Source organism: Nycticebus coucang, chromosome 2 (assembly GCF_027406575.1).
Source record: "Nycticebus coucang isolate mNycCou1 chromosome 2, mNycCou1.pri, whole genome shotgun sequence".
In the NCBI taxonomy this organism is placed as follows: domain Eukaryota; kingdom Metazoa; phylum Chordata; class Mammalia; order Primates; family Lorisidae; genus Nycticebus; species Nycticebus coucang.
In genome coordinates, this window is record NC_069781.1 from 88,946,015 (window position 1) to 89,150,989 (window position 204,975).

General features: G+C 41.5%; 1 protein-coding gene and 1 non-coding gene across 3 annotated transcripts; one reads left to right on the forward strand and one right to left on the reverse strand.

The window, feature by feature from the left end:
• Window positions 1-214: 214 nt before the first annotated feature.
• Window positions 215-202,535, reverse strand: GNA14 (G protein subunit alpha 14). 2 transcript variants are annotated; one of them, XM_053578772.1, is made up of 7 exons: window positions 202,398-202,535; window positions 100,135-100,319; window positions 18,350-18,504; window positions 15,759-15,887; window positions 5,164-5,293; window positions 1,757-1,910; window positions 215-744 (listed from the first exon to the last, which is right to left on the reverse strand). In XM_053578772.1, the coding sequence occupies exons 1-7, from the start codon at window positions 202,519-202,521 to the stop codon at window positions 554-556; spliced, it is 1,068 nt and encodes a 355-aa protein (XP_053434747.1). In that variant the 5' UTR covers window positions 202,522-202,535; the 3' UTR covers window positions 215-553. The 2 variants fall into 2 exon arrangements, with proteins under 2 accessions (XP_053434747.1, XP_053434755.1); XM_053578780.1 differs by lacking the exon at window positions 202,398-202,535 and adding an exon at window positions 138,474-138,510.
• On the forward strand, window positions 166,226-166,332 carry LOC128579947 (U6 spliceosomal RNA). The gene has a single exon (XR_008378315.1). It is a non-coding gene; the product is annotated as a U6 spliceosomal RNA (small nuclear RNA).
• Window positions 202,536-204,975: the final 2,440 nt, after the last annotated feature.

Sequence of the window (204,975 nt, forward strand, 5' to 3'; positions counted from 1 at the left end):
TTAACACACAACTGTTTTAAAAAAATCTTTGGTGGCATGTTAAGTCATACTTCAGTGTGGAGAGAGAAAAACTCTCAATTAGAAATGTCTCTAACTTACGTGAGTTAATGAAAAGCTTCAAACCCATCAATATTCTTTAAAAAAAAAAAAAAAAGGCACCCACATTAATTCTAGAGGTCTCAAGGCATGATCTATAAATCAACCAGCCCCTCTGTTACATAATTTTTAATGGCTATTTTTAAACACACTTAAAGTTTAAAAATAAACAGCAAATCACAGTGGCCTTTAAAAATTCCATAAAATACCAAATTCAAAAATTACACAAACTCTTACAGCCAAAAGCCAAGGAGAGAATTATAAAAACAATTTGAGAATTAAAGACCTTTAAATATTTCGGTAAACTGAAAGATCGTCCAAGTCCCATCATATCTCTGTCCCTGTGATGGGTGCCTGGCACAGGGGCTGGCTCAGGTGATGTCAGAAGCACTTGCCAATAAAACAAGAGGAGCTTGTGCACATGTCTTTGTGCCAGGGAAGGAATGTGCAGCAGCTTTTAAACCAGGTTGAATTCCCTCAGGTTTAGTTGCAGAATTGTGTCTTTGACAGCAGCAAACACAAAGCGGATATTCTCTGTATCTGTAGCACACGTGAAGTGGGAGTAGATGACTTTCTCCTTGTCAGGATTCTGATCTTGGTAAAGCTTCAGGATAAAGTCTCTGGCTGCCTTCACATCCTGCTTTGGTCCTAGTCACACATGTAATCAGAGGAATAAGAAAGAGTCCCCATCATGTCCTCCCCAAAACCCTTTTTAAGGCACTCTTGTTCTTACTGGGGATCCTTTGATCTGTCTTTATTTCTGGGGAATGGTTTACCTGAAACATTACTGTGTCTCATTATGAACCCAAGAAATAGTAGCATTTTTAAGTGTTCTTGGGTACCTAAAAATTGTACTTGAAGGTGATTTGATTAAAAACAGTGACCCAATTAAATTTTCTGATTTGGATCAATTTTGAAGAGAAATAATCTTTATTAACTTACACAGACAGATGTGGGCTAGGAGAAAGAAAGGGAAGAATGTGGGAACTGACATTATTAAAGATTGATTTAAAGCTAGAGGGCTCTAATCCTCTATCAGTGATATTTGAGGCCTCTTGTATCTGAAGTAAATTAGCAGTAGGGCACTAAACTTCCCTGCCCTGGACAGGTTATGAATAAAGAACTTGAGAATCCCCCCACCCCATGTCTGGGAATGAGGATTGCCACACTTCAACCTACATGTAAGCAGCAGCAGGTGCTCTGACTGGCTCGAGGAATGTAGAGATAACCTGGGCACAGCTCTGCACTTGACTTAGCAGACAGCTGTATACAAGGATAATACACTATACACCGTCATGCCACCAGAGCCAGAGCAGCCAGGCTGCCAGGAGAGCAGAGAAGGAGGCAGCACCCCCACTGTGAGGCTCACTGGCAGCGCAGGGTCAGAAAGGCCTTCAGAGGAGGAGCGGCCTCAGCCGGGTCTTAGACTACTGGAGTCCCTAAGAGGAGTTAGCAAGTGTCCTCAGGGCTCTGAGAGGCGTGTGGGGAGGTCCTGAGGTGGTGACACTGTGGCGCAGCTAGGGTTTCCCTTCAGAGGTGGGGCTGGGGAGATGGGCTGCTCTGGGTGGCTCAGGAAGCCCCTGGGAGCTGGGCCGTGCTGCCTCTGGACTGATGCCTGGGAGACCAACACAGAAACTCCGTCCACAAAATCAACACTTACCTGTGTATTCTGGGAAATAGCTAATTAGATGAGAGTACATGATTTTCTCTTCCAAAAGGTCTTTCTTATTTAAGAACAAAATCACAGACGAGTTCAGAAACCAGGGGTAGGTGATGATGGTTTTAAATAAGGCTTTGCTCTCTTCCATGCGGTTCTAAGGGAGAAACAAGGAACTCAGGATAAACTAGAAAGCAATAACATTTTGGAAACAACATGCCAAATTGCTAGTCTATCTGTCCTCCTCTCGCTCTGCTGCAGTCTGAGTCCCTGCTCTGCTGAAGCTGGTGAGTATGTGGGACCCACCAGCACCTGGTCTCCCACTTCTGATTACTCCCCTCTCCTCTACCATCACCTATTGCACCCCATCTCTTCTCTAGCCCAAAACAAACATGTAAGGAAATAAGAAAGGCTTTAGTGCAACTTGGAAAACAAAGGTTCATGCCCACATTTGACAAGTTTTCTGTGTCATGTAATCATTGGGATTACCAAGTGGGGAGTGCCAGCTTTAGACCAGAGATGGCCACTTCAGTTGGCTGTGACTTCCAGAAGGAGCCTTTGGAGGAAGGCAGGTAGAAGGCTCTTCGCTGAGCCGCTGGCAGAGGGGCACCGACGCATCTGAGCCTACTCTGTGTTGCATTTCACAAGCATGACACTGTCCCCAGGGGACGGATGAGCACACTGTTGTTTGGAACATTTAAATAACTCTCCCTTGCCCGTATACTAGTGGGATCTGGTAAAGATTATGTAGAAGGATAGTCATAATTTCTAAACATTAGACATATACAAGAAAATATTAAGTGCTCATAATTTATAGAGAGTAGACAGGGCACATACAGATCTCATCTGGTGACAATACTTGTTCTGGATGCCACTCTGCCACATTGCTCTCTCCAAAATTTTTGTTTGTTTGTTGGTCAGAGGCTCTATTTCTCCAGCTAGAGTGCAGTGGCATCATTATAGCTCACTGCAACCTCAAACTCCAAGGCTCAAACAATCCTCTTGGTTCAGCCTCCAAGTAGCTGGGACTACAGGCTGCACCACAAGAGCCAGCTAATTTTTACTATTTTTTTGGTAGAGATGAGATCTTGTTCTTGCTCAGGCTGGTCTCAAACTCTTGACCTCAAGCAGTCCTCCTACCTCGGCCTCTCAGCATGCTAGGATTACAGGCATGAGCCACCTCATTAGGCCTACTTGCAAATATTTCTAGGAGGATAAAAAACAACTTCCCTTTACAAAGGGAAAGGACCAGACTGGAAAATGTTAAAGCTCAGCATACATGTTCTAGAGAGACATTCCATAAATCTCTACTTCCCTACAACTGCCAGGTGCCCAGGCTCATTCTCCCATGCAAATTGTTTTGGGGATTAAGATCTGGAATGCATTACCACAGTAGCAACCCTTCACCTGTTTTTAAAACTGCTTTAAAATGTATTATGATCTTATCAGTAATGATCTTCATAAAATATATGAAACAAATTCCTGTACAACATACTGAATGGATATAATACATACCCACAACCAGGACGGGAAATTCACAAGTGACGACCACTTAATTTTTAACAAAATACTTTGTGATCTTTAGGAGAAGAGAAAATGTTTAATTTCCAAGCATATTGGGCTGAGATACTAGTCCCTTGTGCACATTTCCTGGGAAATGTCACAAGTAATTTTGAGACAGATTTGGAGCTAATTTATATTGATAACCAGATGTCCTTAAAAAAAATTCTCCCGCTTGGGTGAGCGAGGCAGATCTCTGTCCTTTGCACAATGATAGAAGAAATTGGGTTAATCCTCCACTAATTAGGTAATGTAGCTGTGCTCCTCTGAGAAAAGTCTGCTCTCAAGAAATACAAGGTATGGTTTGCTCATAGTTATTGCCTAATGCTGGACAGAGTTCTTTATTGATTTACTTTAATGCCCTGGAAACAAGACATCTTTCTAAAAGGTCAAAAGGTCTTGTGCAAGTTCAAGGGAAAAGACCATGGGGAAGACATTAGTATTCCATAGAAAACACCCCCAAGATTACACCGTGACTGTGATGATCCCCTTCACTTTCCAGGCAGGTCCAGCTTATGGATTTGGACTCAGCCAGTGCTATGGAAGCTCTGAGGGGACACTGGGTCAGTCCCGGATGCCCTGAACAAGTCCTTCCCAGGGGAAGTAAAGGCAGATGCAATTCCAGGCAGCTCAGGACTCCACTAGGGACTGAACGTGGGAGCACCATGGGCAGATGAAGGCTGGGAAGCCTGTGCTCAGTAAAATAGGTCAGCCACCTGTTGCCCAACTGTGGCTGTTCATTAGAATCCCTGAGGGGCTTGGAAAAGAAACCCCCAACTTAACCCCAATAAACATGAATCTCTAGTGTAAAGTCCAAGAGATTCCACTTGCTGCCAAAGAGAGAACCTCTTCTTTTGAATGATTTCTAATCTTAGCAGCACATTAGATTGACTCAAGGAGGTGTTTTTAAAAATTAGTATGCTCGGGCGGCGCCTGTGGCTCAGTGAGTAGGGTGCCGGCCCCGTATGCCGAGGGCAGCGGGTTCAAACCCAGCCCCAGCCAAACTGTAACAAAAAAATAGCCGGGCGTTGTGGCAGGCGCCTGTAGTCCCAGCTGCTCGGGAGGCTGAAGCAAGAGAATCGCGTGAGCCCGAGAGTTAGAGGTTGCTGTGAGCCGTGTGACGCCACGGCACTCTACTGGAGCTCAGTACAGTGAGACTCTGTCTCTACAAAAAAAAAAAAAAAAAAAATTACTATGCTCAGGCCACACCCACCACCAATTAAATCCGAACCGCTGGGATTGGACTCATCAGACGCAGGGTTTGTTTTGTTTTGTTTTAGAGACAGAGTCTCACTCACCCTTTGTAGAGTGCCATGGTGTCACAGCTCACAGCAATCTCCAACTCCTGGTCTTAAGCAATTCTCTTGCCTCAGCCTCCCAAGTAGATGGGACTACAGGCACCCACCATAATGCCTGGCTATTTTTTTGTTGCACTTGTCATTGCTGCTTAGCTGGCCTGGCCTGGGCTGGGCTCGAACTACCCTGGGTGTATGTGGCTGGTGCTGTAACCACTGTGCTCCAGGTGCCGAGCCAGGGTTTTTAAGTTATTCAGGGAATCCCAGTATGTATCCAGGTCTGAGATTGGAGTTCCAGGCTAGTTGATGTTCAATCCTTCTTACGAATTTGAATTTCCTCTGATCATGTTAAAATGTAGGTTCTGATTTCACTGGATTGATACAGTAGATTTGCGATTGCCACAGCACCCAGGTGATCCTAGGCTGCTAGTCCACGGACCACAGTTTGAGTAATGAGACTATTTAACCTAAGGAAAACGGTCTATCAGCTGACATGGAAACCACAGAAATAAGTCACTGGCTTCCACAGCTACCTAAACTCCCCACCCAGCCTACCTCATTGTTACACTCAGCCAGGACCTGGTCGTATTCGCTCAGAGCAACCAAGAAAATAATGGAAGTGACGCTCTCAAAGCAGTGAATCCATTTCCGTCTCTCAGACCGCTGGCCACCAACATCCACCATCCTGTTCAATAGAAACACAGTATCCAATGTACTCAGTACTTCTATGAAACCAACTCCGGCACAGACAAGATGACTGACGAAAGCCAGCTTTCCACAGAGGCTCCCGTCCAGAAAAGGACAGAAATTTAGCAAGTAACCTGGTGGATTAGAGCTGCACCAAGAGAGAAGGTTGAAGAACGCACATCAACCCCGCTGAGGCGAGCTGCAACCCCAAGGATACAAAGAAAAGGTACAAAATCAATCACCAAGTGGACGGGATCCCCTCCCCCATGAGAACGGCTCGGAGTGCCCCACAAACAAATGAGCAGAGTTCAAAGGTCCTCCCACTACACTCCAAGGGAGAGACCCTCAAAAAACTGGACCTACCTCCCCTACTACGGTGCCACGGCGTTCTCCTGCCAGGCATAAAATTGTATAAAACTGTATATATTCTCTACCTCTAACTCTGAGCTCCCAGCACATCCCCCAACACTCTCACTCTCAGGTCTGGAGGCCTATCCCCCAGGAGTCCAGATTCTTGGGTGATTTCTCAAGGGGTGTGTACAGGGCCTAAACTGCAGCTGGTCAGTGCTGGCTCTAGGGCACAGGAGTGAGGAGAGGACAGTTGGCTGAGAGGGAACCACACAAGAGCGGCGGTGCCCTGAGGCACAGAGCAGCAGCCGTCTTTTAGCAACAATAGGGCTCACTCCTGGATATTCTGAAGCCACACCCCCTGTCTCCCTGGGCAACCAGAGGAGGCCGGGCATCTACTCAGGTGGCAACCACCATGGAACAGATCTGAGATGGAAACGCTGGCCCCGTGAGTAAAGGGTTTGCCTGAGGCAGTACCGGCCTAGGTGGAACGGGGGACTAGAAACGCATGTGCAGAACCGGCAAGGTTCAGCCCTAGGGAGGGCTGACCCAGAGGACTGCTTTACTGAGCCTAAGACACACCCAGCCCTCAGGGGATTGTCAGCCTATAGACAAAGGAAGACAGGAGGCTAGAACTGACAGGTAACTGAATACAAACCGGCAGGAGCAAGGACAGGGCCTGAGGCGCAGGCTCTGGGAATTCAAAACAGTTTCTCTTCTGCAGGGGAATTTATCAGGGACAGAAACAAATTCCCACAAAGTTGTTCTGTTCTGTTCTGTCAGTAACGCCAATCAGGAGCGGGGCTGGAACTGAGTGAACACCCCAGCCTCCATCAAGCACCCAAGGTTGTCAGGCCTCACATCCCCCTGCTATATAGAGGCAGAGCGCAGCAGCCTGGCTGAGCAGAAATAGATTTCCTTGTGATTCAGGCAGGTGCAAACCCCTGGAGTATCTATTCACTACAGGCGACTGGGTGAAAGCCCTGCAGGACTATCAGTGACTGGGTATGACAGAGGTACAAGGTTGGGAAGGAGGCATCAACCATCCCAGACTGATCTATTTGCTGGGTGGGTCCTCCTCACTCCACGGAGCACTGGAGCAAGCCATATCAGAGTAGTCACCAGACCCCTACAATCCAGTTGACAGAAACCTTTTAAACTCTCCCACCTGAGACAGGTGCTGACTGAGAAAATTGATTTGGACCTTTTGAACTGAGCCAATCGCCCAAGGACTATTCAGGTGGTGCCCTGGGTGTGTGGTTGTAGGAAGGTTTGATTGTTTGATTTTCCTTTTCCAATTGTTGCCTGTGGGGGGGCGGGGTGACTTAATTGCTGGTATTTCTCCACAGCTGAGACTTCAACCCAGAGTAACTGTTTCACTAGGGTCGAACAGAGACCAGCTGAAAACAAGACAGAACCACTTAGCCCCACCACACCAAACAGGTCCCCAGTTTCTCAGGCCATAGCACTGTATAGGTCCTCAACAAAGCTCCAGGGGAAAAATCAAACAGTGTAAAACAATCATGGAGCGGAATCAGCAGAAAAACTCTGGTAACATGAATAACCAGAATAGATCAACCCCCCCACCCCCAAAGGAAAGATATGGCAGATGTAACTGAAGATCCCATTCATAAACAGCTGGCCGAGATGTCAGAAATCGAATTCAGAATTTGGATTGCAAACAAGATTAACAGAATGGAGGAAAATTTGGGATTAGAAATTTGAGGAGCAATTCAAAAGTCGGAATCAGAAATTCAAAGGAGAAATTCAAAAGTTGTCTCAAGAATTTAACAAATTTAAAGACAAAACCACCAAAGATTTTGACACACTGAAGCAAGAATTTGCAGCCCTCAAAGATTTGAAAAATACAGTAGAATCCCTCAGCAACAGAGTGGAGCAAGCAGAAGAAAGGGTTTCTGACACTGAAGACAAAGCTTTTGAATGCTCCCAAACTCTCAAACAGGAAGAGAAATGGAGAGCAAAAACAGATCATTCTCTCTGAGAGCTCTGGGATAATTCAAAGAAGGCTAATATCCGCCTCATTGGAATCCCTGAAAGTAATGAAGTGGCCTCGCAAGGCACAGAGGCCCTGACCATGAAATTATGAAAGAGAATTTTCCAAACATGCCAAGAGATTTTGAAATTCAGGTAGATAGTTTCAGAACCCCAGCACGGCTCAATCCAAATAAGACATCCCCCAGGCATATCATAGTTAACTTCACTAAAGTTAATATGAAGGAGAAAATTCTGAAAGCAGCCAGACGTAAGAAATCCATTACCTACAAAGGGAAGAATATTAGAATGACTGCAGTTCTCTCTGCTGAAACTTTTCAAGCCATAAGAGGGTGGTCATTGACTTTTAATCTCCTAAAGCAAAATAACTTTCTACCCCAGATCCTGTATCCAGCTAAACTGAGTTTCATTTATGATGGAGAAATTTAATACTTTAATGACATTCACATGTTGAAGAAATTTGCCATAACCAAACCAGCTCTTCAGGATATTCTCAGACCTATCCTCCATAATGACCAGCCCAATTCTCTACCACAAAAGTAAACTCACTCAGAAACTTTTTATCAAACTCCAACTTCCACAGTGGCAAAAGGATTAAAAATGTCCACTGGACTTTTGAAAAACTCGATACCCAAAATTTTACCAGACTTATCAATATTCTCCCTTAATATGAACGGCTTAAACTGTCCTCTAAAGAGGCTGACTGGATACAAAAACTCAGGCCAGATATTTTCTGCATACAAGAGTCACATCTTACCTAAAAAGAGAAATAGAGACTCAGGGTGAAAGGATGATCATCCATATTTCAGGGAAATGGTAATCAGAAAAAAGCAGGTGTTGCAATTTTATTTGCAGATACATAGGTTTTAAACCAACAAAAATAAGGAAGGATAAGAATGGTCACGTCATATTTGTTAAGGGTAATACTCAATATGATGAGATTTCAATTATTAATATCTGTGCACTTAATCAGAATGCACCTCAATTTATAAGAGAAACTCTAACAGACATGAGCAACTTGATTTCCTCCAGATCCATAATAGTTGGAGATTTCAACACTCCTTTGGCAGTGTTGGATAGATCCTCCAATAAGAAACTGAGCAAAGAAATTTTAGATTTAAACTTAACCATCCAACATTTGGATTTAGCAGACACCTACAGAACATTTCAACCCAACAAAAATGAATACACACATACTTCTCATCAGCCCATGGAACATACTCCAAAATCAATCACATCATAGGTCACAAGTCTAACCTCAGTAAATTTAAAGGAATAGAAATTATTCCTTGCATCTTCTCGAACCACCATGGAATAAAAGTTGAACTCAGTAACAACAGGAATTTGCATACTCATACAAAAACATGAAAGTTAAATAACCTTATGCGAAATGATATCTGGGTCAGAGATGAGATTAAGAAGGAAATTGCAAATTTTTGGAACAAAACGACAATGAAGACACGAACTATCAGAACCTCAGGGATACCGCAAAGGCATTCCTAAGAGGGAAATTTATAGCACTGCAAACCTTCCTCAAGAGAATGGAAAGAGAAGAAGTTAACAACTTAATGGGACATCTCAAGCAACTGGAAAAGGAAGAACATTCCAACCCCAAACCCAGTAGAAGAAAAGAAATAACAAAATTAGAGCAGAATTAAATGAAATTGAAAACAAAAGAATTATACAACAGATCAATAAATCAAAAAGTTCGTTTTTTGAAAAGGTCAATAAAATAGATCAATCTTTGGCTAACCTAACCAGGAAAAAAAGAGTAAAATCTCTAATTTCATCAATCAGAAACAACAAAGACAAACTAACCACAGACTCCTCAGAAATTCAAAAAATCCTTAATGAATATTACAAGAAACTCTCAGAAATATGAAAATCTGAAACAAATTGACCAATACTTGGAAGCCCGTCACCTTCCAAGACTTAGCCAGAATCAAGTGGAAATGTTGAATAGGCCCATATCAAGTTCTGAAATAGCATCAACCATACAAAACCTCTCTAAAAAGAAAAGCCCAGGACCAGATGGCTTCATGTCAGAATTCTACCAAACCTTTAAAGAGGAACTAGTACCTATATTACCCAACCCATTCCAAAATGTAAAAAAAGAAGGAAGACTACCCAACACGTTCTATGAAGCAAACATCACCCTGATCCCCAAACCAGGAAAAGACCCAACAAGAAAAGAAAATTATAGACCAATATCAGTAATGAATATAGATGCAAAAATATTCAACAAGAACCTAACAAAGAGAATCCAGCAACACATCAAACAAATTGTACATCATGACCAAGTCGGTTTTATCCCAGGGTCTCAAGGCTGGTTCAATATCCGTAAATCTATAAGTATAATTCAGCATATAAACAAATTAAAAAACAAAGGCTATATGATTCTCTCATTTGACGCAGAAAAAGCTTTTGATAATATACAGCATCCCTTCGTGATCAGAACACTTAAGAAAATTGGTATAGAAGGGACATTTCTTAAACTGATAGAGGCCATTACAGCAAACCCACAACCAATATCACATTGAATGGAGTTAAATTGAAATCATTTCCACTCAGATCAGGAACCAGAGAAGGCTGCCCATTGTCTCCACTGCTCTTTAACATTGTAATAAAAGTTTTAGCCACTGCGATTAGGGAAGAAAAGGCGATCAAGGGTATCCATATAGGGTCAGAAGAGCTCAAACTTTCGCTCTTCACAGATGATATGATTGTATATCTGCAAAACACCAGGGAGTCTACTACAAAACTCTTAGACATGATCAAGGAATACATTTCAGGTTACAAAATCAACATTCATAAATCGGTAGCCTTTATATATACCAACAATAGTCAAGCTGAAAAAACAGTTAAGGACTATATTCCATTCACAATGGTGCTAAAGAAGAAGAAATATTTGGGAGTTGATCTAACAAAGGATGTGAAAGATCTCTATAAAGAGAACTATGAAACTCTAAGAAATAGCTGAAAATGTTAACAAATGGAAAAACATACCATGCTCATGGCTGGGAAGAATCAACATTGTTAAAATGTCCACACTACCCAAAGCAATATACAATTTTAATGCAATCCCTATTAAAGCTCCACTGTCATACTTTAAAGATCTTGAAAAAACAATACTTCATTTTATATGGAAACGAACCTCAGAAAAAACCTTGAATAGCCAAGACATTACTCAGAAATAAAAACAAAACAGGAGGAATCACACTACCAGACCTCAGACTACACTACAAATCAATAGTGATCAAAACAGCACGGTACTTGCACAAAAACAGAGAAGTAGATGTCTGGAACAGAATAGAGAACCAAGAGATGAATCCAGCTACTTACCATTATTTGATCTTTCACAAGCCAATTAAAAACATTCAGTGGGGAAAAGAGTCCATATTTAACAAATGGTGCTGGGTGAACTGGTTGGCAATCTGTAGAAGACTGAAACTGGACCCACACCTTTCACCATTAACTAAGATAGACTCTCACTGGATTAAAGATTTAAACTTAAGACATGAAACTATAAAAATACTAGAAGAGAGTGCAGGGAAAACCCTTGAAGAAATTGGTCTAGGCGAGTATTTTATGAGGATGACCCCCTGGGCAATTGAAGCAGCTTCAAAAATACACTACTGGGACCTAATCAAACTAAAAAGCTTCTGCACAGCCAAGAACACAGTAAGTAAAGCAAGCAAACAGCCCTCAGAATGGGAGAAGATATTTGCAGGTTGTGTCTCCGGCAAAGGTTTAATAACCAGAATCCACAGAAAACTCAAATGTATAAGAAAGAAAAGAACAAGTGATCCAATAGCAGGCTGGGCAAGGGACTTGAAAAGGAACTTCTCTGAAGAAGACAGGCGCACGGCCTACAGACATATGAAAAAATGCTCATCATCTTTAATCATCAGAGAAATGCAAATCAAAACTACTTTGAGATATCATCTAACTCCAGTGAGACTAGCCTATATCACAAAATCCCAAGACCAGAGATGTTGGTGCGGATGTGGAGAAAAGGGAACACTTTTGCACTGCTGGTGGGAATGCAAATTAATACATTCCTTTTGGAAAGAGATATGGAGAACACTTAGAGATCTAAAAATAGATCTGCCATTCAATCCTGTAATCCCTCTACTGGGCATATACCCAGAAGACCAAAAATCACATCATAACAAAGACATCTGTACCAGAATGTTTATTGCAGCCCAATTCATAATTGCTAAGTCATGGAAAAAGCCCAAGTGCCCATCTATCCCCGAATGGATTAATAAATTGTGGTATATGTACACCATGGAATGTTATGCAGCCTCAAAGAAAGATGGAGATTTTACCTCTTTAATGTTTACATGGATGGAGCTGGAACATATTCTTCTTAGTAAAGTATCTCAAGAATGGAAGAAAAAGTATCCAATGTACTCAGCCCTACTATGAAACTAATTTATGGCTTTCATATGAAAGCTATAACCCAGTTATAACCTAAGAATAGGGGGAAGTGAGGGACGTGGGAAAAGGAGGGGAGTGAGGAGGGAGGGGGCCTAGGGAGGGTGATTGGTGGGATTACACCTGCGGTGCATCTTACAAGGGTAAATGTGAAAGTTAGTAAATGTAGAATGTAAATGTCTTAACACAATAACTAAGAAAATGCCAGGAAGGCTATGTTAACCAGTGTGATGAAAATGTGTCAAACGGTCTATGAAACCAGGGTATGGTGCCCCATGATCACATTAATGTACACAGCTATGATTTAATAAAAAAAAAAAGAAAGAAAGAAACCAACTTATATTTACTTACACTTTCTTATGAAAGATAGAAGACAACTATAGCCCAGGATGAAGGAGAGAAAGGGAGTGGGAAGGGAGGGTAGAGGGGAGGTTTGATAGGAGGAGGGTAAAAGGCGGGACCACACCTATGGAGCATATTGCAAGGGTACAAGCCAAATCTGTCAAGTTTAGAACATAAGTGTCTTAACACAATAATCAAGTGAATGAGGCGAAAGCTATGTTGATTGGTTTGATGTAACCACGTCAGATTGTATAAAAAAACAACACATTGGGGTGGCGCCTGTGGCTCAGTCGGTAGGGCGCTGGCCCCATATATATACCCCATATACCGGTTCAAACCCGGCCCCAGCCAAACTGCAACCAAAAAATAGCCGGGCATTGTGGTGGGCGCTTGTAGTCCCAGCTACTCGGGAGGCTGAGGCAAGAGAATCGCTTAAGCCCAGGAGTTGGAGGGTGCTGTGAGCTGTGTGAGGCCATGACACTCTACCGAGGGCCATAAAGTGAGACTCTGTCTCTACAAAAAAAAAAAAAACACATTGTACCCCACATATGCATAAATGTATTCATGATCTATGTGTATATGACTTAATAAATAAATAAATAAATATTGAGTGCAGTGCCTGTGGCTCAGTGAGTAGGGCGCCAGCCCCATTTACCAAGGGTGGCAGTTTTAAACCCAGCCCCGGCCAAACTGCAACAAAAAATAGCTGGGCGTTGTGGCGGGCCCCTGTAGTCTCAGGTACTCAGGAGGCTGAGGCAAGAAAATCACCTAAGCCCAAGAGCTGGAGGTTGCTGTGAGCTGTGATGCCACAGCACTCTACCGAGGGTGACTCGAGGTCACTTGAAGGTGAGACTGTCTCTAAAAAAATAATAAATAAATATTGATGGGTTTTCGGCCCTAAATGTTAATATACTGTATATTACTATTATATCATCAACCCAAGTCATCACTATTTCAAATTATATAAAAGGGTATAATACACATTTTTAAAAAAAGAAAAGATTCCTCAAGGACATGAATCATCATGGAAATCAGTGCTCATTGGGGTCTTTAGTAATTTTTAAGAGGGAAAGGGTCCTATGTCTCCAAAGTTTGAACACCTGTGCTTTAGCAGTGAGGGACCACTGGATGTTCCCTTGCAAAGGAGGCACAGAGTATAAATGGAGTTCCTGGGCCAGATGCAAAGGTGACTCCAGGGGAGCCTGCTTGGGGACACTGGTCAGAAAGCTGCTTCCATTGTCCAGGCAGAAAACACAAACATCCCAAGGGTTTTCTGCCAAGCCCCACAGATTGCCAGAGCACCAGATACAAAAGGAGCGGCAAAGCCAGCCATCTCCTAGGCCCCTCAGCTTTCTGTAGGTGCTGAGCCCATTTCTGTTTTCATGGCTGCTCTCATTTATCCACTAATCTTTTCTGCTTTAGTAGATGCCATCCCTTCCCCATAAAGATAGGCAAGTGTCCTCTGCCCAATATGGAAATCCAAGGACTTTACCTGTGTCTTTGGGAAAGATTTCCAGGCCTCCCACCCCAGAAATCCCAAACCTTGAATGCTCCAGAAGTCAGGCAGTTTATGGAAATGAGCCAAGTGGGCCTCTCTGAAGCGCAAAAGCACACACTGCCCGAGGCCAGGGAGTGGACAGGGAAGGGCTGGGGCAGAACTGCAGCCTCCCCCCCAGTGACAAGATCCTCTGGCTCTTCAGGAGAAACAAGATATCAAGTGCTTTAAGTGAAACATCCCCGTGTTTAAATGTTAGCTCTAAGTTTCATAATACCAAGAAAGAAAGAAAATGTATAGCAGGCAGATGCAGCCCACAACCTGCCAAGTCCCACCTGGCCACCTCCTCACCCCTCATATCCCAATCCTTGAAGACACTGGACCAGTGTGGTCGGTGCTATCCTGGCCAACTGCCTAAGACTGTTGTCCAGGAAGGTGCTGGAAAGACAACCAAAAATCCACTCCGGGCCCTTGACCCACATCCTGGAGGCACAGCCACTCCGACAATAATGAGTCCAAGGCTGGCTGTACCACCTCACGGCAGGAAAGGGACATTGCAATTTTCAAGAGGTAGGGCTTAAAAGAAGGCATTCTATACAGGCCTCCATCTCAAAGGTCAGAATTCTTCATTCAGAAAGATCCCACGGGGGAGGTGCTCTGAGCTGTGAAAGAATTTGTCACTGGTTGGTAACGTTAAACCTGTTGCCAGATTCCAGAAAGTAGTGCAACACCCATTCACCAAAGCCCAGGAAAGATAAACTTAGAAGAAATGAAAGTCTTTCTTAAAACAGAAACCCTGGGAGCCCCTCTTAGAGGTTTTGGAAATTGCAATCAGCAGTTGACTGAAAAGGTTTAGATAAATTCGTGGGTAGACAGGCACAGGGAGCTACCATTAAAATCAGAGGTCTGCTAATAAAAATACAGGACATCAGGCAGCACCTATGGCTCAGAGGAGTAGGGCATGGCCCCATTTGCCGGAGGTGGCATGTTCAAACCCAGACCCCGCCAAAAACTACAAAAAAAAAAAAAAAGATACAGGATATCTACTGTGGGGCTGGACCAGAAGACCCCCCAATACAACAATTCTGAAGAAGTACAAGATATAACTGGGGATAAGACAGGACCTGGATGTGGGAAGAATGGCCTTATGCTGTCTCAGCAAGAAAAGCAAGTGTAATCATTGTTAGGAACAAGGGAAATAGGGATACAGAAGTGTTTGGAAACTTGCAGTGCGATGGGTATGCCCCACATTATTATTATTATTCGTTTTTTACCATGATTAAATATAGTCAAGATCGACGTAAGTCATCCAAAAAGCATTTCCTGTGTTTGTAAGTGGGAATGCATACATTTTTGCACAGCTGTAAGTAGTTTATATATATTCTTTTATGCAATTTTAATACACATGTTTCTTTAGAAGAATAGATCTATCTCCAAGATAGATCTTGGAGAAGGAAACAGAAAGGAAGAGAAATATTATTCAGCTTTAAGGAAAAATCGTCAGTAATAAGTATATTCAATTTGTGGATTACAGAAGTAAATGTGTGTGTGTGTGTGTGTGTGTGTGTGTGTGTGTGTGTCTCAAGTAAGATTGATTCCAGTTTCCAGCAAGGAAACTCTTCTCAAAGGGTAGTGGGAAGGTGAGTTCCTCTCATTCCAGAACTTGTGACCTAACACAATTTTAAATGCCCTGTGGCACAGGAGATCATTCTGCCCTAAGACACATAACCCCTGCTCAGGAATAGCAAGTTTAAGAATCCATCTGGGGACTTCCAAGCCTGGGAAGACCCGTTGATAACGGATCGCATTAGGGAGACGGTCTTACCGAAAGATGATGTCTTCCAAGTCAAATGGGTACTCGATGATGCCAGTGGTGGGGACGCGGACGCGGAGCACATCCTGCTGCGTGGGCACAAACGATGGCGTGGCAATGCGGTCGATGTCTGTCAGGTAGCTGCAGAATTAGAGGATGTGGAGCTGAGCCTCCTTCTGGAGAAGGGAGAAGTGTCTACCCTCCTCAAAGGCAGTCAGCCCCAACTCACAGAGACACAGGAATTCCATCAGTGATGTTCTGGAGAGCCAGCCCTGGGCCAGGCTTCTCTCCCCTTCCTAGAACTGTTGTTTAGATGATATGGATGACAAGCACTTTCCTGAGCCTTCTGGCAATGTGCAGATCACTCCTCCTAGTCCAGGGTTCCAAACCCCATCACACCCATTTGGCCTCTGAGGGCCTGGAGGGACTAGGATGTTGGAAGTGGCTCTTTCCCACTCTCCATCTGTCCTCCTCCCTCCACAGGCCTTTTTCCCTCCCACTCACCCTCACCCAAGAAAGTTATATAATGCCTGCTCTTGCTCAATGAATTAACTAGGGTTTCTAAGAAAATATACAAATGTAAAACAGGCCAAGGGGAAATTCAAAATAATAGCAATCGAGAAAAAGTTTTCCTATTATAGAGAGTAACTAAAATCTCCTAAAATAACCCAAAACTTGCCTTAGATTATTTTTTGCCATCTATTAAAGCCCTGAGTTTAAATATATTATTTTTTCTACAGTAAAATAGGAGAATACTTTTTTGGAAAAGAAATAAACTTTAAGGCCCATATCAAATGCAATTTTTAGTAAAATAACTATAACTTGTTCCCTGGCCACCAGGGGAGTTGGGAGATTGAGAGGCCCCCGCAAGCCCAGGTCGGCCCTATCTTCCCGCACAGCAATGTCAGGGGCTAACCAGGTCAACCTAGATACAAACCAAGTGGCCACAGGCGAACCCTGCTCCCCACACAGCCTTCCCAGCCTTGCCTGACCCACCCCACCCCAAATCTACCCCTTGCCCAGTTACCACCCCATGGCTCCTGGCTGTTTCCCCTGTACTTCAATGTGTGATTCTTTGATTGATGCCTGTCTTGCTCCACCAGACTGACAGCAAGGAGCAGTGGTTGTACCTGCAGCCCTTACCACAGTAGCTGGTATGTCACAAGCACGGGTCAAACTTTTGTGAAATAGGCACATATCCTAATGAGCAAAGTGACTGAGACCCACTGACACACGGAGGAAAAGCACGGGTGCCTCGAGTCCTGCCAGTTCTGAAGGCAGGTGATTGGGTTTCAGGGAGCCACTTTCTCTGTGGCAGCCCTGTCCACCCTTCTCAGCCACTCCCACGTCCCCCTCAGTGGCCCTGCCCAGCTCTCAGGGTTATGCTGCATTCCGCAGCTGTGCTGGTGGGCCTTTCCATGTGGGTCTGCAGCACAGCCCTAGCCAATCCCCTGGGCCTTGGGAAACAAGGAACACCAGGCTGTCTCAGAAAGGGCGGTGCTGGCTCTGACTTTGCGCTGTCACTGCTCCTCAGGCTGTCAGGTAGTTCTCCCTCCTCTCAGGGACTTTTTCTTCCTTCCATCTCTTTTCTATGTAGATCTAACTCCTTACCAGGTTCTTTTATTTTCCTGACTTGATGCTTTTTTGCATCTTAATGTCCCAACCTGGATTAATGACTTTGAATTCTCAGCCTGGGATAAATGCCAGAGGGGGTTCCATCAACACCACAGGAGACGTTCCCCGGCTTCCTTGCCCCCATGGCCTCATCTGGACATGGAGACAAAGCCCCCACCACCCCCCAACCAGCTCAGAGGGCAGTGGCAGCACCTGAAGGGAGGGCGGTCGGGGGAAAGGACTTCAGGGCCCCCAGAAGATGAAAAATGATAAGGGGCAGGCAAGAAAGAGCCAAGCTTCAGCAGCAAGAGAAGGACCAGGATCAAACTATGTGCCCAGTGACCAGGCTAAAGGAGGCATTTGGGAAATTCTTTAGAAAATGAAAATCTATGATTTTCATGGCACAGGTTACATGAAGGCTATCTAAATAGAAAAATAGAAATCTTTCTGTCTTCAGGAATCAATGATTTAGAACTTGATCTTTATGGATCCAAACCTTGGTCAACAAAGGAATCGGATTGAGCTTCCCATGAGCGCAAACTCCTATCTTCCCCACTAGAGGGCAGCACTAGACCAGCCGCTGATGGGTGCCGGACCTGCTGGTCTGAGCTCTTGAATTTAAGATTTTAGGGCAATTGGACCTGCGGTTTTCTGAAGGGGAAACCAAGGTAGACACCAGGAACAGGAAACTGGAAGCCAAAGTAGGTGTACTCCTTGTTTAAATCTGATCATTTCAGCACCCAGATGAGATCAGTCCCCCTAAACTTTAGGGCCTAAGGAACTCTGAATTTCACTGAGTCTCTCATTGAAAATGGGAATCTTAGAACAAGAAGAGACACCTGGAGTGACAGTGACTGGAGGGTTTTAGGAGGTGGTAAGAGACAGACCCAAGAAGTCCGGGGATAAGCAGAAAAGCAGAGAGAGGTGGTGTAGCGGCGCACACCCACGTTTAGCAGTGCCCCAGCCCCCACCCCCGGCTCTGTACTCACTACTTGGTGGAGTCGGACAGCTGGTACTCCCGCCGCCGGTCGTAGCACTCCTGGATTCCTGGGTCCTGCCAGAGCTGCTTGATGGCCTGTGCCTGGTCCCTTGAGAGCACAGAGACCTTGTCTACTTCCACCTCCCTGATCATCTGGGCATTTTCCTGTAAAAGAAAAGAGTACCTTTCAATAAGCAAAGGCAGCCCGACCTGCTGGTGACTGGGGGATGAGGCTTGACCTGGTTTGCTGGTTCCCCCCGAGAGCTCAGTACCTGCTGGGGGGGGGTGTGGAGGATGCCCACCCAGGGCCGCTCACAGGTGGAGACGATGTGGCTCCTTAGCCCCACACACTGCTCCCAGCAGTGCCCTGGGGGTCCCTAGGGCCAGCTTCACCCGCACTCAGCACCCAGTGGTGAAAAAAGAAACGCTGGAACTAGCATCCTACCAGCAAAGTTTACTTCCTCCTTAATATTCTGCTCATTTAAACATCTGCACTGCCAAGGGGGCCATTTGGAAATAACCATGCTGGGTGGCGAACCCGGGGTGGGCAGGAGAAGCGTTCACCCTGGGTATTGGCAATAAGGAGGGCGTAGTCTTTAGAGAACTGAAAAACAAAAGTACCAACGAATCGCTAGCCTTTTCTCCTTCCTTCATTAAAAAATTCGTTGAATAGGCTTTACATTTTAGAGCACTTTCAGGTTCACAGCAAAAGTGAGGGGAGTACAGAGAGTTCCACTCAGTACCCTTCTCACCATTTATCATGAGTCCCTGTTAAGACTCTTTCCCACTGGGCCAACCCCTCCCATTGCCCCTCCAGGCCACTGATTGTTATAAATGTATTGTTGCCATACTTATAAAATAATTATGGCTCCATTGCAGTCATTGTTAAGGTCATTACCGTGTAATTGTTATGCTGTTACTACAGCAGTTCCGGTTTACTGCCCACTCACTATGCACCAACTATTTTCATCTACCCAAGGGAAGGCTAGCATGAGGCCAGAACTCCTTCCAAACCTTAGAAAGCAAAAATGAGGCCAGCCTGCATGCGCAGCATTGCCACACCTTGTCTCCAGAGTCTCAGTAGCCTCCCTTGGCTGCTGGTTCTGAAGGACAGACAAACCTAGCCAGACAGGCAGGACCCCAGCCTCTTCTCCTCTCCCGCTTCCTGCATCTCACGGGGAGTATGACACATGTGCACCCTCGCAGAGCTGGCGTCCACCGGCAGCTGTGAGTCAGCAAAGCAACTGTTTGGTAGCCGTGATCTCAAGTTCATAGGGCACCTCCTGAACAGCTGCTTTGATCTTGCATTGCTCATCCTTAGTATCACCCCACAGGAAGCCAGAGAAAACAAGGATCTTAAAGACTCACTTGGCTGAAGGAAAAACCAAAGGGCTCTAAGTCAACATGATTTTACTCCACATCTGTCTCACACCCACAGACACACACACACAAAAAAAAAAATCACAAAAATTCTTCCCCAAGACTATGGGATCTTTCAGTGGGGTCTGAAGCAAGGTATAGGCAGGAGGGTGGTGGGAAGCCCTGCAGGACCAGGAATCAGGACTGGTAATTCTAAGTAAGGCAACTTAGACCCTAACAAGTTACGTACTACAGCATCCCTATTTGTAAAATGAGCAGTGATTTTCAGGGAAACCTGAATTATAAAGTATTACTCAAATGTATACAGAACTAGCCTTTATTATTGTAGCAGATGCCAGAAAACTATTTCTTATTTGCAAAAATAGGACATATTTGCACCCCAGTAAACCCTGCCTCCTGATGCTGCCTGTTGGGTGCCCTGTGGGCCAGAGAGGAGGATGAACCCAGAGCCTGGACAGTGTTTGTTCATCTGCCTCTTTCCTCCCAAGTAGGTCCCCAGTGGAGAAAATGAGAAATTGTAGCTAAATGTAACTTTATTTACAAAATGTTTATTATATTTAGATGTATTTAGCTACAACTTCCCTATGTATGGCAACTTTACGGGAGACTTTTGGGACACCCTGTATTTCTGACCCTCGTCCTCAGACTCAGTCTAGGGTCGTACTTCAAAATGTGAATAGAAGTCATTTCTGTTTATTCAAGAGTCAGTGAGTAATTCACCACATTGCCTTTCATCTGACATGGGGATTCTGGGAGCAGGAGACAAGATGGGGCCTCCATCACTCAGGCTTCCTGAGTGACTTCCATAAGCAGCATGATCACACAGTAATGATCAAAATCTAGAGATTAACACTGGCACAATATTATTATCTATCTAATCTTCAGACCTCACCCAACGTTTGCCATTTATTCCATGAACGTCCTTTACCTGGTCTAGAGCCCAATCTAGGATCACATATTGTCTTTCGTAGTTGTGTTTCTTTAGTCACCATTATCTGAGAAAGTTCTTCAGGAAATGAAATCATTTTTGTCACTCTGAACAAGACGAGGGTTTATTTTTTGGTCGTACTTTGTTGTGAGAATAGATAGACAACAGAGTGACAGCCAAGGGCCTAGCGAGCATTTCAGGGGCAAGTATTAGGTAATCTATTATCTTCATTTAAATAAAATTATCGACCAGGTACTGTGGCTCATGCCTGTGATCTTAGCACTCCGGGAGGATGAGGCAGAGGATTCCTTGAGTTCAAAACCAGACTGAGCAAAAGTGGGATTCCATCTCTACTAAAATTAGAAAAATTAGCCAGGCCTTGTGGCAGGCTCCTTGTAGTCCCAGCTACTCGGGAGGCTAAGGCAAGAGTTTGCGGTCAAAAAAAAGCAAATAAAATAAATTTTCTATTGAACTACAGAATATGAATGACTTTGTATACTTTAATAATGTCTGTGTGTTATTAAGAGGGAGCTTTGTGCCCCACTCCCTGGCTTGGCTAACCAGGCTCCATGGGCGTTTAATGGGCGCCTTCAATAGACTCCACAGTGCATGTGCTGTAAGAGCAAAGGGACCCTCACGCAAGGTGGGAAACATTTTGTGTCATTTCCAACTAGCTTCTTTATCTCATAGAAAGAGGAGATGGAAAGTCAGAAGTGGAGCAGGGTTAGGGAGACGTCATAACCCGGGTAGGGGCCATGCTGGTTTGAGGTGGCCAGCGTCTCGGTGGAGATGTCCAAGAAGCAATGAATAAAATGAGTCTGTCTGTAGCTCCTGGGGGGCCCCTGGCTTGGGGAGCATATTGAGTTGAAATTGCCTAACGCATTCATTTAATTGAAACAGAAAAAGAAAATCAGTCTCAAAGGAGTAAATATTCCAGGAGCAAACTCAGCAGATCCAGAAACACGAGCAGGCTCTCAAAACACTGAGCTCATATCTGGCTTTCCCGCTTTTCCTTTCTCAAACAAAACCATCATTTTCACTGCTCTGAAGGGAGAACACGGAAAACAGATGTCCTCCATGTGTGTTTCGCTCAGAAATTCCCAGGCTAACAGTAAATGCTGCTGCTGATGAAGGGATGCCTTGCCAGGTCCACGCGGGGATCCACGGCTGCTGGTGACAGTCCCTGCCAAGCCCAGCGGGCTCCTCTGGCTGGGACCCAGAGCCCAGCAGGCAGCCCTATCTCCTCCACATCCTCACCACGAGGGGCCTCCACATCATTAAGGCCCCAGACAGTGTGCTCAGAGCTTTCTCTTCAAGGCTGACTTTCCCAATTAAGCTAGAGGTCTGGTCCTTTTATTAGATAATTAAACACTTTGTTAATTTTTTTTCATTTTTACTTATTGATGTATTTTTGAATCGACACAATTGTAAATATTTATTATATAAAATACGATTTTTTTTTGCAGTTTTTGGCCGGGGCTGCGTTTGAACCCACCACCTCCGGCATATGGGGCCAGCGCTCTACTCCTTTGAGCCACAGGTGCTGCCCTAAAATATGATGTTTTGATATAGGTATACATTGTGGAATGGCTAAGTCAAGCTGTTTAGTATTTGTATTACAATACATATTGCTTTGTGGTGAGAGCACTTAAAATCTACCCTGTTAGCAATTTTTAAATATACAATACATTGTTACTAACTTAGCATAATGTACAATAGATCTCTTGAGCTATTTCCTCCTGTCTAGCTGACATTTTGCTTAAAATTAAGATTCATTAATATATTATCCATAATAAAAAATTTAATGTTTCAAGTATCTACTGTGATATCTAAAATCTATAAACTACACAAGGTTTTTATAAACGAGAGATTAAGATAAAATACATGATTAAGTGTTCTTTGTAGCACAGTATTTCCAACTTTTGCACAATCACCTCTCTCTGTTTTAAAAACTACCCCGAGGTCCAGGATTACCATACATGGGCTACTAAAAATTATGACATAGGCTCGGCACCTGTAGTTCAGCAGCTAGGGTGCTGGCCACACACACTGGGGCTGGTGGGTTTGAACTTGGCCCAGGCCGGCTAAACAATAATGACAACTACAACAACAACAAAAAATAGCTGGGCATTGTGGTAGGCACCTGTAGTCATAGCTACTTGGGAGGCTGAGGCAAGAGAATCGCTTAAGCCCAAGAGTTTGGGGTTGCTGTGAGCTGTGACGCCATAGCACTCTACCAAGGGCAACATAGTGAGACTCTGTCTCAAAAAAAAAAAAAAAAAAATTAGGAAGTAAAATTTCAGTGTCTCATAACATTACCTTTGAAGCATCTCAACCATTACATTATAGCCGGGCTCAGGGACTCACAGCTGTAATCCTAATACTCCAGGAGGCCAAGGAAAGAGGATTGTTTGAGCTCAGGAGTTCAAGACCAGGCTGAGCAAGAGCGAGACCCCCATCTCTACTAAAATTAAAAAAATAGTGTCCTGGTCGGCACCTGGAGTCCCAACTATTCAGGAGGCTAAGATCTCTTGAGCCCAAGAGTTTGAGGCTACTGTGAGCTATGACAACACCAGGGCACTCAACCCAGGGCAACAGAGTGAGACTCTGTCTCAAAATCAAACAAACTAAAATCATTGCATTATAAAGAAAATGCCCATCAATTATGGCAGAGAAAGGAATCTTTCCACAGAAAATAAACAAGGCACTTCTGCCTCTGGTAAAGGATAACTAAGAAATTTGGATAAACTCGCCCACTAAGAGCAGCAAGAAATGATAGACAATTTTTTTAAAATATGCTTGAAAGTATTAAAAGGCTGATGAAATAGTAAATAATTGCTGAGCCAGAATATAGGGGAAGATAGTGCATAAGGAGTTGAGCCCAACATTTGGGGTTCTTTCTTCTGGGGTTTCTGCCTATTCTGGAAGGAAAAGCTGATGATTAAGCAGCTCCTTTTAACATCACAGAGCTAGGGTACCAGGGATTGAGATTTAAGGGCTGGCAAGAGTGAAAATCTCCTAAGCCCTCTGGATCTGCCTTGGGATCCACAGGGTAGGCCTTGGAGGGCTGCAGCTCTGCTTGGAATCATCATAATCTCAGAAATTGACGACTCCCCAGGCACCTGGCAGAGAGAAGGTAACTCCCTTTTACAGTTTGGAAGATAACACCTTCACCCTCAAATTATTTTTTCAAATATGTGTCCTGGCGAGTATAGCTCAGAGGTGGAGCATTTGACTGCAAGTGTATGTCCAGCATAGCCCCCAAATAAGCGTAAGCAGATAAGACATAGAGAGATGACAAGTAAAAAGATGCATAAGATGGGCCATGCCAACACTAATCCAAAGGGAGCTAAAGTCTGTCTATTAATATAAAAGTAAAAGTTCAGGGGAAAACATAATTAGAGATAGAAGAAAATATCAAGAGACAAAAAGATTCAGAAAGACATTAGAGTTTTAAAGTTTTATACAGACAACAACACAGGCACACAATACAGGTGTCTATGAAGTTTGTGTGCAACTTAAAATGGACTAAATAGAGCACCATTTCACAGACTGAAATGGAGAAATAGACAAATGTTCATCATATGGGAGATTTTAACATACCTCTCCCCGTAACTGAAAGAACAGATATTCGGGGAAGATTTAGACAATTCAAGCATTATCAGCAAATTTGACTTATGGAGATATTTTGGTGCATTCAAAATAAAACTTTTTCACATACATCTGGAATATTTGTAAAAACGACCATTTACTTATTAAGATCATGTAAAAAAATTGGTTTTCCAGCTTCTTTTGATCAATTTCCAGCTTCTCTGAAGACTCTGGGCACCAGACAGGACTCACCCAGTGCCTTGGCACTGCCCGCCTCCCAAGTATTGCAAACTCTTGACTATTTAACTGCTGGGCTAAAGCCACCTAGATTTCTACAGTCTTCCACGACACTCAGAATAGAAAGTAAGCTTTAAAACCCAATTCATGATTCAACAGAAATCATCATTTCTACTACAATCTTTGTCCTCTTTCTCCTTCTTTCTTCAACAAAAGAAAAAACAGAATTCACTAGCCACAAAGTATTGACATGAAAAGTCAAGTTACTTTATCTTCTTCTATAAACCCAGACTTCTGGGTTTCACTAAAAAGGATCTTTCCGAAGGCTGCTGGGATGCATTACTTTGGCACAAACACCTGCAGTTACAGCGAGTGTTAGTAATGCAATTGAGGAACGGCATGTGCGACCCAGCACTGCGCTCGCTTGGCTAAGCTTGAGCAACATTTCCCAGAACTACTCTCCATGTTTCAGTTTGGGTTAGGGCTGGCCACAGAAGAAATGTGAATGCGATTTGGGAGGCAGAAGGGAAACAGCAGCTGCCAGGCTCTGCAAGGCAAAAGGCTGCCTCTGCTCACAAACAGTGTGGCTGATCTTCCGGTCAACCTCACCGGCGCCCTCAGCTCGCCCAGGCCCTGCTGGGATCCTCTCCTTCAGCTCCTCCAAATCCTGGCTCAGCTTATCTATCATGTCTTGGGGTAGAGACACGGCAGGTGCAGATTTGTGGCACAGTGTGCCAGCATCTTCTCCGAGTCACCTGCACTGTCAAGATGGTGGCAGAGGCCACTTACTCCTGGATGCACTTTGCTTTCAGGGGTTCTTTGGAACCTGTGGAGGTTCCCCCATGTCTTTGCTCCACCCTGCTTCACACGCAGCTTTTCTCCCTGACTGCCAGTTCTGCTGACCCCTAGTGACCTGCACCAGATAGGTAGTGTGCAGAGGCAACAGCCTTCCCATGCCTCCTTCGCGGCTCCAGCAATCACTTACAGGGCAGTCCCCATGGTTAGTCCATTATCCCAGGGTACTCTGAGCAACCCTGATCCCCTGATCAATCCCAAACTGATGCACAGAAACTCGCATTATGGTCCATTCAATTCTACATATGGGCAAAACCCCCTATAACCTTAGGTCCAGGGAAGGTAACAGCTTAGGCCTTAGTTGGGGTGACCTAAAAGTCCCAGACCCAGCTGAGCTCTGGCTGCGGTCCTGCACAGTATCATTCGCATACCCCTGCAGGATCCAGGGCTGCTACTGGGAATGTAAATGGGCCCCACCCTTGGGAATTCCAGGATAACAGCTCTGCCTTTGGGTGGGCACTACAACACATCCACACACACAAATGTTAAGAGGTTGAAGAAAAGGAGACATTTCAATTGGGGGTGAGTGCAAGGATAAGCTAATGAAGGTGGCCTGATGGATGGATGGAGAAGCTGGCTGTGCCCCACCCCCACTTCTTGCTACCAGAAACACAGATTCTCGCCTGTGCTGGCCGAAGATGGCACTGTGCATGGTGGTGGTGGTAGGGAACAGCTACAGAGTCTCTCCGGCTCTTTACTACAACTTTTCCATAACACTCCCACCCCTAAGATGCTTTGGAAAGCCCCTGTGCCACCAGTGGAACAGAGATAAGGTATAACTTACCAGCCCAGCCCCCTCAACATTCTCCATAAAAGGAACAAGAATATTTGGCCTCTCTTCTCAGAAAATTATTTTCTTAGGACTTGTCTATTTGTATGTTCCCAGAGGCCATATGATATTGTCGTATTATGTAGGAAGACGGGGATTTTTGTCCCTGTCACCATCTCATTCCTCTCTCTTCTCTAGGTAACAAGAATTTCATTTTTTAGCACATCAAAATTGTTGTGTGTTACAAGAGATGGTTCAGTTTAGCAGGATTCTGTTCCTGTGCAGAATCAGCAGCTTGCTGCTGGGAGGTTGGCAGGGTCTAGGCCAGTACCCACCCAAATTCTTCCCAGTGGGCAGGGCCCTGCTGTGGAGGAGGAGGACTAGGCAGGGAAAGGCAGAGGGGCAGAAAGGGTAAGAGACCACGGAGCCCTCCGTAGGGAAAGTAATAAATGCTTTGGGCTTTGGTCCCCCGCCTGTTGGCTTCCTGTGGAGTCACATTCAGCTGTCAGAAATCTCATTCTCTCACTTGTGTTTGATTCTGTCTGTGGCTCTTCCAGACCAGGAGGCATAATAACTATAGGTTTACAGTTATTAAAAAAAAAAAATACATACCAGAAAAAAAAAAAAAGGATAAGGCCTCAGTTCAAGGACAAGTAGGTTTCAAAAAGTTATTTGTAAAGTCAGTTGTTGGGATCTCATAGTATTTCCCCCTAAGACACAGATGGCTAGGGTTGCAGCAATCTGTTTTATTTTCCTGTTGAGCTCACAGATCATACTATCCCCAGCGTCCCTTGCAGTCAGGTGGGCCTGAGTTCTGAGTGAGGAATCCAGGCTGAAGTGATGCATGGCAAAACCAATCCCGGCCTTCAGATCCCTCCTGTGCAATCACATTCCACTCTTTCTTAGCCCATTTCTCAGCTGACAAAAGGGGACAGTAAGGACCAAGAGAAGGGGGAGGCTTGAGATGACAGGAACCTAGGTCTTGAGAGGCTGTGTGCAGCAAAGCCCACTCTCCCATGCCCCTTTACAAACGCACATTGAATTGAGATGGACACAGCTAAGAAATCAACTTCATTTTGCTAAGGTTTTGGTAATGGTTTATTAGGGATACTATTAATTTTTACTTTATACACCCAAAGAGAGGGAGAAATGAGGGGAGGGAGGGTCTAGGGTGGCTCAAAGAAACCCACAGTAACCAGTAACAGAGATGAACCATTATACCAAAGGCGCCAGGGAAAATCCTGGACCTGAGGATGGGGGTGGTTCAAGTGTAACTTCTTTAAAATGTTGCTTTATTCCTGTCTCCACATTTCTGTTGTTCCCACCCTATCCTGAGACTCCCTCTTCAAGGCCCCCCATTTCTCAGACCCAAACTACAGTACCACTTTCTATACACACTTTCCAAAAGAGTATAAGCACCAAAATCTCTTCATTCCCTTTCTCCCCAGTCAAAAACTGCAGGAGGTGGTTGGGCCTGAAGAGAACTACTCTGAGCTCTTCTTAACTTTTCAATTTCTTTCCTTTATCCAGATTTGAGCCCAGACATAGTATCAGCAGGAAGACAAGGTAACAACTTCCGAACTCCAGTGCCTTAACAACACAGGTTTGTCTTACGTTTTCCTTCACAGTCCAGTAGGAGATCATGGGGTGGCGAAGACTCCTCCACCCCCCGCATGGTTATCAGGCTCGCTCTAGCAAGTGGCACCACTAATGTCAAGAGGCCTGGAATCCCCCACTAGATTATTTGCACCCAGTCTGCAAGGGAGGGAAGAGAGCAGTGCTCATGGGTGGGCCAGATCTAGACAAGGTGGGCTTTGCTCTTGACAGTTCATTGGCCGAACTAGTCACAAGGTTCCAGCTGAGCGCAAGGGAGGGTAGGCAATGCGGCCTTCCCGTGTGAAAGTGAAATAGAACCTGGTGAATACAGAGCACTATCTCTGCTACTGACAGGTTCTTGAAATCTCTGCCTTTTATCACAGTGATACCTGACATTTGTATAAAGCCGGCGTGTGTCCTTGTGTAGATCAGGGTAAACTGCAACCGATGGGCCAGATCCAGTTCGCTGCCTGTTTTCATAAACAAAGCTGTATCCCAACTCAGCCACAGCCTTTCATGTTGTCCACTTTTGCACCTAAAATGGTAGCGCCGAGCTGATGCACTGGAGCCTGCATAGTCCACCAAGCCTAAAACACTTACTATCCAGCCCTCTGAAGAAAACGTTTGCTGGTACAGTTGGTCCCTGTCTTACAATGGTTCAACTTGCAATTTCCTGACAATCCACCTCCGGTGGAAACCATCCAGCCACTCAGTGTTTCATTGTTGGGTTAGTATTTAATAAATTATATGTGAAATATTCAATACTTTATTATAAAATAGGCTTCCTGTTAGATCATTTTGCCCAACTGTAGACCCAGGCAAGTGTTCTGAGCATGTTCAAGGCTAGGCTAAGCTATGATGTGTGTGGTAGGTTGGATGGATTAATTGCATTGCATTTACAACTTACAATATTCAACTTATGGTGGATTTATCAGGATGTGATCCCATTGTGAGTCAAGAAACGTCTGTGTAGATGGATAATTTCTATTAGGTGCTTTTAAGAAACACACTGCTGTAACCTTAGTTCCCTCATTCATTCATTAAGCAGGCATGTATTTGTGAAGCTCCCTGCCAGGTCCTATTTGAGGTGTCAGTATGTGATTTCTGAAAAGAATACTGTTTTTACACTCAAGTTTCCAGTCTTTATGGCAACAATAGGGACAGATGTGCAGACCATGGAAAAGCAAATTTACAAAAAATTTGTAAGTATAACATGCAAGTCCACCTAAGCATGTCTCCAACTTTTCAGAATTTCCAAAGCGCAAGGCCTCGAACTAACTTAGATTGTGGACCTCCCCTTCAACAGGAAGCAATTATAGTCACATGCCTCAAAATGGCATTCCAGTCAACTATGGACGCTGCACACCAGTGATCCCATAAGATTCTGACCCCGTAACAGTACAAGCATGTGCTGCACTGGTGTGTGACCTGGGAGCAATCGTCTGTGCCATACAGCCTGGGCATGCAGTCGGCTATTTCATCTAGGTTCATGCATGTTCACTCTGTGATGTTCATGCAGTGACAGAATCCCCTGACACAGTTATCAGCATGCAGTCCTGTCATTAAGTGACACCTGACTCTGCAGCAAAATTAAATAAAAACACTACTCAGTGGAAAATGTTGGAATTGTTTTGATTCAGACTCGTTTTCACAAAATTCACAGAATTTTCCCATTCCTTCCCCCCCCCTTAATAACTTCCTTAAGCAAGCCACGTTATTGTGTGCTAATCTCCCTGAGGCTTAATATTGCATTGTTTGTTTTTACAAAGTCTATGCTATGTCAGCCAGCCTAGAGCCAATGGCCAGATGTTTGCAGAGTGCCTGGAATCCAAGATAAGCACCCTGGACCTGGCTAAGCAGGATGGTCCCCGTGCTCTCACTGGCGTACCGAAGACTTTCCAGAAAAGCCAGTGCCACCCCCCACCCCCATCACCACCCAAAAACCTTTCCAAGGTATCTTTAAAAAAATCTGTCCCCAACTCCCTGTAAAATAGGTTTTATATTCAAACAAATACAGAGGGAAGGAAATGCTAGATGCAGTTAGTTCAGTAATACCAGCTAGGCAGGTGCATCCAAGGCTAAGCTGAAAAACAAACATTAAGAAAGAAATTTCTTCAATGGCACAGAGCCAGAGCATTATCCCTCGCTACAGCCAGCCCATCTTAGGCTCTTAGAAACTTCCTGTGTGTGCTTCACAGTGATTCAGACCTCCCACCCCCAGCTCCCTGCCCAGACACGACGTTAGAAACAGCAGAGAACACAAACCATCAGTAGAATTCAGTGGTTGCAGACAGACCAGAAACTGGAGCTGGGCTGAAGCACATTTGGAATTCCCATTTGTATCCTAAGGGTGTTTACCCCTGGGACCACAGGTCGGGGGTGGGGGGGGCTTCAGACTTCTGACAAATAGATAGTTGAACTAAATAAATTGCCCTTTTCTGTCTCACCCTAAACTCTTCTCTCTCATGGTCTTGAATCCTAATTTGCAAAATGGGATACACTGAGGCAAAATAACAGGCTCTTCTTGTGTCTAAATATTTCCCTTCCCTGGTGCTTATGGATAAGCCCTAGTGAAATACCAAGTTCCCAGCATGACTCTCAGTAAAGGATGGTGAATGTAATCCTTGTCTCCATCCACTTCTCTCCTACCTGCCCACATGCCTGGAGCTTATGTTACGCCTCAAAGTGACCAAGAAAGCTAGGCAATTCTCATTATTCACAAATTTTATATTAGCAACTTTACCTACTCCAAAACCAAAACCAACAGCACTTTCCTGGTATTCTTGGGTATGTATGAAAGTCAGACTGGCCTCCTGCTAGTCTGCCGTATGATGCCCCACATCAGAAATACATCTTTTTCAAAGTTAAGACCAAAAACAATTATGCTTTACTGAAAGATTGGTAGGTTTTGCCTTGTGGTCTAGAGCACAGGAACTGTATTAAAGGGCCACAGCATAAGGAAGGTTGAGAACCACTGGTCTAGAGGTATCATATAAGTGAACCTGATTCTCTTTTCACTTTAGCTAGAGGGAAGCTTGAAAACAATTATGTGTCTAAGTCTAAGTAACTCAGCAGAAGTTTATGAGTGTCTGTGTCCTAGAAATCTTGTGTTTGATCCCTGGCCCCCAGCCTCATTCTTTTATCTTAATTCAATTTTTTTTAATTTGATTTTTTTTTTTTGAGACAGAGTCTTACCATGTTGCTCTCGGTAGAGTGCCGTGGCATCACAGCTCACAGCAACCTCAAACTCCCGGGCTCAAATGATTTTCTTACCTCAGCCTCCCAAGCAGCTGGGACTACAGGCACCCGCCCCAATGCCTGGCTACTTTTTGTTACAGTTGTCATTGTTATTTAGCTGGCCCAGGCCAGGTTTGAATCCATCAGCCCCCACCAGCCTCAGTGTATGTGGCTGGCATGGTAACCACTGTGCTATGGGCGCCAAGCCTTTCTCTGATTATTTTAAAGGTAGATATTCTTATAAGTAGGCTGCAATGTATTGCATAAGGAAATAGGGTATAAATAAAATGAACAAAATAATAGTAGCCAAATAAACTGAGTCATTATGTGACCACCTAGTGTAAGCATTCTCATTTGATCTTTACAACAACTCTATGAAATTAGATACTTTAATTTCCCTTTTTAATAGATGAGGAAACATAAGTGAGGCTTAGAAAAGATAAGAGTACTTAGTATTGGAACAATCATTCAAGTTCAAGTGCATCTGACTGCAGAGTCAGGCTGTTAACCATCACACCCTATTGATTTAAACACATTGACATTTTAAAAGGAGGAAAAAGGAAGGACTAAAAAGAAACCATATTATATACAGTGAGGACCGGAGACATTGTTTTCTGCACACCTTGACTACAAATGCTCTTGCATGACCTAAAAAGAAGTTCTCTAGAATACAGAATTCAATGACCAAGTCCCTGTCAGAAAGAGAGAAAAGGGGCTTGCAGAGATAAAGAAGAGCTTGGGATTAAGCATTTTCCAAGGTGAGTTGCAAACAGGTGTAAGAGCATCCGACCAAGCCCCAAGCGAGAATGTGACTGTTTACAGTGGGCTTTCAAGTATTCACCATGCAATTGAGGAGTAAAATATATTCGTCTTAAAACAGAATATGGAAAAGCAGAGTTCGTATTACACGTTTTGAAGGTATTGAGCCAATGTACAAAAATTCTTTAACCCTTACTTCTACAGATATTATTCAGTAAACAGTACATAAAATCAGGTAACAATTATTGTCCGTGGCTTATATAAATATCAGTACCAACGTGGTGTTTTTGGAAAAATAAGCATTGCTGATGAATTCACATACTTACCTAGGACCATAAATAGTCCTGACTGGATAGAGATGGGCCTGTTTCCTACCAACAAACCACTACAGCTCACAGGGCCGCCTAGTGGCAGCTTTCACAATTGCAAGTCCATTGACAGAAGTAAGACTCTCCGTGGGGCTTTCTGGATACCTGTAATGCTTCAGCCAAAAAGACATAGCTGGGTTTTATCTTAAAGTGTATCTCATAGTTAATATGAAGGAAACAACCCACGCAATCTTGTTTTTTAAGACCAAGAGAAAGAGTGAGAGAAAGAGAATTCCTGAATAAGAGTTTAGTGGAGGACACATCTTTGCTGCTACTTTTTAGGTTAGTAAAATATTAACCACCAACACAAAGTGTTCCCTGGAAAAGTGTGTTCTATGAGTTCAGATTTTATTAGTAGCCCTTTGAAGTCTATAAAAATTGACAAGCAGGTTAAGTTACTTCTACCAGTCAAAGACAACAAGTGGTAAAAGGATAGCACAATGGCACATGCCCTAGCAGGGGTCCTCAGACTTTTTAAACAGGGGGCCAATTCACTGTCCCTCAGACCGTTGGAGGGCTGGACTATAGTTAAAAAAAAAAAAAAAAACTATGAACAAATCCCTATGCACACTGCACATCTTATTTTGAAGTATAAAAAACAAAACAGGAACAAATACAATCACACCACCTCATGTGGCCCACGGGCCATAGTTTGAGGACCCCTGCAAGTATCCCCTATCCTCTCATCAATGTTCCCATGGCCAGCTCTGTGCAGCTGACAGGCCCTTCAGAGTATGAAGAACCACCCAAGAGGGGAGGAGGTTTCCCTTGCACATGAGGATCCATATGTGAGGGTACCTCCTTCTTTGCACTGAATTTAATTTCATCTTTCAGCATCCATGTTTCCCATTAGCTGCCTTTTATTTCAAAAGCACATTCATTTGAGCTATAGACACCTTCGTCCACTGGACACCCTTTAACTGTCAATATCCTGCTCTAATGATCATTAGAGTCCAGTTCTGCAGTTCTCTCCCACACAAAAGCTTCTATTTTAAAAAATAAAAATTGCCACGTAGCTCCTGTAGAAAAATCATCCAACAACATTCCTTGCTCTGGACTTTTTTCTTTTTGTTTGTTGGTTGTTTGGTGTTTCACTTTTTCCGTTCTTTTCAATAGCTTGAAAAACTCTTAAGAACACCACAACAAATATTTAGGTCACAGCTTACTTTAATGATGTGTTTATGAAATGGTGGTTTTAATTCTGGCTGCATTTTTGGTTGTTGTTTCCCTTGTGCAGTGAGAAGCCACAGGCATTTCTGCCTGTGAGCTGTACCAGAAGAGCAGGGCACCCCAGATTTCCCAAGGGCCTCCTTATCCTTGGCTCTCAGGGAGGATGCTCTGTAGCACCCTCGCCCTACAATCCTCAGAGCGTTTGTCCCGGCCTCTCCCTAGATGGCGCTGTACAGCAGAGGCGATGGTCTCTAGTGGGTACCAGGTTCAACCGGATCTTCCTCTATGAACAATTACTCACTTCTTTTTAGGCAAAACCGGGTACGAGTGCATAGCTTTGAAGGGGAAAAGAGGCCTTCCCTGAACTCCATGCAGCCTAGGAGAGACATGGGAGCAGGGGTGCTCTGCCACGGAAGCAGCTGTGGCAGAGCAGAGCCGGGAACTAGAGATGGGCTGACCACGTGCGGATTGAATGAGCCAGAGTGTGTTTCCCACGGATTAGTGACTGGTGGAAAGAGACTGGATTTTAAAAATACAGGACCCACTCCATTAAATGTGAATTTCCGATACATAACAAATTATGTTTAGTTTAAGTATGCTCCATTAATTTGAAAGAAACTTGTACCAAAGTATTTTCTCAGTTTACTGTAGTATTTTAGTATAGTAAAAACATCAAAGAAATCTGGGTATTTCTGTATCAGAGACTGGTTATCAACATCAAGGGCTTTCTTCTGGCTTTCTTTCTTTTTTCTTTTCTTTTTTTTTTTTTTTTAATAGAGACAAGGTCTTGTTATGTTTCCCAGGCTGGTCTTGAACTCCTGAGCTTAAGCAATCCTCCCATTTCAGCCTCCCAAGTAACCAGGACTGTGGGTGTGCACCAGCGTGCCCAGCTCCTCCAGCATTCCTAGCAACTTAGGCATTAGCAGGACTATATCCTGAGGGAAGAAAGCAGAAGTTAGGGCTCCTTTGCCCCTGAGCAATATCTCCACTCTGCTTTCCAGTGTTCCAGGGAGTCCACACCTCTGGAGAACCTCAGCACCTTTCATCACAAGCTGGAAAGTGGGGTCAACTTTTTCTCCCCCTTACCCAAGACTCCAGGCCACCTCCTCATGGATCTCGACTCTTTCTGTAACTGAGGCCTCCCCACCACCATTGCCCTCCATCCCTCCATGTGATAAGAGTATGACACACACCCACAGCAATGTTAATATACATATTACCACCAAACTACACACTTAAAAATGAATAACATGGTAAATTTTATATTACATGTACTCTAATGCAATTTTTTTAAAAGTATGAAGCAGTGGGACTGTCTTAATCTGAGATGGCTGTAACTCAGTACAAAGGCGGCCTTGCCATAATTCACAATCTTCTCCAGACTCCCTCCTGCCTGTGGAATCCAGTCAAGAAGACATGTGGCCTCACCCCCTCGTTTGCCCCCATGTGTTCTGTCCTTCAGCTGTCTGCAAACCCACGGCTGTTCCTGCTTCTGGGGTGTCTCTCCTCACTGCACCCTCCCCCACACCAGCCCCAGTGCCACCTCCTGCCTCAGGGGCCCTCAGTTCTCAGCCCTTCATTACCAAGACCTCACTTGTGAACTTTCCCCGGGCAATCAGACTTGCAGGGGAGGCTGGGCCCATGATTTCTACTGCTATTTACAAAATATTACCAATGCCTGATCCCTCAACAATTTTATTTTTTGTTTTCCAAATGTCAACTCAGCTTCTCAGTAGCCAAGTATGACAATGTGTCCTTAGTCAACCCCCAGTTCCCCTGACTTCCAGGTACAAGGATCTCTCATAACACACAGGGCCCACAAAGTACCTTTTGATCCTCCTGGCACGTCCTGGTTGCTCTCTGCCAGGTGCTGCCCTGCTCCACCCACCTCCTCCCTCACGGCAGCCCGAGGGACTGCCAGTGCCCTGCTGCAGCCACCAGCAAGTCACGTGAATCCCCCTGTGGCTCCTGGGTTTCTGTGTCAGGACCACTCCTTTCACTGCTCATGGACAACTTCATTTTCTTCTCTGCTTTGGTTTTTCCTGTCTGGGTTCCCTCACCCCCCCAAATCTCCTGCCAGAAAGTTCTTCCAGCCTCAAGTGAGCTGAATAATGTCCCCATTTAACTTATGTCCACCTGGAACCTCAGAATGTGACCTTCCTGGGAAATGGTGTCTTTGCAGATGTAATTAAGGTCAAGATGGAGCTAAGATGGGGCCCTAAATCCAATGCAAATGTCCTTATAAGAGACAGAAGAGGACACAGAGGGAGACAGAAGAGGGCCAGGTGGAGACAGAAGCAGAGACTGGGGTGATGTTTCTGCAACCCACAGAACGCCGAGAACTGCGGAGACCAGCAGCATCTAGGACAGAGGCAGGGAGTGGACTGTCTCGCAGAGCCCGCAGCAGGAAGCAGCCCTGCCAATGCCTTGACTTCTGTCTGCAGGCCTCCTGCAAACGTTTCTGTTGTTCTAAGCCACCCAGTTTGTGGTAGTTTGCTAAGACATCCCTAGCAAACCAATACACAAACAAAGTGGCAAAACTCTAGGTCTCAAACATCCTGCACAGGCTGGGGCCAATCTGCCAGGTAAGGCGTCTGCACAAAATTGTGACCACAGGCCCTGCAGTTCCTTATAGAAGCTCCTGGGGCAGGACGAGGACAGCAGGAAGGAAAGGGCAAGAAATGGGGCCAAAAGCTTTCCAGACAGACCCGCCAACAGACCTCTGCTATGGGGATGGAGGTGGCTGGCTGGTCAGCTGTGGCGGGATGTCAGGAAGGAGTTCAGGGACAAAAAGAATGAAGTGAGTTGTCACCAGGATAGGTGTAGGGGATGGACAGGAAAGCAGGGATCAGAGTCAGGACTGTTGACTTTGGCTTTCTGTAAATAAGATTAATAGCACCTCTAGTTCATTTGCCTGTTGAAATTTGAGAAGCTCTGGAATAAAGATGACCTTGCCCTCAGAAGTGATTCTTACAGCATCCCTCTGGAACAAAATTATCATGTTCTAAAAAATAAAAAACTGGGCTCAGGCCAGGTGTGGTGGCACACACCTGTAATCCTAGCACTCTGGGAGGCCTAGGTGAGTGGAGTGGTTCAGCTCAGGAGATTGAGACCAGACTGACCAAGAGTGAGACCCCTTCTCTACTAAAAATAGAAAACTAGCCAGGCATGATGGTGTATGCCTGTAGTCCCAGCTATTCAGGAGGATTGCTTGAGCCCAAGAATTGAGGTTGCTGTGAGCTATGACACCATGGCACCTCTACCCAGGGTGACAGAGGGAGACTCCACCTCAAAACAAACAAAACAAAACTGGGCTCAGAAAGATTGGGTAACTCACCTGACATCACACAGCTTGTAAGTAATTGGGTAGGGTTCAAATTGTAGCTCCAAATTCATCTTCCTAGCCTCACTCTCTGTCTTTAGCAAAAGAGGTAAATGACAACAAGGCGGGGTAGGGAGTGGGCGGCACTTACAATGTAAGGATTAGTTAAGTGGGAAATGACCTCAGATATGGTCTTATAGCTTTATTCACTTTTTATTTGAGACTATTGACAACATATACCCTCAAAAGTGTTTCTCCTAAATCAGCATGCACTTACATGTTAACATTTATAATAGTATTATAAGTCTTATAATAATATTATCCCGGCAAACTACCTTTCTCTAAAAAAGATCCAGAAGACTTTCCAATATTCTCTTTGAGCAAGTGATACACTGTATGTGTGCTTTCTAATTCTTCTTTTACATTTTAGTTTTTATTTTTATTTTTTTTTTAAGCAATTGCCATTTGGGGGTCGAGGAAGAAGTGTTCAATCACTTAGCTGCTGCAAAGGAATTTTATGCTGAGACCACTGGCCCAGCCTGTAAAGCCAGGATTTTCTGAGTATGAATGTATTCTTAGCAGCATATTTATGGCTCCTCTTAAATAACTACTGAGAAGTAGATTTCATCTGAAAACACAACATTTTAATCAGATGTTCACCAGTCTCTGCCCCCCTGGCTCTCTTTCCCGGTCAGGTGTCCAGCCAGACCTGGCAGCTGTGACTCTCAGGCAATTCCTTTCTACTGTGAGCTCTCCTGGGCTGGGGGTCCTTGCAGGAGGACAGTGATGGAGGGTCCTGCTGCAGTCACAGGCTGACTGTCAGCTCTCTCTTCCCGGGTTTTCCCTCCATTCTCCCAACTTTGATTAGAAAAGGCTCAGCTCACTCTTCCTGCAGACTCCACCTCTCACTCCAGCCTTTATGGTTCAGGAAGAATTGACAGCTTTAAACATCCAGCAGGGACTTCAGATGCCCAAACACCAATTTACACCCCAGCCCCACCCCATCTGCCAGCAGAGCTGCTGCGCTGAGTTCTCCCTGCTAGACTGTCTCCCCTCCCATCTAGCTCTGTATTCTGAAATGACCAGTTTTGCATTGCAGATGGATCCCCTTCCCATGGAGGAACCCATCTGACCTCTCTCCTAATGTGTCTCATCAATACCCCATGGCCGTCTGGTGACAACAATTCAAGGTTATGAAACAACTTGGATTGGGAGCAACAGAGTAAGAGGGTAGTGTTTGGATCACCAAGTTCTCATCTAGATCCTCTGCTGCTGACACAAAACACACCATTTCAGAATATAGAGTCGTATTGGATCCCCGCTGGATTCCAGAACACAAACTGACAGCTGAATGTGGGTCTCTTAAAACCCTTACTGCAATAAACAGACCTCATTTGCTCTCTGGATGAGGAAAGATACTCTGGGTCCCCATAGTAATCAAACACAGCAACAGTGCATCTCGAAACAGCTGATACCATTTAGGCAAAGCCAATAGTAATTCTCCACCCCGAACACCCAGAGCTGCTAATGAAAACAGTTTGGAATCAGTAGATGCCATTTACAAAAGAAAAATTTAAAAAAAAAAAAAAAAGGTTGCATTACATGTGGACCAGTCAGTTCTAAGACAGATGCTAACCTTTGCTTTGAAAAAAATTTCCCAGTGCAAGGCAGGACCAAGGCCAAAGGGATTAAATCTCAGAAAATGGACCTTTATCCTTAACCTTTAGTTTTTAGCTCCAGCCAAACATTTCTGTCATTTAGAAACTGCGATTAGCTTTTAGATAAGTTTTTTTTTTCCTTCATCAAAGAACATATGCAGTTTCTCAACTGATATCAATACCAACTAGAAATGCCTCAAAAATTATTATTTGGTCTCCATTTCAGGAGTGAGTGTTGGTAGAATAATGCCAGATTCAAAAGGCCAGTACCCTAAGAGACCTAACCAAGAGCAGGAGATCTCAGGATCAGGAAGCAGCTTGGAAGCTGGACAGAACCAGCGTGAGGGCAGAAATTCAGGAGGAGCCCTGGGGCCCTTCTGGCTTCAGGTGGGAGTCAACGCATGTCTGGTTTCCTCTTTTTTCCATAATTGCTTTTTATAACAGCAAAGAAAAAGAGAAATACATAATTATGGTGTCTTTTTTTTTTTTTTTTTTTTTTTTGAGACAGTCTCACTCTGTTACACAGGCTACAGTGCCATGGCCTTGACCTAACTCACAGCCATCTGAAACTCCTTGGTTCAAGCAATCCTTCGCCCTCAGCCTCCCAAGGAGTTAGGACTACAGGTGCCCACTGCCACACCCAGCTAATACTTCTATTTTCAGTAAAGACAGGGTTTTACTTTACTCAGGCTGATTTTGAACTCCTGAATTCAAGCAATCCCCTCACCTTGGCCTCCCAGTGCTAGCATTATACCCATGAGCCACCATGCCAGGCCAAGTTATAGCGTCTTTTATCATTGCCCACATAATTACCTTTATTGGAATTCTTTTCATGTGGATTCAAATTACCGTTTGTCATTCCCTTTTAGCCTGAAAATCTTCCTTTGACATTTCTTTTAAAGAAGGGGTCCTAGCCACATATTCTCTAGATTTTTCTTTCATTTTTAAAAACAATCTCGAGGTCACTCACATGCCATACAATTTACTCAGGTGAAAATGTACAATTTAGTGTTTTTTTAGGCTATCCAAAGGGATGTGCAACAACCACTACAATCCATTTCAGAACATTTTCATCACCCCCTAGAAAATTCCTGTACTCATTAGGAGTCTATGAGTTGAAATGTATCTTCCAAAGAGATATGTTAAAATCTTAGTCCCCAGTACCTGTGAGTATGACCTTATTTGAAATTATAGTTTTTTTCCCATTTAATGAAGATTAGGTCATTAGCGTAGGCCCTAGTCCAATATAGCTAGTGTCTCCTATAAGAAGAGGGAAAGTTGGACACAGACACAGAGAGGAGAATGCCAGGTGAAACCGCACACAGACACAGAGGGAATAGAGTGGCAGAGACTGGAGTGAGGCTGCCACAAGCCAAGGAACTCCTGGGGCTACCAGAAGCTAAAAAGGCAAGGAAAGATATCTCCAGAGGCTTTGGAGGGAGCATGGCCCTGCCAACACTTTGAATTTGGACTTGTAGATTCCTGAACCGTGAGAGAATAAATTTCTGTTTTAAGCTACCCAGTATATGGTACTTAGATAACAACAGCCCTGGGAAACTAATACACCATCATTCCCCATTCCTTTCAGCCTCTCCCAGCCCAAGTAACCAGCAATATACTCTCTGTCTCTACAGATTTGCCTATGCTGGATATTTTATATAAAGGGAACCATACAATAGAGTCCTCTGTCACTGGCTTCTTTTACTTAGCATAATATTCTCAAGAGTCATTCATGTTGCAGCATGTTTTAGTACTTATTTCTTTTTATTGCCAAAAAATATTCCATCATGAGACTAAGCCATATTCATATATCCACTCAAAAGTTGATGGCCATTTTTTTTTTGTTTTTACACATTTTGGCTACATGCATTCATGTACAAGTTTTTGTGTGGATGTGTGTTTTTGTGTTGGCTATAAACAAACCTAGAAGTTTCTGGAATGCTGGAATGGGAGAGTAACTGACACAACAGTTTTGGAAAACACAGTTTTCCAAAGCTGCTCTATTTTTTTTTTTTTTTTTGCAGTTTCTGGCTGGGGCTAGGTTTGAACCCACCACCTCTGCCATATGGGACCTGTGCCCTACTCCTTTGAGCCACAAGTGGCACCCAAAGCTGCTCTATTTTTTATTCCCACCAGTAATGTATGAAAGTTGCCTTCATTTTCAAAAGATAGCTTTGCTGGAGATAACATTTTTGGTTGACATTTTTTTACCTTTCAGCACTTTGAATTTGCTGTTTCAGTGCCTCTGGTCTCCATGTTTTTTATGGGAAATCTGCTATTAATTTTGTTAGGGTTTCCTTGTACATAATGAGTAGTTTATCCCTTGCTTCTTTCAAAGTTTCTCTTTCATTTTTGGCTATATATATATATATATATATTTTTTTTTTTTTTTTTTCCAGTTTGAACCCGCCACCTCCAGTATATGAGGCCGGCGCCTACTCCTTGAGCCACAGGTGCTGCCCTAAACATTTTGACTATATCTGGGTACAACATGTCTGGATTCCTTTGTGTTTATCCTACTTGGAGTTCACTGCATTCCTTGAATGCATAGTGTTTTTCATCAAATCTGGGAGGTTTTCAGCCATTATAATTTGATATTTTTTTCTATACCTCTTATTCTTTTTTGTCCTGGCAATACTTACCCCCATATGTACAAATATTGGTGTATTTAATGGTGCCCACATTTCTTCAGGCTCTGTTGACTTTTTTCCTTTTTATTTTTTATTTATTTATTTTGAGAGAGTCTCCCTTTGTAGCTCTCACTCGAGTGCCATGCCATTACAGCTTACAGGAAGCTCAAACTCTTGGTCTTAAGCAATTCTCTTGCCTCAACCTCCCAAGTAGCTGGGACTACAGGTGCCCGCGACAATGCCTGTTTTTAGAGATGAGGTCTCACTCTGACTCAGGCTGGTCTTGAACCTGTGAGCTCAGGCAATCCACCCATCTCGCTCTCCCAGAGTGCTAGGATTACAGGCATAAGCCACTGTGCCCGGCCCCCTTTTCTTCCTTTTTTAATGTCTGTTTAGATTGCATTCTCTCTAGTGATCAATTTTTAAGTTCACACTGATTATTTCTTTTGTTGGCTCAAATCTACTACATACAGTCCCTGGATTTCAAATGAGATAGGTTTTGCAGATTTGTTAAGTTGGATTTGTATATAAGTTGGAATAAGCACATTTACCTTTTACCTGTAATAGCTTCTGTTTGTAAGTCTGAGTTACAAATGTTACATGTCCGCTGGATGTTTATAACTCAGAGACTTACTATAATAGCCTCCATTCATAAGTGCAAGTTGTACATAAATCAGATGTTTGTAACTTTGGGACTGCTTGTATTGAGCAGTTCCTGTGGGTTGCGACCCACAGGTTGAGAACGGCTGGTTTAGGGACTTTGCTTGATTAATTCTGTGATGTCTATTTTCCCTATAGCATTCAGCCTCTGAAATCACTCCTCAGGTTTTTCCCCCCTCATTTTTATCCTTTAGTCTAGCTTTCTAGATGTTGGCCCTGAGTCAATATAAATCACTATTAATCAAAGGTTGTGCTTAAGCTCTGAGCCAGTTAGATTTTTACCTTTTACCACTGGATTAGTGTGTGTCAGGGGAGATTTGGAAACTGCTTTCCCATTTCAGGGAGTTTAAAATTTACTCTATATTTAGTCGGGGACTTGTAGCTCAGAAGGTCTCTTTCTGGATATCCCAAAAGGGTACAGAGTTGGGCTAATGCACTGTTATTTAGATCACCAGGGATGAGAGTAATTTTATAATATTTTACTTATTCACATATTTCAATTTTTTCAGCTATTTGCTTTGAAATGGCAATGATTACATTTTTAAGCCTGACTTCTAAGAAGTCACCTAGGTCAGAGTAGCTTGTTATTGAGCCAGTGTTTGGTTGGAGGTTGTGCCTCTTGAGTCATGCAGTAAATCTTCTGCATTTTACTTGTGATTCTCTGTGGCTTAGAGAATACTCTCAAGTTCAACCTGCAACCCTGTCTGGTTGTCATAACCTTGTGCATACCACTCTTCCAAACCTCACAAAGTGAGTGTTATCTCAGGAAGAGGATTCTTGACTATCTCTTTCCAATCTGCCACTCACTTGTTGCTTATATCATGAAGCTACCAGGCTCCATTGCTCACCACTAAAATGTTCACTGTTTTTGACAATGACCTTCAGCATGAACTGCTTCATGCTATATTCCAATAAACTCTTCTCTGGCAGAACTACAGAGCTCTCTATTTCCTTTAAAAGAAATAGGATCTTGCTATGTTGTCCCAAATGGTCTTTAATGCCTGCCTCCAGTGATCCTTCTGCCTTAGCTTCCTGAGCAGCTGGGGTTACAGGTGTGAAGCACTGAGCCTGACCCTGAGCTCTTCATCCTATAACAACTTCCGTCTCTCTCTGAATAGAACCTCCATGCTGCTGAGGACAGAGGCAATTCCCTGTTCTGCAGTTAAACCTCTGTTCTATGAGTGGGCACTGTGCGTTAGGGTGGTGGAGGGAGAGAGTTGACAGTCCTTGGTCTTCCCCTCTTGTCATAAAATCTCCATTCTATAAGCACACTTATGTGGGGGCACTTGGAGCCCCAGAATTCTTAGCCTATACAGCCACACTTACCTAAAATACCACTTCAACAACACAGGGGGTAGAAAGCATGAGATATATTGGCAGCCTACCCTGTCCGGAGTGAAACCATAGCCCTAGACCAGGAGTTGGGGGGCAGGAAGGGCAGTTGAAAAGAAAGCATCCCCCTTCCCCTGCCTATCTGCTTGGCCACGTGCTCCTGGACAAAGTTTCTATCACGGGTGGCTGGGAGGCAAGGGAATGAGAATAGTCATGGCTTAAATGGTACCAGCTCTTAATGCTGGTACTGACATGCAGCAGATTTTCTTGAAGAAGTGTTTCTTCATCTGCTATAGGGCTCTTAGGACAGTTTCCAGAGACTTTCAATGTTGGTTGTTTGTTGATAATTTTCACCAGTAAAATGGCTGTTTCACAGGAGAGAAAGGGTGAACCAAACTCCTCACACTGCCATTCTGAAGATCAGAAATCCTTTGTTTTAATTAGACATGTGGAAGTCAATCTAGTTCTCTTTTCTATCACCACCTATTAAAACATCCTCCAAGATCTGAAGTGACTACCCTGACCTTGTTTGATAGGTAGGGTAGACATTTCTAGTATTCATCAAAATTTCAAGCTTTGCTCTCTTTCCAAGACTAAGGAAAGATGGGCTGTGGGAGGCAAAGACCTCATCCCTCTGGCTGGACTTGTTGTGTCAGCAAGAAATGAATCTTGGGTGCTGTAAGTCACTGAGACTCGGAAACTATTTGTTTCTGCAGCATTTCCTAGCCTATCCTGATAGGAATGCCCTTCTTTTTAAAATGTGTCTCACACGTGCAGTACACTTTCCTGATCTTTGGACGATCCTGGCTAGGGCCAGTTTCATCTTTTGGTGCAGATGTAAGTTCAGGTTTTTTAGAAAGACCACACGGTAGTGCCTGCTGCACGACCTGCTCAGTCTCAGCACCTTTAGGAGCTTCACCTCCTCGTTTCCTCTTTGGTATGTGAACGGCACGAGGCTCCCATCCCGCACATGCTGTCTGTTCCCTCTCTTCCTTCACATGAGACCCAGCATTTATCTTTCCAGGTCCAGCATGTGCTTCCTCTTAGTGGCAGGAAGGGCCGTGAGGAAAAGGTGGGACGAAGAGATAGAATGAATGCAAGAGGGCAGGCTCAGAAATAGTTTTAAGATAAATGGTGCTTTTTTTTTTTTAAAGCACTTTTCAGACAAGTTGTTTACAAACCTGTAATCAAAGTTTTTTTCAGATAAGTTGTTTATAAACCTGTGTCAAAGTTTTATTTTATATTCTCTGCAAAAAAAAGAATGACCACCAGGAAAAATAAAAATCTGGTTAAAAATTCCTAGGTCAGTCAGTCAGTTGGGTGGACAATCCTAACTCCCTAGAAGTTCTTTATCACTTAGAAGTATCAGAAAATTGCTCAAGCATTTCATCAGGAATGTGAGCTACTTCCCAGAGGACACTGTGCATTATGTCATGCAGAAATACTGCATGTGGACCAGGGTTAGACCAATTTTTCATTTGCAGAAAGTTGTAAAGAGACAATTTTGGCATGAGTGGTTGTGGTTGACTCATCAGTTCCCAGCATTACTGGATTTTGTTTCTATTCATTCAAATATTTATTGAAAACCTACCAAATGACTAGATGCTGATGTTATAAAGATGAAAGGAAAGCCTCTGCTCTTCAGGGAGTTCACAGCCTCTGGGAATGAAAGGTACGTACATACGTCATTTTGTAAACAAGCAGAACTGTGCCTCGGTACCTGCCTGTCTGCTGTGTGTGGACTCTATGTGCGTGACATAGAGGAAGGGGGCTTGCTTGGATATACAGTGATGCTGGGGAAAATTTTAAAGTGGAAATATTTTATTATATTTTGGAAAAGAGCAAGGAGTTACCAGGGCATCAAGACACTCTGGGGGTGGAGAATGGCCACAGCATGCTGGAGATGGTCAGTGAGCTTGAGTGTGGAGAGAGGCAGCAGAGCTCAGGCGCTGGATGGAGTCCTCCAGGCATAGGCGGACCTCAAACCATGCCAGAAAAGGGAGTCCCTAATCAGGTGACTGTAAATAGTATCTGCAAAGAGAAGAATGGGAGGCTGGGAGTGTAATAGCACAGGTGAGAAATGATGAGGGCCTGATCCAATCTTGGGGCATTGTGAAGCTGCTGGCTGCAGAATACACTGCCAAGTCAACACCTATTTCCTTACAAAGAGTTTCTAGGAGGTTTGGGGTATTTATACATCTACAAACACCTAATTTATAAATGCCTAAGAAAGCTCTAGCTAAAGTGCGACAGGAGTTCTGAAAGTACAAGAGTATATTGTAATGTAATTGGAGAGATCAGGAAAGGTTTCAAAGAGAAGATTGTCTTTGAGATGAGTTATGAGAGCAATAGGATAAACGCTGAGATGGGTGGGGTGTTCGAAATTGAATCAATAGGTTAGCAAAGATCTAAGGTAAGAAAGCAAAGGGACAATAATGGAAGGTATTGCGGTTTGGCCCCCAGCAAGAAATTTCATGGAAAAGAAATACTGAGTGCAATTCATAGAAAACTTTGCTTGCTGTGGAGTTTAGGCTGAATGTAACAAGTAACAGGTAACGGTAGAGCCACCGAGGTTATATGAGCAGAGAAATGATGGGATCAGGACAATGCTTAAAAGTTAGTCTTCCATAGCTGGGCGTTGTGGCAGGCGCCTGTAGTCCCAGCTGCTGGGGAGGCTGAGGCAAGAGAATCACGTAAGCCCAAGAGTAGAGGTTGCTGTGAGCCGTGTGACGCCACGGCACTCTACCCGAGGGCGGTACAGTGAGACTCTGTCTCTACAAAAAAAAAAGTTAGTCTTCCAACAAGTTGACAATGAAGAAATAGATAAATGGGATCATCCCCAACATCTGGGCACTTGGTGTGGTAGAGAGGCCTGAGAACGCAGTAGGGGGTGTGTGAACATATCTGTCAGGAGCAGAACAGGTGGATCAACATGGCTTATTAAGGATTAAAAGGAAGCAAGGGAGAGGAAGGTGTTAATGTTAAATAAACCCGGGAGACTGGGAAAGACAATGGTGTCATTATGAGAACGTGGGAAACGGGGGGAGGGGGGACTGAGCAGTTGGAACAGGGACAGTGGGGGATGAGTTTCCTATATATTCTGTTTGAGGTGCCAGGGATGCAGTTGAGGAAAGATATTCAGAAAGGAATATGAGAGTGCAGGACCAGGCCCGACACTGGAAATCAATCACCAGCATCATTGGCTGCAGTCAGACATGAGTTATGGTGAACTAGCCACACAGTCTGTGCACAGCTCCACACCCAGTGTTTAAGGACAAAGGTAGTAAGAAGCTCTCAGCCCTCAAGTACAAGAGGAAGAGAAAGGACACCCCCAGAAAATTATTACACACAGCATAAACAAATATACAAAAGATAAGGCATTTGCCAATGGCATCTGTAACTAAGCAGCAGTCTATTACAGTTGCTTGGAAGTCTATTTCCCCATGGGATCATCCCATTAATATTATTATTACTACTGAGAGTTGGATTTGTCCTCTTCTTGATTGTGATAAAGTGCTAAACTTGGCAGTAGTTACCCTAATGAACTCAACTCTGCACAGCTTTACACGAGCACAGCCACCCAGCCCCCCAAATTATTTACAGATAGAATACAGTTCGAAATCTGTGCACTGGAACTGCCACTGATAAAGTGTCATACTGTGCAAAATGGATGCTAACACATCAGCACTATCTTTTCTAATATATTTTAAAATGCCTTCAAGGGAAACTGAAAGTGGAACCACGGTACAATCAGTTTCACAAATCCCTTCTCTGATCATTGAATCTTTCATGGTGTGGCCTCAATCATAGTGATGGAGAAATGCATTTCTGACCCTTCCATCTTCCAAAAAGAAATATTTTCCTGGAGGTTCCAGCTAGAACATCTGGGCAATAAGAACAAATAAAAGATATTCAGAGGAAAAGAGAAGAATTAAAACTATCTCTGTTTGTAGAATATATAATCTTACATGTAGAAAATCCTAAAAAAAATACTTTTAAAATATTGGAATAAACAATTTCAGAAAGAATGCATGATACAACATAAATAATCAATTATAGCTTCATCTACTAGTGTTATGGACTAAATATTTATGTCTGTTCAAAGTAAATATGTTGAATCCAGCCCTCCCTAACCCCTAATGTGATATTTTTGGAGGTAATTCAGTTTAGATGAGGTCATGAGGGTGATGCTCTCATGATGAAATTAGTTCTCTCATAAGAAAAGGAAAAGACCAGAGAGTGTTTGCACTCTTTCTCTCCTTGGCCCTCCCTCACCTTCTACCTCTCACAATCAAAGCACACAAACACAAAGAGGAGGTCATGTGAGCCATCTGCAAGCCAGGAACAGGGCCTTCACCAAGAACAGAATCTGCTAGCATCTTGTTCTTGGACTTCCCAGCCTCTAAGACTCTGAGAAATAAATGTCTATTGTTTAAACCACCCACTTGATAGTATTTTCTTATAGGAGCCCGAGCTAAGACAACTAGTAGTCAACATTCCAAAAATGAAATTAAGAAAACAATTCCATGTAGAACATCGAAGGTAAAATACTTAGGAATAAATTTAACCAAAGAAATGCAAGATTTGTGCACCAAAGACTACAAAAAAAAATTAATAGAAGAAACTAATGAAGATCCAAATGAATAAATATCTCACATTCATGGATCTGAAGAGTTTTTGGTTTTTTTATTTTTTTGAGACAGAGTCTCAAACTGTCACCCTGGGTAAAGTGCCATGGCATCACAACTCACAGCAATCTCTGACTCAGGGGCTCAAGTGATCCTCCTGCCTCAGTTTTTCTATTTTTAGTAGAGATGGGGTCTCACTTTTGCTTGGGCTGGTCTTGAACTAGTGACCTCAAGCAATCCATCCTCATTGGCCTCCCAGAGCACTAGGATTACAGGCGTGAGCCACTGTGCCCATCACTCTAAGTGGAGCACCATGGCATCATCACAGCTCACAGCAACCTCAAACTCTTGTTCTCAAGACATCCTCTTGCTTCAGCCTCCTGAGTAGTTGGGACTACAGGTATGCACGATAATGCCCGGTTAGTGTTTTCTATTTTTAATAGAGACAGGGTTGTCACTCTTGCTCAGGCTGAACTCTTGAAGTCTTGAACTCCTGAGCTCAAGCTATGCACTTGCCTCTGCCTCCCAGAGAGCTAAGATTACAGGCATGAGCCACTGCATCCAGTGGGATCTGAAGACTTAATATTGTTAAAATGGGAATACTCTCCAAACTGATTGACATATTCAATATAGTCTCTATCTCTGCTGCCTCTCCACCCCCCTTTTTTTACACAAATTGACACGCTAATATTAAAATTTATATGGAAATTCAAGAGACAACTTGAATAGCCATACAACTTTAAAAGAGAAGGACAAAGTTAGGGACTCACACTTCCTGATTTCAAAATTTACTACAAAGCTATAGTAATCAAGACAGTGTGGTACTGGCATAAGGATAGAATATTCATGCATGGAACTGCGAGTCCAGAAATAAACCCTTCTGTTTGTGGGTCAACTGATTTTTTATAAAGGTGCCAAAGCAATTCAATGACAAAAGACAGTTCCATCGAATTTTGTTGGGACAACTGAACATTCACATGCAAAAGAATAAAACTGATCCCTACCTCACACAATACACAAAATATTAATTCAAAATAGATCATCTACTTAAATATAAGAGCTAAAATTATAAAACTGTCAGAAGAAACATGGGAGTAAATTTTTGTGACTTTGATAGGCAATGGATTCTGAGATACGATGCCAAGTAAAGCAACAAAAGAAAAAATAGATAAGATGGATTACATAAAATTAAAAACTTCTGTGCTTCAAAGAACACTATCAAAAATGTGAAAAAGACAACCCACAGAATCAGAGACAATATTTGTAAATCATATATCCAATAAGGGACTCTATTCAGAATAAAGAACCCTTTCAACTCAATAATAAAAAGAAAACTTTAAAAATGAACAAAAGCTTTGAATAGACATTTCTGCAAAGAAGATATACAAATGACTGATAAGTATTTGAAAAGATGCTCAACCTCATTAGCTATCAGAGAAATAAAAATCAAAACCTTCCACCCACTGGGATTGCCGCAACCAAAAAGATAGACAATTTTAACAACCGTTGGCCAGTACATGAAGAAACTATACCTATAAGGTGAGTAGGGTTATAAAATTATGTTGCCACTTTGAAAAACAGTTTGACATTTCCTTTTTTTTTTTTTTTGTAGAGACAGAGTCTCACTGTACCGCCCTCAGGTAGAGTGCTGTGGCGTCACACGGCTCACAGCAACCTCTTAACTCTTGGGCTTACGCGATTCTCTTGCCTCAGCCTCCCGAGCAGCTGGGACTACAGGCGCCCGCCACAACGCCCGGCTATTTTTTTTTTTTGGTTGCAGTTTGGCCGGGGCTGGGTTTGAACCCGCCACCCTCGGCATATGGGGCTGGCGCCCTACTCACTGAGCCACAGACATTTCCTTGCCTAGTTAAACATAGTTACTATCTAACCCAAGAATTCTACTCCTAGGCCTATACACAAGACAACTGAAAACAAACCACTAGGCAAAAACCTGTTCATGAATTTTCATTGTATCGTTATTCAATAACAGCCTAAAAGTGGAAATAACCCAAATAATTATCAACTGATAAACAGATAAATAAAGTATGTTCATCAATTATATAATATCTACATGTGGAACATGATTTAGTAATATAAAAGGAATATAGGTTACAGTGTGAATAAATCTTGAAAATATCATACTAAGTTTAGAAAGCCAGTCACAAATGGCAACATCTTACATGATTCCATTTAGATTATATGTCCAGAAATGCAAATCCATAGAGACAGACAGCAGATTAGTTGGAGGTGGTGGAGGTAAACAGGGAAGTGACTGCTTAATGGGTACAAGGTTTCCTTTTGGGGGGACATGTATACCCAGGTTTGCTAGCAGCTGCTAGTGTTGAATAGAGCCCAAAGGGAATGGTTGGACAATCCTCCTGCCCTGCTCCCATCACTCAGTGATGGAGAGTTACATTATAATTATGGAAAAGCAAATGAGAATGGGTCTGACCTGGACAAGGAAGCCCTCTCCAGTGTGGCTATGCAAGGGAATTTGCCCAACCGAGCACCCCTTATACCCACAGTCAGGCTCAGTTTTTTATTAAAAATAAGCAGGAATATACCACTGTCATTAAGCAAACTTGGTCACTGGGACTAGAACTTGAAAGGCAAATGGGATTTAAACAATAGTAATAACTTAGCTTAGATGGGCTTAAATAGAGGAGGGATTTCATTTAGAAATGAAAAGAATCTGTTCCCTAATGTAGTTTCTAACTTCCTGGGGAAATAATTCAGATTTTAGATTTTGGAAAATATTGAAATGACAAAATTACACCAACAAGATTGCCTGTTTTGGTACTTTAAAAACAGGAATATCAGAATATCATGGAATATCAGAATGCTGAAAACCAGCATTGCCATCTCTAGGTAATGAAGGGGAGGCACCCCACGAGCAGGAAATGACATCTCATTCATCTCCGGGTAACCACAGAACACAGCAGAGCAGCTGGCTCATTGTTGTCTTTTGAATGAACAAAATCAGAATAATATTTCACACACAGAATCATGAAGTTCCCACACAGATGCCTAGAGGAGTCCACATCTGGAAAGGAAACATTAGCTGCGTAAATGAATGAAAACTATTTGTATCAAAGAGAGTGTAGAAAGAATAGGGGCTAAACTTCCTCTTAAACCTGGTGACCTCGACACATATACTTTCTCCCGAAATCTTACTAAAGTAGTATGGTAGTTTAAAAAAAAAAACAAAAGCCAAGCCAAGCCCAGTAAACCCCAAAGGATAAAATTCATTGAAGTGTTGTGGAAAGGTAACAAGAAAATTTTGAGGAAATGGACAACAGATGCAGGTAAGTGAGTGGGCAGTCCTTAATAGCTAAGAGAGCTGAAAGACGGTATCTCGAGGGAGACACCCAAAAGAAGTCAGTGGGTTCATATTACAGACCACCACAGAGGCTCATCCTGGGCTGAGAGGCCTACCATTTAGAAAGGAGGTATCCCCAAGGGCAGTAGAGTTGGCCGAGGGAAAGTCTATATGAGAAATAGCTGGAGTCCTACCCTCCACATAATCATGCCACCTTGTCAGAATTGTATAATTTGCTCCCTCAGCCAGAGAATACGGGGATACCAAAGTATAGCTTGAGGAGGAAGTTACATTTATAAAACAGGTATGTTAAGCGAAAGTTTTTGTACTGAATCATGAGCCTTCTACCCTTATTCTCCTGCTCAGAAGATGGCAGCCAGACTTGAGACCAGAACATTCCTTTCTAGGAAAACAGACCTGCTCTGGAGAAAAAGCCCATAATTATAGACATTTGAAACCCCATACTAAAATCATCATCACCCACCCATAGCACAGCACATCACCCACACCCACCCACAGAACTTCTTAATCTCTCTTATAGTGCCTAGCTCTTAAGTAAGAAGGAATAATCAAGGCTAACAGGTAGTTAAAGACAACCTCTAATGTAAGACAGAAAGATATAAATAAAGAAAATAAAGCCAATTTTTGGGAACAGAGATGGTGCAGAGAAGAATAGTGTTATAAAATTTTATAATAATTACTATCTTTAGGAATCAGGAAAAAATAAAACAAGAACAAGGTGCTATAAAATGGAATATTTGGAGAATAAGAATGTTAAAAACTTCAAGGGTTAGGTGGGGAAAACTGAAGAAATTCCCATAGATATAGAATACAAAGAGAGGTAGAAATCAGACATAAAATAATAAGAAAACTATACAATCATCCAGGCAATCTAATATTTAGCTAATGGGATTAGAAAGCAAGAACAGAGCAAATGGAAAGACTTTTTTAAAGGTGTCTTAAATGGAAATTAAGGACTAGATCACAAAAATCTTCAGATCCAGGACAATGAATGAAAAATACATCAATAGCAGCAGGGATAAAAAGACATTCATTAAATTCTTCAAGAAAGAAGATCATGTGGAAAGAATAAAGAATCAGAATGGCATTAGAGTTTTCAAAAAAAAAAAAAAAATGCAAGCTAAGACACAATAGAGCAATGTCTTCAAAATCAGAGAATGACTTTCAACCTAAAATTCAATACCCATACAAACACTGATCAAGTGTAAGGGTAGAATAAGACACTAAGATATTCAAGAATGCAAAAAATAAACAAAAACAGAAAACAAAAAATTCCTCTCCCCCATGCTCCTTTTCTTAGGAGACTATGAAAGGATGTGCTCCAGGCAAACACTTAATGAATCAGAAAGAAGAAATAACACCTGAAACACTGTAAAGAGAAGTTTCATAATCAGAGCTTATAATTAACCAAGAAAATAATCAATCTAGCTCAAAGCAAGGGGATAAAGGGCTTGAAGTAAAATGTATCCAAGGAAAGAAAATGGAATTTATAGATGATATAGTTTGTCTTATCACATTAAAATGAATTTTATAATTCTATGTGAAAGTTTAGAAATTAGTTAATTTATATGCTAGGCATACAAAACAATCTTCTTGAGAAAAACTGGATGTGTACAAAATGTGAATATAATCATGGTAAATAATGGCTCAACTATGAACAATATTTATATAATCACAACAGCGATTAACAATTTTATTATAAATTGTTATATAACAATATAAGGGGTGAAAGCATGTGTATGTATGTGTGTGCGTGTGGTCACAGGTGTTGTGGGAAAGGATATATAATTCCTTCTGTGATAAAAAGTAAGTAAGAATGTAAGGTTAAAAAACAAAAGAATGTAAGGTTAAAGCTTCAATATATGGAGATTATTAACAAAAGAAATTGCTAAAACCTTTCAAGTGATCATTGCTAGGTAGTGTGACTGAGGAATGAGGCAACAGTAGTTCCCTCTTATCCGCAGAGGATATGTTTCAAGACCCCCAGTGAATGCCTGAAACCATGGACAATACCTAAAAATATACACATGTATATGTATTCTATATACTATACCTCTGTAAGTTGACCACCCAAGGGACTGTAAGTAACTAGTCAACGTAAGGAACTAGGTCTACTATAATGGTATGTACATGTGGTACATGTCCAGTCTATGAAAATTAGGTCAATTTAAAGAGGTGGTCAATGTAAGGAAGTCACCTAGAGAGTTTTTACTATATTTACAGGTATTAACACAGAGATACTGTGGGTTCAGCTTTAGACCACTAAAATGCTAGCAATCATCTGAGCCTTTGGCAAGTCATATCTTTTTGCAGGTGGAGGGTCCTATGTTGATAGCTGCTGACTGATCAGGGTGGTGGTTGCTGAAGATGGGAGTGGCTGTGGAAGTTTCTTAAAATAAGACAAAGTTTGCCTCATCAATTGACTCTTCCTTTCATGAAAGAGTTCTCTGTAGCATGTTATGCCATTTGATAACATTTTAACAACACTAGAACTTCTTTCAAAATTAGTCAGTCCTCTCCTACCCTGCTGCTACTTTATCTGATAAGTTTATGTAAAATTCTAAATTCTTCATTGTCATTTCAACAATGTTCACAGTATCTTTGCCAGGAGTAGATTCTATCTCAAGAAACTTTCTTTGCTTATCTCTCTTTTATCAAGGGATTGCAAATTCAGTCACATCTTTAGCTTCCTACTTCTAATTTTAGTTTTCTTGCTATTTCCACCACGTCCGCAATTATTTCTTCCACTGAAGACTTGAACTTTTTAAAGTTATGCATGTCGGTTGGAATCGGCTTTTTCTAAACTCTAGTTAATGTTGATATTTTGATCTTCTCCCATAAATGGCTCTAGAATGGTAAATCTTTTCCAGAAGGTTTTCAGTTTACTTTTCTCAGATCCATCAGAGGAATCACTATCAATGACAGGGATAGCCTTACAAAATGTATTTCTTAAATCATAAGACTTGAAAGTCAAAATTACTCCTTGATGCATGGCCTTAAGACTAGATTTAGTGTTAGTAGTATTAAAACAACATTAATCTTGTACATCTCCTCTTGGGTGACTGGGTGCATTGTCAATGACTAATATGTGAAAAGGACCTTTTTTTTTCTGACAATAAGTCTCCACAGTGGGCTTAAAATATTCAATTAACCATACTGTAAGCAGATGTACTGTCATCCAGACTTTGTTGCTCCATTTATAAAGCACAGGTAGAGTAGATTCACTGTCATTCTTAAGGACCCTAGAATTTTTGGAATGGAGTATTGGCTTGACCTTTAAGCCATCTGCTGCATTAACACCTAACAAAAGAGCCTATTCTTTGAACCTTTGCAGCCAGGCATTGACTTCACTTTAGCTGTGAAATCCTAGATGGCATCTTCTTCCAGCAGAAGGCTGTTTTGTCTACATTGAAAATCTGTTGTTTAATATAGCGACTTTCATCAATGATTTTAGTGAGATCTTCTGGAGAACCTGCTGCAGCTTCTTCATAAGCACCTGTTGCTTCCCCCTTCACTTTTATGTTACAGAGATAGCTTCCTTCCTTGAACCAAACTCTCCTAGATTCCAACTTCTGAAGCTTCCTCACCTCTCTCGGCCTTCATAGAATTGAAGAGAATTAGGGCCTTTCTCTGGATTAGGTTTTAGCTTTAGAGTATTTTGTGGCTAGTGTGATATTTCCAGACCACTAAAATTTTCTCCATCTCAGCAATAAGGCTGTTTTGCTTTCTTACCCTCTGTGTATTCACAGGACTTTTAATGTCCGTAAGTTCTTTGCACTCACAGTTTGGCTAACTTTGACACAGAGGCCTAGTTTCTCAGCTTTTGAGATGGCTTCTTCACTAAGTTTTATCAGTTCTAGCTTTTGATGTAAAGTGAGAGATACATGATTTTTCCTTTCACTTGAACACTTAGAGGTCATTGTACAGTTATTAACTGGCCTAATTTCAATATTTCTGTGTCTTAGTGAGTAGGGAGGCCAGAGAAGAGGAAGGGAGATGGGGCAGATCAGTCAGAATACATACTACATTTATTGACTGACTGTCATCTTAAACTATGTATAGGTGTGTTAGTGGTGCCCCCAAACAATTACAATAGTGAGACAAAGATCACTGATCACTGATCACAGATCATCATAAGAGATATAATAGTGAAAAGGTTTGAAATATTGTGAGAACTACCAAAATGAGACACAAAGTGAGCACATACTGTTGGGAAAATTGTGCCAATGGACAGACTTGCTTGATGCTGGCTTACCACAAACCTTCGACTTGTAAGCAAACACAATATCTGAAAAATGCAATAAAGCACAACACAACACAATGAGTTATCTTGTTCTATCCTTTTTTATCTGATAACCAAGAGGGCTACTAAGTGCCTATTGGGCAGACAGCATAGACAGCATGGCTATGCTGAACAAAGAGATGATTCACTTCCCAGGTAGGACAGAGCTGGATGGCATGAGATTTCATCATGCTATTCAGAACGGTATGCAATTTAAAACTTATGAATTGTGTACATTTGGAATTTTCCATTTAATATTTTTGGACTATGACTGTGAGTAACTGAAACCACAGGAAGTGAAATTGCAATAAGAGAGTACCTTACAGGATTTTTAAAAGTAATGGTACCTGTGTTACTTTGATTAAAAAAAAAAACAAAACAAAACTAAGTAGTTGAAGGAGCTTGAATTAGTTAACATTTCCATGTCTCCTCTTTCTTATCTATAAAACAAGAATATGTTATAGTATGTCTGTGTAAAACAGGAATAATGTCTTACAGTATTTTTGTGAGTTCCAAATAAACCAGTACATAATGGCACTTTGTAAGTCATAATGCTATAATATGTTCAAGAGATATAAAAACGTGAGGAGAACCATGTTGCTGTTTTAGTCATACCTAAAAACACAAATGGGAGATACTAGGTCCTAACTGAACACAGGTCATACATAACATATATACACACCACACTCACAGCTAAAAACTAGAATATTTTTGTTAATTAAAAATTGTGGGGCAGGGTATAGTGGCTCACACCTTTAATACCAGCTCTTTGGGAAGCCAGCAAGGGAGGATTATTTGAGGCTAAGAGTTCAAGACCAGTCTAGGCAAACATAGTAAGACCCCATCTCTCCAAAAAGTAAAAAGATTAACCAGGTATGATAGCACGTGCTATATTCCTAGGTTCTTGGGAGGCTAAAGTAAGAGGACTGCTTGAGCCCAGAAGTTCAAAGTTTCAGTCAACTATGATTAGGCCACTGCACTCCAGCCTGGGTGATAGAATGAGACCCTATCTCTAAAAAACAAACAAAATGAATAAGCAGCTATTTATGAATTATAGATTTTGAAGGAATTACAAGAACCTATCATTTAAGCTATCCTAAACAAGATCTAATTTCTTTATAGCATTTCAAAGACACTTGCAGGTCTTACCATCTTGCAGAGTTGTTATAATGAACATCAATCAAAAAATTAAACAACAAAGCTGTGTACTGGAGTCAGTAAAAACTCAGTTGGCCTTACGTTTGACACCTGGACCACCATCCAAAAGTGGATGGATAACTTTGAGGATTCAGAAAAAATGATAAACATTTAAAGCAATGTACATTCCCAGATGGTGATGTAGAAGCAAACTGGCTTCACTCCATTCCACAGAAAGCCAAAACAAATATACAGAGCTAAGATTATCACCAGAAATATCCCGGAACTCAAAGATGAGGAATAGACAGTTTCTGGGGCCACAAAGAAATGAAAAATTTCCAAGCAGATGTTAAGAGGATAAAACTTCAGTATCCATAACATATCCCCCTCCCAATCTGCCTGGCACAAAATAGATGAATAATTTCCCTTGAAGTATGGTTTCTACACTGGAAAAATGAGATCAAGGTATACAACTAGCTTCCCCCCCGTCCCCCATCTTGGGTTCCCTGGCAGGGGAACTGTCCCTGCCTTAACTGAAGGGAAGCATTATGAGTGCCTACAGGGACAAATATCCCTGAGAACAGAGACAAAGAGGGAGAGGCAGGACTACCATCTAAGCCCTGAAAACACTGCTCTGTAACTCAGCCTAAGGAGATGCTAGATTGGCACGGCTGTTCAGCAGCACCACACTGAAGGAGGTACATTCCACAGGTCCCCTTCCCACACTACTGTGATATCCTTTGGAATCTCCCCTATTTGGGATGGCAATACTCTGTTTACTAAAATCAAGAAAAGCCTGGGCTTATGGCATCATATAGTGCTAAAAGAGCAGCAGTAACCTATCAGGAAAAAAAAAAAAAGCCTAGAAAATCAACAGGTAAATTACAAAGAATTTAAGCAAACGCATAAAAACCAAAACAAGCCAGATAGTAAAGAATGGGATTAATAATCTTTCAATGCAAAAACACAGAAGTACATCTACAAAAAACAACAGTACACAGGGAACCACAACCTTCCCAAAGAAGCCCATGACTAACCCTAACAACAATGCAATATGTGAACTCTCTGACCAAGAATTCAAAATAGTAGTTTAAAGCAAATTCAATGATCTTCAAGAGAACACAGAAAAGCAATTCAGAAGTTTACCAGATAAATTTAACAAAAATATTGAAATAATAAAAAACAGGGTGGTGTCTGTGGCTCAAAGGAGTAGGGCACCGGCCCCATATGCCAGAGGTGGTGGGTTCAAACCCAGCCCTTGCCAAAAACTGAAAAAAAAAAAGAAAGAAAGAAAGAAAAAGAAATAATAATAATAAAAAAAAACAGATCTTAGAACTAGGAAATACATTTACTGAACTGAAAAATTCATTAGAGGATCTCAACAGCAGAATCCATCAAGCAGAGGAAGACTCAGTCAGCATGAAGAAAGGCTACTTGAAAATATATAGTTAGAGATGAAAAAAGAAAAAAGAATGAAAAGAAATGCAGATTTCCTACAAGATACAGAAAATTACTTCAAAAGACCAAAATTAAGAATTACTGATAGCCAGGCACGGTGGCTCACTCCTGTAATCCTAACACTCTGGGAGGCCAAGGCAGGTGGATTGCCTGAGCTCACAGGTTCAAGACCAACCTGAGCTAGAGTGAGACTTTGTCTCTAAAAATAGCTGGGTGTTATGGTGGACATCTGTAGTCCCAGCTACTTGAGAGGTTGAGGCAAGAGAATGGCTTGAGCCGAAGTGTGCTATGATGCCACAGCACTCTGCCAAGGGCAACAAAGTAAGACTCTGTCTCAAAAAAAAAAAAAAAAAAGAAAGAAAGAAAAGAAAAAGAAGGAAAAAAAGGATTTTTGGTGTTCAAGAGGGAGATGAAAAAGAGCAAAGGGTAGAAAGTTTATTCAAAGAAATAACAGAAAATTTTCTGTTACTTGAGAAAGAGATTAATATGTAAGTACATTAAGGTCAGAAAACACCAAGCAGGTGTGACCCAAATAAGACTACCATCAAGGAATATATTAATCAAATTCTCAAAGGTCAAGGACAAGAGAGCAATCTAAAAGCAGCAAGAGAAAAACAGCAAATAACATACAGAGGAGCTGCAATTCATCTGGCAAGAGACTTCTTAACAGAAACTCTACACCAAGGAGAGAGTAGGATGATGTTTTCAAAGTGCTGTAAAAAAAAGAAAAATGCCTGTCAAGAATACTTATCAAGCAAAGTTATATCCTTCAAATATGAAGGAAAAATAAAGTCTCCCAGACAAAAGCTGAGAGATTTTACCACTACCAGACCTGTCTTATAAGAAATACTAAAGGGAATTCTTCAATTGGAAAGATTAAAAAAAGAAAAAAAAAAAAAAAAACACTAACAAGTAAAAATAACACTTTTGAAAGTATAAACTCGGGAGGTGGAGCAAGATGGCAGCCGAGTAACAGCCTCCTTGCATCTGGGCACCGTGAGTCTGGGGATATAGGACTCCAGGCATCTCTGGCTGGTGGGATCTGCCTATCATCACCCCTGAGAGGATACAGGGAGTCAGCGAGAGACTTCTGGACCCCAAGAGGAGGACTAAAACAGTGGAAAACCGGCAAGTGGTCGCGTGTGTTCAATCCGCCTAAACCCGCCCGCAACTGTAAGTTCAGTAGCAGCGAGACTGCAAACCAGAAAGGCCTTACCTGTGAACTGTTTTGGTGTCTTTGGACTTGGCACTCAGCTGAACTGCCTTGGGGAGAGCCTGAGCGGGAGTGCGGAGAACTTTGGCCTTTGTCTAGGGCCCCAGTCTGAGCCGCTGAGCCAGACGGAGCTAATAGAGTTTGGCTCTGGGTCACAGGCAGACATTGTGAGCGATCGGCCCTGGCAAGCTCCGCCCTCAGGGTCGCAGAGCTGGAATTGGGTGGGAGCTGGTAACCCAGCGACCAAGTAGCCTAAGGGAGGGGTCTGAGCCGCCTTGCAGCCCTAACCCTCGGGGGCAGAGGGAGACCAGTTTTGACACACAGGGTAAGTGGATAGCCACTTCAGCAGTGATTCCAGCAACAAGCACTTCCCTGAGAAAGCTTCTGCTCAGTAAGTGAACAAGTTCAAAGTGCCTTTTAAGTGGGCTGAAGAGAGATTTAGGGTGTCTACCTGCTGGGGTTCGAGAAACTAGCAGCCTCCAGTCATATCAGAACTGTGATTAATATCTCATACCCCAGAAGACCACGTGTTGCCCAGACAATATTCAATTCCATATACATACTGCTTTGTTTTTGGTTGCGTGTGTGTTTTTTTTTGTTTGTTTGTTTGGTTGTTTTTTTTTGTTTATTTTGACGTTCTAGATTGTTGTTTTGTTTTTTAAGTTCAACCTTTTCCATACAGATCCTTTTTCTTTCTCAATTTTTCTAGTTTAATTATAATTTCCCATTGCTGCCTATTTCAATAATCAGAACTTCATTTTTGTTAGTGTTTCTACCACTATTATTTGGTTCTTCCAGCCAATTTTATCCCGTAAGGTTTTCTGCTTGCTTGTTTTGGTTTGATCTATAGCATTTTTGTCTTTCCTCTCTACTTGGTGGAGGTGGGGTACTGTGTCTGATCAGGTTAGCAAAGAGCTGCTGACCTCAAGGGAACCACCCCACTTGGCACCCCCAGAAGGTGGGTTTTTTTTAAGGTTGTATCAAAGTACCCTACTGTACACCTATATTGCTCTGTCTCCCTCTTTCTGTGCCTCTCTTCTTTTTGTCAATATTCCTTTCACCCAACCACTCTCCTTTCTCTATTTTTCTTTTTTTTTCATTTTTTTTTTTTTTTCTTATCACTCGGTCCTCATTTCCTTCATCGCTTTTTTGCTCTTAAACCTTCTCACCCTTCTGGTCCTGTAACCCTTAGTCCACACGCACAAGAACTTAAAGAGCAAGAGGAATTGAAAGGAAAATTAGGGCAAGTAAACAGATAAAAGAAATCACCCATGAGGAAGAATCAGCAGAAAACTCCAGGCAACATGAAGAACCAGTCCAGAACAACCCCGCCAAGGGACCATGAGGTAGCTACTGCAGAGGATTCCACCTATACAGAAATGTTAGGAATGACAGAAAGGGAATTTAGAATACACATGTTGAAAACAATGAAGGAAATGATGGAAACAATGAAGGAAACTGTTAATAAAGTGGAAAATAACCAAAAGGAAATTCAAAAACAGAATCAAATAAGAGATGAACGATATGAAGAATATAGAAAGGATATAGCAGAGCTGAAGGAAATGAAACAGTCAATCAGGGAACTTAAAGATGCAATGGAAAGTATCAGCAACAGGTTAGACCATGCAGAAGAAAGAATTTCAGAGGTAGAAGACAAAGTTTTTGAGATAACTCAGATAGTAAAAGAGGCAGAAAAGAAGAGAGAGGAAGCAGAACGTTCACTGTCAGAATTATGGGACTTTATGAAGCGTTCCAACATACGAGTTATAGGAATTCCAGAAGGGGAAGAAGAATGCCCCAGAGGAATGGAAGCCATACTAGAGAATATTATAAAAGAAAATTTCCCAAATATCACCAAAGATTCTGACACACTGCTTTCAGAGGGATATCGGACCCCAGGTCGCCTCAACTCTAACCGAGCCTCTCCAAGACACATTGTGATGAACCTGTCCAAAGTCAAGACCAAAGAAAAGATTCTGCAAGCTGCCAGGAGTAAGCGCCAGTTGACCTACAGGGGCAAATCCATCAGATTGACCGCAGACTTCTCTAATGAAACTTTCCAAGCAAGAAGACAATGGTCATCTACCTTTAATCTACTTAAACAGAACAATTTTCAGCCCAGAATTCTGTACCCTGCTAAGCTAAGCTTCAAAATTGATGGAGAAATCAAATCATTTACGGATATACAAACATTGAGGAAATTCACCACAACAAGACCAGCTCTACAGGAAATACTTCAACCTGTTCTGCACACTGACCACCACAATGGATCAGCAGCAAAGTAAGAACTCAGAAATTAAAGGACAGAACCTAACCTCCACACTGATGCAAAAGATAAAACTAAGCAATGGACTCTCACAAAATAAGACGAATAGAATACTACCACACTTGTCAATTATCTCAATAAATGTTAATGGCTTGAATTCCCCACTGAAGAGACATAGATTGGCTGACTGGATTAAAAAACACAAGCCATCCATTTGCTATCTGCAAGAAACACACCTGGCTTCAAAAGACAAATTAAAGCTCCGAGTCAAGGGTTGGAAGACAATTTTTCAGGCAAATGGAATTCAGAAGAAAAGAGGAGTTGCAATCTTATTTTCAGACACATGTGGATTTAAAGCAACTAAAGTCAAAAAAGACAAAGATGGTCACTTTATATTGGTCAAGGGAAAAATACAACAAGAAGACATTTCAATTCTAAATATTTATGCACCCAATTTAAATGCTCCCAGATTCTTGAAGCAGACCTTACTCAGTCTGAGCAATATGATATCTGATAATACCATCATAACAGGGGACTTTAACACTCCTCTTACAGAGCTGGACAGATCCTCTAAACAGAAATTAAACAAGGATATAAGAGACTTAAATGAGACTCTAGAACAACTGTGCTTGATAGACACATATAGAACACTCCACCCCAAAGATAAAGAATATACATTCGTCTCATCACCCCATGGAACATTCTCCAAAATTGATCATATCCTGGGACACAAAACAAATATCAACAGAATCAAAAGAATTGAAATTTTACCTTGTATCTTCTCAGACCATAAGGCACTAAAGGTGGAACTCAACTCTAACAAAAATGCTCAACCCCACCCAAAGGCATGGAAACTAAACAATCTTCTGTTGAATAACAGATGGGTGCAGGAAGAAATAAAACAGGAAATCATTAACTTCCTTGAGCATAACAACAAAGAAGACACAAGCTACCAAAACCTGTGGGATACTGCAAAAGCAGTTTTGAGAGGAAAATTCATCGCTTTAGATGCCTACATTCGAAAAACTGAAAGAGAGCACATCAACAATCTCACAAGAGATCTTATGGAATTGGAAAAAGAAGAACAATCTAAGCCTAAACTCAGTAGAAGAAAAGAAATATCCAAAATCAAATCAGAGATCAATGAAATTGAAAACAAAAGAATCATTCAGAAAATTAATGAAACAAGGAGTTGGTTTTTTGAAAAAATAAATAAAATAGATAAACCATTGGCCAGACTAACGAGGAATAGAAAAGTAAAATCTCTAGTAACCTCAATCAGAAATGATAAAGGGGAAATAACAACTGATCCCACAGAGATACAAGAGATCATCTCTGAATACTACCAGAAACTCTATGCCCAGAAATTTGACAATGTGAAAGAAATGGATCAATATTTGGAATCACACCCTCTCCCTAGACTCAGCCAGGAAGAAATAGAGCTCCTGAACAGACCAATTTCAAGCACTGAGATCAAAGAAACAATAAAAAAGCTTCCAACCAAAAAATGCCCTGGTCCAGATGGCTTCACTCCAGAATTCTATCAAACCTTCAAGGAAGAGCTTATTCCTGTACTGCAGAAATTATTCCAGAAAATTGAGGAAGAAGGAATCTTCCCCAACACATTCTATGAAGCAAACATCACCCTGATGCCAAAACCAGGAAAAGACCCAAACAAAAAGGAGAATTTCAGACCAATCTCACTCATGAATATAGATGTAAAAATTCTCAACAAAATCCTAACCAATAGATTATAGCTTATCATCAAAAAAGTCATTCATCATGATCAAGTAGGCTTCATCCCAGGGATGCAAGGCTGGTTTAACATACGCAAGTCCATAAACGTTATCCACCATATTAACAGAGGCAAAAATAAAGATCACATGATCCTCTCAATAGATGCAGAAAAAGCATTTGATAAAATGCAGCATCCTTTTCTAATTAGAACTCTGAAGAGTATAGGCATAGGTGGCACATTTCTAAAACTGATTGAAGCTATCTATGACAAACCCACAGCCAATATTTTACTGAATGGAGTAAAACTCAAAGCTTTTCCTCTTAGAACTGGAACCAGACAAGGTTGTCCTCTGTCACCTTTACTATTCAACATAGTGCTGGAAGTTCTAGCCAATACAATTAGGCAAGACAAGGAAATAAAGGGAATCCAAATGGGAGCAGAGGAGGTCAAACTCTCCCTCTTTGCTGACGACATGATCTTATACTTAGAGAACCCCAAAGACTCAACCACAAGACTCCTAGAAGTCATCAAAAAATACAGTAATGTTTTAGGACATAAAATCAATGTCCACAAGTCAGTAGCCTTTGTGTACACCAATAACAGTCAAGATGAGAAGCTAATTAAGGACACAACTCCCTTCACCATAGTCTCAAAGAAAATCAAATACCTAGGAATATACCTAACGAAGGAGGTGAAGGACCTGTATAAAGAAAACTATGAAATCCTCAGAAAGGAAATAGCAGAGGATATTAACAAATGGAAGAACATACCATGCTCATGGATGGGAAGAATCAACATTGTTAAAATGTCCATACTTCCCAAAGCAATCTACCTATTCAATGCCATTCCTATCAAAATACCAACATCATACTTTCAAGATTTGGAAAAAATGATTCTGCGTTTTGTATGGAACTGGAAAAAACCCCGTATAGCTAAGGCAGTGCTCTGTAATAAAAATAAAGCTGGGGGCATCAGCATACCAGATTTTAGTCTGTACTACAAAGCCATAGTGCTCAAGACAGCATGGTACTGGCACAAAAACAGAGACATAGACACTTGGAATCGAATGGAAAACCAAGAAATGAAACTAACATCTTACAACCACCTAATCTTTGATAAACCAAACAAGAACATACCTTGGGGGAAAGACTCCCTATTCAATAAATGGTGTTGAGAGAACTGGATGTCTACATGTAAAAGACTGAAACTGGACCCACACCTTTCCCCACTCACAAAAATTGATTCAAGATGGATAAAGGACTTAAACTTAAGGCATGAAACAATAAAAACCCTCCAAGAAAGCATAGGAAAAACACTGGAAGATATTGGCCTGGGGAAAGACTTCATGAAGAAGACTGCCATGGCAATTGCAACAACAACAAAAATAAACAAATGGGACTTCATTAAACTGAAAAGCTTCTGTACAGCTAAGGAGACAATAACCAAAGCAAAGAGACAACCTACACAATGGGAAAGGATATTTGCATATTTTCAATCAGACAAAAGCTTGATAACTAGGATCTATAGAGAACTCAAATTAATCCACATGAAAAAAGCCAACAATCCCTTATATCAATGGGCAAGAGACATGAATAGAACTTTCTCTAAAGACGACAGACGAATGGCTAACAAACACATGAAAAAATGTTCATCATCTCTATATATTAGAGAAATGCAAATCAAAACAACCCTGAGATATCATCTAACCCCAGTGAGAATGGCCCACATCACAAAATCTCAAAACTGCAGATGCTGGCATGGATGTGGAGAGAAGGGAACACTTTTACACTGCTGGTGGGACTGCAAACTAGTACAACCTTTCTGGAAGGAAGTATGGAGAAACCTCAAAGCACTCAAGCTAGACCTCCCATTTGATCCTGCAATCCCATTACTGGGCATCTACCCAGAAGGAAATAAATCCTTTTATCATAAGGACACTTGTACTAGACTGTTTATTGCAGCTCAATTTACAGTCGCCAAAATGTGGAAACAGCCTAAATGCCCACCAACCCAGGAATGGATTAACAAGCTGTGGTATATGTATACCATGGAATACTATTCAGCCATTAAAAAAAATGGAGACTTTACATCCTTCGTATTAACCTGGATGGACGTGGAAGATATTATTCTTAGTAAAGCATCACAAGAATGGAGAAGCATGAATCCTATGTACTCAATTTTGATATGAGGACAATTAATGACAATTATGGTTATGGGGGGGGAAACAGAAAGAGGGAAGGAGGGAGGTGGGTGGGGCCTTGGTGTGTGTCACACTTTATGGGGGCAAGACATGATTGAAAGAGGGACTTTACCTAACAATTGCAATCAGTGTAACCTGGCTTATTGTACCCTCAATGAATCTCCAACAATAAAAAAAAAAAAAAAGAAAAAAAAAAAAAAAGAAAGTATAAACTCACTGGCAAAATTAAGTACACAAACAAATCCAGAATATTCTAATACTGCACTGTGGTGTATGATCCACTCATGACTGTAATGTGAAACCCAAAATACAAAGCTATAAAAAAAACAATAATTACAGTAACCTGTTAAGAGATTGGCAGTATAAAAATACCAGCAGTACCCTAAAACCGTATACACATCTTAAAAGATGTTACCTATGTATTACTTTTTTTTTTCTTTCTTTCTTTTTTTTTTTTTTGTAGAGTCAGAGTCTCACTGTACCGCCCTCGGGTAGAGTGCCATGGCATCACATGGCTCACAGCAACCTCTAACTCTTGGGCTTACGCGTTTCTCTTGCCTCAGCCTCCCGAGCAGCTGGGACTACAGGTGCCCGCCACAACGCCCAGCTATTTTTTTTGTTGTAGTTTGGCTGGGGATGGGTTTGAACCCGCCACCCTCGGCATATGGGGCCGGCACTCTACTCACTGAGCCACAGTAGCAATGTAATATGTAGTATAACGTTTTGAAGTTGAATTGAATTACCATAGCAATGTAATGTGCGGTATGGCGTTTGTTCAAAAGATGGAGTTAATCAGATGAATGGTAGCATCACCATGCAACAGGCAGGACAGTCAAAAAAATAGTAGGAACATGGTTGTTGGTTGAGAAGTGCAACATGATTTTGAAGTGGTATTTGAAATTCAAGAACACTGTGGAAGTACGACAACAGTGGAGGTGTGAGTATACAACAGAACATCTAACACACCTAACAACTGCATGCATTCATGCCAAGTTTGACATGTGTGGTGCTGTGTGTGCACATCACACAAGGATCATAGGATCCACATCCTGCTTTAGCTGTGGTGTTGGAACAGTTTACATGCTCAACACAGTCTATCAAACAGTGGTTATATGATACAGGAGCTAGAATACAACACATTCTTGAAATAGCAAAATGGAAAGTTATCATGCTGAGATTATTACACGCATTGAGACACGGGAGCTTACCTTGATGAGAATTTGTCAGGACATGGATAGGACAAAGAGGTACAATTGAGATTCCCCTCATGTTCTCCTGACTTAACTTGCCTTGACTTCTACCTATGGGGTACCGTAAAGAATGTGGTGTACTGTAGAAAACTACACTAGTGTTAGAAACTGAAATAGCACATGCAGGGATACTTTGGACACTTTGGTCAATGTTGCTCAAGCAGTAGTTTGCCATAATCAGAAGTGTCTGGATGCTGATGATAACCACTTTGTAATTGCAAAAGTCAAATGTGACTTGTATTTATCTTTTACTATCAGTTTATATTGAGGATTATAATGTTAATGGTTATTTCTTTCTTAGCGTGTTTACATTTTGGGAGGTACCCTCTATAAACTGACAAAATGTAAAGTCAAAATGTTGGGGAAATGGTGTTCAAATGTAATGTTTTTTAATTTGTTTCTATTTTTTTCTTTGTGATTTAAGATAAATTACCATCTCTTTAAAATGACTTGTTATATCTATGTTTTTTGCAAGCTCCATGATAACCAAAATGCAAAAACTTATAACAGATTCACTAAAAATAAAAAAGCAACAAATTACAACTTACTACCAGAGAAAATCTCGTAACCACGAAAGGACAAAAGAATAGAAAGAAAAAAGAGAATATTTTAAAATATCCGGGAACAAGCAGCAAAATAGCAGTGGTAAAATGGTGAAAGAAAAAGGAACTAACTATATGCTGCATACAATAAACCCACTTCACTTATAAACACAACCATAGGGTGCAACAATAATCCCAATACTTGAGAAGATAGAAGAGGGAGGATTGCTTGAGGGCAGGACTTTGAGCCCAGCATAGGCAACATAGCAAGACTCTGTCTACAAAAAGTTTAAAAATTAGCCAGGTTTGGTGGCATACACTTGTAATCCTAGTGAGTTAAGAGGTTAAGGCAGGAACATTGCTTTCTCCCACGAGTTTGAGGCTGCAGTGAGCTATGATGCTACCTACCACTGTACTCCACCCTGTGTAACAGAGCAAGATCTTGTCAAAAAAAAAAAAAAAAAAAACAGACTGAAAGTAAAGGTATAAAAAAAATATTCCATGCAAGTGGAAACCAAAAAAGAGCAGGAGTTAGCAATATTTTTATCAGATAAAATAGACCACAAATCAAAGACTGTAAAAGAGGCAAAGAAGGTCACTATATAATGATAAAGTGGTCAAAACAGCAAGAGAACATAATAATTATAAGTAGCTATGTAGCCAACAACAGAGCTCTCAAGTTTATAGTGCAACATTAATAGATCAAAAGGGGGAGAGAGAGACTTCAATAGAGTAGACTTCAATACCCCACTCTCAGTAATGGACAGATCCTCTAGATCAAAAATCACCAAAAAGCCGGCTGACTCCCAGGGCAGGGCTGACCCAGAAGACCGCTTTACTGAGCCTAAGATGTACCCAGCCCTCAGGGGATCATCAGCCTAGACAAAGGAGGGCAGGAGGCTAGAACTGACAACTAACCGTGCTGCAAATACAAACCTGCAGGAACGAAGACAGGGCCTGAGGCGCAGGTTCTGTGAATGCAAAACAGCTTCTCTTCTGCAGGGGAATTTAGCTAAGACAGAAACAAATTCTGCAAAGTTTTTCTGTTCTGTCGGTAACATCAATGAGGGGTGGGGCTGGAACTAAGTGAACACCCCCAGCCTCCATTAAGCCCCACCTCCTTCTGTTGGATAGCGGCAGAGAGCAGCGGTCTGGCTGAGGAGACATAGATTTCCTTGTGAAAATCTCAGGCAGTGCAAACACCTGGAGTATCTGCTCACTGGAGGCAACTGGATCACAGCCCTGTGGGGTTATCAGTGACTGGGTGTGACAGAGGTGCAAGATGGGAAAGGAGGCATCAACCTTCCCAGACTAATCTATTTGCTGGGTGGGTCCGCCTGACAACACAGAGCACTGGAGCAAGTCATATTTGAATGGTCAGCAGATTCCTGTGATCTAGTTGCCAGAGACCTCTTAAATTCTTCCACCTGAGACAGGTGCTGACTGAGACAATTGATTTGTACCTTTTGAACTGAGCCAATTGCCAAAGGACTATCCAAGTGGTGCCCTGGATGTGTGGATGTAGGAAGGTTTGATTTTCCTTTTCCAATTGTTGCCTGTGGGGGGCAGGGTGACTTAATTGCTGGTATTTCTCCATAGCTGAGACTTCAACCCAGAGTAACTGTTTCACTAGGGTCGGACAGAGACCAGCTGAAAACTAGACAGAGCCACTTAGACACACCACACCAAACAGGCCCGCAGTTTCTCAGGCCGTAGCACTGAATTGGTCCTTGGCAAAGCTCCAGGGGAAAAGTCAAACAGTGTAAAATAATCATGGGGCAGAATCAGTAAAAAAAACTCTGGTAACATGAATAACCAAAATAGAACAACCCCCCCAAGGAAAGATATGGCAGATGTAACTGAAGATCCCATTCATAAACAGATGGCAGAGATGTCAGAAATCGAATTCAGAATTTGGATTGCAAACAAGATTAATAGAATGGGGGAAAATTTGAAATTAGAAATTCCAGGAGCAACTCAAAAGTTGGAATTAGAAATTCGAGGAGAAATTCAAAAGTTGTCTCAAGAATTCAACGAATTTAAAGACAAAACTACCAAAGATTCTGACAGATTGAAGTGAGAATTTGCAGTCCTCAAAGATACGAAAAATACAGTAGAATCCATCAGTAACAGAGTGGAGCAAGCAGAAGAAAGGATTTCTGATATTTAAGACAAAGCTTTTGAACGCTCCCAAACTGTCAAACAGGAGGAGAAATGGAGACCAAAAAAGGATCATTCTCTCAGAGAGCTCTGGGATAATTTGAAGAAGGCTAATATCTGCCTCACTGGATTCCCTGAAAACAATGAAGTGGCTTCGCAAGGCACAGAAAATTCTGAAAACAGCCAGACGTAAAAAAACCATAACCCACAAAGGGAATAATATTAGAATGACTGCAGATCTCTCTGCTGAAACTTTTCAAGCCATAAGAGGGTGGTCATTGACTTTTAATCTCCTAAAACAAAATAACTTTCAACCCCGGATCCACTATCCAGCTAAACTGAGTTTCATTTATGATGGAGAAATTAAATACTTTAATGACATTCACATGTTGAAGAAATTTGCCATAACCAAACCAGCTCTTCAGGATATTCTCAGACCTATCCTCCATAATGACCAGCCCAATCCTCTACCACAAAAGTAAACTTACTCAGAAACTTTTGATCAAACTCCAACTTCAACAGGGACAAAAGGATTAAAAATGTCCACTGGACTTTCAAAAAACTCGATACTCAAAATTTTACCAGACTTATAAATATTATCCATTAATGTGAATGGCTTAAACTGTCCTCTAAAGAGACACAGGTTGGCTGATTGGATACAAAAACTCAGGCCAGATATTTCCTGCATACAAGAATCTCATCTTACCTTAAAAGATAAATATAGACTCTGGGTGAAAGGATGGTCACCCATTAATTCAGGCAAATGGTAAGAGTAAAAAGCAGGTGTTGCAATTCTATTTGTAGATACAATAGGTTTTAAACCAACAAAACTAAGGAAGGATAAGAATGGTCACTTCATATTTGTTAAGGGTATACTCAATATGAGATTTCAATTATTAATATTTATGCACCCAATCAGAATGCACCTCAATTTATGAGAGAAACTCTAACAGACATGAGCAACTTGATTTCCTCCAGTTCCATAATAGTTAGAGATTTCAACACTCCTTTGGCAGTGTTGGATCGATCCTCCAATGAAAAGCTGAGCAAACAAATTTTAGATTTAAACCTAACCATACAACATTTGGATTTAGCAGATATCTACAGAACATTTCATCCCAAAAAAAATGAATACACATACTTCTCATCAGCCCATGGAACATACTCCAAATTCCATCACATCTTAGGTCACAAGTCTAACCTCAGTAAATTTAAAGGAATACAAATTATTCCTTGCATCTTATCGGACCACCATAGAGTCAAATTTGAACTCAGTAACAATAGGAATCTCCATACTCATACAAAAACATGGAAGTTAAATAACCTTATGCTGAATGATAGCTGGGTCATACATGAGATTAAGAAGGAAATCACCAAATTTTTGGAACAAAACAATCAAGACATGAATTATCAGAACCTCTGGGATACTGCAAAGGCAGTCCTACGAGGGAAATTTATAGCAATGCAAGCCTTCTTCAAGAAAATGGAAAGAAAGTTAATAACTTAAGGAGACATCTCAAGCAAGTGGAGAAGGAAGAACATTCCAACCCCAATCCCAGCAGAAGAAAAGAAATAACCAAAATCAGAGCAGAATTAAATGAAATTGAAAACAAAAGAATTATACAACAGATCGATAAATCCAAAAGTTGGTTTTTCGAAAAGGTTAATAAAATAGATAAACGTTTGGCCAACCTAACCAGGAAAAAAAAAGAATAAAATCTCTAATTTCATCAATCAGAAATGATAAAGATGGAATTCAAAACATCCTTAATGAATATTGCAAGAAACTTTACTCTCAGAAATATGAAAATCTGAAAGAAATCGACCAATACTTGGAAGTACGCCACCTACCAAGACTTAGCCAGAACAAAGTGGAAATGTTGAACAGACCTATATCAAGTTCTGAAATAGCATCAACTATACAAAATCTCCCAAAATAGAAAAGCCCAGGACCAAATGGCTTTACGTCAGAATTCTACCAAACCTTTAAAGAAGAACTAGTACCTATATTACTAAACCTCTTCCAAAATATACAAAAAGAAGCAATAGTACCCAACACATTCTACGAAAAAAACATCACCTTGATCCCTAAATCAGGGAAAGACCCAACAAGAAAAGAAAATTATAGACCAATATCACTGATGAATACTGATGCAAAAATACTCAATAAGATCCTAACAAACAGAATCCAACAACACATCAAAAAAATTATACACCATGATCAAGTGGGATTTATCCCAGGGTCTCAAGGCTGGTTCAATATACATAAATCTATAAATGTAATTCAGCACATAAACAAACTAAAAAATAAAGACCATATGATTCTCTCAATTGATGCAGAAGAAGCTTTTGACAATATCCAGCATCCCTTCATGATCAGAACACTCAAGAAAATTGGTATAGAAGGGACATTTCTTAAACTAATGGAGGCCATCTACAGGAAACCCACAGCCAATTGTATTGCATGAAGATAAACTGAAATCATTTCCACTCAGATCAGGAACCAGGCAAGGTTGCCCATCGTCTCCATTGCTCTTTAACATTGTAATGGAAGTTTTAGCCATTGCAATTAGGGAAGAAAAGGCAATCAAGGGTATCCACATAGGGTCAGAAGAGATCAAACTTTCACTCTTCACAGATGACATGATCGTGTATCTGGAAAACACTAGGGATTCTACTACAAAACTTTTAGAACTGATCAAGGAATACAGCAATGTCTCAGGCTACAAAATCAACACCCATAAATCTGTAAGCTTTATATATACCAACAATAGCCAAGCCAAAAAAACAGTCAAGGACTCTATTCCTTTCACAGTAGTGCCAAAGAAGATGAACTATATGGGAGTTTATCTAACAAAGGACGTGAAAGATCTCTATAAAGAGAACTATGAAACTTTAAGAAAAGAAACAGATGAAGATGTTAACAAATGGAAAAACATACCATGCTCATGGCTGGGAAGAATAAACACTGTTAAAATGTCTCTACTACCCAAAGCAATATATAATTTTAATGCAATCCTTATTAAAGCTCCACTGTCATACTTTAAAGATCTTGAAAAAATAATACTTTGTTTTATACGGAATGAGAAAAAAACCTCGAATAGCCAAAACATTACTCAGAAATAAAAACAAAGCAGGAGGAATCACGCTACCAGACCTGAGAGTGTACTATAAACCGAAAGTGATCAAAACAGCATGGCACTGGCACAAAAACAGAGAAGTAGATATCTGGAACAGAATAGAGAACCAAGAGATGAATCTAGCTACTTACCATTATTTGATCTTTAACAAAGCAATTAAAAACATTCCGTGGGGAAAAGATTCCCTATTTAACAAATGGTGCTGAGTGAACTGGCTGGCAATCTGTAAAAGATTGAAACTGGACTCACATCTGGACTCATTCGACTCATTCACCGTTAACTAAGATAGACTCTCACTGGATAAAAAAACTTAAACTTAAGACATGAAACTAAAAATACTTGAAGAAAGTGCAGGGAAAACTCTTGAAGCAATTGGCCTGGGTGAATATTTTATTAGGAGGACTCCCCAGGCAATTAAAGCAGTATCAAAAATACATTACTGGGACCTGATCAAACTAAAAACCTTCTGCACAGCCAAGAACATAGTAAGTAAAGGAAGCAGACAGCCCTCAGAATGGGAGATAATATTTGCAGGTTATACTTCTGATAAAGGTTTAATAACCAGAATCCACAGAGAACTCAAACGTATTAGCAAGAAAAGAACAAGTGATCCCATCTCAGGGTGGGCAAGGGACTTGAAGAGAAACTTCTCTAAAGAAGACAGACGCACGATCTACAGACACATGAAAAAAAAGCTCATCATTCTTAATCATCAGAGAAATGCAAATCAAAACTACTTTGAGATATCACCTAACCCCAGTAAGAGTAACCCACATAACAAAATCCCAAAACCAGAGATGTTGGCGTGGATGTGGAGAAAAGGGCACACTTCTACACTGCTGGTGGGAATGCACACTAATACGTTCCTTCTGGAAGGATGTTTGGAGAATACTTAGAGATCTAAAAATAGACCTGCCATTAGATCCTGTAATTCCTTTACTAGGTATATACCCAGAAGACCAAAATTTACAATATAACAAAGACATCTGTACCAGAATGTTTATTGCAGCCCAATTCATAATTGCTAAGTTATGGAAGAAGCCCAAGTGCCCTTCGACCCACGAATGGACTAGCAAATTGTGGTACATGTATACCATGGAATATTATGCAGCCTTAAAGAAAGATGGAGACTTTACCTCTTTCATGTTTACATGGATGGAGCTGGAACATATTCTTCTTAGCAAGTATCTCAAAAATGGAAGAAAAAGTATCCAATGTACTCAGCCCTACTATGAAGCTATTTTATATCTTTCATATGAAGGCTATAACCCAACTAGAGCACAAGAATATAGGGAAAGGGCCAAGGGAGGGGAAGAGAGGGCAGAGTTGGGTAGAGGGACGTGCTTTCACTAATTTTTAATGCTCTGTTTCTTTAAAAACAAACTGTTCTGGGATGACTTAACCAGGCCCTAAAGAAAGGCTACTTGCTCTATTAAACAAACAAGTCTCATTCCTTATTGGTCAGCTTTCTTCCTGGAGTGGATAATATTTCATGAAAGGGATAGGAATGTGCATGATCCCAGGGAGACCTGGGACTTGTTCTGCAAGGAATGGATCCCAAGGCAAGCAGGACTGATGTCCAGGATACGTTCCGCATTGGGAAATGCTCTGCAGGAGGTAAACATCTACATTGTCCTTGGAATCTTTTACTGTATCCTCTGAGAATGAATAAACATGGAAGGAATTTACTTTTTTCCTTCCTTTGGCAAATAATGACATTTTAAATTGTGGTAGTGGAAAAGTACCGTTTCTGAAACAATTGTCTTTTAGGAAACTTTTGTATAATCCATCCCCATGAGCAAAGAATGAACACCGCGTGGCTTGCTTTCACCTTGATTGATTCATGGAAAGCTGCAGGTACTGGAGGCAAGTTTTCACAGAACATAAAATAGGGAATCTTTAAACCCTTGTCATTAAGTCCCTTCCAGATGAGCTTTGTCCTACATTGCCCTGTTTATTCAGAGCCCAGATCCACACAATTTTAAAGACAGTATAAACTTGAATGTCATTAGGTGCCTTTTGTGGCCCACAAATAGGGATGGCTCTAAGGGAGGGGTCAAGGCTCTCTCACCTAAAGGGAATCAACACCATGGACTACCCCAGCTCCTCGGAGCTTGCTGCAGGTGCGGGCCCATGTTCTCTGTACATTTTCCTTCCAAGGTTTCATATTTTATATAGACACAACACTCAGCCACAGTAACCCACTCTCAGAGCTTAAAGTACCAACTGGCTCCAACCTCTGGAATCGGAAGCTGTTCCTCCATCTAGAAGACACTGACCGAGAACTCTCACTGCAAGGCCTAGGGCTGTGGGTTGCCACAAGCACAGAGTTGAACAGACGGTGCAGCAAGAAAAGAGGGACCTGGATCCGCCAAGAAAGAGACAGGAATTCCCCACACATGCTCTCAGCCAGGAGGGGGAATCAGAGAGGTCTGCATGAGGGGGATGTGACACTTCAACTAGAACTTAGGCTAACAATGTGCCTCTTTAGGAAAGGTCAAGGTTATTGAAATCAATAAAGTACCTACTGTGGGTTGAAATTAATCAAATTTTATGCCTTACTCATGATAAGCTTTGTGCTATTAATGCAATATTTCAAGCAAACCAAAAGGTATAGAGAAAAATATAGCATGAAAAATACAAAAATTTTTGTACCCACTATTCTACTTTCTCAAATGGTAACTTTATACAGTATTTACTGCTTTGGGTCTTAATATCACATAGCAGCTTACTACATAGTCCTCCATTTCAAATTCCTTTTTCTCTTTTCCCCCCAAAGACACTTTGTGAAAATGGCACTCTTTTTTCCAATTTGGAATCTGTATCCTCTACACTTGTTTCCCCCTCCATGGCAGATGTGCTCAAAGACCATTTGTTCTTTCCCATGACCTTAGAGTTCCCCACCCGGCACAGGACTCTACTTGAGTGAAAGCAGCATGCATGATGAGGGCTACCAGCCTTGTCTCCAATTCCAGCTTTCCCCAGAGAACTTGGAACCCAAAAGGTGAAGAACGGGGGTGACCCATCTGGTGGTGCCCCCATTTGTGAGGAAGCTGATCTGGGCCTGACATGGACACTCCAGACATTGTACCTCCAGGGAGACAAAGACCACATTAGACCAGTACTCAGAAGTCCTGCTTTCAAACCATAGCCCTCCAGCTCCCAGCAACGTGACCATGGCTGGACACTAAGCCTCTGTGAGCCCCTTTCTTTGCCTGTAAAACAAAGACACCACCCTCCTGGGCTTCAGACTACCAGGGCTGAATCTATGTGTCTTCTGTATGCCCCTGGGCACCTTGAACTCAACTCAGAGCACTCACCACTGAGTAGTAAGCGCTGACAGACCTGCCTTCCCCGCTGAACTGTGAACATCTTGAAAGTAAGACCATGTACCTGACACGTAATAGGTGTTCAGTAAGTACTGGGTGAATTAAACTGATCAAACATAAATATAGTTATGATCTAACATATTTACACCTATGTACTTTAGGATCTATAAAACATACAAACAACTACCGAGTGTAATTCTCATTTGGCAACACAAATTAGCATAAATGACATGGGTAGCTCGTCCTGTCCCATCTTAGCATCACTGCTTGCATTGCTGCGTCTGGAAATACTTCTGTGATGATGACTGAGTCCTCAGCTTCTGACGATGGATTGCCTGCAGTCAAAACTCTAGCACTATTACTTACTTGTCATGGCAAACTAATTACAATAAGCTATTTTTTAGCTTCTCATCTACAAATTAATCCAAATAAAAACAAAATGCACCAGGGTCCTTTTCGTTCATGAATCTAACAACACACCTCGACTAGGGCTGGCCTGTACTGTGTACAGTTGGTGAGTGGATGGCTGGATCCTGGGACTGCCTCTTCGGGGTATTGCAGGGATTATGTGATTCTATGTGTGTGAACTTGCTTAGGATAATGCCTGGCATGGAGTGGGCACAGGACACATTTCTATATCTTTAAAATAATAGTTTTTATTAGTATTTCACAGCTCTAGGGAAATGCTATCCTAACAATCAGGCTTAATTTTGGTCTTATAGCCCACAGTTTCTCCATGCAGAGGGGTGCCAGGAGCTTAGCTTTTCCTACAATGTAATGACCAATCTGGGACATGGTGACGGCTTCTCTGGTCCTCCTGGCTTTGTAGGGGGCAGGGTTTGGAGTAACATGATAAAAAGATTTAGAAAACAGCTGTCTGCCCTTGCACTCCCTCACCTTCCCATTCTGTAAAGCTTCCTGGGCACACGAGTCTCTGGCAAAATCCACAAACTGGATGAGAAATGCTGACAGTTGTGAGGCATTGCATGAGTGGAATTTTTTGACACTTTGGCCTAATGTGGGGGGAGCAAATGTCAAGCACGCTCTGGATTGAGGAGAGCAACGGGCAAAATGCTTCTGTGTGGGGGAATTCCATACACCGGGTGGAAACATGCGATGGTATTAAGGAAAGGGGTAAGTCATTCAGCAATGTGGCCGCCAAACTCTTTGAAAAAACCACCACTCTCTTAAATGGTATTTGTAATTTTTCCGGATTTCACAAGCTTATTTTTCAATTATTGTAAAAGTTTATTATAAAACTGGAAAATGCCAGAAGAATGATTAAGAAATATGAAACATTTAGTACTGTTGGTAAACCTCTTTCAATACTTTATAATTTATAAAATAATTAAAAATATAAACTTGTGACCAATTGCAAAGAATTGAGGATAGTGCCTTTTCTACCTACATTGTATACATCCTAGGGTATCATTACATAGACTTTCAACTTTGGAATTTTTTTGTCTGTTGTAAAATAAGGCACAGATACAAAAAAACCCCTCTCTATAGCATACATGTATATTTAAAAATAAGAATAAAGAAAATAAAATGAAAACCCTGGAAGGTGATTCTTACTGACTATAGAATATTTAAACACAGCAATGTGCCATAATTTAACCTTTCTCCTATGAAAATACACATATTTGGGATTTAGGATGTTTGGGTAGATCTGATTATTTCTTAGGGTAAATTTTTGAGAGTGAACTTACTAAGGCAAGAGATATGTAATTACTTTTTATATTCTTTTGACATATTTATAGATTAGCAGGTGGTTGTAAAAACTAATACAGAGAAATCCTGTATAATCTCAATTTCCTCCAATAGTAACATAAAGCTATCTTACATCACAGCCAGGATACTGACACTAATACCAGCAAGATGCAGAACATTCCCAACATCAAAGGATCCCTCACATCGCAGTTTATAGATATAACCACTTCCCTCCTGTCCCCACCCCATCCCATCCTTAACTCCTGGCAACCACTTATCTGTTCTCTAGTTCTATAATTTTATTTCAAGATTATCATATAATGGAATCACATAGCATCCCCCCTTTTGGGATTGTTGTTATTCACTCAGCTGAATTCCCTAAAGATTCATCCAGGTTATTGAATGTATGAATAGTTGGTTCCTTGGTTTGTCCAATGTATGAACAAACTATTCATACATTCAATAACCTGGATGAATGGCATGGGTGGTGGCATGGATACACCACCGTACTATATCCCGGGTGGCGGCACGGATACACCACCGTACTATATCCCAGGTGGCGGCACGGATACACCACCGTAAACTATATCCTGGGTGGCGGCATGGATACACCACCGTACTATATCCCGGGTGGCGGCACGGATACACCACCGTACTATATCCCAGGTGGCGGCACGGATACACCACCGTAAACTATATCCTGGGTGGCGGCATGGATACACCACTGTACTATATCCCGGGTGGCGGCACGGATACACCACCGTACTATATCCCGCGTGGTGGCATGGATACACCACTGTACTATACTCACTTCTTTGCAATATGGTCACAAAGAAGTTACGGTGCAGTGGTATGGAATGGCATGGATATACCACTGTTTCACCATTCATCTTTGAGAAATATTTGAGTTGTTTCCAGCTTCTGGCTTTTACACATAAAGTGGCTATAAACATTTGTGTACAGATTTTTGCATGGATATAGTTTTCATGTCTCCAAGATAAAGGTCCAAGAGTGCAATTGTGGGGTTGTATGGTGTGGCTGCATGTTTAAGAAACTGCCAAACTGTCTTCCAGAGTGGCTGCACCATTTTATGTTCCCATCAGCAATGTACGAGTAAGCTAGTTCCTCCACATTTTCCCCAGAATTTCATGTTGTCACTTTTTTTTTTCCAACCACCTATTTCTGATAGGTATAGTGGTTTCTTGTTGTGATTTTAATTTGGATTTCCCTGGTAGATAATGATATTGAACATCATTTCATGGACTTATTTGCTGTCTATGTATCTTCAGTGAAATATTTCTTATCTTTTGCCTGTTTTCTAATTGGATTTTTTTTGTTTGTTTTTTTGGTTGGGTTTTGAGAGAGATTTTAACATTCTAGATCCAGTCCTTTTGGGATATATGGTTTGAAAATATTTCTCCCAGGCTGTGCCTGTAGTGCTATGGTTAGGGTACTGGCCACATACACTGAGGCTGGTGGGCTCCAACCTAGGCTGGGCCAGCTAAAACAATAATGACTACTGCAACAAAAAAACAGCCAGACATCGTGGCGGGCGCCTGTAGTCCCAGCTACATGGGAGGCTGAGGCAAGAGAATAGCTTAAGCCCAAGAGTTTGAGGTTGCTGTGAGCTGTGACCCACAGCATTCTACCCAGAGCAACAGCTTGAGACTTTGTCTCAAAAAAAAAAAAAAAAAAAAAAAAGGAAACTATCTCCCAGTTTGTGTTTGCCTTTGCAACCTTTTGACATGCTCTTTAAGTCTATTTTTTGTTGTTCATATTGTGTAATTTCTGTTATCTCCAAGTCACTAATTCTTCTGTCTTCTTTCATTCGGTGGCTCAGCCCATCCATTGAATATTTTATTTTGATTATTGTATTTTTTAGTTCTAAGACATCTGTTTGGTTCCTCTTTACATCTTACCTCTCTTTACTGATACTTTCTGCTTTTTTCCTGTTTCTAGCCTGCTCATAATTACTCACTGAAACATATTTATCATGGATGCTTTAAAATATTTTTCACACCATACTAACTCCTCTGTCATCCTGTTATAGGCATATCTTGATTGTCTATTTCATTCGATTTGAGATTGTCCCTATACTTAATATAAGGAATGACTTTTGATTCACTCAGACATTTTAGATATCATAAGAATGAATCTTATTCTGTTGTAGCCAGTTTACTCTGACCCTGCTCTGGCAGGGGAAATGATGGGAAAGCCACCTCTCTATTGCAAGGGCTCCCTGACCCCGCTGGGTAAGGGTTGAGAGGTCCAGCTCCCCTTGGCCTCTGATACCTCTGTGCTTGGAGAGGTAGGAGACCCTGGTTACTGCTCCCCACATGATCACTACCTACACCAAGGTTGGAGGTGGCCTTGTTAATGTGGGGCAGGGGTGAAAAGTCCTGCCTGTCCACTAGGCCTCCTCTGACATCAAACCAAAGGTGAGGGAGGGGTCCCCTATTACCTCTTTGTGAGGATCTAAGTCCCAGCTTTCTCTGACACCACCTGAGCAGAGGTGTTTCATGACCGTGAAAGTCTAGACTCCCATCTGGGTCTTTGCTGGCATGGGTGTGGATGGAGCATTTTTTTTTTTCCTATAGTATTTGGCTAAAGAGGGTGGCTATTGCTTAAAAGTTGTCAGTCTCACTAGGCTATCCTTTCGTTGTCCTTTCTTGGACCCTTCCTGGTACTTTGGTTAGAAAGAGCAGGCCTTAGTTGGAGACATTTTGTCTGTGCCTCCTGCTATTTCTAAATTACTGGCATCTTCAACTCCAAGTCTGGGATATATGAGGCAATACAGAAACGAGGGAGCTCACCACTGCCTTTTCTTCCTTGGATCCTGAGGTGTCTGTTGCTCTTTATTCTTTCCACCTTTCAGAGTCTTCTTATGTTTGTTTTATATATAATATCTAAGATTTTTAGTCAGATTTAGCAGAGGAATTGGGGAAAGTATGTCGACTCCATTCTTCTGGGAGTTCCCATTTCTTTTTAATGCTCAACTACAACACAACCCATTCTGAAGGCCAGTCCTCGTGGGTTGATAAACTGTGCTGATTGGGGTTTATCATAAATATTGGCTCTTGGGGATGTTGTTCACTTCATTTTAGGGGGAGATGAAGATGTAAAGGTAAGGAGCCTAGATGGGAGATACTCAAAAATGCTTTCATGCTGCATGAACCAGTGATGCCCCATTGTCAATGACTCTGAAAGCTTCAGTTTAGCTTCTTTCTAAGTGAAAAAAGACTTAAGAAAACACATGATGTTAATTTCCCACCCTGTCTCCCCCTATCCCTCTGGATATGAGCTATGGGCTTGCACTGATTTCTAAAAATGTTCTATGGAAGTACAATACCTGTCTTAACTAAGTACATAAAGACATTTACATTCCATATAGGCCAAAATGCCAAAATTCCAACGCAGAAGGCAACAGATGGGATGTATATAAAAACAGGTACATAAAGTAGCCTTTAATGGGACCCTATCACCTCTCTAATTATTCTGGCCCCAAATTACCCATTCCAACAGGCTTTCTCTCCCACTTTTGTTAAGTTTCCATCTGAAAAGTGAGAATTTAAATAACTCCCAGCATAGCCAACTTAAGCCATGAGTAATGGAAACAAATCTTTTTCACCACTTTCTATCAGAAATTCTTTTCTGGGGCCCTTATAAACACTGTCATTTTTTAAAGCCTTAAATATTTGATCACTTGCTCAAGGCTATAGAAAACAGATCTTCATTTCGCAGGACCTGCTCCTACAGAGAACCTGCTTTCGGGAGGGCTTCAGCCCACTGGGCAACCTCATAAGAACACACAGAGCTCTCTCCAAAGGCCAAAAGTCAGAAATGTTTAAACAGGAAAAAGCTCCTTGGAAAACTCATTACCATAACCTGGTTTTCAGCCTGTTTCTAACCAAAAGAAACAGCCTACAAAAATATGATCTCCCCTTAAGGAGATAAAACAAAAGAGAGAAAGAAGCCTACATTCACTCCAGCTGACTACATCTTCTGTTGGGGAAGGCCATGGGCTCTGTTGGGCTACAGAGTTCTTCTGGAAGTCTGGTCTACTTAACATTCACAGGTTCTTCGGGAGTTAAAAGTCCTTGATCATCCCCCTTGTCTAGGAGGATGTAGAATTATAGATATCGATTCAAAGTGGGAAACCACAGGGAGAAGCTCTCCTTGATGATAAGCAGGTTTCTAACACATTGCTCAGCAATAAATATCCCAGTCTGCTTTTATAGCAAGTAAGTCTGGCCAAGTATATAGTTTGGTGGTCAGACTAAATCTGAGAACATAAGTAGACACAGACTAGTGAAAAATGTATTTATAATAATGCTCTTTTGAAAGCCTAAGATAAAGAAGAAACTATTTTAATGTTTACATTTACTCTCTTTCCTTTCAAACTCTTTACGTACACTTGGCAAAGCCCTTTTGAATAACAGCATAAATAATCAAATTATGAGTTACACCAAAGCCAAGTCAAACATTCGCTGCCTTTCTCCCTTCCCAGTTACATTTTGCACGTTGCTCCAGACTAGTGTTCATGGTGCTGTTATAAATCACTAGTCAATGTGGCTGACTCCTTCTCCCCATTCATTCCTCAGCAGAATGGGGATTCTTAGAGGCAGGATGAGTCATAATTCATCTTTGTACACAGAGGATACAGCAGCGTGTCTGAATAAGTCATGTAATGAATAGATGAATGAATGGATGGATGAACCAAGGAGGAAGAAATGAGATTTTGAGTCACATGCTGTTTGCTAATTAGAAATTTCCAGATATGACAAAGAGGGGCAAACCAAGATAGGATTTTCCCACAGAGATGAAGGACTGTGGTTATGGCAAGGAGCCACCATTTTCCCTTTATTTTTATATAAAGCTCTCAAGTACAACACTCTATAGCAGCGGTTCTCAACCTGTGGGTTGCGACCAACAGGAACTGTATTAAAGGGTCGTGGCATTAGGAAGGTTGAGAACCACCGCTCTATATGAACACTCACAAAATAAGGTAATCAGGTAATAGAGACATAGCAACAAATATGTTTTCTTTCTCTCTCTCTCTTTTTTTTTTTTTGGCCTTTTGAGACCTAACTTCCTCCTGAAAGTAGGTTAGACCAGCCCTATCTGCTAGAAATACAGTAAGAGCTGCTTAGGAAATTTAAATATTTTCAGTAGACATTAAAACCGTAAAAAGAAACAAGAGAAATTAATTTTAACAAAATAAGTTGATGTATCCAAAACATAATTTCAACACGTAATCAATGTAAAAAATAATTCATGAGATATTTTAATTTCTTTATACTTTAATTTATACAATGTCTTTGAAATCCAGTGTATGTTTTATACCTTGATTCAAACTGGTTGTGTTTTAAGAATTTGAGAGCTACATGGGGCTGGTGGCCACCAAATTGGACAGCAAAGGGTTGCAAAATAAATTAGCGCTTACCTGCCACAACTAATTTTAGTTTGGGTTTCTGGTGTCATTAATTTCCTCCGCTCATCCCATGATTCTTAATGATTTCTCCTGACATTGTCAGAGTTTTTAGAGATGTCTCATTTCCTATAAGTCATCTGAAATCTTGAAATATAGTATATAAGGCATAAAATCTAAATGAAATGAGAAACAAGGCAAAATTCATCCCCATTTTCCAACTGCTGAAGTTCAGAGCCACCAAGGTACCCATAGTCACAGGCTAGTAAGTCCTCAGGCCATAACACCATCTCCACTGTAGCAGGCTTCTATCTCCCCATCTCTCTTAGAAACCAGAATGCCTCACAGCAGGGACAAAAAAGCTTGTTTCTGAGTTAAGTAACAAAGAGAAAGGATCTCTTATTTCAATATGCTACTCATACACAACTCCTACACAAAAGTCCAAATGGTTCCCTGGGGTGAGGAAGAGGTTAGGGCGCAAAAGGAAGTTATTTCCTCAACTTGAAAGAGATATTTGGTTCTCTCCCAACGGCAGGAGAACCTTTTAAAAATAAATCAATTCCTCATTTTTAAGAACAACCAACAGAACAACAACATCTGAGAAAATGTCACTATCAAAGCCAAGTACAGCAATTGAACCCCCTAAAACAAGATAAAATCTTACCACAGTTTACAAAAAACAGCTGTCTTTCCCTCTATTTTCATTGAGTCTGACCTTATGTACTATTTGTTGTTTAAGTAATATACAAAGCATTACTCCAACAATCAGAAAAACAGATTTTTTTAATGGCCTCTCTTTTCCCAATTCTTACCTCCTATATTCCTCACTCTTATTTGGCAGGTTTAGTCTTGTGAAAGTTTTAACTGTTGACAAAACCCTGATTCCTCTGAGCCGCTCTGCTCTCTTGTTCTCTCTGTCCCCTCTCTAATTCCTGTTTTGATTCTCCACTGCCATCCCTGCCTTCCCCATTGCCTCAGTCCCACCCCCCCACACTATAAGGTGGCAAATACATCCAGAAAACACAGCACTCTCTAAACATCAGTCCCAGCAGCTGTTCTTTAAGTTTTAAAAAAATGACTTGTGGTGTTAGTGTGATAAATCTAAAATTACTTCTTTTACTGAAAGACAGAAATGAGTAAACACATTGGTTTTTTGTTTGTTTGTTTGTTTTTATTTTTGGGGATTCATTGAGGGTACAAAGAACCAGGTTACAGCGATTGCAGTTGTTAGATAAAGTCCCTCTCATAATTGTGTCCAACACATTGGTATTCTTTCTTTCTTTTTTTTGTCGTTTAGAGACAGAGTCTCACTTTGTCACCCTCAGTAGAGTGCTGTAGCGTCACAGCTCATGGCAACTTCCAGCTCTTGGGCTTAGGTGATTCTCTTGCCTCAGGCTCCTGAGTAGCTGGGACAAGAGGTGCCTGCCGCAACATCCGGCTATTTTTTTGCTGCAGTTTGGCCGGGGCCGGGTTTGAACCTGCCACCCTATGTGAGAGACCTTACTGGCAAGGATCATAAATGGTCACTAAGGGGTAGAGAACGGGATATCCACGAAGTAGCAAATGTCACCCTCTCTATTACTTCTTATTCACAAGGCAAAGGTACTTTTACAACAGCAAGATCTGGAGGAAATCACCGTATCCAAGTGATCAAAACTTAGCACCTGTAATAGTGAGACAAACTGGCATTGTGTACCTCTTAAGGTCCCTGGGGGAAAGCCACATTACCATGTAGTAGTGATTATTTTTTATTTTTATTTATTTATTTATTTGAGACAGTCTCACTATGTCGCCCTCAGTAGAGTGCTGTGGTGTCACTGTTCACAGCAACCTCTAACTCTTGGGCTTAAGCGATTCTCTTGCTTCAGCCTCCCAAGTAGCTGGAACTATGGATACCTGCCACAGTACCTGGTTATTTTTCTTTTTCTTTTTCTTTTTTTTTTTCCTACAGACGGGGTCTTGCTCTTGCTTAGGTTGGTCTCGAACTCCTGAGCTTAAACAATCCACCTTGGCCTCCCAGAGTGTTAGTATTATAGTTGAGGGCCACTGCGCCTGGCCCTACGCAATTTAGTTTTTGTGCAAACATCACAGACTGTACTTACACAGCCTGGATGGCATAGCCTACTACACACTGAGACTGTATGATGAGTATGGGAGCCTATTGCTCCCATACTACAAACCTCTACACGTAACCACTGTGCTGAATAATGTAAGCAATTATAACAGTATTTGTGGATCTAAACTTACCAAAATATAGAAAAAGTACAGTTAAAATATAGTATAAGAGAATAAAAATGTTACACCTGTATAGGACACTTCCCATGAATGGAGCATATAGGATTGAAAGTTGCTATGGGGGGTCAGTGAGTGGTGAGTGAGTGTGAAGGGCTAGGACACTACTGTGCCCATCCCTCGGGGCAGAGGGAGGAGAGATACTCTCAGAGCTACCTGGGTGAGGACGGGGCCAAATTCTCTCCATATTAGAGTTATACAATAGTTTGATCTCAGGTTCTAGAAACACAAGGTACCACAAACTTTCTCATAAGAAAAAAAGAGAGCGAGAGAGAGATCGTGATTTTTTAGAATGTAGACGGGAACAGCAGTTAAAAGAACCTTCCCAAGCTGACCATAATCATAGGAAATTACAGAATGTCCTCATTTTATTATTCTCCCATTCTAAGGACTGAAGTCTTCCAGTCCCTCAATAGTTTGGAAATTAAAGATGATTTAGTTTAGTTCTTTCATTTTACAAACAAAGAAGCAGGTTCAGAGAAAACCAAAAATTTGTCCAGGCTATCCAGTTAATTAGCCAAAAGCACAATTCCAATTCTTGCTTTGCTCCCTGGAATATACCTTACTCTCAGACTCCAAGAATATCAAATGGTTCCAAAGTTACACAAAAAAACAGAGGACACCCATGCTCCCCGTGGGTCTTAATCTCTAGCTCTCCAAACTGAGACAAGAGAAATAGCAGTGCAATGTGCGTGCGCCTTTTGGAGAGACAGCAGAGATTACACACGTAACAATTTTCCTCCTCTGCTGTGTTTTCCATCTGAGTTAAACCAAACTGAGATCTAGGATGTGAACAGACTGGGGAGGAGCGGAGTTAAAAAGTATAATCCAGGCAGAATTCCATGTGAGCATGGCCATTTAGCTTGTATTTTTAATACATTAAAGTAAAAATAAAACCAAGATGATATATCAAACTCTGTTGAGATAACTTCTATTCATATTTTTTAAAGAAGTTGGGTTAACAGAAAAAGTAACTGTGAAATTACCCTGCCCTCTCCCCTCCTCAGGCCTTGTCCCCAAAAGTAGCCAGTTTTACCATTTCTTATTATTTTTTTTTTTTTGTAGAGACAGAGTCTCACTTTATGGCCCTCGGTAGAGTGCTGTGGCCTCACACAGCTCACAGCAACCTCCAACTCCCGGGCTGAAGCGATTCTCTTGCCTCAGCCTCCTGAGTATCTGGGACCATTTCTTATTATTTATTAAAAAATGTCAGTATGTAAGGATTTCTGTATTCTTTTGTTTTCAAAGGATCTCACTATATTTTCCCTCATCCACACACTTCTTTTTGCACTTCACTTTCCCCATGTCAGCTTTACTTTGATAATCTTTTATTATGGACAGTTTTACCTTTCTTTTTAAAAATTTAAGCATTTGAACATATTCCAGCTAAAAGGAGATCCATTTAGACCACTATCAGAATATATTCTTTAGGTTTTATTTGGATTTTTAACTTCACTAGTTCCAAGGTCATTGGCATGCTTTGATTGTTTCAATTAGTAAAATAAATGTAAATAGTCTCTGGCTTGTTTACTTCTCTCTTCCAAGAGAAAAAAATAATAATTTTAAGGCTGGGCAGGGTGGCTTATGTCTGTAATCCTAGCACTTGGGAAGCTGAGGCAGGTGAATTACTTGGGCTCAGGAGTTTGAGACCAGCCTGAGTAAGAGTGAGATCCTGCCTCCACTAGATGGGCATCATGGCAGGCATCTGTAGTCCCAGCTATTTGGGAGGCAGAGGCAAGATGAGTGTGTAAGATTAAGAGTTTGAGGTTTCTGTGAGCTATGGCAATATACCACTCTACCCATGGCGACCGAGTGAGACTATCTCAAAAAGAAATTTTTAAGTCAACTCAACAGAGAGCTCCTCCTTCAAACTTCATCAAATGGACTCACTAATCTTGATGTTTCTCTGATTTACTTGATGGCATGACCCCTTTGTGTAAATACTGATGAAGGCAATACTGTAACTGTGTAAGCCAGCTGGCTCCTAGCTAGGGAGAAAGGAATTCATGAAAGTGTCCAGGAACAGGGATTTTGAGACAGAAAATGCTCCATCTACCTCACTTACAGCTTTCATCATCAGACCTGGCACTGCATGTGGCCTCAAATCACCCACCAAGAGGCATGAAGCACCGTGGTTAGTGGCTCTGCCTAGGATGGCTGGCCACCTGGGCTCGTTTCCAGCTGACATGGGATACCTGTGTGATCATGGGGAAGTAATTTAGCCTCCACAGACCTCAGCATCCACATCTCTAATGTGGGGGACCACACTACTTAGGATCAAATCCACTACTTAGGATTTTCAATAAAGAGACTGGCATGGGGGTACCTGGCATACATTTATACTCGTTTTAGGGCCCGGAAGTGGATATAGTCCCCCCTCCCTCCATTCAAGGAACTAAGTGCTAGAAGAAACAGCCCGTGACTGATCTGTGACATAGGACACACTCAGTACTGTCCATGGGGCACATCAATGGAGTAACATTCCTAGTTTCGACCCCTGCCCCTCTTTTGTTCCTCTCTTTTATGCTGCCTACTGGGAGAGGCTTAGGTCTTCCAGAACAAATGATGACCTTAAGGGTAAGTCTGTCACATTCTGGGTTCAGGACTGGAAAGTGCTAACTCCAGTTACGGGCCACACGCTTGAGTGTCAACACTAACCACTATAATATATTTTGGTCACTTACACCTTACTTCTTGGTCTCATTTTTGCCTTAACATGTGGTTGGTGAAGAGTGTATTATTTACTGAATCTCTTGTTTATCTCATAAATATTCCGTTTTTCACTTCGGCACTGTTTTTTGGCCCTGTGGGATTTCAAACAGCTGCCTGGTGACTCAGCTTGAGTCACTGCCCCAGTCTTAACTTTCACAGAAGACATTTATAGTGCACAAAACATGACCCAAGAGCCAAGCATTGCCAATTCCAAGCTTCCCACACTGGATTTAGAAGCCCAAGACCATGCAAGGGTTCATGGTTATCCTGTAATTGGAGAGCAATATTTCCAATTGCCAATATTTTTTGGAAAAGTGGCCATGAGGACCCCCTGTTGCTTTTTGTCCAATTCATCGTTCCAAACTCAAGGAGGCAAAATTGTATCACATGGAAGAACAGCTGGGCCATCCTCTGAGATTGTAGATATCACTGTCCGGGCAAAAGCCCTGAGATAGCTTTGGGTTTATATTATCATCTTCACACAAGGTTTTAATGTCATTTCACAAACATTTATTGGGCCCAAAAGGATACAGAAGTGCAAGACTTTCTCAAAGAATGCTTAGTCTAAAATGGGAGAGATGCCTAAGTAAAGAATTATAATGGAAGATGGTAAATGCCAGGGATTACAAGAAAAGAGAACTTAACTCACAGGAGGCCAGAGAAGAAGGGGGCTGTCAAATAAAATCTTCTATGACATCGGAATTCTTATTGGAGAGAAATAAATGAAGTTAACTATTTATGAATGTGAAGGGAATAGGTTTCTGGATGTTCCAGAGGACACAAGCGAACAGGGAGGCACCAGATAAATAGGAAACTACAATCCAACAAGGGAAGAGATGAGGGGGACACTCAGGAAGAGGTAAGTTCAGACAAGGCCAGAAAGCAGCCTGCAGTCACCTGCATGGGCTCATAGAAATTAGATTCTTTTGCCCTAGAAACTGGATCTTCAGTGGACAGGCTCTTGGCAAACTGGCCTGCAATCATGCTGGGCACTGGAGCTATGAAAGTGGGTAAAAGCAGGCGCTGTCTTTGGCCTTCATGGATCTTCCATTCTAGTGGAGGATGAGAAAGACTCAGCTAGGCAAAGACAGAAGGGAAGCAGAGAAAAGAGGATATTCCTCAAACAAGGTATTATCCACAGGAAGAGGGTGAGGGCTCACCTGTAAGCTGTACACACTGTAGAACATGGATTCTTTACTATAAATGTGATATATGTGTCTTGCTGGTTGTTATCCCAGTTTTTTTTTTTTTTTAATGTGTCTGAAAAGAACTCCTGGATTACATAAAGTAAAACAGCCAATTTTGATAAAGTACAGATACTGGGTGGCCCCCGTAGCTCAGTGGGTAGGGCACCGGCCACATACACCAAAGCTGGGGGTTTCGAACCAGGCCTGGGCCTGCTAAACAACAATGACAACTGCAACAACAAAAAGTAGCCGGCATTGTGGCGGGCACCTGTAGTCCCAGCTACTTGGGAGGCTGAGGCAAGAGAATCGCTTAAGCCCAAGAGTTTGATGTTGCTGTGAGCCGTGATACCAGGGCACTGTACTGAGAGTGCCATAGTGAGACTCTGTCTTTAAAAAAAAAAAAGAAAAGTACAGATACTGTATATAACATTACACTTGGTGAAGTCTTTTATTAACTAGGAAGTCCCATAAAAGCTTTGGTGAATAGGGCATCTGGTTTAGGACACAGCAGAATGTGATTTTTTGATTCTGAAAGTAGGTTATCCATATGTTTAAATATTATAATTTCACCAAAACCCAACATATCCGTCAGTGAAGGAAGGAAATAAAAACACTGAGAGCTTTGGTGACCTGTCCAAGACTGTTGAGGAAATAAATAACTGTGTAGGAATGCAATTTAATGCCAAAGTTTGTCCCATTTTAATATACCAAAGCTAACTTGGCTTTGAGAAGAAAGACTTTCTTGTTTGGGGTAATTATTGACATCATGGAGGGCTGCACTTATCCGCAAATCCAAATCATGATAATCTGGTGATAAACCTCCAAAGCACAGGGAGCCTCCATAAAGCTCAACAGGAAGACATCCAGGTCAACATACGGCAGAGGGACAATAGGAGGGGCAGGAGATCAGAGCCTCGGGGAGAACTGGTGGCCACAGGTCAACCACATGGGCTCCCTCACATGCCAGCCTTAGACTCCTCCACTGCCTTCAAAATAAATGGAAGGCAGGTAAAGCCTAAAGGCACCTAAAATATAGTTATTCTTATCCTCAGCCTTTTTGCAATTAACCCAATTTTAACTATTCAGGTGATTGGATAGTTTGGTTTTTTTTTTTTTTAAAGAAAATTAAGGAAAATCAGTCATCGTTCTGTCCTTAATGATATGTACATTCACACAGAGAGACAACTTCTAACCAGATCCTATAAATGGCCAAGTGAAAAAATGAGCCTATATCTTTATGTCCAATTATAGACTGAAAGAGCCAACATGTTTTCAAATTTGATTTAGGGAAAATATAAAGTAATAGTTAAATGTGCAAGCTATTATACATTACTCTAAAAATCATTCTTAATTAAACCTGACAGAGTTTAGATGACAGAAATTAAGGTAAAGTACACAAGATACAATGTCCCAAAGCTCCCTGAAAACATTTTAGCTTCCAAAAAGGAAGTATCAGGCAGGGAGTACACCATGCACTGCAGGCGCCCCTGGTGGGGACATCCGAGGCTGCCGCTGGAGAGTTGTGTGTCCAGGAGACTGAGGGAACCCATCAGGAAGCGAAGCTGCTAAAACTCACCCATGTCCAGGTTACCATGGATGCAGAGCTGGGGTCTGCAATCAGCCAAATACAACTGGAAAAGAAGTTTTTGATTGGATGGTTAAGACTATTGGCCTCCAGGAAGTGTGGTACTTTGGCCTCCAGTATGTGGATAATAAGGATTTCCTACCTGGCTGAAACTCATTAAAAAGGATTATCTGCCCAGGAGGTCAGGAAGGAGAATCCACTCCAGTTGAAGATCCAGGCCAAGTTCTATACTGAAGACATGGCTAAGGAGCTCATCCAGGGCATCACTCAGAAACTCTTCTTGCTCCAAGTGAAGGATCAGGAATCCTTAGCCGTGAGATTGACTGCCCTCTGAGACCCCAATGCTCCTACGCTGTGCAGGCCGAGTTTGGGGACTATAACAAAGAAGTGCAGGAGGCAGAGTTCCTCAACTTGGAGCAGCTGATCCCTCAAAGAGTTACAGACAGCGCAAACTTACCAGGAACCAGTGGAAGACCCAGATCCAGGTATGGCCCTCAGAGCACCATGGGACACTCAAAGACAGTGCTATGCTGGACTCTCTCAAGATTGCTCAGGACCTGGACAGGTATGGAATCAACTATTTCAAGATCAAAAACAAGAAAGGAACAGACATCTGGCTTGGAGCAGATGCCCTTGTACTAAGCATTTATGAGGAAGAGGATACGTTGACCCCAAAGATTGGCTTCCCTTCGAGTGCAATCAGGAGCATGTCTTTCGATGACAAAAAGTTTGTCATTAAGCCCCTCTGAGAATTTACAAGTGGATCCTGAATGGGGAACCACCAGCCATAGCTGCCCTGCAGGTAGCCCAACACCAGCTAGGTGAGGAAGGCCCAGGCCGACGAGCCCCAGAAGCAGCTGGAACGGCAACAACTAGAAACTGAGAAGGAGAGAAACTGTTGAGAGAGAAAGAATAGATAATGTGGGAGGAGGAACTGATGCTGGGGCTGCAGGATGTCCAGGAGAAAACCAGGAAGGCAGAGAAAGAACTCTCCCAGCAGAATCAGAGAGCCTTGCGGCTGGAGGAGAGGAAGCCAACCTCACTGCTGCACTGCAGCCCAGGGAGGAGCTGGAGACACGGGCAGAGGATCAGGAAGACCCGGGAGCAGCTGGCGGCGGCACGTGCAGAGAACACGGCCAAGATCGCCCTCCTGGAGGCAGCCAGGCGGGCAAGGAGGATGAGGTCCCTGAGCGCCAGCACAAGGCCGGAGAAGCCCAGCAGGACCCAGCAAAGACCAAGGAGGAGCTGCGCCTGGCAATGACCACGTCCCCAACCCGCTGCCCCTCCTGTAGGAGCGGATCAGGTCACCTGCCACCTGCCAGAGGGCCCGCAGGAAGAGGGGGAGCCCCTGGTTTGCAGCAGGGAGCTGTCCGGCCAGGCACCCTGGACCATGCCAGGACAGCAAGAAGAACCAGCGTGTGTAGCGGCAGCTGCCGACACTGAGCGACAAGCTGTCCCACGCCAGAGGCGTGAAGAAAGGTCATGGTCCATGTCCCCGTAGGGCCGGGGCAAGTGCAAGACGCAGCGGCAGATGCCGTGGGCAATGCCCTCAGTGGACGCACGAATCTTGAGGACAAGGACCGGCCAGGACGCGGGCAGAGGGGCGCTTCGTGGGCCCTGCCAGCCTTGTCATGCCTGTATCTCCAGCGCTCCAGAGCATTTAACCTGGCAGAGATATTTAGGGTTGGGAAGCCTCTCCAGCCTGTTTTTTCCAATTGTATCATACCGCCAAACAGGCCTGAGATTTATGATTCCTGTTGAATCACCTCCCAGGTTGTGCTGGGGTAGGGCAGACTAAATTAAGGCAAGGCGCCTGTTAGGGTGAGTAATACGCTCTGTGCTGGCCTGTATGATACCAGATCCAGTATCATTAAAGAAAATCACATCATGGCTTAAAAACGAACAAAACAAACAGAAAAGCAAAAAAAGGAGTGTCAATGAAAAAAGTAAACTGGTCTGGCTTCTAATGAATATACTTTTTACTCTAAAGGTAGGTTTCCTGGTTAAAAAAAAAAAATCTAATTCCATTAGATGAGTTACTGTATTCCATTCAAAACATCTCCCCCTCCTCCCACTGCCACCTTAAAAAACAGCTTTGTGATATACAGGAGATGCCTTCTAGAATATGTACCTGGGTTAATACTGCAGAGCTTATTAACTAGTTAATGAGGAAATCTGTCTCTAAATTCAATAACCCCAGATGAACACCTGAATCCTCTGGCAAGATTGTCCAAACAATCCCAACAGGGAATTTACCTCTTGGTACGTGTTTATGGCCGTCACATCAGTGAGGTAAGTGAATGTGCAGAGAAGGCAGTTGTGCGGAGAGGAGCAGAGCGCTGGGATTCCTCGGCTAACAAGAATCCAACTAGCATCGCGGGTGATGAGTCTGATGTTCTTTAAAGAGTTTTGAATCATGAGGGTGTTTCTCATGTTCCCCTTTTTAAGACAGCAATAAAGTCAGATGGAATTTAAAAGGCTCAGGACAAATAGTTAACATATGGTGGATGAACAGATCAGTAAAGAGACTGACGTCATACTAGTTTCTGGATTGTTTGCAACTTTGTGGGGGTTTCACTTTTTCAACAGGTTTTCTTAAGCATTTCTTGGAATGTGGGTGGTTTATTCACCCCATTTATCAAGCTTTGAGGTAATGGAGGAAATTAATATTTCGGTGGTCAAGTCAATGTTATTATTCATCATCAGTCCCAGAATGCCCTTATTCCCCAGTTCAGGAACAAAGGGTTCCAGGTGATCCGATTTACTTGTGATGGCTATTTTGGAGGAAACCAGTTTTTTTCCCACCCTATTCTTTCCCATTTTCCAGACTCTTACATTTCAAGCTCTGATCATAGTAATTTTCACACAAAAGGAAACACTGATTAATCAGAGAACTATTGGGATAAACAGAAAAGCTCCTGCCTAGGATTTTGGTGGAGGATCTGTTGTTGTTGTCATGACACTAAGTAGAATGAACTCCTTTGTAAGGAGAAAAATGTACTATCTAGCTAGCTGGCTAGCTTTTTATTTATAGAAACAGGGTCTTAATCTGTCACCTAGGCTGGAGTGTACTGGCATAATCCTAGCTCACTGTAGCCTCAAATTCCAGGGCTCAAGCAATTGTCCCACTTCAACCTCCCAAGTAGCTAGGACTACAGATATGTATCACCATGCCTAAATATTTTGTAGATATGGGGTTTTGCTATGTTGCCCAGGCTGGTCTTAAACTTCTGGTCTTGAACTTCTTGTCTCAAGGGATCTTTCCCCTTTGGCCTCCCAAAGTATTGGGATTACAGGAATGAGCCACTGTGTCTAGCCCATGCAATTTTTAATATCCAACAAGACATAGGAAGCAAAGGCCTGAGTTTAACATTTGCCAGAGAACAAGCAACCTTGGGCCATAGCCAAAGTTGGAACATTGGTCTCACTGTTCCCAAAGGTTCATGCAGAATATGACTTTTAAAATTGGATGAGGAAGTGGGACTGAAAAATATATTTAAACAGATGTTTTAAAAACTAGAAAATAAGAGGGTTTTAAAACACTCCAAGCCCTGAGAAACTCTTCTATTAAAAAGTGACATAAATTGACCTTTTTTACTTAAGTGTGCCTGATTTCCTCATATGCGTCTTTAACAAACTCTCCTGGAAATTCACCCCTCTACCTTCTGAAAAGGAAAAGTTAAGCCAGAGGATTTATATATGCATAGATGTGAAATATTATCAAAGGGCTTTTTGGTATTAAAAATGTACTCTCCTGTGATTCTGTCTCATAAATACCAGATATTATTGCTTAAATGTGAATTTAGATGTATGATGCTTACATTTTGTGCTTGATAAATTATCATATCAATAAATAAAACTATTTAATAATTATGAGTAAAAATATGCAACTACCTAATTTCCTAATTTAATGTCTCTGTTTTCTCACAACCAAAATTGCATGGTATTTTTTATAATAGGAAGACCTATACCTTGGGCCTGCACTCAACAAAGCCTGCGTCTCTGGTTGTTTTAATGATCAAAAAGAAGTTATAATTTCCATATAGCAACAACAGGAAAAGAAGGGCGAAAAGGTGCTAATGATGGGACCTGGAGAGAATGAGATGCCGTTTCTTCCTCAGTCCCCACCCCATTGCTGGAAGCTCTGGACATGAAGCTGTGCTGGGCCCCTGGGAGACTCAAAAGAAATAAACCCAGAATCTGTGATTCAAAGATGCCACTTAGAGATACTGTCAAGGCTACCAGCACTTAGTCTAACCAAGGCAGCCTAAATTGGCTGAACAAAACAAATGTTCTCAATGCTTAATTAGGTCATTCTAGGGAGAAGATGGTAAGTTCCCCTGCCTGCTAGGGAAAAGTTGGTAGGAAAGCAGAAGCATAGAATCCAAAATGAATATCTCTAAATAATGTAAAAACACATATATCTCAGTGGTTCTCAACCTTGGCTGCCCGATTAGATCACCTGGGAAGCAACTAAAAAAAAATCAATGCAAATCCTCAAGCTGCAGTCTAGAATATTCTCCCTGAATCTCTGGGTGTGGTAACCTGGGCATTAGCATAGAAACCCCACTGGTGATTCTCACGTGCAGCTAAGATGGAGAACCATTGCTTTGGATGTTTGACCGCCTGATAAACCCAGCACCAAGGAGAGGAGGAGGAGCTTTGCGGGACTTGCAAAACTTCAAACAGAACCAGCAGAGGCTTTGTGAGTCAGTTCAATTAAAAAAAATTAGCATTTCAAGAGTTGTGGTTGGCTGGAAGGCCCAAGGCAACAGTGCCAACTGGGAATTTGAATTCAGCAAAAGCTTCTAATGGAAGAGTCAGATGCTTTCTGAAGGGAAGTTCAGACCTCACACTTCTAGAAACATTGTCTTCTTAGTTACTCAGAGTAGAATGGCAGGCAAAATAATCTTCTTACCATTCAATTTTTTTTTCTCAATTATTTTTGTTTTTGCCATAAGCTCTTACAGTTAAATTTGTTTAAGTTATATGGAAATATGACATGGCCACACTATAGTAAAGCACTCATATAAGGAGGGCCGGGGGAGGTGCGAGGATCCCTAGACCTTTTTTTTCCTAGAGAGCACTGAACATAGAACTGAAATGCACTGGGGAAGTCAGGTGGGGCTGCCCTTTGCCCTTGGGAAATTCTGCATCTACATCAGCCAATCACATCCTTCACTGCAGGACAGGTATATAGAATGAGAGTTTCTCAAGTTCAAGATGCTACAGACAGCAAAAAATATGAAGCTCTTCAGGCTTCTGTGAAATCATCACAAGTAAACATGAGTTACAAGCTAACTCAGGAACTTAGGAACTCTGCCGCTGAACAAATGCTGTTGTAATATTTATTTAAGAAGTCATAAATTCTAATATGTGCTTATAAAATACTCTTGAGAGACATTCATAAAAACTAAGGCTTATCAACAGAGTGAGCAAAAACATATGAATCATTTCTTGAAAAAAAATTAAGCAGGAAAGGTATAAGAAGATAATCTTCAAGGCTATATCTTAATTGAAAAAATATGTTGGTTAAAAAACAAATGCTCAACTAAGTTTCTGATAAATTCCCTTTAATAAGCAGTCTGTCAAATAATACGCAAATATTTTTACCAACCTGAGCAATGATCTCACTAACATTTGAAATACAACCCTCGAAAGCAACTTTTAATTCTCTTCCATATACTTTAAAGAAAGCATTCCCAGTTCTTTAAAAAAACAAAACAAAACAAAAAAAACAACAAAAGATTCCACATAATTACAATAAATACTCAGCAATAAGTAGTGAGGGAAGGCCGCACCCGTAGCTCAGTGGGTAGGGCACCAGCCACATACACTTGAGGCTGGTGGGTTTGAACCCGGCCCAGGCCTGCTAAACAACGATAATTGCAACGACAACAACAACAAAAAAAAATAGCTGGGCATTGTGGTGGGCACCTATAGTCCCAGTTACTTGGGAGGCTGAGGCAAGAGAATTGCTTAAGCCCAAGAGTTTGAGCTTGCTGTGAACTGTGATGCCACAGCACTCTACCGAGCGCAACATAGTAAGACTCTGTCTCAAAAAAAAGGTGAGTGGTGAAGGAAAAAAATATACCATTGTGGAAGTAAAAACTAATTAAGGTTTTGTTTATCCCTGTCTTAACTAGTCAATGTAAGTTATGCAATACTTTGTAAAGAATATATGCTTTCCAAACTAATTACTGAATATTACTGGAAAATGTCTACTAATCATTTCACCATCTTATGACCTAAGCATGGTACCTTGTTGCAATTTAATGTTTGGAATTAGAAATAGCACATAGAGAAAATGATTAGAATAGCATACAGGAAAACAAAAAGGAATGGATAAAATGACATAAACAAATAATAGGAAAAACAATAAGTCCATTTCTGATTTTTGAACTTGCCCCAATAATAACATTATATAATTTGAGTGCCACTTAATTTGTAAAGCAATTCTTCTTGCTCGTGTTACCTTTTGAAGTAGACAGATCTTGTGTTGTCTGCATTTAACAGATGAGGAAACAGAAAACTAGAGCAGGGACAGCTTCTCCTATGACCAGGGTCATCAAACAACACCCACAGACTAAATTTGCCCATGGCTTGAGCGGATTTTTGTATGGCCTGTGAGTTGAGAATAGTTTTTACATTTTGTGAATAAAGTTTACAATTGAGCCACACTCATTAGCTATCGCTCGTGGCTATTTTCTGTGCTCCAACAGCAGAGCTGAGTCACTGCAACTGCTTCCTTATAGCCCACAAAGCCAAAAATATTTGCTCTTTGGTCCCTTCTAGAAAAGTTTGCCGACCCCTGCCGTAGATACACAGGGAAACCATAAGCAGAACCCAGATTTGGGAGAGCCAATCCAGTGTTCTTTCCACTCAATCTCCTGCCTCTCATTAAGCCATTTCAGCAGCCAGTCCATTCCAGGCATCTGTCTGAGGGATAAGAGAAAACTTATGGAATATAAATCTAGATAACTTGAAGTAGAAAGAAGGTAGGCATTGCGAATGGAACCAGACACAGCAAATGAGGAGACAGGAAGTACAACAGGTCATGGATAGAGAGGAATTTTGCCCCAGGATGCTCCACACCCAGAGTTTCATCCACATCTCATTTAGTTAATAAGATTTTGAACTTCTTGAATTGATATTTAGATTGGATTTGGGTCTTAGAGTTGGTGCTACAATGGGTTAAGATTTTTAGAGATATAAGGATAGAGTGATTACATTTTGCAGGTGGGATGGACATGAATCTTGGGAAGCCAGAAAGAAGACTACACTAGTTCAATAGTGGATAAGGGAGGCCTTCACCTAGTGCCTGGAGTCCTAATGAGAGGGAAATTTGAAAACAAACACAGAGGTGCCAACTATTTCCAACAGCCAAAAGCTAAGGGAGAAGCTGGAATGAGATGTTCTCTCAGAGCCTCCAGTTAGAACCTATAAATCTTGATTTGGGACTTTTAGCATCCGGAACAGCCCTATGAAACTAGTGCAGATTAATGGGCAAAGGAATATGGCCTATGAAAAGAAGATTAAGAGAAAAGAAGAAAGTGATAAGTGTCAAATCCCATGAAACCATTTTGTTTAAAATATTATATAGGGCAGCACCCATGGCTCAGTGAGTAGGGTACTGGCCCCATATACCAAGGGTGGTGGGTTCAAACCCAGCCCCGGCCAAACTGCAACAAAAAATAGCCAGGCGTTGTGGCGGGCGCCTGTAGTCCCACCTACTTGGGAGGCTGAGGCGAGAGAATCACCTAAGCCCAAGAGCTGGAGATTGCTGTGAGCTGTGACACCATAGCACTCTACAGAGGGCGACAAATTGAGACTCTGTCTGTAAAAAAAATAATAAATAAACAAAATAAAATAAAATACTATATAAACTGAGGGCCAGGCATGGTGGCTCATGCCTATAATCCTGGCACTCAGGGAGGCAGAGGTGGGTGGATCACTTGAGCTCAGGACTTCAAGACCAGCCTTAGCAAGAGTGACACTCCATCTCTACTAAAAATGAAAAATGGAGACAAGAGGATTGCTTGAGCCCAAGAGTTTGAGGTTGCTGTGAGCTATGACACAATAGCACTCTACCAAGGCCACAAAGGGAGACTCTATCTCAAAATAAATAAAAAATAAACTGAATACTTCTAGAAGGCCATGAAGGGAAAATAAAAACCCAAAGGCCTTCAGCACCAAGCTTGATTAGGTTTTACAAACACTCGCTGCCAAAGTAAGCAGAAGTGGCTTATACTTGAGCCTTTTCTTCCAAATAGCTCTGTTTCCAAATCCACCTCCGAATTCCAAGCTTTGCCCTGTCAGCTCACTATGATTGGTAAAGAAAAAAGATTTTACAACAGGAGAAAAGAAACTGAAATCAGCACAAGGAAGTTTCCTGCCATGCCTCTTCTCTAAAATAATCTTAAATCTCCACAGAAAGCCTACTTTACATTACATAAAGTAAAAAATAACCGCAGGCTCTCAAAAAGATATTGCATGCACTCAAAAGCAGTGCATCAAGGAATCATCACACGCATACCTAGACTCTCCCAATGGGTCAATATGCACCTCTCATGTTACTTGGTACCAGATACACCATAGGCTAATTCACCCTCCATGTTGTTGAAGGTTGAAAGTGTAGGCAAGACACGTTTCTTCATTTCCTCAAGAGAGCAAGCAGGGGATGGATGGCAAAGATGGAGGTTGCAGGGATCATGTAAAGATAAGCCTAAAATTTGGCACATACTGTGTTTCCCTATGTAATTCAGTCACTGAGAAGTAGAAAATTTAGATTGTTTGATTGCTCTGAAACTCCGCATGTCATATACAATATATAAACTATATGTAAGTACAGGTACCACAAATTCATGGTAAAGCTGTCCTTGGGGGGCTATACTGAAGCCCGGGTAATTCTGGCATTTCAGTAGCTAAATTCTTTCTAAATAGAGCAACAAGAGACCCATCTGACACAGAATTTTTCTCTGTGTCATGTGTAACTTGGTATTAATTATTTTAAATAGATTCTTATTTCTAACCTAGATTTTTGATGAACTCAGAGGCAGCATCACTTTCCTATGGATTTGCATTCCAGTATACCTTACTGCAATCCCCCCTTCCCAACCTCCTGTGCCATTGTTTCGATCTTAAATAACCAGGAGTGATAAAAAAGCCAGTGCCAGCCTGACACCATCACTTCATGAGACAGCACATTGCTGGGACAAAGCATTGCTCTCAAGAGTGTCACTTAGTTTCCAACAAGGGCTAGCTCCCAACATAAACAAACAAAACCCACTGACTTCTCTGCGCTGTCTGCAGCACATTAGTGAAACTATTTCCTGAGACTGGGAATTCTTGAAAAGCCAGCCATTGTAAACCCAGTGTCTCCACTGCTCCAGTGAGACATTAACTGGGTTTCTTAGTGGGAAAAGAAAATGTATGTGCTTTTCTTCTCTCGTGCCTGAAGTAAGCAACCTAAATAATGGCCCAACCTTCTGAATCCCTGCACCCTGGGTAGCCTCCCACGTGCCTGTGGTAGAACTCCTGCAGAAGGAAGACCACAAAGCCAACAAAATTCTCCAAATCCTCTCCATTATCTCCACCCCAGTGTGAGCTCAGGAGCTTCTTCTGGCACCCCAAAGCATGTTTTGCTCAAAGACATATGCTAAGAAGAGCAGGCAGACACACGTTCACAAACAGGGTAATGCTTTACCTTATTCTGCTCACACACATACTGTATCCTCAGGGCGTCCATTGCTCTGATCATGGCTTGCATGGCAGTGAATATGTTTTGGTAAACCAGCTTCGTGAACCCCTTTCTGTCCTCATCACTGTAACCAGACCCATGGATAATTCTCATTTGTTTGATGAAGGTGCTTTTCCCACTTTCACCAGTTCCTAGGAGACAAAACAAGAAAAACACAGTCAGCAGTCTTTTAAAGGAACACACGGAGAAAGAAGGGACCTTTGGGGAGTATCAGGCCATGTCCCAATGAGTCGGTTGACGGAACGGACTTGGAAAGGGTCTGCCAAATATTTATGTAGTTTTATGCTACAGGGTAGAGCCATCCTAAGTCCGGGGAAATGCTTCCCCATATCTCTTGCCCTAAATCCTTAAAACAACTGTCTGAAAGCCCTGGGCATTTGAGGGTTTGTCAGTGTGAACACGGCCATGGCAGCAATGGGAGCTGCTTCAGAGTACAGAGAGGATTTGAGCAGAGGGACACTGGGACAAGAGAAAAAGGCTAATGAACTGATCAATTCCTTCCTTTCAAATACATGAAAGCTCTTGATCCTCACACAATGAAGGGCCAAGTGTTTACATTTTTGCTTCTCTTCATGTTCCAATTTGTAGTTCAGGAAGTTCTCAAAACTCACAGCATTTGCACAAGGCAGCCAGGGGACACTTTACAATATTTTACCACTCTTGTTCTTAAATGTGGCTTAATGTCCAGACATAACATATGTGAAATACAATGCCAAGACTTGACATTCATGTTAGATGGAGACATTGCTTGAAAAGATAGTAAAGGTTTCTGTATGCAAGACAGATTTATACCAGGGAATAAAAATATTTTTTAATATTTTCTGTGATACAGATAATCTATCATAAGAGATCCCATTACCATGTTTTGAACATGATACATTCCATTCACGGTTCATTTCCAAATCTAAGTATTGCTTTAAGAATTTTATTAACAGTTCAGGTTGGAATGCCCTCAGCAGGACAATGTTTCTTCAAATTGAAATGAATAAAAATCTATTTCAGAACAAAAATGCCTCCAGAAAAAAGTTACACATTTTAAACGGATGGCTGTATGATATGTGAATTGTTACCTCAATAAAACTGTTACCCCAAAAGTTGTCTAACTCAGTATTTCTGTCAAGTGAAAAAAATCATGTGAAAATATTAATTAGAGCAACATACTTAGTAATTTTACTATCAAAAAGGCAAAAAATAGGGGATAAGAATTAATTATCAATGTCTCTATTACTCATCCACGTCTTACTGGCACAGCAGGACGCCCAGACTGTGCAATTATAAATAAATCCAATCATCTTTGATGCTTTGCTGACTTAGTCATATAAAAACCTTAGTCTTACACATCTTTTCCTACATTTTAGTTATAGAGACATGTTTTTCAGGGTAGGAGGATGGAACATATTGATGATCGTTTATTAGTGTGATTATAATGTGTAATCATGGAAACTCAGGGGGACGTGGGTCTCTGTGTGTACAATGGCCAGGTCCCTGCATATATCAGGGTGAGGCCTGTCGCAAAGTCCCAGCTGAGATAAAATTCTTAAAATTTGATAAGTCTCTTCCTTAAAAGAAAACATGTTCCTTCAGAATAATCTTTGCAAAACACAAACTTGTTCTTCTATCTTTCTCCCCATCTTTAGCTCAAAACCCTCAATGGTTTCCCACTCCGCTGAGGAAGAAAGGAAAAACTCCTTAGCAGGAGCAGGAAGGCTGTGCAGGCAGGCCTGCATCTTCACCAGCATCTTTCTTCTACCTGCCATGCTCCAACCACGCTGGCTGCTTTCAGAACCTCTGCCTTGCAGCCTTCATGCACACCGTTCCCTGTTCCTAGACAAACCTTAAATTCACGGCCATGCCCTGAACCCTAAACCCTGATGACCCTCCATCTTGCAGGTTCTGGCTGCTGAGGCACAGAGGAGAACCTACAGACAGATGAATGCCCCCATAAACAGTGTCACTGTTATCTCCCCACAGTAAGAAAGGTGGGTGCCGTCTTCCCATGGCAGAGATGAGGAAACTGGGTGGGAGTCAGGAGACAAGCCAAGGCTGAGTGCAGACACAGGGCTGAGACAGCAGTCAGGCTGCCAATGCCTCAGCCTTCACAGCCAGCCTCAAACATTATCTCCCCTGGAAAGGATTTCTCCCCCTCCATCCTATCAACACATAGGCCTGTGCCCTCTGAGCTTTCAAAGTAGACACCCCAGGGGAAGCACATCACCGACTTGCTGTTTGAAGGTGTATTTCTCACTACACTTAGCCCAGTAAGCATAGGGCCAGGGATTCGCTCACTTGAGTGCCACAAACAATGTGCCTACTACGTAGTCCAAAATCAAAGAATTATTCAATGAAAGAATGAATGGAATAAATGTGAAAAGTCAGTTTTCTTCATATAAGATGAAGATATGAGGTATATCATGGACAGCCTCAAAAACTTCATCATAGGTATGAATCATACAAGGATAACTGAGATGAGACCAGGTGCCCCTGGCATTCACCATTTCATGACAACTCGTGGCTTCCCAGACCCTATATGCCAAGGTGAAGATGTGGGGGGAAGACCTACCAGCAGAATTTGGTCCAAAGTCCCAGATCAAATTACATCTCCATTCCTGCAGCATCTTGGGGTCCCTGCACCTGCTCCTGACGATGACACTGCTACACTCTCTATTTCACCCCGGCAGAGATGAGCTCTGATCAAGTGCTGAATGACTCCCAAGCAAACATCGATATGTCTCTGTTTTATACACAATGAAGCAGATGTGAATGCAGAGGTTGTCTAACTACCTCAAGACAAACTGTGATTTTGGTCCTAAAGACTCCACACACACACACACGCCGCCCCCACCACCACCACCACCAATCACTCGTGACACAACCTGAAATTCTATGCCAAAACAGACTTTTTTAAATTTTGTTTTGTTTTTATGAGATGGGATCGCCCTCTGTTGCCTGAGTTAAAGTGCCTGGGCTCGAGCGTTGCTTCCACCTCCATCTCCAGAGTGGCTGGAACTACAGGGTGAGTCATCACAGCCAGCTTGAGATACAGAATCTGTTTGGTAATAAGGGTCATTCACTCACAAGAAGTTAATACAAGTTCCACTAGCAGTCTCAGACACACATTTGTCAATATTCTACAGTTTTAAATTGTGGTTGTTTAAAGAATTAAAAAACTAAATGTGGGGCAAAAGGGGGGCAGTCGAGAAGCAAAGAAGAGATCAGAAGATACCCACCACCGAGGGCTGAGGTCAAGAGAGCAAAGAGCCAGTGTGGGCAGGTTCTCTGCTTTCATTCAAGCCTCAACAACCCAGCTAATGTCTCCTTTTTCCAGCAGGGAAATTGAAAATCAGAAAATTAAATAGGTTGTCCAAGGTCACTCAGCTGGGAAGTGTTGGGGCCTGAGTCCAAATCTGGGTCTGTGTGGGTCTGTGGTAACGCCCTTAGCTATGGGCTGGTTTTACACAGGGTAATGGAGATCACAGTAACACCCTAGTTATGGGCTGGTTTTACACAGGGTATTGGAGATCACAGTAACACCCTAGTTATGGGCTGGTTTTACACAGGGTATTGGAGATCACAGTTAACACCCTAGTTATGGGCTGGTTTTACACAGGGTATTGGAGATCAACGGTCACATCATTCCCTCCTTTCAGCTTATGTGCTTTCTTTAGCTGAGACTAACACTATTAACACTTGGAACTTTCATTCAGCCTGCAGAGCTCTGCTCTAAATGAGATGGTTCCAGCAGCAGGTGGGGGCAGGTGAAAGTGGATGACAGCATCGTTCTGTCCAGAATAACAGCTGTGACCAGGACCATAGAGATCAAGTAAATTCAGCTAAGGATCTAAGTTGAGTCTCCTGGCTTGTTCCAAACAGAAACTCAACACTCAGACATTAAGTATACAACTGTGCATTTATTCAGAGAAAGTAAGGGAAAAATGAAAAGGAGATTATTTTTAGAATGAAAATGATTGGTGATTAGAGGGTTAGGTGACTAGTAGAATGTGTGTTTGGGTCAGTTGCTTCTCTCTTTGTGAGGACTTTCTCTCCTGCTCCCCCACAAAATAAATGTGCTAGTGGATGGTCCTCTGCAGCCTTAGTGACTAGAGATGGCAAAAAGAACAGTAGCCCTCACCCCAGGGTAGCTTTTTGGCTCACAGGAGGGAAACACCTTTTTTTTTTTTTTTTTTTTTTTTTTTTTTTTTGTAGAGACAGAGTCTCACTGTACCGCCCTCGGGTAGAGTGCCGTGGCGTCACACGGCTCACAGCAACCTCCAACTCTTGGGCTTACGCGATTCTCTTGCCTCAGCCTCCCGAGCAGCTGGGACTACAGGCGCCCGCCACAACGCCCGGCTATTTTTTTTTTGTTGCAGTTTGGCCGGGGCTGGGCCTGAACCCGCCACCCTCGGCATATGGGGCTGGCGCCCTACTCACTGAGCCACAGGCGCCGCCCAGGAGGGAAACACCTTTTGATTGGAAGCTGTGCTGTTAACTAAGGGATTCACTTAAATAGGATGGGGGGTGGGGGAGGAGGGAAGGGGAACCACAGGCCAGAAGGCTTTCCATACTGGACCCAATCTGTAAAATCACAGAGCAAAAGGAGGAACAAAATTACATCTCTAGATTCTGTCTCAAATATAATGAAGGGAAATGGCTCTTCTCCCTTTAGTTTTTGTTTGACTGTTTTCGTATTTAAAACCAATCTAACAATGGTTTTAAGTACTGTTAAACTCTCATTATCATCAAGAGCTTGCTATGTCTGAGGTATTTGTCATCATACCACTGCAGCTGGCATCTGTAATAAAATCAGCAGGTAACTTCTGGGACGGTACTCTACAGAGACAGTAACAGATTCACTCCAGGACTGAATGTCCCTTTCTCTGCCTTTAGGCTCTCCCACCTCTCAGCAGGGGACAAAACCATTTCTGGTCCAAGACTCCCATGATCTCCCCAATCTCTTGCTATGAATCTTACCCTGGATCCCTCGCCTCCCTTACCCTCATAAAATGTGAGTTATTTCCTTTTCCAAAGTAAATACTCAATTTCTTTTTGTTTGTTTGGATTTTTTTGTTTGTTTTTGGCATAGAGTCTCCTATGCCCAGGGTGGAGTGCCCTGGAGTCACAGCTCCCAGTAACCTCAAACTCCTGGGCTCAAGCAATCCCTTCGCATCAGCCTCCCAAGTTGGTGGGACTACAGGTGTCCACTACAACACCCAATAACTCAATTAATTTTAAATTAAACACACATCCATGGCTACTCTTCTCTGGTTGGCATGTACAGATAATTTGTGTTCTAATTTAAAGCTGACCTCCACCGGCTTCCGGCCACCGTGGGTGAGAGGTGTGTGACTTTGATGCTGCAAAGTTGGGCACCTTCCTATAAAACACTTCCTTTCGGCCTCCGCTCAAATAGCCTTTCACTCATTTGTGTAGCAACCTTGTAAATTTTGTCATACACATATGTTGCCTGTATGATTATGTAATATTTAGCTTTATTTTTTATTTAAGTAAGCTTGTTGTGAAAGGAAACCTGAATATCATAAGTAAAAAACCAGTATCATTTGCCATGTTTAATCAAATTAAACACAATAAAATAAATAGGACTACTTCAGCAAATTCCAAATAAAAACACCTTGGCTATCAGTGATCCAGGGACCACAGTTCAGAAAAGAATACACGTGAATCATCGTCCTCTCAATATGAAATTTATTCTTTTACTTCTTATCCTTAGAGAAGATTTCCCTTCAACTTCTCTCTGGAGGCTTCTGAAATTCTATGCAAGAATCTCAGCCAAATATAAAATAACCAAGGCCTGAAAACTCACGTAACTGAGAAGGGGTCACCGAAATGTCTTAGCACTAAAATGTTAAGCTCTCTGAGATTTGAGAAAGCAATATAAGGTTAAAATTTCAACTTAATTTCAGATACACAGAAAGGCTTCCGAAAGGAACAAAAAGTTGCTTTTAGGATCCAAGAAAGAACAGAGGCCAAAGCAAAATAAATCCCTTCCAAGCGATAAACCAAGGACATCAAAACAGAAAGCCAATTGTTCTAAAGTTTACCTACAATTCAGAAAACTCTTTCTGAATTTGGCTCCCAGAGAGCCAAAGAGAGCGGATACATCTTCCTGGACAGGAGAACTGTCTCCAGTTGTCTAATGTTTCCTGAAACCATCCTGAGAAGCCACTGTTTTTAGCTCAGTTTTACCAGAGATGATGTAAACAGGACTAAAATGTATGTCAGAACAAGGACAAGGACACAGTTCTGGATGTCAGTCATATGGTCTAAGTCAGTGGTTCTCAACCTTCCTAATGCTGCGACCCTTTAATGCAGTTCCTCATGTTGCGGTGACCCCAACCATAAAATTATTTTCATTGCTACTTCATAACTGTAATTTTGCTACTGCTATGAATCATAATGTAAATATCTGATATTCAGGATGGTCTTAGGCCCCTGGGAAAGGGTCGTTTGACCCCCCAAAGGGGTCGTGACCCACAAGTTGAGAACCTCTGGTCTAAGTGATCTATGCCAATGGGCAGGATTTTTCCACCATAAACGGAGAAGTAAGTACTAGGGGGTCTCAGAATGAGGACCTTATTTTTCTTGTGTTCCGGTACCTACAGAGTAGAACAAAGCAAAAGACTAATGAACATCCACGAATGGGTGTTGATTGACTACAGATAACCCAGGACGGTTTCAGCTTTGAAAAGCAATAAGGAAGTGGGTTGGCCAGCTCACAGCAGAGTCTGTTGAGTATCCAGAGCAACCTCAGCCAGGAGCAGGCACACTGCCACCTGCCCTTTCTCAAGGAGACACTCAAACCCCACATGCCGGCAACACTGGGAGGCTCAGGTTCCATATCAGGACTTTCTCATAGTGCAAATAGGTGAGTTCCGAAATTCCTTTTGGAATCTCCAAACAGGAGGCCTGAGGAGAGTGCCTAGACATTGGGTCACTCTGCAGGACCCCTTCGAACTCACAGCTGACCTTGGGCAGTAGCCGCTTACACAGTGGGAATTTCTGCACGCACTGCCATTCTGCTGCTCGTTATTCTAGAGAAGCTGATTCGTGAGAGAATCAACTAACACTGGAAAACTTCTGGATGATTCCCTACCCAAGTGCCCAGCAGAATCTGATGTGGGATGGGGAAGGTCACTCATAAAAAATGCAGAATCTTGGGCCTCTCCAATCTATTAATTTTAGCTGGCCCGGGAATAGCATTTTTTGTCCAATACTCCAGGCACAGATTGGTTGAAAAACACTTTTCCAGGGCCCTTCAAAGGGGAACTTCTACTGTAATGCTGAAGTTATTACATCCCATTCAGTTTAGCTGATGGGCTTTTTCCTACCAAGTTCTAATTTTATTTCAGCATGAGTAAAATATCCCTTTGGGAATTCTGTTTTTCAATTTCCTGAGGGAATACATTGTCTAAAGTGCCAGTAAGATTTGCTTATTCAAGTCAGTGCTGCCTGCTTCTACCCAGCGCCACTTCAGCATCACAACCAGGTCACCTTCCCCAGCTTTTGTTCTTGCAAATAGAACAGATGTGCTATTTTTCCACCATAAACGGAGAAGGAGCAATGACCCAGACAGCAAAGAATTGGCAACAACTGGAGACAGGGGTCATGGTTGCTGTCGCCACCAAAGAGGTTAATACTAGACTTTTGAAACAAAAAAAGGAAAGTTATAAGAAATTACAGTGATGAGAATGAATAAAGAGTTAAAATTTAAAAAAAACTGAATTCAAAAGATGCTGTATTATTTTTGATAGTCTTTTTGATTCATTAATCTGTAAAAAGCATCCTTATTAACAAGAAAATCAGCAATTCCAAAGATTTCCTGCTACTTTCTGTCATCTTTGGGTCTCATTTTGATCAAGAAACTATTTTCAAGTCCAAACTTGCAAAGTCAAATAGTCATACTAATAATCTTTAATCACAGAGAATTTTTAAATAATTATTTTTCTAATTTGAGGGTTCAAAAAGAATTTACTTTTCATATTTACCATGAGTACATTTAAAAGTTCAAATAAAATGAGACTAACAAGGCTAATTTCTACTCTATTAATCTGAGCTATTTATCCATACAATCAAATTGTAATTTATTATAAATGTGGTATCCTTTTACAATTTAATACAAATGTTAACTTAGTACTAGTTTTTTTGTTTGTTTGTTTGTTTTGGAGTTTTTGGCCAGGTCTGGGTTTGAACCTGCTACCTCCGGCATATGGGGCTGGTGCCCTACTCCTTTGAGCCACCAGCTCCACCCTAGTACTAGATGTTTTATATCAGGAAATGGTTGGCATTGATTTGTATAAATCTCTTGTATGTAGCTACATGAGCAGAGATCTTTGACCCTTCATAGAGTTACACAATTATACTCATTCTATGTCCATAGCTCACATGTATAAGCTACCAAAAAAGTAGCAAAATATTCAGACTCTTAGGAATCAGATGCTTATTAGGGACAAAACTAATCACTTTTCCTTAAAAATGAATGAACCACACAAAAGATAGGGGAAAACCTATTCGAATGAGCTCTGTGATTTACAGCTAAAATATTAGTGATTAGAAGCACAATCACTGACATCACCTTCTGCTCAGACTGACTCATCATTGTTTTACTTTTTTAAAAAGGTAAATTTAAGCACAGTCATTAATGGTTTTAGAATCTCCCATAATTCACTGCTGCTTCTAAAAACTAACATTTCCCTCCTTCTTACAGAAACATTCCCCAAGAAATCATCATACTGGGGCACTGGTAAGACTTTGGTGTCCCAGCTTTTGAAAGAATCTGAGTAGTAATCTAACACTGGCATGTTTAACACAAGAATGAGCCGAAAGTCAGAACGTGTCTTTGCACAATTGGGATTGTCCAAGAGTTTGGCATTGCTCACGTTGAAAAAGAAAACAAAATTACTTATGGGAAAATTACTTGAAAGAAAAGAAAGCGGCTCTAAAAACTGATGGACTTCAAATCCTTAAGCCTCAGTAAGGACAGGTAAGGGGATGATGCACCCCTGTGGACACGCTAAACATTTTGCTGAGAGCATCATTGCTCAGGCCTATAACCCCAACACTTTAGCAGGCTGAGGCGGGAGGACCTTTGCATAAGCTCAGGAGTTCCTGAACACATTCCTGAAACACTAGCACCTACAGAGTACATGTCCCACTTTCCTATCCTCCTCCCCCATCCCCAAAGTGACATCAAAATGAAAACAAAATAAATGTTAGTTAAACAAAAGAATCTACCAGTGCAATTAAATACAAGATGAAGTTCAGAATGAAAGCATGGGAATTTCAACATTGTCTGTCTTTGAAAGTGTAATGCATTATCAGCTCCCTCGCAAAGCTAAGAAATTGTTCTCTTGAAGTACAACTCAGAATTCTGGCAGACCATGAAACGTGTTTTATTCAGATTTAAATATATGTACAAATAGATATATTGTTCAGTCCACTATTGTGATCAAAATATGCAGATTCACCCTTGAAGGGTCCACTTTAAGAATGCAAGGGCAAAGTAACTGCAAGATATTAGCAAGATTACATCAACCACTTAAAACTCCAGCCTGGTCACTTTCACCTCCCTTTACCTATCCTGGTATTTCTGCTAACTCCCTGGCCAAAGCCTCCAACCCATCCTCATGTGGCTGAAGCATCACTTTTCCCAGGAGTCCTCCTGCATTCCCAAGAAGACTCTTTCTCTTCTCCCTGTCACTACAGAATCTTTACATACATCACCTCTGCCTCTGCCTGTTTCTATGTCCTCTCGTCATATGCTTCTGTGCCTTCCCATTCCTCTGTGAGTTCCCTGAGGTCAGCAACTGTCTTCTCCCCTCTGAGCCCCTGGACAGGCTGCCTAAGAGTAGGTGCTACATACATGTCTGCATATTTGAAAAATTACTTCTGTAGCACTTCTCATCTAATGACCAAATAGCCTTGGAATCCTTGTTACCATTTCACCCAGGGGGCCCTTTCCCAGCATAAATGAAACATCTTCTGCCCCTTTAGTTGTCCCTTCATCCCCTAGGTCAACAAACAAGTCTCTCATAACTCTCGAGTTTTCAACAAAAGGTTTCCATTATGGCTCCATCCTCTGAAAGAAAGAGATTTCTTTTCTGGGCTACACTGTGAATCAACCCACTTCAGGATGTGCTTAGAGTCATTCCAGTCATTACTTATTTGTAGTCTATACTGGATACAAATTCTAGGGCATGAGCCTCCATCCAAGTGGAGAAGCCAACTTCCTAGTTTCTTCTCCTCCAGTTCAAAATCCCTGTGAGCCTCGGACTCCCCAGAACCATAAGCTCCAGAATGACTAAGACCAAGACATTTGGGTAAGAATTTTCAATGTATCTCTTATTGTAGCCAAAAAATTCCTTAAGAGCTGGGTGTGGTGCCTGTAATCCCAACAATTCAAGAGTTTAAAGCGGAAGAATCACTTGAGGCCAGGAGTTTAAGAGCAGCCTGAGCCAGAGCTAGACTCTGCCTATAAAAAAAAAAAAAAGAAAAGAAAAGAAAAAAATAGGCAGGTGCAGTGGCTCATACCTATGGTCCCAACTATTCAGGAAGCTGGGAGGATCCCTTGATTCCCAGAGTTCAAGGCTGCAGTGCGCCATGATTGCACCACTGCGTTCCAGCCTGGGCAACAGAGACTCTATCTCTAAAATTTTTTTCAACTATTTTTTAAATTTCTTTAAAATATGTTATTTAGTTTCCAAGGAGCAATCTAGTGATTCATGACTAGTAATCATCTCCAGCCCCATCTATCAAGATCTCTGTCTGTGGAAAGGTATTTTCAAAAACAGGCTGAATTCCTCCAGAGTGGGTTAAAATAACCAGGATGACAATACCCTCTGGTTACCCAAGACAGCCATAATTTATACTGCTTGTCCTGAGATTATTATTTATAGCATCCTTTTGCATTCTCAATAGTATCCTGGTTTGGACGACTAAGTGTATGGTTATCCTGACTATCACTCTGCCTTCACAGCCTCCATTAGCATTGCTACTCTGAGTCACCGCTTAAACAGTTTAAGATAAGAAAATCCATAACCACCCAGCCAGCTTTTCCTTTTATACAACCTCCTCCTTAAAAAATAATACAGATTTTTTTTTTTTTTTTTGAGACAGAGTCTCAAGCTTTCACGCTGAGTAGAGTGCTGTGGCATCATAGCTCACAGCAACCTCTAACTCTTGGGCTCAAGCGATCCTCTTGCCTCAGTTTTTCTATTTTTAGTAGAGATAGGGTCTCACTTTTTCTCAGGCTGGTCTCCAACTCGTGAGCTCAAGCACTCCACTTGCCTAAGCCTCCCAGAGTGCTGGGATTACAGACATGAGCCACTGTGCCCGGCTTAATCCAGATCTTCAGTAAGAAAATTGTAGCAATCGCTGACATCTTTCTTATATTGGGAGAATGCACTTTTTGCCCTTGCTACAAAACCAGCTGAACAACATAACCCAACTAGCTGCTTTGTTACAGACAGTGGGAAAACATATGCAAAAGAGGTCATTTCAACTCAAAGGACTTTGTAGATGAGATAGCTATTATCTGTATTAATTATATTTCTAGTGACCTACTTTTAGTAGAAAAAAAATCTTTGCACCAAAAGTCAATCTGGTATCTCTTCAAAGGCTGTAATTAAACATATAAAAGAAATTCTGTTGCTATGTGGGGAAGAAAAAGAGGTAAAGTAAGTCCTCTCTTTTTTTATTCTACCAATTAGTGGAATGCCTTTGCTATCACAATAAGAGCAATTCCTCCAAGATACAAGGAAGCAAAGTGTATAAACTAAAGCTTACTCTCATTGTATCCCAGTGATACGGATATGTTTTAATGCCTTTTTTTTGAATGGTGGATAAGATGGTATGGCACAAAAATTATAGCAAGACAGTCCATTTGGGGGTTTTATTTCTTGGAGTTAAAGGGCCTATCCCTGCTTGAATCCTAGACTTTTAATATACTAGTTATCTATATAACAAGTTACTTAACCTCTCAGTTTCTTCATCAGTAAAGCTGGTAGAATAAGACCACCCCCTTCATTGTTTATGAGAATTAAAATTACTTTTCATTTTCAGCAGTATTCAAATATTATCATGATAAGTGATACGGGTAATAACTGTAGAAATGAAGAGAAAGAAGCAAAGGTAAGGGTTTGGGAGGCTCAGTGAATTTGGGAGACAAGGTTAGAAACAGGAATTACAATGTCAGAGACCAGGAACTTGGTGGCATTGCTATTAATAATGGGTAGTTGAAAAATGGCACCTGTATTGGTTTCCTAGGTTCCTGTAATAGTACCACAAACTGGGTCACCCAAAATAAAAGAAATGTATTCTCTCCCAGAGGCTCTGCAGGAAGTGGGTTCCACCCTCCCCTCTACCTTCGGGGGGTAGCTAACAATCCCTGACCATCTTTGTTTTGTGGCAAGATAACTCCAACCTGTGCCTTTGCTGTCACGCAGTCACCCTTCTGTGTCTGTATCAAGATTTTACTCTTCCTATAAGGATGCCCCACATGATGGTTTGGGGGCCCACTCAACTCCACCATGACCACACCTTGAGTAGCTTGCATCTACAAAGACTCTGTTTCCAAATAAGGTCATATTCACAGGTTCCAAATCCACCAGGGGTTGGCAGGGGCTCCCTGTTCAACCCCATGCGGTGCTACTTGGGAATGCTGATCATATTCTCAATGCTCAGAGAAAACTGGTATGATACCTATTGGTAGGCTCGTCATAGAAAAGAAAAGAGTAGGGGATTCCTGTACATTTTCTAAATTTAGCAAAAAATTTTTTAACCTCCAACAGGAAAGGGAAAGGATCTCTTTAGTATTCCAGTTTTTCTACCCACCATCCAGACTTTATCCAGCAGGTTAAAGAACTTCCTCTTTACAACTTTTCTCATTTATTTTCTATGTGAAGCGATTTCACTAACGAAAGTTACTTTATTAGGAGTAAATGTGGGTAAACAATCAGATTATCAACCTTCTACATCGATGCAGCAGCATCAGTTAAATGTCTCCAATAACAACCCCAAAAGTTTGAACCTAGAGAACCCATTTGTTTAATAACTTGGCCAGTACATCATTCAACTCTTTAATATCTAATTTGAAAGTCTTTTGAGGGGCATATATTCTCTAGTTCAACACAAACCCTCCCACACTCTACCCATCGTCCTGATGGTCCTATGCCAAGTCCATTCACACTCATGTGGTAGCTGCTAGAGCCCTGAGCATTTATGTTTCCCAGCCATAAACTCTACCACCCTATGGCCCTAAAACCAGCCCTCCCTCTCCAGCTAGAACTACAATCTTATCTCATTTCACTCTAATTTTCTTACATGTCATTTATTGGGCTAGCCATTTTCCTGGATTAATCAGTTTTTTTGAAATTCTTCTCAGTTCAGACTTTGTCTCCCCCACAACTAGATTAAAAATAGCTTCATATTTTGTAACCTCCCACAACATCTAGCCCAGTGATTTTCAACCAGCATGCTGCAGCACACTGGTGTATTGTGAGAAGATCTTAGGTGTGCTGCAAAAACTTTTTAAAGATCCTTTATTTTCAAAAGAAGTTCAAAGCAAAGTATATTCTTTTTTAACTCCTTTCTTTTTTTGATTAACATAATATAAGTAAGCCACAGAAGTTTAACTATAGGTTCAGGGGTACTGTGAGATAAAAAAAAAAAAAAAAAAGGTGAGAAACACTGCTCTAGCCTAACAAAATAATCTGCACAGAACAGACCTTCAAATGCTTGGTGGCTAAAAAAGAAAGGGCCAGACAACATCTTGCAATTGTTCTCACATTCCAGGGCTCAGCACACCACCACCTTCAGAGGTGGGCAAAGGAGCCCCAACTGTAGAGGGCCTCATTCTGACCTTCTTTCACTTGCTCCCCACCCAAGGGATCCATATGGACCATGGCTATTTGACATCCATGTCCTGTCCCCAGTTCCATGACCTTGTTCCGGTCCTGGAAACTCTGGCAGCCTTGTTCTGGGTGCTGGAGACTCTGGAACCCACTTCTAGGACTTAATGGGCCATTCCCCAATCCATCATCTTGGGTACAAACAATAAGTTCATGTGCCTCAAGAATAGCCACAGGACAGGTGTTTGTGGGGGTGTGAAGACAGAACTTGGATGTGCTAGCCAGGGCTCATGTAAAGTCCTGTGCACTGGAAGTGGGAGGGGCTAGGGAGAAGGGAACCCAACCATGGGCTTCTATATCTGTATTCCTGCCGGGCCCTGCAAATATTCAGCACGTCCCTTTGCTCTCCATCCACTCAGGGTAGAAGAAGTAATGATCAATGGCAAAATTCTCTTGTTTACACCTCTTACCCAGAACATGGTTCCCCACATTCCAGATATTTTGGTATAGATCTATTCTGTAAAGAATTATCTGGCTTTCGTTATCTGATAAAAAGAATGGCTGACTAAACAGAATAAACTTTCATTTTCAAATTCAGTTTTTAAGAAGTGAAGGAGGCTTTGCAAGTTTCTAAGAATGGCACATATTATTAGCTAAGTGAAAAGTCTTCGAGTTATACAGTGTTCGTGGGCAAATAAGATACTCACGACATTCAGGGTGGTGTCATGTGCTCACATACATATCCATGTCCGCCCTGAAATAACCATCGTTACTGTGCATACGCAGGTTCCAAACACATGCATTACCAGAAAATGCACTCAGGTTACGTCCTACAGTGTGACATCAGTTTGACAATACTAATTAAAAGTGCATTTAAACTATCTTCAAAGTAGTCATTAAATCTCATTTCATATGTCCTATAATCCCACCACTGCCTACACGGTGACGACCAAAGAGAATCAAATAGGGGATGGAAATCAGATGGCCTTGGCAGAACGTGGCCAGGTCAGGTTGTACACAAAAAAGCAAAATTAACTGCAGGGTCCATGTGCACATTGAAATGGTCAGCTCCATGGTCATTCACTGGAAATTTAGCTATCCTGGTCTCAAGATCTGAGCAGATTTTTCCTTACTGGTTATCTACAGTGGGTCCCACTCTTGCTTTAAATTCTATATGGAAATTAAAATGCAGTTCTGTGTTTCCTGATGAGAAATATTTTCAAGCAGTCTGTTTCGTCTTCCCTTACCATCACCACCAAAACATACAGAAGAATTTTTTCCCAGCAAAGGTTTGTGTCTCTTTGTTTTAAGAAAGGGTCTCGCTCTGTTGCCCAGGCATCATCACAGCTCACTGTAACCTCAAGCTCCTGGGCCCAAGAGGGTCTCCTGCCTTGGCCTCTCAAAGTGCTGGGATTATAGGCATGAGCAATCTCATTTGGCTTAATTATATTTTTAAAGGAAAAAATTCTAACATTTTGGGAAGATTAGCTAAAATTTTTATTATACTTTATACAGAACTTATGTGCCTACAATTCAACAGCCAACCAAAATCAAGAATCTCTGGCTAATGTTCTTTGACACGGTTGTACATTCTCCAAATGTTCTTTTCCTCCTCTCCCGCATTCTTTTTCAAACTCAAAATCGTCAGTTTCTAGTCATCTACTACTTTTTGACAATGAAACTCTGTCCTACAGATAAGCAGGGTCTTTAACTGTCTTTCTTTTTTTTCTTTTTTGCAGTTGTTATGGCCAGGGCTGGGTTTGAACCCACCACCTCCAGTATATGGGGCCGGCGCCCTACTCCTTTGAGCCACAAGTGCTACCCTGGGTCTTTAACTTTCTTTACCTGGATTGTGACGTCTAGTCAACCACTGGCTGGCATAAACTCACCCTCTGCCTACCCAGCCTCCCCTTTCCTCTATGAAGTACATGTGTAGCAGATGTAAAACAAGTCAAGAGATTAGAACAAGTGGGGTCCGGAGGATCTCTTAAGGCCAGGAGTTCAAGACCATGAGACCAGCCTGGGTCGCATGTCAAGATCCCATCTCTGAAAAAAAATGTTCAAATACAATAGTAAATACAAAACGTTTCCCACAATGTATAAGGAGCTCCTTGCTCTTAGAGTGTGTGCACAAACAGTAGAAACCGTTTGACATGCCCACTAGATGCCCATGTGCCTATGTAAGGGCCTCTTCAGCCAAGCCAGAGAGAAATATACACAAAACTCCATCCTGATAGTAAGTAGTACATGGATGTTATTAACAGTATACAAAAAGTCATTCACCTCATATTCCATACTCCAATGAAAAAAAATTCAGGCAGGGACCACTGGCTCACACATGTAATCTCAGCACCTTGACAGGCTGAAGCTGGACTATCATTTGAGACCAGGAGTTCAAAACCGGCCCAGGTAACAGTGAGACACCATCTCTACAAAAAAAAAGGCAGGCATGCTAGTGTGCGCCTATAGTCCCAGCTACTCAAGAGGCTAAGGCAGAAGGATCACTTAAGTCCAGGAGTTAGAGGTTTCAGAAAACTATGATTATGTCAGTGTACTCTAGCCTGGGCAACAGAGCAAGACCCTGTCTCTAAAATAAATAAATAAATAAATATAAAAGCATAAAAAAAGTTCAACACAAGCGATCAATTATTCCCCAAAGTTCTAAGAACTATAAAACTATTCCCCAAAGTTCTAAGAATCTATAAAATCCAGATTCTAGAGGATTGTGTATTTGTTTGCTTATTTTGTTTTAGTGGGGAGTTGGTGGTAAAAAAATGAAAGAAATATAGAGGTTTTAAGGGTTTGAGAAAGGAGCAGGTCTGAGAAAAAGATTTAGAAATGAAAATAATGGGAGATAAGATGCTCTGAGCATTTTAAGGTTTTCATACTTTGGTTTCTGGCAACAAAGGATTTGTTGATGAACTTTATTAACTAGAAAAAACTGGTGAATTTAATTATCTTTTTTGTTATGGCATGTAACTTATAACAATTACATTCCGCCCTTTTAAGAATTTCAAGATCATTCTTTCCATTCGGTCTTAAAAAGAATGTCAAGATCACTTCATAAAAAATAGTTTGCTTGCATGTACACACACATACACATTCTTAAGCTTGAATTAGAGTCACCAAAAGTTAATGGTGTCACTCATGGGTTGGAGGGATACAGTGTTTTTATGCATTTATGCACAAGTAAACAAAATTTTATTCCCATTTTGTTATGAACATGTCTATTAGTTGTCAAAGTTAAAACCTAAGAGTTTTACTAAAATTTTTTTAAAGTTGTAGAATCAGTTTTACTGTTATGAAGGGAAGGGATACAGTCTATTCTGTTTCCTCTTTATTCTCAATGTGAGGACTTCATACCCTGTTGGCTATTTTGATACTAAAGTCATCCCATATATATATATATATATATATATATATTAAAATACTAACTACTAGTATGTCACTGAAAAAAATAATTTAGGTCCCTAAAATAATTCTGTCAAAACATGCTCTGGACAAGACTTTTAGCTAAAAGGTCTATGTTTACAAAACGGAGAACTGTGCTACATTATATTTCTTTCCTAAATCTTCAGAAAAATATGAGCCTCCTGTCCAAATTGTTCACAAACATGAAGTTTATTACCCCTGTGCTGGAAGCCAAATTGGGATCTTATTTCTACTTTGATAATTAAAGATAAAATCTTGTACTTGAATTATATGTTCTTGTGGTTGATTTTTCTTTTTTAAAATGCAAATGTAAAACTGATCCTTTTAATCCCCCTGACTAGCAAAAATTAAAGTCAGATAGTAACAAAATGTTGGTGGATGGGTGGGGAAATTGAAATGTTCATGCACTGCTGATGGGAACAATAAATTAGTACAGATGCTGTGGAGATAACTTGGCAGTATTTTTTAAAATAAAAATATATACATTATGGATTGGCTATTATATGATGCTAAGAAATTAATTTTAGTATGTATGATAATCATATTGTGGTTATATAAGAGAATGATTGTTACTAGATCAGTGATGGTATATTTAGAAGTCTAAAATTTTAAAAGGTTTAGTAAAAAATAAACACCTTCATACTTCACATCTGTGTGTCCACCTCTAGACAGAAAATATATATCCAAAAATTAAATATTTGTATAATTTAAATAAAAGGAAAGCAGATGATTATTGTAGGAGAAAATATTGTACAGCAATCCAAGGGAAAAGGGAGTGCACTCAATCCATGGGGCAGCAGCATAGATAGATGTTAGAAAGCAGTACAGGTGAAAAATTGACCCTTAAAGCAGGTTATCAAGCAAATCTTACCATAACATCCATTCTGAAGCACACGTATAATATGTTGTTTCATAGTTGCGATAGCTACAAAAGATTTGGAGACCAGGCATGTGGCAGATCAATGAAGGTAGATGCTGATAGAGTGGGGTGGGGACTCAGGGAGGAAGTAAGAGCCCATGGCAGGGCTTGCAGAAGTCAATCCAATCCTCAGCACTACACCCAGTCAGGGTTTTATATTTATTTATTTTTTTTCACTGAGTGGATCAAATGTTTTAGAAAGGAATAAAATGCACTCATCATAAAATGGAATCACTCCAAGCCACCACCAAGACACCTCAATGTGCCTCCACTCACGTGTCAGCAAGTCCATTAGAACTGAGCCTTTTCCTTCACAGCCCAGACAGTCACAGTCGAGCACCCTCAGCTCTCCCCTCTTCTTTCGCTTAACCAACCCTAGGTTTCCCAAACCAAAAGCTTGCTTGGAAATTGCTTTCTGCCATTCACTGATGTGCTTCCTATTCCAAACCCCAGTTCCCTTTTCTTTTTAATCACAATAACCAAGCAGGCTCTTCCAAGCACTGATCCTTTGTAGCCCTTCATTTTGAAGCAAACTGTGGCCTGTAGAGAAATAAACCCATGGGGTCTAGAGGTGCCTCCACAGCGGCCCTGCCCTGGGCTGATGCCAAGGAGCATGAAATCCATGCCTAAACTGAACAAATGAATGAATGAATAAGTGAATGAGAAAGAAAGGAGAAGGGACAAGGAGGAAGGGACAAGAAAGATAAAGTTTAGGACAGAGAAAAAACAGACTCCACAGGAGTATGATGAGTTGGCAGAGCCAGACATATCTCCCAAATTTATTATCCCCATAAGCAATTCTGGCCCAGTGGGAAAATAACAAGAAGTCTGAATCCAGCAACCAATCATCTTGAAATTGAAGTTGAAATATTTGGGAATTTATCTAACAAAGGACGTAAAAGATCTCTATAAAGAGAACTATGAAACTCTAAGAAAAGAAACAGCTGAAAATGTTAACAAATGGAAAAACATACCATGCTCATGGCTGGGAAGAATCAACATTGTTAAAATGTCCATACTACCCAAAGCAATATACAATTTTAATGCAATCTCTATTAAAGCTCCACTGTCATACTTTAAAGATCTTGAAAAAAATAATACTTTGTTTTATATGGAATCATAAAAAAACTCAAATAGCCAAGACATTACTCAGAAATAAAAACAAAACAGGAGGAATCATGCTACCAGACCTCAGACTATACTATAAATCGATAGTGATCAAAACAGCATGGTACTGGCACAAGAACAGAGAGGTAGATGTCTGGAACAGAATAGAGAACCAAGAGATGAATCCAGCTACTTACCATTATTTGATCTTTGACAAGCCAATTAAAGACATTCAGTGGGGAAAAGATTCCCTATTTAACAAATGGTACTGGGTGAACTGGCTGGCAACTTGTACAAGACTGAAACTGAACCCACACCTTTCACCCTTAACTAAGATAGAATCTCACTGGGTTAAAGATTTAAACTTAAGACATGAAACTACAAAAATACTAGAAGATTGTGCAGGGGAAACTCTTGAAGAAATCGGTCTGGGCGAATATTTTATGAGTAGGACCCCCCTGGGCAATTGAAGCAGCTTCAAAAATATACTACCTGATCAAACTAAAAAGCTTCTGCACAGCCAAGAACACCGTAAGTAAGGCAAGCAGACAGCCCTCGAATGGGAGAAGATATTTGCAGGTTATGTCTCCGACAAAGGTTTAATAACCAGAATCCACAGAGAACTGAAATGTATAAGCAAGAAAAGAACAAGTGATCCCATCTCAGGCTGGGCAAGAGACTTGAAGAGAAACTTTTCTGAAGAAGACAGGCACATGGCCTACAGACATATGATAAAATGCTCATCATCCTTAATCAGAGAAATGCAAATCAAAACTACTTTGAGATGTCATCTAACTCCAGTAAGATTAGCCCATATCACAAAATCCCAAGACCAGAGATGTTGGCGTGGATGTGGAGAAAAGGGAACACTTCTACACTGCTGGTGGGAATGCAAATTAATACATCCCTTTTGGAAAGATGTTTGGAGAACACTTAGAGATCTAAAAATAGATCTGCCATTCAATCCTATAATTCCTCTACTAGGCATATACCCAGAAGACCAAAAATCACATTATAACAAAGATATTTATACCAGAATGTTTATTGCAGCCCAATTCATAATTGCTAAGTCATGGAAAAAGCCCAAGTGCCCACTGATCCACGAATGGATTAATAAATTGTGGTATATGTACACCATGGAATATTATGCAGCCTTAAAGAAAGATGGAGAATTTACCTCTTTCATGTTTACATGGATGGAGCTGGAACATATTCTTCTTAGTAAAGTATCTCAAGAATGGAGGAAAAAGTATTCAATGTACTCAGCCCTACTGTGAAATTCATTTATGGCTTTCATATGAAAGCTATAACCCAGTTATAATCCAAGAATAGGGGGAAGGGGGAAAGGGAGGGGAAGGAGTGGGGAGAATGGGCAAAGAGAGGGTGACTGATGGGATTACACCTGGGGTGCATCTTACAAGGGTACATGTGAAACTTAGTAAATGTAGAATATAAATGTCTTAACACAATAACTAAGAAAATGCCAGAAGGCTATGTTAACCAGTGTGATGAAAATGTGTCAAACGGTCTATAAAACCAGTGTATAGTGCCCCATGATCGCATTAATGTACACAGCTACGATTTAATAAAAAAAAAAGTTAATTAAAAAAAATAAAGGTACAGAAGTAGTTAGGGAGACAGACACCTAGATCGAAAGATAAATAGATAAGCAAATATGGCAAAATGTTTACATTTATTGAATTATAAAGGAAGAAAACTGGCAAAGCAGGAGAGTTCATTATACTATTGCTTCAAATCTTTAATTTTAAAATGTTTCATAATAAAAATGAAAATATAGATATGTTTTTAAAAATTATTTTAAAGCATGTCATTTTAAGTAATAGATATCTATCTATACCCAGCTGCTCAGACATCTTACCTGACACAGCTAAGAAGCCCTTCCAGAGAAAGAAGGATTTATGGGATTCTAGATAGTATGTCTAAACCTAATGACAGCAAAAGCGTATCTGGAAAATGTGTCCAGGGAGCTGAAGAAACTAGATGAGGTTGGTCCAATAGAGTACGTGAGGAGACGTTGGCCCCAGGTTTCACTGCGCACCTCTCTGCCCATAGAAGGCTAGGGTGCGGGGAGAGACTGGGATTTGTCTTCTATGTAAAGTCAGAAGAAGCCTATAAAAAAAAAAAAAAAACAGATGATGGCAGGCTCTCACGTACTGTGCACCATGTAAGGGTGGTCAGCACGTGCCCAGGAGGAAGGGCTCAACTACAAGTTGAACTTTATGTTAGAAATGAAAATAATGTACCGTAAACACTAATACCCTCATATTAATCTGGGGGGAGAAAAAGATTACCTGCAAAGACGTGGAATCAGCCTAAGTGCTCAAATGACAAGTGGATAAGGAAAATGTGGTATATATGAAACATGAAGTTCTACTCAGCCATAGAAAGGACTGAAATAATGTCTTTTGCTGCAAATTGAATGGAACTGGGAATGTTATCCCAAAAGAAGTACCCAGGAATGGAACAAACACATGTTCTCAGTAGTAAGTGGAAGCTAAGTGATGGGTAGCATGGTCATAAAATGATGGAAAGGGCAATGGAAACTAAGAAGGGGGGTAGAAGGGGGTGAGGGACAAAACACACCTGTCAGGTACCAGGTACCTTACTCGGGTAACAGGCACACTAAAAGCCCTGACTTACGCATTATTCACCCATGTAACAAAAACACTTATACCCCCTTAAATTTTGAAATTGGAAAAAAAAAATACCCAGATTGCAAACAAGAATGATTTTTCAAGAAGGACTGTCAATAACTTTGTTTACATCTGTATTCTAAAGAAGCAACTTCAAAGTCTCTAACCCAGCATTGCTTCTCCCCTAGGAAACACCATTACAGTGAAAATAGAAAAAAAAAAAAAAAAATCTCCCGAGCCCCTGGGCAGGATGAGGCTTAGCGTCTGAGTCTTCTGCGTTGCCTGGAGCTGTTCTTTCTCTTCCCTTGAGCCTGACGTAAAGCCTGCTGCTCTCACCACTTGGACATAAACCACAGGACATATCTCATTCTTTCTGGATTCTTAGCATAAATTCCTTCAAGCCTCATTCCTTACTGGTAATAAGAAATGCGTCGTTTCTTCATGGCCATTAACTAACTATTTAGAGTCCAACTGCTCAGAATGGAGCCCAGCCTCCCAGAGGCAGTCGTCATGGGGCTTGGTCTGGGGCTGGATTCTGAGCCCGACCTGCAGCGACCAGCGTAGCTCCCGGGAGGGCTTTGGCTTAGAAGTGGTTGATTAGCCCACTTCCCTGATAGCAAAATGCTCCTGCTCTCAAGCAGCTTACTGAGTCTAAAAGAAATGAAATGGCACCAGAAATACAACACAAGGTTCAATGCAGTGACTTCTACAAGTGTTAAACAAAGGACTGGGCATCCCTTCTGGACCAGAGGGCAAGTGCAGGAGGGCCAGGTGAACTATGTTCTGATACTCTGACGGGTGGAGATGAACAAGGAGCGTGTTCCCAAGTAGAGGAACAGCTTACAAAAAGGGATGTAGGAAAGTGTACGTCACAGAGTAAAGTAGGCCTGGGTGTGTGGGAGTAAGAGCAAGCTGGCGTTCAGGGAAGACGCTCTTTAGTGCTGAGCCTGGTGAAGTGAAAGAAGTGGCTAATCCAACGTTAACAATTTCCTTGGCCATTTCTCTCCATCAGATTCACATAAAAGAAAATGCTAGTCAAGAAACAACCTTATAAATGTACATCCCCCCATCCAAATGACTTAATAACTAGAGCCACATAAATGGTCCTTCCATCCCCTTTCTTTGGGGATACAGTCATGGCTTAACAGGTTTACATTTTCAGGTTAGTTTTTTAAACTATTCAACCAAACCCTGCAAATGGAAAATGCTTCAACCAGTGAAGCTGAAAAGCTTCAACCGGTAAGTATATCCTCATTATATGATATATATTTTGGGGTTTTTTAGCCCAGAAGATGATTCTCAAAACATTAGATTAGTAATCCTCACTCCTGGCTGCCAATGTGAATCAGCTTGTGTGCTTTAAAAAATTATGTGATGTCACAGCTCACCCCCAGAAACTCCCATGACGATTCTATTATGTTTTCCAGGTTGAGAAACTGGGCTAAACCTGTACATTTTTTATGCATTTGTTTTTTTAAAAACCTTCTGAAGGTATAGCTGGGTGCCTGTAAGTCCCAGCTACTTGGGAGGCTGAGGCAAGAGAATAGCTTGAGCCCAAGAGTTTGAGGTTGCTATGAGCTGTGATGCCAAGGCACTCTACCGAGGGTTACACAGTGAGACTCTGTCTCAAAAAAAAAAAAAAAACAACCCTCTGAATTTAAGTAACAAACCATATACCACTTAAGAAAAGTGTACATAAGTCAAAACAGAAATAAAGTATTTAGATAAAAGCAATTACCTGATGGTTCTTAATTGATATTTTTCCTCCCCAGTCTTAAAGAGAGGAAAATTTTTTTTTAATTGTTGGGGATTCATTGAGGATACAAGAAACCAGGTTACACTGATTGCATTTGTTAGGTAAAGTCCCTCTTTTAATTGTGTTTTGCCCCCAAAAGGTGTATCATACACCGAGACACCCCCCCCTCCTTCCCTGTCTCTGCTCTCCCCTTCCCCCATCCCCCACTATGTACTAGTTCACTAATTGTCCTCATATGAGAATTGAGTACAGTACATAGGATTCATGCTTCTCCATTCTTGTGATGCTTTACTAAGAATTATGTGTTCCACTTCCATTCAGGAAGGATGTAAAGTCTCCATCTTTTTTAATGGCTGAATAGTATTCCATGGCATACATATACCACAGCTTGGTAATCCATTAATGACTCAGCAGTTTTATTACTCTTCCCTGTTCTGAGAGCTGCTTCGACGGTGAATTCGACTAGGTCTTTCACTATGAGCAGCCAAAGCACAAACGTCTACAGGAAGATGCCTCAATGCCTCTTGTGGTACCTTAAATGAGGAGTTGCTACCTTCCTATTCTCCCCAAGGTAAGGAAGTGGTAACAAAAATAAAAGAGTCCTTTACGCCTTCACCCAAACAAACGCTCCCTTAACATTTTTAAAAAGAACAGACGCATTCTGCCTGACTGCCTAAGCCTAATTTTTCTAGCTGATACCTAGCTAAATGACAACATAAGCCACATAATTCCCTCTTCAGAGAGCTTTTTTAGCCATAATCACAATTCTCAAGTGTTTAAACTGTCCTCCCTTCCAGAACTTTCACTACAAACATTAACTTACAATTAACTTTTTTTTTTTTTAAGACAGAGTCTCATTCTGTGCCCTGGGTAGAAAGTTGTGGGGTCATAGCTCACAGCAACCTCAAACTCCTAGACTCAGGCCTCAGCCTCTGGAGTAGCTGGGACCACAAGCACCTGCCACCACACCTGGCTAGTTTTTTTGTTTTGTTTTGTTTTGTTTTTCAGTAGAGACAGGGTCTCGCTGTTGCTCAGGCAGGTTTGGAACTCCTGAGCTCAGGCAGTTCACCCACCTCAGCCTCCCAGAGTGCTAGGATTAAGGGCACGAGCCATAGAGCCCGGCCAACCCAGAAATTTTTAAGGGTTTTATATAGAGATTGAAACAAGGCTTCACAAGTCTCATCGGGTACCTATTAAAATGCTTGGCATTGTCCCCTCTAGGCCTCTACAGACCAGGGCACAGAAGAGCTAGGCAGGGAGAACGGGGTATGCCAAGTTCATCTATCATATCTGGTCTCATCCATTTCACTCTGTTGGGTCAAAACACATTACTGAGCCAGTCCAATTAATTTGCACCGGAGGAGGAACAAATCCCTCCAGAGGCCAAGCAAAGAATAAGAAATCTTTTAGAGAGGAGGAAAAGTGAGAATGAATCAGAAAACCAACTATAAAATGCCATACAAATGGTGTCAATATTTCACAGTTTAAAACTTCTGTGTATCCATGAACAAGTGAATAGATGAGCAAAATGCATTACATACATACAATGGAATATTAGTCAACCTTAAAAAGGAAGGCAATTCTGACATATGCTACAACATGCTGGATGAATGAGATTACTAAATGAAACAGGCAGACACAAAGGGGCAAGGGTCACAGGATTTCAGTTATACAAGCTAGCTAAACTAGGCAAATTCACAGAAACAGGTAAAATAAAGTTTACCATGAGCTGGTGGGGGTGGGATGGGAGGCAGGAGGAAGGGAGAGTTATTGTACAGTGGGTTTAGTAAGCTTCTTTTTTCAAATGATGAAAAGAATGGAAATGGGTAGTGCTGGTTGTACAACATTGTAAATGCATTTGACGCCACTGAATTACGCACTTAAAAATGGTTAAGATGGTAAATTGTGTTATGTTAGCACAAAACCTAGGAGGCTAGAAATGGACTGCATTTTCCTTCAGTAGGCTAACTACTACTACATAAACGAACATCACCACCACTTCTTCTTCTCCTAGCTACCAGGATTCTGCCAATCAAACAGGGCCTTCCACAGGGCCTTTGTCAGGAAATCTCTCCTCTTTTGCATTGCTTTACCTTCTCCCTTTTTTCAGATAAAGCCCAAACAACTTCACCTCTGACTTTTTTTAGAGGGTTTCAAAGCCTGATGAACTAGAAGCTTTTCAATACACAGCCAAGGTGTTAGCCCTGTGAATTACACATACATATTTAGAACTGTTTTCCTCTAATATTCTGTGAGTCTGAAGATGTTTCTGGAATAACTGTTCACAAGATTTTGTTAGGAAATTTCATCAGTTGTAAAAAAAAAAAAAAAAAGAAAATTATAGGTTAACTCCATGGATTCAGAAAACTCTGGAAGCACTTTAACACAGCTCAATAATGGGAGCTTGAAAGGGATACCCTTGAGTGGCTTTGTGCTACTCAGGTCTGAAGATGCATCGTCCCTTCTGTCGTGGAAATTACATGAATAGGCAAGGCATATAACTACCCACCATTTAAATGAAGTGGGAAGTAGTGTGTGATGGATCCTGTGTGAGCGGAACAGATCAGGGCTATATGTAAGGTCCAGGGAGAAAAGAGTAGAGTCTGCACAGTCTTAACCAGGACAGAGTGGAGGGGTGAGGCCTGAGAGCAAGGAGGGGCATGTGAAGAACACAGAGGGACAGAATCCAAAAAGATGACCAGATAGGGGTAGGGAAGGGCATCGAAGAAAGCAACCAAGCTGGGGGAGGGGATTTATTCCAGAAAGCAGAAGGTCGCATGAAAAAGGGAGGCTGAAGCCTAATCAAGATGGGCAAGAGGGAGTGATTTCAATGATCAAAAAGAGTCTTCTACGTGGCAAAAGTCTCACGTTCTAGAAAGCACCTATTAGCTATGAAACTCTACTGGAAAACTTACCCCCCCAAAATGTAATACTTATTTCACACTTCATTTAACCTATATTTTTAAGCTTTTTAAAAATATCATAACCTAAAATTTTGAAAAATTAAGATCAAATAACTTTACATTGATAATTTTTGTTTTATTTTTCAGAATGAATGCCAATCCTCCCCCGGTTCCCTGGTATTTACTATGAAATGTTGGGTCCCTCCCAACTCACTTTAAGGGGCCTTTTACCCTGAAGAGGTCATCTCCAGATCCTGGGGCCTGCTGTAGGTCTTAACTAGTTTATTCCAACCTCGTCAGAGTAAGATCCTAAGATCAGATTTCTTGACTTGTGGAGCAAAAATGGGTACATGTTATTACAGAGCCAGCAACTTTAGAGTCTGTATAAAGCGAATCAGCATTTCGGTTGTTCACACAAATGTAATAATTAGTGGCAGGAGATTAAGGTATCAAAGTCCTCACCTTGTACAACTCCACAACAAGTGTAAACCTAGGCACTAAAACCAAATGAGAGGAGATTCATTCAAGCTAGGAACACCATCGGCTCAATAACGGAACCTAACATAGCTGCATTTTTCTTTCCAGAGCTCTTACACTATATATCATTAGGTAGGAAACACCAAATCCTTTGCCTTGGGATGTGAGTCTGTTTCCATGGTGACAAAAGAGTGGATCTTTAAACTCCAGGACAAATGAAGGGAGTATTCACTATATCAAGCAATTTCTGGGTGTTTTCAAAGCTTAAGAAAAGAGTTAATGGCTGTAAGCCTTGCCAAACACAGATTTGTTTCATTTTTTTTTTAATTTATTTATTTATTTTTTTAATTTTTTTATTGTTGGGGATTCACTGAGGGTACAATAAGCCAGTTACACTGATTGCAATTGTTAGGTAAAGTCCCTCTTACAATCATGTCTTGCCCCCATAGATTTGTTTCATTTTTAAGTACAGAGGAAGTCAATGATGGAGAAATCTGAGAGAAGTGCATACTGAACCAATATTGACCCAGGATCAAGTATAAAATATGCCTGATTCTCAAAGGGGCTTATCTTGTCAGATGAAATTATATTGGCTTCAGCTTGGAAGGCACAAACACTGTAATGGCCATGCATTCAACCAGAACATAGCAATAGGAAAAATTGGTTTTTTAAACAAGTTTTTTTTTTCCTTATCAGCCCGAATAAAGTGTTGCTTTCTAAACACCAAGGATGGTTAATCTCATGTTTTCATATGGTTACAATAAACTCTTGAATCTAAGCGAATAACTTTTAAGTCTATAATCCTTTCTTTTGTGGACTACCTATTAGACAACTTTCTATGGACTGCAACTTGGGGTGTTACAGTATTACCGGTTCATTCATTAGAGCTTATCTAGAAAGACCAGCATTCTGGGCTTTGTTGATGAAACTTGGCATGAAGTTGGATGGCTAAGGATTAGTAAGAGTCCTGTCAGGTACCAGTATTTTCACAAAAAGATGTCAATCCCATCCCTCAGCTCATTTGGCCTACTTGATCTTTAAGATGGGGATCTGCCCTTATTCAACAATAGAAAACTCTCACCACACAACATGTCCCAAAGTACCTTCCATCAGATCCTTATCAAATTCTCTTTATGAGTCTACAGAGAATTGAGTGAAGGACACACAATTTACACCTCCCTCCACATTCGTGGTTCTCAATCCTGGCCACACTTTAGAATCATCTGAAGAACTTAAAATAGAAAAGTCCCCAGAAATTCTGACTCAACTGGGACAAGGTGGAGTCTAGGCAGGATACTTCACAAAAGCTTCCCTGGCATTTCTGACGTGTGGCTCGCGGTAATAACTAACAGCACCCAGAGGCTATCACGATGGTTAGGCCTAATAAACTCACTTTTTAAAAGCATTTATTATACAAATTCTACATGAATACATTTTTCCTTATTTAAAAAGTGAAAACAGTAAGTTAAATCCTGCTTTAGTCACCTGCCTCACATCCAGTCCAGTGGTGTTCGTTCCTCCAGAACTCAGCCTGTTCCTTTACATCCATATGTATTCACAGACGCATTAGTGAATATACATGTGAAAATACAAACACATTTCATTTTTCAAAATAACTTTCAATGTGTGTCATGCCATGCATATTATTCTGTTTTCACTAAACAATATACCTTTGAGCTCTTTCGAGGCAGTATTTCTCTGCCACATTATTTTTAACTGCCACACAGTATGAACATGCCACGGTCACGTTTAAAAGCCATTTCTTTAAATTTCTGCTGTCCAATAGGGTAGCTGCTAGCTAACTATGGCTTACTGACTACTTGAATGGGACTGGTCTGAGGTGAGATGTGCTGGAAGTATAAAATACACACCAGATTTTGAATACTTCATGCTAAAAAGAAAATGTAAAGTATCTCATTAATAATTTTATGTTGATTGCATGTGGAAGCAATGTCAAATCAAATAAAATATAATATTAAAATCAGTTTCATCTGTTTCTTTTACTTTTTGATGCAATGATTAGAAAATATAAAATTACTCATGTGGCTCACAGTCTATTCCTATTGAATGGCTCTGCTCTAAATCATGGTCATTTAGTTTACTTATAGTTCATCTGAAATTACAGAAAGGTGCCACAGTGGACATTATTTTACATCGATGCTTCTCAACGGGGGGCCATTTTGCCCCCCAGAGTACATTTGGAAAAGTCTGGAAACATTTTTGGCACAGTGTGGGGGCGTCACTGGCACTGAGTGGGTACAGACCAGGGACGCTGCTAAAGATCCTACAATGCACAGGTCAGCGTCCCAAAACAAAGGATCATATGGCCCCAAATATCAATAGTGCTGAGGCTGAGAAACCCAGTTAAGCACTGATGCGGCTCGGAAGACAGTAACTCAGAACAAGGCCTCAGAAACCAATGTTTTTCTCTGACTTTCTCCTATGCTCCTGCCTCCCAGCCTCATTCTTCCCCGAGGCTAACCATAGAAACCAGAATCCTTCTTCCCCAACATGGGTCAGAAAAGGCAGAACCTCTTTTTCTGAAAGCCAGTCCTAAAACTTAAAATTATTCTGTGTAAAAATTGGTCATAAAGAAAACCTCTGATCCACCTTGTTAAATCATAGCTCATATGACTCCCAGTCCAGAGGGGGCTCTGCCCCACATGTAGAAAGAAGGGATGCTGCTGAGAGAGGCCAGGGAGAGCTGGACAGGCCCAACTGGGTTTCCCCAGTCAGGCTGTTAGCATTAGATCATACCCTTTTTGTCCAATCATATTTCTATGTGGCTTTCCACTCCTTGTTGAATCAAAGTGTAAAAATAAACAATATCTCCATCTTTTCTTATGGCTGAATAGTACTCCATAGTATACATATACCACAGTTCGTTAATCCATTTATGAGTTGATGGGCATTTGGGCTGCTTCCACAAGTTGGCAGTTATGAATTGAGCTGCAATAAACATTCTAGCACAAATATCCTTGTGGTAAAATGATTTTTGTTCTTCTGGGTAGATGCCTACTAATGGGATTGATGGCAGGATCAAATGGAAGGTCTACTTTTAGTTCTCAAAGATGAGATGGACTTGAAACACATTCTTCTCAGTAAAATATCACAAGAATAGAGAAAAAAGTACCCAATGTACTCAATACTAATATGAAACCAATATATAAACAACTGCACGCCCACAAGAAAGAAAACACAAGTGTGGTCTAAGCAGGGGGAGGGAGGGCAATTGGCAGGGTAATGTGCACCAGGTGAGGGTGTTCAGCACACCCCTTAGGGGAAGGGCTCAACTACAACTTGAACTTTACTTTAGAAATGAAAACAATGTAACCTAAATATTTGTGCCCTCATATCAATCTGAAATAAAAAATGTAGGTAAAATAAAAAAAATAAATATCCCCTGCATCTTTGAGTCTTCATTCTGAAAGCAACTGTACCTACATGTTAAATACATTTGTGTATCTTCTCCTATTAATGGATCTGTCTCATGTCAATGATTCTTCAGCAAACCTTTAGGGGCCAGGAGCCTTGCTCCCTCCAGCATGAATCCTTGTCCACATGGGGAAGTACTTCTCAAAGGTAGATATTAAGCTGTGGAATTGCCTATGCTTTTGAAATCTTCATAGATACCAAACTGCCCTCCAGAGTGGATATGCCGACCTCCTTTCCCATGAACAAGACATGAGAATATTTAAATTAAACTTTAAAGAACAAATAAACAAATCCAGCCTGGAAAAGTTTGAAAGGCTCCAAAATCTTCACTAAATATTCTAAGCTCTTACTATTACCAACAGAAATGACAATACAGCTCAAAGTCCTAGAGTTTTAAGTACTATTTGGAGACTTAATTAAGCCCCATCCCTTAAAAAATTGTCATCTATAATTCCAGAACATAATTCACTTTAGGTCTTGGCATTGTTAATTTGTACCTAACTGACCTGTATATCTCTCTGCTTTTTAATTGTGTTCCAGATTTGAATCTTGGGGACAAGGAGTTTCAACAGTCTCAAACATTGTGCTAATTTTTAAAAATGTATTTGCATTTGCCTTGTACCTAAGGCCCTAAAGCTCTTCCTGTTTCCCCAGAAAATACTAAGGGCCTTCATGTGTATTAACTGACAACACAAATCAGGTGCCCAGGCCAGGTGTCTATTCTCAAACATATTATATATTTATTAGAGATGATCCTGCCAAATGAATTAGCAAGTAGAAATATATTAAAGATCTAAATCTGTTAGCAAATCCAGAGGTCAAACTTATATGAAATACATTGCTCAGCTGTATTTGCATTTTACCCAGTTTTTTGTAGGAAGCACGATTATTGACTTCTCTAATTTTTAATTTCCATATTTACAAAAATGCAAATTTTAGCTAACCTGGTTTCGTGTTCCAAGTTTTTTGCATGACTTGTCAATGTAAGGTACTCTATAGCCAAAAGCTCTTTAGGTAAATCCCCTTATCAGGCTCCTGTGCTGTGAATTCCCAATAAAGAACTCATTTTACCTTTCATTCTGGAGTGAATTTGAATCCTGAATTCATTCTCAGCATGAATGAGAGAATGCACGAAATGAGACAAGTGCTAGAAACAACTAGTCACTAGTCAAAAGTCTACTAGTCATTATTTCCTCATACAAGTTTTTAAAAAATATGTTTCATGCACCAGTTTCCAGAGTAACAGTATTCCATATGGCCAGCAAAAGTTTGTGATAACTTCACCACCATTTCTTGGTCTACACTGATATTTATTGAGTTTCCTATTTTTAGCCTAAAAGATTCTGCATAATAAAAGAAAGGGGGCAGGGAGGAGGAATAAGAGAAAGGGGAACAGGAAGAAAGAGGAGAGGCTGAATTGTAAATTCCCTAAGGACAGAGAATTGTTTCCAGTTACCAGAACAGGTCCTAGCACATCTAGCATGCATCAAATACTGCTTAAAGAATGTAGGATGAAGAAAAATAGTTACCCAGGGTAAAAAAAATATTCAGGTTAGACCAAAATTTTGATTTAGAAGTAAAAGTGAAGACCTAACATCCATGGATTGGCTGGTAGGGGTGGGAAAGCCCCTCTCAACAGTCACCCTGAGGAGGGAAAGCTGACTGAGCCTCCTGGGGTGCACACAGTGGGGTAGGAATGGTGAAGTCTCTCAGGATCTCCAGGCCCTCCCTGAGTCTGTTCTGCTCATCATTCACAGAGCAGCCCTTTTGTATCAGGGCTGCTTTCAGCAAACTCCCTTCAGCTGGCCTTGTGGAGGTTTGATGTCTGATTTAGACATCCAAGTTATATTTCAGAAACTCCTAACAGGATTCAATTTGGAAAGAGAATATCATAGCACTTCTGAGATCAATAAGGGTCTCTGGTACTTGATATTTTCAGGTGAAACTCCAAATCAGACATGTTTGCCAATGTCCAGACAGGAAGAGCTTTCTATGTAGCCCACTTTTGATGAAAAACCCAAGTCCCCAATGCACCTTCTCTTGTTCTGTTAAAACACACAAATCTTACATTTTTCCAAGTTTTGGAGTTGGCCCTACCTCTTGGCATTTCTCTTTCCTTCTCTCTTTTTGTCACACAATGGAAGGAAATATATACATAGTAGTTTTACATAACAAGACACTGATTCAAAAGTATTTTAGAAGGGACAGCTTTGTTTGAATGTTAATAAACTGATCTGTGATCTGTGATGAAATTTTCAAAAAATATTTATCAGAATCACAACCCATCATTAGAAACTGACATTAACTGGTAACAAATTAAAAAAAATAGTTTGAATTAGCCAAGGTAATCAAGTCTATCAAAGACATTAAATATTTTAAAGCAATAATTAGCCTAAAGTTATCCCATGCCTTGAAAGTCTTGCAAAATCTTGCTGCCTGTGTGTCTCCAGGGTACTCTGTACGTTTTAAAATGAGGTCAGGCCAGATCCAATTAGTATATTCCTGAATGCTTTAGGGTCAAAACCTAATGAGCTGTAGCAATAATTTACTAAATGTTCCATTGTGGCTTCACGGAGATAATACTGCAGGTGGACAAGCATGGGTCTATAGGACCAGGTAATGGAATTACAGAAATAAGGCATCAGTAACAAGGCAACAACACACTGCTGTGACAAATAACAATAAATAAATACTCAGTGATATTATCTTAGCTAAAATAGGATTACAGGTCACTTTCATACTTAGCTTGAAAAGTGTTTTATCGATCTTTGAATTCTTCCAGGGAATAATCTATTGATTCTTCTGCATAAAAGACATTGAATCACAGAAGAGGTGAGTATTGAGAGTGAAGATCTAGGTTTCAGCTTTTGCTGGGATACAAATGATCTGTGCTCATGGGATTAAATAGAAATAAGATGTTCTATTTCTGTAGAGCATCTGCAGGCTCCATGATGGAGCAGGAAGAAGGGAAGGCAAGGGATGAACAATAGAGTGACAGAGATCTTGCACCAAAACCCATGAGCTGGGTCTAGGGTGCTGAATAGCAGGTCAAAAACCATCACAAAGTACAAAGACAGTAGCCAAAAACAGACTTTTGTACCACTTGGGCATGACTTTTTTTTTTTTTAACCTCTGTCTGCTTCTTTGTGGTTATTAGACCAGAGATTTGAGGATATGTTGGAGTTAAGGCAGCATACGGGAGCTTAGTAAAAGAGTAACCATTATATTATGTTTTTTTTTTTTTTTTTGGTTTGTTTGTTTTATTTATTTACTTATTTTTTGGAGACAGAGCCTTAAGCTATTGCCCTGGGTAGAGTGCTGTGGCATCACAGCTCACAGCAACCTCCAACTCCTGGGCCCAAGCGAGTCTCCTGCCTCCGCCTCCCACGTAGCTCGGACTACAGGCACCCGCCACAACGCCTGGCTATTTTTTTTTTTTTTTTTTTGGGTTACAGCCGTCATTATTGTTTGGCGGGCCCGGGCTGGATTTGAACCTGCCAGCTCAGGTGTATGTGGCTGGCGTCTTAGCCGCTTGAGCCATAGGCGCCGAGCCTATCTATATGTTTTTATTGGTATCCGTGTTACATATCCCATAACATCACCTTGTAAACCTCAATTATGAACACTAATATCATATTTATTTTTTTAAAAAAGGACTGCAGGAGTAAGTTGCCACCAAATATAAACAAGGCCATGGCATTGACGCTAATCCCCATACCAGGAGACAAGCTAGTCTCAGCAATAGTACAATTAAGGTGCACCTTAAAGATATTTAAAGCGTGAGGAGAAAGGCCAAGCCAAGTCTAGAGAAATCCTTACTTTCAGTAGTTTGCTTCTGAATTAAAGAAGTTGTTTGGTAACTTCAAGTGAAATGAAGGGCTTCCCTCCCCAACCCCCCGCCAACCCCTAGGTTGCCATGGGTCTAGAGAGGAAGTTAAACACATGCAGTAATATACATCTAAAGATGATTAGTGGAAGAAAAAATATTTGTACAACTTGGAATTCACATATAGTATGTACTGTTTCTTCTCATATTTTAAATGTATAGGAATATCCTAGCACTCAGGGAGGCCAATGTAGGTGGATTTCCTGAGCTCAGAAGTTCTAGACCAGCCTGAGGAAGCAAGACCCTGTCTCTAAAAATAGATAAACTAGCCAGGTATCATAGTGGACATCTACAGCCCTGGCTACTCAGGAGGCTAAGGCAAGAAGATCTCTTGAGCCCAAGAGTTTGAGGTTGCTGTGAGCTATGATGCCATGGCACTCTACCAAGGACAACAGAGTCAGACTCCATCTCAAAAAAAAAAAAAAAAATGTATAAGAATATAAGGATTAAGGTACACATATTTTCTTCTCACTTGAAAATGGGTGAAAACATAAGGATTCTCACAGACTAGCCCTGCCAGGAATAGTCGTCAATTTTTGAGTTTTTTTTTTTGGCCAAGGCCAGGTTTGAACCCACCACCTCTGGTATATGGGGCCAGCACCCTATTCCTTTGAGCCACAGGCACCACCCAATTTTTGAGAGTCTTATAACACATGATTAACAATAGCCATCCCATCAGACAAGCTTTGAAATCTCAATAGCTTATCTACACTCAGTCTCAGGCAGGCAGGTGGCCCTTCTCCAGGCTAAAACTGTGCTACCGGTAACACATGGCCTCCAATATTGTTACAGCAAAGGAAGAGAAAAAACTCTCACCTGCCTTGTCCCAGAAAGGACTCTTTCCTCAGGGTCAAAGGTTCTAAAATAACTGCAAGGGAGATGGGAAAACACAGGGGCACACAGACGATTTGGTGAGCACTAAATGCTGTGTATCACACGCTCCCAACTTTGTAAAGATCAGTAAATCACTCAGAAATACACCCCATTGGGGTGAAGAAATTAGCTTGCTAAGAGAACTTTTCTAGAGCATAGTTCAAAATCCCTAAGCCTAGCTAGGGGCACAAAATAATGATCTCACACCTCATCTGCTTACTCAGTCAGTGTTCAGAGTTAGGGCTTTGGCCAAGATGCAGAGCAGAAGGGAGCTGCTGAGGTCCTGTTTGATTTCAAAGCTGGCTAGAATCCAAGTTTCTCGACATCAAGTCCAATGTCATGAAAACTAGATATTGTTTTCTTCTAAAATGCAGGGCTCCTGTTGAGGTATCAAAGTTGCCTAAACCTTCCACATGAAAAAAATTTTACTTCCTGGTTTAACTTTAAAGTAGCATTTATTGCCCCTCGTAAATTAAAATCACCTGGAGAGATTTTAAAAACAATTGCTGTCTGTGCCCCATTTGGGGTGAATTGTCTAGGAATAGGCTCAAAGATTTTGTTTTTAAGCAATTCTCTGGATAATCCTCAGAGGCAGCTAAGGTTGAGAAGCTCTATTTCAGAAGTAAATCCACCTCATCTCCTAAAGATTATCACTTCCTATTAGTTTTAAGTCCGAGAGGCTTTAAGAAGAATTAGTGCCTGGGATCCACCCTAGGTATTCTGTTTTGATTGATTGGGTTGATGTACACTGGACATTAGTATAAAATTCTTCTTGTGATTTTAATGTGAATCCAAGTATATGAACTGTCATTTTATGTTAACACAACCATGCCTAGGCCTCCTTATCAGGCCAGAGGTGGCATCACCAAAATTGGGGAAGGGGATATCAGCACCGAGGGTACTGTCCGTGGTGCTGAAAATGTGTGGCAATAAATTTTGTATTCGTAACCGTGTTGAGCATTTGTTATTGTTTAAAGCAATAAAATATAAAATCTACTGTTGCACATTTTAATTTGGAGGGGAGGTATGAGTCTACTGCTAAACACAGAACTATTTTCCCATAGATTTTCAGCTCATTAAGGCTTGATAAGGAACAGAGATTGAAAGGTATGGTGAGGGTGCACAGGATAAAAGAAAGATGCTGAAAGAGAATGCTTTGCTGTTTATCCAGAGATCATACAGGGCACAACCATAGTTATAAATGGTGCTCTTGGAAAATCCAGTTTTTTAATTTTCAGCTGACAATCGTGTACTGCATATTTTTTTGAAGTTTAAATTACCAGAATTTTAAAAAAATCACCTACTTTGTATCTTATCTAAAATTTAAAAGCATAGATGTTCATATTTTTATTTTTGTTTAAGATAAAAGTGCCATTGAGAAAGAACCTATTTTCACAGAATAACATCTTCAACTTTTACTATTTTATAATACCACCATTGAAGATTTCTAGATGTGTATGGGTAGCTTTATAACATCTGAACATGGCGTTATATCCCAATGGTAAGCTATGGCCTAAGTGGTTCTCAACCTGTGGGTCGAGACCCACAGGAACTGTTAAAGGGCTGCGGCATTAGGAAGGCTGAGAACCTCTGACCTAGAGTTTAATGATTCTCACCTTTCTCTTCGCGTTACTTACATCATTATCACAATGAAGTTATCCTCTCAGTAATTTCTTATTTCTCCATTGTTTAAAAACCTTTCATCATTCCCTCAAACTTTCATGGAGATACTGTAAACATGTGTTCCGGGACTCCCTCCTGCAAAAACTTGTTAACAAAATGGTTGAATGAATGCTATAAACCTTTCTAAATTTATGACTCTCCTAAGAAACAACAAACGTTTTCAAGAGTACATGGCACTATAAAAATATGAGCCTGATCTCATAACCCAAAAATGTCAAACATCTAAACTCCACCTTATCAGCAAATAGCTCAGAAACTTCTGCATCTTTCTTGCTAAACTCTAGCATTTCCCATGAGGTATGTGCATGCACGAAATCTAATAAATCACACAGAAACATCCTTTGTAACAGGCATATCCCTATTCCTCTGCAAGCAATGGGAAATTAAGGGCTTCAGCCTAGACAATGAAGTCACTTGCTAACATGTACTTTCACAGGCTGTTTGAAAAATTAGTGGTGGGAGGGAAATCCCTCATATTAAGATAAAATTACTCAAGAACTCATTTTATTTATAACCAAGCTGTATGAGCGTGGACACCTGAATTTCCTCCTTTGGAAGGAAAGAAAAGTATCTGCCCCACAATTTCTTAAACACATCATATTTCAAAGAAAATTCCAGATATATCCCATTTCTGCCTAAATGAAAGTTCAGAGCTTTGCCAGTTTAGTTAGTGTAAAATAGAGTTCAGCTCTCCAACCTTGGTTTATCCTTCATCTATACGGACTTTTAATGAGGGTGTGTCATAGCCTCAAACCTTTAATGGACTCAGGTCAAGGGCTAACAAAACCAAGTACATCTGACCATCCTACAATCATGGGGCACCTCCTTTCTAGGACTGTCACCAGTGAAGCAAGGCTTCTTCGTGCCAAAGGGGCCTGCTTTCAGGAAATAGTCTACAATCAACACAATTAGAATCTTTTTGGCCTATTAAACCTCTATTCCTTATCTACAGATTAAACCCCCTGAGAACTTTCCTATTTATGGACCACTTTCACAGAAAGCTCTGTATAATCTACAGCTAGGAAAACAGAAAGATTTGAAGGAGGTCCTTTGGAATGCTCTTCCTACTATCAAAGCTCCAGGGGGCTGTTTTGATAGTAAACTGATAACTTCCTTAAGCTCTGGCAGATCCCAGCACCCCAAATGGTTGGCTCTGCAGTAAACTTGTTTACCCATCAAATGGTCTCAAAGCTTGTTCTCCAAGGAGACATGTTTTTTATGGATGTAAACAAAGAAATCATAAATACTCCTCCCGCCTCCCCATGCAAGAGTCTATAGTACTGTAGTGTAAAGACACTCACCATCAGAACCTGCAGACAATAGGCCAAGGGTTGTAGAGAGAAGCAATGGTCACGGCCACAAGATCATGTCTTGCTTGGGTCTTATCTAGGATCACTGGCCTGCCCTGCACCAGCGGCTCTGTGGTTTCAGTCTCCCATATAATTCTAGAAAACTCCATTATGTCTAGGGCCAATGACACTTTCGTGTTGCTTGAAAAACTTGTTTAGAACTTATTCTATGTTGTGCCTCAAATATGACTCAGCTGTTGGAACAGGTACGCTGGAGGGGAAATATCAGTCTACTACTTGAAAAGAACATGTGTAGCCACATGTTGCCATGATCTTGAGAAGACAGATAAGCAAGGGCTGTCTTAAAACTCATAAAATTTTAATATTTGAATAAGAAAATATTTTTATGCAAATCTAACCAGAGATTCTGTTTAAAAAGAAATGACTGCCCTTTCAACACTTATCTTACTTAAAACCTTATCCTCATATAACATTTCCCATATTATAGTTTAGTTGAAACTCTCAAGCACCTCATTTCTGCATAATTTTGTCTTTTTCAAAAAATAAGCTTTAAACCCAAAGCTTTAAACCCACTACTGGAAAAGGGAATGGATCAGTTGGGTGAGAGGGACAGAGACTTTCAGTCCAGGAAAACCAGAGCTCTGTAGTCTTCAATAATGATAAAGACTTTGGACTGATTTGTATCCAAAATACTGCCTGGTGGACCTAGAGAACGCTGGGCTATGATGTCTGCAGCAGCTACTGAGCCACTGCTACACTCTCTGAGCCATCAGCCCTGGGGCGGGGTGGGTGAGAAGCAAGAGGTGGATAAGGATGTCCTACCCAGAATCTCCGAGAACCAAATCATCAGTTCCTCCCTTCTCCACTCCTACACGGGTGAAATACCAAACCATGTGGCTGACCCTCATGAAGTGTGAACAAATTAGGGGTCTGCCTTCTAAGGCTGGTCTCAACTGAATGCAAAGGAGTAGTGGTGATGACAGCTGTCTTCAGATAAGATGCCAACACAAGCTACTCACTCACTCTCACTAGCCCAATTCCCTCCCACACCCAAATACTCCTGGGCCTGGAAGCTCTTGGGGGTAGGGGTGGGGGTGAGAAGGTGTTGTCTCTAGTCCTGCCCTTCTCCAATAGCAACAAGGACAAAGATTTGAAACCAGAGACCAGCTGCTTATCAAAGTTCATACTGTTTCTGGTTTTATGATCACTCACTGGAGACCTTGGGGACACATTCTTTCAGTTTCCCAAGAGTCAAGTTTCTCTAGTTTTGCAAAGAAACTTTAGCTTTGCAAATTCAAAGGAAATCTTGATACTTAGTATCTGCAAGTCCTTGGTCTTGGGCTTTTCAAAGACCTATTGTTCCTCCCTCCCTGTTCAGGTTGCTTTCCACAGCAGGAAATGCCAACTAGATCCTGGCACCCAGTTCTCTCCCAGATACCAACATTTCAAATGACTGATCTCACTAAGAAATGCAAAAACCAGCCTGGATTTTAGGGCCCGCTGGGTCTGCTGGCTCATTTCTTTAAGTCAGTGGCAAATACTAATTTGTTCAACTGTGAACACACTTGAACAGAAATGACTGCTCAGAGTGGCCTTTTTGCACTTTCCAGCTGTGCTACCAATCCCCTCGCTAGGTGTTTTCCTTTCTGTCCTTCTCCACGTTCCCTGAGGGGCACACTTCAGTCATTTATTTATTCATTCTGAATATATTAAGCATCTATTACAAAGCAGGCCTTCTGGAAGTATTGCCGCCTTCTGGCAATTTTAGGCATGCTGGAAATACTAGGGGTTGATTTGTGGCTTCCTTCCCCTCTCGGTTAACATGAAACATAGGAGGGAGAGCACACGTCCTGGTTTATGCCTGTTGTATGAGCACAGCTCTTAACAGTGCCCCCTTTACGCTATCCCAGTTTGAACAACACACTATACGGTCACCCTGAGGATAACTAAATCTATCAACAATGCTCGTAGAATTTATGTAGTAGAGTGTCTGTATGGGGTGGGGAGACCTCTGTTTAAAGGGACCACCTGAAACCTCAGTTACGTGCTAAGCCTGAGACGAGCTATGGGAAGCAATCATGAACTTGCAGCCACCTTTTTAGGAAACATGCCTGGAATCAGTTTTTTCAGAGGCAGCCTGCCAGAGAGGTTGAGCGCATAGACCGTATAGCCAGACCTCCCCACACTGCCATGTTCCCAGCTGTGTACCTGTGGGCAAGTCATCTACCCACTCTGCATCTCGGTACCACACACGTATTTAATCAAATGAAGATAATACTAGCACCCATACCATATGGTTATCGTGAAGACAGCTGAGTCAATGTACCTGATACAGCTCAAGTGCTAGGAAGTGTTTTCTGCCACAAATAATTGCCCTGGATTCAGATCCTAGTCCCAGACAATGACCTATTGACATAAAGGAGGTCCATTTTAAATAAAATTTGGTACAGAAGACTTTGGTTTGGGCATTGCCCCAAATCAACACCATCCGATCCTCTTTTTTAGCAAATAAATGTTTGATAAACAAGACAGGTCATTAAAGTTGAACCTCAATTGACGGGAAGCTCTTATTCCCACAGTTTGGCTCGACTACAGAATCCTTACCACCCATGTCACTCAAGCGCCCAGGAGAAACAGCCCTGCATCTCACATTCTTGTGGGCCCTTGTTATAACCTTCCATTACCCAACTTTATCTATGGGTGACTCTCCTCTGCCACCATAAATAAATACAAGAATGACTGAGAAAAAGGCACATGAGAAATCTGGAAACTCAGACCTTGACATCACCTGTGACCGTCCACTTGTGAAATCTGCAATTGTAACATCTTCCTCTCTGACCACAACTTCAGATCAACCCAGCTCCCTGAAGCTCACAAATGCCTTGGGTTCCTTGAAGTCCCCATTATTCCTAAAATTATTTTCCCTGCTGGCTTCATTTTCTACATGGCCTGGGTCACTTGTTCTTTCATTTTAATGCCCTTGCAGCAAACACTTTACTTTTATCTCTTAGTGTTTGTCCACCCAAGTCACCAAAGCTTCCAACCCTAGATTGATCCCACTTAGCATGAGAAAGCCCCAGTGAAGCCGCAAAATACATTAGATTTGTGCTGCTACTCAATTCCAGCTACAGAGGTGTCCAACCTGAGGTCCACGGGCTGCACGCAGATTATTTAAGGACTATTTTGCTTATCTGTGGTGCTGGATATTGTGAAAAGCATGCTCTCGGCCCTTTTCTTTTTGCTCATCAGCTCTCATTAGCGTTTGTGTAGTGGCTCCAGACAACTCTTACTCTTAATAATGTGCAGCAGAAGAAAGGTTTGACACCCCAGCACAATTTTAGTAAGCCCTCAGTGCTGTGTTTTCCCTCAACTCCTGTCAATTTCTAATCTAGTAACCTCCCACCTTCAACATTACCTTCAACAACTTTACCAACCTTTCCCACTCCCCTACCACTTGCTACCCCAGGCATGTACACCCAGGTTGAGAGAAGATGTCCATCAGCACAGAGTCCAATCTCCATAACCACTGTCCACTTGCCTCTCCTGAGATCTTGTTCACTATCTGAACTTGCAGTTTGCCATCACTCAATCCCAATTTGCACATCCATTTTGCATAAGCTATTGTAGCTATCTAGATTTCTTTTCCTCCTTTCGGTGCACCAGACAAAACCCTGCTTGCTTCCTCATCACAGCCGCGACAAGATTTAACCATTTATATCACTTGACACCACCTCTCCATTTGTTCCGGTGTTACACCGTGTTATCTGTGGTTGCCTACTATCTGTTTATATATCTGTATTTGCCAGAAGATACGAGGCTCAGTCAAGTCAGGTGCCTGGTCTTGTTCATCTTTGATTCTCAGAGTACTGGGCAGCCTCCATTGGGTGTGTTGATGAAAACCCTACTCTCTGACTGGCAGGGCTGGGTTTCAAACCTCTATCCAGACATGTTAAATCAGGATCCCCACTGATAACTGCAGTGCAAGCATCTGAAATATCTGGTCAAATTGCATATAAAAGGGGCTGCTCAGTGCCTGCCCATGCAGTATCCACTGGTGCAAAACTCAGGGGTCCTGAGTTACACACAAGAACATCTCTTAACATCCCCAAACACATGAAGAGACAACATAGTCTTTGGTGAATCTGCTCAGGAAAGCATTACATTTCCATCCTAGGTCATTAGAGCTCCAGCTAAGAAGGCAGATTAATAGGGCAGCACCTGTAGCTTAAGGAGTAGGGCACTGGCCCCACATGCCAAAGGTGTTCAAACCCTGCCCGGGCCAAAAACTGTAAAAAAAAAAAAAAAAAAAAGGCAGATTAATAGCAGGCAGCTGGGAAATGTGGGATAGTTAGAGCAACATAAAACTCCAATTCAAGGTTTCTCTGACTCCAGATTCCAAAACAAATGACTTTTCGGTAAGTTCATAAGATTCCAGTAAACCTTTGTTTGGGATTTTAATTGTTTTCTATCTTCTCATTAGTTGAGAGGTTGGGAATTCATTTTTTTAATCTTTTCAAATGAGCTCTATTTGATCTACTTCTGAGTGTGGGTGTGAGAGAAGCTGAACGGCCTCACTACCATATCTGGGGTCTCCAAGGTTGTGATAACATCCCCATTACCTCCTCTCCACGCCTCCTATCCTCCAACTCACACTCCCTGCAGAAATATTCCTTGATCAGCCCTTACACTAGTGTTTCTGCACATACTAGCCACTTGTTAAAAATGCAGTTTCTGACTCAGTGGGTCTGAGGTGAGATCTGAGCATCAGCATTGCTCATGAGCTCCCAGGTGATCCCAGCGCTGCGGGTCTGAGGCTCACTACCTGAGTGGCAAGGTTCTACCTCTCCACTAGTGGACTCCAAATGTGCCATGTCGGGGCTTCACTGACCAGTAGGAAATAGTAGAATTTCATATGTTAATTTTATCTAAAAATATAAAATCCCAACAAACACAGCTATCCCTACTTGGTCCACCTGTCAGATGACCTGCCCTCAGGTTGCGTGAAAGGAATCCTGAGGAAAGGTCAGAAATAAAACTGTCCAACTCAGGTGAGTAGACAGCGACCCAGTCACTTGCGCATTGCCTTCAGCTTGCTGCAATGTGCTGAAATGCATGTCACAGAATTTACAGAATGCGTTAGTTTCAACCAAACTAACCCTCACAAAGTGTACAAGAGGCTTAAACAACGCCAACTGCCAAAGATAACATGAAAAATCTACATCTGCCGACCAAAGTTGGTCTAGAAATTCAAAATCATAACGAAGATTTGGAATATGGACATAAAATCAGTAATGATGAACTTGACAGTACATCACATCAGGAAATAGTAGGATATAGCTATAACTTTAATGTCATAATTCCTACTTTGGGGAGCACATGTGCAAACATTATTTCACTGATGGGGAACACTATCACAGTTTGGAGACCATGGCTCTATACTACTAGCTTGGCTTTTTTTGCACCAGAGAATAAACATTCTGGCATCCTTGGATCAACTCCCCAACTCCCTTTGTCTCCAGTCCCATGATCCTTCCACCACCACTCCAACCAATGTTTCCGATGAAGTGGGAGTAGAAAGAACCCAAATTCCAATGCCTGCAAGGGGCTGGGAGAGGTCACAAAATCCTAAAGAGAAAAGAGTGTGTTTAAGATTAGAAAATGCCACCCCCAAATATGACTGAAGGAGACCAGACTATTCCATTCCAAACTATGCCCGTTTGCCAGAGGATTATTTTGAGCTGATTATTTTGAGAAACTACAGACATAGGGGACATTCTGAAAACACAGCGTAAGTTTTCCTTTTGTAAGGGAAATTCGCATCTATAGAGGAAATCTCCTTTTGTAAGGGTGTCACCTTCTTTGCACCAGGAAGAGAGAAGGATGACTCACTGGAGTTTTTTCTCAAGGAACAAGGCACTGAATGAAAGCTGTGTAACAAACCCTGCCCTTATTTAACATGCCTTTTCTCATTAACTCCTCATAACTGAACTTTCCCCAACACCCTCTGACCACTTCTCTGACCATTACTCCAATGGCAGGATTCCAGCTTCATGGCCTCTCATTCTGAACATCGTCTGTCTTCCCTGTGTACCTCTCAAGATGTGGAGCACAAAGTGGAATTTCTCATCTGAAGTGTGGTCTGAGTAGTATAGAACAGGATCATCACCTCCTTTTTCTCAAATAATATGCCTCTATTGATATAGCCTGTGATGTCTATCCACTGACCCCCATAAGTCTTTTTACTGGTGCTTATCTTCTCCTATGTCTTCCTCATTTATAATTCCAGATTTCTTTCTTGAGCTAGGAGAGAATTTTAACCTTTATATTACTAGAGTTAATGTATCACTCTTTTTTTTTTTTTTTTTGAGACAGTCTCACTACATCACCCTCTATAGAGTGCCATGGTGTCATGGCTCACAGCAACCTCAAACTCTTGGGCTCAAGCGATTCTCTTATCTCAGCCTCCCAAGTAGCTGGGACTACAGGTGCCCGCCACTACACCCAGCTATTTTTAGAGATGGGGTCTCGCTTTTGCTTAGGCTGGTCTCAACTTCCTAAGCTCAAGGAATCCACTCATCTCAGCCTCCCAAAGTACTAGGATTACAGGCATGTGCCACCATGCCTGGCCTTAACATATTATTCTTATTACCTTCTTCCTATGCCTATAGTGTATCCTTATTGTTTTTGCCTTCTCAAAATCTATTTGCTCTTTTTTTGTAATAGTATCTCTATTTCTTTCATGCGCAGTCTTAGTGGTACTAATAATCAAAACGATTTGCCTCCTTTTGACTTAGAGATTAACTATTACCCAAGGATAATAGTCAGTCTCTCCTCTCAAATCAGGGACACAAGAATTGGAACCAATTAGAATAGATACAATATTAATTCCTGCTATCCAGAATCCTAGAGCATCTTTTCTCACAAATGGGTTGTTCGAATTTTCTTCCAATTCCATGAGATCTCCAGTATTAATTTCCTATTGCTGCTGTAACAAGTTGTGACAAATTTAGTGACTTAAACAACACCAATTAAGGGTCTGGCAACCAAAATAGTCTCAGAGATGTCTTGAAAAATATATATGTGAATGGCCAAAGCAGCACATGAAAAAGGGCTTGTTACCATTAATCGTTAGGGAAATGCAAATAAAACTCACAGTGAGATATCACTTCATACACACTAGAATGGCTAAACTTCACAAAACAAAACAAAACATAAAATAACAAACATTGGGGAGGATATGGAGAAATTGGGAGTCTTATCCATTGCTGGTGGTAATGTCAATGCAGAAAACAGGTCGTTGGTTCCTCAAAAAGTTGAATTACCACATGACACAGCAATTCTACTCCTTAGTATATACCCAAAATAACTGGAAACAGGTACTAAAATTAGTAGGTACACACGTGTCTGCAGCATTATTCACAATAGCCAAAAGATGGAAACAGCTCAAATGTCTATCAGTGGGTGAATGACGGAAGTTATTGTGGTATTTACATACAATGGAATAGGAATCATGTATTGATAGGGGCTACAACATGGATGAACTTTAAAACATATATTAAGTGAAAGGAGCCAGCCACAAAGGGTCACATACTGGATGATTCCATTATAATAAATATCCAGAATAGATGTACCCATAGAGGCAGAACATAGATTAGTAGTTAGCTGGGGGAGGTGGGAGAAAGGGATGGGGAGCAACTGCTTAATATGTATAAAGCTTCAAGTCCTAAAAGGAAAGGGTTGGCAGGGCTCTGTTCCTGCTGGAGGCCCTAAGGGGGGCTTCATTCCTTGCCTTTCCCAGCTTCCAGAGGCCACCTTCTTTCCTTGGGTCGGGACCCCTTCTTTCACCTTCAAAGCTAGTCGTACCTTGAAATCCTGGTCTCAGAGATGTGTGCTTCAGTCATCAGTCTCCTCTGACTCTGACCCTCCTGTGTCCCTCTTATAGTGACCTCTGTGATGACTGGCACCACTTGGATAACTGAGGACACTCTCCCCACTTCAAGATTCCAATCCCATCTGCAAAGTTCCTTTTGCCATGTAAGGTTCAGAGATTCAGCTGTGGGGATCTTAGGAAGGTGCCCTCCTCCTACCGTACCCCCATATCCCTTCAATGAACTCTTCTGCTTCACTCAGCCAGAGTCTGTTGCTTATCACCACAGAATCTGAGCTGATACAAGGCTTTCTATTTTTCATCACTGTATTTTGAATGAATGGGGAATGTGAAAGGAACAAGCCAGACTTGGTGATGTCTTGACTATAACTGAGAGTGACCAAGGAAATCTGTAGGAATTTCATGTTTAGCATAATGCTTTCCCCAGGAACAAGGAAGTTATGCAAGCAGATGCTTAGTAAATTTCCGGGGCTGAATGAAAAAAAGGGTGCGAAGAAATGGAAAGTTTATTATATTTTATTTTTTTATTAAATCATAGCTGTGTACATTAGTGCAATCATGGGGCACCATGCACTGGTTTTATAGACCATTTGAGAGATGGAAAGTTTAAAGCTTTTAATCAGAGGAAATAGAACAGATATAAGACTGACAGACAGTAGTGAGAAAACAGAATTAACCACCCATAAAAATCCAAGTTACGAGGCTGTTAGCACACGTAGCACAAAAGTTGCTAACCACCCTTCTGTGTCGGGCAACACCCTCCTACTGTTAAGCCTGAATCTGAGCTTGACAGAGGTCTTCTCAGCCCCAGGAAGTCCTTCTGATGTTCCCAGATAGAATTAGCAGCTTTCTCTGCTCCAGAAATACATATAGAGTGCTTACTGTGTTGCTTTGAACTACTACAATCACAGAAAATTAGTCAAAAGAGGGAACATGTTTCTCCATGGTCTAAAAGTGCCTGCGACCCAACAGGGGTTCACGCACTGCATTAAGAAGAGCCAAGAGCTAGCACAGCTAAAAAGGAGACTTATTTGTTTTAAACATTAGAATTCAAAGACTGTCTTCATTTTTATTCTATTTCATATAGACTTTCCGATATATTTTTAAAAATCAAGCTTGAAACCACAGGGCCTGCTGGTGCCCTACTAAAATCTATTTAGTTCAGCAACTCTTAGGACCAGTTTATTAAAACCAGGCGTTGGTTTTCACAGGTGCATTTTTTGTGATCCCTGCTGAACCTCATGATCAAATAAATAATCACTTGCTAGTACCGATTAACTAGCTGAGAGGCCAGCCTATTTCTTCCCTGAGTCTCTGAAGGGTCAGGCTGTTTGCTTTAAACAAACTGCTAGTATTGCCAATTCACTTGACTTTGACATAGAAATTTTATTCAAGCAAAACAGAGTTGAGCTAGCTTATTAGGAAGACAGGGTTCCTGGAAGAGCAAAGAACACTCTGTTCAATCTATCAGCTTGGAGTTCAGGCATCACTTAGGTTTCATGCTCAAAAGCCATAGCATGAGTCAGCCTGCCTTGATAGGTGTATGTTTGTTGAAAGGAGAAGAGGTTGTTTGTTCATCCAGGGTGGAGGAAACACTGCATATGGCCTTTTTCCTCTCCCCTCAGGTTATAACCTTTAGTCAGTACACAGCGGGTAAACTGTAGGTTCTCTATAGCAATGCTGGTGGCCGGAACTGTGGCAGCACAGATCGATGGCCTAGGCTGGATTTTAATTATGACTATCCAGAGTTATTACCTTCAGCACCAAGATCTTAACTTCCTGAAATGATGCTCTATACACTGTATCTTTTACACTAAATAAGAGTAAAATCGATGCCTCATCTCTCCCCCACCCCTGCCAAATAATGAGACCGATATGTTTGTCTTAAACTCAGCAAAAATCCCCATCATTTTCCTAACCTTTATAGTTAATTCCTAAGCAATATCTTTCTGTAAAATAACATTTCTAGGCTTAGACTTTATACTGAAAGAAACTGGTGTGTCCACAATGTTGAGGGAGCACAGGTGAGACTCACAGCAAACCCAATAGGCCTGACCTAAGGATAGATGTGCTGAGCCCTTCACATGTTCTACGTGCTGTAAAACTCTCTATCCTCCCTGCTCCTCGGCTGGAAAAATGGCTTGGGATGGCCACGACAGCCCCAATTTCATATTTTTTTGTCCTGTTGCAAAAGTCAGCTCCCAGCTATGTGACCCAGTGTCTGCTTCAGAAGGAGAGACAGATGTAACACTGCACAAGGTGAAGGAAATAACCTTTTTAAAGGCCCATTTCCCCAGGGAACAAGCAAAGGTAATGTCTAGGTCACCCACATTAAAAACAGTACGATCATGCACAGAGTTATTAGGAAGACACCATTCCTTACTGATACAAACATCCCACATCCACATAGTTTCAGAGAACTAAGGCATTCTAGAACCGAAGCCGATCTTAACATCCAAATAAGAATGAAAAGTCTCACCCAGTAAACATATTTTTAAACATTTAAAATTGCTGTTACCACAGGCTAGGAACAGAGAGGAGGTGCCGGGCCTGGCTTTGAGACAATAGATTCCACGGTCTTCTCTAAGAATAAAGAAACGTAGGTCATAACCTTGATAGTACCAATAAAGCTAAAGTCATCTGATAGGGACAGGCAGCGAATGGCTGCATCACCTTGCTCTAAAGGTCTAATGGCTGCATCACCTTGCTCATCCTCCAGGAAAGCAGACACTGCACTGAAACGCTACATTTTCAGGACACTCGCCCACTGTTTCAGAGGAAAACTGTGCTGATCACACACTCTCTATGGCTGGTGCTTCATCTCCTACATCAATCCCTTCTTAACAGCAAGCTCCCTCCCTGCTCTCAGGTCTTTATCTGGTGTGCAATTACAGGAAGAATAACTAGATTAAAAGAAAGAATAGATTTCTTTCCCATTCTCTTTCTTTCAAAGCTACACGTGGCAGAGGGGCTAACTATCCAGGCCTTAGAAACAAATGTCCCTGCATTCAAGTTCTGACTCCTTTATTCCTAGCTACATGATCTTGGAGGACTCGTTGTAGCCCCTATTTGCTCATGAAGATAATTAGCAATACCTGCTTCTGCTTTAGTTTGCCGGAGGGAGAAGGTATAATTTATATCAAACATAGAACAGAGAGTGGTATGAACATGGCAGTACAGTGGCTCACTCTCTTTGATCAAATGCATCTCTCAGAGTAGTCTAGATTATTCTTCTGTCTGCTAAACCCATTCCCTTCCTCAAAAACCTTGGCTGGCTCCCCATTCTGACAGGATAATTTCAGACTTCCTGGTCTAGAACTCAAGGTCTTCTGACCTGACTTCCATTTGGGTTTCCCACCACTCCCCTCATGCTCTCAGCAGTCTGGCTTTCTGTGAACCACTGGAGCTTCTTGTTCATGTGCAGGACTTTCCTCTCTCAGCCTGAGGTGCTTGGATTCATTCCCCAGCATGTATGTCAGAGGTTGTAAACTGCTAACAGTGTGCTTGTGTGGGTGTGAGTGTGTGTGTTAACCCTTATGAGATCTTATTTTGGTTTTATCTGTTGTCAAAAATGGGAGCTTTCACTGAAAAAAAAGTAGATTTCTAGGTTCTCATGAAATATAAGATCCAGCCACTTTGGACCTGCCTTTCCAGGTGGCAACACTGGGAGAGAAGCCTTCCCTCCCCATTTGCCCCAGTCACCACCACTCCCTATAGCACTGTACAAGCCTGATTTACTCACGAGGTTACCACCTGCTTATCCCTCTGAAGGTATTTGAGTTTGTAGTCCCTAGTCTAAATCTTACCCATTGTCAACCCTTCATAAATTCTTCTTTGATTCTTTTGTGTTAGAAATAATTTTTCTTCTTTTTTAGCTCCATTTGTTACTACATGTCTCACTGGTAAAGTAAAGTAAAAAGTATTATCCTTTTCCTAGTTTATCGCCCTGTCTGAAGTATAAGCCTTTGGACACAGAACCTGTAACCGGCCTGTGCCTGGCTTAGCACCAGATACCAGCGGGCATTTGATTAACACTGTTAATTGAACAAAACCCAGGGATCTAACCATGAAAAAGTCAGAGCTGACAAGGCACACAGACTCCTCTGCCCCGGCTGAGCTAAGTTTCCGTGATTAATCATTCCTAGAAAAAGGCATCACAGGAGTTGGGTGGGGAGGAGAGGTAGGGACATTCGAGAGGGAGAGGGAATGGCATTCACAATTCCAATGCCCAATTTCAAATTTTGTCCTAGATTCATTCACAGAACAAAAAAATTCTTACTCTCTTTAATGAGACACATGCTCTAATTCTATATTTGGTTAGCACTTTATTTTGCCACAGACATTTTAGAATCACACAAAAACCATAAGTAGCAAAGCAGTATTATTACCCCCAATTACAGAGGAGAAAGCTGAAGCTGTAATTTGCATAGCAAAATACCCTCCTTAATGGTCCTGACTTTTGAAGGCTGAAAGGGATGCAAAGGCCTCCCTCAGGGCAACTTGCTGTCGGTGTCTGAGCTGGACAGCAGAGTGTCAATCTGCACCATCCACACTCTGATCAGGGCTGTCACAGCGCAGCCTGCCAAGAATCACAATCACCTGCTTTCCTACAAATTCTCCTTTTCAACTGTGCTGTCGAACTACACATTGGCAATGCAGAAAAAGGCTGAAAAAAAGACAAAGCCAGGTCAAATATCCACATGGTTTTAACAGCTTGTTTTAAAGTACTCTTTTCATTCTTCCCACCTACTGAGTCTACGAGAAGGTCTGATAATGCTAAAGCCACCTTCATGTATTGCACAGCTGTTCACCACTTAGAAAGTGGCTTGTAGAACTGCCTCCTTTCCACGTAATGCATCAGAATCTAAAAAGCCAGTTCTCCAGCAAAGGCCTCATTTATTGGATTCTCTACGGCATGGGGAGGGGATGTGATTGGGCAGGGAGGGGCAGGATTACCTCATCACGTAGACTAAATAAACGGAAAAGAAGTTGCAAAGATAAAGATGTAATTCAGCAGCAACATATTGGAGCCAAAAAACAGTCTTGAGTCTAGAGCTGGGAATTTAAAGGCTGAGGTAGGCCCATTCCTTGAGTTTAGGTTCACGTTTTTCCAGATAGTCAACATATCTAGTCTGCGCTAGAGACTGTAGCTGTCCTGCCAAAAAAGACAGAGGCAGAGGGTCAGATGTACCTGAGCACCCCTCAGCCTGCCCACAATGGCTCAGCATGTGAAGGAAAGGTAGGTCTCTATGGACCATCCCACTGTTCTGCTGGTGGCTCCACATAGAGTAAGAACTAAAAACAAATCAAAGCATGTTTTCCACCCAAAGTTCCAAGTCTTTGTGGGTAATGTGCCCACTCCCCCCCCCCCACCTTTTTAAGCTGCTTAGATCAGATCTGCTGGATGATTGAGGTCTTCAGAACTTGAGCTGCACTCTGGGAGGCTGAGGCAGGAGATTCACTTGAGCCCAGAAGTTTGAGGTTGCTATGAGCAGCCACTCCAGCCTGGGCAAGAGAGTGAGACTGTCTCAAAAATAAACAAATAAACAAATAGAACTTGAGCTGAGGTGACACTTAAAGCTATAGAGCTAGTCAGTCCCGATGAAGTATCCTTTTTCCTAGTCCCTCTCAATTTAAAAATGGGTCCCCTGCACAATCTGAAAACATAATAGGTTGGCTGATATCTATAAAAAGTGAAAGATATCAAAGGGCCCACCAAGAGTAATGAGAAACCCTCTTCCGAGCTACTGCTGAGTTTGTAACTAACAACTCTCTCAGAGTGGAGGACATTAGGCGTGGCCTCAGGCCCACCAAGGTTTGCTCAAGTTTCTCCCCAATGACTATGCCTTCCCATGTGCACTGGGAAAGCAGCCTGCACTCAGCACATCCCTGCCCCCTGCAAACAACTCTGTTTTTGTTTCAAGCAAGGAGATACCAATGTGTTATAAGAACACCGTGGGCCCTTGGGGAACAGGAGATAAGCAAAGAGCATTTTGTGTATAAGCATGAGGAATTAAACTAAGCCTTTCACGTTGCCTGCCTCTGCCTGACATGCCATTTCTCAGAATTCCCACCTTTCTCCAATGCCCAGCTGCAGCTTCACCTTTGAAGAATCCATCTCTGACATGCCCAGATGATCTTTCCACTCCTCCCTTGGCATCTGCCCTGCAATGGAGCTGTGGGCCACATCCCATGCTCAGGCTGGACTGTTGGCCACTGTCGCCATGCCTTTCGTATTTGCATTATCCATGCATGCCCCTTGGAACAGTCCATCCACTAGTACACAGCTGATGCTGAACGAATATTTGTTAAATTAATATTTGGATTTATCCCTTGGCTTAGCTCATCAAGAACTTGGGAGGCCAAGTGAATGAATTACAGATGGGAATGTGCTTGCTCTACCAAATATGCAAGTACAGCCTTGTGAGCACAGAGGATGACTCTTCATGACAAATGCCTTTGTCACATCCTCAACCTATTTGACGGAAAAGTACCATTTATCAAGGGCTGAGCTGAGCGAGCGCAATGCACACACAGCCCATCCTGCAGAAGAGGAAACCATTGGCTTTGACCCTGAAGTCACACACACAGTAAGCAGCAGCAGTGGGCTTCAGCCTCAAAGCCCTTGCTTTATTAGTCTAGCACATCATACCACTCCCTTCCGAACCGTTGCTCCCAAAGCCAAATGATGATTGTGTGACTATCAAACATCAGGTTTCTCATTTCCTTTTTGCTTCCTGGCTACACTCAACTAACCCACGCTATCACTTGACAGACATGTGAATGTGATAAAGTCAATCTGGACGGTACCACAGACAGGAAATGAATTTTACTGTGGCAAAATTCAAATTGCAACCATTCTAACAAGACAGAGATAGGAAGAAAGCACTCAGGCCGGCTAGGCATGTTTTCAGAAGACAAGCACCTCTTCATAGACCGGGATGATTTTTTTTAAGCAAAGACAAGATATGAGTTCTTTGGAAGATTGCCCAAACACTAGGCTACACTTATCTCCTAGGAGGAGGAGAAGGGAAATAGCACTTTGGGGCACCCTCAGACACACAGGGAAGGAGCTGTTATCTCCCCATAAAGCCTAGAAGGGCACAAATGCACTTCCGAGTGCACTGCATATAAAACACGCCCAATGTCCCAAGGGCTTCCAGACATAACAACGCAAGGCCGCTTCATGTCCTCTGCATTACGACAAGCTTCTCTTAGAAGGCCAGCTACACCTAAGCTCAGCAGCTACAGACATTGTCATTATAGACACAAATGTCATTCTCTGCATCAAGCGTAAACATAAATGTCGGGATTAATAAAAAGATATAATTTGCCGAGTGACTGAAATTAAGCCATGTTCATTAAGATGATCATAACAACCTTCAAAGGTTAATAGCATTTTACAACACTTTCTTAGTTTCTTGCCAGAGACTTGTTGCATATAACATGATATTGCACACTTGATAGTAAGTATTTTTACCTAGGATTAGAAACAGAGATCTGAATGAGCAATCCTAAAAACTCCCTTTTAAGATTCTTGCCGTCCCCCATGCCTCCACCCCCTGGGATCCCATAATGAGTGCTACTGATGCTATAATGTGGCGTGCCATATTAAATGTCTGTTGGGGGTACACTTCAGGTGATAATGTCAAACGAAAGGAATAGGATTCAGAGAGTACAACAATCTCAGATAGTCTCAAAAAGAGAACAAAGAAGTTTGGGCATTTTCCTACCTTATTTCAAGTCTTGGATGTCCAGCCTCATTGAGGTACAATGATACAGCTCTTGGTAGCATCCCAACACACACTATTCCTTAGAACCTAATCCAGTGGTTCTCAACCTTCCCGATGTTGCAATGTATTTTCATTGTTAAAAAGGGGTCACGACCCACAGGCTGAGAACCGCTGAATCTGACTCATCAGAACTGCTCTGACAAACCAAGTACCTTGCTCACATTTCATCTCCTTCTAAAGGAGTCACATTTATGTGGTGTAAACCCTTTTGGCCTCACAGCCTGAACTTCTCTGGAAAACCAACTATGTTAGCAGAAATGGCTATCACTAAGTGGCCTTGAATAAACACAGTATAACTTTAGAGAGAAAACAGTTTGGGGGGGCGGGACTCAACACTTCCTCAATAATGTTTGAGAAACTCAATGGTTTCTGCCTCAATTAAAAAAAAAATTTTTTTGGACCCATCTCCCTCCGTAAGTGTTCTAAATGTTGGTCTTGCCAGAATTTCCCTCCTCAGCACTCTTCTTGGTAGATTCTTTTCCAGGAAGACAGAAAAATAAGATATTTGATAAAAGTCTCCCTTTAAGCTTTCTCTAATAAATTTTTCTATTAAAAGCTTGTTTTTCAATACATGGAACCTCTTTCCTTTTGTCTGTACTGAACCTGGCGGATACATTTTGTGGTTTTGATCCAAATTATGAGGTTGGGCAAAGCGCTCTAGTATTTTTAGGATCTCTACCATTTAAAAAATTTGGAATTGATCAAGTATACTTACCACTAAACAATCTTTGGTAACCCCATACCTGGGAAAGAATAGGCACGTTAGATAAATGTCTGTTTACTAAATAAACAAATAGAAATCCTATCCATCATTCCAGAGCCAGCTTCTCTCGTCGTCACCCAGGCCGATGGTGATTTCCTAACTCTCACGTCACACATTTATCTCTTTGGTGAGATTTGACCTCCTGGGAGCTGGTTTTGGATTCTCCTTTGTATCTCTCATATCACCTGGCATGTTACCACACAGTAACTCCTGCTCGATCCGGCATCAGAATAAACACAAAATGCATATTTTCCTCAAATCTAGGGGAGAAAACAATCTGCTGGAGGATATGTGGAGAGTCCCATTGCTCCTCAAACCCAAGTAAAAAGCAAGGAACTGGGATCAAACCACTCTTCATAGAGTTCTTTCTAATTCATGACCAAGCTATGAACAGAAGGCAGAATACCAACTGGGCTCTAAGGTAAGGAGCCACGAGGGCCCTGTCCTCCTAGCTGTCCACACTCTGGACATCTGCTGTAATGAGTTGTCTTCAGGAGCCCCTGTTTAAGTGAACAGCATCGTGGTGATACTAAGACAACCAGTTCATTCCCTACCATGAATCATTCATTATTCATCTGTTGAGTACCTGCTCATGTCTAAATAATAACCATTGAAGATGGGGATGTGAGCAAGAGTAACACTGCCTTGAGGACAGCTACATGTAACTATTAAGCAACATATGAAATATAAAAATAGGTGAGCACACCAAGTACTACAAGCATTCAAAGAGGGAAATGACTCTTCTTGAGAAACTCAGGAAATTTTTCACAGAGTTAATTGATATTAGAGTTCAGCTTTGCAAAGTGAAAGGGATTTTACCACATGCAAAGTAAGGAAATGGTATTCTGGACGGTGAAAACATTGGCAATATAATAGTGTGCCTGGAACAACCATTTCTATTAATTTGTTAGTTTGAATTTATTCATCAAGTTATTAGGTCTTTGGTAAAATGAAGGCCCTGGAAATATAATAAAAGACCACAGAAAAGAGATGTTTTAAATAGAGAAAGTAGAAAAGTGAAGCTCTTCTGTGGGACACCGAAGGAGAAATTCTCTAAGAGACTGTGGGCCACTCACACTTCATGCAAAGTGTGGTAAGTGAGGGCTGAACATGCTGTGGTCTGCCCAGTGGATTTGCTCTGAGATGTAACCTTTTTCTAATTTCCACAAAGGCCCGTTAAAGGCTAAATGTGGCTTTGCTAGTAAACAAAATTTGATAGTTATTCAGAAAACAGAGCTGAGTGGGGACAAATGCCACCAGTTTGGTAATTTAGATAAGCACGTGCCAGCTGGGGTAGCCTGCTGTGGTCCGCTTCCAGGAACAGCTTGGCCAAGGACAGACGTGTGTGCTGGACCACACACGTGTCCCTCAGCCTAAGGCATCTCGCCTGGCAAGCTGTCCCTCCCATCTTCCATCATAGCAAGCTGCATCTCTCTCGCAGGACACGGTAGCTAGTGACAGTACTAATAACAAATTTATAGAACTAGCAAAACAAAAAGGTATAGCTGTAGAGTTAGTATTTGCATCGGAAAGTATCTCAATTTTAAAAGCAAGGTAATAATGCATCGCTTCATGATCTAGCCATTCTACAAGGTATACATACTTCAAAACATGTTATGTACCATAAACATACACAATTTTTATTTAGTCAACTAAAACATTAACAAAGGCCTGCTGTAAACAGTCATGAATGTCCTTGTCTGGGAGCCTTTTCACAACTCTTCAGTTAAAAATGTATTGGAGGACCAGATTTGATTATGATGTCCAAATTCCAAGTAAAAGGGGAAAGAAAAGTCAAAGTACACCCCTCTTTCTCCTTGTTATTAAAAATTATTGCAAGCCTATTTCCTATCCTGACAATGGGGTTCGAGTATTCTTACTAACAAAGAGTATTCATTAGTAAAACCAATTTAACCTTTTTTTCATATTAAAATTGGAAAGCAGTTGACTTTTTTCCTTTAACTACAACCTGGAGTATACAGGTCGATGTGCAAATTCTCCTTGGCACAACTGGGAAATGTGTAATCTCCGATTTTTCCTCCACGAGCCCAAAATATACAAACTTCCTAATGCTTGTCACATGGTACCCCAGGGCTGGTGAAACAATTTGGTTAGTACCCCTTAAGAAATTCAGGAAAAATCCAGGCATAGTGGCTCACACCTGTAATCCAACACCCTTGGAGGCAGAGGTGGATGGATAGCCTGAGCTCAGGCATTCTAGACCAGTCTGAGCAAGAGCAAGACCCCATCTCTACTAAAAATAGAAAAATTAGCCAGACATTGTGGCGTGGTACCTGTAGTCCCAGCTACTCGGGAGGCTGGGACAAGGGGGCAGGGGGATCTCTGGAGCCCAGGAGTTTAAGGTTTCTGTGAGCTAGGATGCCACAGAACTCTACCCTTGGTGCAGAGTGATACTCTGTTTCAAAAAAAAGGAGGAAGGAAGGAAAGAAAGAAAGGATGGAAAGGAAAAAGAAAAGAGGAGAGGAGAGGAGAAGAGAGGGGAGGGGAGGAGAGGAGACAGGAGAGGAGAGGGGGGGGAGGGGAGGGAAGAGAAGAGAAGAGAAAAAAAAGAAAAGAGAAAAAGAAAGAAAAGAAAGTCAGGATAGCCCAGAAAGCAGAGATGAGAAACCAGAGTGTGAAAAACAGACTACAAGTAATGAAAAGATCTAGGGTTCTTTGGGAAAGAGAAGTCAAAGAAAGAATCTTTTCACTCAAGATTAATTAGGTACCAACATCAATGCTCACAAATACAACCCTCATGTACTCTAATGGAATACATTTTAATAAAGTTCTCTGACTTTACATGTTTTAGAAATAAAGAATTCTAAAATTTTCAAAATGAGAAAATTATATTTGGGTAACATAAATTCTATTCTTTCTACCTGACATAGAAAGAAACATCATTTGCAGGAGAGGATAGCTCTGCTAAAAGAGGAAATGGGATGAAAATGAAGTGAGTTTAGGAAAAGCAATAAAATAACTTCCTAATTACTAATTAAACCATAGTAGATCAAAGCAGCCTGCAGGATCTCTACTGGAGAAACAACGCACAAGCCACCTTGCTGTCTAGGTCAACGCTGCTTCTAAGCAGCGGCAGGCAGGTGTCTGCCCGCCTGATGGAGGCCTACTGGTGCCTGCCTGCTGGTTGGAAGGGCTCCCTTGATTGGATGATATTGATTGCCTCTTAAGCACTCTAGTCTTGGTAACAAGGTTTCTCTTCAATGTTTTGTAGAGTCACCAATGTATCTGCTTTTCCCAGTGACTCATCTATCAGGGGTTGCAAAGTGAGGGCCAATTATAGGCAGTCCCTGGGTTATAAACAAGATAGGTTCTGTAGGTTTTTTCTGAGTTTCTACGTAAGTTGGAACAGATACTTTACCTATCACCCATAATAGCCTCTGTTCATGTGAGTTGTACACCAGCCAGATGTTTGTAACTCCGGGACTGCCTGTAAACCTAACCTGCATACAGACACTCCTCAGTCCTGCACTACGGTTTAGAATTATTTGATTCTGGGCATCTTTCAACAGGCCTCATACTCTTGGAGCCGCCTCAGTCAACATAGGTTCTCACTGTCCTCAAATATATACCTGGTTGGTCCTGTTTTTATCTGAAATTGGCCTCTCCTCCCATTAACAATTCTGCCTGAATGAATGAGCAAGTTCTACATTTGACCCCTATCTGCCATGAAACTTGAATCATGCTCATAGCATTGATATTTCACTGAGGTTCAAGTTTCCATCTTTTAAAAAGATTTAAATCACCATCCATAGCAATTCTCTACAACCCCTCCACGCTATAGACCCAATTTTTTCCCAATTTTTTTTGTAAACTAATTGTTTACAAAACAATTAGTAATAACTCATTCACCATTCTCTGACCCCACAGTAAATGCAATTACCAATGCGTTTCAATAAATGGTGGGAGAGCAGGATGGAGAGTGTACCCCAGAGAGCTCAGAGCAACCCCACTGCAGCCACCAATCTGGTGACTGTCACACATCAGCAGAAGCGGCAGCTGCTGCAGCCAGCCCCAGTCACTATCCCCACAGCCTACCCTAGAAGTCATGGTCACGGCAACTGTGAACAGTGAGGCCAGGACCCAACAACCATCCGCCAGCCCCACCCTCAACGCTGCCAACACAAAGCCTGGCACCACCATTGGTGGCCCCAGGGCTTCACATCGGGTTGGGTGCCTGCTGGTGGGGCAAGACCACCACAAAGAAGGTTTCTGGAACAGTAAAATGACTCAATGTAGGAACTGGATATTGTTTCATCAACAGGAATGACACCAAAGACAATGCATTTGAACACCAGACTGCTGTAAAGAAGAGTGACCCCAGGAAGGCCCTACACGGTACAGGACATGGGGAGCCTGTGGGGTCTGATGTTGTTGAAGGAGAAAAGGTTACGAGGCAGATGTTACAGGCTGTGTTGGAATCCCAGTTCAAGGTAGTAAATTCACAGCAGACTGTAAACATTATAGGTGTTATCCACACCACAGGGGCCTCCACACACTGACCAACAGAATTACCAGAATAGCAAGAGCAGAGAAAAGAATGAGGGATCCGAGAATGCTCCTGAAGGCCAGACCCTATAAAGTGGGCCCTACCACAGACGAAGTTTTCCACCTTACTACATGCGGAGACATTATGGGCACCGAGCACAGGATTCCAACCCTCCCTGCAGGGAGAAGTGAGGGAGGTGCTGACAACCAGGGTGCAGGAGAACAAGGTAGACCAGCAGGACAGAATATGTATCAGGGTTATAGATCAGGATTCTGCAGGGGGGCCCTCCTCGCCACAGACAGCCCAGGAGAGGACAGCAGTGAAGAGGAGAAAGAGAATCAAGACCCAAGGTCAGCAGCCGCTTCAAGGCAGGTACCATGGCAACCTCACTGCTCTGGGGGCTGAGCAGGGCAGGGCTGAGTGAATGCCGCTCACCATCTCCACCATCTTCTGGTTTAGTCATCCCACAAGGAGAAATGAATATGAAATTCCAGTAATAAGAAAGGAACAAAAGATCGGAGCTGAAAACCTCAAGCGCTGGCTTTTTGCCCATTGACAAGATAACTGGAACTATCCGTCTTATCTAGGCAGCATGGGGTTTTATCATTTTTATCTAAAGACGTCTTTCTTGGTAATAAACAAATATTTTTTATTAAAAAGCCTGGTTTTTCTCAATATACTTCTAAAGGTTTTTAAATGGTTTCATATCTGGTCAAGTTGAGATTTTTAAGAATTTCATTTTTAATTGGGAAAAAAAGTTTACAACTTGATTGTTTCAAAAAGTCAAATTGCAAACACCTGTTAATAAAGGTCTTAATTAATTAATGGTGTGAAAGGGAATCCAATGATTGAATGGATGGATTCTGTACCTTGTGTAGATGTTCTCATTAGCCCTCTCAGCCCACCCCTGGTTTGTAACTGTGGAGCCGTTTCATTCTCTGCAGACCACAGAGGTCTCCTCTGCAGCACAGAGCATGGCTTGTCTGCACTTCACCTTCAAGACAACTATGTACCTCACGTGCTTCCTCTTTCCTTTCTTCTCTTTTATCAACTTTGTATTTATGGCTTCTCCCTTCATACCAGAGCTACACCCAGAATTTTCCAAATTTAAGAAACTATCAGGGCCGGCCTCACAGGCGTGTGATCTGCGTCGTCACACAGGGCCTCCTAACCTTGAACGGCCCTGTGCTGGGTTTCATGCTCTACTGTTGGCAACTTGAAATTCTCCATGATTTTTTGCATAAGGATTCTACATATTCATTTGCCCTGGCCCCACAAAGAATATAGCCCTCCTGAACATATTTCATCTGCCACCCAACTCATAAATATCTTGTATGTCTAAATTACACATCCTGGCTGACAACTCTGTCTTGCCTTCTTTAAAGTAGGGCAAACATCCGCTTGTGCCAGGCTTTTGACAAATCAGTGGTTCTCAAAGTTCAGCCCACGAAGGTCTTCATGCAGTTGGCCAGTTCATACTGAGCATGGGTGTGCTCATATTCTTCTTTCATGAGCAATTACATTAATGACAAAACCAGGCAGCACTTCCTACTGTTTCAAAAGCAATGCCCTTCCTCCTTGCCACTGCAACAGTTTCCGGGTGTGACTACAGAGCATGTCTGGGGTATGAAATGTTTTGATCTGATGACTGTAAATCTCTAAGAACCACAGATGCAGACCCCAAACCACACCTACTTGTGTCCTCAGGATTGAGCACCAGGTACCAACTATCCTGGGGAAGCAGAAAGAGATAGAGCTTTAGCCTGGGTCTGTGATTCCTAAACTGAGAAGACAAGTCCTTTGGGCCAGGATCCACAAAGCCATAGAGAAAGTCTAGAGATTCACTACCACTCATGGGAGTTAATCTGAAACATTATTTTTAATATGCAAATAAATATTTTACAGCATAATGTAAAATCCCCACTACCTTTTTGTAAGTATAAGACTTCTAAGCTATTTCCTGCTGAAACACCATTGCCTGATTCTATGCCCACATGCCCAGGCCTGCTGCTTCATTCTCCTCTGCTGTTAAGGATGCACTGGTAAAAACGTTTGCCCCACAGACAAATATGAAAAGGCCTTATAGGCGGACAGTCCTGTGCTTTAAATTCAGAGGAAAGCAAATATCTGGTGGAGATGAGGCTTCCTAGCCCACTAAAAAATGTCAGAATGTCACAGGTTGAGGCTGACCCTCTCTTATTTTGGCAAAGCCCTAAGTGGAGGTGTGAAATCAGCACAACAGGGCGGGATGCAGGGTTGATCCTTACACGTTGTCACTAATGTCATTCTGGGTGAACCTGCATATTGGAACAAGAGGACAGGCTGATCACTGTCTCAAGTCTACATTCCCACAGACACTGTCTGAAAACGCAGCAAGGTAAACCCTTCCTGGCTTTGCCTCTCATCCCGAAGCACCTGTGAATCCTGCTAGTCCACCTTTTGGTTCTTACCAAGGAAGTAGAACGACATGGCAGCAAAGTCACATCATCCAGAGCCATGTGGTGGATAAAGAAAACATGGTGTATTTCCACAGTGGAATACTGTTCAGTCTGAAAAGGAGGTGGCTGGTTGTGGTGGCTCCTGCCTGTAATCCTAGCACTCTGGGAGGCTGAGGCAGGTGGATCCCTTGAACTCAGGAGTTCAAGACCAGCCTGTGCAAGAGTGAGACCCCATCTCTACTAAAAATAGAAAAAACAGCTGGGGGTCATGGTAGTGCCTAAAGTTCCAGATACTTGGGAGGCTGAGGCAAGAGGATCTCTTGAGCTCAAGAGTTTGAGGTTGCTGTGAGCTGTGATGCTACAGCACTCTACCAAGGTGAAAAAATGAAACTGTCTCAAAAATAAAGGGAGGAAATCCTGTCATTTGTGACAACATGAATGAGCCTAAAGGACATGATGTTAAACGAAATAAGCCAAAAATTTGGACAGCATGTGCTCTGATTTATATGTGGAGTAGAGAGAGGTCGAACTCACAGATGCAGAGAGTAGACAGTGGGTACCAGAGCCTGGGTGGGTCAGGAGGAAAGGGGAGACATTGGTCAAAGGACTCAAAATTCCAGCTAGACAGGAGGAATAAGTTCAAGGTATCTGTTGTGCATCATGGTGACTACAGCTAATAACAATATATTATACACTTAAACATTGCTAAGAGAATAAATCTTAAGTCCTCACCACAAAACAAGTGTAAGTATACAAGATAATGAATGTTAAACAGTTTGATTTATCCATTGCACAGTGTATACATGATGTGTATAACAAAGCATTATGTTCTATACTATAGATACACACAATTTTTACTTGTCAATTAAAAATGTTTTTAAACTCGTCTGTGTGTTTTCCCTATGCTGGAAGGAAAATACAACTTCCTTATCTCAAAGACAAAGCATCAAAGAGGAGAATCTGAACAACGAGGCCTTGCTAAGTTTCCCTTCGTTCATTACTGTTACAGTGCACTCTTTGTCCAATCCTATCTCTTCCCAAAAGTCCACTCTTCATCAAATCTCGCACAGAGATACATAGAGATGATTTCTTTGGGTCTTCATCTCCTTATGAAGGTTCCATATTACATATAACTTTTACAAAATAAACCTGTGCTTTTTCATTAATCTCTCTTTTGTCATAAGGGCCTCAGCCATGAACGAAGGATAGGCAGGGGGGAAAGGCAGTTTTCCTTTCCCCTACACCAGATTTTAAAAGACATAGGTCCCTCCCCTTCCCTGAAAACAACTTTTCATTTCACAAATTCTGCATCTAGTGATAAGACTTACAAAATAAGGATGGTTGACTTCAGTTCACATGAAGCCGTGAACACACAGCGGGGAAGCCTCTGCCCCCATTCAGGGGAGTGCAAGCAGCAAAGTTGTGGGACAGCGCCCTGCCGTACTCTAACACAGGAAAAACGAGGGGAAGGCGAGGTGATGACTCCCAGGGAAACTTCACCTGGGTCCGTTCAAAGAGCAAGGTCAATGCCACGAGTCCTTTGCTCAGACTCACCAATATTTCTCTCCTTTCCACCTTGAGGCTTAATAAGTCCCTGTCACGTCCCACTGAACAGAGACCTTCACAGATAAGACTGACTGTCGGAATTTTATTTATCTTTTTTCTCAAGAAGCATCTAAGCGTGTTCTCTTCACACGATAATCACTGACTGCTGTGTGAGGGCCAGTCTGACCCTGTGACCCACACAGCGTCTGGCACAAAGAAGTGCTCAACAGGCATTTGTGGAATTTTCTAGAAGCCAAGATCCCTGTTGCCTGCTGACACGTCTTATCCGTCTTTGTATCAGAGAGAAGGCTCAAAGAAGGATTCATGAATGTGGCCTTGAGCTCTGCTCTGTTTCCTTACCATTTACCATGGGTGACATGTAGGCTAACAAAGAACCATCCAATGAGAAAGAAGGCCAAGACTAGAGATTGGAAACTGCATTTGTAGCAAAAAAGCTTTGGTTCTAGTTGTGGTTTTATTTATTTATTTATTTATTTTTGAGACAGAGTCTCACTCTGTTGCCCCAGGCTAGAGTGCAGTGATGTCAGCCTAGTTCACAGGAACTTCAAACCCCTAGATTCAAGGGATCCTCCTACCTCAGCCTCCCAAGTAGCGAGGACTACAGTCCCCTGCCACAACACCCAACTAATTTTTCTATTTTTAATAGCGACAGGATCTCATTCTTGCTCAGGCTGGTTTCAAACTCCTGAGTTCAAGGGATCCTCCCACCTTGGCCTCTCAGAGTGCTGGGGCTGCAGGCATGAGCCACCACACCTGAACTACTAGTTCTGATTTTTCACTAAGGAGCAGGCTTTTCCTTTTGGTTTCAGTTACCTGAGCTGAAGATAATGAAGTTGAATAATGATTTCTAAATTCCTTTCAGGTTCTAAGATCCTATTGTAAGTGGCATTATTTTTCTCCTCTAAGAAAACAACTACATAAAAAATTAGCCACTGGCAAAGAGCCTCTCTTGATAAGACATCTCCCTTTCCTGTTAATGGAAGAAAAAAATTTAAACAATGAAGTAATTCAGGAAATGTTTACCAGAGCAAGATGAACTGGATTCTTCAGTGGGCTGCTGTGAAATGAAACAGAAATCACTGTAAGGGCTTTATTATCCTCCTAAAAGGAAGAAAACTGTTCTGTCCTTTTAAGGCTTTGACCCAAGAGAAATTACCAGCCGTTAAAAGTTACCGTTTTTTCTAAAAAGGTAAAATTTATCTCTTACCAACAAATTCTGAGAAGGTTATTTTTCTAGTTACTAGGATAATAAACCTCATTCTTACTCCATCTTTCTCATCTTTTAAGTGCGCCAAAATCTCTTTAAAGTCAAGCAAAAACCATTAAATTAGTTATTTTTTGAACCAGATAATGAATATTACTCTTTGATTATACAAAATCAGAATCTCACCCTCTTGGACTCTTTCTTCATTCATAGCCTCCTCTTTCCAGGAGGTACATGACCATTATCATGAAAACAAGTAAATGCTATGGGTCCTGCATCCTGGTGTACTCACCGCCTCTTATCAAAAGCTCAAAATAATTCTTCCATAAATGCTGCCATCAACTGGGTTGCAAAAGGTTTAATTAGTTGGAGTTCATGGGGGAACAGTTTTCCGGTTAGATGTTGTGAGATAGCTGCTGAATGACTCAAAATCCTCAACTTCCCCAACCCATTTATTATGGACTGTGTCCCTCCCAAAATTCATGTGTTGAACCCTAACCCTCAGTGTGATGGTTTTATGCATAAGGCCTTGAGGAGGTGACTAGGTTTAGATAAGATCATAAGGGTGAAGCCCCCACAATGAGCACCAGGCCTGCTTCTCTATACCATGAGAGACCATAGCAAGAAGGCAGGGGAGGGTCTTCATCAGAACCTTGACACCTGAACCTCAGACTTTCCAGCCTCTGAAACTATGAGAAATCAAAGTCTGTTACTTACGCGACACAGTCTATGGTATTTTGTTATGGCAGCCCAACCTGACGAAGACAGCTTCTTACCTGGTAAATAATGATTTATACAAGATGATTTGAGATCCTTCGCAACTTCAGCAGCCTTCAACAATAATGAAAAGACAGACAGACCACCACAGAATTAGAGTAAGAGAATTTCAAGTTACTCATTGGCTCATACAGATAAGAGATATCAAACGTCATGCTGAAAAAGACCTAAGAAAACAAAGTGATTTTGCTGATGAAGCCTAAAAAACAGAAACCACCACAAGTCAGTGGGCAGGGAGAGTGGCTTCATGGTGCCAATATTTGAGGCAGATGATTTAGGCAAGCATGCATGGGAGTGGGGGAGGCTTGGCAAGGTTGCTTGGATGGCCTGCTGGCTCAGACCCGTGTAGATGTGTCTTATGCAGATTAGCACCAACTGTAACTCAACCACCTGAAGGGTGGTGTGAAGAAAGGCTGTGGTAACCAGGTTTCCCAGGGGCCAATTCTAAAGCACGTCACAAACTTCTGTGACTGTTGATAGTCTCTCTTCAGTGCCTGCTTGCTGCTCTGGATTCATTGCTTAGAACTGTCATAACACAATACCATAGATTTGGTGGCTTAAATATCAAATTTATTTCTCAAAGTTCTGGAGGCTGCAAAGTCCAAGATCAAGGTGCTGGCCCATTCTGTTCTTGGTAAGGGCCTGATTCCTGGCTTGCAGGCAGGGACTTTCTCACTGTCTGAGATGAAGCAGGAACCCCCCTTTTATGGGCCCAATGCCCACCCCAAACATGGAAATAAGGGAAAGTCTTGAGTCCCTTCAGGGTAAGTTCTGGGCACTCAGCTATCCTTGAAAAGTGAATGGGCAGTGCTCGCTTCGGCAGCACATATACTAAAATTGGAACGATACAGAGAAGATTAGCATGGCCCCTGCGCAAGGATGACACGCAAATTCGTGAAACGTTCCATATTTTTTTCTGTCAAATAAAAATGATAAATGCAAAAAAAAAAGTGAATGGGCAACCTGAGGAGCAGGGAGATAGTAATAACAATGGTCCTCCAGGGAAGCCATGATATTAAGATGGCATCTTAACATATGTTCTAGAGTTGTCTTTCAGAAATTCCCAGTGGGTAGAAAATGTTGATAAGGGGGAACTGGTTATGATCACCATTTTTTGTTCTAAGTTTCTCACTGAAGGGCCAAGAGAGAGTCACACTCAGCTCAACATCCCTTTCAGCTAATCAAAGAATCTCTGAATCCACCTATGACCTACAAGCACCCACTTCAGGGTATCCTACCTTTTCAAGCTGGATCAATGTATTCCCTCCATGTACTGATTTATAATTTTTTCTGTAACTTTTGCTGTTCTAAAATGTACCCCTGCCTTTAAAAATCCTTGCTTGCACATCATCAAGTCTTAAATGTCAGCTGCCTGTTCTCCATGCATGACGCCATACAATAAGAATGTCTCTTTCTCCCTCTACAACCCTTGGCTTTGGTGTCTAGTATTGCTGCACAGAGTGAGCAGACCCTCATTCGCTGTGGTAACATACCCTCACATGGGGGAGGGAGAGAAGAGGAGACAGAAAACTCATTGGCACTAATCCAAATGGACTAGGGCCCTATCTTCATGACCTCCTAAAGGTCCCATCTCCTCATACCATCATACTGGGGGATAAGGCTTCAACATAAGAATTATGAAAGGACATTCAGTCCATAACTTTCCTCCCCTACCCATCCAAAATTTATGCCTTTCTCAATTGCAAAAGGGGTGAGGCTTTCACAGTGTACCTCAGGACAGGAAGGTTCCTAGAGCCATGGGGATGATGGTGCCACCTTAGTGGGCTCACAAGGCAGAGCACCGAACCACGAAGGATCATTCTTAAGCCGTAAGATCGAATGGAATTTGCCTTGCTAGATCTTGAACTTGCTTAGAACATGTGACCCTATTCTTTCTGATTTCTCTTTTGGAATGGGAATATCTATTATACCTGTCCCTTCATTGTATTTCAGAAGCAGATAACGTGTCTGGTTTCACCGGTTATAAATTTTCCTCAATATGAATCCTACCTTAAATTTTCTTTGGTATGAATCATACCTTAACATCCATAGTCAGACATAGAAAGACAAGTCCTGTGTGATTTAATATAAGTGAAATAATAAATAAACTAAAATAGTTCAAACTCAGAAGCAGAGGTGGAATGGTAGTTGTCAAGTGCTGGGGAAGAGAAAGAAAGTGGTGAGTTTATGGTGAGAGGATACAAAATCAGCTAAGCAAGATAAAAAAGTTCTGGAGCTCTTCACTACAGCATAATGCCTATAAGTAACACTACTACATTACACACTTAAAATTTGCTAAGAGGGTAGGTTTATGTTAAATATTATTATCTTTAACAATAACAATAAAGGGGGTAGGAGGAAACTTTGGGAGGTGAAGAATATGTTTATGGCCTTATCCCCAAACTCATCAAGTTGTATACACTGAATATGGACAGCTTTCTACATGTCTATCATACCTCAATAAAGTGGATTTTAAGAAAGACTCATTCATTCATGAGCTGACTTTGTAGAACGTGAACTAATTTAGGAAAGTCCCACCATAATGTGGAACGTGCTGATAATTTTCCTCTCAGTTGTGCCCATCACTTTATCTTTCCTTCCTTGCCAAAGTTTTAATCCTGCTGGACATGAGAGGAATATGGTCATTAAGGATGAACAATTGTTTCTCCTGCAGCGTAAGGAAAGAAACAGCAGCTGGAAGAGTGGCCTGTGAACTGGTAGACTTCTCTTTTGGAAATAAGAGTGTGCTAGGCTCAGCTATAGTAACAAATAAATCTCTAGATCTCAGTGACACAACAAAAATGCCTTTTTCACTCATGAATATAAGGTTAAATGTACATGTTCGTGGGCAGGCATCTTTCCCCCAAATAGTGACACAGAGTATAAGGCACCATTTCTCTTGGACCTCTGCCCTCTCTACCTCAAAGTCTAAAAGATGACCACACGGGATAGACAGGATTGTGAACGGGAGACTTCTTACAGGCAAAACCCAGAAATGATGCCCATCGCTTCCACCCACATTCCAATGACTCAACATATGTCCCTTCCATCTCATTGTCTCTGTCACACTGGGTCAGCCAAACCACCCTGCATCCTCAGTTCTTCAGGTATCTGGTTAAAAATCCTTTTTTTTTTTTTTTTTTGCAGTTTTTGGCCGGGGCTGGGTTTGAACCCGCCACCTCCAGCATATGGCGCCGACACCTTACCCCTTTGAGCCACAGGCACCACCCTAAAAGTCCCGTATCTTAAGTGTTTTCAGTGGGTTGTGTCAATCTGAGGCCCTATGCAGCGTAATTTTGACACTGTGTCACATTCGAATAAACATGAGGCAACAAATATGTGCTTCATTCTGACTCTTTCGCATTCTTCACAAAATACCAAAAGGGAGACATATTTTTTATTTTCAGAATGTATCCTCAAAATGTTCTATCACTGTCCCTCCTGGTATCTTCCACTCAGAGAGCAAATGTTCCCTGAGGCTCTCCTGGCCTCCACACTCTCTCAGATAATTCTCCCTGACAGACAGTGCCATAACTTTCCTGTCTTCCCTTCACCCACTAGAGTCTTGTATTTTCCAGAACTTGCCTTCCTCACTTCATTAGCGTTCTCTCCGCATCATCCACTGCATGGAGACTCCCTCAGAAGAGTCTACAGTCTGACCCAGTGAGAAAGAATCTTTTCCTCAAAGAAATCAGAGGTGGGAGATTGCAAACAGTCATAATTTACTGCAAATGCCAAACGTAGTGAAAGCAGCAGAAGCCAGCTTGCCTCCTAGTGGGTTATAAACTTGGAAAGACCGGGGAGTTTAAAAGTCTCCTTTAACTGAGAATTCACTTATGTTTGTCGGTCTTACTTTTCTCTATACCTGCAGTTCTTGGCGCAGAGAAAGTTCTGATTGCCTGTGGAATAAAAGCAAATGGTTTAGATGCTGAAACATATGTACCAGCTGCACTGTCACAGAAGCTGGACACAGAAAGAAATGGGACCGGCCACCCGATTCGATCCATCTCCAAATCAACTATCAACTTCGTAGAGGAGAAAAAACTCTCCCAGCACCTCTCAGAAATTATCCCAAATTGAGATGTCAGTAGACAATGCTTTTAAAGCTACTAAAGAGAAATCGATTTTAAGAGACATTTACTTACAGTGTAGAACAGGCGTCCTCAAACTTTTTAAACAGGGGGCCAGTTCACTGTCCCTTAGACCATTGGAGGGCCAGACTATAGTTTAAAAAAGAACTATGAACAAATTCCTATGCACACTGCACATATCTTATTTTGAAGTAAAAAAACAAAATGGGAACAAATACAATCACACCACTTCATGTGGCCCGCGGGCCGCAGTTTGAGGACGCCTGGTGTAGAATATCTGACACACCTTCTTTCTGCTTCAATTTAGGGTAAGTGTCCCCTGTGTGTGGCAAGGTTCTGCCCAGGCCCCATCACCTCCAAGAAAACTTTCTCAAGCCCCAATCATTAGGGAACAGCACTTTTCTGCTCTTCTTATTCCAGATTCTCAGCAAGGGCTTCCTCCCGCTGCAGATCACAGCACCAGATTGGCATCCCTCCTCCAAGGAGATGAGACCCTCCATCAGAGCAGAAATGTGAAGCAGGAGCTGAACCCAGATCTCCCCCCAACCCAAGTGCAAAGGCTTTTTTGTCTTTTAATCAATATACACAGTTCTATACTTAGAACATCCCACCTCAGTCCTCAGAAATAACTCCTGTACATATACGTTTAAATAATGAGTGAAGAACTCCATGGTACCCAAGGCTTCACTTTGCACGCACACAGAAGCTGGCACACAGTAAGCTCTCAGATATTTGAAGGAATAATTGATTCTTTAAAAAGCTACTAAAAGCACAGTCATTTTCTGAAAATCCTTCCCTCATATGCACACACTATCTTGACACTACATTGCCTTGCGACTCTTAAAGGATCATTTCATCACTGAATTATCTTAGAATGCATTCTCCGTGCTACTTAAGCAGACAGGAGACAAGTAACCTTGTGGTAAACAACTTAAGAAATAAAGGTGCTTCTCATCATAGACTCCTAGAACTCCAGTGATGATCTATCATTGTGGTCTCATTTGGGGGTAGCTCTCAAGGGTTTAGAGCTGTGCTGTCCACTGCATCCAGCAGGTACCTGGGGCTACTGATCACTTAAAGTGTGGATAGTCTGAGTTGAGATGTGCTGTAAGAGTAAATACAGACCAGATTTCAATTATTTAATATGAAAAGATGAATATAAGATACCTAACGGATAAATGTTATTATTGATTACATGCTGACCTATTATATTTGAAGGTATTTAATATATTTAATAAAATATAAAATTCATTTTGCCTATATTTTTACTTTTTAAAAACATGGCTACTTGAAAATTTAAATTACGTGTGTGGCTCAACATTTGCAGCTAACATTCTATTTCCATTGGATAGGCCTGGTTCAGAGAGAATAAATGAGTTTCCCAAAGTCCCAGTGAACTGAAATAGAAGACCAAGGAGCATTCTGCCTACACTCAGACTTCTTCCCACTGCCCATGCAGTGGACAGGGTCTCACTCTGTCACCAAGGCTGGAAGGCAGTGGCCTGAGCAGTTTACTAAAATCTCAGACTCCTGGGCTCAAGTACTACCCCTGCCTCAGCTGACCCAACCTGAGTCTACAGGCATGTGCCACCATGCTCGGTTAATTATTATTATTATTATTTTTTTTTAGTAGAAATTGGATCTCACTGTGCTGCCCAGGCTGGTCTAAAATTCCTGGGCTTATGCAATCGTCCTGCCTCAACCTCCCAAAGCACTGGGATTACACAAGTGAGCCACCACACCTGGCCTACAGTGAGTTCTTTGCCAAGGGCAGCAAGGAAGAACAGAAGAGTACGAAATCCCTAGAACTCTTCTCCACACCTAGTTGGGTGTGACTTTGGGAAGTTCATTTAGTCTTTATTTCAGTTTCCTCATCAGTAAAATGGAGAAAGTCTATACCTATCTCAATAACTTGTAAGGATGAAATGAATTAGTAGATATCAAATTCTTGGAATGGCATCTGGAAGATAGTCAATGCTATATAAGTTTATTGCTATTAATATTATTAAATGGTCATACATTTTAAAATAGAGGATCAAGGTGGCTGACTAGACATATGTGCCTCCTCTGCAAAGGAGAACCGGAATAGTAAATAGATACATTTTAAACATACCATCTAAGAGATAATGCTAGGATTCTCCAGAGGAGTAGTGAGAAGCACCAAAAGTAAGGAGAGGGTTCAAGGCAGCTTGCCCAGCTGGGAACTGTCTGGGAGCCTGGAGAAGCTCCTGGATGTGGCAACAGTAAGAGAGAAAACCCCAAGACATCACACTCTAAGGTTTTACAATCTTGTTTAGAAGAGAACCCCTCAACTCACACAGGCCTGAGAGACAGCTAACAGAGGAAGCTGCCTGGAGATTGCGCAGAGATGTTGCTCCAGAAAGGGAACCCACACAGAATATCACAGGCATCCAAGCCTTGCTGGTCGCCATTCCGAGAGCCTAGATTCCAGGGATCTGTAGATGCAGCTCCTGCCACTGCACTGCTTCAAAGAGGGAGAGCAGAGACCAGCCACTTCCATGCAACCCTGGGATGGCCCCCACTTGCTTGCTGCTGGCTGCTGTTGACACTGAGAGGTGAGTAGATCACACTTCCCACAGCTTCTTGCCCATGCTGCTTGCCTGGGAAGGGCCCTGCCCTGCCAGGTCACAAACCCAGAGTGCCATTTTGAAGGTTTAACACAGCACTGTGCCCCACACTTGGATGAAGTTCTGGCTGATGCTGTTGTAGCTCCTGCCCAACCAGGAAGGGAACTTGCCAACACAAACCTAAGACAATGCCCATTGCCCTATAAGGGGCTGCTATGAGACTGAGACTTGGGTGGGCTGCACTTCTTGCTGATGCTGCCTGCCTGAACAGGGCCCTGCCCTCTCTGGTCACAGGTCTAAGGCACCATATTGAGAGTTTAACATTGGGCTGTGCTCTCAGCCTAAAAACAGGCAACACAGCCCGCTGCTGCTATCACTGGGCCTGAACACTGGCTCAGCTGATATCCAAGACTCCAGCAAAACTTTGTCATAGCTTCAACCATAACCTAAGCAACTGAGGAAACCACAGACACTACTACTGACCCAGTGAGAAATCATACTAAGATTACACACTACCACAGGCATCCAAAATCCAGGTGAAAATGTCCTACCCAACCAACAACATAGATTGGACAAATTCTTCTCTATAAAAGTTCTCTGGAACAAATTCTTCTCTATAAAAGTAATGTTCAGAAATTGGAAGAAGTGACTGATTTCTACACCAGAAGTGCAGATATCAATGAAAGAAAACAGGAAACATGAAAAAGAAAGAAAATATGAAACCAAAGGACCACAACATTTGTCCAGCAACCAATCCAATCAAAAAGAATTTCTCAAGATGCCAAAGAATTAAAAACGTTGATTTAAAAGAAGCTCATGAGATGCAAGAGAAATCTGAAAACTAATACGAAGTAATCCAATTCAAGATATGAATAAGAAATTTATCAAGATATCATTTTTAAAACCTCACAGAAATCCTGCAGCTGAAAAACTCATTAAAGGATATACAAAATACATTTGGAAATTTCAGCAATAGACTAGACCAAGCAGAAAAACAATCTTAGAACTTGAATACAGGTCTTTTGAAATAATTTAGTCAAACTAAAATAGTAAAAAAAAAAAAAAAAACAGAATAAAAACCCTTCAAGACATCTAGGACTACAAAAAGCAACAAAATTACATATTATAGGTTTTCCTGACATAGATGAGATATACAGAAAGTTGGGTTTTTTTGTTTTGTTTGAGACAGAATCTTACTATGTCGCCCTCAGTAGTGTGTTATGACGTCACAGCTCACTGCAACCTCAAACTCTTGGGCTTAAGCAATTCTCTTGCCTCAGCCTCCCAAGTAGCTGGGACTACAGGCGCCCGCCACAATGCCGTCTATTTTTTTGTTACTGTTGTTGTTTAGCCGGCCTGAGCTGGGTTAGAACCCACCAGCCCCAGTGTATGAGGCCGGCACCCTAATCATTGAGCTACAGGTACCAAGCCAAAAGTTTAGAAAACCTTTTTAAGGAGACAACTGATGAAAAATTCCCAACTCTAGCAAAAGAGACATCCAGAAACAAGAGTCACAGTGATCCCCAGGCAAATACATTGCAAAAAAATTTCACTATGGCGTATTATAATAAAAATGACTAAAGTCAAAGTAAAAGAACAAAAGTTTAAATTAGCAAGAAAAAGAGTATTGCATTACTTATAAAAGAAACCCCAGACTAACAGGGAAGTTTTTAGTAGAAATCTAACAAGCAAGTAGAGACGAGGACGGCATTTTTGAAGAGCTGAAAGAAAAATATTGTCAATCAAGAATTTTATTTTCTACCAGAATAAGCCTCAGAAATGAGTGAGAAATAAAGTCTTTTCTGAGAAAAACAAAGCCTTTTTGACCAAACATAGAAGAATGCAGATAATGGGCCAGGTGTGGAAGCTAGTGCCTATAATCTCAGCACTTTGGAAGGTTGAGCAGGAGGATACTTGAGGCCAGAAGTTCAAGACTAGCCTGGGTAACATGGTAAGACCCTGTTGTTACAAGAAATTAAAAAAATATATCTAGTGTGTGGGCACATGCTTGTAGTCCTACCTACTCAAGAAACTAAAGCAGGAAGTTCATTTGATCCTAGGAATTTGAGGTTGCTGTGACCTATGATGATGCCACTGCATTCTAGTCTGCACAATAGAGCAAGACTGTCTCTAAAATTAAAATATAAAATTTGATGAAAATATGTCAAACAGTCTATGAAACTAGTATATGGTGCCCCATGATCACATTAATGTACACGGCTATGATTTAATAAAACAATAAATAAAATAAAAATGTTTAAAAAACGTAGGAGTATGTTTAATCAAGGAGGCGAGAGAGCTTTGTAAGAAAAACTATAAAACACCAATGAAATAAATTGTAGATGACACAAATGGAAGAACATCTTATGCTCATGGATCAGAAGAATTAATATGGTTAAGATAATCATACTGCCCAAAGCAATCTATTAGTTCAATGCATTCCCTATCAAAATACCACCATTTTTCATAGAATTAGAAAAAAAATCTAAAAAGTTCAAAGAAGAGCTGAAAAAGCCAAAGTTATCTTGAGCAAAAAGAGCAAAGCTACAGGTACCACATTGCCTGATTCCAAATTATACTACAAGTCTACAGTAACCAAAACAATATTGTACTAGTATAAAAACAGAAGCCAGATCAATGAAAAAGAATAAAGAATTTAGAAATAAAGCCACATATCTGTAGCCAATTGATCTTTGACAAAATTGACAAGAACACACACTGGGGAAAAGGATACCTTTTTTCATAAATGGTGCTGGGAAACCTAGGTTTCCATATGCATAAGAATAAAACGGGACTGCTGTCTTTTAAGATATATAAAAATCAATTCGAAAGGGATTTGACATAAATGTAAGACTTCAAACTGTAAAACTACTAGAAAAAAACCAGGGGAAACTCTTCTGAACATTAGCCCAAGTAAAGAATTCACGACTAAGACCTCAAAATCACAGGCAACAGAAATCCAAACAATCCTTAATGAATACTACAAGAAACTTTATTCTCAGAAATATGAAAATCTGAAGGAAATTGACCAATACTTGGAAGCACGTCACCTTCCAAGACTTAGCCAGAATCAAGTGGAAATGTTGAACAGGCCCATATCAAGTTCGGAAATAGAATCAACCATACAAAACCTCCCTAAAAAGAAAAGCCCGGGACCAGATGGTTTCACGTCTGAATTCTACCAAACCTTTAAAGAGGAATTAGTACCTATATTACTTAACCTGTTCCAAAAGGTACAAAAAGAAGGAAGACTACCCAACACGTTCTATGAAGCAAACATCACCCTGATCCCCAAACCAGGGAAAGACCCAACAAGAAAAGAAAATTATAGACCGATATCACTAATGAATATAGATGCAAAAATATTCAACAAGATCCTAACAAACAGAATCCAGCAACACATCAAACAAATTATACATCATGACCAAGTTGGTTTTATCCCAGGATCTCAAGGCTGGTTCAATATACGTAAATCTATAAATGTAATCCAGCACATAAACAAATTAAAAAACAAAGACCATATGATTCTCTCAATCGATGCAGAAAAGGCTTTTGATAATATCCAGCATCTCTTCATGATCAGAACACTTAAGAAAATCGGTATAGAAGGGACATTTCTTAAACTGATAGAGACCATCTACAGCAAACCCACAGCCAATATCATATTGAATGGAGTTAAATTGGAATCATTTCCACTCAGATCAGGAACCAGACAAGGCTGCCCATTGTCTCCATTGCTTTTTAACATTGTAATGGAAGTTTTAGCCACTGCAATTAGGGAAGAAAAGGCGATCAAGGGTATTGATATAGGGTCAGAAGAGATCAAACTTTCACTCTTCATGGATGATATGATAGTATATCTGGAAAACACTAGGGACTCTACTACAAAACTCTTAGAAGTGATCAAGGAATACAGCAGCGTCTCAGGTTACAAAATCAACATTCATAAATCGGTAGCCTTTATATATACCAACAACAGTCAAGTTGAAAAAACAGTTAAGGACTCTATCCCATTCACAGTAGTGCCAAAGAAGATGAAATATTTGGGAATTTATCTAACAAAGGACGTGAAAGATCTCTATAAAGAGAACTATGAAACTCTAAGAAAAGAAATAGCTGAAAATATTAAGAAATGGAAAAACATCCCATGCTCATGGCTGGGAAGAATCAACATAGTTAAAATGTCTATACTACCCAAAGCAATATATAATTTCAATGCAATCCCTATTAAAGCTCCACTGTCATACTTTAAAGATCTGGAAAAAACAATACTTCGTTTTACATGGAATCAGAAAAAACCTCGAATAGCCAAGACATTACTCAGAAATAAAAACAAAGCAGGAGGAATTACGCTACCAGACCTCAGACTATACTACAAATCAATAGTGATCAAAACAGCATGATATGGGTGGCGCCTGTGGCTCAAAGGAGTAAGGCGCCGGCCCCATATGCCAGAGGTGGCAGGTTCAAACCCAGCCCCAGCCAAAAACTGCAAAAAACAAACAAACAAACAAAACAGCATGATATTGGCACAAAAACAGAGAGGTAGATGTCTGGAATAGAATAGAGAACCAAGAGATGAATCCAGCTACTTACTGTTATTTAATCTTTGACAAGCCAATTAAAAACATTCAGTGGGGAAAAGATTCCCTATTTAACAAATGGTGCTGGGTGAACTGGCTGGAAACCTGCAGAAGACTGAAATTAGACCCACACCTTTCACCATTAACTAAGATAGACTCTCACTGGATCACAGATTTAAACTTAAGACATGAAACTATAAAAATACTAGATAAGAGTGCAGGGAAAACCCTTGAAGAAATCGGGATGGGCGAGTATTTTATGAGGAGGACCCCCCGGGGCAATTGAAGCAGCTTCAAAAATACACTACTGGGACTTGATCAAACTAAAAAGCTTCTGCACAGCCAAGAACACAGTAAGTAAAGCAAACAAACAGCCCTCAGAATGGGAGAAGATATTTGCAGGTTATGTCTCTGACAAAGGTTTAATAACCAGAATCCACAGAGAACTCAAATGCATTAGCAAGAATAGAACAAGGGATCCTATCACAGGCTGGGCAAGGGATTTGAAGAGAAACTTCTCTGAAGAAGACAGGCGTGTGGCCTTCAGACATATGAAAAAATGCTCATCATCTTTAATCATCAGAGAAATGCAAATCAAAACTACTTTGAGATACCATCTAACTCCAGTGACACTAGCCTATATCACAAAATCCCAAGACCAGAGATGTTGGCGCGGATGTGGAGAAAAGGGAACACTTACACTGCTGGTGGGAATGCAAATTAATACATTCCTTTTGGAAAGAGATATGGAGAACACTTAGAGATCTAAAAAGAGATCTGCCATTCAATCCTGTAATTCCTCTACTGGGCATATACCCAGAAGATCAAAACTCACATCATAACAAAGATATTTGTACCAGAATGTTTATTGCAGCCCAATTCATAATTGCTAAGTCATGGAAGAAGCCCAGGTGCCCATCGATCCACGAATGGATTAATAAATTGTGGTATATGTACACCATGGAATATTATGCAGCCTTAAAGAAAGATGGAGACTTTACCTCTTTCATGTTTACATGGATGGAGCTGGAACATATTCTTCTTAGTAAAGTATCTCAAGAATGGAAGAGAAAGTACCCAATGTACTCAGCCCTACTATGAGACTAATTTAGGGTTTTCACATGAAAACTATAACCCAGTTACAACCTAAGAATAGGGGGAAGGGGGAAAGGGAGGGGAGGAAGGGGGGAGGTGGGTAAAGGGAAGGGGATTGGTGGGATTACACCAGCGGTGCATCTTACAAGGGTATATGTGAAACTTGGTAAACGGTCTGTGAAGCTAGTGAATGATGCCCCATGATCATATCAATGTACACAGCTATGATTCAATAAAAAAAAAAAAATCATAGGCAACAAAAATGATAAATGGGACAATTAAATTACAAAGCGTTTTGCACAGCAAAAAAAAATAAACAAGATGAACAGATAACCTCTGGAGCAGGAGAAAATATCTGCAAACTATACATCTGAGAGGACACTAAGATCCAGAATTTACAAAGAAGTCAAACAACTCAGGAACAAAAACAAAATAACCCTATTGAAAAGAGAGCTAAGAACATGAATGAATGTTTTTCAAAAGAAGACATACAAATAGCCAAGTATATGAAGAAATGTTCAACATCACTCAGAGAAATGCAAATTAACACCACAATGAGATATCCTCTTACACTGATCAAAATGGCTATTATTTAAAAGACCAAAAAAAAATAGATGTTGGCAAGGATGCAGAGAAAAGAGAACTCTTCTACACTGTTGGTGGGAACATAAATTTGTGTAACCTCAATGGAAAACAGTATAGAGTTATCTCAACTAAAAATAAGCTATCATACAATACAGCAATCCCACTACTAGGTATCTACTCAAAGGAAAAGAAGTCAATATATGAAAAAGATACCTGCACTCATATATTTGTTGCAGCACTATACACAATGGTGAAAATATGGAATCAATCTCAATGTCCATTAATGGAGGACTTAGGTTAAAGAAAATGTGGTATCATACACAATGTAATATTAGTCAGCCATTAAAAAGAATGAAATCATGTCTTTGCAGCAACATGGATGAAATAGGAGATCACTAAGTGAAACACTCAGATACAGAAAGACAAATACCACCTATTCACTTATAGGTGGGAGCTAAATAATGCGTACATGCAGAAGCTGCGTGTGGACTGATGGATGATGGAGGCTTGGAAAGATTTAGGGTAGGGGAGGCGGGTGATGGGAGGTTGGTGAGTCCAATGAGTGTTACATCCGTAAAAAATAAAGTAAATTGAAGCTGGAAAATTTTTAGCTAAAGACAAATAGTGTTATCCATGAGTCATTTTTATGTTAATAGATGTTTTTATCTTCAGAAGTATCCATCAGACTATCAATTCACTTTCATCCCTGACAAACCTGTTTTGATATGCTGAGATTATTGCAGATGTGAAGTCTCTTGTTACATGAAAATTCAAACAGTATTAGAGAACAAAGATATAGGAAGAAGTCTTTTTCTGCCATTTGACACCAAGGAAGACAGCAACCAGATACTGTTTCCTCAGTTACGTGGGAGGCGTATGCTACACAAAGTCAGTGTCTGCTCTGAATGATCAAGGTGACAAATGCTTCCTCTACAGTTGAAGAGTTAACGCAGAAACCCAGGGCTAGAAGGACAGTAAGACTGCTGAATCCAGCCTCATTTTACTGATAAGGAGTCTCTGTGATTTTCTGACTGGCTGAAGTTCATACTGCACTTTAGAAGCAAAACTGTGACTTGTACTGAAGATTCCTGGCAACTTATCTATAAGGCTTTGGACAGCACCCAGCTTTTTCAGGTAGTTGAAAGTTTTAAAGTATTAAAAGGAAAAGCAACTAATTAAAAAGATGATATGGTAAAGTATAATAAGGAATATTCAGAATACTGGAAAAAATACAAATTAGAAACACTATTTCTAATTATAGCTCTAGCAGCTATCATAGCATAATTAACACAGTTTTAGTTTCCTCATTATCATAATAGTTAAAAACAAATGCCCCATGATTGCATTAATGTACACAGCTATGATTTAATAATAAAAAAAAAAAAGAAAAAAAAATACTCTTCTGTTTTGGTCAACATGATCCTCCTTGAAGAGAAAGATGACTCCAAACAGAAATTCCAGAAGCTCGGGACAAACACGTTAACTAAACAAATGACGATACTTTTCCTGGATGATAAATTTCTAGTAATTTTCTGGTTTGCACCAAGATATAATTACATTGCAAATGGAATTGGTTTAATTATTCTAATGGAAAATTTAAATTGCCTTGTAAGTGCTAATTTCAAATTATCTGGTGTGTGTGCACACATGTGTACAAGCACAGACACACAGAATGAATGGGCTTCACTGAGTCATGCCTAATTGATAGACACCTTTAGTGTCTAATCTTATTCTTATGTGTTTATGTCAGATAAACCAGTCTCTCCTCCATTTTGTACATCTGCTCCAACCCCTAATATAAACATAAATTAGTAAGCAAAGGAGAAAGATTTCCTCATTACCCTAAATGAATGGCAATTTGACAACGGTCAGGAAAAGTTTGGTCTCTTCATGCTTGAGCAACCAACAGACCATCTGAATTCCACAGGAAGAAATAAAGTAGAAAGAACATATTAAAAAGGGTGACTCTGAACTTTTAGATGTTTTAGAACAAAGAAGCAGGATTTAAAAAGAAAGTAAACTTTATTTTGAAGGCTGCCGGCTTATGTGGTTTTCTGTAGGCTTATAGTTTGTGACCAGGGCTGTATATTTCATTACTCTATTTCATCTTGTTCATTAATTCATTCTGAAATAGATTGAAATGTTCAGTGAAAGGGAATAAACATGGGTAAACAATATTACACTGATGTGTTCAGACACAGTATATCCATAGCAGAATATAGACAGTATTAAGAAATGAAATCATCTTTCCGGGGGGCAGAGATAAGATGGCTGACTGAAGCCGGATTTCCACAGAGGCTCCCATCCAGAAGGAGAGTTAAAGGACAGAAATTTAGCAAGTAACCTGGTGGATTAGAGCTGCACCAAGAGAGAAGGTTGAAAAACACACATCAACCCCGCTGAGGCGAGCTGCGACCACAAGGATACAAACAAAAGGTACAAAATCCATCACCAAGCAGACAGGAGTCCCCTACCCCATGAGAAAGGCTTGGAGTGCCCCACAAACAAACGAGCAGAGTTCAAAGGCCTCCCACTACACTCCACGGGAGAGACCCTCTAAAAATTGGACCTACCTCCCCTAATAGGGTGCCACAGCGTTCTCCTGCCAGGCATAAAACTGTATAAAACTGTATATATTCTCTACTGGCAATTCTATGCTCCCAGCACTCCCCTCCACTCTCACTCTGAGGTCTGGAGGCTTCTCCCCCAGGAGTCCATATTCTTGGGTGATTTCTCAAGGTGTGTGGACAGAGCCTAGACTTCAGATGGTCAGTGCTGATTCTGTGGCATGGGAGTGAGGAGAGGACGGTTGGCTGAGACAGAACCATGGCGGAGCAGGCGGTGCCCCAAGGCGCAGAGCAGCAGCCATTTTTGGCAACAATGGGGCTCACCCAGATATTTCGAAGCCACACCCCCTATCTCCCGGGGCAACCAAAGGAGGCCGGACATCTTCTCAGGTGGCAACCACTGTGGAACAGATCTGGGACTGAAACACAGGCCCCGTGAGTAAAGGGTTTGCCTGAGGTGGCACCGGCCTAGGTGGAGCGCGGGACCTAGAAAACACACATGCAGAGCTGGGAAATTTCCAGCGTGGGGCTGACCCAAAGGACCACTTTACTGAGCCTAAGACACACCTGGCCCTCAGGGGACTGTCAGCCTATAGACAAAGGAAGGCAGGAGGCTAGAACTGACACCTAACCGTGCTGTGAATACAAACCCGCAGGAGCAAAGACAGGGCCTGAGGCGCAGGTTCTGGGAACTCAAAACAGCTTCTCTTCTGCAGGAGAATTTAGCAGGGACAGAAACAAATTCCTGCAAAGTTGTTCTGTTCTGTCAGTAACATGAATCAGGGGTGGGGCTGGAACTGAGTGAGCCTCAGTCAAGCACCCGAGGTTGTCAGGGCTCACTTCCCCCTGCTGAATAGAGGCATACAGCAGGGTCCTGGCTGAGCAGACATAGATTTCCTTGTGATTCAGGCAGGTGAAAACCCCTGGAGTATCTGCTCACTAAAGGCAACTGGGTCACAGCCCTCCAGGGCTATCAGTGATGGGGTGTGACAGAGGTACAAGGTGGGGAAGGAGGCATCAACCTTCCCAGACTGATCTATTGGTTAGGTGGATCCTCCTGACTTCACGGAGCACCGAAGCAAGTCATATTAGAGTTGTCACCAGACACCTAAGATCCAGTTGCCAGAGACCTTTTAAACTCTCCCACCTAAGACAGGTGCTGACTGAGACAAGTGATTTGGACGTTTTGAACTGAGTCAATCGCCTGAGGACTATTCAAGTGGTGCCCTGGGTGTGTGGTTATAGGAAGGTTTGAATTTCCTTTTCAATTGTTACCTGTGGGGGTCAGGGTGACTTAATTGCTGGTATTTATCCACAGCTGAGACTTCAACCCAGAGTAACTGTTTCACTAGGGTCGGACAGAGACCAGCTGAAAACAAGACAGAACCATGTAGCCCCACCACACCAAAAGGTCCCCAGTTTCTCAGGCCGTAGCACTGTACAGATCCTAGACAAAGCTCCAGGGGAAAAGTCAAACAGTGTAAAATAATCATGGGGCGGAATCAACGAAAAAACTCTGGTAACATGAGTAACCAGAATAGATCAACACCCCCCCCCACCCTGCCCAAAGGAAAAATATAGCAGATGTAACTGAAGATCCCATTCAAAAACAGCTGGCCGAGATGTCAGAAATCGAATTCAGAATTTGGATTGCAAATGAGATTCATAGAATGAAGGAAAATTTGGAATTAGAAATTTGAGGAGCAATTCAAAAGTTGGAATTAGAAATTCAAGGAGAAATTCAAAAGTTGTCTCAAGAATTTAATGAATTTAAAGACAAAACCACCAAAGATTTTGATGCACTGAAGCAAGAATTTGCAGCCCTCAAAGATCTGAAAAATAAGGTAGAATACCTCAGTAACAGAGTGGAGCAAGCAGAAGAAAGAATTTCTGACATTGAAGACAAAGCTTTTGAATGCTCCCAAACTATCAAAGAGGAAGAGAAATGGAGAGCAAAAACAGATCATTCTCTCAGAGAGCACTGGGATAATTCAAAGACGGATAATATCCACCTCATTGTAATCCCTGAAAGTAATGAAGTGGCCTCGCAAGGCACAGAGGCCCTTCTCCATGAAATTATGAAAGAGAATTTTCCAGACATGCCAAGAGATTCTGAAATTCAGATAGCAGACAGTTTCAGAACCCCAGCACAACTCAATCCAAATAAGACATCCCCCAGGCATATCATAATTAGCTTCACTAAAGTTAATATGAAGGAGAAAATTCTGAAAGCAGCCAGACGTAAGAAATCCATTACCTACAAAGGGAAGAATATTAGAATGACTACAGATCTCTCTGTTGAAACTTTTCAAGCCAGAAGAGAGTGGTCAACTTTTAATCTCCTAAAGCAAAATAACTTTCAACCCCGGATCCACTATCCAGCTAAACTGAGTTTCATTTATGATGGATAAATTAAATACTTTAATGACATTCACATGTTGAAGAAATTTGCCATAACCAAACTAGCTCTTCAGGATATTCTCAGACCTATCCTCCATAATGACCAGCCCAATCCTCTACCACAAAAGTAAACTCACTCAGAAACTTTTGATTAAACTCCAACTTCCACAGTGGCAAAAGGATGAAAAATGTCCACTGGACTTTCAAAAAACTCGATACCCAAAATTTTACCCAACTTATCAATATTATCCATTAATGTGAATGGCTTAAACTATCCTCTAAAGAGGCACAGGTTGGCTGACTGGATACAAAAACTCAGGCCAGATGTTTGCTGCATACAAGAGTCACATCTTACCTTAAAAGATAAATATAGACTCAGGGTGAAAGGATAGTCGTCCATATTTCAGGTAAATGGTAATCAGAAAAAGGCAGGTGTTGTGATTCTATTTGCAGACACAATAGGCTTTAAACCAACAAAAGTAAGGAAGGATAAGAATGGTCACTTCATATTTGTTAAGGGTAATACTCAATATGATGAGATTTCAATTATTAATATTTATGCACCCAACCAGAATGTGCCTCAATTTATAAGAGAAACTCTGACATGAGCAACTTGATTTTCTCCAGCTCCATAACAGTTGGAGATTTAAATACTCCTTTGGCAGTGTTGGATAGATCCTCCAATAAGAATCTGAGCAAAGAAATTTTTGATTTAAACCTAACCATCCAACATTTGGATTTAACAGACATCTACAGAACATTTCATCATACCATGCTCATGGCTGGGAAGAATCAACATTGTTTAAATGTCCATACTACCCAAAGCAATATACAATTTTAATGCAATCCCTATTAAAGCTCCACTGTCATACTTTAAAGATCTGGAAAAAATAATACTTCATTTTATATGGAATCAGAAAAAACCTCGAATAGCCAAGACATTACTCAGAAATGAAAACAAAGCAGGAGGAATCACGCTACCAGACCTGAGACTGTACTATAAATTGATAGTGATCAAAACAGCATGGTACTGGCACAAAAACAGAGAAGTAGATGTCTGGAACAGAATAGAGAACCAAGAGATGAATCCAGCTACTTACCATTATTTGATCTTTCACAAGCCAATTAAAAACATTCAGTGGGGAAAAAATTCCCTATTTAACAAATGGTGCTGGGTGAACTGGCTGGCAACCTGTAGAAGACTGAAACTGGACCCACACCTTTCACCCTTAACTAAGATAGACTCTCACTGGATTAAAGATTTAAACTTAAGACATGAAACTATAAAAATACTAGAAGAGAGTACAGGGAAAACCCTTGATGAAATCGGTCTTGGCGAGTATTTTATGAGGAGGACCCCTCGGGCAATCGAAGCAGCTTCAAAAATACCCTACTGGGACCTGATCAAACTAAAAAGCTTCTGCACAGCCAAGAACACACTAAGTAAAGCAAGCAGACAGCCCTCAGAATGGGAGAAGATATTTGTAGGTTATGTCCCCAACAAAGGTTTAATAAGCAGAATCCACAGAGAACTCAAACGTATAAGCAAGAAAAGAACAAGTGATCCCATCGCAGGCTGGGCAAGAGACTTGAAGAGAAACTTCTCTGAAGAAGACAGGAGCATGGCCTACAGACATATGAAAAAATGCTCATCATCTTTAATCATCAGAGAAATGCAAATCAAAACTAGGTTGAGATATCATCTAACTCCCATATCACAAAATTCCAAGACCAGAGATGTTGGCGTAGATGTGGAGAAAAGGGAACACTTTTGCACTGCTGGTGGGAATGCAAATTAATACATTCCTTTTGGAAAGATGTTTGGAAAACACGTAGAGATCTAAAAATGTATCTTCCATTCCATTCTATAATTCCTCTACTAGGTATATACCCAGAAGACCAAAAATCACATTATAACAAAGATATTTGTACCAGAATGTTTATTGCACCCCAATTCATAATTGCTAAGTCATGGAAAAAGCCCAAGTGCCCATCGATCCACAAATGGATTAATAAATTGTGGTATATGTACACCATGGAATATTATGCAGCCCTAAAGAAAGATGGAGACTTTACCTCTTTCATGTTTACATGGATGGGGCTGGAACATATTCTTCTTAGTAAAGTATCTCAAGAATGGAAGAAAAAGTATCCAATGTACTCAGCCATACTATGAAACTAATTTATGGGTTTCATATGAAAGCTATAACCCAGTTATAACCTAAGAATATGGGGAAGAAGGAGAGGGAGGAGAGAGGATGAGCAGAGGAAGGGTGATTGGTGGGATTACACTTGCAGTGCATCTTACAAGGGTACATGTGAAACTTAGTAAATGTAGAATATAAATGTCTTAACAATAACTAAGAAAATGCCAGGAAGGCTATGTTAACCAGTGTGATGAAAGTGTGTCAGTCTATAAAACCAGTGTATGGTGCCCCATGATTGCATTAATGTACACAGCTATGATTTATAAAAAAAAAAAGAAATCATCTTTCTCATCTTTTGAATCTTTGATCTAATATTTTCTTCTTTAAAATTAAGGAACAAGCTGGGCGCTATGGCTCATGCCTGTAATCCTAGCACTCTGGGAGGCCAGGGATAGATCACTTAAGCTCAGGAGTTTGAAACCAGCCTCAGTCAGAACAAGACCCTGTCTCTACTAACCATAGAAAAAATAGGTGGGTATCATGGCAGATGCCTGTAGTTCCGGCTACTCTGGAGCCTGAGACAAGAGGATCGTTTGAGTCTAAGAGTTTGAGGTAGCTGTGAGCTATGATGACGCCATGGCACTCTATCCAGAGTGTCAAGTGAGACTGTCTCAAAAATATATATATATAAATAAAAAGTTAAGGGACAGCAAACGAATTAGAAACATTGACCATGAAACACCTTTAAAAAAAAAAAACTTTAGCAGGTGTAGAACTCCTTCAACACAAATTAGATAGTGAGGAACCGGCTGCCATTGTAGGTCAGTGTGGGTACAGAATCCAATCATTAAACTAGATGATTAAAAGTTTTTAAAAAATTATAAAAACTGGAAGTAATGCTTTGCAAGAAAATATATGGGCTTCAAAAATTGTCCTCACTCTTGAGCCAAGATTGTAAATCTCTTCGTGATTGAGTTAAATTTTGCAAGTCCTATAAGGGTGAAGGACTAAGACTAAGTAAATCAACACATGGGTAATGATATTCTCAATTTAAATTTTAAAATAAGTCAGCACTGAGGTTTTTTTAATGCTCTTCTTTAAGTGTTTAAATATGATATTAATCTATCAGAGTTGTGATTCATTTTATAAGAATTAGCAGTATGAATGTGATTATTTTATTTCATTACATTTAGAAACTATTGAAGTGTTTTAAGATTTATTTAATCTTTAACTGTAGGTTTATGAGATCTATTGGAGTCCAACTGCTTAGCTTATGCAAGTCCAACTTGCCAGCTTTTTCAACAGTTTGAAATATTGGAAATATTTCAGGTTTTTAAATTGTGTGAATAAGTTTTACAATTCTTAAAGAAAATTTAATAATTTAATTAACCAAATTAACATGTGACGTTAACTTCGTAGTAAACCAAAAACTAATCAAAGAATTAAATAAGATCCCCTTAATTTTTCATACTAAAGAAAGATTTATAAAAAAAATTAAAATTAACATCAATGGTTTAGAAAAAATTTTTACATTTAGTATTCAGCTTTAATAAATTTAATATCAATTAAGGCAAGCAGCTACAAATGTTTCTTTGCTCACAGGAAGTCCATATCAATTATCTGAAAACTCAGTTGCAGGAAAAAAAGTGAGTGTGTTGTATATTGCTATGATATTGATGACAGAGGGAGAATAAGGGATATGAACATATCATATCATTGCCCCCTTGCTGGCCAATAACATCATCCTATACCATTTCCCCCCATAGTGAAGCCTTATTTTTCTGTCTTAGAATTATAAATGATTTTGAAAAACTGCCAGATATATATAGTTGAGTATTAAAAAGCTAAGGGCAAAACAGAGTGTATAATATTTATTAGTAGGAGACCAGGTTAGCTGCTATTTAAAATGCATACAGGCCAGGCATGGTGGCTCACAACTGTAAGCTCAACAACACTCTGAGAGGCTAAGGTGGGTAGATCTCCTGAGCTTAGGAGTTCAAGACCATCTTGAGTAAGAGCAAGACCCCCGTCTCTCATAAAAATAGAAAACTAGCTAGGCATTGTGGCTGGAGCCTATAGCCCCAGCTAATCAGGAGGCTGAGGTAAAAGGATCACTTGAGCCCAAAAGTTTAATGTTGCTGTGAGGTATGATGTCTACCCAGGGTGACAGAGTGAAACTCAAAAAAATAAAAATAAAACAAAAAGCATTCAATGATTTATAGCCTAGGACTAATATGGGAACTTCATAGTCTCAGAAACACAGGCCTTTTTTATCACATTGCTTTGGGTTTTTTTTTTTTTTTTTGTAGAGACAGAGTCTCACTCTACTGCCTTCGGTAGAGTGCCATGATGTCACAGGATTCACAGCAACCTCTAGCTCTTGGGCTTCTGCGATTCTCCTGCCTCAGCCTCCCGAGCAGCTGGGACTACAGGTGCCCACCACAACGCCCAGCTATTTTTTGGTTGCAGTTCAGCTGGGGCTGGGTTTGAACCCGCCACCCTCGGTATATGGGGCTGGCGCCCTACTCACTGAGCCACAGATCATGTTGCTTTTGACCTTCAACATCCTACTTCCATCTCATGTACGATATGGCTGCCACAGCTCCTACCATCAAGTCAGCTTCTTTCCCTAGATGGAAAGAAAGGCTCCCTTCTTTTTAAGGTCACAGTGAGAAATTACCTGTATCACTTAGTTTACATCTCATGGGCTACAACTTCAGCACATGGCCATGTGTAACAGCAAGGAAAGCTGAGAAATATAGTCTTTAGCTGGGTGTCCACATGCCCAGACAAAATCTCTATATTAGAGGAGGAGGAGATAACAGATAGTCAGTAGACTGCTAGCAATCTCTGCCACAAAATATGCCACTTTTTATGTGAAAGAAAAATAAAATATTGAGAATGTTTTCATCTGTGCATAAAGAAAATATGAAAGCTTAGGAAATATTATAGGATGCATACAATAAGTCATTGGCTCCAGAACACTGGCCCACAGTCCAACATCAGTATGTAATAAAGTTTTCATCAGCCCAAAAGTGAAATTTTAAAAAGAACAAATAGTTATAAATTTATGTTTATTCAACTTAAAGTGTAATCCTCTATTAAGCCCTTTCTACTTTTTGAAGTTAAAATGTCCTTTCTTTTATGCAATAGTGTTGACGCCAAATGCTAATAAATCTGTCCATTTAGGAAATGCTATAGAACACCCAGACACTATAGAAGATGCTGAGGATTCAGTGCTTATAACAGTCCTTACACTCACAAAATTTAGAATCTAGTGGGGGAAAAGGATGGCAAATAGAGTTTCAAGCTAGGGTATGCACTAGTTTTAAGAAGAAATGTAGATAGTGCAATGGGAGAATGTTCTGAGGGACTTGACTTGGATTGGAGAGTCAGCAAAGACTTCCAGGAGGGAGAAATTTTTAATATGCATTCTGACAGTACATAGCAGTTAGCTAGAAGACTAGAAATGCAGAGTGTTGTAGGCACGCAATGTGTGCGGAGGACTAAGAAGGATGAATTCTGCCCACTGCAGATCCTAAAAGAAGGCCTGTAGACAGAACGGGATAATCACAGGAAATAGACAGAGGTGCCATTAGGGGACATATAGAGGATCTCAAACCATACGTAGACATTTAAATCTGTCACTAAAGCATAGAAAGGTTTTGGGCAAGAAAACCATTCCATCTATTTTTTTTATTTTTTTTTTTGTAGAGACAGAGTCTCACTTTATGGCCCTTGGTAGAGTGCCGTGGCGTCACACAGCTCACAGCAACCTCCAACTCCTGGGCTTAAGCGATTCTCTTGCCTCAGCCTCCCGAGTAGCTGGGACTACAGGCGCCCGCCACAACGCCCAGCTATTTTTTGGTTGCAGTTCAGCCGGGGCCAGGTTTGAACCTGCCACCCTGGGTATATGGGGCCGGCGCCTTACCGACTGAGCCACAGGCGCCGCCCTCCATCTACATTTTTAAAAGGTCACTCTGGCCAGGGAGTGTCTCTTCCAGACAAGAAAAGGGGGAAAGAAGAAGGGCAAAGGTGATGGCGAGAAGTGGGTACTGCAGAGATTTGCCCCCGTAGGGTAGATTTTGGTGAAATGTTTGGCTCCAGGAGACACAAGCAGGCTGTGATTAAGAACCAAGGCTCTGAAGACAGACTGCCTGGATTCAAACCCTGGCTCCACCCTGGCCTCTGAAACTTGCCTCATAGTTTTCTCATATGTAGCATGGAGAAGAAAATACTAACTACACCTCCAACACAGTGAGGATGATTCAGGTAATGTACTTAGTGTAATGATTGGATGTATAATTGTCACTGCTTCATCACTGCCATTTCCATCATTGTTAGTGTTAAGTGAATCAAGAAAAGACTCTGGATTCTGGTATGAGTAAATTATTTCATAATGAAGTAAGGGAAAAGAACCTCAACTACAGTGGTGGTGGTTACATTTCAAAATCTTACCACGTACAATAACTAGGAAAAGGGTTTATGGAAATGAAAGAAATATATTTTCTAAATCTCATTTCATTCCTGAGACCCAGACTTAATTTTAGTATCTTGATGCCACTAATCAAGGCATATGCACATATTCAAAATGAGTAATTAGTCAAGATGTTGGATATAGAAAAAAAAAAAAAATCAATTCTGGATTTTCTAACTTTCCTTTAAGGCCCAGCCCAGCTATCTGTTCCTTTTATAAACCTCCCTAGGCCATCCCAAACAATTGGAGACCTCTAGCTACCATAGAAATTCTTTGTACTACTCAGTTGGTATTTCATGTGAACCACAATAAAGTACATATATTTGTTCAACCAGTATTTGAGCTAAGCTCTGTTTAGTACTGTTGAGTTCTAAGTTGAGCAAAATCCTCACGGGGTTCAACATCTCATGTGAAAACTCTTCCTTAAATCATTAGTTGGCCAGATGTGACCCATCCAATTATTCAGACCTTGGAGCAAATAATGGCATATTTTGGAGTTCCCACGCACTGATTGGTCTTATTTTTTAATCTTTTTTATATATAACAGCTCACCATTCCATGTAGCAAACCTTTTCAAAATTTCATATAAAACCACTTAAAATAGGCTAATGGCAACAGACAGCACTTTAATTTCATGAAATCAAATACTACATTAACAACTAGAGCACTTTTGTTTTGTTTTAAATTTTTACTATCTGGTTAGAGAAAAGAAAAAATTAAAGTACTTATATATTTGATTCCAGACTTACGTCCGTATAATTTAACATTTTTCAGATTTAGATGCCTTTGCATTGATATTTATATTTGCTATGGTGGTATACCAGTTTGGACAATTAAGTTCGCAAACTCATCCTAGAAAAAATACTACATACCCTATTGCTGAATATCACTATGGTCACCAGATGGCAAGGGAGTACTTCAAAGGTGACCATAGTGATATGTAGCATTTTTTCTAGGATGAGTTCATGAACTTAATTGTCTGACCTGGTATGCTTTTTTGAAAGGCTGTTTCCAAGCCAACAGCATGTCTTATGATCAATGTTGCCTCAGAAACTAAGAAATTCAACATGAAGACTCAGAATAAATCTCGGATCTCTGCCAATTCTACTTGTCACTAAGACCTGTGACATCTGCCAAGTCTCTTGAGTCCTCTAGACTTCTCCACCTTATTCATATAATGAAGATTTGCATTTGTGTTTCTCAAACACAAAATAGACCACTTTTTAAAAAAGTTTTTCCTATGAGTTGAAGACTGATAAATTTATGAAAAATAAAAATGATCTTTGATGCGACAGCAATGTTAAATTGCTATACAAGTTTCTCGATGCTCACTCTCAATTTCTGTACTGGTCATGTGTCCACAGACCCATACAGGTCAACAGCTGCACTTTGAGTGGCATTGACTTAGACTACTATGACTTACCACTATGTAGATTAGAGGATGATTCTGAAAATGATCCCTTACCTTCATTTATTTAATTTTGGTTAGTAATAAAATTAGCTTATATTTTTCAATTACACAGTAGCTAAGCAACAGAAACAAAAGTTCTGGAGATGAGTTACTCAAAAAGGAGCATTTTATTTATGGCAGATTTAAGAGAGAACTGGCATGGATACACCAACTGATGATAATTGACAAATGACCATCAATATGGGACATACCTTTCAGGCAAAACAATAACAAATAAAGTATACTTTTTCTCTCTGTAGTTAAAGTAAAAAAGAAAACCTGAGAATTTATTTTTTAAAAAGCAAACTTGACAACTTGAATATTATCCTTTGGATGGAAATGCCAGCTATCTTAGTATATTTTGTGTTACCATTAAGGAAATACCTGAGACCAGACAATTCATAAAGAGAAAAGGTTTATGTGGCTCATGATTCTGTGGCTGGACAATTCAAGATTGGGCATGTGCATCTGGTGAGGGCATCAGGCTGCTTGACTAGAAGTGGAAGGTGAAGGAAAACCAGCATGTGCAGAAATCGCGCAGTAGGAGAGGAAGCAAGGAGTGGGAGAACATGCCGGGCTCTTTTTAACAACCAGCTCTTGGGAATCTAAGAGTGAGAAATAACTCACACATCCCCACCGAGGGATGACATCAATATAATCATGGGGCATCTGGCCCTATCGCTCAAACACCTCCCATTGGGCCCCACCTCCAGCACTGGGGATCAGATATTGATGTGAGATTTGGAGGAGACAAACATCCAAACATCCAGTGTTCCATGGAAGGTGCATTTTCAATGAGAAGACTGATAAATGATGGATCTCATTAGAATAGGCTTCCTCAGCAGCACTAAGTCCATGACAGAAAGATAACTAAACTAGTTAATGGTTATCATCCATAAAGCTGCTGCAATTTATAGGAACACAACTTTTTGAATAGGACATCCAAGTACAAGGGGTGCAAACATGAACATTTGTTGCTTTTTGTAATGACTCTTGCCAGGGTAAACATACATATGTATTGCTCTTCCTCTTTGGAACAAATGCTAAAACCCCTACACTGTGTTTACCTAAGACCCTGAAGACCCTCCATCATTGGTGAAGGAAAGGTTGTTTCCACCTCAAGACACAGCATCCCCTAGGCAGGTCTGTCCCAGATGCCTCCTGGGAGTTGGCTGAAAGGTTGCAGAGTAGCAGAGGCTAGCCAGCTGCTGAGCTCCAGGCCAATGCTACAAAAACAGGTCCTCACACTTGAGCCTGTATCAAGATTTCCTGAAAGGCTTATTGTTATACAGATTGCTGGTTCCACTCCAGAATTTCTGATTCAGAGCTACGAGGGGACTTAGAACATGCATTTGTAACAAGGAGGTACTGTGGCTCATGTTTTCGATTCTAGGAACATTCTTTAAGAAGCATGGTATAAAACATCTGATGACAGAACTGGAAAGACCTCAGAGGTTACCTGATCCAAACTTCTTATTCCATAGATGTTGACCCTGGGCTTTAGAGGAAATATCTTACTCATGGTCATATACCCAATAACTCACCACTTCCCCTCACCAGAAAAAGAAATGCAGGTTTTCAGGATGCTGTACATCTCATGATGCTAAGTATGGCCATATATCAGGTCTCTGCTCTCTGAGAAGGGCTGCCAGCCAGCTTCATGCTCTTGACCCTGCTCTGTACCTGCCTTTCTGAAAGGTACATGTCAGCTTCATAATGACCTTGCAGGGTACCTGCCTGGCCTGAGCCCAGATGGGAGGCAGGGGTGTGGCAGCACATGGGAACTACTTGTTGGAGCTAGGGAGAGGGATAAGAGCTTAGACTCCAGACATACATATTAACTGCTGATGTTTAGATGCTGCTGGAAGAGTGATTTCTTGGAAAAAAGAAAAAAAAAAACAAAACAGTTCTCATTAGGAGGAACTGGGTCAAGAAAGAATTGGACTGCACCTAGTGTTAACTCTTGGTTTTCTAAGTCTTATCACTTCTCACTGTTCTTTGATTGTTAATTCCCTTTTTTGATCTACAATTTGAAGAATATTACTCAGTTCTCTTCATCTTGACCCTCTTTATAATGACCTCTTTAAGCTTATGAGGCACCTGCTGGAAGGGGAGAATAACAGAGGTCCGGCTATTCTAGCCCCTGAAACCTACAGTTGCCAGTAATTGAGTGGATGTGAACTTAACCTCACCTATAAAATGCAGAGAAAATTTAACTTCTGCATAATTCAAACCACATATGGAATGAATTTTCATACCTTATAAGCAATCTCACAATAAATTTCATAATCTTCTTAATTAAAAACTATTAACTTTATTCATTCTACTATTAAAATCATTTTTGTTATTAAAATTGATCATGAGAGTCCAAGGAGGAAGCATATCACATAGGAATGCTTCTCTTTTGTGTTTATATCTAGAAAATTTAGCTTTTATAGCTACTCTCTTATATGCTAAAGTTTATTTGGAAAAAAACATTGAAACCAATATATTAAATACATAATATCTGTTCTACTATTAAATATATAATATCTATTCTACATTTATTTTGAGACAGAGCTTCAAGCTGTTGCCCAGGGTAGAGTGCCATGGCGTCACAGCTCACAGCAACTTCCAACTCCTGGGATTAAACAATTCTCTTCCCTCAGCCTCCCACCACAATGCCTAGCTATTATTTGGTTGTAGTTGTCATTGTTGTTTGGCAGGTACGGGCTGGATTCAAACCCACCACCTCTGGTCTATGTGGCTGGTGCCTTAGCAGCTTGAGCTATAGGCACCAAGCCAGGTTCTACTTTTATAACTAAGTAATAATGGGACTCTGAATAATCCTAAGTGCTTATTTTTTCTATCCACATTTTTAACACGTTTGTATTGAAAAACATTTGCTACTTTATGTCACTTCTGATTGGCCAAGTATCATTCTGGCCTATCAGTGCTCATGCTGTACCATTCGGCAATTATTAAAATATTGCACTAGCCACAATATCGGTTCAAGTGCCAGGACACAGGAACAACAACAAGACAGGGACAGTCCCACTCTTACAGAGCTTGCAATTGAGTAGAAATAGACAAACAAGCAGGCAAGAATCTGAGGTTAATTTCAAGATAAAAGCTATAAAGAAACAAAATCATGTAATAGACTTGAGCAACTAAGAGTACATTGTGCAAGGATGACTTCCGGTAGCCTGATCAGGAAAGGCCTCATAGAGAGATGAACTTTGGAGCTAAGATGTGAAGATAAGGGAGAAACAGGCATAAACCTGGAATAAGAAGGAACAGAAAGAATGTTACAGGCAGATGAAAGAACAAGCTCAAAGACCCAATGCTAACAAAAAGGCTGATATGTTCAAAGGATAGAAAGTCGGCGAGTGTGGCTTCAGTCTAATGAACCCAGGGAAGGATGATAGTACATGCATTCTGAGAAGGAGGTGGGTGTGTGGAATGCATTTCAAGGGTAATGTATGACATTGAAGGTGAGAAAGTTAAGGATATGGTCTAAGTTTTAAAATGGACCAGAAAAGGGCAAATATGGACAGTGGGGAATCAGGAGGACATTATGATAATGCCAGAGGATCACAGCCTCAGATATGGGAAAAATTGGTGAGATTTGGGAAATGTTTAACACCAGAGACAATGCCAGCAAATGGGTTACAGGAGTTTCCTTGAATAATAGGATACATGTATGGAAGGCTCATATCCCAATAGAATAAAAGCATGATTAAAAAAACATTCAAGAAATCATAACAATATAAAATATGCCTAAATCATTAAAGACATCTGCCTCCTTTTCACAATCCCTTTATCTGAAAGTTTATATTTAGATTTTATTTGGAGTTTGCATTTACCGATCCATTTAGAAAAAGCTTTACTTCTTTCTTCCTTTATGGAAACTCTTACATTTTTGTTGGAGAACTTTGTCATTTGGGACTGCCCAGAATCTAAGAGTCCATCATTTGAAGGAAGAATTCCAAGAAAGGCAGGAGGTAGCCCACCACCATCCCTATGGTGGAGCCCTAAGGCTGGCAGAATTCTATTTAACAAGCACTGAAAATAAATAGCCCTGACACGTGCCAGGCAGTATTCTAAACACTAAAAATAATGACTCATTTAATTCTCATAACCTCATAGGGTCCTGATTCCCACTTAGCAGATGAGAAAACTAACACATTCAAGGATGCATATAGCTCGTCCATGAAACAGCCTAAATTTTAAACCCAGCAAATCTGACTCCAAAGAACATGCTTCTAACCACCATAGCATTGTGCCTCTCCCCAGCAACCTGGTACAATCAGCCTGAGATTCTGAAAAGTGACATGGGGTGCAGGAGATTGTCACACCTGACTTACAGCCCTCTCTTGGAGGTGAAGTGTCCTGCAGCAGCAGCAACTATCAGGGCAGTAGAGTCCCCTGGCTGTGTCCTTGGCAGCCCCATCTGATGCTAGTGTTCGCTGTGTCCAGAGTCTCTTGGATCCTGCCCTTTTGAAGAGCCTGCTCTCCAATGCCCAGCGATTCTATTTCCTGCTTCCCCTCCAATAAATGATTCTTCAGCTCACATAGTCAACCAAGAACCCCAGCCAGCATGGCTAGTTTACCCATCAGCACAGTGCCAATCGTACATAATGAAAGCCAAGGTCCCTGCAGAGGCTCTGGAGTTCCTTCCACCAGGGGAGCCTTAGGTTGCTGCTGGTCACCTCCTCTGACAGTATTTCAGCCACAGCTGCCTGACTCCGAGGGATCCCAGCCTGGCCACCCATAGTTCAGCCATGTCTGTGATGCATGTCCCCTGGCCAGAACTCATTAGTCCAGGTGTGTACCCTGATCTCCTACTAGGTGTGAGGCTGTGAAGTCAAGTCCCACTGTGCTGCCTGTGCCCTGGAGAAGGGACCCCACGGCAACTTCCCTGGCACTTTCTCCTTCCCAATTTTTATTATTCGAATCTTCTTTTAATTCCATGAGAAGCCTTAGTGAGAATCCTTCCAATAAAGTCCCCTCTTTGAATTTCAACTTCTGTCTTTAGGAATATCTGACTTTGCTACAACGATTCACTGAAAACCCCTCTCTCGGGCAGCGCCTGTGGCTCAGTGGGTAAGGCACCGGCCCCATATACTGAGGGTGGCGTGTTCAAACCCGGCCCCGGCTGAACTGCAACCAAAAAATAGCTGGGTGTTGTGGCGGGCGCCTGTAGTCCCAGCTACTCGGGAGGCTGAGGCAAGAGAATCACTTAAGCCTGGGAGTTGGAGGTTGCTGTGAGCTGTGTGATGCCACGGCACTCTACCGAGGCACATAAAGTGAGACTCTGTCTCTACAGAAAAAGAAAAAAAAAAAGAAAACCCCTCTCTCTGACTTCTCACTATCACTACCCCTCTCCTCGCTGCCCTACGATGGGAGTGCTTACAATATTTCTGCCTTGTGATTAAGGTATCCTGAGAAAAGAGAATACAAATGATGATATAGACCAGGGGTCCTCAAACTGCGGCCCGCGGGCCACATGAAGTGGTGTGATTGTATTTGTTCCCATTTTGTTTTTTTACTTCAAAATAAGATATGTGCAGTGTGAATAGGAATTTGTTCATAGTTTTTTTTTTTTTTTTAAACTAGTCTGGCCCTCCCACAGTCTGAGGGACAGTGAATTGGCCCCCTGTTTAAAAAGTTTGAGGACGCCTGATACAGACGAAAAGATCTTTTTAAAAAAGACTGTTTAGGGCGGCGCCTATGGCTCAGTCGGTAAGGCGCCTATGGCTCAGTCGGTAAGGCGTCGGCCCCATATACCGAGGGTGGTGGGTTCAAACCCGGCCCCGGCCAAACTGCAACCAAAAAATAGCTGGGAGTTGTGGCAGACGCCTGTAGTCCCAGCTACTCAGGAGGCTGAGGCAAGAGAATCGCTTAAGCCCAGGAGTTGGAGGTTGCTGTGAGCTGTGTGAGGCCACGGCACTCTACCGAGGGGCATAAAGTGAGACTCTGTCTCTACAAAAAAAAAAAAAAAAAGACTATTTAAAGGTTAAGACAATTTCACTTATTTTTGCCAAATTCCACTGTCAGATTTTTCTATTTTTTTTATCTGTTCACAGTTTTAAACTCATTAAAGCCTTAAAAATTTCACCCTCTAATAACATGATTTAGAAACTTGGTTCTTTAGGTACTTAGAGATTGTTCTGGTAAGTGATTTGAATTAGTGGACTTGGCATCTTTGTTTCAAGTGGCTTAAACATCTTAAAACAAAATGTGCAGTTCTCCCATTGGAGAAATGGCTGCTTTTTTCCCCGGCTGGGGAAGGATGGGTACAAGATGAGCTTAGAGCATACTGTTATTCCATTAAGTAAGGAAGAGTTCAACAAAAATGACGGGGACATGTCACAGCGGCACAGGAGCCAGCTTGAAGGGATCTCATTGCACATATCTGACACAGTTTGAAGAGTAATGAAGTAAAAAGCATTGGAGGAAGAAACTAAGGATTCATGAGTCTGTATGGATAATAAATAAACAAACAGGGGCAAAGGTAACCTTGCTGCAGAATGTCAAGTACAACTGACAAATATGGATAGTGTGCTAGAATTGCAGCCATCATGTTCTAGACTGGGTAGGGCAGGAGTCTTCAGCTGCTTACTAAATCCAGAGGGACACTGTGATGATAAGCAGGATATTTGAATGGTCTTAAGAAATATCTCTCTGCACAATTATGAAAACAGACAACATCTTGACTAGGTGATCAAATTTAACATCACTGGCACAGGGCAAATGGACACATGTGCCTCCAGAGGCCACCCCCTGAGAAGGTACCTCTCTAGTGCCCCAGCCAAGAAAGCATAGTTGGAACCCCAAGCCATGAGGAAATCAGATAAATCCCAAATGAAGAACATTCTGTTCATAAAGGGGAAAGGGAACTATAGTCTTCAAAAATTCAATGTCACAAAAGCAGTAAGAGCCAGTGGAAAAATTCCAGATTAAGGAAACTAAAAGAACCACGAAAACCAAATGGAGTCCCTGAGCCTACTCTGTCCTCTATACTGGAGGTAGAGGAAATGCCCCTAAAGATATTTTGGGTCAACTGACAAAATTGGGTTAAGAGTAACAGATTGGACACAACCTAATTGCAGCAAGGATAAATTTACTTATGTTTCATAAGTGAACTTTGCTTATACATTTGTAAGAGATTATATTTTTTAGGAAAAACACGTTAAGTGTTTAGGAGTAAAGGCCATGATGCATATATTTATCCACAAATATTTCCCCAAAACTGAAGAGAACACACAAATAGAAAATGGGGTAAGAAATTCAACAATAGGGTAAGAAATTCAACAACACAATACACCTGTGTTGTATTATTCTTACTCTTGAAAATTTTTTATACATTTGAAACTTTCCAAAGAAAAACAAATTTTTTTTTTTTTTTTTTTTTTTTAGAATTGAGAAAGGAGATTAACTTCAAAGGGGCACAGGGAACTTTCTGGGATAATGGAACTATTCTAGATGATGATTCTCCCTGTGCTTACACAATTGCTAATGTTTTCCAAAATTCAAAGTGTACATTTTGAGTATGATGTGTAGAAGAGGGGCTATGTAGTTTCTTTTGCCTCTTGTAAGGCCTCCAGAGAGGGCTGTGTTTTGGATGCAACAGATACCTTGCTTCTGGTGGGGTTGGTTTATTCCAGCCAGGATGGACATAAGCCACAGATAAAGCTCATGGTCCCCCTTTCTCAAGCATATTATGAAAAAAAAAAAATAGTTCCAAACACATATTTACATTAACATCTACTTTATAGAGAACATAATATTCATATAACTGCTTAAGATAAAACACAAAAACTCAATGATATCTACCCCTTAGAGGTCCTTCATATTATCCCAGCCCCCAAGAATACCATATACTATCCTCATTCCCCTAGGTAGGTTAGGAGAGTTTGGGCATCTCTTACCCAAGCCCAAGCCCTGGCACACGGATGGTCTTAGCATCCTACCTTCCCCATATTTCCAGGCTCGACCCAGATGATACCTCCTCAAGAAGATACCCCTTTACACTCTGACTGCATCATCTCTTCATTTCTGTTGAGCTTTTATGACTACCTTCCTCATAACTATTTGTGAATGACTTCAACTCAACCCTTGGAAATGAATCCCCATACTAAGCACTGTGCCCAGCACTTTAGAAGCCTATGGAATTGAACTAAGCAAAGATGAGGGCACATGAACACGTTCACCATTTCACCCCTTTGCCAGTGACAATGTTGCCACTTTCTACCACAAAACCCACACCATTTGCATCATTTCCTCAAATGGACTTCCTGCCTACGAACATGATAGTTATACAGTGGGATTGTTATAACCAATCCAATAAAAATTTTTAGGAGAGCCAGATGTTCAACCCTTTGGTAGGAGTAGAAAGAGGGACTTCAAAATCAGTGTATGGCTAGAAAACACGAAGGGAAACTCAAAGCAAAACACTTTTGTTAAAGCACTACCAGGGCAATTTGGACAAACTACTATGTAACTTAGAACTGGTGAACTAAAATGGAAAACAATGCCTCTCGGAGGCCTGAAAATACTCCAAAATAGAACAATGACAGCTAATACTTACTGAATGCTCATTGCTAGACAAAACCCAGAGAAGTTAAGCCCACAGCTAAGAAACAGTATGGCCAGGGTTTGAACCCAGAGAGTCTTGCCTAAGAATCTACGTTTTTAACCTTTACATCAGTGTTATGGGCTGAATTATGTCCTCTCACCAAAATCAATATGTTGACTTTCCAACCATCAGTACCTCAGAAAGTAACCATGTTAGAGATAAGACCTTTAAAGAGGTGATTAAGACAAAGTAAGAACCTTCGAGTGGGACCCTAAACCAAGAGCAACTGTCTGCAAGTGAAGGAAAGAGGCCTTAGAAGAAACCAACCCTGCCAACACTTTAATCTTGAACTTTCAGCTTCCACAACTATGAAAAATAAATTTCCATTGTTTAAGCCTCCCAGTCTGTGGTATTTCATTATAGCAGCCCTAGCAAATTAATACAGCCAGCCAAAGGTAAATACCAATTCCCCTTCTTTCCAGAGAGTTCCAAGGTAAGGTCTGCATCCAAAATTAAGCCAGCAGAGTTGCTGGAGACAGTCAAACCAATTAACAACCAACACTTCTCCAAGTCTCATTCACCACTAAAATCAATAGCAACAACAAAAAGAAATCACATTTTCCCTCATTAATTGCTATTGTCCCGACGCTTTCTTCCTATACTGACTAGTCCTCAGTGTTCTTATCAGAACTCATGTTCTATCCTACTTCTTTTCGAACTCCTTTACTTTCTGAAGAGAAGGCATCATTATGACATCTTGCAATTACTACCTTTAACCAGACAACAGCTTTTATCTTTCCCTGCTGGACACAGACTCATGCATTTATTAAGCACAAACAGGATACTACCTTTGGAAACATCCTCAAATCATTTTGTTGCAAAAACATGTTTCACTGTGAAAGAGCCTGTGGCTTTTCAGATCATTCCATCCTTCCACAGAATCCCAAACTCCCATGTGTAGAGTTTTCAACGGAGTTACCTAAGAAGTGGATGATCTAATGCACCCGTTAGAGAGACTCTGTGAATTTTTCACCCAACCTTCATGACCTCACACAAAACAGTACGCATCCTTCCCTGATTCCTATGTCATTGCCCTTTTCTTCATCTTGAGAAGAAGAAATGGAAACTGAGCCCGGCTCCTGTACGTATTGAATGAAATCAGAGGGTTTTAAGCCCTCCTTGGCATTCTGGATAGGTCCCTGTGATCTGTAAAGTATTTTTCAGAGGAAAGTTGTCACAAAGAGGATGTGCTAGTCACAGCTCAGCTCCACAAGATGAAAGTGGGAGTCTTGGGAGATGAGATTGTGCCTTGAGGGTGTAGGAAGAGAGCTGGGGCCGGGCCCTAGGAAGATAAAGAGGACACTCCAGTCACTTTAATTAAAAGATGACTTTCAGGGCTGAACAGTGTGCATACAAATATTCTCCCCTACTTTGAATGCAAATGTAAGTATTTTACAACAAACAAATAGGTTCATTCCCAGTACAGTGAGGCTCAGCTTATTGTGTACTTTTTCATACTAAGAGCCAGCATTTCAGCTTTCGCCAGGCTCCTGGTATAGATACTATACTTCATTCACTGACACAAATCAAGATGAAATAGGGTTCAGCAATCTCTTGAAAAGAAAAAGTATGTAAGCAACTAACACCAGGCCAGGCAAACCCCTCTGTTCCTGGGGCAACAGTACAAAGGCAGGCAGCATAGTTTGCCTGGTAAATTGAACTAGTCAACTATCAAGCCAGCCTCCCCCTGTGACAAAAGCAGCTTTAAAACAGCCAGATCCGCCAAGTACTACTTAGAATTCCCAGACCCCTCAGAGTTAGGGGCAAGAGAAAGAGCAACCCTGGGAATGGACAGGGACCCCGGGAGGCAGGTGTAAGGGGTCACAGGGCCAGAAGAGCGGCTAATGGCGTGTCCGTCACCCTCACGACTGACTTGGTATTCCTTGCTTTTTCTCTACTGGGGCAAAAACTGTCAATTTTCTGGGCCCCTGTTTTTAACTCTCTAGAATGGGACATCACCTGCCCCCCTCACGGGGTGCGGATGCCCTTGAGAACCCAGCAGGGTCGGGCACGTATTTAGTGCACTTCATCTAGAACGGAAGGCGTACTGCTCAGAGCCAGAGCTTAACCAAGACGCGAGCCCCCAACTCCCCACCAGTGGGCTCTAGCTGGGCGCGCTGGGGGCGAGGTGTGGGCGAGGCTTTGGGGAGAGGGGCACACTGGAACACGTGGGACACAGCGCACAAGAGGTCAGGCGTAACCCGTCCCAACTTCGTTTTGGGATAGGGGAAGGGGGTGCCATTGCAAGTCGCTCAATGGAGTTGCCAAAGACAGGTTGCTGAGGCCGCAAGTTGCGGGCGTCTGCGAACCCCGGGGGCGCGAGGGGTTGGGAGGAGAACTCCCGGACTGCCCGGGTCGGGAGACGCAGCCACTCACCCAGTAGCAGCAACTTGAGCTCCCGGCGCGCGTCCTTTTTGTCCCGACGAAGCTGCCGCTCGATCTCGGCGCTGATGCGCTGCGACTCCTTCTCCTCCGCGGACAGGCAGCAGCAGCCGGCCATGGTGCTCCGAGCACCCGACGGAGAGCCCGAGACTCCGCCGGGCTAACACGCGTCGGACGCTGGGGTTTGGAGAGAAAAGACGGGACGGATCTGAGGTTCAGAGTAAGAGGACTGGACCTCTGAGGTTCACTCTCCTTCGAGGATCGGCGAATACTGAGAGCTGGGAACGTTCAAGGGCAGCCTGGATCCAGGCTCGTCCAGCACCGCACTCGCACCGGGGAGGAGGGGAGCTGCTGCCCCGGGAAGATGCGCGCACCTCTTGGCACAAAAGCGGGACCTCCAGTCCGGGGGTGCGCAGATTGGGTCGTCAAAGCCCTCAGATGCCCGGGGGAGAGGTGCGGGTGCAGGCCCAGGGTGGGTCGGAAGTAAAGGACCTGGTTGGCCCTTGCCTGGAAAGTTACGAAAACTTCAGCAATGACCCAGCTGAAGGGTTTCTGCTGGTTCCTGTGGCTCTAAGTGGCTGGAGGAGGCGGAGCGTCTCGAACCTGCAGCCCTGGCGTCTGCCCAAGTTGGGCGCCCCAAGCCGAAGGTGCTTGGAAGCGAAAGGAGGCGCGGAGCCAGGGGCCCTGGAGTCTCCGGGTGCACCTCCACAGCTGCCTGTCTGGCTGTGGCGTCCTGGAGCGGGGAGGGCCGCCTGCCGAGAGGGCAACGAACCGCACGCTCTGGCCTCCAAGCCAGATCCGAGTCTGACCGGCGAGTTGAATTTCACCAACTTACAGCCGGAATGGAGGCGGCGGCGGCCGCGGCCGGCGGGAAAAGGTGCAAGGCTGAGCCCAGCGTCTGCCGCGGGACACAAAGCGCTAGGGGGGAGGCTGAAGTCTCCACCCGCCCTCAAGTTGCGGCTTGAGCACTAGCCTCCCCACTACAAGCACCCGGGTTTCCTAGACGGGCTCCTCCCGCTTCCCAGATGCCCCAGCTCAGCGGTTGTCTGCAAAGTGCCGCTGGGCCTAAGCCTTCTGGCCTCGAGGTCCAGTTATAAGAGAAGTGCAAGATCGGAGGGTAAATAACACTTCCTTCCCAGCCCTTCCTAAGTCTCCGGGGTGGGGTAGGTGAGGAAGTGGGGAATGGAAAGCAGCTGGTTGCTTTGCATTTTATGATGGGAAAGGGCTGACACGTTCCCGGCTGCACCTGTCAAGTTCTCGCCTCAGCCCTGAAGCCTGACAGCACAGCGGCCTGGCTCTTGGAACTTCAGGATCATGTTTGAGCAGCACGAATAAAAAATTAAAAATTAAAAAGGTTCTCTTTGTATTCAAATGGCACAACAGAATGCAGATTAAAACACCAGACTTGTAGATTTTGATGCATGATAAAGGGAAGGTGGCCAGAGAGAATCTTGTCCACCACAGCAATCAATGTTCTTTTCCTTTCCTTCAAGTCAGCTGTACGCCATGCAAACACTTCATGGCTTTAGGCAATTAGCTAATGCTTCCTTTATTAAGAGCAGCCTAAGTGCCTTTCACACAAGTAGCATATATTTTATCAATTCAAACTGATGAGGATATTGAGTGGAGTAGAGATGTATCATTACACGTATAAAGAACTTGGCATCTGTGATGCCATCTGGCAGCAAGGTCTTTTTATTTATTTTACAGTTTAAGAAATATAGCAAATCAGGTTTTAAAAATGAATGTGCATGCATTCTTAAATATAAGACTAGTTTTTTTTTTCAGGCATAAATTGACTGTAACAGCGACCTCTATAGGAAAACCCCTGGACATTTCTGATGTGATCCTTAGCCATTTAGTCACATGTTTCTCTCCTAGCTCTTACAGATTAATTTACAATTTGAGAATAAGATCTCTTAGCTTCTCAAAGTAATGAATGATTGCATCGTAATTATTAGTATTTTTAAATGATTAAAAACTAAGGCAAAGGCACTCTAAGCTAACTGAAATAACTGACCTGTTAGATCTACAGTTGCTAAAATTTACACATTGATTATGGCAAATCTGTACCACTTTCCTGAGATGGTCAACTTGGCAGTATGTATCTAAAGCCTCAGAGGCGTCCATCTCCTGTAACCAAACCAGTAATTCCTCCCTTAAGAATAATCAATAAGAAGCCCCATGATTTACGTGCAAAGATTTTCTTTCTAATGACAACAAAAATTCAAAACAACTACGTGTCCAACAACAGGGAATAGGTGAAACACTTTATGGTTTATCTACACGGTGAGATTATGTAGCCATTACATATGTGAATATGTGAGTAACAAATGTAAGCAACAATTAAAGATTTGGGGGAAATGCTAATGGTGTCCCCAAAGTTGCCACATCTAGGGAAAATGGGAAATTGTAGCTACATTATTTCAAAAATACTGTGATTCCATTTCATTCCTCCTGCAGATTAGAGCATAAACTCGATATGAGTTTCAGATACCTGCCAAGTTCTGGGCCACATAAGGGTGAGCTCATTGTCTGGTATTTCTCTGAGTGCTTATTGAGTCTATGCCAG

Bases quoted from the DNA above. Each gene is read 5' to 3' on its own strand.
- GNA14 (XM_053578772.1), bottom strand. From the start codon at position 202,521: ATGGCCGGCTGCTGCTGCCTGTCCGCGGAGGAGAAGGAGTCGCAGCGC. The intron at 100,320-202,397 runs GTGAGTGGCTGC...TTTGTCTCCTAG, and splicing joins GCTCAAGTTGCTGCTACTGG to GAACTGGTGAAAGTGGGAAA. The intron at 5,294-15,758 runs GTAAGACCGTCT...TCTATTGAACAG, and splicing joins TTGGAAGACATCATCTTTCG to GATGGTGGATGTTGGTGGCC.